This window comes from Lactuca virosa, chromosome 2 (genome assembly GCF_052849685.1).
Source record: "Lactuca virosa cultivar CGN04683 chromosome 2, Lactuca_virosa_CGN04683_v6, whole genome shotgun sequence".
NCBI lineage: Eukaryota > Viridiplantae > Streptophyta > Magnoliopsida > Asterales > Asteraceae > Lactuca > Lactuca virosa.
In genome coordinates, this window is record NC_136427.1 from 27,478,928 (window position 1) to 27,767,285 (window position 288,358).

At 38.4% G+C, this 288,358-nt stretch overlaps 2 protein-coding genes across 2 annotated transcripts; both read right to left on the reverse strand.

The window, feature by feature from the left end:
- Nucleotides 1–75,986: 75,986 nt before the first annotated feature.
- LOC145158984 (F-box protein CPR1-like) lies at nucleotides 75,987–77,622 on the reverse strand. The gene has a single exon (XM_079077856.1). It carries the CDS (start codon nucleotides 77,551–77,553, stop codon nucleotides 76,591–76,593), a length of 963 nt encoding a protein of 320 aa, XP_078933982.1. The 5' UTR covers nucleotides 77,554–77,622; the 3' UTR covers nucleotides 75,987–76,590.
- Nucleotides 77,623–241,832: 164,210 nt separating this feature from the next.
- On the reverse strand, nucleotides 241,833–243,528 carry LOC145158985 (F-box protein At2g21930-like). Its single transcript, XM_079077857.1, has one exon. The coding sequence runs from the start codon at nucleotides 243,456–243,458 to the stop codon at nucleotides 242,160–242,162; it is 1,299 nt and encodes a 432-aa protein (XP_078933983.1). The 5' UTR covers nucleotides 243,459–243,528; the 3' UTR covers nucleotides 241,833–242,159.
- Nucleotides 243,529–288,358: the final 44,830 nt, after the last annotated feature.

The following is a 288,358-nucleotide window of genomic DNA, read 5'->3' on the forward strand; positions in this document are numbered from 1 at the left end:
CAGCTCGAGTCTGCAAGGCACCAGTCCAACCTACCAATCAGGCTCTTGGAGCGGGTGCTGGTCAAGCTTGTTATGGCTGTGGAGAGGTTGGGCACTTCAAAAGGAATTGCCCCAAGACAACAACAGTTGGCAACAAAGGGAGGATGCTAGTTATGGGCCAGGAGGAAGCAGTCGCTGATCCTACCATTGTTACGGGTACGTTCCTCCTTGACAACTCTTATGCATGCATTCTATTCCATTCTGGTGTGGAGAGAATTTTTGTTAGTCATGCATTCAAACATCTAATCAAATGTAAATCCCAACCTTTAACTGAAACATTTACCGTCGAGATGGCTAACGGAAAGAAAGAAAGCACAAATGACATATTCATAGGTTGTACCCTTACCCTAAAAGATTATTCCTTTCCCATCGACCTTATGCCAGTCTCCATAAAGAGCTTTGATGTCATAATCGGCATGGATTGGTTGAGACCCAATCGTGTTGATATCCTTTGCTATGAGAAAGCTATCCGACTCAATCTTCCCTCTGGTGAAGCCCTCATTATTTACGGTGATAAACTTAGTTCGAACCTTCGTATCATTTCATGCAACAAAGCCCAGAAGTATCTGCGGAAGGAATGCCAAGCAATTCTAGCTCATGTTGTTGATGAAACGCAAAAAGTTAAAGACCTCGAGAACATCCCCGAAGTCTGCAACTTTCCTGATGTCTTCCCCGAAGATCTTCCAGGGATTCCTCCCGAGCGCCAAGTCGAGTTTCGTATCGACTTAATCCCCAGAGCTACTCCTGTAGCTAAGTCTCCATATCCTCTGGAGCCGGCAGAAATGCAAGAATTATCCAGCCAGCTTAATGAGCTGATCAGAAAAGGATTCATAAGACTGAGTTCCTCACCCTGGGGAGCCCCGATCTTATTCATGAAAAAGAAAGATGGATCCTTTCGAATGTGCATTGACTACCGAGAACTGAACAAGCTGACCATCAATAACCGATATCCCTTACCCAGAATCGACGACCTCTTCGACCAACTTCAGGGAGCCAGTTACTTTTCGAAGATAGATCTAAGATCATGGTACCATCAGTTGCGAGTTCACGAGAATGATGTGCCCAAGACAACATTCCGAACTCACTATGGACACTACGAGTTTGTAGTAATGCCCTTTGGTCTGACCAACGCACCGGCAGTATTCATGGATCTGATGAATCGGGTGTGCCGCCCTTTCCTGGACAAGTTCGTGATCGTATTCATTGACGATCTACTTGTCTATTCTCGGAGCGAGAATGATCATAAACAACACTTGAGGCAGGTGCTGGAAACATTAAGGGCGGAGAAACTATATGCAAAATTCTCAAAGTGTGAGTTATGGATCAGGAAGGTAACTTTCCTTGGTCACGTGGTTAGCGAGGAAGGCATACACGTGGACCCTTCCAAAATCAAAGCGATTGACAATTGGTCAGCACCAAAGACACCCACAGAAATCCGTCAATTCTTGGGTCTCGCTGTCTATTATCGCAGGTTTATCCAGAATTTCTCCAAAATCGCTAAGCCTTTAACCACCCTGACACGGAAAGGTGTAACCTTTAGTTGGGAAGAAAAGCAAGACACTACATTTCACACATTAAAGCAGGCCCTATGCAGCGCACCTATCTTGTCCCTGCCCGAAGGGACGGAAGACTTCGTTGTCTACTGTGATGCATCCAATCAGGGCCTGGGCTGTGTACTCATGCAACGAGGAAATGTTATCGCCTATGCCTCGAGGTAGCTGAAAACACACGAAGTCAATTACACAACTTACGATCTAGAGTTGGGAGCAGTGGTCTTCGCGCTGAAGATCTGGAGACATTATCTCTACGGAACCAAGTGTACAGTGTTTACCGACCATAAAAGCCTACAACATATCTTCGATTAGAAAGAGTTAAACATGTGGCGGCGACGATGGGTAGAGCTACTCAGTGATTATGAGTGTGAAATACGCTACCATCCCGGCAAGGCCAATGTGGTAGCGGATGACCTCAGTCGGAAGGAGTATTCGGGTCGTAAAATGAAGGCATTGACAATGACCATCCATTCCCAATTATCCACACAAATCAGAGAGGCTCAGCTGGAAGCCTTGAAACCAGAGAACATGACAGATGAAGTGCTGCGGGGAATGGAAAAGAACTTAGAGGTCAAGGGAGACAGAGTCTACTATCTCATGAACCAGATCTGGACCCCAAAGTACGGCGGGTACAGGGAGGTTGTCATGAATGAGGCTCACAAGACTAGATACTCCATTCACCCAGGTTCAGATAAAATGTATCTGGATCTCAAACAACTCTATTGGTGGCCGAACATGAAAGCAGAAATTGCTACCATCGTGGGCAAGTGCTTGACTTGCGCCAAGGTGAAGGTAGAATATCAAAAGCCCTCAGGTTTAATTCAACAGCCAGAAATACCTGAGTGGAAGTGGGAAAGGATTACGATGGATTTTGTCATTAAGTTACCCAGATCTCTGAGTGGGCACGACGCCATCTGGGTAATTGTTGATTGGTTGACTAAATATGCCCACTTCCTGCCAATCAAAGAAAACTTCAAGATGGAGAGACTCACACGAATCTACATTCGATACATAGTTCGCCTTCATGGGGTACCTGTATCCATTATCTCCGATCGAGATAGCAGGTTTACCTCGAGATTCTGGCAATCACTACAGAAGGCTCTTGGAACTAAGTTGTATATGAGCACGACTTATCATCCACAGACAGATGGACAGAGTGAGAGAACAATTCAGACATGGAAGATATGTTGAGAGTCTGCGTCATCGACTTCGGCACGTCGTGGGACACTCATATTCCCTTGGTCGAATTTTCCTACAATAACAGCTACCATACCAGCATCAAAGCTACACCGTTTGAAGCCCTTTATGCCCATAAGTGCAGATCCTCTCTGTGCTAGGCTGAGGTGGGTGACACGCAGCTAGTCAAAGGTCAAGTCACCGACAGCACTCTCACGGGTCTTGAAATCATCCGAGAGACAACTGAAAAGATCGTACAAATCCGAGAACGATTAAAAGCATCAAGAGATAGACAAAAGAGCTACGCCGACAAGAGACAAAAACCCTCGGAGTTCCAGGTTGGTGACCGTGTTCTTTTGAAGCTCTCACCCTGGAAGGGCATGATACGCTTCACAAAGCGTGGAAAACTAAATCCAAGATACATTGGGTCGTTCGAGAACCTCGCTCGGATCGATCCCGTAGCGTACAAACTCCAGTTACCCCGAGAACTTAGCAACGTACATCCCGTCTTCCACGTGTCGAACCTAAAGAAGTGTCTCTCCGATGAGACACTTGTGATTCCGCTCGATGAGATCGAACTAGACAAGAGTCTACACTTCGTAGAGGAACCAGTCGAAATCATGGACCGACAAGTCAAACGAATGAAAAAAAGTCGCATCCCGATAGTGAAGGTTCGCTGGAATGCCAAGTGGGGACCTGAATTCACTTGGGAGCGTGAGGATTCAATGAAACAAAAGTACCCTCATCTTTTTCCAAGTCCATGATTTGTATTCTATCCTTGAATTTCGAGACGAAATTCCCTCTAACGGGGGATGATGTAACAACCCGAAACTTCTATCTTGTACATCTAGTCGATTCAATCAATAATAAACTCGTTTCTGTTAACTGTTAGCAATGTTTAAGGGTTCATTTAAGTGTTCTAAGCTTGAGTGCAACCAAGGTTGAATTCAGGGATGAGTTGTCAGGTTGTAAAGTAGCAAACCGGGCCATACACTCCTTTAGGAGGAGTGTACGGCCGTACACATGGTGTACAGCCGTACACCCCCTCATGGCTGCACACCCACCTCTATACAAAGGTGTAGACCCCTTTTCTTTCATTCCTTTCTCTCTTTGGCCGCACACTACTTCTTTTCTCTCAAGTTTCTTCAACCGTGAACCCTCCAAGGCTTGAAAAACGTGAGTATTCCATCCTTTAGCTTGTTATACTTGAAGGATCTCTTGATTCAAACCTTGATTCATCTTATCCAACGTGTTTTTCATGTCTTGGAGAGAGTACGGCCGCACACCTTCATAAGGTTGGTCGTACACTCCTTAAAGGCCCTCCAAAGTGAGAGTTTGACCCCTATCTTCTAGTTGGACATGACCCTAGCCTTGTTGCACCTTAAATTCGACATTTTGGGCATGAACATGAAGGGTGTATGGCCGCACACCCCTTTGTACGGCGGCACACACCCCTTAGGGCCGCAAACCCACTTTGGTGATCATTTTAGGCCTCAAACTTGAATTGCAACTAAGCATGGGACCTAGAACACTTCTTAGATGCTAGTTAGAACCTTCGAAACACCTCAAAGGCACATCTCATCATGAGTGTACGACCGTACACTCATGGGTCGCACACCCATGGCCGTACACACCCTTAGGGTAGCCGTACACCTCCCTTACTCAATCACATATGGTTTTAACACTTAGTTCAAGTGTTTCCAAGTCCCTAGAGTGGTTTCCTGTCGTGTCTAGTAGTGAAATTCCTTAAATTTGACTCCTATATGTACTATTACATGATAGATAGGATCAAATTGTGTTCGAGGCTTCACTTGACATTCAGCATCTCATACCGATCTTTCATACAAACCACTCACTCGAGGTGAGTTCATACCCCTACATTTTCCAAGTTTTTAATGTTTCCAGGGGGATACAAGCCAAACATAAATGATTTTATGAAAGTTATACAAACGGATTTCAGTAAACTTAAAACGGACAAATCAGTACAAACACACAGTTTCTACAGTTTTACACAATATTTTAGATATTTTATCCATTCTGTATTATGCTGAGCATAATGGACGTTTTCAACGTACGAACTTAACCACATAGTTTTCAGTTCAATACATGATTTTACACATACAAATACACAAACTATAGTAGGTATAGTTTGGGAGTTCATACAAGGTTACACACATACATACATTCAAACTATAATAGGTATACTTTGGGAATTCATACAAGGTTATACAAATACGTACACACAAACGGTAATAGGTATAGTTTGGGAATTCATACAAGGTTATACAAATACATACACACAAACTATATTAGGTATAGCTTGGGATTTCAAACAACAGTTTACAAACTTATACTTTATAAACCTTTCAGTTGTTTATAAAAATGGGTTTTCAGCATTATTACTTGTAAATTCGTTAATCTAGTTGGAGACACGTCCTTGAGCACTCACAAACTTAACTGAGTGAAGGACTAGCACTTGTGATCAGAATCTCCTCGAGGGAGAGCGTGATTTTTGTGTATAGATCTATACGGGAGTCACTATCCCGCACCTTGCTGCTAGCTACAGTAGGACCGGTAAGTCTACAGGTGACAAAGTCATAAAAGATACTGGTGCCCGATTCGTGCCATATCAAGTCAAAAGTATGGTCATGACACTCACAATGTAGATAACAACGATTTACTTACGTAATAATAATACATGAACAATACTTGTTTAGCACAAGTACGGACAAATACATGGTTTCTCAAGGAAAACTAAAACTACTATACGTACTGGTAATAACCAGGGTTTTCAAACAGAACATTTCATACAAAGGTTTTTCATACAAAGTTCATCATACAATACACCTAGTTGTAGTCCAATCATACAACATTTTACTAAGATTATCTCACTTTTACTAAAGAAAATATTGGATTTTCTTGGAGTCATGCAAACATTTTTTAGAGTTATCAACCGGTTTTCCATACACAAACATCGCTTATGAACTCACCAGCTTTATGCTGATACTCTTTCAAAACTGCTTGTATTCTCAAGAAATCAGTAGACAGGTACCTTCCTGGAGTTTTGGGAGAAGTCGAAGCAAATAAAGTCATGTATTTATATTTATCTACACTTTTGATGTATTCAAACAATACTTAAACAAATGTAAACCTTTTTCTTATATGTATTCAATGTGTGGTATTGTTTACTATGATTGCTATGATACAATTGTTGTAATACTATATATGACGTCCTCCGCCCCCAAACGTTTCCGCCATTCCGGTTTAGGGGTGTGACAAATTTGAATTTGGATTAATTCTGATTATTTAATTAATTTAAATCTGCTTTCTTTACAAGTTTGATCAGCTATTAATAGACCAATGAGCCTTCATAATTCATGTTCCTTCTCTTCCTTGCAATCAGAGAATCCGAACCTATCTCCTTGTATTCTAGTGTTTAGACTTTTAGGTGTGATTCTTTAGAGACACTCTACTTTGGTTGCTAGATCTTCCAAAATAAACAAGCAGGTCGAGATCTACAAGTTCTCAAGAAGCAAATTCGAACCTAATCCCATCATTCTCATAGCATTAATCTTGTAGTTTTGAAAGTATGTTGCTATAATAGTAAAACCTAGATATTGGGTGCATGTACATATAGGGTTATATTCATTTACTCCTTAGACATGGAAGCAAAAAAGAAGTAGAGGTAGTTGGTCTTCGGATTTTGTGAACAAAATTTTTCTTGATGCATGTATACAAGAACTAACAAGTAACGGTCGGGAAAGTAGTGGTCTCAAAGGAACCTCATGGAATACAATAGCAGAAAAACTAAAAAAAAAGAAGATGACTTTTTTGTTGACGAAAAACAAATGAAATATCGGTATGACTACTTGGAAAGCAAGTATGAAGTTTGGTTGAAATTAAAAAACAAAACTGGGAACCTCTATAATCCTATAACAAACATGTTTAAAATGACGGATGAGGAGTGGAAAGCAGAGGCGAAGGTATTATTTTAACTTAAAAACATTATTATTTTGTTTTAAAAGTTTAATAATAAAATCTTTTTTTCAAACATGTGAAAAGATGGTTTAGAAATTAAGAAATGCGCCCCTCCTTTACCCAGATCTATGCACCTAGTTGTTTAACGGTGCGACCTCAACTAGTGCTGCCAGTTGGGGACCATCTTCAACACTACCTCATCCCGCAGAAGTGTTTACTATACTAGATTATGAGGATATCAAGATGGTAGATCCACTACCTCAAATTGATATCCCAGCCTCGGCTTCAACAGTACATCCCCATACAAGTTCCTCAATAGTACTTGTAATGCCTGCTTCCTAGTATGTAATTTAATATGAATTTTATTCAACTTTATGCGAGAACTCGACGAATTGGCAGCTCAACTTTTCGAGTAGGGAATATTATGGGGCGCGGGTTCGAGGACCTACTCGGCGAGTTGGGATCCCAACTCGACGAGTAGGGTTGTCCGGATGAAACCCTATTTTCAGGTTTTTGCACCCTGTTTAAGCATCCTATTCTCAGCCCTTGGCCTCATTTCCAGCCTCCAAGTCCTAAACCCTTATCCACGAAACCCTAGTGCACTTTTTGAGCTTGTGAGTTGTTTTTGAGTGTTTAGTGTGTCTTTTGAAGATTTTTGAAGAATAAGAGCTTGAAGTTTCAAAAGGAAGATTATAAATCCATAATCAACTTTGCTTTCTCTCCCTTTTCTGGTAATCAAGTCCCCATCTTGGTTATTAGTTCACTAGATCTCTTTAGGTCCATTTTATGGGAGTTTTGGTTCAAGAACTTTGATTTTTAGGACATGAGCGTCCCAAGTGGCTTACCTTTCATATCTGGAATCTAGAAGGGGTCTCATGGCATAAAGGTGCAAACTTTATGTCTATGGAAGCCCCCATTCAAGCTTATAGATGTTATAATCACCTTTTGAGCCCTAAGGGGCATGCATGTGAGGAAAGTGAGGGACTTCACGTGTCCAAGTAGTGTTAGGAGTATGGATATGTGGTTGTAAGCTTCAGTTTGGTATATGGATGGCTTTAGGACCAAGTTCTAGGTCCCAAGGAATTAGGGTTTAAGCTAAACCCTTAGAGAAGAGATATTAATAGGTAAACTTGGAAGCTTTACCCTTAAAAGGACATTTTCAGGGTGTGTGTGAAGTATGAAGTTTGGATCTGAAGTGTAGGGGCTTAATCACTTAAGATAGCCCAAACTGACAGAGGAACTCGCCGAGTTAGGAAGTAACTCGACGAGTTGAGTTGCTTAGTCCTGATTTTGTATCAGTTAGAACTCGACGAGTCTGTGAAGGGACTCGACAAGTTGATTCGGTTGATCACGAGTCTGAGTAGTACAAGAACTTGCCGAGTTTGGAAGTAACTCAACGAGTTAAGTTAACCAGGAGTTGACCTAGACTTTGATTTTGACCCGGTGTTGACTTTGACCAGGGGTAAAATTGTCATTTTGTTGAATTTAGTGTCTAAGCCCATAACTATAATTGGTATGTACTTTACTCGAGAGTAGCATGGTCCATTTGGGTTGCATGGTACCGGAACAATTTGTAAGGATGGACTTTTGAGTAGAGGATATTCATGATTTATTAATATATTATAAGTTCTAATATATTAATATGAAATCATATTATTTAATTAGTATTGATGAAGAATTAATTTGGAATTAATTTTGTTATCCAAAGAGACTAATTAAATATATGGGGTTGATTTGGTAAAATCATTCATTCTTATGGTGTGGGCCAATGATCCATGATTCCTTAGGTTGGGCTAAACCCATGTGACAACCCATGGATGATCCATGGAGGTTTAAACCCATGGAGCCTAAGGAATATGGAATGTCATGCACATTAGGGTTTACATGGTGTAACCCTAGTTTTCCCACACTATATAAGAAACTCATTGGCTCCTAAAATTGGCACCCTAGTGTTCTTGGAATAGCTATAGCCGATTTTAGAGTACAAGTATTCTCTCTTAAGTCCTCAATTGTTGGTGGTGTTGTGTGATTCCATTTGAGGTGCAACACTTGGGCACTAAGTTCTTAAGGGCCAAACTCAAGAAGTTCTACAAGCTACAACTAAAAGGTAACTCTATAAGTCTCTTTTATATTGATTATGTCATTTCCATGATAGTTGTAGGCTTAATGCTTTGGAAACAATATTGCATGTATTATTAGAGAAAACATAGATCCAAAGCATTTATGGTTGTATGTGCACCATAGGATGTTGTAGTATACTAAAACCGATCAGTGGTATCAAAGACTAGGGTTGTTTTCTATTATACTTGATATTTTATTGGTTTTCAAAGCTGAAAAAGTTGAATTTTTTGCATCTGACTGATGGACTTGCTGAGTCTACTGGCTAACTCGCCGAGTCCACTCAAAAATAGCCCAACTCGGCGAGTCCAGTTCATGTACTCGACGAGTTGGTGCCTCTGTGTGCAGATTTTCAAGGTTTTTGGCCTGTTTTGGATTAGAATCATTACCACAAAATGTTTTAGTTCATAAAATTTGATTTTGTTGTTATGGTAATGATTATTCTCATCCAAATAAAAGATAATTATAAAAGTTGCATGATTTATTAGTTTATATGATTAGGCTAATTTATTGAAACTTGTTTGATATAAATTATCTTAACTTATGAGTTTACTTAGATCATAAACAAATTGTTTGATTTTGTTAGTTGGAATTTTTTATCTAATTGTTTTTAATGAAATCCATAACTTGTCCTCACATTAAGGAAAGTGAAAAGTTTCATTTTTTAATGTCATCATAAAATGGTTTTAAGTCTTCCATAACTTGTCCTCAAGTTATGGAACTTGAAGAGTCTTTTACATAAATGTTTTATGAACTCCATAACTTGTCCTCAAGTTATGGAATGTCAAGAGTCTTTTCATAAAACCTATATTAAACTCATAAGTTATGGATACCAAAAGTTTTTGAATAGTTCAAAACTTGTCCTCAAGTTTTGGAATTTGTAAATTCAAAGTCTCACTTTGAAACATTTAGTTCCAAACCCTAGAATTTTAAAAGTTTAAAATTCAACCCTTATACTATTATAATATTATAGGTTTAATATGTATATATATGTATAAGAGTAAAGTCAGTCTTACCGTTAGTAGGCCTCATTCACGAAGGCGGTCTATAAGGGGGTATAAGGTTACTGCCTATAAAATGGCAGTTTAATGGGTGTCCACTCTCACCCACCGCTTCCTTGACTGGTGGAGGGTCGTCAACCGAACGGGTTTGACAGACATTTAAATTTTCATTAAAAGTATAATGAAATACTAAGTAACTAAATACTTATAAATTCCCAATCTTAGTTACTTAGGAAAATGTGAATTTGGTGCTAACCCATGAAATTGCACTTTGTACCTTGTTAAGTCGTTAGTGGAGCGTGTGTGGTTAACCGACATAGTAATCTAGGACTAACAGTGCGTAGAAAAGGGTAGCTTGATGTTAATCATTGATCAATCGAGCGCATGTGGTTAACCGACACATTGATTAGGTGGTTGTAACATCGGTGTACCAAGCTAATTTGCATGGTTATTCAGACCTTGTTTATGATCATCGGCACCCCAGTCACAAACTTGAAGGGCACAATCGAGATTTAAACATGCCATTGAAAAGTTCAATGAATCTCAAAGTATCTAGGAATTTCAATCCATTTAAAACTTAATAATCAATTTCATTTTTCGTGGTGGAAATTGGTAAATCGTCATTTACCTACCTTCAAATATTTTGCATTCGGATTATGACATCCCTCTTCCGAATTGTAAAATATTGTGTTGGGTCCTAGCCTTAATATTTCATGTTGGGTGTTATATTAAGGACTAAAATCAACTAAACTTGAATTTCTCCCATTGTAGATGTATAGTTTAGGCAACTATGGTCTTCCCGAATCTTTTAAAAGATGATTTTCCACAAGGCGATCAAGGTGAAAGATTAATCCCTTTTTATTGCTATAGTGGGACTTCACTTCCTCCACCTCCTCCAATAATTCTCCCTAACCCACAAGTTCAAGGTAACTCAAAGCCCTATTGGCAGGAAGGAAAGTCTGTATGTGCTCACGTCTTGGAGATGAAGTTACATATTGACAAGCTGGCAGAGTTGGGTGTCGAAGTCTCAAGGAAGTTGGCTATTGACTGGGTTCTTCAGTCACTTCCTAAGCCATATAGCGGGTTCTTTAAGGACTACTATATGGGAGATCACGACATGAGCCTTATTGATCTAACATATTTGCTTGTTGTTGCTGAATCAACAATGATTTGGTGCACTGGTAAAGAAATTTTAATTGGAAGATCTACTTCCCAAACTTCCATGGACATTGACAATGGTAACATTGAAAGTCCAGAGAAGCTTTCTCTTCCCGATGGAAAGGGATCGGCCATGGTCAAGTCATTTGACCAAATGGTAAAGAGAAAGGCTAATTCTGAGATAGTCCTGTGTACCATTCCTAAAGATTCCATATGTTTCTATTTCCAAGAGAAGGGGCATTGGTTGCGAAGCTGCCATATTTACCTGAAAGATCGCAAGGATGGTAAAGTAAAAACTTTTCACTCTACTTCAGGTAAAATCCCTTGTCTAACTCTATTAAGTTCCTATTTGGAGATTCTTAATACATGATGTAATGTAATTACATTTTGATGTTTTGAAGAATCGAAGAAATGAAAGGAGGCTTAAAGGAAGAGTATGCTGAGTCTGATCGTGAAGATATGGATTTCGATTACATGGTTCGATGATCAGATTTGTGAGCTGCTGCTTAAGAGTTATGATAGATTGCTTAGGAATAGATAACAACATATTTTCACTTGTATTTGCATTGTAAGGATAAGTTTTTCGCAATTTTTATAAATAAAGAAATTTTTTGAAATTTATCTTATTTTTAAAATTTCCTTACAGTGGCATTTGTGAAAATTTGTTGCTTATATGTTTCCATTAATAGCAATATTGGAAAATGGATTTGATTCTTTCGTTTGTGGTTGTGTCATAATTTACGAAATAAGGAAAGATTCTCATCACGCAAGTTTCAGTTGGATAGAAACTTGGAATCATGCAACTTGTATTGTATGATGAATGAAAATTTTCGTCTTTAGGAAATTAAAGACTCATTCCTTGTTCACATGAATATGTGATTCAGGTGAAGGACTAGGGGATTGGGTACACTGGGTGTGCGCTGGTCAGGTCCACCACAAAGAACGATAAGACTATTCGTCATGATATACTAAAGTTTAGTAAATATGGTTATGCTTACAAGTTTAAGTATAATTCTGAACATTGGAAAAGTTTCAATGTATGGTAGAACGAATGAGAAGAATCAAATTAGGCAGAAAGATAAAAGTTTCTCCAATCTTAAAAGATGGGAGAGTACTTTAGTATCGTGTTTTATGATCATCTTAATGATTATGGAAAACCATATCACAATTGATCCTCTAAGGTCATCTTAGTGCATTTCTATGGCTAAGAAGAGGAATCGTCAATTGTTGAAATGGTTAAATCTAGAAGATGAGTCATACTTCGTTCCAAAAACAAGTATTAGAGTCATAATCCAAGCTTGTGCCTTGAGTGACATTAAATTAAGAAGGTTTATAACACTCATCAAATGTAGAGTAACATGTTTCTTACTCTTTTACATTTGAAATTGGTAAGTTGTGATGTCTTGGATAAGACAAAGACCAACTAAGGCCGATTGTGTGAAGTGTTAGTCTTGATTAGAATCCGCACTAACTCTTGAATATCTGTTTGTCAAGTAATGTTCCTTGACAAAGTGAATCTTATATGTCAAGAGGTCAGTGGGGGTCTTAAAGATCTTGAAAGTTTCAAGAACTAATCAAGGGTAAACCTATTGTTAAACACTAGCACATGCTATGAGGTTTGTAACCTATCGTGTTGACATAATTTTTATGTGCCATTCCAGTTGGTTGACTATGCATGTGAGCTCTATGAGTTCTCAGTTGTTTGCATAACAACCTGGAAGCAATGGCAGACCCTTGTGCTGTGAGGTGGCAAGAAATTAAGATTGAACAAGTTCACTCCATATGAGTTTGGAGTTGTCACTAACCTTGTCTTGTGATTATGGTTATGACAAATTCACATGGATATGAACACATACACCATAAAATCTAAGTGTCATAAGGTTTCTATCCAATTCTTGAAAATGATTGTGAGGAAACGCTTTCACTAAGTAGATTTTATAGAGTTAACAATTGTGATATTTGCATTCTTAAATTCGATTATGATTACGACATCCCTCTTCATAGTTCGAATTGTGAGAAATGGAAAAGGTCTAAAAATTTGAGACTTATTGTTGTAAGTTCTAAAATTGTTTAGACACACATGTGAGCTGTCTAAGGAAAGGTGTACGAGTTTGAGAAGCCTAGATAAAGTCTTATCGAAGCATCTTGTATCAGAAATCTGAACTTTGGAAAGGAAGTCAATAAGTATTGATTTCTAAAAGTAAGTTGATTTCTGAATACATGTCAAAGCTAGTGGGAGCATAAGTGTTATACTAGTAAGATAATAATTGTTATGCTAGTGGGAGCATAATTGTTATGGTAAGTGTTGCGAATTAGCAATGTTAATTAAGGGAGAGGAATTTATACTTCATTTCAAAATGTAAAAAGATTAGATTGAGTTTTAATCAAATTTAGTCATATATATATATATATATATATATATATATATATATATATATATATATATATATATATATATATATATATATATATGTGTGTGTGTGTATATGACTAAATTTGATTAAAACTCAATCTAATATTTTTACATTTTGAAATGAAGTATAAATTCCTCTCCCTTAATTATAGCAAAACAACTTTTCAAACCCTGCATCTTTGCAAATTGAAACTTTTGTTTTATATATATATATATATATATATATATATATATATATATATATATATATATATATGAATGTTATGTTGGAATGGTTCAACATAAGGAAATTCTATATATGGAAATGTTAATTGCGTTCTCAAAATTTGATTATGATTACGACATCCCTCTTCATAATCAAATTATGAGAACATGACAAATAGAAATATTATAGCAAAAGGCTGATCAAGTATCATGTCTTTATGTTAGACATTATGAATCACATCCCATATGCTTCGGGTATAGGATCGATTGCATATGCTATAATATTCTCGTGTTCTAATTTTCCAAATGCCTAGGGCATTAAGAGGGAAAAAGGAATAGAACCGGATATGACTAAAGTGGTTAAACAACTGTTAAGGACAATTTAAGGTTTACCAAAGATTGGTTGCTCATCGACAGTTGGAAGTATATTTAAATTTTTTGGAAATGACCATATTGACATACTCTGAGAAGAGGTAACTCTTGTTCAGAAGTGATAGTCAAAATGGGAATATGGAGATGTTTCCGTAAGTGGAAATTATTCTTTAAATCTGTGCAAGATTAGGAAACTTAATGCAAGAAGGATGTTCAAAGGAATGTACTTTGAATTTGAGATTTCGCTTCCTTGGAATTGCTTTGTTTTCAATCTCTAGTGGAAAGTTTTGTAATATCGTTGGTCAAGTCTCTGTGACTTTTGGTTGTGAAATGAGCATCATTGAAATGTTTTTCAATTGATCTATTTCACAAAGTCAGGACCATAGACAAACATAGTGTGCATGCTTGGAGCATGGCATAGCTATTGTTTTAATTCAAGTATTAAGTTGATAAATTGAAACATTATACAATGAATAATGAGTAATCAATATGGCACTCAAAAGTTTTGGGGCCATATAGGATTAGTATTGTTCTTGTGTTTCACTTTGCATGTTTTGACCTCCCGAATAACTAGGTAATTCAAACCATCCATATTCGATCATACTTTGGAAGTAGGTATTGAGGCAATACTATCATGAATGGGTCTGTAGAGGTGTTTTAGTCATAGCACAAGTTGGTTACAGTGTTCATGAGTACTCCTGGAATATGATTCGAGTATTGGATTCAACCCATGCTCATCTGAATCACTTCATGGATTTTATCACGAGTGATTGTGAGATGATAATATCTTATATTTTTGAAACGGAGACATGTGAGTTGTAGTTGCAATTCGGTTGCACATTGACATATGTAAACGCACCAGTAACTTAGATGTTATAAAACATATCGTTGTGTGTAATTTGATGAGTAAGTACAAACAAGCATATGGGTCGAAGTTTATCCATTTCTTTTATCTCATGTGGTTAAAAGCGAGATATGTGGGCCCCTCGATGATTTAGTGATGACACCCCTAAGTACTTGGCCAAGCCTGGACTGATTTGATTTGTTCAATTAATCGGTCGTTATAAATCGGAAATTGAGAAATAACAGATGGACAGAGAGAATGATTAAAATCCATGTCTCAGTTTATATGATATCTAGAATGGAGGAATATATGATCCTTATCTAATAGATGTGTCATTGACTAGGTCAGAGTTCGACAGTGGCTTTTAAGAGCTACGATTGCTAGTCGGGTTGTGGAGTCATACTTGCAATAATAGTTATTAGACTTATCCAAGTGGGAGACTGTTGGATTTAGTGTCTAAGCCCATAACTATAATTGGTATGTACTTGACTCGAGAGTAGCATGGTCCATTTGGGTTGCATGGCAACGAAACAATTTGTAAGGATGGACTTTTGAGTAGAGGATATTCATGATTTATTAATATATTATAAGTTATAATATATTCATATGAAATCATATTATTTAATTAGTGTTGATCAAGAAATAATTTGGAATTAATTTTGTGATCAAAAGAGACTAATTAAATATAAGGGGTTGATTTGGTAAAATCATTCATTATTATGGTGTGGGCCAATGGTCCATGATTCCTTAGGTTGGGCAAAACCCATGTGACAACCCATGGATGATCCATGGAGGTTTAAACCCATGGAGCCTAAGGAATATGGAAGGTCATGCACACTATGATTTACATGGTGTAACCCTAGTTTTGCCACACTATATAAGAAACCCATTGGCTCCTAAAATTGGCACCCTAGTGTTCTTGGAATAGCTATAGCCGATTTTAGAGTACAAGTATTCTCTCTCAAGTCCTCCGTTGTTGGTGGTGTTGTGTGATTCCATTTGAGGTGCAATACTTGGGGCACTAAGTTCTTAAAGGCCAAACTTAAGAAGTTCTACATGCTACAACTAAGAGGTAAGTATATAACTCTCTTTTATATTGATTATGTCATTTCCATGCTAGTTGTAGGCTTAATGCTTTGGAAACAATATTCCATGTATAATTAGATAAAACATAGATCCAAAGCATTTAGGGTTGTCTGTGCACCATAGGATGTTGTAGTATACTAAAACCCATCACATTTTACCCTAACAAGGATTATCAGGTTCTTGACTAGTATTTATTGTGATAATGATAGTCGGGGAGTCGTTGGAGCAGCCATCAGAGATTCCTCACACGAGAGTTCAGCAGCCAGCTTGAGAGGTGAGTCTTATCCTATAGTAAAGAGTCTAAGGCACCAAGGCCGACCCGTTTATATGTGATAGCTTAAGCCGGGGTTAGCCTGATGTAGATTATATGTTCTGGACTTCGGTCCGATGTGGGGGCAAGCCCGTGGAATCTTTGTATGATTGATGTCTTTGTGATTCTTGCATGTGTTTGTTATATATTCCAGACTTCGGTCTGATGCCGGGGCAAGCCCGAGGAATGTTTATTTGTTTATGTATATGTTTATGATATATGCCTGTTGATATGCTATATGTATACCAGACTTCGGTATGATGTCGGGCGGGGCCCAATGCCGGATTTCGGTCCGATGTCGGGCGGGGCCCGATGCCGGATTCGTCCGATGCGGGGCGGGGCCCGAAGTAGTGGCCTAGGCTCAGTTATGTGATTATGTGTATGGTATGTGGTCGCTTGGGGAGACTCACTAAGCTTTGTGCTTACAGTTTTTAGTTTTGGTTTCAGGTACTTCCGGTAGCAAAGGGAAGAGCTCAGGATGATTACAGTGCACACACTATTAGTTCAGCCTGGGGTGTTTAGACTTTGATTTTTGTCACATGATTTTGATACAATATTTGATATGATGTTTTGGGATTTATGACTTATGACTTTCATTATGATGATTTATGAATTATGGTTTTCTTAAATGATTTTAAAACGAAATTTTTGGGCCGTATTTTTGGGACGTTTCAGTACCCCTACCTACAAGTGCATCACCTGCAAGTGAAGATTCCTCTGGTCGGTCCAAAAAAAAAGAGGAAAACAAAATGCACCCGCATCCACGGACACACTGGATGATGACATAAGAGAGGTTGGCAAGGAAATTATGAAGGCGGCTCAGGCGTTCGTGCAAACAAATAATCTTGACAAGGATATGGATGAATTTATTGATAAATTGAAAGGCTTGGAATGGGGAAATTCTGATCCGAAATACATCACTACTCTTATGTTATTTGTAACGCTCGCAGATTCAGGCTAGTCAATTTAAAGGCAATAAGCATCAAAAAACGACTTTTTGATAGAAGATTATTTAGAATAAATAATCTTAACTAAGTTATAGTATATGTTACAATGGTTGTGTACATATAAAGAACGTTAAAATTCGAGTTATAACGAAGAAGTTATGACCCGTCGAAGTTTTACGGCTAAACCGGCACGACACTGCGTAACGTAAAAAGTGAATTTTTTATAAATTACTTTTTAGCCATAGGGGTATAAACTAAAGTCGTAGTATACGTTAAAACTAAGAACGTACATAAAAAGAACATCCAAATCTGACTTCGTATAAGGAAGTTATGATTTTTCTAAGATTTAGCATAGTAATGCACAGCCCGGAAATCGAATTTTAGATCGGTCGATTTTTAGCCGACACAACCTAAATGAGAATTGAAGATCTCATTACTAGGAACTCAACAATAAAAAGACAGTCGAAAACGGAGTCCGTATGTAGAAGTTATGAATTTTACACGGTCGTTATCAGAGTAATCTTCCCAAACTGTTAAATTCAAAATCAGTCGAGAATTATGTGACAACCGTCAAATTTCGTTCAAGTCAAAGTCAAACAAAGTCAACAAGTCAAACCGGTAAACTCCAATAACCCTTGTATGTTAGGGTTTACGTTATGTAATCACTGTACAATTCGCTATTTTAATGAGAAAACATCATCTCGAAAATTCATGTGTTTGATTTTCCTTAGCCTTAACAGTGCTAAACAACGAACCAAAGTGATAAAACACTATTGCACAATCATCGGGATTGTGTAGGACACTAAATCATGGCTTAACGGGGTTTACGGACCTTGCGTTTCAAAGCCAAACACTCAAAAAGGTCTCAAAAGAACTCTCTCTCAATCTCTCTCACTCAATCTCTCTCTATTAGAAATCTCTCCCAAATCTCTCTCAAAAGTTCCTTTAACTTTTTGTAATCATTCGGGTCATCACGACCCTTAACCGGGTCAAAAACCACTTGAAACGGGGTAAAAACGAGTAAAATAGCCTTAAGGACCCAAAACCGAAGCTTCAGGACCGAAGCCTCGCATCCGAAGTGCTCAGGACCGAAGCCTCGGACTGAAGTGCTCAGGACCGAAGCCTCGGACCGCAGCCTCAGGACCGAAGCCTCAGGTCCGAAGCCTCAGGTCCGAACCTCGGCCCAGGACCGAGCAACTTCGCAGATTCAGCCTTTTTTCCCGGTTTTCGACTACGACTTCGTTTTAACTCCGTTTTTCATTATTTTAACGTGCGATTTTCACCCAAAACTTTATTTTATAAACTAAGGTCCCAAAATATATAAATCTCCAGGGTTTTTATAAAATATATTAAAAGAATTAGTGGTTGAACTAATTATTGAGGGAATATTTGCTTTTCCTTAATTTATGGCAAAAGCAAACCACCACCACCTCACTCTATGATTAGCCACTCTTTCCCACTACCCCTTGTCTCCTTAGTGGACCTTTACACCCAATCTCCAGCTCTTCCCACGTTCTAAGAGCTGGAGGATTGATCCTCTCTCCTCATTCTCCATAAAGTTCTTTCATTCTACACTTAGCAACCAAGAACACTCTCCAAAATTCTCTCATCTTTTCTCTCAACTTCAAGAACTTCAAGGCTTTCTCCAGGGATTTCTTTCTTCAATTAGTAAGTATCTTCATCATTCACATAATTATTAAACTCCATTCTACTCAAATCATTGATATCTTACACAAGTTCCATCTTATTCGGTGTTAGATTCTCGAATCATCAAGACATCTTCTTAGTGTTCTTGGGTTGAACACTTCCTCTCTCTCACTTTCATCTACTGAAACCACATAAGGTGAGTTCATACCCCTACATTTACATGTTTTTCTTAAGTTTTAAGGGGGGAATACAAGTAAAATCATCAAGAACACAATTAAACTTTTTCTAACAGATTACATCAGAAACGATGGACTTTAATCACGGACTGTTTTGGTCAACTTAAATATTTTAGTTTTCAAAACTGTTCCAGGTACAAGTAGTTCAAACTCTTAGCTTTAAAATGGCTACTTGAACATCTCCATATGATGTTTCTACAATTTATGGTGATTTTTACAAAAATGCCTGTCATTTCAGATGCAAACCCGGACCAGTCTGTGATTATGAACATTTTCACCTCTGTTAGAGATCACTAAAAATCATGATAAAATTTACAAACAAACTAGACTCATATTCCAAACTCTCAAAATTTGCGGATTTGGATTTAGAGCTTTGATGATTTCTCTATAAATTTTCTAAGAACAGTAACAGAAACTATATTCAACGAAAAGTTGCTGTTAATTTCATTTCACCTTGTAACATGTTGAGCAAGGTGTATATCTTTATGTGATTATATGTTATTGCAATATATGACATTTTATCTTAATATTTAGACACACATCAGTTTACAAATGGATTTGGACATATAAAATATAAAGAATGACAAGTGATTATAATCAAAGTACAACCGATATATTCAAACATTTAATAAACTATTTTGAATATAGTTTGCATACATTACTACGTACTACCCTTGGTTGATAAACTATAATAGGTATAGTTTATGATACATTACATAACACATACATTTAAAAAGGGTACATTTATACAAAGGATATTTTCATTAAGCAAGGTACGGCCATACGGTACCAAGTTTTCATAACACGTAATTCCGTTAATGACTTTGTGAGACATTTACTTCAAATTACCATTAAGTCCTGTATTGTAACCAGAGTCTCCTTGAGGGAGAGCATGATACTTGTGTATAGATCTATATTGGGTTTGACAAACCCACACCTAAACTGCATGCAACAGTTAGACCGATAGGTCTGGGGTGACAAATGTCATAACATTTCCGACGCCTGAAGAACGTCGTTTTAGGCAACCTTGGTCATAGTATGGTTATAATAAACTCACATAAAGTATTAATAAACATTGGAATTTACGGGAACTTCATTAAAATTTAACGAGTTTATGTCGATTTAAACTTGCATTGTTTTACTATAAATATGACAAATTACTTGTACATTTCGGTCTTTGGGTTTTAAGACTACATTTACACATTAAGGAAAATATTGGATTTTCTAACACAAATACTACTTTTACAAACGAAAGGCTTTTAATAATACCAAACAAAAGCTTATGAACTCACCAACCTTTGTGTTGACACTTTTTCAAACAACTTGTATTCTCAGGAAATCATTAAATAGGTAATCAAGTGCTTTTGAGGATGGGACGCTAAGGCGTCTACTATTTCATATTTTGTCAACATATTGTAATTGATTCGTAAACATGTAATTCATACAATGATGTAACTTTTTCAATTATATATATGTTGGTTGTGTTTGCTTGAATTACTATTACAATTGTTGTTATGATACTATACATGAAGTCCTCCACCCCCGGACGTTTCCGTCATCCTTGGTTTGGGGGTGTGACAGATTGGTATCAGAGCACAGTTTATAGTGAATTAAGTATATCAAACCACATAAGATATACAAACTATAAACACAATTGGGACTAATAGTCTCTGATTTGTGCATTTTTCAAATAAATATACTCTTAGAAAATAAATGATTTTCTTGATTAAAGTATACATACATACATTACATGCTCGCATGGTATCATAACTAGCGAAAACATAAAGCAAAAGAAGAAGAGTTGAACATTTTGAGTATGCCTTATTATGTGGATTAAATCTGGGAAGGATATAGCCTGATCAACTATATCTGTCCGGGAATTGACTTGCATATACCGGGGGATGGTCAGGATGGACAACAAATCTAACAAACCTAATAACAGACTACAAAGGATACTTTAAGAACTCAAAACTAAACATTTACAAATACTATAGGAGTATTTTGCGTTACTATAATAAATTATCTGAGAATTAAATAGGTCTTTATTTATAGATCAATAGCTGCTAAGTGGATGCGCTAAGGTCATATGTAACTAAGATGCTATAGACTTAGAATTTATGTATCTTTGTTTCACTTCCTGTCCTTGTTTGGTTGTGGTCTTGGAGTTAGGGTCATCTATTCGAAGGACTATTATATCTTAATCACATATGACTGGTATGCACTTTGCAACTAATTAAGTAACCGATAAAGATCATTTTAAAATATAATATATTAATTATGTCCCGACTAAATTAGTATATGTGAAACTTTTACAAACAGTCATATACTTGGAAACAAGGAAACTCAAATAAAATATTTTATACTTTCATTTTACCTCATAACCCAATGTATTGGGTCAATTAAAAGTATAAAATCGTATGTATCGTAAACATACCGAAAAACAACGTAATAATATACTTTATGTATAAAAGATTTCTCTTCCTATAAATATACTTTTAATAAAAGTACATTGGTTTACGACTTATGACAGAACCATGCCGCCAAGGAGAAGACCAAGACCTTCCAGCAACACAGCAACACCTCCTCCGCCGCTGCCTCCACAGTTTGATCCTGCGATGTTCCAGGCTGCAGTAACAGCAGCCTTAGCGGCCGCAATATCGCAGATAGGGACAAACGGAGCTGGTGGTTCTGGATCGGGTGCTACAAACTCTAACCACGGAGACAGTACGTGGCGTGTAAGAGAGTGTTCCTACAAAGACTTCACCAATGGCAAACCCGACAACTTCAATGGGAGCGGGGGAGTCATCACTTTAATGCAATGGTTTGAAAAGACCGAAGTAGTCTTTCAGGTGTGCTCTTGCCCCGAAGCGAGCAAAGTTAAGTTCGCAGCCTTCACTTTCACCGGTCGGGCCCTTACTTGGTGGAACTGCCGAATTAATTCACTTACTCTCGAAGTGGCTAGCTCCATAACCTGGACAGAACTAAAAACATTGATGATGAAGGAGTACTGCCCGAGAGGTGAGATTCAAAAGTTGGAACAAGAACTTTGGAACCTCAGGATGACGGGCTCCGACCTTGAAACCTACACCACCCGATTCAATGAATTGGCTCTCCTCTGCCCAACAATGGTTACTCCGGAGGAGAAAAAGGTGGAGCGATACCTTTGGGGACTGTCTCTCCAAGTGCAAAGTAGTGTCCTGTCTTCAAGGCCAACTACTTTTGACAGTGCCAGGGAGCTGGCACAACAACTTGTTGACCACCGAGCCGGTCATAATACTACAACCACCACCACTGATCAATCAAAAGGGGGAAACAACAAAAGGAAGTTCTGGAACGAAAAGAAGAGCCAACCAGCACAGGACCCCGCTAAGAAGCAACAAACTGTTGCTGTCCATGCTGCCACTACTGCTACCACTCCAGCACCACTGAAGCCATATGCTGGAACCCTACCTAAGTGCAACAAGTGCAACTTTCACCACAATGGTGCTTGTAGGGAGATGCACTATAACAACTGGGACAGGAAGGGGCACACTACTCGTTTCTGTAAAGCGTCGGCTCGACCAATCAACCAAGTCGCCAGTACGGGGGCAACCCGAACCTGCTACAACTGTGGAGACGCAGGTCACTTCAAAAGAAACTGCCCCAAAGCACAAGCCCCTAATGCTGGTGGAGTAGGAAGAGTCCTGGCAATAGGACATGGGGAAGCAGTCGAGGATCCCATGGTGGTTACCAGTACGCTTCTCCTCAATAACTCTTATGCATGCATACTATTCGATAGTGGAGCGGAGAGGAGTTTCATGAGCCACCAATATAAACAATTACTTGAACAAAATCCCCAATCACTAAAGGATACTTATGTAGTAGAAATGGCAAATGGGAAAGTAGAACGCACTAGCGATATATACTCAGAGTGTACTCTCACTCTAGACAACCATATATTTAAAATTGACCTGATGCCGGTCACCATAAAAAGCTTCGACGTAATCATCGGGATGGATTGGTTAGTTCCTCACCGTGCCGACATTCTATGTTACGAAAGGGTCGTTCGCCTCAATCTACCAAATGACGAAACCCTTCTTATCTATGGTGACAAACCTAGTGCGAATTTGCAAATCATCTCATGCATCAAAGCCCAAAAGTATCTCCGGAAGGAGTACCACGCCTTCTTGGCCCACGTAGTAGACAAGAAACAAGACGTGAAAGACATCAAAGACATCCCAGAAGTGTGTAACTTCCCGGATGTGTTCCCAGAAGATCTTCCTGGTGTACCACTCGCACGACAAATCGATTTCAGAATTGACTTAATTCCCGGAGCTACCCCCATAGCCAGAGCTCCATACCGCCTCACACCAACAGAAATGCAAGAGTTGTCCAGTCAGTTGAACGAGCTTTTGAGCAAAGGGTTCATCAGACCAAGCTTCTCACCTTGGGGAGCACCAGTCCTTTTTGTAAAGAAGAAGGACGGATCCTTTCGCATGTGCATCGACTATCGGGAACTAAACAAACTCACCATCAAGAACCGATATCCTCTACCCCGAATCGACGACCTTTTCGACCAACTCCAAGGAGCAAATTTCTTCTCAAAGATCGACCTAAGGTCAGGTTACCATCAGCTACGAGTTCAAGAAGAAGATATTCCCAAAACTGCATTCAGAACTCGCTATGGGCACTACGAGTTTGTGGTGATGTCCTTCGGTTTAACAAACGCACCTGCGGTATTCATGGACCTAATGAATAGAGTGTGTCGACCCTACCTAGATAAGTTTGTAATCGTATTCATCGACGATATCTTGATCTACTCGCGAAGCGAAGAAGAGCATAGCCTACATCTACGCCAAGTGCTAGAGACACTAAGAGCGGAGAAGCTTTATGCTAAGTTCTCTAAGTGTGAATTCTGGATTAGAGAAGTGGATTTCCTTGGGTATGTGGTAAGTGAGAAAGGCATACATGTGGATCCCTCCAAGATCAAGGCAATCGAGAATTGGTTAGCACCCAAGACGCCAACCGAAATTCGACAATTCCTTGGGCTTGCTGGCTACTACCGAAGATTTATACAAAACTTCTCCAAGATTGTGAAACCACTCACCACCTTGACGCAGAAAGGTGTGATATTCAAGTGGGAAAATAAACAAGAAACTGCTTTCCAAACTTTAAAACAAGCCCTATGCAGCGCACCGATCTTGTCTCTCCCAGAGGGAACCGAGGACTTCGTAGTGTACTGTGATGCTTCGAACCAAGGCCTCGGATGTGTGCTCATGCAGAGAGGGAAGGTTATCGCGTATGCATCAAGACAGCTTAAGACGCACGAGGTTAATTATACTACGCACGACCTGGAATTAGGAGCAGTGGTATTCGCTTTGAAGATCTGGAGACACTACCTCTACGGCACGAAATGCAGTATCTTCACTGATCACAAAAGTCTTCAGCATATCCTCAATCAGAAAGAGCTCAACATGCGACAGAGGAGATGGGTAGACTTGCTGAATGACTACGAGTGCAAAATTCGTTATCATCCGGGCAAGGCCAATGTAGTGGCCGATGCTCTAAGCAGGAAGGAGTACTCGGGCCGCCGAGTAAAATCCTTAACAATGACAATCCATTCCCACCTGACCATACAAATCAAGGAAGCTCAATTGGAAGCTTTGAAACCAGAAAAGGTGGCAGGAGAGACATTAAGGGGAATGGATAAAAACTTAGAAGTCAAGGATGATGGAGCACGTTATATCATGAATCGGATTTGGACATCGAAGTTCGGTGGACTCCGAGATGTCGTCATGAATGAAGCACACAAGACTCGATACTCCATCCATCCCGGGTCGGATAAGATGTATCTGGACCTCAAGCAATTATACTGGTGGCCGAACATGAAAGCTGATATTGCTACCTATGTGAGCAAGTGCCTGACTTGCGCCAAGGTAAAAATCGAATACCAGAAACCATCCGGGCTATTACAACAGCCGGGTATACCTGAGTGGAAGTGGGAACGAATAACCATGGACTTCATAACCAAGCTGCCTAAGACATCGGGCGGGCTTGACACCATATGGGTAATCGTAGACAGATTGACCAAATCAGCACACTTCCTACCGATAAAAGAAACCGACAAGATGGAGAAGCTGACTAGAACGTACATCAGAGAGATTGTACGACTCCATGGCGTGCCGATATCCATTATCTCCGATAGAGATAGTAGATTTACCTCACGGTTTTGGCAGTCTCTACAAAAATCATTGGGAACTAGGCTTGACATGAGTACTGTAAAAACCGGTTCAATTCGGTCATAGTTCGACGATCAAACCCCCGTGGGCCGCGATGCAATAAAGACCAATGGCACGTAGATTGGGGTCTCTTAAGTATAGGTGTTTGTATTTTTAATTTAACCAGCCGAGGTTTAACAAACTAATAAATTTTACATGGTTAATATAATTAAGTTCAAATTTATATATATAAATATATAAATATATATATAAATGTGTATGTGTTAATTACCTTTGCAATTATCTAAATACATGTAGGATATGTAACGTGTATATATTCAAAATAAATATACACTTAAAATTTCGTGTTGTGTAAAAGTCCTAAAAACCAAATACCTTATATACGTACATACACCAATACTTCCAATAATATATCAAATTCAAATAGAGGAATATACAAACACTAATAAGATGACAGCCAATGGACACTAATAAATTGACAGCCAATTGACACTGTAGGGGAATGGCTTTATTCCTTCCTTTTTTCTTCCTTGTTTCCTGCAATCTATTAGAGAATCCCAAACACCTTTACCTACATTGATTCCCATTAAAACAATCCATCTATTCTTCAATTATCAAATACACATAAACAGATTCAAAACAATCCTTCCATTATTCAATTATCAAATACACATAAACAGAATCAAAACAATCCTTCCATTCTTCAATTTTCAAAATACACATAAACAAATTCAAAACAAACCTCCTCATCAGTTTCTATCATAAACAACCAAAAGGACAACCTGTATCCAAGCCAGAACACTCCAGTTCTTGATTCTCGAGTACAACTGCAAACCAGAAGAACAATAACCTGTTGGTATTTCTGTTCCTTTTCCTGTGGAAGAAGCACAATACCAAACACCCATCGAATTCTCGTTCTTTCCCTGTCAAATTATCAAAACCCAAACACCTATCGAAACCCTGTTGATCAAACTCCATACTTTGCCATAAAGATCACCAACTCAGACAAAGAAAAATTCGGACCATTCATCAGATTTGGAATCACAAATCAAAAGTCAAAATGTAAGTAACATGATCTTCAGTAAACCGAAACCCAAAGACGTACAGAATGAAGGATGAGATAAAGGATTCAGAGTCAATTGAAAGATTTGGAATAGCTATTACCTCAATCGATCTTGCCCCCTTCCGAGTCGTCGAACACCGCCGCAAAAACACTACTGCTGTCACCACTCGATTCTAGCCGCCGGAAGACAGAATCCACCCCTTCGTGACTGCCCTCGAGAAACCCCACCGCTACCCTCGTGATTTACCGATCGTCGGGTCCGCCTTCAGCTTCTATCTCCGAGACGAAGCAAGCCTCGGTTCATCATCGAACTTCGCCAGAGCTGCTGCCTCGTTCCCCCGGGCTGTTGATACAGACGACGAAGGGGGAGTCTTCGCCAGGAAGTCGGAGTTGGGTGACGAGGTTGGCGAACCCGATGCGATCGGTGGCTCTCCTTGCGATGAAAAGCTTGAGTGCTTTCTCCAATTTTCAGGTTTTCTATCGTAGTTTGAAAAACCTGCTAAACCAATCTTCGAAGGACACCGGCAGGAGTTATCAGACCAAGCAAAAGTAGGCACAGAACCAACGCCTTCATCGTAAAATCAGGAACATACGTGGAGGAACGATCCCAGGATGATTCAGGTATCTCATAATCTTCTGGAAGGTCCAGATTTTGGAAAGCTGCTACACGTGATTGGACGTATTGGACCTTCTCCTGGACTCTCTACTTGCTCTAGGAGTTATCACTTTCCCCAATCAGCCGACGATATGTCGATCCTTCCCCAATCAGCCGACGATGTGTTCGATCTTTCCCCAATCAGCCGACGATTTGCCGATCCTTCCCCAATCGACCGACGATTTTGCTCGATCCGTCTGATTCATCGGTGTTCGATTTCCCGTCGTCTTCCCCCCCCCCCCGTTCATTGGTGTTCTTCGAGTCGGCTGTGAAGAGAACACGATTTCCCTTTCGATCTTATTACACGATCAAACTGATTGGAACGGGTTTAAAAGACCCTAATATTCTAGATATCGGATCCGTAGTCGGGTAAAGGGTTACAACCCGAAAAGAAAACGGGTACCGGGTTTGACCCAGTCAACGGTCAAACGGAAATCCAACCCATTTTTTTTAAACTATCAAAACTTAACCCCTTGTTACAAATACTTTGCAAATTCAGTCCAAACCCCAAATCTTTGATTTCAATTGTCAATATTAACCCCTCCTTTGAAATTATGTTTACCCAATCAGTCCCACTTTTGGTTAAAATAATTTACAAACAATCCTTATACTGTAAACCGGTTACAAAACGGTCCTGGTAATACTTCAAGGTTCAAGAATTATGAATTTGCGGTTCACTCGGAATGTTTATTATCGTTTCTCAAAGGAATGCAAATACCGTACCAATGGAACTCACGCTTCAAGGGTGAGTTCATACCCCTACATTTTATATTTTTATTAAGTTTTAAGGGGGGGAATACAAGTTAAATCATCAATATCATAATTAAACGTTTTCAATAGATTACATCAGAAAAGTTGAACTTCAATCACGACCGGTTTTGGTAAACTTAAACATTTTAGTTTTCAAAACAACACAAGGTGCAAGTAGTTCAAGTTCTTGATTTTCAAATGGCTACTTGCACATCACCATACGAGTTTTCTATAATTTATACATAACTCAGTATTTGTATAAATATTGTTTTGTTTGGGCTACTTGTATTTGTAGTGCACTATTATTATTGTTTTGTTTACGCTACATGTATTTGTAGTGCATTGTCATTTTGTTTTGTTTACGCTACATGTATTTGTAGTGCATTATCATTTTTAGTCTAATCTCCATAACTATGCCCGTATTCTTGAGGTACGTTATGGACAATAATAGCGCTATTGGGTTCACCACCCCACCTTGGGACGCTAAGGTGATTGATCGCACGTGGTTGAGTGTGTATGATGATTAGATGCTCCATCCTATACATATACATATGTACATGTATAGGGTGAGGACTATTTGTTGTTGTTATCCTTTGTTAATCCACCTTCAATTTTATAAACCATTATCTCAAATACAATCGTTTGCCAATTTCAAAAGGAAACTAATACTAGGTTTGTAAGTGAAAAGCATTTAATAATACAAAACAAATACTTATGAACTCACCAACCATTGTGTTGACACTTTTTCAAACCACTTGTATTCTCAGGAAATCAATAAACAGGTAACCAAGTGTTGTTGAGAATGGCATGCTAAGACGTCAAACATTTCCTATCTTGTCCATGTATTGTAATTGATTTATAAACATGTAAATCATAATGATGTAACTTTTCAATTATATATATATATATATATATATATATATATATATATATATATATATATATATATATATGTTGGTTGTGTTTACTTGAATTACTATTGCAATTGTTGTTATGATATTATACATGAAGTCCTCCACCCTCGGACGTTTCCGCCATCCTCGGTTTGGGGGTGTGACAGATTGGTATCAGAGCACAGTTTATAGTGAATTAAGTGTATCAAACCACATAAGATATACAAACTATAAACACAATTGGGACTACTAGTCTTTGATTTGTGCATTTTCCAAATAAATATACCTTTAGAAAATAAATGTTTTTCTTAATTAAAGTATACCTACCAACATTCATACAAAGAACAGGGTCACAAGTACAGAACAAAAATATTACGATTGTTGGACAGCACAGGTGGGCTTAGAGACATATAGTCAAGTCTGGGAAGATGTAGCCTGATCAACTACATTATCTGGGGTTTGACTAGCATGTGCCTAAGTACGTTTGTGAAGTTTCAACAAATCTAAAAACTTTATTTCCATAATCAATTTACAAATAACTCACAAGTCCATATGCGTGTTTCTCATAGTTGACTTGTTCCTTGTTTGGTTGTGGACTTAGGGTAGACTCATTAGGATCAACAGTCTAATAAAATTTTAATTACACATAACTGGGGGCATGTCGAGTGAATCTTAGGAGTGGATCAGACATGGAACAAATCACAAGATTATAATCAAGTTATTCCTACTAAATTCATAAGTCTATTTATGTAGACCTCTGGTTTAGAGTCGTCAGAGTAGTCGTGTCGGCAATCTAGAATATAGCTAAATACATAATACAAACTATAATACCCAAATTATACAAACTTTTCTGCATTAAAAAAAATCAATAGACAAACACAATGAAACTAAAAAGGGTATCAATTTATCAAGAGAAAAACACATACAATGTAGATTAAAATCCACTAATTATAACAAAATGGCTAAAAGAAAAGGTAAGGACTAAGGATTTTTCAGTCCTCTCTTCTTATAAATAGCTTTGAAGCAAGCTTGCCTAAGCTTCTTTGTTCTTTCTGTCAAATCCATACCTGGCAATTTCTCCATCATCTTCTTGTGCCCTGCTAACGTCTCTACCTCCTCTTTTAATCCCAACTCCTAGTTTTTTTTAGGTAGATGCAATATATTTTTCGGGTGAGTTCATAAAATTTACAATGAGTTAAGTTTATGTAAATATAAATCAGAAATCGTAGTAAAACAATTGATTCGATGTGGCATATGCATAAGGCCTATGTTTATGTTATAAAGAAACTAATAATTAAAATTTTAGAAAATACCAAAACTACTATGGTTACCAAGTGCATGCATACATGCATGAGTAATGTATAGAAGGTTATTAGAGTAGTTACCTTGGCATTTTGAATGAGGGATTCAAGGCTCTTAAGTTTCCTATGAGGCCATCTGTTTATGTTTAGCTCCCTGCATCTTTTCTTCAACAATGTTGCCCCTATCCCTAGTTCCTTTGCTGCCATGATTATCGGCATCTCAAAGTACTTCGCTATCTCTTCAAACTCCAATGGTCTCAATCTATTTGCCACCTTCCGGCCACCGTGATCAGTGGTAGCAGCACTAGAACTACCAGTAGCATCACCACCGGGTTTATAGTCTTCCCTGAAACTAACCGATGGTAAATTACCATCCTCCCAACAATCCCATAAGCTTATGTCTTCAAGGGGATCCAAATCGTGAAACTCATTTCTAGAAATGATGTTTTGATCTTGGTTAAGTACTGTGGAAAAGTTCTGATCAAGCACTTCTGGCAATTTTTCTGACAACTCGTAATTATGATGGTCGAGCATGTCACCACTGTCAGAATAAAAAAAAAAAAAAAAAAAAAAAAAAAACAAACAAACAAACAAACAAAACTCAAGATAATCAAATCCAACCCGATGAAATACTCTTTTGATCACTACAAATCCAAACCATGTTTTGATCAATATAGACAAAATCATTTTCTGTGCGAAAGATAGGGTAATGAGTGACGTGTATATTTACCTGAAAAGATCTTGATGATCAAAGCACGGAAACCCATCGAGGTCATATATGGGGTTTTGATGATCTGCAGGTGGATCCATTTGTGAGGAAGAAATTAAAAGTTGCAGTAAGAATGTGAGGATTTATATAAGTGAAGTGGGAGAATTAATTAATAAGAAATAAAGATGAAGTAAATATAAATATTCGTTGAGCCGTAACTCTCTTCTTCCATTCACACACGTATCAGTATATACTGCTACAATCTTGACTTGGGTGCCGCAGGCATTTAATGCTTCACATGTCTACCCTGCAAATCCTTGACTTTTAAGCGACGTATCAGTTCCCATATACCTCAGAGTAAATTCTTTTCACTGCATACTACAAGTCTTCAATCATGCAAAAGAAAACATGACTTGTTGTAGCTAAACTACTTACGTTTGTTATAATTATTTGACTCGTATAAACTTGGTTGCTATAAGCTGCTTTGTATGTGTATGCTAGTGTAAATTCATGAGGTCTTATCACATTTAAGTCCCTAGAATCAGTTCACACTAATCATTAACTCATTTGAGTATATGGTCATCATGGATAACGCTAGCCAGAAGTAGACAACTCCTCACTTGCACGATTCGCTTGAGTGCATTTTACCTTTTTATACCCTATGTTTTTGATACATATAGTAGTCCCTAGGGCATAATTCGGTCATTAGGCTGGGGATATGAACTCATGAATGGGGACTTGGTACATCTACAAGTCTTACATCACGTTTTGTCAACAAATCGTGTATACTCAATTTAACAACAACTCTGGTATCTCATTCTAGCAACTAAAAGTGTATCTCCTTTTAGTAACAAATTTGTTATCCTGTTTTCGCAACAAGCTTTGATTACCCTGAGAATATGAAATTTGCATCTCATTTGGGGCAACATACTTCATCTCACATGATAACAACAAGTCATGGTAATAGAATAAACTTGACATCATTAGTAATTACGTCTCATATAACCTCTTGTAAACATCATACTTTGACATTACTACCAATATTTATGTCAATTTCTTTTGTGTTTCAGAATTTTAAATTTATGTTTGAGTGAGAATTAGGTTTAGTGAGTTGCATATTCATTAAGGAAGACCTCAACCGTATAAGGACAAACTAGATTTATCATACCTATATAACATCTGGAAGAGAAACATGTTTTGTATTCAGTTCCCTTCTCGGTTATAATTCTAACAATGTCATACTTTAGCATTTTAAATGTACGAAGAAATGATTGAACCCTTAATTCCCATGTCAGCAAAGTAGAATAAATCAATCATTCTCGTCGCTATCAAACAACTTCATACCGCTAAATATGAAAACCTAACAATATTGTAAACCGTAAACAAGTCCATATATATTTTTCATCCATACCAAAACTTATCTTGTAGTCGATTATCCCTAATCAAAGCATCGTATGTTCCCCACGACGGTATACATCATTAACATCCTAAGTGGTTAAGACGGTTGATGATTAATATAGTTTGAAAATAATTAGCTAACCCAATGGGGCAAAGTTTCACAAAACTAGTCATGCCCGATAACCACTCCGGCACGCTCACATTTTTCTCTTAAGGTACTTCTTTCTTAAATTTCGGGACGAAATTCCCTTCAACAGGGGGATAATGTAAAAACCGGTTCAATTCGGTCATAGTTCGACGATCAAACCCCCGTGGGCCGCGATGCAATAAAGACCAATGGCACGTAGATTGGGGTCTCTTAAGTATAGGTGTTTGTATTTTTAATTTAACCAGCTGAGGTTTAAAAAACTAATAAATTTTACATGGTTAATATAATTAAGTTCAAATTTATATATATAAATATATAAATATATATATAAATGTGTGTGTGTTAATTACCTTTGCAATTATCTAAATACATGTAGGATATGTAACGTGTATATATTCAAAATAAATATACACTTAAAATTTCGTGTTGTGTAAAAATCCTAAAAACCAAATACCTTATATACGTACATACACCAATACTTCCAATAATATATCAAATTCAAATAGAGGAATATACAAACACTAATAAGATGACAGCCAATGGACACTAATAAATTGACAGCCAATTGACACTGTAGGGGAATGGCTTTATTCCTTCCTTTTTTCTTCCTTGTTTCCTGCAATCTATTAGAGAATCCCAAACACCTTTACCTACATTGATTCCCATTAAAACAATCCATCTATTCTTCAATTATCAAATACACATAAACAGATTCAAAACAATCCTTCCATTATTCAATTATCAAATACACATAAACAGAATCAAAACAATCCTTCCATTCTTCAATTTTCAAAATACACATAAACAAATTCAAAACAAACCTCCTCATCAGTTTCTATCATAAACAACCAAAAGGACAACCTGTATCCAAGCCAGAACACTCCAGTTCTTGATTCTCGAGTACAACTGCAAACCAGAAGAACAATAACCCGTTGGTATTTCTGTTCCTTTTCCTGTGGAAGAAGCACAATACCAAACACCCATCGAATTCTCGTTCTTTCCCTGTCAAATTATCAAAACCCAAACACCTATCGAAACCCTGTTGATCAAACTCCATACTTTGCCATAAAGATCACCAACTCAGACAAAGAAAAATTCGGACCATTCATCAGATTTGGAATCACAAATCAAAAGTCAAAATGTAAGTAACATGATCTTCAGTAAACCGAAACCCAAAGACGTACAGAATGAAGGATGAGATAAAGGATTCAGAGTCAATTGAAAGATTTGGAATAGCTATTACCTCAATCGATCTTGCCCCCTTCCGAGTCGTCGAACACCGCCGCAAAAACACTACTGCTGTCACCACTCGATTCTAGCCGCCGGAAGACAGAATCCACCCCTTCGTGACTGCCCTCGAGAAACCCCACCGCTACCCTCGTGATTTACCGATCGTCGGGTCCGCCTTCAGCTTCTATCTCCGAGACGAAGCAAGCCTCGGTTCATCATCGAACTTCGCCAGAGCTGCTGCCTCGTTCCCCCGGGCTGTTGATACAGACGACGAAGGGGGAGTCTTCGCCAGGAAGTCGGAGTTGGGTGACGAGGTTGGCGAACCCGATGCGATCGGTGGCTCTCCTTGCGATGAAAAGCTTGAGTGCTTTCTCCAATTTTCAGGTTTTCTATCGTAGTTTGAAAAACCTGCTAAACCAATCTTCGAAGGACACCGGCAGGAGTTATCAGACCAAGCAAAAGTAGGCACAGAACCAACGCCTTCATCGTAAAATCAGGAACATACGTGGAGGAACGATCCCAGGATGATTCAGGTATCTCATAATCTTCTGGAAGGTCCAGATTTTGGAAAGCTGCTACACGTGATTGGACGTATTGGACCTTCTCCTGGACTCTCTACTTGCTCTAGGAGTTATCACTTTCCCCAATCAGCCGACGATTTGTCGATCCTTCCCCAATCAGCCGACGATGTGTTCGATCTTTCCCCAATCAGCCGACGATTTGTCGATCCTTCCCCAATCGACCGACGATTTTGCTCGATCCGTCCGATTCATCGGTGTTCGATTTCCCGTCGTCTTCCCCCCCCCCCCCCCCCCCCCGTTCATTGGTGTTCTTCGAGTCGGCTGTGAAGAGAACACGATTTCCCTTTCGATCTTATTACGCGATCAAACTGATTGGAACGGGTTTAAAAGACCCTAATATTCTAGATATCGGATCCGTAGTCGGGTAAAGGGTTACAACCCGAAAAGAAAACGGGTACCGGGTTTGACCCAGTCAACGGTCAAACGGAAATCCAACCCATTTTTTTTAAACTATCAAAACTTAACCCCTTGTTACAAATACTTTGCAAATTCAGTCCAAACCCCAAATCTTTGATTTCAATTGTCAATATTAACCCCTCCTTTGAAATTATGTTTACCCAATCAGTCCCACTTTTGGTTAAAATAATTTACAAACAATCCTTATACTGTAAACCGGTTACAAAACGGTCCTGGTAATACTTCAAGGTTCAAGAATTATGAATTTGCGGTTCACTCGGAATGTTTATTATCGTTTCTCAAAGGAATGCAAATACCGTACCAATGGAACTCACGCTTCAAGGGTGAGTTCATACCCCTACATTTTATATTTTTATTAAGTTTTAAGGGGGGGAATACAAGTTAAATCATCAATATCATAATTAAACGTTTTCAATAGATTACATCAGAAAAGTTGAACTTCAATCACGACCGGTTTTGGTAAACTTAAACATTTTAGTTTTCAAAACAACACAAGGTGCAAGTAGTTCAAGTTCTTGATTTTCAAATGGCTACTTGCACATCACCATACGAGTTTTCTATAATTTATACATAACTCAGTATTTGTATAAATATTGTTTTGTTTGGGCTACTTGTATTTGTAGTGCACTATTATTATTGTTTTGTTTACGCTACATGTATTTGTAGTGCATTGTCATTTTGTTTTGTTTACGCTACATGTATTTGTAGTGCATTATCATTTTTAGTCTAATCTCCATAACTATGCCCGTATTCTTGAGGTACGTTATGGACAATAATAGCGCTATTGGGTTTACCACCCCACCTTGGGACGCTAAGGTGATTGATCGTACGTGGTTGAGTGTGTATGATGATTAGATGCTCCATCCTATACATATACATATGTCCATGTATAGGGTGAGGACTATTTGTTGTTGTTATCCTTTGTTAATCCACCTTCAATTTTATAAACCATTATCTCAAATACAATCGTTTGCCAATTTCAAAAGGAAACTAATACTAGGTTTGTAAGTGAAAAGCATTTAATAATACAAAACAAATACTTATGAACTCACCAACCATTGTGTTGACACTTTTTCAAACCACTTGTATTCTCAGGAAATCAATAAACAGGTAACCAAGTGTTGTTGAGAATGGCATGCTAAGACGTCAAACATTTCCTATCTTGTCCATGTATTGTAATTGATTTATAAACATGTAAATCATAATGATGTAACTTTTCAATTATATATATATATATATATATATATATATATATATATATATATATATATGTTGGTTGTGTTTACTTGAATTACTATTGCAATTGTTGTTATGATATTATACATGAAGTCCTCCACCCTCGGACGTTTCCGCCATCCTCGGTTTGGGGGTGTGACAAGTACGGCCTACCACCCACAAACCGACGGACAGAGCGAACGAACCATTCAAACGTTGGAAGACATGTTAAGAGCTTGTGTGATAGACTTCGGTAAAGCATGGGATACCCATCTACCGCTTATCGAATTCTCCTACAATAACAGCTATCATACTAGCATCAAAGTCGCTCCATTCGAAGCTCTTTACGGTCACAAATGCAGATCACCCCTGTGTTGGGCTGAGGTGGGGGATACACAGCTAACTAGAGGGCAAGTCTCTAATAGCACCCTCACTGGCCCTGAAATCATAAGGGAAACCACAGAAAAGATCGTTCAAATTCGAGAAAGACTGAAAGCGTCTCGCGATCGGCAAAAGAGTTACGCAGACAAACGACGCAAACCCTTGGAATTCCAGGTGGGTGATCGAGTACTACTAAAAGTTTCCCCTTGGAAAGGAATGATACGATTCGGCAAACGCGGGAAACTAAATCCAAGGTACATCGGGCCATTCGAAATCCTTGCTAGGATTGGGCCAGTAGCATACAAACTTCGATTACCTCAGGAACTCGACAAAGTACATCCCACATTTCACGTGTCGAACCTAAAGAAGTGTTTGTCTGATGAGACACTCGTAATACCACTCGACGAAATCGAAGTTAACGAAAATCTCCACTTCGTGGAGGAACCAGTCGAAATCATGGATCGGGAAATCAAACGAACGAAACAAAGTCGTATTCCCATCGTGAAGGTCCGTTGGAACGCTAAACGAGGACCCGAATTCACCTGGGAACGCGAGGATCAGATGAAACAAAAGTATCCACATCTCTTCCCAAACTCTTGAAATCCCAGTCAAAATGAAAATTTCGGGACGAAATTCCTTCTACCGGGGGGATGATGTGACAACCGTCAAATTTCGTTCAAGTCAAAGTCAAACAAAGTCAACAAGTCAAACCGGTCAACTCCAATAACCCTTGTATGTTAGGGTTTACGTTATGTAATCACTGTACAATTCGCTATTTTAATGAGAAAACATCATCTCGAAAATTCATGTGTTTGATTTTCCTTAGCCTTAACAGTGCTAAACAACGAACCAAAGTGATAAAACACTATTGCACAATCATCGGGATTGTGTAGGACACTAAATCATGGCTTAACGGGGTTTACGGACCTTGCGTTTCAAAGCCAAACACTCAAAAAGGTCTCAAAAGAACTCTCTCTCAATCTCTTTCACTCAATCTCTCTCTATTAGAAATCTCTCCCAAATCTCTCTCAAAAGTTCCTTTAACTTTTTGTAATCATTCGGGTCATCACGACCCTTAACCGGGTCAAAAACCACTTGAAACGGGGTAAAAACGGGTAAAATAGCCTTAAGGACCCAAAACCGAAGCTTCAGGACCGAAGCCTCGCATCCGAAGTGCTCAGGACCGAAGCCTCGGACTGAAGTGCTCAGGACCGAAGCCTCGGACCGAAGCCTCAGGACCGAAGCCTCAGGTCCGAACCTCGGCCCAGGACCGAGCAACTTCGCAGATTCAGCCTTTTTTCCCGGTTTTCGACTACGACTTCGTTTTAACTCCGTTTTTCATTATTTTAACGTGGGATTTTCACCCAAAACTTTATTTTATACACTAAGGCCCCAAAATATATAAATTTCCAGGGTTTTTATAAAATATATTAAAAGAATTAGTGGTTGAACTAATTATTGAGGGAATATTTGCTTTTCCTTAATTTATGGCAAAAGCAAACCACCACCACCTCACTCTATGATTAGCCACTCTTTCCCACTACCCCTTGTCTCCTTAGTGAACCTTTACACCGAATCTCCAGCTCTTCCCACGTTCTAAGAGCTGGAGGATTGATCCTCTCTCCTCATTCTCCATAAAGTTCTTTCATTCTACACTTAGCAACCAAGAACACTCTCCAAAATTCTCTCATCTTTTCTCTCAACTTCAAGAACTTCAAGGCTTTCTCCAGGGAATTCTTTCTTCAATTAGTAAGTATCTTCATCATTCACATAATTATTAAACTCCATTCTACTCAAATCATTGATATCTTACACAAATTCCATCTTATTCGGTGTTAGATTCTCGAATCATCAAGACATCTTCTTAGTGTTCTTGGGTTGAACACTTCCTCTCTCTCACTATCATCTACTGAAACCACATAAGGTGAGTTCATACCCCTACATTTACATGTTTTTCTTAAGTTTTAAGGGGGGAATACAAGTAAAGTCATCAAGAACACAATTAAACTTTTTCTAACAGATTACATCAGAAAAGATGGACTTTAATCACGGACTGGTTTGGTCAACTTAAATATTTTAGTTTTCAAAACTGTTCCTGGTGCAAGTAGCTCAAACTCTTAGCTTTAAAATGGATACTTGCACATCTCCATATGATTTTTCTACAATTTATGGTGATTTTTACAAAACTGCCTGTCATTTCAGAGGCAAACCCGGACCAGTCTGTGATTATGAACATTTTCACCTCTGTTAGAGATCACTAAAAATCATGATAAAATTTAAGAACAAACTAGACTCATATTCCAAACTCTCAAAATTTGCGGATTTAGATTTAGAGCTTTGATGATTTTTCTATAATTTTTCTAAGAACAGTAACATAAACTGTATTCAACGAAAAGTTGCTGTTAATTTCATTTCACCTTGTAACATGTTGAGCAAGGTGTATATCTTTATGTGATTATATGTTATTGCAATATATGACATTTTATCTTAATATTTAGACACACATCAGTTTACAAATGGATTTGGACATATAAAATATAAAGAATAACAAGTGATTATAATCAAAGTACAACCGATACATTCAAACATTTAATAAACTATTTTGAATATAGTTTGCATACATTACTACGTACTACCCTTGGTTGATAAACTATAATAGGTATAGTTTATGATACATTACATAACACATACATTTAAAAAGGGTACATTTATACAAATGATATTTTCATTAAGCAAGGTACGGCCATACGGTACCAAGTTTTCATAACACGTAATTCCGTTAATGACTTTGTGAGACATTTACTTCAAATTACCATTAAGTCCTGTATTGTAACCAGAGTCTCTTTGAGGGAGAGCGTGATACTTGTGTATAGATCTATATTGGGTTTGACAAACCCACACCTAAACTGCATGCAACAGTTAGACCGATAGGTCTGGGGTGACAAATGTCATAACATTTCCGACGTCTGAAGAACGTCGTTTTAGGCAACCTTGGTCATAGTATGGTTATAATAAACTCACATAAAGTATTAATAAACATTGGAATTTACGGGAACTTCATTAAAATTTAACGAGTTTATGTCGATTTAAACTTGCATTGTTTTACTATAAATATGACAAATTACTTGTACATTTCGGTCTTTGGGTTTTAAGACTACATTTACACATTAAGGAAAATATTGGATTTTCTAACACAAATACTACTTTTACAAACGAAAGGCTTTTAATAATACCAAACAAAAACTTATGAACTCACCAACCTTTGTGTTGACACTTTTTCAAACAACTTGTATTCTCAGGAAATCATTAAACAGGTAATCAAGTGCTTTTGAGGATGGGACGCTAAGGCGTCTACTATTTCATATTTTGTCAACATATTTTAATTGATTCGTAAACATGTAATTCATACAATGATGTAACTTTTTCAATTATATATATGTTGGTTGTGTTTGCTTGAATTACTATTACAATTGTTGTTATGATACTATACATGAAGTCCTCCACCCCCGGACGTTTCCGCCATCCTTGGTTTGGGGGTGTGACAAATTAGCCGATGGGGTCAAAAGGAAAGTTGTAGATCCCGTCACTACCTACGCGTGGATATAAAGAACGTCAAAAATGAAGCTCGTATGCAAAAGTTACGGATTTTAGAAGATAATTAGTTTTTGGAATAACCCAGGAGGCGTCACATGGCGCGATCTGAGCCACTACTTCCTCACCACGGCTTGGCACCAGATTATGACACCTGGCCACGAACGCCCAACTTTCAGCAAGGGAACGCCCCGCATCAGCACTGAACTCAGCCTATAAATAGAGGCGCAAATCTCTCATTTTCTTCACACATTTCCACTTTTCTCCTCCTAATTACTCCCACGCCTTCTAAGCTTTTCTCTAGCACCTCCTAGGTGTTAGAAGCGATTCCCAGAGCGCCAGAAGGCTCCAAGAAGAAGAACTTTCGGCTCGGAAGTTCTGCCCCCGTAGAGCTTGGTTCCTAGCCAAACCCCTATGTAAGTGAGTTATGCTTACCTACTCTAAGTATAGCTTATGTTTAAATTTATTATCGTTATTATGAACCTATAAAAAATATATGAAATATAATATAAAAAGTGTTATTATAATTTCTTTTAACTACTCGCGGTACGGAGAATCCGGTTTGAAGGGCCGCTTGGGTTGTTGGATTTTAGAAGTGCTTAAATACCAAAATGGTCCAGCCCACTAGTGTTTCATGTCTGGCCCCTGTCTGTACATAGTGGTTGAAAAGTATTGTTTAACACTTATAAACGATATCTCTCAAAAATAGTCGCAATAACTATTAGACTAAAATCTAGCGGTAATGATACTAGGTTTCGTCGAAGGAAAATATAATTGTTAGAAGCAAAGCGTTGCCCGAGTTTGGAGTCATCACTTTAACAAGTGAGTGTATAGTTACTTCCATCTTACACATATATATGAAGTATTTAATATAAATTACGTGCTATGTGTATATATTATATGTGTTCTTGATATCTATGCTGGATGAACAAAATATACATGTTTTATTCGATTTAAACTGTATACGTATTTTATACTTATAATTATGATGGGTAAAGATGGGTAGATTAAAGATAGGATGAGGTAAGAGATGAAAGATGAGAAGAAAAATATGATATAGACATTGAGAGGTGAAAGATGATGAGAAGCAATGACCCAAGCGATGGCCAAGTCATCTAGCAGAGTATAGATGATAACCACAGACTATTCTAGACAGTCTAGTGGAACACTAGCAGGCTCACAACATGTAGGTGTTGTGAACGATATGTTCATCAGATGTACTCTAAAAACCCATTGACATGTATCGTGGGTGGACTCCTTAAAATAATATTGTCAGTAAGAGAGATAAACCCTGACAGCTATGGACTTAGTGCCTAACAGATAACACCGACAACTATGGACTTAGTGACAGTTAGATAATCCCTGGCAGCGATGGACTCCGTGTCTATTCCTTAGGAATAAAGGTTGAGGAATAGATGATTCTTAGGGAAGATACTTAAGAATAAAGGAGATAATGGGGATAAGTAATTAGGTTAATTGTTTGATGATAAAACATAATAACTTTATTATTGTGGGTTGAAAACCCTATGTACTCACCAGGTTTCCCAACCTAACTCACTCAGTTTATTTGTATCACAGGTATCAATACAAAGATACATTACACTGAAAGATTAATGAAGACGTAATTCATTAGTGTAAATAAATGTAAGGTCTATTTATGCTTATGTTTTTTGTATTTACGATGACATTCCCATAGTTTTAATATAAACAAAATACATTTCTTCGGAAATGTTTTGATAATATATTTATCATGTTTTCCGGGAACAAATTCCGCAATATTATTCTTTAAAATGAATATTCTGATTTTCAAATAAGCATAAATAAAAATTTTCTAATGAACGTGAATTTGGGGATGTCACATTATTCGCTGAAAATGCTGGTAACAGGAAAATTTGGTTACGCCTCGATTCTTCGACTTGTGAGTTGTGGGTGACAAGTACGGGAAAGAATGTTGGATTACTTGGTTGACTTTAGTATGAATTTAGGATGTTTTTGGCTTTATGTTTTATGGATTTTTATGTTATTGATTTATGGTATGGATTTTTATGTTTACGGTTGTTATGTGTTATGTTTTGGATTTTTTATGTTTAGGTTTTTTATGTGATGTATTTATATGTTATGGATTTTTATGTTATTGATTTATGGTATGGTTTATGTTATAAATGTATGTGATTTATATTTAACATTTAACAGGTTACATATGGATAAGGAAAATGAGTTTTTAGGTTTCCTTATAATCTCATGGTATTGGTTGATGTTGGTCCGACAAAGGAAAAAAAGAATTGAAAGAATAAAAGCTAGCAAATCGGAAGAAACCGGGCATGTGTATACATAAGATTTGATACACGTATGTCCTACACAATGTTACGATATGATGCGTCTTTCACAAGATGCATTTTTATTATTATGCAATCATTTTACTCAAAGAAATTGGTTGCAACAAGGTAGGTCCATAAGTGTTGAAGAGAAGATGACTATATTTTTACATGTTATAGGACATAATGAACGTTTTCAAGCCGTTAAAGGAAGGTTTCACCACTCCACACAATCGATTCATCAATGTTTTCACGAGGTCCTAAGTGCAATGATGTGGTTTGTAAAAGAAATTATAGTACCAACATCTTCTAATACAACAAGACATACCTCGGAACGACCGACATAGACGGCTAAAGGACATATTTCCTAGAGCAATAGGTGCACTAGATGGAACACTTGTACATGCAGTTGTGCCCGTTGATGAACAAACTTGCTATAGGGGAAGAGGAAAAGGTGAATGTTATCAAAATGTAATAGGAATTTGTGATTTTGATATGATATTCACCTTTGTATGGGCTGGATTGGAGGGCATAGTACATGATTCAAAAGTTTTGAAAGAAGTTGCATTTAATCCAACATCTGGATTTCCATTCCCTTCACCAGGTATGTAATCTTTTATAACTTTTATTATCAATATTCTTTATGTAATCAGTATTACCTTTTTCACCAACACATATATATAATAAATGTGACACTAATCTATAGATAAATATTACCTTAGTGATGCCGCATATACCAACACACATGGATTTATGGCTCCCTACCGTAATATTAGGTATTGGTTAGCCGGTTTTCAAAGAAACATGGCTTTAACTAAGGAAGGGAAAAGTTCAATCATGCTCATGCACAACTTAGAAATGTTATTGAACATGCATATGGTGTATTGAAGGCGAGATTCTCAATCTTAAAACGAATGACTCCTTATCCGTTTCCAGTGCAAAGAGACATAGTCATTGCGTGTGTCGCGTTCCATAATTTTATATGGAAATTCAATATTCAAGATGACTTATTTACAAACTTTGAACAAAACAATATGGATAATCCGAACGTGCAAGGTAGAGGAAGTGATGGACAAAATGTACAAGGCATACAGTAGGGTTCAGAAGCTGTTGAATATATGGCTACTTTGTATAACCAGATTGCTAATCAACTATTTTTAAATGGTTAACGTTAAATATCTATGAAAATTATTATGTTGTCTTTTATTTGTATTTCAATTTATATTTGGATATTAAATGATGTATGTTTTATTTAGATTTTATGTGACAGTTTGTATTTGTACAATTACTTTATCTAGCACAACATAAGGGTAATACAGTCATTTTTTATCATTCACCACAGTCAGTCAGATAAATAATCAAACAACATAAACTCAGTGTGGACACAATCAGAACTTCTAACATAGTCAGCTTCTAACCCAGTTAACAACTATCAAACGACCACTAAGTGGGAAAAGGTTTATGGATAACTAGGTTAAAACACATCTACTATACTAGTAAGATATAAAAAAATGTTATATGTTAAATTGTTTAATTTACTATACTCGTAAGATATAAAAAAATGATATATATTAAATTGTTTAAGTTTATGGAAATTGAGTAATCTAACCATTTCTTAATGTTTATTTGAACATAATAACCAAAAAAAATTAATAAAAATAATTATTTTTTCCGAAATGATTATTCCGGACCAAGAAAAAACAATTTTTTTGATCTATTCCATAACAACATTCTAGATTTCAGACTAATATTTCGGATTCCAGACTAAAATTTCGGATTTCGAAAAAATAAATAAAACTTTGGAATTTTTTTTATTGTTATTGCTTTTGTTATTACTATTGTCAATATTATTGTTATTTGTGACAACCCGAAAGTTTTTGCCTTGTAAAGTCAAGCCAATCAACCTTAAGTCAGACTCACTCACGCTATCATTTAGCACTGTTTAGAGTCTGTTTGAGTGTTTTAAGCCCAATACGATCAAGGAATGAGTGTTAGGAAGTATCTGCTAGAGCCACTGTACAACATTTAAGCCATAAACTCCAGCATGTGGAATTTACGGCCGCAAACATGGAGTTTACGGCCGTAAACTCAACCAGGGCCGAAAACTCTAGCCTATAAGTATGAAGCTTGGGCCATTTTCTTCACTTTTTCCTTCCTTGGGCAAAATCTCTTCAAACTCTCTTAAGTATCATCGATTTCTTCATCTAGATCATCATATATGTAAGTGTTCTAACCTTTGATTAGTAGTTATCCTTCATTATCTAGTATCATTCCATGATTTCATCCATGAAATCATTCCATTTTGTTAGATCTTCAAGATCCTCAAGAACATCAAGAACACATAAGTTCTTTGGGCCGAAATCTACTCTTCTAAGCTTCTAAATCGTAAGTACCCTCTTATATACTTACTATCTAGTTAAGACTCTTAATTATAGCCTTGAAATCAAGCTTTTCCCAAGAACATGAGGTGTTTACGGCCAAGAGTATCTCCCATGGCCGTAAACCCTAGTTTGAGGTGCAATTGGACCTTAAACTCTTCATAAGGCTTGGACATGAACCTAGAACCCTTCCTCAATGCTTTAAGCCCTTTAAAACACCCATATGCACAAAGTACCATGAGTTTACGGCTGTAAACTCATGGGGCCATAAACTCATTGGCCGAAATCACATAGGGCCGTAAAATCTTGGCCGTGAACTCCGTTGGTCATGCCATTTTGGCCGTAAACTCCTCTTTGTGGCCTACACTCCCCTTTGATCAATCACATGTGATTCAAAACTTCATTCCAAGTGTTTCCTAGTCCCTAAAGGTGTTTCCTTGCATGTTAGTTGCTTATAAACACTATATTCATGCCATATATGTCATTTAGGACTCGTTTGTGTCTCAGGAATTCATACGTGGAACTTCTCATCCCTACGCACATATTCGTTTGAGTCACCCACATAAGGTGAGTTCATACCCCGAAATCAATCTTTTAAACTGTTTTAAATGCTTTTAAGGGGGGAATACAAGTTGAACACAACGATAATTGTGTAATTGTTTGTTATAAACATTTTTTAAAAGATTGCTTATGTCATTTATAAGTAGTCAAAACATTTCAAAAACTCTTTTAAAGTTATGTAACATTATAGTTTAACAAAACTCCGTTTTTAAAGTACAAGCATAACTTAGTATTAAAATGTGTCTTTTCAATAACAGTTCAAGTAAAACACTAGTAAACTATAAGGGGTATAGCTTAGAGGTTCAGTTCATACTAGATGCTAGAACATACTATAAAGAGAAACATGGAGTTAGATACAATACACGATAACAGAAAGAGAAACAGGGAGGTAGATACAATACACGATAACATAAAGAGAAACAGGGAGGTAGATACAATACACGATAACATAAAGAGAAACATGGAGGTAGATACAATACTTCAGAGAGACATACGATACACTATACACTATACACTATACACTATAACAGAATGAACATACTAAGATGCTATAGCATGAGAACAGTACAGGATCTAATTATACCAATGAATCACTAACTCATTGTTCTAAACAAAAGGTGATAGTAAAATTGGGTATACATGATCACATAACTTTAATGTGAATTCTACACGACCTAGCAATTTGTTTGTGGAAGTCGCGTTTGGTCCCCAGAATCTCTTGCAGGGAGAGCGTATAGTATGGGTATTATACCTCACATTATGACCTTAATAAAACAAACATGTTTTAAGGTAATTAGTACTACAGGATGTCAATTCAAAAGACAACTATGTACTTATAATTTCCCATTAATTTCAGTAAGTGACAGTTCCAATTGAAAGTTAATGCAAACTATTTTGGAGTCAAGATAGTTATAAACTAGGGAAAACTTACATTTTACAAACGACTCACAGAACAGTCGAGTCTAGTACATTCAGTAGAAGGGGGCCTATAATGCTAACTTTATGATTCCTTAGTGTATGCATTCAGGGATATATATTAATCGGATCCGACAGGTAATAGGATGTGTGCTTTCCGCTTCATTTCATGTTCCTTGTTTGGTTGTGGGCTTAGAGCAGATACACCCAGCCTACTATCTATCCGATCTTAGATATATGTATGTTTCCGTATACACCAAGTAATCATAAGGGGTACCAGGTATGTGCCAGGTCATAGAACACTAATTCAATGCACCGTTTTCTAGTACAAAAGATACTTTTCAAATGAAGAACTTTTAGAATACAAAACTAGAAACTTAACCACTAAAGGGTTTAATCCATTTTATTAAACCAGTATAACTTAAAAGACCTTGGGTGGTTAATTCTATAATACCTTAGTTTATACATCAAGGTTATATATAATTAATATCCGATAAATAGTTGGATGTGTGCTTTCCTCCTCATTTCATGTTCCTTGTTTGGTTGTGGGCTTAGGGCAGATTCACACAATTAACTATCTGTTAGATATTAGATTATATATAGCTAGTATAAACTAAGTGATTATAGAAGGAACCACTGTGGTTACCATTTTTATTATAAGAAATAAGGGTTTTCTTAAAGAATCTTTTCATCAAATATAAAGGAACTATTACAGTTAACCCAATGAGTACCAAGTGAATACGCCAGGGTTATATACAACGATGACCTAACAAACAATGGGATGTGTGTCTTCCACCTCGTTTCCTATTCCTTGTTTGGTTGTGGGCTTAGGACAGATACACACAACCGATTGTTTGTTTACTCGGAGTTTTATATAACTTGTATCTATTTAATACTCATAGAAAGGACTATAGAGTCATTTTTACTTATCTTTCATCAAAGCAGGATATATAGGATTTTCTGGAGGAACAGGCAAACTTTTTCTAAAACAGAACTTACTACAACTTACTATAATTTTCTACAACTTTCTTACAACTTACTACATCACTTAAATCTTATGAACTCACCAGCTTAAATGTTGATCTACGCTTTCAAAATAACTTGTATTCTCAGGAGACCAGTAGACAGGTTCGCGCACTGAGATTCAGAAGATGGAGCAGTATAGCTTCATGTCTTTTTGTTAGTTGCTATGTATTCTATATTATGTGTATCACATACTTTGTAAACACTTTCTTTCTAATGAAATGGTTGCTTATTACTTTGCTTACTATGATGCATGTATTGTGATACTAAACTTGACGTCCTCCGCCCCAGAATGTTTCCGCCGTTCCGGTTTTGGGGTGTGACAAATTGGTATCAGAGCATTGTTTATAGTGAACTAAGTATATCAACCGATAAAAGATATACAACTATAAATACAATGGGGCCGAAGTGCTCTGGATAAGAATATATTTTAAATATATAAGTATACCTTATAAAAGTATACATACTTGCTTATACATATATACATACTAGAACAAGTATCATAAGAAGAACAGAACAGAAGAAGTTAAAGGTTGAACACTATGGTCAAACTTGGACAGTTATGTAATCATAGCTAGGATCAATATAGCCTGATCAACTATATTCATTCGAGATGTGACCGACATGTGTTTGGGAGTGATGTGGTGTTGCAACGGTCTTAAAACTTACCTAATACTAAGTCAAGAGAATACTAGATCAAGTACATTAGAGTTAGAATACTATAGGAGTATTCTATGATACTATAACGCGATAACAAGTTTAAAACATACCAAGTTCATTACATTAAAATACTATAGGAGTATTTTAGGTACCATATAAATAACTTATGTGATAACTTAAAAGACCCTTACGGATAGGTCTATAATCTTACAATGTATACTTCAAAAGTTATATATAATTGAGAATTTATAGACTTAGAATTTGTGATCTACGCTACACTACCTGTTCCTTGTTTGGTTGTGGTTTTGGAGTAGGATCACTTATTCGAAGGTCTATTTAATCTTGAATTATATACAACTTGTATACCTTGTGCAATTATAGGAGGACTCTATAAGGATCACCCCATAATGTTTCACTTAAATCTCATAGATTCTTTAGTCACTTCCATTCTCGCACGACAAACCCAGATAGATGTAACCACTTCCTCATAGTAGACAACAGAAGAGTCCAGGAGGAACATGAGCAATTTCATGAGAAGTTTTCAAAGAAGGATCAACCGAAGTAACCAAAACGTCTTATGCGTCACACTAATAAATAATAATCTTGTTAACTAAATGAGTTAGTGGAAACACTGCTCACATTATGTGTTAGGATTATTTTTTTACATGCAGCTGGTAACAGTTATTCAGGCAACAGATATTCATTCGAGGATAGCCATTCCAAAATCATAAAGTTTATTAAGTATAGACTACTTTGTGAATTGTTTCCAGAACCCTGTGGAAGTCAGGACCCGATACACCCAGAACTAGGATAACCTTGTCTTTTCAGCTTTCGGCTTGTGTCCATTGCTTTAGACTTATTCGATCTCATCTTTGCGTTCTTTTAGCAAAGATGCCTCCTCGCAGATCAAACAGACACGCTACTCCGATAACTCCAACTCCAACGTCGCAATTCAATCTTGCTGCTCTTCAAGCAGCGATATCCTCCGCAGTGGCAACTGCTCTAGCTCACTTCGGTGAAAGTGGTACTCTCGGATCTAGTAGCGGTACCCACTTAACCAACCCCGGAGTTACTCACAAACACCCAAGGGAGTGTTCGTATAAAGACTTCATGAACTGCAAACCCAATTCCTTCGATGTAAATTGTGGAGTCATCGCTCTGATGCGATGGTTCGAGAAAACAGATTTGGTCTTCGAAATCTGTTCGTGCCCTAAAGGGAGCAAAGTGAAGTTTGCTGCCTGCACCTTCTCTGACAGAGCCCTGACATGGTGGAGCAGCCATGTTAAGTCACTGCCCCTATCAGTGGCTAACTCAATAGGTTGGGAGAACCTGAAAGAGTTAATGCTGGAAGAATACTGCCCATTGGGCGAAGTTCAAAAGATGGAACAGGAGCTGTGGGAGCTCACTATGGTCAGCTCAGACATAGTGACCTACACTGACCGATTCTGTCACACCCCCGAAACCAGACGGCGGAAACGTCTGGGGGCTCGCGTGACTTAAATTGAATACCATCACAATGAATATACATTAATCATAACATAAACATCACCATGCATCAATACATTACAACTGATATTGTTTACATCCAGTACATTGTTTTAAATATTACACATTCATAACATAAATTGTTTGAGAGTTTTCAAAAACATAACGTCCTAACATTACTTGATATTACCCTTCCGCTTACCTGTTACCTGAGAATACAAGTTATTTTGGAAAACGTCAACATATGAAATGTTGGTGAGTTCATAAGCAATGTTGTGATAAAAATGATTTGTGTAGTTTGTAAAACCCAAAAAATCCGATATTTTCTTAAAAGACAATAGTTTATCAAAGTGTGAAGATCCATAAGTTGATGCATGAATGATTTCATAACGTGTATAAAAAGGGAGTTTTGTATTACAATTATTTAGATTACGAGCGAGTGTTGTTGAATTCCCTGAAAAACCCGATGTTTTCCGATGACGAAAGATATACTTGATTGCTAATTTCTATACCGCCACAACGAATGATTTTTGATTACTCTTCCTTGATTACTCGGGTGGTGTCGGAGATTATCAATTCTAGTGAGTCGTTATAACTATATCTGATAATGACCGGTTATAACTACCAACTACAAACGACCCTTAGAGGTGCCATCCGTTATTACTCACTTAATCCAAACCACCTTGATTACTATTGATTAACGACCTGAGTCTGTTTACTTTGATTACTCACAAACCTTAGCAACCAAGAGAAGAGGAGTATGAAGTCCTACCACTTTCGTGAGTTACTTTAGGCTGTCGGGGATGCGAAGAACACGTTGGCCCATCTCGTATTTGATTACTTTGACCTTACTAGCAATACTAATGGACCACTAGGGCCCAATAGCACATAAAAGCCATTGAAGGTCCCTTTATATGGAATTGGGTCATAGGAGGCCCAATAACATATAGTCATTTTCCCTTGGGCCCCAACGATCATGTTAATGGATTTACAAGGTCCAACAAGCATGATTTGAAACTTTCAAGCCCAAGTGTCGAATGTTTACTTGTCTTAGGTATCGCATAACTACTGGAGGGTTCGATTGAACGGTTGTTGTTTTTGTATCGACTCGAGACCGGTGGATTTGTTTACAACGATATTTGGATTTATGCGTGTATTCATCTTACAATTTTTCGTAAGTCGTAGTTAGTATTTTTGGCTCGATACTCTTTAAATAAATTAATTTACTTAGAAATAGTGGTTTGACCTTTTCAACCCCTTTCTTTTATAAAAATAACAATTTTAATCCTTTATATAAAAGAAAAGACATTTTAAGCCCTTAAAACATTTTCTTGACACTTTTGCATCATAGACTTGTTTAAATTATATTTTTGACTCAAAACTTATACTTTGGCAGTTTCAGCCCTTCCAAAATAGTATTTTTCGGTTAAAGCCCAACTTTTTGCAATTTTTACAATTTTTGCCCAAATTCCAAAAACTTTACATTTTTGATCCTTTTTGAAAATGAAAAGCATTTTTAACCCTTGAAATAGTTTTGCTACACTTTTTATCCCCTGTTTTCAAGAAATTACCACTGCTGCCCCTTTAAATGTCATATTTTCGCAACTTTGGGTTTATTGGGCCGAAAAGCCCAAAATTTAACCCATTAAGCTAATATTTACATTTTAAGTCCTTTGGAGGTTATAATGTTCATAAAAACAATTATTGTAACGGTTTTGACTCTTTTAACCATTAAGAAACCGTGATTTAGCAAATTTTAACCCAACTTTTGTATTTTTGACAATTTAAGCCCAAAAATGAGTTTTGTGGTGAAATATATTTATCACAATCTTATAAGTTATTATTCTTGGCTTGTTTAGTGTAAAATAACATAGATTATGTTTGATTTCCTTATTATATCATAGATCTCGAGATATCTTCCCTTGTGGTTACATGTTCATCACAAAAACACATAAAATCACACATACATGCATAAAATCATACATAACATGCACATACACATAGATCTACACATTTTCTTGTATGCTCCCCCATAAAACATATAAAAACCGAAAAGAGAGGGGTATGAAGCTCACCTTTGCTTGTTGTTTTCGGTTTAGAAGGAAGAAATGAAGAAAGTTTTGATCCTAGCAAGTCTTCTTGGAAGATCTCGAACTTAGAGGCTTCTACGATGGTGATCACGAGTTTGAATAGATTAGGAGGAGGTTTTTGATGAAATGAAGTAGTTAGATCATAGATTAAACATCAACTTACCTTAGATGATGAATTTTGTGGAATAATCTCCTTGAAAAGCCCTTAGATCTCGAAAATTTGATGAAGAATGAAGAGAGTTCTTTGAGAGTGTTTGAGTGAATGTGTGTGTGTTTTCCTTTGTGGTTCTCGGCCGAGGATAGAAAAGAGAGAGGAAGAGAAGTGAGTGAAGTGATGTGTGCATGGAAGTATGTGTTGGTGCATGGAAGACCAACATATAATAATGAGGTGGAAATCCTAAAGTCAACTCCTTCCCCCTTTGCGTTGTTGGGCCGAGAAGAGGAGAAGAAAGAAGTGAGATTGGGCCCTTTAATGCTTAAGCCCATATTATGATCCAATTAGGTGATTTTCCGCCCAAAATAAATCAAGGAATGATTTTATGATTCATTAAGGCTATATAAATTTGTTGTGGCCCAATAAGGTGTTGGATTAGATGTCTAAGTCCATAACTATTATTGGTATGTACTTGACCCGAGAGTAGCATGATCCATTTGGGTTGCATATCATCAGCACAATTTGTTAGGATGGACTTTTGAGAGAAGGTTATTTATGGTTTATTAATATATTATAAGTTATAATGTATTAATATGAAATCATATGTTTTAATTAGTATTGATCAAGACTTAATTTGGAATTAATTTAGTGATGAAAAGAGACTAATTAAATCTATAGGGCCTAATTATGTTAATTAGTTATATTTATATGTGTTGGGCTTATGATCCATGTTGGACCAAGTTTATGTATGGATACATAAAGAGTTGGGCCACATGAACCATGGATCATAAAACCCATGGGTATGGATTTGGGTTATACCCATGACTCTTGAAATACCACACATATAAATACATGCATCATGACCTAAAAACGCCACTTGTGCTTACACATGAAGTTCTTGGAGTTCATGGGTGTTTTTGGGTGCATGGAGATTCTCTCTTAAGTTCATCCTTTTTCTATGGTGTGTTGTGATTCCACTTGAGGCTTCCACACTATTGGAGCTAAGCTCTTAAGCCTAGATACATCAAGACTTCAAGCTCCACCATAAGGTATGTTATCCTAACTAGATTCTTGTTTAGTATATGATATTTGTATGCTGGTATAGGGTAATACCTTGGAAACTTCATATTTTCATGTATAATAGAGAAAACATAGATCCAAGGTATTTAGGGTTGTATGTGCACCATAGGATGTTGTAGTATACTAAAACCCAACAGTGGTATCAGAGACATGGGTTGTTTTCTGTTATATTCATGCAAATGTTTGATTTTCAAAGTTGAAAAAAGGAAAAAAAAACATGAACTTTGTCAAATTTTAAGATAGTTACTTGTTTTTGTGAAAAACTAATTATTTGTAAAATTTGAATCATTTGCTATATGAGTTTAATTAGGTCAAATTTAGTAAAAGATAAAATGATATGATTATTTTATTAGTTTTAAAAGTTTGATCTAAATGTTTTTAAGGAGTTAAAAATTTTGTCATAAAATTTTGGAGCTCAAAAGTCTTTTTTTTAAAAGTTGTGATCTTAAGAGTTTTGAAACTTCCATAAGTTATGGATGTGAAATGTCTCATTCTTTAACTCTTTAGGTTATTAATTCCAAGAGTCTTCAAAGGATAATTGTCAAAGTTTCAAGTTTTGTATTTGTTTATATGATTAACTAATTTCTTGAAAATTGTTGATGTGAATTATCTTTACTTATGAGTTTAATCTAGATCATAGAAAAATTGTTTGATTATTGTGTTACTTGGAATATTTTATCTTAATGGTTTTTATGAACTCCATAATTTGTCCTCAAGTTATGGAAAATGAAGAGTTTTTCTTTTTAAAGTGTCATTAAGTCTCATAAGTTATGAAAATCCAAGAGTTTTGAAAAGTTTCAAAACTTGCCCTCAAGTTTTGGAATTTGTAAAGTTAACTCCCCATGTATACTTTAATTCCAACCCTTAGAATTTTTAATAGTTAAAATTCAAACTTTATGGAATTCATTAAATTAATTAAAGTGTTTAATTAAAAGAGTTAATATTTCCATAAAGACATGGTTTAAGTTTAATTAAATTAAGAGTATAGTTTAATTAATAGATTAAACCACCAAGTATTTTAAATGTTTAAAATACACCCTTATACTATTATTATAATTTTAATTATATAGATATGTATAAGAATAAGTCAATCTTACCATTAGTAGGCCTCATTCACGAAGCCAGTCTCTAAGGGGGGTATAAGGTTACTGCCTATAAAATGGTAGTTTAATGGGTTTCCACTCTCACCCACCGCTTCCTTGACTGGTGGAGGGTCGTTAGCCGAACGGGTAGGATAAAGACTATAATTCTCCCTGCATTAAAAGTATAATGATAAATACTAAGTAACTAAACACTTATAAATTCCCAATCTTAGTTACTTAGGAAAATGTGAAATGGTGCTAACCCATAAAATTACACTTTGCACCTTTGTTAAGTCGTTAGTGGAGCGTGTGTGATTAACCGGCACACTAACATGGGACTGACAATGTGTGGCAAAGGGTAAATTAAGTTTATCATAGATTGGTGGAGCGTGTGTGGTTAACCGGCACATCAATTAGGTGATAAAGTTAAGGGTACCAAGTTAATTTGCATGGTTATTCACACCTTGTTTGTGATCCTCGGCATCCCAGTCACAAACTTGAGAGGGCACAATCGAGATTCAAACATGCCATTGAAAGTTCAATGTATCTCAACAGATCTAGGAGTTTCAAATCCAATTAAAACTTAATTATATTTCGTTTTTCATGGTGGAAATTGGTAAATCGTCATTTACCTACCTTCAACTATTTTATAACTTGGATTACGGCATCCCTCTTCCAGTTATAAATAGGTTGTTGGGTCCTAGCCTTAATATTTCATTTTGGGTGTTATATTAAGGACTTTAAATCAACTAAACTTGAATTTCTCCCATTATAGATGTCTAGTTAAGACAACTATGGTCTTCCCAAATCTTTAGGAAAAAGCTTTCCTGATGAAGATGATATCTGACATGGCAATCAAGGTGAAAGATTAATCCCTTTGTTGTGCATTAATGGGACTGTAAATCATGCTTCACTTCCTCCACCTCCTCCAACTATTCTTCTTATCCCACAAGTTCACATACTTGAAAAGTTCAAGGTCACTCAATCCCTATTGTCAAGCCGGGAGAGTCGGGTGTCGAAGTCTCGAGGTAGCTGGCTGTTGACTTGGTTCTTCAGTCACACCCTGATGACAGATCAAGACATGACCCTTAATGATCTTACCTATTTGCTTGATGCTGCTAAATCAGCAATGATTTGGGGCACTGGTAAAGAAAAAATTGATTGGAAGATCAACTTCCCAAACTTCCATGGACATTGACAATGGTAACATTAGAAGTCCAGAAAAGCTTTCTCTTCCCAATAGAAAGGGATCAGCCATGGTCAAGTCATTTGACCTAATGGTAAAGAGAAACGATAAGTCTGAGATAGTCTCATGTACCATTTCCAAAGAGTCCATATGCCAAAAGAAAGGGGCATTGGTTGCGAAGCTGCCAGATTTACCTGAAAGATATGGTAAAGTCAAAAGTTTGACTCTACTTCAGGTAAAGTCCATTATCTAACTCTATTAAGTATCTTTTGGAGATTCCTAATACATAATGTAATATAATTACATTTTGATGTTTTAGAGAATCAAAGGAAGCTTAAAGAAAGAGTATGTTGATTCTGATCGCGAAGTTGGTTCGGTGATCATAATTTTGAGCAACTGCTTAAGAGTTACGATAGATTGCTTAGGAATAAATATCAACATAGTTTTCATATGTATTTGCATTGTAAGGATAAGATTTTTCCGCAAGTTTTAAAATAAAAAAAACAGTTTTGATTTATTTATTTTAAGTATCCTTACAATGGCATTTGTGAAAAATTGTTGTTTACATGTTTCCATTGATAGCAATATTGGAAAATAGGTTTGATTCTTTCATTTGTGGTAGTGTCATAATTTACCAAATAAGGAAAGATTCTCATCACCCAAGTTTCAGTTGGATAGAAACTTGGAATCATGCAAGTTGTATTGTGTGATGAATGAGAATTGTCATCTTTGGGAAATTAAGACTAAGTCCTTGTTCACATGTATATTTGACTGAAGTGAAGGACTAAGGGATCAAGTACACATTCTTGTGCACTGGTCAAAGTCCACCACAAAAGATCAATAAGACTATTCGTCATGATTTACTAAAGTTCAGTAAATATGGTTATGCTTACAAGTTTAAGTGTAATTATGAAATATTGGAAAAGTTTCAATTATTGACAGAGCGAATAAGAAGAATCAAATTAGGGAGAAGGATAAAAGTTTCTCAAATCTGAAAAGATGGGAGAGTACTTTAAGTATCTTGTTTTATGATTATCTTAATGATTATAAAACCATATCACAATTGATCCTCTAAAGACACCTTAGTGGATTTGTTTGGCTAAGGATAGGAATCATGAATTGTTGAAATGGTTAAATCAAAAGATAAATCATAATTTGTTCCAAAAAAAAAATTCTTAGAGTCATACTCTAAGATTGTAACTTGAGTGACATGATTTTAAGAAAGGTTTATAACAGTTTTCAAATGTAGAGTAACATGTTTCTTACTCTTGTACATTTGGAATTGGTAAGTTGTGTTGTTTTGGATAAAACAAAGACCAACTAATGCCAATTGTGTGAAGTGTTTGTCTTGATTAGAATCCACACTATCTCTAAAATATTTGGCAAGAGAGTCTTATATGTCAAGAGGATAGTAGGAGTCTAAAAGATCCTGAAATAGTTTCAAGAACTAATCAAGAATAAAACATGTATTTCATCACTAGCACATGACTAGAGGTTTATAACCATTCGAGTTGACATATTCGTATTTCTGTGCCCATTCCAGTTAAAGTTGGCCATGCATTTGAGTTCTACATGTTCTCAGTTATTTGCATAACTACTTGGAAGCAATGGTAGGTCTTGTGCTACCAAGTGGCAAGAAGTTAAGATTGCACAAGTTCAGTCCATATGAGTTAGGATTTGTCACTAACCTAGTCTTGTGATTATGGTTTTGACAAATTTACATGGATAGGAACACATACACCATAAAAATCTAAGTGTCATAAGGTTTCTCTCCGATTCATGAAAATGATGGTGAGGAAACATTCTCACTAAGTAGATTTTAAGTAGGTAGCAATTGTGATCTTTGCATTCTCAAAGTCGTTAGTGGAGCGTGCGTGGTTAACCGGCACACTAACATGGACTTATGAGAAATGAAAAATGTCTAAATAATTGATACTATGATTACGGCATCCCTTTTCATAGTTCTGAAATTGTTTAGACACAGCTGTGAGCTATCTAAGATAAGGTGTATGATTTTGATAAAGTCTTGTCAAAGCAATCTCGTATCAGAAATATGAACTTTGGTAAGGAAGTCAATAAAGTATTGATTTCTAGAAGTCCAGTTGATTTCTGGGTACATGTCAAAGCTAGTGGGAGCATAAGTGTTATGATAGTAAGATAATAATCACTGTGCTAGTGGGAGCATGATTATTATGCTAAGTGTTGCAAGTTAGCAATGTTAATTATAGAAAACAAAAGTTTCGATTCATTTTGAAAAGTTGTTTTGCTATAAATAAGGGAGAAGATATACTTCATTTCAATTCTAAAAGCTTAGATTCAGATTTTAATCAACTTTAGTCAAGGATATATATGAATGTTATGTTGGAATGGTTCAACATAAGGAAATTCTATATATGTTGCGTCCTCAAAATTCGATTATCATTACGGCATACCTCTTCATAGTTCGAATTGTGAGAACATGGCAAATAAAAATTTTGTAGCATGACTCGTGTCCCATATGACTAAAACGATTAAGCAATTGTCAAGGACAATCTGAGGTCTACCAAAGATTGGTTGCTCATGGACAATTGGAAGTATAATGTAATGGCAAGAGTTTGGCATTCTTACATTTACAATAAGTATTGGGATTGTGATATGAGCATCATTGGAATCATGTTCAATTGATCCATTTCACAAAGTAAGGACCATAGAAAAACATAGTGTGCATACTTGGAGTATGGCATATCTATTTTTTGGACAAACATAGTGTGCATGCTTGGAGCATGGCATGACTATTGTTTTTATTCAAGTATTAAGTTGATTAATCGAAACATAAATAATGAGTAATCAATGTGGTGCTTAGATAAAAGGTGTTTTTATTTACACTCAAAGTCTTGGGGCCATATAGGATTAGTATTATTCTCGTGTTTCACTTTGCATGTATTGACTTCCAGAATAAACTAGGTCATTCTTCCCGGATGACTAAGTTATTCAAACCATCCACAATCGGTCATATGTTGGAAGTAGATATAAATCAAGACTGTCATGAGTTGGCTTGTAGATGTCAAAGATGTTGGACATAGCAAGAGTTGCTACAACACTCATGAGTACTCATAAGTTCTGAGTATTGGATTCAACCCACGCTCATTTGAAACACTTCATGGATTTTATCACGAGTGATCATGAGACGATAATATCTTATATTCTTCAAACCTAGAGATATGAGTTGTTACTATGAGTTGGTTATACATTGATTGCACGAAAACGCATTGGTAACTTGATGTTATAAAACGTGCCTTTGTGTATGATTCAACAAGTAGTAGAACAAGCCATATGAGTCGAAGTTTATCCATTCCTTTTACCTTTGGGATAAAAGCGATATATGTGGGCCCCTCGATGATTTAGTGATGACACCCCTAAGTGCTTGGCCAAGTCTGGACTGATTTGATTTATTCAATTCGTCAGTCGTCATAAATCGAAAATCGGGAAACAACAAATGGACAGAGAGAATGGTTATAATCCGTGTCTCAGTCCATATGATATCTAGAATGGAGGAATATATGATCCCTTATCTAATGGACGTGTCATTTGATTTGTTCAGAGTTCGAAAGCAGCTTTAAGAGCTACGATTGCTTGTCGGGTTATGAAGTCGTATTTGTAATAATAGTTTTAGACTTATCCAAGTGGGAGACTGTTGGATTAGATGTCTAAGTCCATAACTATTATTGGTATGTACTTGACCCGAGAGTAGCATGATCCATTTGGGTTGCATATCATCACGACAATTTGTTAGGATGGACTTTTAAGAGAAGGTTATTTATGGTTTATTAATATATTATAAGTTATAATGTATTAATATGAAATCATATGTTTTAATTAGTATTGATCAAGAATTAATTTGGAATTAATTTAGTGATCAAAAGAGACTAATTAAATCTATGGGGCCTAATTATGTTACTTAGTTATATTTATATGTGTTGGGCTTATGATCCATGTTGGACCAAGTTTATGTATGGATACATAAAGAGTTGGGCCACATGAACCATGGATCATAAAACCCATGGGTATGGATTTGGTTATACCCATGACTCTTGAAATACCACACATATAAATACATGCATCATGACCTAAAAACGCCACTTGTGGTTACACATGAAGTTCTTGGACTTCGTGGGTGTTTTTGGGTGCATGGAGATTCTCTCTCAAGTTCATCCTTTGTCCATGGTGTGTTGTGATTCCACTTGAGGCTTCCACACTATTGGGGCTAAGATCTTAAGGCTAGATACATCAAGACTTCAAGCTCCACCATAAGGTATGTTATCCTAACTAGATTCTTGTTTAGTATATGATATTTGTATGCTAGTATAGGGTAATACCTTGGAAACTTTATATTTGCATGTATAATAGAGAAAACATAGATCCAAGGTATTTAGGGTTGTATGTGCACCATAGGATGTTGTAGTATACTAAAACCCAAGATAAGGCCCATTAAAGTTAACCTAGTTCATTTTTGGCTTATAAGGCCCAAAATATTAAGTTTCATGTATATGGGTCCAATTAGGGCCCATTTGAGAGTTCTATGTTCAAGATAGTTAAATTGGAAGCTTATTGGTCCATTAGGCCCAATAAGGAAATCCTAGTCCAAAATGGACTTAAACCGGGATTTCTAGGGCTTCCAATTCTTTGTTGACTATTTGTAGTGCTTGAATAAAGTGTTGGATTGAAGTTTTGTTGTTATTGAATAAGCATCACGCATGCTTTCACATTGTTGGTTTACAAATGATATCATTGTTGTTGTTACTGATGGGTTTTAGGTACAACAAATAAACTAGAAAACAATTCCTAAGTTCACATGCAACCTACTTTGGATCTATGTTTTAACTATTGAACATACAACTTTGAATTGCAAAACAAGAACCCTAGAGGAGAGAGGCTAATTTCGAAATTAACAAACTAGGGTTTAGGGTTTACATACCTTTCAATTGTTATAACAAACAATTGATATTCCCTTGATCTTGATCTTGATCTTCTTGGAAGCTTTAGCATCACAAGTGTAATGCCTCTAATGGAATCACACCCAAACTAGCAAGAAGGAAAGTAGAAGAGAGAGGGGAGAGGGAGTATGCAAAATCTCGTCCTTAGGGTTTCTTCAAAAGAAAGAGTGACCAAAAACATGAACCAGGAGGCTCCTTATATAGCTGAGGGATCTAGGGTTTAAGGGAAACCCTAGTTATCCTTTGCTTAGGGCCTAAGCAAACCCAAGGGCCTTATCCAAGCCCCTATGGACGAAATTATTAGGGTTTCCCCTAAAGATTTCGTCCACCCTCTTCCAAGGGGGTTCTAGAGCCTTCCACTCAACTATTAGATAATTGCAAACTAGTCCTTGCACCTTATAATTAATTCTTTTAACCCCAAAATCAATTCTGATTAATTTCTGGCTAACAATTAATTAAACATAATGATTTCTAATTAATATATTAATCCATTAACATATTAATAAATCATTTATATATATATATATATATATTAATTGATTAATCTTATAAATTAATATCTCTCCTTTCATCAGTTTCCTTGTCCAGTTGCTAGGTTGAGGGCAACCCAAAAGGACTGTGCTGCTATCAATTCAAGTACATACCAATTATAGTTATGGGCTTAGACACCTAATCCAATAGTCTCCCACTTGGATAAGTCTGTAACTATAATTGCTAGTATGCCTTCTAAATTTGACAAGCAAATTGTAGCTTCCAAAAGCTGCTGCCGAACTCTGACCCAGTCAGTTACGTGTCCTAAGATAAGTGATCATATAATCCTTCGTTCTGCTGGATATCCCTAGACATAAGACATGGAATGTAATCAATCTCTTTGTCCAGAATCTATGTTTCCCGATTCCTGATTTGTGATGATGTAGGACTTCTAATTGAACACATCAATTTAGTCCTGGCTGGGCCCAGCACATAAGTCAACACCAAATCATCGAGGGGCCCACATATATCGCTTTTCCTGTTAGGGCAAAAGGAACGAATAAACGTTGACTCATATTCTTGTATCTTTTACTCATCAAATTATACATGACAATACGTTTTATAACACCAAGTTACTGATGCGGTTTCGTATCACCAATGTATTACCGACTTTGTAAATTACAACTCATATATCTTCGTTTCAAGATTATAAGATATTATCGTCTCAGTATTACTCGTGATGAATTCCATGAAGTGATACTCTGAGCGAGGTTTTATCCAATACTCAAATCTCAATTTCTGAGTACTCATGAACATTGCAGCAATTCTATTGCCATGTCTATCCTTAGACAATCTGCAATCCAATTCATGACAGTCTTAATTCACTACTTACTTCCAAGAGTACCAGCGACTGTGGAGTTTGAATGATCTCATTATTCAGGAAGTAAAACATGCAAAAATGAAACACAATAATAAACAATTGACAAAAGGCAGAAACCAAACTTATAAATAATACTTTATTATTTAATCACCAAAAGTCAATTACATTTACTTTGTTACAAGTTTCAGAATAAAACTAATCTAACTACTAAAACTAATATCATCTTTCAGTCCTATGCTCCGAGCATGCTGAATATGCTTAGCCCTACTCAGACCCTTTGTGAGGGGATCTGCTGGGTTATCTTCAGATGACACCCTCTTTACTATAAGATGGCCTTCTTCAACTCTATGTCTAATGAAATGGTACTTTCTGTCGATATGTCTGGTCTTACCATGATCTCTCGGTTCCTTTGTCAAGGCAACCGCTCCTTCATTATCGCAGAATAGTTCCATAGGCTCCTGGATGGTTGGAACAACTCCGAGATCCCCGATGAAGTTCCTCAACCAAGCTGCTTCTTTCGACGCTTCACTTGCTGCAATGTACTCTGATTCACAAGTAGAATCAGCCACCGTATCTTGCTTGGAACTTTTCCAAGTAACTGCTCCTCCATTCAGTAAAAATACCCAGCCTGATTGAGAACGGAAGTTATCTTTATCCGTCTGAAAGCTGGCATCACTGTAACCATCTACTCTCAAAGTATCACTGCCACCAAGCACAAGAACCCAGTCCTTTGTCCTTCGCAAATACTTGAGTATATTCTTAACTGCTATCCAAAGAGCTCTACCTGGGTTTCCCTGATAGCGACTGACCATGCTCAAAGCAAATGCCACATCAGGGCGAGTACATGTCATAGCGTACATGATCGATCCGACAGCGGAAGCATAAGGTACACGATTCATGTCATCTATTTCAACATCTGTACTCGGACATTGAGTCTTACTCAATTTGGTATTGCTCTGGATAGGTAGCTCTCCCTTCTTGGAATTTTCCATACTAAACCTCTTTAGTACCTTATCCAAGTATGTGCTCTGACTAAGTCCAATTAGTCTCTTCTTTCTATCTCTCAATATTCTAATCCCAAGAATATAGGCAGCTTCTCCAAGGTCTTTCATGGCAAAACACTTTCCAAGCCAAGACTTAACTTCTTTCAAGGTTGGAACGTCGTTACCAATGAGTAATATGTCATCGACATATAACACCAGAAAAGTTACTATACTCCCACTAGCCTTGATATACACACAGAACTCATCTTCACTTCTAGAGAAACCAAATTCTTTGACTTTCTCATGGAAGCAAAGATTCCAACTGTGAGATGCTTGTTTCAATCCATAAATGGATTTCTCAAGCTTGCATACTCTATTGGGGAACTTTGCATCAACAAAACCCTCTGTCTGACTCATGTAAACATCTTCAGCCAACTTCCCATTAAGGAAAGCAGTTTTGACATCCATCTGCCAGATTTCATAATCATGAAAGGCAGCTATGGCGAGCAATATCCTAATAGATTTAATCTTAGCTACTGGTGAGAAGGTCTCATCATAGTCAACCCCTGGGGTTTGAGTGAAACCTTTTGCAACCAGTCGAGCCTTGAATGTGTGCACATTTCCATCCATGTCTGTCTTCTTCTTGAAGATCCATTTGCAACCAACTGTCTTACGACCTGGTGCACTATCAACCAAATTCCAAACTTGGTTGTCATACATGGACTTAATCTCGCTGTCCATTGCCTCTTTCCACTTGGAAGCCTCTGGGCCTGCCATTGCTTCCTTATAAGTGACTGGTTCATCTAAGTTTACCAGTGTTCTGTCACTTATGAATGTGTCACCATCTGAAGTAATATGAAAACCATACAACTCAGGTGGCACACTCACCCTAGCGGATCTTCTAAGAGGTAATGAGTTATCGATTGGTTCAACAGGAACTGTTTCCTCTGGTTGAGTGCTAGTGTCATCTAAGGTTCCTTCATTGGCTGACTCTTGAATTTCTTCAAGGTCAATAGTGCTCCCACTGTCCTCTTTGAATATGAGCTCTCTTTCAAGAAAGACTCCTCTTCGTGCTACAAAGACCACGTTCTCACTAGGCCTGTAGAACAAATATCCAAAAGACTGCTTTGGGTAACCAATGAAAACACATTTCTTACTTCTAGCTGCTAGCTTGTCGTGTGTCTCTCGTCTTACGAAAGCTTCACAACCCCAGACTTTAATATGTGCTAATGAGGGAACTTTCCCTGTCCACATTTCGTGAGGTGTTTTGGCAACCTTCTTTGTAGGGACAAGATTGAGGATGTGGGCGGCTGTCTCTAAGGCATACCCCCAGAAGTGAATAGGAAGTGAAGCCCGACTCATCATAGAACGAACCATGTCTAACAAGGTTCGATTACGCCTCTCAGCTACACCATTTAACTGTGGTGTCCTAGGAGGAGTCAATTGTGAGACTATCCCACATTCTTTCAGATAGTCATTAAACTCGATACTAAGATACTCCCCGCCTCTATCAGATCTAAGTATCTTTATCTTTCTGCCTAATTGATTTTCGACTTCATGCTTAAACTCTTTGAACTTTTCAAAAGTTTCTGACTTATGCTTGATCAAGTAGATATATCCATATCTGCTATAATCGTCAGTGAAAGTCACATAGAATCGATTAGCATCTCTTGTAGTTGATCTGAAGGGCCCACACACATCCGTGTGTATGAGATCTAACAGACCTTCACCTCTTTCACAAGACCCTATGAATGGTGATTTTGTCATCTTTACCAAAAGACAAGATTCACACATATCATCTGACTTTAGGTCAAATGATTCCAACACTCCATCCTTTTGGAGTTGGGCTATGCGTTTCTTGTTAATGTGTCCAAGATGAAAATGCCACAAACATGCCTTGTCTACACTATTAGACAAGTCAATATTAAGTACACTATTTCCTAGGCTATCAACACAAGTCACTGTTTCATACACACCATTACAAGGCAAAGCTTCAAACATAAAAACACCATTCTTATAAACAGAAATTGAACCATTCAAATCATTAAAAGAATATGTAAAACCTTGTCTGAACAATGCATGAAATGAAATAATGTTTCTCGTCATCTCAGACGAATAGCAACAATTTATTAAATATAATCTAACATCATTACTAAGCAGAAGCTGATAAACTCCGATCTTGGTTACTGGTGAAGACTTTCTGTTTCCCATGATCAGGTTTATCCTTCCTCGCTCTATCTCCTCACTTTCCTTTAGACCCTGCAAATCAGAACAGATATGAAAACCACATCCTGTATCAAGGACCCATGAACGAGAAGATAATGAGTTATTAGCAGAAATAGTGTAAATACCTGCCGAAGATGGCTTCACTTTGCCATCCTTGATATCTTGCAGATATTGTGGGAAAGATCTCTTCCAATGCCCCTTTTGGTTGCAGTAAAAGCAAACTGCCTCTTTTGGATCAGAAACATGGGGAGTGGAACCATTGGGCTTAGCCTTTGGGCCATTACTAGATGACCCAACTTGAGCCTTGCTCTTCCAGTTTTGCTTGGGAGGACCTTTCCTCTTTTTCCCCTTTCCCTGTCCAATAGCCAAAACAGGGGCACTCGTAGGTGTGGAGGGTATACTTTTACCCTTCATCCCTGCCTCAGCTGTCTGCAACAAGTTGTGCAATTGGGCCAAGGTCTGCTCAGTATTGTTCAAATGGTAAGTTAGAATAAACTGACCATAACATTCAGGAAGTGAGTTCAAGACCATGTCAATGGCCAATTCCTCATCAAAGTGAATATTGAGCTTGACCAAACGCTCTATGTAGCGTTGCATTCTTTGCACATGTGACACTACCGACTCCCCATCCTTCATCTTGCAAGCCATGAGTGACTTGACTACATTGAACTTTTCTTGACGAGCTCGCTTATGGTACTTTTCCATAAGGTCCTTGTTCATCTCGAAAGGCCAGTAGTCGTCATAGTACCTCTGCAGTTATGGGGACATAGTTGCCACCATGATGCATGCCACTTTGGTAGCATCATCGTAATGTTTCTTGTAGGCAGCAAGATCTTCAGGAGTAGCTTCATTCTCATCAAGCTCTTTGAGATCCTTTTCAAGAACATATTCTTTGTTCTCGAAACGAAGATCCATCTTGATGTTGCGCATCCAATCGTTATAGTTTGAGCCATCCATAACGACTTTGGAGCATATATTGAGCAAGGAGAAGTTCTGGTTGGAGGAGGATGAAGTAGAAGTGTTTCCAGGAGTAGACATCTGAAAAGAAAGAAAGTTTTAGTTAGATTTCAAGATACCTTAATAGAATAACCCAAAGATATAATATCAAGATTAGGATCCAACTATGAAGATTCACAACTTAGAAATGGGATGCCGAGATCCAAGTGCAAATTTCATAAAGGTAGGTGAATGACGATTCACCAATTCCACCATTAGACGAAACAAACGAAGTGAAATTCCTAATTCTTTTGAGATACATTGAAACTATTCAATGGCATGTTTTAATCTCAGATTATGCTCTTCTATTTGTGACTGGGATGCCGAGGATCACAAACAAGATGTGAATAACCATGCAAATGTGCTTGGTAACCTCATTGTCTTTATCATTAACTATTGATGTGTTGGTAAACCACACACGCTCCATCAAAATGATAATTATGAGATACCCATTACTACTCTTTATTAGTGCCTTTTAGTGTGCTGGTTAACCACACACGCTCCACTAACGACCAATAAAGCATAATGTGCAATTTCATGGATTAGCATACTTTTCACATTTTTCCTAAAGTAACTAGAGTTGGGATTTTGAAAATAATGTTCTAGTACTTTCTTTAATATCATTATACTTTTAATGAGAAGTAGTTGTCCTATCAAATCCGTTCTGCTAACGACCCTCCACTAATCAAGGAAGCGGTGGGTGAGAGTGGACACCCATTCAACTACCATTTTATAGGCAGTTTCCTTATACCCCCCTTATAGATTAGCTTCGTGAATGAGGCATACTAGCGATTTGACTGACCAAATTCTTATACATATATAATATTAAACTTTTAATTATAATATATATATAAGGTGTGTTTTAAAACATTTTAAAACTTCAAGGGTTTATAAATTTCGAAATTTAAGCTATTAAATTTAAATTTAAATAAACCAATTAACTAGATTTAATATTTATCTTTTAATTAACTATTAATCAAATTATTAAATCTTGTAAGGATTATCTAATTAAATTAATCCATTAATTTAATCCTAATCCTTATCCCTCTAAATTTCGAAAAATAGGGTAAGGATAATTATCCAATTAATCTAATTAAGTAACAATTATCCAAAACAAGAAACCCTAGTTATCCTCTAGCATATTTCGAAATTTACAAGGGAGGAGGCTAGGGTTTTCAAAACCCTAACCCTAATTTCGATTAGGGTTCTTTGGAGGCTAGGGTTTTCGAAAAAAACCTTTGATCCAAAACCCTAGAAATCGAAAATTTGGCCTTTAGGGTTTAATAGCTATAAACCCTAATTTGCAATTCAACAATTGTAGCAATTCAATTTAAAACAACAATGGCTCTGATACCACTGATGGGTTTTAGGTACAACAAATAAACTAGAAAACAATTCCTAAGTTCACATGCAACCTACTTTGGATCTATGTTTTAACTATTGAACATACAACTTTGAATTGCAAAACAAGAACCCTAGAGGAGAGAGGCTAATTTTGAAATTAACAAACTAGGGTTTAGGGTTTACATACCTTTCAATTGTTATAACAAACAATTGATATTCCCTTGATCTTGATCTTGATCTTCTTGGAAGCTTTAGCACCACAAGTGTAATGCCTCTAATGGAATCACACCCAAACTAGCAAGAAGGAAAGTAGAAGAGATAGGGGAGAGGGAGTATGCAAAATCTCGGCCTTAGGGTTTCTTCAAAAGAAAGAGTGACCAAAAACATGAACCAGGAGGCTCCTTATATAGCTGAGGGATCTAGGGTTTAAGGGAAACCCTAGTTATCCTTTGCTTAGGGCCTAAGCAAACCCAAGGGCCTTATCCAAGCCCCTATGGACGAAATTATTAGGGTTTCCCCTAAAGATTTCGTCCACCCTCTTCCAAGGGGGTTCTAGAGCCTTCCACTCAACTATTAGATAATTGCAAACTAGTCCCTGCACCTTATAATTAATTCTTTTAACCCCAAAATCAATTCTGATTAATTTCTGGCTAACAACTAATTAAACATAATGATTTCTAATTAATATATTAATCCATTAACATATTAATAAATCATTTATATATATATATTAATTTATTAATCTTATAAATTAATATCTCTCCTTTCATCAGTTTCCTTGTCCAGTTGCTAGGTTGAGGGCAACCCAAAAGGACTGTGCTGCTATCAATTCAAGTACATACCAATTATAGTTATGGGCTTAGACACCTAATCCAACAGTTACAAGGCGTCAAAATTCCTAGTTGTGATAGGTTCAACGACCTAGCAGCTCTATGCCCCGGGATGGTTACCCCGGAGAGCATGAAGATAGAAAGATACATCTGGGGTCTATCTGCCCCGATCCAAGGAGATGTACTGTCTTTTAACCCAGCCACATTCGATAGTGCTAAACGCGTTGCTCAGCGACTCATCGACCACGGAGTCCGTCATGGCATGGAAGTCCCCATTCCTGAGCCATCGAGGGAAGAGGATAATAGCTAGAAGTCGGGGAACAAGAGGAAGAAGAAGCAAACAACACAGGACACCCCGCAGGAGGAGCAAACGAGTACTATGTACACCGCCACAACACCTGCTACTCCAGCACCTGCCAGTCGATATGCTGGAACCCTCCCGAAGTGTGGAAAGTGTAACTATCACCACACCGGAGTATGTCGGGAAATGCAGTGTCTGAACTGCCACAGAAAGGGATACACAGTCCGTTTCTGCAGGGCACCGGCTCAACCGATCTCCCAAGTCCCCGGAGTTGAAGAAAACCAAGCCTGCTATGGCTGTGGTGAGACTGGACACTACCAGGAGGACTGTCCGATAACAAAGAACTCAGGAGCGGATGGACAAATTCTGATGATCACCGCAGGAGAATCGACCTCAGAGTCTCCATCAAGCAGCGGTACGTTTTCGAAATAGTAATTACTTTGAAAATTAATTTATATTTGTATAAGATTAAAACTTGGGGATAACACTTAAAAGTAATTATAATAACTCACTTAATGAAGTAGGTCACAGTATTCAAAAGAACTAAGAGATTCGTTCCGAGAAGCTATGATGGCTTAGTATGTACATTAAGGGTTGTGCATAGCTAAGATTTTGCAGACTCAGATTGAGTGATTCCGCCTTAATTCATGTTCCTTGTTTGGTTGTGGATTTGAGGCAGAGTTACTCAGTCGACCGTCTAATTCATCTTAATTATTCATAAATTGTATATTCAAGGCGATCGTAGTGGTACCAAGGAGGATCGTAATTTAAGTATCGATACTAGATAACAAAGCACTTTCGCGGTATGTACACGCACATCGTGGTACGATACGTAGAAGTGTTAACATCAAGAGGAAAACAGAAAGCACTTGAACATTTACAAAGAGTACATTTTCGAGCACACTAGGGATTACATCATCGTATAACATACATTTCTTTCAAATTGGCCAAACTTTGTTCACTAAAGAGTCCGTTACTATGATTCATCATGAGTTGACGTGGTCTTCACCATACTAAGTTCATATGTTTCTATCGCCACAACCGTCAAGTTCACGAAACCTTCATCATTCGTAACGACAGTCCGACTAAAAACTCAGTTTTGTCTTTCGTATCCTAAACCCCGAAGTACTCGTGCGAAGAGTACTTTGTCCTCCGAAGCCTTGCCATCGTATGTTTATCAAACTTTCTGAAATACCACTCGTCCAGCAGAACCAGTTCAAGCACAGAGGCTAAGGACGAATACATCCCACCTATCACTATTTAGGGTATACACGAGGGTAGTATATGATTATGATTATGAAGATCTAGTGTGTGTGTTTCCGCCCTATCTCCTGTTCCTTGTTTGGTTGTGGACCTAGGGGCAGAGTCGCACATTCGACCGTCTTACTAATCCTAATTATATACGACTTGTATACACGCAGTAATGAAAGATGGACCGAGTATGAATCCTATCATGAACAGTAAGGCAAAGTGCCAGGTCTACGAGTGGGTATTCTGCCAATCAGAGGAGCGCAACCCCAGTAGTACTACTAAGAAAGCTAATTTCGGGATGAAATTCCATCTAACGGGGGGATGATGCGACAACCCGAAAATTTTTGCCTTGTAAAGTCAAGCCAATCATCCTTAAGTCAGACTCACTCCTGCTATCATTTAGCACTGTTTAGAGTCTGTTTGAGTGTTTTAAGCCCAATACATTCAAGGAATGAGTGTTAGGAAGTATCTGCTAGAGCCACTGTACAACATTCAAGCCATAAACTCCAGCATGTGGAGTTTACGACCGCAAACATGGACTTTACGGCCGTAAACTCAACCACGGCCGAAAACTCTAGCCTATAAGTATGAAGCTTGGGCCATTTTCTTCACTTTTTCCTTCCTTGTCCGAAATCTCTTCAAACTCTCTCAAGTATCATCGATTTTTTCATCTAGATCATCATATATGTAAGTGTTCTAACCTTTGATTAGTAGTTATCCTTCATTATCTAGTATCATTCCATGATTTCATCCATGAAATCATTCCATGATTTCATCCATGAAATCATTCCATGATTTCATCCATGAAATCATTCCATTTTGTTAGATCTTCAAGATCCTCAAGAACATCAAGAACATATAAGTTCTTTGGGCCGAAATCTACTCTTCTAAGCTTCTAAATCGTAAGTACCCTCTTATATACTTACTATCTGGTTAAGACTCTTAATTCTAGCCTTGAAATCAAGCTTTTCTCAAGAACATGAGGTGTTTACGGCCAAGAGCATCTCCCATGGCCGTAAACCCTAGTTTAAGGTGCAATTGGACCTTAAACTCTTCCTAAGGCTTGGACATGAACCTAGAACCCTTCCACAATGCTTTAAGCCCTTTAAAACACCCATATGCACAAAGTAGCATGAGTTTACGGCCGTAAACTCATGGGGCCATAAACTCATTGGCCGAAATCACATAGGGCCGTAAACTCTTGGCCGTGAACTCCCTTGGTCATGCCATTTTTGCCGTAAACTCCTCTTTATGGCCGTACACTCCCCTTTGATCAATCACACGTGATTCAACACTTCATTCCAAGTGTTTCCTAGTCCCTAAAGGTGTTTCCTTGCATGTTAGTTGCTTATAAACACTATTCATGCCATATATGTCATTTAGGACTCGTTTGTGTCTCGGGAATTCATACGTGGAACTTCTCATCCCTACGTGCATATTCGTTTGAATCACCCACATAAGGTGAGTTCATACCCCGAAATCAATCTTTTAAACTGTTTTAAATGCTTTTAAGGGGGGAATACACGTTGAACACAATGATAATTATGTAATTGTTTGTTATAAACATTTTTCAAAGATTGCTTATGTCATTTATAAGTAGTCAAAACATTTCAAAAACTCTTTTAAAGTTATGTTACTTTATAGTTTATTAAAACTCCGTTTTTAAAGTACAAGCATAACTTAGTATTAAAATGAGTCTTTTCAATAACAGTTCAAGTAAAACACTAGTAAAGAGAAACAGGGAGGTAGATACAATACACGATAACATAAAGAGAAACAGGGAGGTAGATACAATACTTCAGAGAGACATACTATACACTATACACTATACACTATACACTATAACAGAACGAACATACTAAGATGCTATAGCACGAGAACACTACAGGATCTAATTATACCAATGAATCACTAACTCATTGTTCTAAAAAAAAGGTGATAGTAAAATTGGGTATACATGATCACATAACTTTAATGTGAATTCTACACGACCTAGCAATTTGTTTGCGGAAGTCGCGTTTGGTCCCCAGAATCTCTTGCAGGGAGAGCGTATAGTATGGGTATTATACCTCACATTATTACCTTAATAAAACAAACATGTTTTAAGGTAATTAGTACTACATGATGTCAATTCAAAAGACAACTATGTACTTATAATTTCCCATTACTTTCAGTAAGTGACAGTTCCAATTGAAAGTTAATGCAAACTATTTTCGAGTCAAGATAGTTATAAACTAGGGAAAACTTACATTTTACAAACGACTCACAGAACAGTCGAGTCTAGTACATTCAGTAGAAGGGGGCCTATAATGCTAACTTTATGATTCCTTAGTGTATGCATTCAGGGATATATATTAATCGGATCCGACAGGTAAAAGGATGTGTGCTTTCCGCTTCATTTCATGTTCCTTGTTTGGTTGTGGGCTTAGAGCAGATACACCCAGCTTACTATCTATCTGATCTTAGATATATGTATGTTTCCGTATACACCAAGTAATCATAAGGGGTACCAGGTATGTGCCAGGTCATAGAACACTAATTCAATGCACCGTTTTCTAGTACAAAATATACTTTTCAAATGAAGAACTTTTAGAATACAAAACTAGAAACTTAACCAGTAAAGGGTTTAATCCATTTTATTAAACCAGTATAACTTAAAAGACCTTGGGTGGTTAATTCTATAATACCTTAGTTTATACATCAAGGTTATATATAATTAATATCCGATAAGTAGTTTGATGTGTGCTTTTCTGCCTCATTTCCTTTTCCTTGTTTGGTTGTGGGCTTTGGGCAGATTCACACAATTTACTATCTGTTCGATATTAGATTATATATAGCTAGTATAAACTAAGTGATTATAGAAGGAACCACTGTGGTTACTATTTTTATTATAAGAAATAAGGGTTTTCTTAAAGAATATTTTCATCAAATATAAAGAAACTATTACAGTTAACTCCATAAGTACCAAGTGAATACGCCAGGGTTATATACAACGATGACCTAACAAACAATGGGATGTGTGTCTTCCGTCTCATTTCTTGTTCCTTGTTTGGTTGTGGGCTTAGGGCAGATACACACAACCGATTGTTTGTTTACTCGGGGTTTTATATAACTTGTATCTATTTAATACTCATAGAAAGGACTGTCATCAAAGCAGGAAATATAGGATTTTCTGGAGGAACAAACAAACTTTTCTAAAACAGAACTTACTACAACTTACTATAATTTTCTACAACTTTCTTACAACTTACTACATCACTTAAATCTTATGAACTCACCAGCTTAAATACTGATCTACGCTTTCAAAATAACTTGTATTCTCAGGAGACCAGTAGACAGGTTCGCGCACTGAAATTCAGAAGATGGAGCAGTATAACTTCATGTCTTTTTGTTATTTGCTATGTATTCTATATTATGTGAATCACATACTTTGTAAACACTTTCTTTCTAATGAAATGGTTGTTTATTACTTCGCTTACTATGATGCATGTCTTGTGATACTAAACATGACGTCCTCCGCCCCAGAACGTTTCCACCGTTCCGGTTTTAGGGTGTGACATTATTGCAATTGTTGTTGTTGTTGTTGTTGTTATTATTATTATTATTATTATTATTGTTGTTGTTGTTAAAGGCGTAAGTAAATATAATATTTCTTAAATATATATTTAATGTTTTTACATGTATAAATATTTTTTAAATACGTAATCATTAAATGTATAAATACTTTTCTAAATATGTAAATATTTTTTGAAAGTGTGTGTATACATTCAAAAACGTATCTATACTTTTAAAATGCATAATTATAGGGTTTATATTGTATAAAAGACATGTTTATATGCATTTGTACATATTACTAAGTAAAAAATATGTATTTATAAATATATTTTAATGTTTAAATACGTTTTCAATGTAAAAATACACTTTCAAATGTATAGATATATTCATAGGGTGATGATGACTCTTCAAACGTTGCTCATTAGGATAATTATGATGGAGAGGCTCTTAACATTGTTGGTGGAGATGTTAATGATAATTGGGCTCTTGATTCAGCTTATACATATCACATGTGTTCTCACAAAGGTTTATTTACTGCTTTTGAACCTAAGTGACTTCGTGGTTTTGATGTTTCCCAATGCAAAATTGAAGGCTTTGGCACTTTACTCTTTAAGATGTTCAATGATATGATTTGAATTTTAACCGATGTACGGTATATTCCTACTATTAAGAGAAATATGATTTCATTGAACATCTTTGGCGGCAAGGGTTACACATATTTAGGTGGTGGTGGTCTTGTGAAGATCATAAAGGTTTCCTAAATTGTTACTAAGCCGATTTGAGGAAGACTAATGATCTTTACTATATTCGAGGCACAACGATTATATGTTATTCAAACCATATATTATTTTACCACTTTTCACATGGCCTAACATATATTGCAAACCTAAAAGTGTGAAAATTAAAGATTCAATTTTGAAAAAGTCAATTTCTAGGGGGTCACCCATCCCTGCATTGCTCTCGTCTGGGCATGCTTAACTACATATTTCTTATGGAATTTGCTGCCCTCACGGCTTTAAAACGCTTTGTGACAAGGAAGGTATCCACACCCTTTATAAGGAAATGTTTCGTGTCGGGAGCCCAAAGCGGACAATATTGTGATACGAGCCACAGGAGGATGTTACATTAAAGATGAGCAAGTACATGTGCACCCCTATGGTTTTCTCGTCCTCATCTTCATACTAGTTTCTTGAGATTCGTTAGGTGACCTATGGTCTTTGTTTTCGAATACAGACCCATCTTCCTTTCTTCATAAGGTGGTCGCTCTCTTAAATTTTAAGAACGAACTCAAGTTAACATTAGTATGATTTTGATGCTCAATTACAAATTTGCTCTCATATGGAAAAGCTCATTCTCTAATTCCTCATAAGAGAGCTCACTAGGTTCCAAGCGAGTCGCTTATTTTGAAGTAAATCAGTAATGCAATAACATTATAGTTCTAGAAGTCTTATCCCTTTTGAATAAATTGCACTTTTGGTCCGAATGATCATAAATCAATTTTTTTGGATATGGTCTAAAAATTTCTTTTTGTATTTTTCATCCTACTTCATTGTTTTTTAAACATTTTAGTGCCCTACTTGCAAGTTACATGCATTTAAGAAACCGTTGCTAAGTATAAATGAACCACATGTATAAATTGATGGAAGAAGCTTTCACGAGCACGTTAAAAAAGGAATTTATCAGAAATGTAAAATTGCAATGTTGTAAAATTTGCTAGCTAGGCACTACGCAGCCGATCAACTGAGAAGTAGCAAGTACTCGATCTGGCTAGGGTTAACAGTAAAACAACTAATTTTGGGAATATATATATATATATATATATATATATATATATATATATATATATATATATATATATATATATATATATATATATATATGTGTGTGTGTGTGTGTGTGTGACAAATACCATAAAGTTCATAACAAAAAATATACATGTTCCAATGTTGAACCGCTTCAAAAATAAATGTTAATTCTCTGGTATTAGATTTATCATTGTCTACTTTGTATTGTTCCTCTTCATCCCCTTCCTCCTTGCTCTCTGATTCAAATTCTTCCTCAAAAAGTTCTCTTGGTATAGAACTTCTTCGGAGTCTTAAATATTCTTCTGGAATCCATGACTTCACTAACTATCTCCCAAGGTAGTTAAGGCAAAACCCCATCTATCTCGCCGGATAAGGAGAAGAAGAAAATGATAGTGAGAATACATGGAAGCTTGTGAGTTGGGTGGGTGATGGTTTAGGGTTCTTGCTATAAAAGAGATGAAGAAGAGAGTGAAGGTGTGGCCCAAGTATTTAATGATTTTTTAAAATATAATTAATATTAATAACAACCTAAAAATAAACCAAAAAATAAAATAATAAGGGTGAAAATTGACATTTTTATCTGGCAAATGATTTAAAGGACAAAACGTGCAATTTTTAATAATATAAGGGACGATCCGCATTAGTTTTTAAAAAATAGGGTCTAAACTTGCAATTTGACATTTGAACGACGGATCATTTTATTTACTCTATAATATATAAGTTATAAAATAGTAAAACTTTAATATAATGATTATAATAAATATAAGTTCTTAGATTCAAATATACAATCCTAGATGTCTAGAGAGGAAATAATCATCGAGAAAATTGTAAGAAAATAAGTGAAATATACCCTAAAATACAACTTTAAATATAGCAGAGGGTAAAATTGATTTTTTTTATTTTTTATTTAATTTTTTTTTTTTTTTGACAAATTTGTGGCATTAATAGATCATACTTTTAAATAAAGAATTTTTATTTAGTTATTTTTTTTAGTTCTTAAAAGCTCAACTTCCAAGTATAACCTAAAATTGTTAAGGTACAAAATAAAACTCTAAAGAAAGACACGTGCATACTGATATTAAAAAATTAAAACAAGAGGTAGATGAAAATAGAAATAAGAATTGTAGATTTTAAAGTGGTCATTAATATTGGACCTCACCTCATTATAAACCCAAAGGGGCGTAAAAATCTTTGACCACTTACTCCATTGTACCCAAATCTGGTTAACCATCGTAGATACAGATCTGAAATTTAGTTCCAACTCTCAATTTTAGCAATTTTCTTTATCACTATAGTTAAATCATGGATTTAACATAGGTAAGAAGTTCTCGTCTTTCATACACTCATGATTTTCTAGTATTTTTACTGTCCTATAAAAAGTGGGAGTATGCTATATAAAAAATGGGAGTATCCTGATAAATATGAATAAATATATGCCTAGAAGAAATTATTCAAAAGTATATCATTTTTGTCACATAAGTGTTTATTTCTCTATAATGTTTACAAAAACGTATCTAGGTGCTTTAGTTATTAGTCACTTGCTACCTCATTGGACAAAAGAATAGTTGAAGATATCACCAACAATAAAAAAATAGTAACCTGCACCATCTGAGTGGTCCATATCAACCTGCCTCAAAGCCTACGTGGGAAATCAATTGCAGAACACTAACGATATTTTTCGTGTGTTAGGATTCAATCCTGGACATCGTGTCTGGAATTCTGCATCTCAACCAATAGATTTCTATCACGGAGGCAATATTGCAATATCAGCATCTACGAATAGAAATGACATTTAATGGCTCATTGCGAGAAAGCATGAAAGAGGTGGGAGGCAAGTTTTATTTAAAACAAAAAACCAGCAAAAAGCTGGCAAAATACACGGTTCAAACTGAATTACTGAGGGAAAACAGAGACTTAGCATATAGGGTGGATGACCACTTCAAAATTTAAACATATTTGAATAGCAGCAGCAACTGAAAATTATAGCAGCAACCATTGATCTATTTTGGACTTCCCTTGCCACACTTTGGACTTCAATTTGTTCTTGATATGTCTGATTATAGTAGTTATTTATGTTAATAATAACTACTATAATCAAACATATCAAGCAACATTAGTGTTTCCGTGTAGGAATGCACAAAGAATGGATCATTTGATCCACAAATCCTAAAATGTTTAATGTTTTCCGTTTTGGGATCATAAATAGCAAGTGCAATCAGCCTTACAAAAACATTTTCATATTCATTTTCCCCTTCAATTATAGGTTGGCCATTCAGTGTCTTTATTGACCAACATGGTGCCTTGTTGGCATCATAAATAGCAAGTGCAGTCCGGGAATCAATAATATTTTCATAATCACTTACCACCCTAATTATGGCTTGGCCATTCTTTCTAAACCCCAGTGTGCTTATTATTCAACATGGTGCCTCATCCTGAATCGTGAATAACTTTGTAAACGATCTTTGAACACCATGATCCATCATCCATACATCATAACCACTTTTCTTGTTGTTTGTATTATAGTGAAGGAAAACAAGAGACTCCCTTTGCTTAGAAATGGACAACTCTATGTGAGATTGACACTCTAAACTATTTGGGAGGTTTACGACTTTGAAATCCTCATTAATCAAATTTAATGACAAAATCATGTTAAAAGTTTTAAATCCACTTTCTAAAGACTTCCTTGAGAAAGCATGCCAATATATAAACCTATCAACAACAACCTGACACCATTCAACTCGAATAGATTTACTCAACATGCAAGACAGGCTTCTCCACTTCCGTGAGCTCAATGTATAAACCTTCACATTACAATGGCGGCTAGTTTCGGTTTCCCTTGCAGATGATGAGCTAATTAATTGTGTAAACTTCACAATCTTAGGGTCGTTAGTAACAGGACAAACCCCAAAACCAAGAACTATTTCTTCACGGTGATTTAATACATCAGGCACATCAATAACAATCGATTTTCCAATTGAAGGGTTCCATATAACAATCGCCTCCGTTTCCATGTAGGAATAAGATTTCTCTGGCTTCAAATAATAACCAGACAAGCACAACAAGCCGTGAGAGCAACCGACTGTGTTTGGAAATCTAAGTAGTTTAACGGACGGGGGAAGAGTCGGAATAAATATCTGTTGAGGGAAAGTGTCATCATCGACAAAAGAAACACATTTTCTCTCAGATCCTAGCTTATCGTCGTACCTTACAAGAAGATGTTGCTGCTGAGAGTGGCGAACACAGTGAGTAGCAATAAATTCAGAGCTGTCGATCAAAGACTTCCATGCTTTTGAGACCGATCTAAACTGAAGTAATGGCTTGGCAGGAAGCCTTTTCATGATATCCTCTTGGATATGGAAAGGTATATTCTCTGACATTTTTGCTTTGATGCTGCTGCGACTTGGATTTCTAGGGTTTGTATCGCAGTCGTAGGTTAGTTAACGGGGGAGAACTCACAAAGAATGTGGTTTGGGCTAAGGGTTTATGTTATTATATAACAATAAGTTTTATTATTATTTTCTCCGATAAAAATGTAAATTAAATTAAATTTGTTGGTCTCTTTTTTGAATATTGACAAAAAAAAAAAAAGATTGGCTAAAAAGACACCGAAATTTTCCATTTAGACGCCCTATTTGATTGTTAAGGTTTTTTTATTGGTTGAATTTGCATTGTTTTTTGAAAAAGTAAATTATACATATTTATTATAGGTTGACTTTTAATAAAAGTATTTATAGGGTGTTCGATTTAGCAACACCAAAAAAAAATCCATAATAGCCTTGATTTTTGTTGGTGCAAAATATCTAAGACCGGAGAGATTGATATTAGCATGTTTAGTTTTTTGTCATAGGTCTACATTATATTTGTTATATTTTGTTAAAAAAAATTTGTCAGTTGTCATGATAAATCATTTATTTAAAATAAATTTAAATAGTCACATTGAAATAAAATAATATATAAAATTAAAATCTAACATTAAAATAGAACATACCATTAAATTAAAATATAACATTGAAATAAAGGGATAATAACAATGTTGTCCGTCGAAGTTCCATAAATCAGTTTAAAATCATTCATAAATTATTTTTCTTGATTTATAGAGATATAAAGTGGCTTTGGGCCACCTTGAAAGGTCATTTTTAAGATGTTGAAGGGGGGGATAAATAAGTTACTCCTTCGCCACCTCTTTTAAGCAAATCGTCAAATATGTGCATTTGGGATGAAACCCTTGCAAGCTCATCTTCATGAAACCCTTGTCAGCTCATCTTCACTTTGATCGTTATGATTTTTACCTGTTGTTAAGTACATAAGAGGTTGTTTGTTTTTTTACAAAAACATTTTCAGATCACTTTTGGTTGAGCGACGCAGCACACGCACAGCAATTGCTCTCTCGCAACAGTTTGGTTTTTTGGAAGACTTCAAACTACAAAATATATGTGTGTATTCTACGCGGCGAAACACTTGACTTGCCTCTTCAAACCTCTTCGACTTTCCTTTTTTCCAAGTGAATTTTTTTTATAAATTTGGTATAACTTGACTTTATTTTAAACTTTGATTTTTTTTAACATTGATTTTTTTAAAAACTTTGATTTACGAATTGATAAAATTTCTTTTATAGTTTCCACAATTTTTTATAACTTGACTTTTTTTTGAAAAAAAAACTTTCATTTTTTATTTTTTTTTACAGTTTCTTTTAATAAAATTTTCAGTTTCAGTTGTATTTTTTAACATTTGTGATTCTTTTACGAATTTTCTAGACATTTTTTGCAATATTTTCTTAAATTTTTATAGTTTTTTTTATGTTCTTTAAATTAGTTTTTTCTAGAAAAAAAACTGATAGCTTCTTTTACATTCTTTTATATTTTTTTTAGAAATTTTATAAGTTTGTTTATTTACATGTTCTTTTTAGTATTTTTCAATTTTTTTAAAACTAGAATTATTAAATTTCGGTGTTGAAAACTATTTTCAGTTTGTAAAATCAGTTTATTTAAATATCAGTTTATTGCAGCAGCCTGCAGATCTTAAAAACAAACATGCTTCTTATTAAATGCTACAACTGTTTGTGTAAGTCCCCAGAACTAAGAACCAACTAGTGATGAACACAAAGAACAAGCCAAAATGATAAGAACAAGGAGTAGAAGCAAAATTGATCCAAATTGTAGACGTTTTATATCAGCCGAAAACGTCAGGTACAATGGACTCAAAACACACACACTTGATCGTAAACTACTACTGACATCTGACAACTACTAACACTATTTATAGGGAACAGTAACCGAAAATGGTTTGCGGCCGAAAACACCATCTGGAACCCAACCAAAAACTCATTAAATACTTATACAAAGCCTTCAAAACACAAATGCCTGGCTCAAACCAACAAAATATGACCTAACAGTCTCCCCGTTGGTTTGAGGCTAGCATAAGTTCAATGTTTTTCAATGATCAGCACATCAAATCCTCCCATGGCCCCCAACCACATCTTCTTGTTGATAATCTCAGCAATCATACTTGTAAACTCTTTAGCAGCAGTCTCGAGAATCTCATTCTTGACCACGATTTGATGTTGAGCCAAAGTGTGAATGTCACGTTCACCAAACTGCAAGAGATCCTTCGCTTCAACAATACGAAAGACACCAGTTGGGAATTTGATTACAGTATTGGCTGTAGCCTTGTCGAAAACCCAATATTCCATATCGTGAAGAGATCCATCACGGAAATGCTGAATAATGGGAATTTCTTTCATTTACTTTGTAGGAGGCCACATCACAGTTTTCATGGTTTTTGTTGGTTTTTGGGTCAAGAACACCTTTGGCTTTCTTTACAAAAGATTATGTTGTCTTCATCCATCAAACTTCCTCCTTACTTGGTTCTCTAAAAAGAGTTTGAAGTCACTCCCTTGAGGATCATTTGATGGGTTGTAGAAAGGAGCTTTCGCAAGTTGAGTAAGATCTACTTTTGTCCAAGAGCCAAAGTCATTCTTGGGCCGATAGTATTCCGGGTTTCCGCTCTTTATTTTTACCACCCAAATATTTAATTTATCATGAAATCCCCACATTGAAATTCCTGACCGGTTGCCATATTTAGTTCCGAACCGCTTCTTTTCGAGATTAGTCACGGTCAATTGAGGCTGGTCTCAACGAACATTCTTGTTAGAATTCTTCATGAAGAACCATTTCCCTTTCTTTTAAGTAGAGACTCGTTTCTGGGCTAGCTTCAGAGTAACTCTGGGATTAGCTTGAGCAGGTTCGACTTCAAAGCGGTCAACAATACAAGTGGTTCTGATAGGTGGAGGATCATTAAGTGGATCTTATTGAGATGATTGGGCAGGGGCACTGAGAGGAGTCTCGACTGCACTTGTCTCTCCGCTGGATGTTTTGAATTTGTCACCAAATTCACTTATCAGCTTATTCTTCAGATCGAAGTATCCAACAGAGAGAGCGCCTAGATTGAGCTGCAGAGCTGAAATTTGCTTCGATTTTTCAAGGTTTTCTTTTTCAAGATCAGAAACTCTAAGATCTAGAGTTCCTATCAAAACAACCTTCTCAATGATCTTCTGATTTAAAATTCCAATCTCTGCTTTGAGCTTAGAAATTTATGGATCAACTCCCCCGGAACTCCCTGCACCAATAGATATCCCTTTGCCTCTAGGTGCAGGGTCAAAATCGTGTTGAGCTAAGAACCTGGCAAGCTTTTCCGAGGCAGCATTGTGCGCAGGTTGGGGAGTTGATGAGCCACCAAGAGCTGAAGAACTCCCGGCTTCAAAAGATGAGCGAACAGTGTTGGGCTCCACATGCATTGTTTCTCTATCAGAATGAGTTGGTTGGGTTGGAGTATCGACTACAACAGACTGTTGAATTGGCTGAACTTGTTCCCTAATTAGCACTCCCGACCTTGGATCAGATCTTCTCCTTTTAAGTGGAGGTTGGGAGGCTAGTGTCTCATGAAGATCACTTTCAGATGGCGTAATGGCTGGAGTAGCATCTGCTCGAGGAGGAATCCTCGCAGTAGAATCCAGATTAGCAATAACATCGGCCATCTGATCGGTTGTTGGAGGTGGCACCTTGAGAACATTAAAATCTCCCTTGTCTCCATTAAAGGATTTACAACATCATTGACGTCATCAACGAACGAATTGAGTTCATCATTACTTGGCTCGAAATCAAAAAATAATTCATCATCATTAAAACCTGATAAATCACCAGCCCCATCATCAAAACCTAAGGTATTATCCCCTAGATCCATCTCAACATCACCGCCATCATCATTATTTTCATCATCATCATCTTCATCATCATTAACATTGATCATTGGAACATGCTCCTCTGCAACAATTTCTACAGGAGGAGTGGAATCATCTTCATGATCAAAAACTGTAACTTCATCATCTTCTTCATCCGAGACTTCATCTGATTCTGAATCCTCTGTAATCTCAGCAAAACACCCAAACTTCTCCAAAGGCTTCAATCCTTTAAACACAAATTTAGTAACTTTGCGATTTTGCTTCATAAGACCAAAAGTGCTAGGACCCAGAGACTTCAGATCCAAGGTTTCTCCACTTCCTTTCACTTCAGGATATTTGGCATTGATGATCATCTGGAGGAACCATGGGTACATTAAACATTTGTCCTTTCTCTTCCCTTGCAAATTATTCTTCATTTCATTCAGCACATATCTTGAAAAGTTGAAATCAAGATCCATGACTAGTGCAATGATGGCGCCGGTATTCAATAAAGAAATTTCATCTGCACCTGCTTTCCTGCCAGAGATGCACATAACAAAGCAATAGGAAAGAAAATGCCAGTATGGAGGAAACAACTTCTTTATCGTAGGTGGGAAGACTCCTTCATAACCCATCCTATCAAGTATCTCTTTGACCTGATCCATAGGAATTTCAGTTGGAAATCCTGGACTATCCGCAAACTGAAGCACTTCTCGAATAATCTGTTCATACATCACAACATTTCTCCCTTGGATTAAGGATTCCACTGTGCCTTCATCATTATCTCCTTCTTTGTTAAATGAAGCCTTGTCCCAAAACTGCTTTACTAACTCCTGATAGATAATGGAATTGGCTTGAAAGGCATGAGCAAGTATGTAATTTTTAAGTCCATGAACCATGGACCTAAACTCTTTATGTGCCGCTGGAGGATCAGACAGGTATGCAACAATGTTGTGGCTCTCGGAGAACTTCAAGTCAGCCATTTGTTCTGCAACAAACGAGCCAAGTGAGAAAATTAAAGAATTTAAACAATTAGAATTAATTTTCTCAAACACAAGTTGATTAGGCTCCAATTAAATTTGATTCAAGTAAAAAATGTGTTAATTTAGGGTTTACAGTCGAAAACACTACACAAAGCCAAAATAAAGGTTTTCGGCCGCAAACGATTTATGGCTGCAAACGCGTTTTCGGACGCAAACGGTTTTCGGCCGAAAACGTTCCTGTTCCAGATTATGAAGAAGAACAACGTCAAAAATACGTTTTAGCCTCTAAATCCTGCAAAACAAAATCGATTCGAGTGATAAAAGGTTGTATGGTGGTCGCCAAGCCAATACCTATAAGAATCGTGAATCAATTCCGGATTAAAAACACAAATAGATGATGAATCGATGGATTAAGCTCTGAGTGAAAGCACATGAAGTAGAGAGAAAATGGGAGGAGTTTTCGGCCGCAAACGAGAAAATGATAGGTAAAAGGTTATCAGCCGAAAACCGCTTCTTATATACCCTATGCCCTTTTTTGACCCAAAACCCATGGGTTGTCAACCAAAAACTTTAAGTCCAACCCCAAAACATCCAATTTTAATTAAAATGAAAAACATTTTGAAGACTTAAAAATAAAACTAAAATAAAAATAAAATTGACATAAATTCAAAAAAAATTCTAAAATTTAAAATGCAAACTAAAATTAAAAATTTGAGAAAGTTGATTTAAAAAATAAAAATAAAAATAAAAATAAAATATCACTAATTTCTTTTCAAAATTAAAGGCTTTTGGGATCATAGTTGTAGGACAACCTTAACCTGTTTTTTAGTACCTCCACCTTCATGAATAGATATGGTCAATTGCCGGTATTGTGGTCCACTTAAACACGAAGGGTTTTTGACAATTTTGACAAAAAATAAATGACAAGTAATTTGACCTAAATTCTTAAATGGACCATTTAACTGACGACGACCAAGGGTATTGTTGTCCACTTAAATTTAGCAGCAAGATCTATAGACAGCCTATCAATTGATTCAATTTTAGATGAACTAGAGTATGTTTCCCACTTCCTGATATACCCCGACAATCAAGTGCTTCCAAAAAGTTCCTTACTTTAGGTGAGTATTCAATCGTTAAGAGAGAAAATAGATTTAGAAGTGCATATGTTGTGCCCCAGGTCGGATCTCTTCCAATCACGCAGAGGGGACAACATATGACTAACACAGATAGAGGGGTTGAGAGATAGAAGGATGCATATGATGTGTTCCAGGTCGGATTGTTTCAATCACACAAAGGAGACACCATATGACTAACAGACAGGAAGAAATGCATAGATAATAAGGTGCATAGAAATAGAGTTGCATATGTTGCATTCCAGGTCAGATATGTTCCAATCACGCAAAGGAAGCAACATATGACTGACATATAGAAATCAAGAAAACAATTTTCTACAGACCTACTTTATCAGAACCCCAGTTACCCTATCAATACCAGAATTAAGGTCATGAGACCATACATCAAGGGAATGTTAAACCACAACTCTAGATACATATGACTTTAGTGTATCCTGCAGATTCTCATGTTTATCTCACTGTTTAATCTACTCAAGCGTCGTATTGTCACACCAAATGAGACTATCTAAGTTCATGTTGTCAAGTCCTTTCGATTGTCAATCAAAGTCAAAGTTTAGTCCTTTGAAACTCTTTGTGCCTACCAACACATTGAACACAGAGTCTAGACAATTCAGATTCAGTACTTTACACACGTTAAAATTTCCCGTTATCACTTGCTTGATATCACTTCCCAAATGATCACCTGCAAATGAACCATCATGAGACAATATTTTTGGATTTTTGTTTTATAATTTTTTGTGTTTTTATTTCTCCCCCTAAATTTGTGCATAGGAGAGAAAGGAAATTAAATGTGCAAATTTAAACTAATCTAAAACAAAATTAGTCTTCAAAACGGATCATTTTTAGAAAGCTCACAAGCACATCGAATCGAGCTTTGTTGAATGGTTTGGTGAACAGATCCGCCACATTATTATCAGTGTGAATCTGTTACAAACGAATGAGCAAACGCTCATAACAGTCTCTAATAAAATGAAATTTGATGTCGATGTGCTTGGTTTTGGAATGTTGGACTGGATTTTTGGCAATTTGAATGGCGGCATCATTGTCACAAAAAATTGGAGTTTGAAGAAAATTCAAACTATAATCCAAAAGTTGGTGTTGAATCCAAATGACTTGAGAGCAACAGGCAGATGCAGCAACATATTCAGCCTCAACCGTTGAGGTTGAGACAGTTTGTTGTTTCTTGCATTGCCATGACACCAATCGATCTCCTAAGAATTGGCACCCACCCGAGGTTGATTTCCTGTTAAGGTCACATCCTCCATAATTGCTGTCAGCAAATGCATAAAAATCAAAATCATGATTTGTAGGATACCAAAGACCGAATTTTGGGCTACCTTTAAGGTATCTAAAAATCCTTTTGACAACAATTAAATGAGAGAGTTTAGGATTATCGTGATAATGTGCGCATTGACATGATGCAAACATGATGTCGGGTCTTCTCGCAGTCAGATACATCAAAGATCCGATCATCGATCGATATTCTGTTTGATCTACGGATTCTCCATCTAGATCTGGAGTCAACATGGGTCTTTCTGCCATTGGAGTCAGGGCAATCTTTGAATCTTTAAAGCTAAACTTCTCAAGCATGTCTTCAACATATTTGCCTTGATGTAAAAGGATTTCGGTTGAATCTTGTCGAACTTGTAGCCCCAAGAACATGATCATCTCACCCAACGAACTCATCTCAAATATTTTCTTCATAACAAACTCAAACTCTTTGCATATCTTTGAACTTGTCGACCCAAAAATGATGTCATCAACGTAGATTTGTACAAGAATCAGGTCGGCATCCACATGCTTGATGAATAACGTTTGATCGATCGTTCCCCGTGTATATCCATGCTCGAGTAGATGTTTAGTTAAGGTAGTGTACCAAGCTCTAGGAGCCTGATGTAACCCATATAGAGCCTTGTCCAACTTGTAAACATGATTTGGAAAATTTGAATTGACAAACCCTGGAGGTTGATCAACTTAAATTTCCTCCTTCATAGCTCCATACAAGAAGGCGGTCTTGACATCCATCTGATAAATAGTAAAGTTCATGTATGAAGCATATGCAAGGAATATATGAATGGCTTCCAAACGTGCAATCGGAGCATATACTTCGGTGTAGTCTAGACCCTCTATCTGCCTGAATCCACAAACGACCAATCGAGCCTTATTGTGCACAATCACCCCGAAATCGTCTTGCTTATTTCTAAAAACCGAGCACGTTTCTAAAGATTTCTTGCCCTTTGGTAACTCAACCAGATTCCAAACACCCAGTTTTACAAATTGATTTAACTCTTCGTACATCGCATCAACCCAGCTTGGTTCATTTAATGCCATTGCCACACTCTTCGGCTCGATCTGAGAGATAAAGCAGGAGTAGAGACATGTATTGACATCTCCACTTTGATTTCTCGTTTTAACGCCTTCTCCCAGTGGGCCGATGACATTTTCTATCAGATGATCGCGTTGAATTCTATTTGGGATTGGATGGCTAATGTCATTGATTGTGACAGGAAGATTGTTGACGTTGATAAAACCGTCGTCTACTGAATCACTCGCCTCAGACGATCTAGGACTGTGAGACGTACTCGCCACATATTCGTTTAAAGTCATGTTAGGAAAGAGAAGCTCCATAAACGATTGAGTAGCAGCGGAAGTATCCCTTGTCATGATTTCTCTTTCTTCAGGTGAAAGGGGAGTAACATCAGCATCAGAACAGGTTCCTTGATATGGTGAAGAAGAGGAGGTACTTGGAGCAACAACATCCACTTGAGGAGCCTTAGAAGTCACATGTGGTGGTCTATAAACAACTTCTTCCTCTTCATCGTCAACACCAGCATTTGTACTTGAGCAGGAACCTGAAACATTATCTGAAAACACATTAAATGATTTGAATAAAGATGCATAATCAAATAACCAGTCAGGTCCGACTCGGGCATCTGTCTCATTCTCTTCCAGCCAAAGCACATCGAAATACTCCACAATCTGCTTAGTGGTCTTATTGTATACTCGGTAAGTTGTGCGTGTGGCATATCCCATAAAATAGAAGTCATTAGCCTTTGTGTTGAACTTGGGGTTGGATTCTAGGTGAAGGAGGGTGCAAGGACATCCAAATATTTTGAAATGAGCAACTGATGGCTTGTGATTGTATAATATCTCGTACGGGGTCTTCATCTGAGCTTTGTTGATCAGGACTCGATTCTGAACCTAACAAGCAGTGTTGATCGCCTCAGCCCAGAAGAAGACCGACAATTTGGAATTACAGAGCATCATCCTTGCAGCATCTATCAAAGTACGGTTCCGCTGTTCTGCAACACCATTTTGTTGAGGTGTCCGACCAGCACTGTGTTGACGCAATATACCCTTTTTGGCACAAAAGTGATCCAGAATAGCATTCTAAATTTCATGCCATTATCAGTTCGAAGCGCCTTCACCTTTTCATTCGTTTGATTCTCAATCATCACAATGAACTTCTTGATCAAGTCAAAAATCCCAAGCTTGTTGGATAAGAAGAAAACCCATGTAAACCGTGATTAGTCATCGATCACAACCAGGCAATAAGAACTCTTGTTGATGCTGAGAGCGTTCACCGGACCAAACAAATCCATATGCAACAATTGAAGAACCTTGCTGATTGAATTGATCGACTTTGGCAAATGTAGCTTGTGATGATGTTTTCCCTGAGCACACGCCACACACTTTTCAAAGGTTATGAAGTCTTTGACTAGAAGACCACGCATAATCTCATTTTTAGCAAGGCGATTGAGGTTCTTGGCATTTGCATGGCCGAGACGACGATGCTAGAGCATGGCATTGTGTTCAGATACTTTTGAGAAAAGACAAGTGACTTGGTCAGGGATGTTATGATTCATGTCAATTATATAGGCATTTCCTTCCCTTTCAGATCTAACCAAAATCCATTCTTCAGGAATAATGATTTCGGGCTTCAAAATGAGACACTCTTTATTCGTAAAATGAGTTGCATAGCCTTTGTCACAAATCTGTGAGACACTCAACAGACTATGCTTCAGCTTAGGAGCATAATTAACATTCTCAAAGCTAAGCACACCATTTGTCGCAGTACCCTTCCGAGTGATCTTCCCGCCTTCTTCTCCCGGAAAGGAAACATAGCCACCATTGAAATTCTGAATGTCGTGCAGTTGGGATATGTCTCCTGTCATGTGCCTGGAACCACCACTATCGACATACCAAGGTCTGACGATATTCCTCCGTAGCCGTTCCTGCATGATGCGCGAGTAATTAGATTTTGGAACCCAGGTCATAGAAAGACTGGGTTTTCCCTTGTTAGTAACAGAATTAACTTTTTCACATTTTGAATTCGATTGATTACCAGATCTACATATAGAATGCTAAGGTGATTGGACATTTGAGTTTTTAGGTACCCATTTGTAGTTAGGTTTAGAAACATTAACATGCGTTTTTGAAATGTTTTGTGTGATTTTGAACGTTTGGGTTTCCGTCTAAAATTAGGCGAAGACCCATACGATGAATTTAACGATACTGATTTTGGCTTATCCATTTTCGGTCTCGTTAAAGTACTTGTTGTATTTTTGTTTAAAACCTGTTTGTTCTTTTCAAATTCAGCCCGTCTTTTGTCTTTATTGAAATTTCAATCACCATTACCAGAACGAGATCTCGAGGACTTTCTTGTGAGAGATCTTCCTCGTGACTCGTTCTTTCTTCTTTGTGTATAAAAAGGAACAAATGCTCAGTTTGGACAATTTCGAGCAACATGACCAGGAGTTATACAATTAAAGCATGTATGTTTCTTTGCATAAAAACTGGTACCACTCTTTTCTGGTTTAGTGTCCTTATTAAGGTCTTTACTTTTCCCATAAGTGCATGTTCATGATTCAGATTGACTGGCTTAGGTGACGTGTATGTGCTAGTGACAGATTCATGAGATTTAGATTTATTAAGCACATCATCACGCTTATCAGAAACATCCAAATAATCAGATTTCAAAGCAGAATCATCAAAGACTAAAGCATCAGTTTTCAAATTTGAAACAAAAACATCAGTGTTTGAGACAGAAACATCAGATTGTAAAACAACATTATTATCAGAAACACTCTCTCCAGCTGCTTGCTTGTCGTGAACTAATGGTGAATCTGCATATGAAGTAGAGACGTTAGTATCCATTACCCTGGCACTACTCTCCATCACAAGTACAACAGGTTTCCCATACACAAGATGTTCCTCTCTGTCCATCTCTTCCTGGGTCATAGAGATAGTAGTGTAATTGTGATTAAAAGGAGGAGGGACACTATCAATACCCTAGACCTACTTGCTTTTTGTCTTTCCATTTCAATTGTTTCTCTATCATGGTCTCAACTGTCTTACTTGACACATCAAATTTTTTTGAAATTAAAATCAGCATTTTTAAATCGAATTTTTAATGTGTCAAGTTCTTTAGTCAAGCTAGCAAGTTGTTCCTTAACATAATTGTAATTCACACATTTATTACTGTATTCTTCCTGAAGTTTTCTAAAGTCCTTGGTTTTGGCCTCTAGTTGTTCTATCAGGGGTTTCTGACCTTTCCTAAGGATATAGCTTTCGTACTTAAGGTCCTCATTTTCTCTATGCAATAAATCAATTTGTTCACACAAAAACTTAACAGTATCTATGCATTTTTTAGAACAAGAAGTTTCATTGACCTCTTTCTTCTCAGGCTCATGAGTGGTAGATACCATGATGGCGGACTGTAGCTGCATCATTTCTACTTTAGGATCATCTTCAACATTCTCCTCAGGGAATTTATTGATCTATGCCAGATGAGCATTCTCAGGTCCTGAAATGTTTAAGGCCTGGATTTGATCCTCCCATTCAAATGTCTGAGCCACAACTGCCAAATTTGCAGTCCACTGTTGGATGTTGTTACTCTGTTATTCACCACTGGCACCATTGTCCTGTCATCGTTCTCTCTCCTATCTGTTTTTGGACACTCACGGGCAAAATGACCAGGCTCATGACAATTGAAGCACCTTAGTTTGCCCCTGTTAAATCCAACCTTCTTGTCTTCATTCATTCCCCAGTTCTTTTTTCCCGTCTTCTTGGCAAATTGTTTGGCCCTAAACACTGCCATGGTAAATTACCAGGTAATATCCATTTCCTCAACGTCTTCAGGATGAATCTGGTCAAGATCAACAAAGGAAATTTGAGGAGGTAACTCTCCAACTAAGAACGCATTGTAGCAATTTACGAGAACAGATGCTAGAGCCAAATTTTCTTCAGTTTCCTTTGGAATTGAAACATTTGCAGGAGCTTTTGAGGAGGAGGTTGAATGTGGGTAAGGCATGGATGGTGGAATAGCATGGGATTGTGGTTGTGATGCAAGGAAAGATTGAGTTTGTATAACATTAAAAGCTTGAGATTGTGGAACTGTGAAAGACGAAAAAGCATTGTTAGATGAAATTCCCATATTTGCCGTCGAGTAGGAATTCACATAATTTATCTCGCATTGCTTATCATCTAGATCACAAGCTTTGATAATGGCCATAGTTTCAGCAAGAGTGAGTCTGTTTAGATCTTTGGTTTTCTTGATAACGGAAACGTTCATGTCCCATGACTTGGGAAGAGAATTCAACAGTTTCTTGTTGATCTCTGAACATGGCACATAAATTCCAGCAGTACTCATTTCTGTGGTAAGAGTGATAAATCTCTGCAGTTGGGCCTCCAGTGTTTCTCCAAGAACATGATTGAACATGTTGAATTTTTGTCGGAGCATGTCTTGTTTGCTTTGTTTCATGTCTTCATTACCCTCATAGACCTCTATCAGTGCTTCCCATAATGCTTTTGCTGAATCATACTCCCTGAATCCTTGTGTAATGTCAGGGGATAGAACCATTGTTAGAGTAGCAAGAGCCTTTTACTGCTCTTCAATTTTCTCAAAATCCTCATCAGTGTAGTCTTTCACTGGTTTGTCAATTATAACTCCAATTTCAAGAGTAGTGGTAATTCTAACAGGGCCTCTAAGAATTCTACGCCAGACTTTGAAATCTTTCATTTTAATATATTTTTTGATTCTGGATTTCCATTCAGGAAATCCTTCTGCTGACAGGAGACGCGGAATTCTCGTAGTAGTTCCCATGATTGAATCTAACTCCTGATGAATTGCACTGTTTTGTGGTTCCATTTTTTAATTTTTGATTTTAATTTTTTTTAATTTTAATCAAAAATAAACTTTGTCTAAAAACAAAGAAAATCACAACCGAAAAAAATTTATAACTGAGAAAGGTTTACAGCCAAAAAGGATTTACAGCTGACGAGGGTTTACGGTCGTACACAGTTTAAAGCCAAGAACGGTTTACAACCAGAAACAATTCACAGTCAAAGCGGTTCACGGCCGAAAATACAAGAAGTTTACAGCCGAGAATTAGTTTACAACTGTAAACTAATGAAGAAATCACAACCGAAAATGCCCAGCTTTTTGACGAAACGAACAATTTTAAGCAGATTTTCGATCCTTTTAGCCTTGAATTCACAATCAATAGCAAAAACCCAACAACAACAGCAGTAACAATAAATGATTTGCAATAATAAGCTTGAACAACAGCAAAAATGGATACTAAACCTACCGAAAACTAAGCTTGATCAGTGTTGACACTAGATTGGCTCTGATACCAATTGTAAGTCCCCAAAACTAAGAACCAACTAGTGATCAACACAAAAAACAAGCCAAAATGATAAGAACAAGGAGTAGAATCAAAATTGATCCAAATTGCATACGTTTTATATCAACTGAAAACGTCAGGTACAATGGACTCAAAACACACACACACTTGACCGTAAACTACTATTGACATCTGACAACTACTGACACTATTTATAGGGAACAATAACCAAAAACAGTTTGCGGCCGAAAACACCATCTGGACCGAAAACAACGTTTTCGGTCCACCCAACCAAAAACTCATGAAATACTTATACAAAGTGTAACACCGTAAAAAAAATTTCATTTAAAAATCACATAATTCTCATAATACATTTCACAAAACTCCCATTTAATTAATTTATGAAACACAATTCTATCATTATTTAATTAATAATCCCGGATCCTCAAAACATAACTCTTTCTCTGGTGTTTACAATCAAGTCGGCGCCTTCCCGCGATCCTGATAAGAACCGGAAACACATAACACATAACACGATAAGCACGAAGCTTAGTGAGTTCCCCAAAATACCACATATAGCTCATTAGCCACTCGAGGCTATAACACTGTGAGACCCTCCGGTCAATGTGTCTCAGTAGGACCCTCCAGTCCCACAACTCTGATGGACCCTCCGGTCCTAACTCTGTAAGATTTGGATAATATACAACATAAATCACAAAGAAATAATGCAGGATATCACAACACACAATGTAAGCACATAGTACATCTTAGTCACAAAAAATACCACTCATGGTAAGTATAGTGAAAAGACTCACCTTACAAGCAAGTAAGTAAATAACCTCGTACCCGAATCTCGAACTAGCCTCCACTTATCACAAAGGATGAATATCTCTAATTAATACTCTTTTCACGACTCTAATAACCGAAGGCTATTCTTTCTCGCTTTAACTCTGGAAGTGGGTAAAAGACCATTTTACCCCTCCATGGTCCCCATTACTCAAGTTTGACCAACCCTATGGTCAACATAAATCAAACTCGAGTCAACAGTCCTTGGTTGACCCGAATCGTCGAGTGCACTCATGCAACTCGTCGAGTCCCCTCATTTCCTTGGAAGTCTCAAGAAAGTCCAACTCAACTCGTCGAGTTGACCCTCCAACTCGCCGAGTTATCGCATGCTCAAGCTCATCGGGACAAACACTAACTGACTCGTCGAGTCAGCTCATAGACTCGTCGAGTCCATGCTAACTAATTTCTTATTCAAACGATTCCAAGGCAGAAAACCTCCCCAAACTCTAGATCTATTCTCTCAAGGCTCGATTATCACGTAAAGCCACGAGCTTTACGCCCATGCATGGCACTTAGGGCTTGAAATGCCAAGAACATGCTCTATTAAGGGTTTCTCACTCAAATGATCCATCATGGCTAAAAAAGCAGGGACCTTTAGACTCTAGGGACCCCACATGGTCCAGATCTGATGTCCAAATTTCTATATGTGCATAAAACAGTCAAAGTTCCAAAAGAAACCCTAAAATCCAATAATATGAGATCTACCCAAACTAATGAGAAAGGTACGAACTTTATACCTTTTACAGAAGCTCTTGGATGAATAACAACAGATCTAATAGCCTCCTATTGATCATTTCTTGAAATCATTCTCTTCTCTTCCAAAGATGCACCAAAATACTCAATATTAAGTCACATACTCTCTCTATATGCCCAAAGGCGATTAAGGTTTCTCTCAGTGAAGGAAAACAACTGATGAGCCACAAATGAGGCTATAAGTGCCCTTAAATAGGTCCCAAATCTGGGGATTTAGGGTTTCATTACTCAACGTCTACTCGGCGAGTCGGCTCTCTGACTTGTCGAGTTCATTCATTAATCTCATGCGGACAACTCGGCTATACTCGACGAGTTGGACTCACAACTCGTCGACTCACTCCATAAATCTCAAAATTAAACACACAATAATATACCTGAAAGTCAGGATGTTACACAAAGCCTTCAAAACACAAATGCCTAGCTCAAACCAACAAAATATGACCTAACAGTTTGGTCGACCTCTTCTGCTGTAGAGGGTTGTAGAGGTGGTCCGCAAACTTTATGAATTTTCGTTTTGGAAAAACAAACAACACCTAAGTGTGTATTAAGAGGAAGACGAACAAAGGTTCAACTCCTCGATTCCTCAAATCTCTCTCCAATCGATCACAACCCTTTCTTATTTCTGTCTTGTTTTTTTAATTTTCCGAGTTACAGGTTGTCAATGGGAATAACAACACAAAAGACAACAAGAAAAAGAATTCAATAGCCTATTTACCTAATTAGCATACTTCAACATCTCTATCTACTAACATAAATAAGATATATATATATATATATATATATAATATATATATATATATATATATATATATATATATATGTATATATATATGTAGATATATACATATGTATATATATATATATGTATATATATATATATATATATATATATATATATATGTATGTATATATATATATATATATATATATATATATATATATATATATATATATTGTAACACATAGTACAGTGAAAAAACTCACTTGAAGTAGCAAACACAAAATAAAAAACTTAAGTCGCTAAGATGAACTCCCTCTTGAACACCTACATCCCATATCAATAACCCTACTTAGATCATTTGGAGATAATACACATATTTTATTTTATTTATGCTTTTTTTTTCAGAAACCTTCTTGAACTATCATGTTGTACACACACGTTTTGTTCATCTTTTTATACCTATATGAGGGTATATATAAAACACCTGAAGTAAAACATAGTATAATGAAAAAACTCACCTAAAGTAGCAAGCACTGAATACAAAACTTAAGTGGCTAAGGTGAACTCCCTTTCTGAACACCTATATCCCATATCAGTAACATTACTTAGATCATTTCGAGATAATACAAATATTGTATTTTTTTTATACTTTTGCTTTCAGAAACCTTCTTGAACAATCATGTTCTACACACACCTTTTGTTCATCTTTTTATACATATATGATGGTGTGTATATATATATATATATATATATATATATATATATATATATATATATATATATATATATAATTGAAACATATTCATGACTTTACACACACCAAACCTCAATCTTGCATTTCTTTTTATTTACTAGTTATAGTTTTTAAAAAAATTAAATAGCTGGTAAATTAGTTACAGAAACTACTTTTGGAACTTGAAGACACCTCTCCAACACTCATTCTTATACTCCCATCTTTCACCTGTAGAGACCCACCAGAAAGCAACAATTGTTAATTCCATTTGTGTCTAGAAGTAAGTGGAGCTCAGGTGGGAGTATGATGATGTTGTTGTTGGATTAGTGTCTATGCCCGTAACTATATTTGGTATGTACTTGACCCGGTTGTGTATGGTCCTTTTGGGTTGCCTTCACCAAAACAACTTGATAGGATGATTTATGAAGAGAGAGGTTATTATGGTTTATTAATATATTATATGAATAATATATTAAAAGAGAAATCATATAGTTTAATTAATATTAGACAAGAATTAATTAAGAATTAATTTTGTGGCTAAAAGAGATTAATTAAATAAAGGGGACTAATATTCCAATTATATGATAGTTGCAAATTGGGCTATGAATTCCTAATGGAAAGGGGATTGGATGAAATCTATGGGAAGCCCATATGGATTTCGTCCAAGAGCTTTCCAAGGGAACTCCATGGGTTGCCTATGGCCTAAGCAGAGAATTAGGGTTTCTCCTGAAACCCTAGCAGCCCACACAAGCATAAAAGGACCCCTAAGGCTCCCAAAAACATGGCTAACACTTCTAGGAGAACCCTAGACGTTTTTGGTGCCTCCTTCTCCCTCTCCTAAGTCATTCTCTTACTCTTGGTGTTTGTAAGCCATTAGAGGTGTGACACTTGTGACACTAAGCTTCTAGAAGATTAAAGAACTCTTGTAACCATTGAAATGTACTATCTAAACTAGTTTAATATAGATTTTGATTTCTATGTATGCTAGTTCTAGGGTTTATGAGCTTTGGATGATTATTGCGTGTTCATTAGACAAACTAGATCCCTAAGCTTTAGGGTTTGCATGCACACCATAGGATTGATGTAGTGCTCAAAACCCATCAGTGGTATCAGAGCCTAGGCTGTTTGTTTGATGTATTTGACGTTTTACAGGATCATTCATTGCTGAAAGTCGAAAATTCTGCCTTCTGGAGCCTGGACTCGCCGAGTCCATAGAGAACTCGCTGAGTCCACTGGGAACTCGAAGAGTCCATCCCTGACTCGACGAGTCAGATGGTCAGAAGGAAGAATTTTCGGGATTTTGCCATATTTTGTTGTGGGATAATTACCAAAAACGTTTTTTTGTTGATAAAATCCGATTTTTATTGATATGGAGTGATTATCCTTACGAAAATAGAAGATAATTGTCATTTAATTGAATATTTATTTCCTTATATGATAAAATTTGATTATTTGAATTATTTGATGAATTATCTTGCAAGAAATTGGATTAGGTCAAAATTAGATAACCACCAATTAATTGTTTAATTGAAATATTTGAATTTTTATCTAGAATGTTCTTGATATTGTTTTGAAAAGTTCAAAACTTGCCCTCAAGGTTTGGAATTTAAAATTTGATTAAAAGTTTAATTTTGAAATATTAAATTCTAAGAGCCTAGTACTTTGAAAAGTTCAATTTACACCCTTATGGTTTTATTGAGTTAATTAAGTGTATAATTAAAAGAGAGTTAATAAATCCATAAAGATTTGGTTTACATTTAATTAAATTAAAAGTATAATTTATTAAATTAAACCACATAGTTTTTTAAAAGTGTAAAATACACCCTTATGCTATATATAAAATTAAAAGTCTAATATTATATATATATATATATATATATATATATATATATATATATATATATATATATATATATATATATGAGTAAAGAGTCATTCTTACCGTTAGTAGGCCTCATTCATGAAGCTGGTCTCTAAGGGGTGTTTAAGGAAATTGCCTATAAAATGGCGATTAAATGGGTATCCACTCTTACCCACCGCACTCTTGACTAGTGGAGGGTCATTAGCCAAACGGGTAGGATAGGACACAACCTTCCATTATAAGTATAATGAAAGACGAAGTAACTAAACACTTTTATCAATTCCCAAATCTTAGTTACTTTAGGAAAAATGTGGAAATGGTGCTAATCCACGAAATTACACATTGCACCTTGTTGGTCGATTGGTGGAGCGTGTGTGGTTAACCGACACACTAATATGGGACCAATGAAGGATGACAATGGGTAGCTTGATGTTTATCAAAGATCAATGGAGCGTGTGTGGTTAACCGGCACATTGATTAGGTGATACGTAACATCGAGAGTACCGAGCTAATTTTCATAGTTATAAACACCTTGTTTGTGATCCTCGGCATCCCAGGCACAAATGAAGGGCACAATCGAGATTATACATGCCATTGAAAAGTTCAATGAATCTCAAAAAGATCTAGGAGTTTCAATTCATTTAAAACTTAAATTTCCTTTTTGTTTTTCATGGTGGAAATTGGTAAATCGTCATTTACCTACCTTTAAATGTTTTGAAATTTGGATTACGGCATCTCTCTTCCAAATTGTAGAATATTGCGTTGGGTCCTAGCCTTAATATCTCATTTGGGTGTTTTGTTAAGGACTCAATCAACTAACTTGAATTTTTTTCCCATTTTGTAGATGTCAAAGTCTAACAACTATGGTCTTCCTGAGTCCTTTCGAAAAAGTTTTACACTTGAAGATGATGTTCCACGATTGGATTGTGGAAATGGAAATCATGCTTCACTTCCTCCACCCCCTCCAATAATTTTCCCTGACCCACGTGTTCGAAGACTTCAAAAGTTCAAGGTCACTCAAGCCCTATTGGCGAAAAGACACGAAGATGGAAAGTCGGTATGCGCTCATGTATTGGATATGAAGTTGCATATTGATAGATTGGGAATGTTGGGTGTTAACGTCTTGTGGAAGTTGGTTGTTGACTGGGTTCTTCAGTCACTTCCCGAATCATATGGTAAGTTCGTTAGAGAGTACTATATGATGGACCACGACGTGACCCTCATTGATTTGACTTATTTGCTTATTGCTGCTGAATCGGAAATGATTTGGCGCACTGGTCAAGCAAAATTTTCTGGTAAATCAATATCCCAACCTTCTATGGGCAATGGCAACATTAGAAGTCCAGAAAAGTTTTCTCTACGCAAGAGAAAGGCTGAGTCTGAGATAGTCCCGTGTACCATTCCAGAAGAATCCATATGTTTCTACTGCCAAAAGAAGGGGCATTGGTTACAAAGCTGTCCTGACTACCTGAGAGATCTAAGAGATGGGAGAGTCAAGGTGTATGACTATTCTTTAGGTAAAATCCACTCTCTAACTCTATTAAGTTCCTGTTTGTAGATTCTTAATACATGATGTGATAAGATTACATTTTGATGTTTTGTAGGATCGGAGAAAAGAAAGGAAGCTTAAAGAAAAAGTGAGCTGAGTCTGATCGCGAAGAAATGGATTTCAATCGCATGATTCGATGATTGGATTTTTGAGCTGCTGCTTAGAGTTGTGATAGATTGCAAGGAGGATGTTCAAAGGAATGTTCTTTGAATGTGAGACTTCGCATCTATGGAATTGTCTTGTAACAATCTCCAATAGAGAAAATTGTAATTTCATTGGCAAAGTCTTGGTGACTTTGGCTCTATGACATTACAAAAGTATCATTGCATAAAATGTTAGAATCTAACATATACTAGTAGTGGCAAGAACTTTGTGATCTTACACTCACGATAAGGATTAGGAGTTGTGAAATAATTATCATTGAAAATGTGTTCAATTGATCTATTTCACATAGTAAGGACCATAAGTAAACATAGTGTGCATGCTTCAAGCATGGGACAACTGTTGTTATAATTCAAGTAATAAGTTGATTACCCGAAACATTATAAAATGAATAATGTGTAATCAATATGGTGATTAAATAAAAGGAGTTTTATTTATACTCAAAAGTTTGGGGCCATATTGGGTTCGATTATTCTTGTGTTTCAATTTGCATGTTTTGACTTCCAGAATAACTAGGTTATTAAAACCATCCACAGTCGATGATACTTTGGAAGTAGCTATGAAAGAAGACTGTCATGAATCCATCTGTAGATTGTCTAAAGTGTTTAGACATAGCACAAGTTTGCTGCAGAGTTCATGAGTGCAGCTATAAGATTAGAGTATTGGATTAAACCCACACTCACTTGGATCGCTTATTGGATTTTATCACGAGTGATTGGTGAGACGATAATATCTTATATTCTTTAAACCAAGATGTGTGAGTTGTATTCTGCAAGTCAGTTGCACATTGATAATATGTAAACGTACCAGTAACTTGGTGTTATAAAACATATTGTTGTGTGTGATTTGATGAGTAGGTACAAGCGAGCATTTGAGTAGAAGTTTATCCGTTCCTTTTACCCAAAGTGGGATAAAAGCGATATATGTGGGCCCCTCGATGATTTAGTGATGACACCCTAAATGATTGGCCAAAGCGGGACTAAGTTAATGTGTTCAATTGTAGTCTGTTGTCAGTCGTCATAAATCGGAAATCGGGAAACAACACATGAACAGAAAGTATGATTTAAAGCCATGTCACAGTTCATACGATATCTATAAGGGAGGAATATATGATCCCTTATCTAAAGGACAGACTACTGATAAGATCAAAGTTTGACAACGTCTTTGAGAGCTACGATTGCTAATCCGATTATACTTGGACTATAGTTACTAGACTTAACCAAGTGGGAGAATGTTGGATTAGTGTCTAAGCCGGTAACTATATTTGGTATGTACTTGACCCGGTTGTGCATGGTCCTTTTGGGTTGCCTTCACCAAAGCAACTTGATAGGATGATTTATGAAGAGAGAGGTTATTATGGTTTATTAATATATTATATGAAGAATATATTAAAAGAGAAATCATATAGTTTAATTAATATTAGACAAGAATTAATTAAGAATTAATTTTGTGGCTAAAAGAGATTAATTAAATAAAGGGGACTAATATTGCAATTATATGATAGTTGCAAATTGGGCTATGGATTCCTAATGGAAAGGGGATTGGACGAAATCTATGGGAAGCCTATATGGATTTCGTCCAAGGGTTTTCCAAGGGAACTCCATGGGTTGCTTAAGGCCTAAGCAGAGAATTAGGGTTTCTCATGAAACCCTAGCAGCCCACACAAGTATAAAAGGACCCCTAAGGCTCCCAAAAACGTGGCTAACAGTTCTATAAGAACCCTAGACGTTTTTGGTGCCTCCTTCTCCCTCTCCTAAGTCATTCTCTTGCTCTTGGTGTTTGTAGGCCATTAGAGGTGTGACACTAGCGACACTAAGCTTCTTGAAGATCAAAGAACTCTTGTAACCATTGAAAGGTACTATATAAACTAGTTTAATATAGATTTTCATTTCAATGTACGCTAGTTCTAGGGTTTATGAGCTTTGGATGATGATTGCATTCTCATTAGACAAACTAGATCCAAAATCTTTAGGGTTTGCATGCACACCATAGGATTGATGTAGTGCTCAAAACCCATCAGTGGTATCAAAGCCTAGGTTGTTTGTTTGATGTATTTGATGTTTTACATGATCATTCATTGGTGAAAGTTGAAAATTCTGCCTTATGGAGCCTGGACTCGCCAAGTCCATAGGAGAACTCGCTGAGTCCAATGGGAACTCGACGAGTCCATCCCTGACTCGACGAGTCAGATGGTCAGAAGGAGGAATTTTCGAGATTTTGCCATATTTTACTGTGAGATAATTACCAAAAACGTTTTTTTGTTGATAAAATCCAATTTCTATTGATATGGAGTGATTACCCTTACGAAAATAGAAGATAATTGTCATTTAATTGAATATTTATTTCTTTATATGATAAAATTTGATTATTTGAATTATTTGATGAATTATCTTGCAAGAAATTGGATTAGGTCAAAATTAGATAACCACCAATTAATTGTTTAATTGAAATATTTGAATTTTTATCTAGAATGTTCTTGATAATGTTTTGAAAAGTTCAAAACTTGCCCTCAAGTTTTGGAATTTAAAATTTGATTAAAAGTTTAATTTTGAAATATTAAATTCTTAGAGCCTAGTACTTTGAAAAGTTCAATTTACACCCTTATGGTTTTATTGAGTTAATTAAGTGTATAATTAAAAGAGAGTTAATAAATCCATAAAGATTTGGTTTACATTTAATTAAATTAAAAGTATAATTTATTAAATTAAACCACATAGTGTTTTAAAAGTGTAAAATACACCCTTATACAATATATAAAATTAAAAGTCTAATATTATATATGTATGAGTAAAGAGTCAGTCTTACCGTTAGTAGGCCTCATTCACGAAGCTGGTCTCTAAGGGGTGTTTAAGGAAATTGCCTATAAAATGGGTGTCCACTCATACCCACCGCAATATTGACTAGTGGAGGGTCGTTAGCCAAACGGGTAGGATATGACACAACCTTCCATTATAAGTACAATGAAAGATGAAGTAACTAAACACTTTTATAAATTCCCAAATCTTAGTTACTTTAGGAAAAATGTGGAATTGGTGCTAATCCATGAAATTGCACATTGTACCTTGTTGGTCGATTAGTGGAGCGTGTGTGGTTAACCGACACACTAATATGGGACCAATGAAGGATGACAATGGGTAGCTTGATGTTTATCATAGATCAATGGAGCATGTGTGGTTAACCGACACATTGATTAGGTGATTCGTAACATCGAGAGTACCAAGCTAATTTGCATGGTTATCCACACCTTGTTTGTGATCCTCAGCATCCCAGTCACAAATGAAGAGCACAATCGAGATTTAAACATGCCATTAAAAAGTTCAATGAATCTCAAAAAGATCTAGGAGTTTCAGTTCATTTAAAACTTAAATTTCCTTTTCGTTTTTCATGGTGTAAATTGGTAAATCGTCATTTACCTAACTTCAAATGTTCTGCAATTTGGATTACGGCATCCCTCTTCTAAATTGTAGAATATTGTGTTGGGTCCTTGCCTTAATATCTCATTTGGGTGTTTTATTAAGGACTCAATCAACTAACTTGAATTTTTCTCCCGTTTTGTAGATGTCAAAGTCTAACAACTATGGTCTTCCTGAATCCATTGGAAAAAGTTTTCCACTTGAAGATGATGTTCCACGATTGGATTGTGGAAATGGAAATCATGCTTCACTTCCTCCACCTCCTCCAATAATTTTCCCTGACCCACGTGTTCAAAGACTTGAAAAGTTCAAGGTCACTCAAGCCCTATTGGTGAAAAGACACGAAGATGGAAAGTCGGTATTCGCTCATGTCTTGGATTTGAAGTTGCATATTGATAGATTGGGAATGTTAGGTGTCGACGTCTCAAGGAAGTTGGTTGTTGGGTTATTCAGTCACTTCCCGAATCATATGGTAAGTTCGTTAGAGAGTACTATATGGTGGACCACGACGTGACCCTCATTGATTTGACTTATTTGCTTATTACTGCTGAATCAGAAATGATTTGGCGCACTGGTCGAGCAAATTTGTCTGGTAAATCAATATCCCAACCTTCTATGGGCAATGGAAACATTGGAAGTCTAGAAAAGTTTTCTCTACGAAAGAGAAAGGCTGAGTCTGAGATAGTCCCGTGTACCATTGCAGAAGAATCCATATGTTTCTACTGCCAAAAGAAGGGGCATTGGTTACAAAGCTGCCCTGACTACCTGAGAGATCTAAGAGATAGGAGAGTCAAGATGTATGACTCTGCTTCAGGTAAAATCCACTATCTAACTCTATTGAGTTTTTGTTTGTAGATTCTTAATACATGATGTGATAAGATTAAATTTTGATGTTTTGTAGGATCGAAGAAAAGAAAGGAAGCTTAAAGAAAGAAGTGATCTGAGTATGATGTCGAAGAAATGGATTTTGATCTCATGATTCGATGATTGGATTTTTGAGCTGCTGCTTAGAGTTGTGATAGATTGCCTAGGAATATGTAATAGCGTAGTTTTCATTTGAATTTGTGTTGTAAGGACATGTTTTTCCACAATAAAATAAAATTTGATTTTGTCTTATTTACGTTTCCTTGCAATGAAATTGTGAAAATTGATGTTTGTATATTTCTATTGTTAGCAATGTTGAAATGGATGTGATTCTTTATTATGTTATTTATGGTAGTGTCGTAATTTCCTAAGTAAGGAAATATTCCCATCGCCCAAGTTTCAATTGGACAGAAGCTTGGAATCATATGATTTGAGTCATGGGATGTATGGAAATCTTGGTACTTTGATAATTAAGACTAATTCCTTGACAAAGAGTCAAGTGAAGGACTAGGAGAGCTGGTACACAATGCTGTGCACTGGTCAAGTCTGCCACAAAGCACAATAAGATTAATCGTCATGATTTACTGAAAGTGTAGTAAATATGGTTATGCTTACAAGATTAAGTATAATTATGAATCATTGGAAAGTTTCAATGAATGGTAGAACGAACAAGAAGAATCAATTAGGCAGAAAGATAAAAGTTTCTCCAATCTGAAAAGATGGGAGAGTACTTTAGTATCATGTTTTTTGATCGTCTTATTGATTATGAAACCATATCACAATTGATCCTCTATGGACACCTTAGTGCACTAGTATCGCTAAGAAGAGGAATCGGAAATTGTTGCAATGGTTAAATCAAAAGAATGAGTCATACTTCGTTCCAAAATCAAATCCTAGAGTAATACTCCTATATTGTGACCTGGGTGACACATCTTGAAAAGTTCTAACACACTCATCAAATGTGAAGTAGAAAATTGTTTTTCTTACTCTTGCACGTTTGAAATTGGCAAGTTGTGTTGTATTGGATAAGACAAAGACCAACTAAGACCAATTGTGTGTAGTGTTTGTCCTGAATATTTCTTTGTCAATAAATGTTCCTTGACAAGAAAATCTTATACGTCAAGAGGTTAGTGGGATTCTAAATGATCTTGAAAAGGTTCAAGAAATAATCAAGAGTAAATTTATTATTAAACACTAGCACACGACTTGAGGTTTGTAACCTATCGTGTTGACATATTCTTGTTTCTGTGCCATTCTAGTAAAGTTACTTATGCATATGAGTTCTACGAGTTCTCAATAGACTGCATAAAGGCAAGCACCTTGATCAATGGAAAGTACATTGATAGGTAGGGGTGAGCTGCTCAATAACTTGGAAGCAATGGTGGGACCCTTGATGGCAAGAATTTAAGAATGAACAAGTTTTGTCCATAAGAGTTTGGATTTGTCACAAACATTATCTTATGATTATGGTTATGACAAATTCACATGGATAAGAGCACATACACCATAAAATCTAAGTGTCATAAGGTTTCTCTCCGTTTCATGAAAATGATTGTGAGGAAACGCTTTCACTAAGAGATATTTTAAGGAGATAGTGATTGTGTAAATTGCATTCTCAAATTCGATTATGATTACGACATCCCTCTTCATAGTTCGAATTATTAGATTTGGCAATTAGTTTAAACATTTAAGACTTATTGCTATAAGTTCTGAAATTGTTTAGACACACATATGAGCTATCTAAGGAAAGGTGTATGAGTTTGAGAAGCTTAGATAAAGGCTTATCCAAGCATATCATATTACAAATATGAACTTAGGAAGTCAATAAGTATTGCTTTCTAGAAGTCCAACTATTTTCTGAATACGTGTCAAAGCTAGTGGGAGCATAAATGTTATGTTGGTATGGCTATAATGATCATGTTAGTGGGATCATGATTATTATTTTAAGTGTTTCAAGTTAGCAATATTAATTATAGAAAACAAAAGTTTCACTTTGCAAAGTTGCATGGGTTGAAAAGTTGTTTTGCTATAATTAAGGGAGAGAATATTATACTTCGTTTCAAAATCTAAAAGCTTGGATCGAGAAATTTTAATAAAATTTAGTCAAAGGACATATATGGATGTTATGTTGAAAAGATCCAACACAAAGGAATTCTATATATGAAAATACTATAGCAAGAAACTGGTAAAGTATTGCGTTTTTCATTATGAATTGTGCCCCATACGCTTTGGGTGTAGGATCGATTGCATATGCTGTAATATTTGACCGTTCTAAAATTTTCCAAATGCCTTGGGCATTAAGAGGGAAAAGGGACTAGAACCGGATTAACTAAAATAATTAAACAACTGACAACGACAATCTAAGGTTCGCCAATGATTGGTCGCTTGTGAGCAGTTGGAAGTATAGTAATGAATGAACCATATCGACATTATTATGAATAGATAGACTCTATTTAGAATGAGTTCTCATATGGAAAGTATGGAAATGTTTCCATATTGGGAGTTGGACGTTAAGAATTTATGTCTAGATTAGAAACTTTTATGCAAGAAGGATGTTCAAAGGAATGTACTTTGAATGTGAGACTTCGCATCTATGGAATTGTCTTGTAACAATCTCCAATAGAGAAATTTGTAATTTCATTGGCAAAGTCTTGGTGACTTTGGTTCTATGACATTACAAAAGGATCATTGCATAAAATGTTAGAATCTAACATATACTAGTAGTGGCGAGATGAGTATCATTGGAAATGAGTATCATTGGAAATGTGTTCAATTGATCTATTTCACATAGTAAGGAGCATAGGTAAACACAGTGTGCATGCTTCAAGCATGTGACAACTGTTGTTATAATTCAAGTAATAAGTTGATTACCCGAAACATTATACAATGAATAATGTGTAATCAATATGGTGATTAAATAAAAGGAGTTTTATTTATACTCAAAAGTTTGGGGCCATATTGGGTTCAATTATTCTTGTGTTTCAATTTGCATGTTTTGAATTCCAGAATAACTAGGTTATTCAAACCATCCACATTCGATCATACTTTGGAAGTAGCTATGAAAGAAGACTGTCATGAATATGTCTGTAGATTGTCTAAAGTGTATAGACATAGCACACGTTTGCTGCAGAGTTCATGAGTGCAACTATAAGATTAGAGTATTGGATTAAACCCACGCTCACTTGGATCGCTTCTTGGATTTTATTACGAGTGATTGGTTAGACGATAATATCTTATATTCTTGAAACCGAGATGTGTGATTTGTACTCTGCAAGTCGGTTGCACATTGATAATATGTAAACGCACCAGTAACTTGGTGTTATAAAACATATTGTTGTGTGTGATTTGATGAGTAGGTACAAGCGAGCATTTGAGTAGAAGTTTATCCGTTCCTTTTACCCAAAGTGGGATAAAAGCGATATCTATGGGCCCCTCGATGATTTAGTGATGACACCCTAAGCGCTTAGCCAAGCCGGGACTAAGTTGATGTGTTCAATTGTAGTCTGTTGTCAGTCGTCATAAATCGGAAATCGGGAAAGAACACATGAACAGAGAGTATGATTTAAATCCATGTCTCAGTTCATACGATATCTAGAATGGAGGAATATATGATCCCTTATCTAAAGGACATGCTACTGATAAGATCAAAGTTCGACAGCGTCTTTGAGAGCTACGATTGCTAATCGGATTGTACTTGCACTATAGTTACTAGACTTATCCAAGTGGGAGACTGTTGGATTAGTGTCTAAGCCCGTAACTATATTTGGTATGTACTTGACCCGGTTGTGTATGGTCCTTTTGGGTTGCCTTCACCAAAGCAACTTGATAGGATGATTTATGAAGAGAGAGGTTATTATGGTTTATTAATATATTATATGAATAATATATTAAAAGAAAAATCATATAGTTTAACTAATATTAGACAAGAATTAATTAAGAATTAATTTTGTGGCTAAAAGATATTAATTAAATAAAGGGGACTAATATTGCAATTATATGATAGTTGCAAATTGGGCTATGGATTCCTAATGGAAAGGGGATTGGACGAAATCTATGGGAAGCCCATATGGATTTCGTCCAAGGGCTTTCCAAGGGAACTCCATGGGTTGGTTAAGGTCTAAGCAGAGAATTAGGGTTTCTCATGAAACCCTAGCAGCCCACACAAGTATAAAAGGACCCTTAAGGCTCCCAAAAATGTGGCTAACACTTCTCAGAGAACCCTAGACGTTTTTGGTGCCTCCTTCTCCCTCTCCTAAGTAATTCTCTTGCTCTTGGTGTTTGTAAGCCATTAGAGGTGTGACACATGTGACACTAAGCTTCTTGAAGATTAAAGAACTCTTGTAACCATTGAAAGGTACTATCTAAACTAGTTTAATATAGATTTTCATTTCTATGTACACTAGTTCTAGGGTTTATGAGCTTTGGATGATTATTGCATGTTTATTAGACAAACTAGATCCAAAAGCTTTAGGGTTTGCATGTACAACATAAGATTGATGTAGTGCTCAAAACCCATCAGTTGTATGGTGGAAGAGAAACAGTAGTGTTGCCCCTCTAAAATGACCTATCTGCTTCTGCCTTCATCTAATGGTTAGGGAACCCAAGCCGCCATCTCATGGTCTTGGATAAAGATTTGTAGATCTGGCCAATGGTTTCCTTATTCTAGTTTCGAGTTTTTCCTGTATGAGGGAGAAAGAAATAAGGTTTTTGCTGATTTCTTCCACCCATATCTTCTCTACTCTATAAGAAATCGAAATGGTTATCGAGGAAGTTGAAATTAGAAAGTTTGGGATATCAAGCATCGCATGAACACCATTTGTTTAATCCTTACAACAAGTTTTCATTTGGTTTTTTTATAGAATTTGTTTTGATTTTGTTTGAAGTTTGTAATCTAGTTTTGAGTAGGTTTCGATGAAGCTATTGTTGTTGCGGAGGTTGTAGTGATTTTGTCGGGTGGTAGAGACGGTGGTAATTTACTCCGATGAGAGGAAATCCAACATGAAAGGGAGGAGATGTTTGGAAGGATAAAGGTTGGGAGTTTGTAAGTGGTGGCACTGTTTATTTAGGGTTTTAAGTTCTTTTCGGGAGTTGGTAAGAAAGTTGGAGACAACGAAGAAAGTTGGAGGCAACGACGGACAATATGTTAAGTGCGTGTGGAGCACACGTGATGTAATGGTGGTGGAGCACCGGTGGCGACACTAGTTAGTGTTTAGGCGAAATTAAAGACTCATGGATGGAGAAAGTTCTAGGGAATAAGGTGGTTTCCAACAGGACAATAGGCGACAACACGTTTTGGTGTCTTGGTGACGGTGATGATGATCTCGACGGATAAGGAGAAGAAGAAAATGATAGTGAGAATACATGGAAGCTTGTGAGTTGGGTGGGATATGGTTTAGGGTTCTTGAAAGAAAAGAGATGAAGAAGAGGGTGAAGATGTGGACCAACTATTTGATGATTTTTTTAAATATAATTAATATTAATAACAACCTAAAAATAAACCAAAAATAAAATAATAAGGGTAAGATAGACATTTTATATTTGAAAAATGATTTTAGGGACAAAACGTGCAATTTTTATTAATATAAGGGACGAACCACATTATTTTTTAAAAGATTGAGCCTAAACTTGCAATTTGACATTTGAACGAGAGACGAATCATTTTATTTACTCTATATAATATATAAGTTCTTAAATAGTAAAACTTTAATATAATGATTATAATAAATATAAGTTCTTAGATTCAAATATACATGTCCAGTGTCTAGAATGTAAAAGGAAATAATCATTGAGAAAAAGGTAAGAAAATAAGTGAAATATACCCTGAAATTATTAAGGTACAAAAGTTTGAACTAAATGATTTTTCTAAAGTAAAAAATTTTAAGCTTTATATATATATATATATATATATATATATATATATATATATATATGGGGATAGGGAATATACATTACAGCCCCATCTAAGCTTAGGTACTAAACCTCTAAAATATTTCGTTTTAACTTAGTAATTAAAGTCGATTTGGTTTTCATTTGGTAAATATATCGTCCCCAATAACATTTCTTCCCTCCATTATCGTTTTACCATCCTTGTTTTCATTCTTCCATTATCGTTTATTATTTCACCCTAGTGAACATTATTGTTTTCCACCGTCACGAAGGTCGAAGATAATCAATGTTCTTGCTTCCTTATCAAAACTATTATGTACATCATGAATCTACATCTTCAATTATTAATCGTGAATCCCCTAATCGCAATCTTTATATAGTAAAACAACTTATTTTCATGAGGTTTGATACCTAAGCTTAGGTGAGGCTGGAATGTATATTCACTTTTCCCTATATATATATATATATATATATATATATATATATATATATATATATATATATATATATATAATTGAATGATAAATGTAATCTACTTCTAAACATCTCTTAAATCCACCTCTAAGAAAGAAGAACATCATTTGATATCGTTCGGTCAGAAGCCCTTTGGTTTTAGGGTGCTGATTCTACCACAAAGTGTTTATTCATCCCACTGAAAAGAAATATATCGACATTTATACCATTCCATTTAAATGAGAAAAACACACACTCCTACCGCTTTGCCAAAAAAGTTTTGTCTCTTTTCTTCTTCATACGTAACCCATTTCAGCGACTGGACATCCAACACTAACATCCACCTCTGCCTTCCTCCGTCTGCCTTGTCCCTTCGACAACGGCCACACTTCTTCCCCAATGGGAAGTTTTCTTCTCTGATTTTCTGAAATCAAATTGCTTGAAATCATTTTTCTTTATGATGTTGAATTGTGATAGAATGGTTAACTGATCATTTGATCCGAGTTTTGGATCGATAATTTGAGCATCTATTATTGGTAAGAAAAATAATCGAAAACTGAAGTAAAAATTAACCATTTTAGTTAATTCTTTTTGTATTATTATTTGTTTCAAGCAATTGTATTTCATTGAGTTTTCCGACAAACAATCTTGAAAGAAGTGCGGAATCAACTTCGTTGGTTCGGATAAAACCCAAATCGTTGTGGGTGGGGAAGATGTTGACTCAATTGTACTGATAATCTAAGCCGCTGGTGTTTTCCAGCGAATTCCTTCACAAATTGAGGAGAAGAAACCCGCCGCCGTTGATGAAACGAAGCCCACGGTGCTAGCACTATATCTTAATCTTTACCAATGGTGTTTTCCGACGAATTAATCCACCTGTGGAGGAGAAGGAATCAACCCTCGCTGATGAAACAAAGCCTACGGTGCGACACTACTTGTTAATCCTTACCGATGGTGTTTTACGGAAACTTCCTTCACTGTGCTTCCTATTCTGACGCCACAGAAGCAGTAACTCATCTCTTGTGTGTTATGTTTTTATCTTCATCAATTTCCTGCAATACCATGTGGTTGACTGGATCGTCGATGATGTTGCTCATGTAATTAGGGAAATTATAGTTGATGTCAAAGAATTTGGGGATAATTTGAAGGGAAAATGCCATAAAACCCTTTACATTTGCAATTTTTGTCGCTATTCACCAAAGTTTTATTTTATGTTCATTAATGCCTCAAATTTGCTAACTTTTCTTTTCAATTTTACATTTTTTTCAAATTTATGTAGTAAACTGAAATTTTGTGTCAAACCTAAAACTTTAATGAACCAAAAGACCAAACTTAAAGGCTTTTGCGAACCAAAAAAAAAGATAAAACTGAATATTTCCGTCAAACGTAAGGGCTTTAATATAGCAGATGGTAAAACTGTTTTTTATACAAATTTGTGGCATTAATAGATCTAAAATACAACTTTAGATAAAACCAATAAAAACTTAAAAACTGAAGGGTTTTATGTCATTATTCCTAAATTGGAAACTAAAATCTCTCGCTCTTTAATATTCATTTATTAAGTACTCATTGCATTTTTTTTTTCTCGTGGATGCATACAAATCCTCTCTGGAAAAATCAGGCCCTTTGGCTTTAAGACCATACTTTTAAATAAAGAATTTTTATTTAGTTATTTTTTATTTAATTCTTAAAAGCTCAACTTCCAAGTATAACCTAAAATTGTTAAGGTACAAAATAATACTCTAAAGAAAGACACGTGCATAACGATATTAAAAATTAAAACAAGAGCCAGATGAAAATAGAAATGGGAATTGTAGATTTTAAAGTGGTCATTAATATTGGACCTCACCTCGTTATGAACCCAAAGGGGCGTAAAAATCTTTGACCACTTCCTCCATTGTACCCAAATCTTGTTAACCATGGTAGATACAGATCTGAAATTTAGTTCCAACTCTCAGTTTTAGCAATTTTCTTTATCACTAGAGTTAAATCATGAGTTTAGCATAGTGGGAGTATCATGATAAATATTAATAAATTCAGTATATGCCTAGAAGAAATTATTCAAAAGTATATCATTTTTGTCACATAAGTGTTTATTTCTCTGTAATGTTTACGAAAACGTATTTAGGTGCTTTAGTTATTAGTCACTTTCTACCTCATTGGACAAAAGAATAGTTGAAGATACACGAACCATAAAATAAAAATAGTAAACTGCACCGTCTGAGTGGTCCATATCAACCTGCCTCAAAGCCTACGATGGGAAATCAATTGCAGAACACTAACAATATTTTTGGTGTTTTAGGATTCAATCCTGGACATCCTGTCTGGAATTCTGCATCTCAACCAATAGATTTCTATCACGGAGGCAATATTGCAATATCAACATCTACCAATAGAAATGATATTTAATGGCTCGTGGCGAGAAAGCATGAAAGAGGTGGGAGGCAAGTTTTATTTAAAACAACAAACCAACTAAAAGTTGGTAAAATACACGGTTCAAACTGAATTACTGAGGGAAAACAGAGACTTAGTATATAGGGTGGATGACCACTTCAAAATTTAAACATATTTGAATAGCAGCAGCACTGAAAATTATAGCAGCAACCATTGAACTATTTTGGACTTCCCTTGCCACACTTTGGACTTCAATTTGTTCTTGATATGTCTGATTATAGTAGTTGTTTATGTTAATAACTACTATAATCAGACATATCAAGCAACATTATTGTTTCCGTGAAGGAATGCACAAAGAACGGATCATTTGATCCACAAATCCAAAAATGTTTAATGTGTTCCGTTTTGGGATCATAAATAGCAAGTGCAATCAGCCTTACAAGAACATTTTCATATTCATTTTCCACTTCAATTATAGGTTGGCCATTGAGTGTCTTTATTGACCAACATGGTGACTTGTTGGCATCATAAATAGCAAGTGCAGTCCGGGAATCAATAATATTTTCATAATCACTTACCACCTTAATTATTGCTTGGCCATTCTTTCTAAACCCCAATGTGCTTATTATCCAACATGGTGCCTGATCCTGAATTGTGAATAACTTTGTAAACGATCTTTGAACACCATGATCCATCATCCATACATCATAAACACTTTTATTGTTGTTTATATTGTATTGAAGGACAACAAGAGACTCCCCTAGCTTAGAAATGGACAACTCTGTGTCAGGGTGACACTCTAAACTATTTGGGAGGTTTACGACTTTGAAATTCTCATTAGTCAAATCTAATGACAAAATCGTATTAGCAGTCTTAAATCTACTTTCTGAAGCCTTCCTTGAGAAAGCATGCCAATATATAAACCTATCAACAACAACATGCTAGACAAGCTTCTCCACTTCCGTGAGCTCAAGGTATAAATCTTCACATTAGATGAGCTACTGGATTATGTAAACCTCACAATCTTAGGGTCGTTACTAACATGACAAACCCCAAAACCAACAACCATTTCTTCACCGCTATCAGGCACATCAATAACAATCAATTTTCCAATTGATGGGTTCCATAGAAGAATCGCCTCCGTTTCCGTGTTGGGATAAGAATTCTCTGGCTTGAAATAATAACCAGACAAGCATAACAAGCTTCACATTATATTTTCTCTGGGACACGACGAGTTGGGGGCCCCACTCGTCGAGTAGAGTCGTGATCCACGGGAAGTTTAAGTGGCCTACTCGACGAGTCGGGAGACCGACTCGGCGAGTAGGTCATGTTTTAGTAAAACCCTAAATTAAGTGTTTGCACCCTACTTAAACACATTATGTCGCCCCAACTCAGCCCCCATCGTCCAGAGCAAACCCTAACTCGAAACCCTAGCCATTTATTGTGTGTTCTTGAGCCTTGTGGTGTTATTTTATGTGGTTGAAGCTTAGAGAGAAGAAGGAGGCTTGTGAGATCAAGGGGAAACAAGAAGATCCAGAGTTTGGAGCACATTTCCAGCTTATTTGAGGTATGAAGCTCAAACCTTTGCTATTCATAGCTTAGATCTTGATTTTGGACCATTTTCTACATCTTTCTAAGCTTTACTGGGGTTGTATTCGGGATTGAGTATAGAAGTGAGTTTGTGTTTTAGATCTGGGGCTATTGGGGGTCTTTGTGGCACAAAGGTGCCAACTTGGTTGCCATAAACACCCCTTGCATCTTGTAGACCATCTTTTATGGCTTTTGAGCCAAAGGCCCCATGCATGTACACCAAGTTCGACGCTTTACATGTAAAATGGACCCTAGGAGGCCAGATCTATGGTTTTGATGTGTTAAGACCCATTCAAATCGACTGTATAGTAATGGTCAAGGATGGACTCGGCGAGTCGCTCTTGGGACTCGGCGAGTCATGGTGTAATAACCACCAAAATCCTTCTGCTGATGGACCAGATGCTAGGATGGAAGGTCCCTCAGTTGTTAGGCTCTTTAGGGACATGGGAATCATGGGACTCGACGAGTATTCGAGTAAACTCAGCGAGTCCAAGGCAATATCCTAATCTTTGAAGATGAACTCGACGATTTGTTCATACAACTCGGCGAGTCATAGACTGGACACATTCATATGAGGGAGATGAACTCGACGAGTTCAAGGAGGAAGTCGGCGAGTCGGATTAAGATGGTCCCGATGGCATTAATGAAGGAGAACCCGTCGAGTTCTTGCTAGACTCGACGAGTAGAGATGAGGATTGTATTTGGTTAGAGGAGTATGGACTCGACGAGTTGGTAGACCAACTCGGCGAGTCAAGTCAACTGGATGTTGACTTCAACCAAAGTTGACTTTCACCGGATTTGAGTTGACCCTAGTTAGGGTTTCAAGTATAGATTGGTAACCTAGACGAGTTTTGTGTAGGGATTGAGGAGTCGAGGATAGTCGATTTTCATGCCGACGACAGTTCAGACACTACACGACATCGAGGTGAGTTACCTTCAGTAGAAGTGGGTCTAAGGAACCAAGGTCGGCCCACTAGTAGTTGATTATAGTTGAGATGATTGTCTTTGTGATAATTGTCTGCTTTGCTATCACTTGATGTGTTCTATGTGCCAATATATTATGTTCTATGTGATAGTGGTAGTAGGAAGGAATAGTCCCCCGATCGGTTGTTAGGACCGAAGGGTAGGTCGGACACCCCAGATATGTCTGACAGCATGTTATGATATGTTATTATGTGATAGTAGTAGGGGGTGAAATAGTCTCCTTGACCGGGTGAGATAGACCGGAGGGTAGGCAGGCACCCCAGAATGGCCTGACATGGGTAGTCAGCACCCCAGAATGGCTTGACATGGGCAGTCAGCACCCCAGAATGGCTTGACATGGGTAGGTCGGGCACCCCAAAATTTCCCGACAGTATGTATGCTATATGATTGTATGGTATGTGGTATGATGGGGGAACTCACTAAGTTTTGTGCTTACAGTTTCAGTTTTGGTTTCAGGTACCTCTTCGTCTAAGGGGAAGGAGCCGACGGTGTAGCAGCGCATCACACACACATATGGTTTCCACATGGAGTTTTCTGGGATTATACTATGATTTTTATTACTTTTGATGATATGGTTTTCGGACACGTTGTTATGGTTTTTATAAATTGATATGACATTGGCAATGTTTGGTAAACTATGTTATGAATCTCTTAATTAGAAATGAAATTTTTGGCCTCGAAATTTGGGATGTTACAAGTTGGTATCAGAGCCTTGGTTTGAGGGATTCGGACACACCCTCGGGGGTGTCTGGACTCACATCGAGGGCATGAAAGATGTTTACAATAAAATAGTTTTCTAAAATCTAAGTTAAATTTTTTTAGAAAGGACAAGGTGTGTGATGCGTGCGACCGGCCGAGCTCAAGTAAGTTTTCCCCAAGATACCATACTTGTTATGTTATGATATATGATATGATCATGAGAACTGCATGCTAGATTAGGGCTAATGATCTAGGAGGATGCCTTGTATGCCTGTTATGTGATTATGAGAACTGCATGCTAGATTAGGGCTAAGGATCTAGGAAGGATGCCTTGTATGCCTGCTGTAGGAGCTTATTGAGTTGTACGTTAGAGCTGGTAGTCAGCAGTATGGTAGCCTGAGTAGGTTATGCTTGATTTGGTTACTCGACGCACGAATGCTGCTTGCTTTGTGCTATAGGGGTTCTGGCTAGCTTTAACTAACTAGTAAGCGAATATGTAGCAGTATTCGCAAGCTAGTTAGGGAAAGGTGGTAGGGACTCCTAGTGCAGCTGATGGCGGAGAGTAGGTCGGAGGGTGCCCTAGGGAAGCCTGGGATGAGTTTAGTTGGAAAGCAGTGTCGGTAAAGGGACTTGGTGAAGTTGAAGCAATCCTTGAGGAAAGTACGGATAAATGTGGAAGGTAGTATGGGCCCGTACTACTGAAAGCAGAGGATTCGTACTCGAGTCAAGGAGGGCCAAGATGGAACCAGGAAACTTGGAGAGTGTGCGAGACCTCTCGAGAATATGTATGATCCTGACGTTTATGTGTTTATTTTCAGTATGGCGATTACGTGACATGGAGCTGGAGGTGCAGGATCCGGATCAGGATCCAGATCAGGCTCGGGTGCGGGATCCGAGCAGGTTGATGACGGGTTGCGCGAGTTCATCGCGTCTGAGATCACGAGAGGTATCCTTGAGGCGACCCGGTCATCTTCGGGTCGATCAAGGAGGGGATTATTGAGCTGATGCAGGATCGCCTCCGTTAATTTTGGAGTGCTATGGTGCCTAGCAAGACGGGCACGCGCACACTGTCCTTCAAGGACTTTAGGGGGAGTGGTGCGCCGGACTTTCATGGGGTGAAGGACCCCATTGCTGCCAGGAGATGGATCACAGACATTGAGTCTGCGCAGTTGACGAGGTTCTGCCCGGAGGGGTCGAAGGTCCGCTTTGCTGCAAGATGTTTGAGGGACAGAGCTGGGGATTGGTAGGAGTCGGTTGGTGACTCACTGGGAGCCCCAGCCATCGAGGCTATGACTTGGTCAGATTTTGTGACCAGGTTCAGGGCTGAGTTTGCGCCAACGGTGGAGCTTCAGCAGCTGGCCAGGGAGTTTCTTGATATGAGACAGACGACCGACACAGTGGCGGAGATCACCGCCAAGTTTAGGGAGAGGGCCTTGTTGGTACCTCAATATGCGGGAAATGAGGAGATGCGGAAGACCCGCTACCATGACATGTTGAGGGCTGATATTCGGGAGCATGTCAGCTATTCAGCCTACCCGACCTTGGAGTCCATGATTGCCAGGGCGCGGGAGAGGGAGATTGATTTGGAGCACCTCAGGAAGAGGTAGGCAGAGACTGAGCAGGTTACAGGGGTTTCGGGGAAGAAACCCAAGAGATTCGACGTCAGGTCGAAGGGCCAGCCGGGCCAGAGCCGCTACAGGAAATGCGGCAGGCCGCATGAGGGAGCTTGAAGAGCGGGATCGTCAGGCTGCTACAAGTGCGGAAAGACGAGGCACTTTGGCAGGGAATGTACTGCCCCCGCCCCCACAGTTTAGACGTCAGACCTGATTTTCTTCCATTGCAATCAGAAGGGCCATAAGAAGGCCAACTGTCCTAGATTGTCCACAGCGACAGTAGCAGCGCCAGTGGTGGCGCCGACTCCAGCAACAACACGGGTTGTGGATGGCCGGAAGGTCAAGCCAGAGGCTCCAGTGGTGCGGAGCCGAGTGTTTCAGTTGATAGCCGAGGAGGCACGCGCCGCACCCGATGTGGTGACGGGTATGATTTCTTCTCTTTAATCTTTTATGTTATGTCGCTATGATTTTTATATGTTCTATATGTGCTCTGTTTAGGATCGTTCCATGTTAACGGTATCCCAGTTCAGGTGTTGTTTGATTCGGGTGCCACCCGATCATTTGTCTCTCTTGCGCTTAGCAAGAGGTTTCCTGAGTCCTCAGGCATGTTAGATTGCCCTCTAGTGGTCGAGATTGCAGACGACCGGTCAGTGTGAGTATCAAAGGTTTTCAGAGATTGTGTTTTGAGACTGTTCGAGGAGCACTACTTGGTAGATTTGGTTCCCATACCTATGCGGGGGAACAAGGTTATCATAGGGATGGATTGGTTGATCCCCAATGAGGCGGTGATCGACTGCGCGCAGTAGTTGGTGCGGATCAGAACCCCAAGTGGGGGAGAGCTGGTGATTCAGGGCGGGAGGCCACAGAGCAGACCAGCCTTATGCTCAATAGCAAGGGCTAGGCGCTACCTCCAGCAGGGTTGTGCAGGATATGTCGCCTATGTTATGGATACTCGGGAGGCTGGTAAGACGACAGTGAGCGATGTGCCACTGCTACGAGAGTTCGCGGATGTATTCCCCGAGGAGTTGCCTAGGATACCTCCTGAGAGGCAGGTAGAGTTCAGGGTCAACCTAGTCCCTGGTGCGGCTCCGATAGCCAAGGAACCGTATCGGTTAGCTCCTCATGAGATGCAGGAGTTGTCTACACAGCTGCAGGAGCTTTTAGACAAGGGATTCATTAGACCAAGCAGTTCATCCTGGGGAGCCCCGTACTATTTGTGAAGAAGAAGGACGGGTTGCATCGGATGTGTATAGATTATCGGGAGCTGAATAAGGTAACGGTGAAGAACCGTTACCCACTCCCGAGGATTGATGACCTCTTTGACCAGCTACAGGGAGCATCTTGGTTCTCCAAGATTGATTTGCGTTCAAGTTATCATCAGATGAGGGTCGGAGAGGAGGATGTGCAGAAGACTTCTTTTCGGATGCGCTATGGTCCTTATGAGTTCGTGGTGATGCCTTTCGGGCTCACCAATGCTCCTGCCGCGTTCATGGATCTCATGAACCACGTGTGCAGATCGATGTTGGATCGGTCTGTGATAGTTTTTGTCGATGACATCTTGGTTTATTCCAAGACACGAGAGAAGCATGAGGAGCACTTGCGGGAGGTTCTGGATACCCTGAGGAGGGAGAGCGTATATGCTAAGTTCTCCAAGTGCGAGTTCTGGTTGTGCGAGGTGCAGTTTCTTGGGCACCTTGTCAACCAGGACGGGATTTCGGTAGACCCGGCCAATGTGGAGGCCGTGATGAGGTGGGAGGTTCTGAGGTCTCCTTCTGAGATTTATAGATTTCTGGGATTGGCAGGCTATTATCGGAGATTCATTCAGGACTTCTCCAAGATAGTCGTGCCCCTGACCCGATTGACAAGGAAAGCCATGGTCTTTCGCTGGGGGCCTGAGCAGCAGGCCGCATTTGAGACTTTGAGGCAGAGATTGTGCGAGGCGCCAATCTTAGCCCTGCCCGAGGGCATGGAGGATTTTGTAGTATATTGCGATGCGTCCATCTCGGGTTTGGGCGCGGTATTGATGCAAAGAGGGCATGTTATCGCTTACGCTTCGAGGCAGCTGAAGCCTCATGAGGCGAACTATCCGACGCATGATTTGGAGTTGGGGGCTGTTGTTTTCGCCATCAAGATTTGGCATCACTACCTCTATGGGGTTCATTTTACCATTTACACGGACCACAAGAGCCTGAGGTATCTCATGGATCAGCCAAATCTGAATACGAGACAGCGTCAGTGGCTTGATGTGGTAAAGGATTATGATTGTGAGATCCTCTACCACCCGGGGAAGGCCAATGTCGTGGCCGACGCGCTTAGCCGCAAGGCAGCGCCGATCAGGGTTATCTGCATGAGGATTACGGTTGTGACTCCGTTGTTGGAGCGGATTCGCGAGGCCCAGCAGGAGGCCATGAAGGAGGAACATCGGAAGAGCGAGCGTATTGTGGGTCAAGTTTCCTCCTTCGACTATGACAGCCGTGGATTGTTGACTCTTCACTGTAGGGTGTGGGTCCCATATCATGGAGGTGTACGCTAGGTATTGATGGAGGAAGCGCACAAATCCAGGTTTTCTATCCATCCCGGAGCGACGAACATGTTGGTGGCCCTGTATGAAGAGGGATGTAGCTTGGTTTGTGGAGAGATGGCTGACCTGCAGGAAGGTCAAGGCCGAGCACCAGAGGCCTCACGGCAAGGTCCAACCGTTGGAAATCCCGCTATGGAAATCGGAGGATATTACTGTGGATTTCATCACAAAGCTTCCCAGGACCGCGCGGTGAGTGGATTCGATTTGGGTTATCGTTGATCGATTGACCAAGAGTGCCCATTTTATCCCGATTCAGGAGAGCATTTCGGCCGAAAAGTTGGCCGACATCTATATCAGTGAGGTAGTGGCGCGGCATGGGGTGCCAGTTTTAGGGATTTCCGACAGGGATGTATGGTTCTAGGTTCTGGAAGAAGTTTCATGACGAGCTGGGTACCCGTCTGCACTTTAGCACCGCCTTTCACCCGCAGACGGATGGTCAGAGCGAGCGGACCATCCAGACTCTAGAGGATATGCTGCGGGCGTGTGTTTTGGACTTCGGAGGTAGTTGGGATACTTACCTTCCTCTGGCGGAGTTCTCCTATAATAACAACTATCATGAGAGTATCGACCGTCCTCCTTTTGAGATGTTGTATGGAAGGAAGTGCAGGACCCCGATATGCTAGGGTGAGGTTGGTTAGAGGGTCATGGGGAGTACCGAAGTGGTACTCAAGACTACAGAGAGGATCTAGTAGGTTCGGGGCAGGCTTCAGACTGCTCAGAGTCGGCAGAAGAATTATGCCGACAAGCGTCGATCAAACCTAGAATTTCAGGTCGGGGATATGGTACTCCTGAAAGTGTCGCATTGGAAGGGCGTCATTCGATTCAGGAAGCGGGGCAAGCTGGGCCCCAGGTATATCGGACCCTTTAGGGTTGTAGCCCGGGTGGGAAAGGTGGCATATAGGCTGGATCTGCCAGTCGAACTCAGTCAGATTCATAGCACTTTTCACCTCTCCCAGTTGCGGAATTGTCTGGTGGACGATTCGGCAGTGGTGCCATTAGAGGATATTCAGGTGGATGACAGCCTGAATTACATCGAGCGGCCAGTGGCTATCCTTGACAGGAAGTCGAAGGATCTACGGAACAAGAGAGTGGAGCTGGTAAAGGTGCAGTGGCAACACCTCAAGGGCTTGGAATGGACCTGGGAACCGGAGGACGAGATGAGGGAGCATTACCCCGTGCTTTTTCAGGACCGAGCAGCAGACTTCGAGGACGAAGTCTAAGACAAGTGGGGGAGATTTGTAACACCCGATTCCTGGTATGCACTTAATTCAAGTAATTCTTATATTTTCTCTGGGAGTCGACGAGTTGGGGGCTCCACTCGTCGAGTAGAGTCGTGATCCGCATGAAGTTTAAGTGGCCTACTCGACGAGTCGGGAGACTGACTCGGCGAGTAGGTACAGTTTGAGTAAAACCCTAAATTAAGGGCTTGCACCCTATTTAAACACATTATGTCGCCCTAACTCAGCCCCCATCGTCCAAAGCAAACCCTAACTCGAAACCCTAGCCATTTATTGTGTGTTCTTGAGCCTTGTGGTGTTATTTTGTGTGGTTGAAGCTTAGAGAGAAGAAGGAGGCTTGTGAGATCAAGGGGAAAGAAGAAGATCCAGAGTTTGGAGCACATTTCCATCTTATTTGAGGTATGAAGCTGAAACCTTGGCTATTCATAGATTAGATCTTGATTTTGGACCATTTTCTACATCTTTCTAAGCTTTAGTGGGGTTGTATTCGGGATTGATTATAGAAGTGAGTTTGTGTTTCACATCTGGGGCTATTGGGGGTCTTTGTGGCATAAAGGTGCCAACTTGGTAGCCATAAACACCCCATGCATCTTGTAGACCATCTTTTATGGCTTTTGAGCCAAAGGCCCCATGCATGTACACCAAGTTCGAAGCTTTACGTGTAAAATGGACCCTAGGAGGCCAGATCTATGGTTTTGATGTGTTAAGACCCATTCAAGTCGACTGTATAGTAATGGACAAGGTTGGACTCAGCGAGTCGCTCTTGGGACTCGGCGAGTCATGGTATAATGACCACCAAAATCCTTTTGTTGATGGACCAGATGCTAGGATGGAAGGTCTCTCGGTTGTTAGGCTCTTTAGGGACCTGTGAATCATGGGACTCGACGAGTGTTCGAGTAAACTCGGCGAGTCCAAGGGAATCTCCCAATATTTGAAGATGAACTCGACGAGTTGTTCATACAACTAGACGAGTCATAGACTGGACACATTCATATGAGGAAGATGAACTGGACGAGTTCAAGGAGGAACTCGGCAAGTCGGATGAAGATGGTCCCGCTGGCATAAATGAAGGAGAACCCGTCGAGTTCTTGCTAGACTCGACGAGTAGAGACGAGGATTGTCTTTGTTTAGAGGAGTATGGACTCGACGAGTTGGTAGACCAACTCGGCGAGTCAAGTCAACTGGATGTTAACTTTGACCAAAGTTGACTTTGACCGGATTTGAGTTGACCCTAGTTAGGCTTACAAGTATAGATTGGTAACCTAGAAAAATTGTTGTGTAGGGATTGAGGAGTCGAGGAGAGTCGATTTTCACGCCGAGGACAGTTCAGACACTACACGACATCGAGGTGAGTTACCTTCAGTAGAAGTGGGTCTAAGGCACCAAGGCCGGCCCACTAGTAGTTGATTATAGTTGAGTTGATTGTCTTTATGATAATTGTCTGGTTTTCTATCACTTGATGTGCTCTATGTGCCAGTATATTATGTTCTATGTGATAGTGGTAGTAGGAGGGGAATAGTCCCCCGATCGGTTGTTAGGACCGAAGGGTAGGTCGGACACCCCAGATATGTCTGACAGCATGTTATGATATGTTATTATGTGATAGTAGTAGGGGGTGAAATAGTCCCCATGACCGGCTGACATAGACCGGAGGGTAGGCAGGCACCCCAAAATGGCCTGACATGGGTAGTCAGCACCCCAGAATGGCTTGACACGAGCAGTCAGCACCCCAAAATGGCTTAACATGGGTAGGTCGGGCACCCCAGAATTGCCTGACAGTATGTATGCTATGTGATTGTATGGTATGTGGTATGATGGAGGAACTCACTAAGCTTTGTACTTACAGTTTTAGTTTTGGTTTCAGGTATCTCTTCGTCTAAGGGGAAGGAGTCGGCGGTGTAGCAGCACATCACACACACATATGGTTTCCGCATGGAGTTTTCTGGGATTGTACTCTGATTTTTATTACTTTTGATGATATGCTTTTCTGACACGTTGTTATGGTTTTTATAAATTGATATGACATTGGCAATGTTTGGTAAACTATGTTATGAATCTCTTAATTAAAAATGAAATTTTTGGCCTCGAAAATTGGGATGTTACACAAGCCGTGAGAGCAACCGGCTGTCATTGGAAATTTAAGTAGTCTAATGGATGGGGGAAGAGTCAGAATAAATATTTGTTGGGGGAAAGTGTCATCATCGACAAAAGAAACACATTTTTTCTCAGCTCCTATCTTATCGTGTTACCTTACAAGAAGATGTTGCTGCTGAGAGTGGCGAACACACTAATTAGCAATAAATTCGGTTTAACCCTTTTATCTGGGTAACAGCTCATCCAATTTTCAAAAATTATACTTTTGGATCAGATTTCAAAATTTATTACAAATTTGGTCCAAATTTACACTTTTAGAATTTTGTTACGAATTCTTCCTAACTTTAGTTTTTTACAACTTTTTTTCTCAAAAAAATTTTTGAATATGTTTTTTCTTTAAAAAAAATCATATTGATACAAAAAAACATATTTTCATATAAAAAATCTTATATTTTCTATATAAAAACTTAAAAAAAACATTTTTAATACGAAGTACCTGTTTATATGAATTGGTATTTATTAAGTACACAAATATATACAAATCCTTTTTTATAAAAAAATGTATACAAACACATATTTTACAAAAAAAAAATTCTATAAAACACCTATTTTATTATAAATATATTTGTGTACAAACACATATTTATAAAAAATTTTATATAAACACTTATTTCATAGTAAACATATGTGTGTGTGTGTATATATATATATACACTAGCCTTTTACATGCGCCAAGCGATGGGTGCGAATAGTTTCTACTGATATTATTTCTATTAGGTAACATGTATGATTGAGCACCCAACTTTGACACGAAGATGATGAAAATATAAACCCCTAACAGTGAAATCTAATTTGCTTTGGAAGATGGTAACTTATAACTTGGAAATTAACCCACTTGGTATATTATTTTGTGTTTTAAAAAATATATAACGTTGTGTGGGTTGAAAAAAAAGGTTGTATGACTGCTTTGGTCAAAAATTACACAAGTACTAATCAACCAAATTGAAGGAGAGGTTGTGATGTTCAGATTGTGTAATAGCAAGTAGTAAAAGAAAAATGACACGATGGTTTACAAGGAAAGCCCTTGATCCTTGCTAGGATCTCCAACATAAAACTTTGGGAGGTGATAATGATCACCTGCCTTGATGATGTTATTGATATAAAGTAAAGATTACATTGAGTTCTTAGTAAGAAGGAGTAGAGAATTTCGTAGAGTAAGCTTAAGCAAAAGAACAGTGTGTTGTGTGCAGAATACAAGTGTCATTTTATACTCTAAGCTAGCTAACAAGAGGTGCGATATTTTCGGGATCTTCTACATAAGTAGCCAAGTATCCCTTGACTACTTATGTACACATGTTAGTTATAGATAAAATATGACCGTTATGACCAATGATAAAAATAATAACGGTAATTAGCCGGGATCCTGATATAGTTGAGGATCCTGGATATTTGAGGATCTTGAATGTTATAAGGATCTTGGCTCTAACAATTGCCCCAAGTTCTTCCTGAAAATATCAGGGTTAGTTTTATAAATATTAAAGGAATAACTTAAAGTAAATAGATAAAAGGGATTTGAATTTAATTTTTGAGGGATAAGTCTTATCTTGATTGAGATAATCGAGAAATGGTCAAATCATCTCCGTTATCTTTTTCTAGTTATAAATGAGGGATTTCAATAACTCATCTTTTTACTCTTTCAAGTCACCATCATCTCGTTGTGATTGTTGGGTCAAAAATATGGTTTATACTTTGCTTTTCTAGGAAAATGTATTTTTATGTCTAGGACCATAAACAGCTCAGTGTTTACGACCATATATGTGTTTACGGTCAGTTTTTATGGCCGTAAACCCATTTACGACCCATGTTTCTCATATATATATATAGGGGTGAGGGGTGTGAGGAATAGATTGATGAACAGAGAAGAGAGTGTACGGTCAAGAGAGAGAATAGAGGAGCTTAAGTGTGTGTATTTGAAGGTGTTCTAGAGAGAGAGAAAAGAGAGTGTGTGTTAGTGTGTGTGAATCTTGTATCCGGATCTTCATTCATATAAATACATAAGATTCATCATCTTCTTCTTCTCCTTCTTCTTCATTTGATCTGACATCATCCGTTTGATTGGGATTCCGCACCATCAAACAGATCTGATTGATACACAAGCAAATTAGGGACTTATAATTGGTATCAGAGCTTGGATTGTATCAGTCAATTTTGTCAGATCTGGAGCATATTTGATCTTATTTTTGAAAGATTCTTGCGTTTTTGGATAGATCTCTGAAAATTAAGGGAGGTTTGTTCTTCGCGTTTTTCATAAAAACGGGTTTTTGATCGAGTTTTGGAGCAAAAAGGGGCAAAAATCGCTATTTTTGGTCGTAACCAGCGAGGGGGTGGCGGCGTTTACGGTCAGCATCTAGGGTTTCCGAGGTTTACGGTCCGGAGTTTACGGTCCGGAGTTTAAGGTCCGGATTTTACGGTCCGATGTTTACGGTTCGGAGTTTGCGGCCGGCGGTTTGCGGCCGGAGTTTATGGCCGGTCCTCGGAGTTTGCGGTCCAGCAGCCTCACTCTTCGCTTCAGAGTTGATCCTCGCACGTCCTCGCATCGCGTCATCGGCCTCGTCCTCGCAGCAGCATCTTCGCCTCGCATACACTAAAAAAAAAGGGGAGACGCTTTGTAGTTGCCGGGGATAGAACCCGGGTCTCCCATTCCTTCCTCCTTCGCGCCTTAGCAGTTGGGCTAAGCTGAATTGTAACACCCCAAATTTCAATTGTTCAATGAAGGGCCAAAAGTGTGAATTTAAGAAAGGGACTCGACGAGTAGGTCCGCTTACTCGCCGAGTCGGAGCGGGATTCCATCGCGGATTAAGTGGCCAACTCGCCGAGTCGGCGGCTGGGACTCGATGAGTTGGTGCTGAAGAGAGAAAACCCTAATCCCGGGGGTTGTGCCCTATATAAAGCACATTATAACCCACCCTCAGCCTCTTTGCTACCCTTTTGAGATCCAGAAACCCTAGAATCGAGTGAGCTTCCATCAATAGAGAAAATAGAGCTTTGGAGGAGAAAATCTTGGAAAGGGGCTTGAAGATCAAGAGGTTGGCTGCAAAGGAGTGGTGTAGATCCGGGATCTACTTCAGTTGGAGCTTATATTAGAGGTAATAATCTGTTGCTTGGGATCTTTTGCATCTAGATCTATTATCATTGAGATTTGGGGCATTTTTGGTAAGATTGAGAGCTATTTCGAGTTAGAGGCTTAGATCTGAGGTTGCTACTTCAGATCTAGGCTTGTGATGGTCCAAAATGGCATAAAGCTTCTGTCTAAGAGTTGTTGGTAAAGCCCCTTTGTCATGAACCCTAGCCCTAGTGTGTTTTGGGCCTATATCTCCTTGGTTTTACATAAAGCTTGCAACTTTATGTAAGGGTTAGAATGTAGAAGAGTGGATCTATGGATTGGAGCCCCTGCATGGCTCGAAAAGCCTCTGTATGGATTGAGAACTGGAGAGACTCGGCGAGTCACATGGGTGTACTCGACGAGTTGTATGAAAATGTGCATGGACTCGGCGAGTTGAAGAACAACTCGGCGAGTCTGTTGAAGATTGCCTTGGACTCGGCGAGTCAGGTCGCAGAACCCCTAACCTCTTCTGGTTAAGATGCAGATCAGTGAGTCGAGGGGGTAACTCAGTGAGTTGGACAGGATGGGACTCGGAGATCGTTGGACTCGACGAGTCTTAGGGTGACTCGGCGAGTTGAGTCGTGTTCTAAGAGTTTTCAGAGTATAAGGACTCGACGAGTCAACGGGTTGACTCGGCGAGTAGGGTCAGTCAGGAAGTTTGACTTTGGCCTGGACTTTGACTTTGACCTTCAAGGGTGTTATGGTAATTGGTTATTTATGTCAATGGTCCATTGATGGCAATAGGTGTTGGAGTTTGGAGCAATGCTTCGGGTGTGTGCTTCCGTGGTTTGGTTCTTCGTTTCAGGTGAGTTATCCTCACTGTACTCAAGGGTCTAAGGCACCAAGGCCGGCCCTTTGCTTTGTTGTTTAGAGCTTGTTATGTTATGTGATGATATGCTTGCTAGTATCCTGGTAGATAGGATAATGATATGCGGTTATGCCTTGTTAGCTTAGTATCCTAGAGGAATGGATAGTTAAGTGATGGCTAGTTCTATTGGATCAGCGCCCTGGTAGTTGGGTAGTGGTTATTTATAGACCTGTAGTTGGTCTTGCCTTATGTACGCTGGTAGGAGGTTACCTGCGGGTTGTGTATGTTGAGCAGTAGCAGAGGGTATTCCATCCCGGTAGGATGATAGGGCCCTAGTATGTTGGTTCTGTAGAGTATTATGTGGTTGCCTGTTATGTGTGCATGTTTGCGAGTATAGGTTGGCATTCCAACCCGATAGTTGTGGGCCAGGAGTATTCCATCCCGGTAGGATGATTGGACTCATAGTAGGTTGGCATTCCAACCCGATGGTTGAGGGCCTGGGGTATTCCATCATGAGGGATGATTGGACCCATAGTAGTAGTAGTTACTGTATGTATAGGAAGTGGGGCATTCCAACCCAATGGTTGTGGGCCAGGAGTATTCCATCCCGGTAGGATGATTGGACTCATAGTATGTTGGCATTCCAACCCGATGGTTGAGGGGCCTGGGGTATTCCATCTTGCGAGATGATTGGACCCATAGTAGTTATTGTTGTACGTATAGGTGTATGGGCATTCCAACCCGATGGTTGTGGGCCGAGGGTATTCCATCCCGGTACGATGATTGGGTTCGTAGTATGTAGGCATTCCAACCCGATGGTTGAGGGCCAGGGGTATTCCAACCGGAAGGTTGATTGGACCCATAGTATGTTGTTCTTTGCTGTATGCGTATGTTTATGTGTGTATGGGTGCTTTGGGGGAAATCACTAAGCTTTCGGGCTTATAGTTGTGGTTTATTGTTTCGGGTGCTTCAAGAGATCGTGGCAAGGCGAAGGCGTGATCGTACCGCTCCTCATGCTTTATGATTTATGTGATATGGTTCTGGGGGATACTCTGATGTTTAAACTATTTTGAAAACAAGATGTATGAACTTAATGGTTTTTGAATGAAATAAAATGTTTTAAATTTGTTGAAATTTTTGGTCGTTACATGAATCTTGTTTCAAACCTTCGAATTTTAACTCAAATACAATACCTTCGATTCCTTATTTTTGCAAATTTAACACTTTTTGCCCAAAAATCAATTTATTTTATTTTTAAGCTCCATTTTCAACCAAAAATTTTAGTTTTTAATTTTTGACTTTTATTTTTGACTTTTTACTTAAAATTTTGACTTTGAATTTTAAAGTTTGACCTTTGACTTTAAACTTTGACTTTCTCGTTTAACTTTTAAATTTTCAAATTTAGCTTTTCGGTTTGACTTTTCAAGTTTGACTTTTGAGTTTGACTTTTTTTTTAAATTTGACTTTTGAGGTTGACTTTTGAGTTTTTAGTCAAAGGGCACATTTAAAAAAAAAAATAAAAAAAATAATAATGAGTTTTTCAAACGTTCCAGTCAATGAAGTTTCATGTAATCCATCTTGTAAAACTACGATTAAGTTTCTTCGGGAACAAATTGATTTATTAAAAAGAGAAGTTGAGGACCTGAGATATGAAGGATATCAACTCAGGAAAGGACAGAAACCCCTAAAGGCCCAGTTAGAGACAAAAATAAAGGACTTTAAGAGAATTCAGACAGAATACAGTGAAAAATGTGAACTTTATGATTATATTAAGAGACAGAATGATGAGTTAATTACTGAGCTTGATATATTAAAGAGACAATTTGAAACTGCAAATTTTGATTTTAGAAAATTTGATGGATCAAGCGAGGTAGTTGCCAACATGATTGACCATTGCCTGCAGTTCAAACGAAACCATCAAAAGGGTTTAGGATACGATAATGTACCTCCTCCTTTTAATCATACATATCAGTATCAACCCTTGTCTAAAGAGGAGATTGCCAACGAACCATTCATGGTTTATGGCAAGCCATCTGGTTTTGTTTCAGGAGGATTTATTAATGTTGAAAGTTCTAACCCTTCTACTTCCCCTACAGAGCAATCCTTAGATCAGTCAAAGCACGAAGTTGAAGGATCTGTTTCTGATAACAAAACTGTGTCTGAACCTGATGTTTCTGTTTCGAATGAAAACTCTATTGTTTCTGATGTTAAAATTGATGATACATCTTGTGATGCTTCACCATCGGATCATGTTGAGTTGAATTTTTTTTGACATATTTGATTATTTGTTTGAAAATACTGATGTTCCTGTTTCTAGCACATCTACTTCATGTGCAGGTAAAATAGCAGACGATGAGAACAAAGAGAACACCATTGAACAAACCAACATCTCCTTGAACTCTGAATCTGTTGCTTCGAACTCAGCTGCTTCTGATCAACCTGCTGTTGAGAAATACAGGCCACCAATTCCAGTGAAACAGAGTGCCTGTTGTAATTGTGCTTGTGGGAAAAATAAGAGACAAGGCAAGGACACGCCACCAGGGGCAGGAAGAAACAACTTCACAGTGAAGAAAAAGACATGTTTTCACTGTGGAACACCTGGACACATTGCCAGAAATTGTCCTACTCACGCATATGTTCCCTACTATGCACAAGGCTGGTAGAATGCGCCAAGAGGGAGATACTTCAAAAGAAACCCCTCAAGGTCACGTTCAGACCATGGTGACTGGAACGCACAAAAGGCCAAAAATCCAAATCCTAAGAACAAGAAGGGAATGCCAGCCAAGAAGTCCAATCTAAGAGATGCTCCAGCGAAACCAAGACCGGCTAGGTCAAAGTCATCTCGGCGATCGGCTTCGAGTTCAAAATCAAGTACCGAGGCACCCATCCGATCCAACAATAAATGGGTTAAACCCAACTACAAATGGGTTCCGAAAGCTCAATCTCCCAAATCAACTAATGAATCTAATATTTCTACATCTTCTGTTTGTGATAAACGTGACATGTCATGGGAGAATGTATCTTGCGTAGATGACAAAGGTCGACCCAGTTTCAAAATGGACTGGGTTCCAAAGACCAATTGATCCCGCTCTGTGTCGGAGCGACTGTGGAGGCATATCATCAGACTTCGGTTTGTTGGTAGTGGCTGTTCCAGGCACATGATAGGGGACATCTCTCAACTGTACAACACTCAGAACATTATTTGTGAGTATGTGTCCTTTGCGGGAAGGGAAGAAAGGAAGGGATCACTCATGGGGTTAGTGCTTAACGATGTGAAGAATTTTTGGATCTGTTCTGAGATTACGCGTGCTGTTCTCAGACCTTCTGGATGCAAATTCAATCGGTGACTTACGGTTTGAGTTTTCTGCTCTATACTCCTGAGTTTTTCTTAAACTGATTCGCTTTAAAGACTAATTTTTGTTTTAGGATAGTTTAAATTTGCGCATTTACTTTTGTTTCTCTCCTATGCACAAATTTAGGGGGAGAAATAAAAACAAAACAAAAATTAGAAAATTAAAAAAAAAATCCAAAAACATTAGAAAATTAGAAAATCCAAAAATATGGTGTTAATGGAATGTGCTTGAGGGAGATGTTTTGAGAAGTGATATAATCATGTGATAACATGCAATCTGAATCTGTGTAAGGGACGGAATCTGAATTGTCTAGGCTCTGTGTTCGATGCGCTGGTAGGCACGAAAGATTAAAATGGACTTGACTAGGCATTAATGAACTTAAGGAATCTAGAGACTTGAAAAATCTTGACCTAGATAGATCCATTTAGCCTGACAATACGACGCTCAGATAGAGTAGGTCTGTAGGAAATTATTTTCTTGCTTTCTTTCTGTTAGTCATATGTTGCCTCCTCTGTGTGATTGAAATACATCCGACCTGGACTGCAACATATGCAATTCTATTTCTCTGCATCTTCTATCTATGCAATTCTTCCTGTCTGTTAGTCATATGCTGTCTCCTTTGCGTGATTGAAATACATCCGACCTGGTACACAACATATGCACAAGTCTACTTCTCAATCCCTCTAAATCTGGTTAGTCATATGTTTCACCCTCTGCGAGATTAGAAGAGATCCGACCTGGGTGTATAGCATATGCATTCTAAATCTGACTTCTCTCATAATAATTGTCTGCTCACCTAAAGTAAGGAGTACTTTGGAAGTTCCTGATTATTGGGGTATGTTAGGAAGCGGGAAACATGTTCTAGTACATTTAAAATTGAACAATCACTAGGTTGTCTGTAGATCTCGCTGCTCAATTTAGGTGGACAACAATATCTTTGGTCGTCGTCAACTGAATGGTCCTTAAGGAATATTATCTAGGAACTTAGGATCACATTGTCTTGTCACTTATAGTATGTCCTAATTTTTTCATAATCTCTCGTGTTTAAATAGACCACAATACCGGCGATTGACCAGATCTATTCATGAAGGGAGAGGTACTGATAAACGGATAAAGGCTGTCTAAAAACTTTGATCCCAAATCACTCTTAAAGTTAGATATCATTATATATTTTTTAAATTTGTTCATAGTTTCTTCTAATTTAAATATTAGGGGAGAATTAAAAATTATAAAAAACAAACAAACAAAAATCAGAAAATTAAAAAAAAAATCCAAAAATAGTGTTATTTCTGTTTTATTTCTTTTTCAGAAAATATGAAAAATCCAAAAATATTGTGTGCTAAAATTTTCTTTTAGTTTTGTTTTGTCTTGAATAGTGAATTCAGGTGAAGATGAAACTCATGGAAGTTTGTGTCGAAGATTTCTGAGCCAATGATTCATTCGTGATCATCAAAGAATTCTCATTCGAAGGAGCAAGAAATGAAGATTATTCTTTCGACATTCAATCTTTCAACCCCAGAAGCAAGGTGAAGCTGAAATTGAAGATTATGTGACGGATTGCATTGAAGCCTCCTCAATCAGTCTGCTGTTGACTTGAACCTGCTGAAGTGATCCTGAAGATTAGTTCTCTCTGATATTCTCTTTGAAGATTCTCAAGCTAAAAGCTCTATCTTTCAAGAATCTGTACATCAAGCCTCCTCACCCAATGTGCGTTCAGAGTCAAATCTTGAAGAAATGCCCAACTGCTCAAGATGAAGTCAATTAGTGAAGATTCATCATGTTCATCTTGAAGCTGTGAAGAATTTGAAGATTAATGCTGAAGCCAAGCTCTCGATGAAGATTGACAAGAAAAGCCAGCTACTTTTTAGGGGGAGCTTGTTGGGTCAATTAAGAAAAGAAAGCTATAAACCATGGGGGAGATTGTTGGGTCAAAAATATGGTTTATACTTTGCTTTTCTAGGAAAATGTATTTTTATGTCTAGGACCGTAAACAGCTCAGTGTTTACGGCCATATATATGTTTACGGTTAGTGTTTACGGCGGTAAACAGGTTTACGGCCGTAAACCCATTTACGGCCCATGTTTCTCATGTATATATATAGGGATGAGGGGTGTGAGGAATAGATTGATGAACAGGGAAGAGAGTGTACGGTCAAGAGAGAGAATAGAGGAGCTTAAGTATGTGTATTTGAAGGTGTTCTAGAGAGAGAGAGAAAAGAGAGTGTGTGTTAGTATGTGTGAATCTTGTATCCGGATCTTCATTCATATAAATACATACAAGATTCATCATCTTCTTCTTCTCCTTCTTCTTCATTTGATCTGACATCATCCGTTTGATTGGGATTCTGCACCATCAAATGGATCTGATTGATACACAAGCAGATTAGGGACTTACAGTGATGGTAAGCCATTTTCCCTTTCATTCGTTCTCCCGTTGTCTTGATTTTCCTTGTCATGGCAAAGAAAATCAGTCGTTCTCAAGCTGGCATTGTTATTCCTTCTGAGAATGATTTTAACGATCAGGAATCTTAAGCCATGACGAGGTTTGTTCTTTTGATAATGAAGACATGGAATCATTAAAATCCATCGGGGCTTTCCCTTATAATGTGGTTTTTTGTCCTTTCGAGGCTTCCGTTCAACCTGATTTTGTGTCACCAACATGAGTTTGTTTTTCTGAATACTCATTCACTCTAGGTGGAACCTATCCTTTTACAGGTATTCTTCGTGATTTCTTTTTGTGCACCCAAATCTCCTATATCCAAAGAATGTATGTGGTTTGGAGGATCCTCTTTTGGATTGATCGCCTGAATCAGTCCAAAAACATGGACATTGGATTACCTGAGTTGGCCTCTATCTATGATCTTTCCACTTTTGGTTCTTCTCGTTTCATGTTAAGAGTTAAGACAAATAAACCCCACCTCATTCTGAAATCTAAACAAAACGATGACGCTTGGAAAGAAAAAAAAATCTTCGTGAGGCGCGATTCGATTCCTGAGGGGGATTCCCTGCCAAGATCATGGGTTAAAAAGGGTAGGAAGCAAATTTAGATATCAAGGATCCATATATTTACTTCCCTTATCTTTTTTGTTTTGATGTAGCGTTTAGGTTTAAGGAGCTAATTCCTGCCACTGTTGATTCTGATGACAAGATATCCAAATTCCTCGCACTTCCTGTAGTGGAGAGGTCGTTTAGGCTTGAATATTCTAGTCTCCACTACCGCTTCTATGGCCACTGGTAACATTATTTTTCTTGGATATGTCTTTTCATAGGATCCTGACTTGATAGGGATGTCCGACAGGTTCTAAGACTACCCGGTCCAAGGCCCGCTTTGGTTTAGCAGATCTTGAAGATGATATAACCAGTGGCTCAATTAAAGCTAAGCAGGAAAAAGGTGCCATTCTCCCTCCTCCCAAGAGATCTCATATGGATCTTACGGTTAAGGCTTCAAGATCCCAAAAACGAAAGACTTCTGAGGCTGTAGATTTCAGCTTAGAGAACCTTAGCATCGAGGACGCTCTCGGGAAGCTATCTTCGTTTTCTCAAGTTGTAAGAATAGGCAATATTCATATTAATTTATCATACTTGTTATTTTTCATGCTGATGTTTATGTTTCCTCCAGGTCTTCGCTCATATTTCTCATGTTACCAACGATCTTAGGGTCCGTGTTGATAAAGCCGAGACTATTCTAAAAGAGCAGCAGAAAACATGGAGGGCCACCAACGAGGATCTTCTCTAAAGGGTGGAGTCATTGAGCAAGCAGAAAGTTGAAAAGGAAGAAGAGCATCTAGTGGATCTCGAGGAGGTGATTGCTGATACCAAGATGAGCGCTGCAATAGCTATCCTGCAGGCCAAGATCAAGCTGGTTGAGGATCCGGAAAATGTGAGTTCCTGGGACGTGGAGGGATAGCGTGAGGCGCTGGCTAAATTGATTGATAAGCCTCTTTTCGCCAATTAGGATCCTGTATTAATGTTGACCGGAGGAGGGGAGAAGGAGGTCACGGCCGATGATGACCAGACTAAGGTCTAGGTTTGCAAAAAATTGGTTTGGGTAGTTTTTGCTTTTGTTAGTGATGTAAGACAATTAATCTTTTGGTTGTGTTGATATGCAACTCTTTTTTCTTTTGGATGATATGGTAGCATTTTCCTTTTGCATCTCTCTTATGGTTTTTTTGCATGCCCGATTGTCTTCGAGTTTCTCTTTAAGCTTCATGAGTCAATGAAGGTTGATGAGGATCCTTAATGGTAAGGATCCCTACGGCCATAGCTCCTAAAGATTTTGGATCTTGTAAAGGAAATTTCTCCTTAGGATAACCTGTCTAGATTATAGACTTAGATAAAACACGTCAATGTTATATTCTGGGGAGGATCCCTACTTGAGGTATAACTCATTGGGTAGGTAACATGAAAATGTTACCATCTGACCGGACATGTGACAACACAAAGCTGGTGTAGGTCTTGTGTAATTTCTGGGGCAAAATCCCAATATTTGATAACATAAAAATGCTATAAGCTTTAAGTAGATACCAGGGTAAAATCCTGATAGAAAACATTATAATCCTTAAGTAATCACTGGGGTAGGATCCCGATTACATGAAAATGTTATAATCCTTAAGTAATCAATGGGGTAGGATCCCGATAACATGAAAATGTTATAATCCTTAAGTAATCACTGGGGTAGGATCCCGATAACATGATAATGTTATAAACCTTAAGGATCTCAACTTGTGTTCAAAGATAAGAGGGTTGCCAAACCACTGAATCGGGAAATGATCCCCTTATCCGGATCCCACAGTTAGATATCATGCGCCCAAGTGAGGTGTATAAACCTTAGTTCGTGTGAAAGAGGTAATTAGCTCTTTAAACCTTAGAGGGGCTTAAGTACCCTTAGGCGTAGGAGAGATGAATACTCTCTAGCTTGTGTACATGATAGATTAGGGATTTTATTGTTAAATATAATGGAGTTTACCCAATATTAGGGTCTTTATGTGTCAAGATCCGTGTGCTTCAGGGTGTTTAAACTTGTAGATCCAAACGTTTCAGGATCTTCGATTGTGAGGATCCCAATGTTTCAGGATCTTCACTCTTGAGGATCCTTAATTGTATGTTGTTCTGCATAGCAAACGTTAGCTAAGGGTGGGCATTAGTCTAGCTAATGCCCCTCCGATGCTTAAGTTAGTAATGTATTCAAGGAGAGAATCAATAATAATAAAAATTTTAAGGTGAAGAACATGTGTACCTTGATTTTGTTGTGGATAATTCGATCCTACTTACATGTAGTATGCTTTGAGATGTATGGCATTCCAGGATCTTGGCAGAATGTCTCCTTCAAGTGTTGCTAACAAATATGCTCCTTTTCCTGCTTCAGCATCCATAAGATATGGTCCTTCACATTTGGGAGCCAATTTTCCTGCACTAGGATCCGTGGTGTTTTGGAATGTTTTCCTTAATACCAAGTATCCTATTTGAAACCTTCTGACCCTTATATTCCTATTGTAAGCCTTGGTGATTTTTTGTTGGTGAGCAGCGATGCGTATTTTGGCAAGATCCCTAAGCTCGTCTGTGACAACCCGTTATTTTCAAGTCAAACCCGTTAAATAAAATTTCGAGTTTTATTTATGTCATAAGTTCGTAAAGGTTAGAAAATGATTTAAATTATATAAATAATTTTTATATAAGTTTCGGAATAAAATACAACTTAAAAATCAACATTTTTCCCCTTCGGAACCGAGAAGCCTCATACCGAAAACCTCCCCCACCGAAATCAGGCCTCGGACCGCAAACCTTTCTTCGGCCGAAAACCCCTTTTCGACCGAAAACTCAACCGGTATATAAGTTTTCACCCAAAAACTTAATCATTTTCTCACCTTTTCACTCGAAAACACTCTCATTTTACTCCCAAGAATCATCCAAGAACATTCATACCTTCAATAGAAAAACCTTTAAATCTTCATAATTTTTCACCAAGAACAGCCTTCAAATCTTCAAGTGACCAAAAACACAGACCGAGAATGCATTCCTGACCGAGAACCCTTTTGGACCGAGAACCTGGTTCTCGGTTGAGGATTTGGGACCGAAATCAAGGATTTCGGTGAAGGCTAGACCGAAAACCCTCTTAAACACTTTGTATAATTCTCTGTAATTATTCTTTACACAAAATAAGTGTTGTCTAACACTTTAATTAATGGTTTCGCTAATTTAAATACAATTATGTGTTTAAATATTATTAGGATACCGTTAATTCCGCGTACGTCAGCCCGAGGATCCTCTCTACAACACCAATATCCATACACGAACACATACTAGAGATGAGTTCATACCCCTATATTTTATCGTTTTCCATGTTTTTAAGGGGGGATACAAGTAAAACACAAGGATTTTTGTGTTTTTATACAAACGATTTCAAACAGTTTCAAAACCTTTGCAATTGATTCAAACCGAGTATAAGGGTACTTTTCTTGTATACAACTAAATTGCAAAAGTTTTCAGTACATTACAGAACATTACATTCAAACTATAATTGGTATAGTTTGGGATACTTTACATCATTTTACTAGTTCAAGAACATTATTTAGAAACAAACATATAAACTATGGTAGATATAGTTTATGGAACACTACACTATTTCCCGGATACAAGGGTACATTACTAAATTATTATTTAAGTATAATTGTTCTACATTACAAGTACATTACTACAAGGTTATACATACATATTCAAGTACAAGAGAATACTTCAACACTACATGTAAACTAGTTAATACAAGGTTGTGAGGCACTACTTCAATTGTATCCATCACGGTACGGAACTTAATCCTATACAGTATAACCACAGTCTCCTGGAGGGAGAGCGTGAGATTTGTGTATAGATCTATACATGACTGACAATCCCACACCTGAACTGCTAGCTATAGTTAGGCGGGCAGGCCTGGGGTGACAAATGTCATAACATTCTGACGCCTGAAGAACGTCGTAGATGTCACTAGGTCATATCATCTATGGTTATATGAAACTCACAACAATATAAACTAAAACATTTGTTTATGGGATTACATTTCTTCAAACGTCTTTATTTTAAGTAATAAAACTACTTTACATTACAACTGGAGGATTCCAGGGATACAGACAAACAGTTTTATTTTAATTAATGAAACTACAGTACTCTACTATACATTACTACTGGTGCAGGGATTCATACAAAGGTTTTCGTACAATACACTACTATACAGTACAACTGGTGGTATCCAGGCATACATACAAAAGTTTTCATACAAAGGTTTTCAGACAAAGGTTTCATAACAAACACTAGTACGATACACTACTTTCCTTGTATAGAGTACTCTAGTACTACATACAGTTTAGGGAAAACATACATGATATGGTTTTATTCATTAATAAGACTACATATACCATTACATAATACAATAACAAACGTACATTTTTGTCTTAAGGCCTAAGACTACTTTTCACTACTAAAGAAAATATTGGATTTTTTGGAAGTACACTATAACATTTTCAAGGAACAAAGACAAGCTTTCCATCTCAAAAACATACTTATGAACTCACCAACTTAAATGTTGATACATTTTCAAAACCACTTGTATTCTCAGGTAATGGGTAGACAGGTACACCCGCAGGTTTTGCGAAGACGGAGCTTTTAGAGTCGCGTCTTAATAATTTTGTTATTCATTTTTTATTTTCATACAAACTATGTATGGAACAAGATGTAAATACTATGTTTATCTATGTAATGGTTGTGTTTGCTTTGATTACTATTATGCAATGGTTGTGATACTGTACATGACATCCTCCACCTCCGAACGTTTCCGCCGTTCCGGTTTGGGGGTGTGACAGATTGGTATCAGAGCATTGTTTATAGGGAACTAAGTATATCAAACCTTATAAGAGAAACATGCTTTTAAAATCTAAGTATACTTTTAAAATATAAGTATATCAAACCTTATAAGAGAAACATGCTTTTAAAATCTAAGTATATCAAACAAGATATACAACTATAAACACAATAGGGCCAGAGTGCTTTTAAAATCTAAGTATATCAAACAAGGTATACCAACATGTGTTTGGGAGTGATTGTGGTGTTGGAACAAGTCTAAAACTTACCAACATTACATATAAGAGAAACATTAGAACCGAACATGAAATTAAAATACTATAGGAGTATTTTACGATTCTACAACATTAGAACAAGAACATTCAGGCCTTGATAGCTATTCATAATTTGTATACACTAGGTATCTATAGAGGAGTCAGTGTGAGTCACACTATAAAGACCCTTTACAAGTGTTATTATAAATTGGCGATTGTTTACTTATATTAGTAGACTTCCACTGTAAATCACTTAATAGAACACTATAACTGTCAGGATAAGATATATCTTGTTCAATATCACCTGACTCATGATCACTATAGAGGGCTTATCATCATTTCTCTTAAATCATTTTAGAGAAAGATGCCTCCAAAGAAGTCCAACCGGAAGAAAAACAACCCTCCAACAAATCCGCTACAGCCGCCACCTCCTCAGTACGATCCTGATGTCTTCCAAGCAGCAGTAACAGCCGCCATGGATGTCGCTATGTCGCAGATCAATGCAAGTGGCACTAGCGGGGCGGGTAGTTGTGTCAATCCTTCTAACCAGGGAGATAGTCAAGGACACCCGAGGGAGTGTTCCTATAAGGACTTCACTAACACAAAACCCAAGTCCTTTGATGGCACTGGAGGTGTCATTACTTTAACCCATTGGTTCGAGAAAACCGAATCAATATTTAAAATCCGTGTGTGCCAAGAGACTAGAAAGGTGAAGTTTGCAACATGCACTTTCACAGATAGAGCCCTCACTGGGTGGAATAGCCGAGTCAAGTCGCTGACTCTTCCGATAGCCAATACTATGAGTTGGGATGACTTAAAAGAACTAAAGATGGCTGAATACTACCCTAGGGGCGAGATGCAAAAAATGGAGCAGGAGCTCTGGAACCTAAAAATGAAGGGTTCCGATATCGCTGCTTACACTGCTAGATTCAGTGACCTAGCTCTACTGTGTCCCGGGATGGTCACCCCCGAGAGTAAGAAGGTGGAGAGATACATTTGGGGACTAACTCCTCCGACTCAAGGAAATGTTTTAGCTGCCAATCTACTGACTTTCGACAGTGCCAAGCGTTTGGCACAGACACTGATAGATCACGGAGATCGCCAAGACTCCATAACAGTTATTCCTGAACAACCCAAAGAGGGTGTGTAACGCTCGTGTTTCTGGGCCAAAGCATAAATGATGATGTAATAGTCTAGGTCAACCTTTGTAACTCGTTTTAATGTAATAAAGAGGAATTATGTGAATATTATGTGAATTATGTGCTTATTTGCTTAATTATTATGATTTAATAAGTTAAGGATAAAAATAAGCTTCAAAAATAAATATTAGATAATCCCAATATCTAAAATTGAAGTTGTAGTAGTTGAAACAAGGATTCCGGAGATATAAAGAATACCGAAATCCGAGTTAGAACGAAGAAGTTATGACTTGTCGAAGTTTCGCGACAGAACCGGCATAACGCTCTGTGACGTAAAAAGTGAATTTACGATAAAGTGCTTTTTTAGCCTTAGCGACGTAAATGAAAGTCATAGCATTCATTAAACCGAGAGCATGCATAAAAAGAAGGTCCAAATATGACTTCGTATAAGGAGGTTATGAATTTTCTAAGATTTGGCATAGCAGTATGCAGCCCGAAACTCGTATTTTAGATCGAGTGATTTTTAGCCAAAACGACCTAAACGAGAATTGAAGATCTTGTTGATAGTAGTTCAACGGTAAAAAATCAGATGAAAACGGATGTCGGATGAAGAAGTTATGAATTTTTAACGGACATTTCTTGTTCTGGCCTATTAAAAATATAACTTTAAAAATTAAATCAAAATTAGCCGACGGAGTCTAAACGAAAGTTGTAGAGCATAATTACATCTACGCGTGGATATAAAGAATGTCAAAAACAGAGTTCGTATGTAAGGTTACAAATTTTTGAAGTTTTGGGCACAAACTTCGAGGTTGGTCCGGGAGAGTACGCCCAGCGTACCGAAGGAGTACGCCCAGCGTGTGACATTCCCATTTTCACGGCCAGAAAAGACCGATTTTGTTTATGCTTTATAAAAATCAGAGTACATCTTTTAATGAAAATGTTGCGGAATTTGTTCCCAGTAAAACATAATAAATACGTTATCAAAGCATTTCCGAAAAAATGTATTTTTATTCATTTTAAAAAATTTGGGATGTCATCGTCAATACAGAAACATAATCATAAATAGAACTTACATTCATTTACACTAGTAATCTATATCTCTTTAATCTCTCAGTGTAATATAACTTCGTATCGACACCTATGATACAAATAAGCTTGAGTGGGTTAGGTTGGGAAACCTGGTGAGTACAGAGGGATTTCAATCCCACAATGTTATATCATATATATAATTTAGAACTCACAAAATATACAATTTCACCATATATATCTAAGCCACTCTTACCCCACCCCGTTAATCCTTACAACGAGACTATCCATACTCTCGGTCCTTAAATTTTACCTCTTACTTAACCCATACTCTCGGATCTAATTCATGCTCTCGGATCAATAATTGTGCCCATTCCATACTCTTGGATTAGGGACAAGTGTCTATGTGTAAATCCATTCTCCCGGATTAACGACGAATGACTACGTCCTATCCATACTCCCAGACTGAGGACGACTGACTATGTCTTAATCCATACTCCCGGACTAAGGACAACTGACTATGTCTTAATCCATACTCCCGGATTAATGACAGTTGACTATGTCCAATCCATACTCTCGGACTAAGGACAATGACTATGTCTAATCCATGCTCCCGGATCAATGACATATACTAAAGTTCTATTCTCTGAGTATAACTCACTCGTACTCGCAAGAAAATACTACCCAATATTCCCCATAATTAACTCGCACATAAATATATAATTAATACTTCAATCAATACTTGTATTAAAATCATGTTCATGAAAGGGACTATGCACTCACCTGATAAGGTGGTGACTCGGCACTTGGACGACACTTCGTTTACTTTAAACAACTCCTTTGATAGAATCTACGAGGGGGTTTGGCTAGAAGTCGGGCTCTGCAGGGGCAGAACTTCCGAGCCGGAAGCTCTTCTTCTCGGAGCCGTCGAGCGCTCTGTGGCTTTCTTCTAGCGCTAGGGGAGTTTTGGGAGGTTTAGAGAGAGTGTAGAGAGAAGTAAGAATGGCAAAGGTGTGATGAAAATGAGGGTGGGAGAGGTTCTATTTATAGGGTGAAATATGGCTGAACTTGGTGCCACATGTCACCATCTGGTGGCAAGACTTGGGGAGAAAGCAATGGCCAAGATTGTGCCACGTCACCCATTTTCGCACAGCACACTTCCGACTTCTAAAATCCGTAACTTTTGCATACGAACTCCGTTTTTTACGTTCTTTATATCCACGCGTAGGTAAAAATAAGATCTACAACTTTCATTTTCACTCCGTTACCTAATTCTCGACAAATCTTCAATTTAACAGTAGGAGGAGATTATACTGTTAAATGACCGTGAAAAATTCATAAATCTTTCATACGGACTCTGTTTTCGTCTGTCTTTTTATCGTTGACTTCCTATTAATGAGATCTTCAACTCTCATTTAGGTCGCGTAGGCCAAAAACCGCTCGATCTTAAATTCGAGTTTTAGGTCGTGCACTGCTATGCCAAATCTTAGAAAATTCATAACTTCATCATACGAAGTCAGATTTGGGCGTTCTTTTTATGCACGCTCTTGGTTTAACGTATACTACAACTTTTATTTATATCACTAAGGCAAAAAAGTCCTCTATCGTAAATTCACTATTTACGTCTCCCGGTGCCGTGTCGGTTTTGCCGTAAAACTTCGACGGGCCATAACTTCTTCGTTATAACTCGAATTTTGGCGTTCTTTATATGTACGGAACCCTTGTAACATATACTACCACTTGGTTAAGATCACTCCTTCTAAGTAATATTCCATCAATAACTCATTTTTGATGCTTATTGTCTCTAAATTAACTAGCCCGAATCTGCGGGCGTTACAATTATCTCCCCCTTAGGATGATTACGTCCCGGAATCATCAACGAAACAGGGTTCTATAATGACTCCATACATTATCTCTTCATCCTAGGTAATAATCGTAAGTTCTATGTTTCTTCGAATGCGTATCTAACTCCTGGTCTTCTTGACTGCAAGCGGTGCTTGATCTTGCACCCGTTCTCTATGTCTTGTTACACTTTAAATCATGACATTCATGTCACAAACTCGCTCTTTATCAGAGACTCCTTCTTCTTCTTAAAAAACTTAAGAGAAGTTTATTTGATTTCCACAATAGACCGATGGGTCACGTTCTAATGAACTCTCATCGTATGTTGCAACGCTCAGAATCATGTCTCTTAGAGTCAAATTTCGGAATGGAATATACTTTCCTTCATGTTCTAATGTGATATAATCACATTTTAACATGTAGCATTTCTAGCTACCAACTTCTTTAACTAACGCGATACTTCTATTGACCGCTTTGATTATCTTTTACTTCAAACTTCTGGGTGAAGTTAGATGCTACATCGAACTTGGTTCTCTGAACCACGTAACATACTCATCTTAGTCGGACTTAATTTGATATGACCACTAGGGTCGAAACAACAATCATCTTCTTAATCATTACCGAAACGATGGTAACGACATACTTGAATAAAACGAAATCAATTACTAGCTAGCTTCTTGGTAACCTTGTGACTTTCCCTGATCCAAGTGCGAGTCCTGTGCTTCCGGTAGTATAGGCCTCTACTACCATTCACACCTACTCATACTCGTCCCAACTATTGTCTCACAGTTTTCCAAGTCATCATACAAGAAAATCACACAACAGCTTAACACATCAGATAGTAAAACGAAGGTTTTATATTATTCCTTGAAACGATTACATGGGTGTTCAAGTTCACCCTAGACTATGCCTCTACTAGGCTACACCTTAAGATACTATAACTTGATCTTCAGATATCCATCCTCACTCCTGATTCCTTGCATTGTCAGCTGCTTCATCTAGGATCATATGGAATGCTCTTGCCTTCGGTTTTGGCGGCACATTTGGCTTTGCAGCTTCTTCTCTCCTTGGGCAGTTTTTCTTGTAGTGTCCTTCTTCACCACACCTAAAGCAAACTTCACTCTTGGTTGTGCATTCGCTGGCATAATGACCAGTCTTCCCCTATTTGAAGCATGTCATCTCTTTAGAGCATCTCCCAATGTGCTTCCTTCTGCACTTGTCAGACCATTGTGCTCCTTCTCCAGACCTTGAGAATTTTCTCTTCTCGTCGGACCTTGTGGATCCTTCAAACTTTCTCTTATCACCAACTTCAACCTTGCTGGCGGCTCTTCCCTTGATCATATCTTCAACAAACTTGGCAGCCCAGATAGCTGCCTCTAGAGTAGGTGTCTGACGTACCGGCACCGCATACTCCCAGGGAAGTCCCTTTGCGTACTTGTCGACTTTTGTCAGCTCGTCTGGGACAAGGCGCAAAGCAAACTCCATTTTGTCCGTCAAGTTGTTGGTGTATTGATCGATGGACATGCTCCCTTTCTTCAAAGTTAGGAATTGGTTCTCTAGCTCGAGCAGGTTTTGGGCTGAGCAATACTTGCACTTGAAATGCACCAAAAACTCTGCCGAAGTCAGTTGCAGGGGCTCATTGGGGCTTAGAGTCTTCCTGAGGGTGTTCCACCAGCGCACGACGCCTCCTCGGAACTGGCGTACTGCAAATGTGGTATGTAACTTGCCTCTGCAACCACATGTCATGAAGTCTAACTCCATCTCCGAGATCCAATCCATAACTCCGATCGGATCTTCCTTTCCAGTGAAAGTCGATGGCTTGCAAGTTAGAAAATCCTTGTACTTGCATCCGTTCCTCTCGTCTTCGTCATCTTGGTTGTTTCGTCGAACTATTGGTAGGTTGGCTTGACTAACGGTCCAACTGTAGTTCCCTCCTTCCGACTTCCCATCATTCAGTTCGGGTTGTTCGATTGGTATTGTAGCTTCCTCTCGATTCTGTTGAAGCAAACGTCTGGTTTCCTCCATTTGACGATCCAACATCATTTGGATCATCGCCTGTACTCCGGCCATCATGATGGGCTCAGGGGTGGCTACCACAACAGGTATTTGCTCAATCACTGGAGGTTGATTCCTGTTTCCGTTCGCGTTCCCGACTCCACTTCGGGTTCTTGCCATTTCGATCTATACACCAATTCAGATGTTCGGTGTGTAATGACGAGAATTAAGATAGGAAAGATTTTATTTATGATCGACGTGTAAATCTCCCTATCACTCCAAAAAGTTATATACCAGTTCTAATATCGTAATTAAACGTTTAGAAACCAGAACACATAAAGTTTCCAGATCCGGTCGGCAACAGACCATAGATCCGATCATATAATGCATATCATAAATTATTTAGCACATAAAAGCATGTTAGGTATTTTCCCTAAATAAGCTAGTGCTTGTGTCTATTCAGGTGTATTACCTAAATTTTATTAGACATACTCCTCACAAGCATTGCTTAGCATTCTAAGTTTAAGTCTAGAAATAAATCCATATTCCTAGTTCGCTTAAACTAATGCTCTGATACCAATTGTGACATCCCCATTTTCACGGCCAGAAAAGACCGATTTTGTTTATGCTTTATAAAGATCAGAGTACCTCTTTTAATGAAAATGTTGCGGAATTTGTTCCCAGTAAAACATAATAACTACATTATCAAAGCATTTCCGAATAAATGTATTTTTACTCATTTTAAAACATTTGGGATGTCATCGTCAATACAGAAACATAAGCATAAACAGAACTTACATTCATTTACACTAGTGATCTACATCTCTTTAATCTCTCAGCGTAATGTAACTTCGTATCGACACCTGTGATACATATAAGCTTGAGTGGGTCAGGTTGGGAAACCTGGTGAGTACATAGGGATTTCAATCCGACAATGTTATATCATATATATAATTTAGAACTCACAAAATATACAATTTCACGATATATATCTAAGCAACTCTTACCCCACCCCGTTAATCCTTACAACGAGACTATCCATACTCTCGGTCCTTAAATTTTACCTCTTACTTAACCCATACTCTCGGATCTAATTCATGCTCTCGGATCAATAATTGTGCCCATTCCATACTCTCGGATTAGGGACAAATGTCTATGTGTAAATCCATTCTCCCGGATTAACGACGAATGACTATGTCGTATCCATACTCCCAGACTGAGGACGACTGACTATGTCTTAATGCATACTCCCGGACTAAGGACAACTGACTATGTCTTAATCCATACTCCCGGATTAATGAAAGTTGACTATGTCCAATCCATACTCTCGGACTAGGGACAATGACTATGTCTAATCCATGCTCCCGGATCAATGACATATACTAAAGTTCTATTCTCTGAGTATAACTCACTCGTACTCGTAAGAAAATACTACCCAATATTCCCCATAATTAATTTAGGTTTACTCTTTATCCTAAATTATCATATATAATCAAGTATGTTCTTTAACACGTATCTCAGGATACATTAATTAACTCGCACATAAACATATAATTAATACTTCAATCAATACTTGTATTAAAATCATGTTCATGAAAGGGACTATGCACTCACCTGATAAGGTGGTGACTCGGCACTTGGACGACACTTCGTTTACTTTAAACAACTCATTTGATAGAATCTACGAGAGGGTTTGGGTAGAAGTCGGGCTCTGCAGGGGCAGAACTTCCGAGCCAGAAGCTCTTCTTCTCGGAGCCGTCGAGCGCTCCGGGGCTTTCTTCTAGCGCTAGGGAAGTTTTGGGAGGTTTAGAGAGAGTGTAGAGAGAAGAAAGAATGGGAAAGGTGTGAAGAAAATGAGGGTTGAAGAGGTTCTATTTATAGGGTGAAATATGGCTGAACTTGGTGCCACATGTCACCATCTGGTGGCAAGACTTGGGGAGAAAGCAATGGCCAAGTTTGTGCCACGTCACCCATTTTCGCACAGCACACTTCCGACTTCTAAAATCCGTAACTTTTGGATACGAGCTCCGTTTTTTACGTTCTTTATATCCACGTGTTAGTAAAAATAAGATCTAAAACTTTCATTTTGACTCCGTCACCTAATTCTCGACCGATCTTAAATTTAACAGTAGGAGGAGATTATACTGTTAAATGACCGCGAAAAATTTATAACTATTTCATACGGACTCCGTTTTCGTCTGTCTTTTTATCGTTGACTTCCTATTAATGAGATCTTCAACTCTCATTTAGGTTGCATAGGCCAAAAACCGCTCGATCTTAAATTCGAGTTTCAGGCCGTGCACTGCTATGCCAAATCTTAGAATATTCATAACTTCCTCATCTGAAGTCAAATTTGGGCGTTCTTTTTATGCACGCTCTCGGTTTAACGTATACTACAACTTTTGTTTATATCGCTAAGGCCAAAAAGTCATCTATCGTAAATTCACTATTTACGTCTCCCGGTGTCGTGCCGGTTTTGCCGTAAAACTTTGACGGGCCATAACTTCTTCGTTATAACTCGAATTTCGGCGTTCTTTATATGTACGGAACCCTTGTAACATATACTACCACTTGGTTAAGATTACTCCTTCTAAATAATATTCCATCAATAACTCATTTTTTATACTTATTGTCTCCAAATTGACTAGCCCGAATCTGCAGGCATTACACAACGTACTCGTGTGAGTGTTCACGGTCCATAATTGGCCACGTAACCTACTCCACTACATGAGAGACACGTGTTCGTAGGTTTGACACATCCGGTACAATCCCTTAGTACGCCCCGCGTACTCGATGTACGCCCAGCGTACAAGTTGAAGAGGGAGTACGCCCAACGTACTCTAAAGTTATGCCCAGCGTAACTCGAGTATTCAGCCCCTATAAATAGTGAACGATGCCATCCGAAATTTGTTTACAATTTCCAACCTCTCTCCCCTATACTTTCTCCTATATTGCAAAAATTACCCCCCAAGCCTATTTTATCATCCTAGCATCATCAGCAATCCCCGGAGACCCCGAAGATCCCGAGAAAAAGAATTATCGAGCCGAAACTCTGCCCACGTGAAGCCCGGTTTTTGAGAAAACACCCCGGTTTCATCTGAAAAGATTATTTTAAGAGACGAGGTGCTGCCAATTATCGTCTTAACAAGTGAGTGTGTAGTCACTTTCACCTTACACATAGATATGAAGTATTTTATATAAAATACGTGCTATGTGTAATTATATTGTTTGTTTATTTGAGATGAGTGTCGAATGAATGTTTTATACAAGTTTTAAAATGATTTAAACTGTATATGTATTTTTATCTACAAATATGTTGGGTATAACATGGGTAGATAAAATAGTTGATGTGTGTTAAAATGATGAGAGGCCTCGATATTGTTGTTGTTTTAGTAATCTAACTGAGTATAGATGACGACCACAGACTTTTCTGGACAGTCCAGTGGAACGCTAGCATGCTCGCAACCTGTAGGTGTTTGTCAACTTAGTGTTTAATGGTATACTCCATCCCCCACATGGTTGCCTTATTTGACATAAATTGCTGAAGTATCCCTAAAGCAGTGTTGCCACCCGATGAAATTTCTTAGACTAGGTCCCTTATGAAAGGTGTTTAGGGACGTAAAGTGAGAATAACGGGAACGGGTAATCATGGTCGTTGTTGTGTGATGAAATTAATAAATTTATTGTTGGTTGATGAAATTAATACATTTATTTATTGTGGGTTGAAAACCCTATATGCTCACCAGGCTCCCAAGCCTGACCCACTCAGCTTATTATATTACAGGTAGTGGACCCAGAGCATAACTTGGAGGTTGAAGAGGGATTTTTGGATTATAAGCCAGTAATTGTAAATAACTGTTGTAAGGCTTATAATATACTGTTTATACTTTTGGTCTGTATCAGAATATGACATCCCGAGGTTTTGTTATATAATGAAAATATATTTCTTAAAGAAATGTTTTGATCAATTTTTATTATATTTTGTTTTGGGAACAAATTCCGCAACATCTTTTGGGAGATTACTCTGATTTTATTTTAAAATGCATAAACTAAATCGGTCTTTTCTGGCCGAGAAATTTGGGGATGTCACAGTTGGTATCAGAGCATTAGTTTAAGCGAACTAGGAATTTGTAGGATTTCTAGACTTAAACTTTGAATGCTAAGTGATAATTGTGGGATGAGTGTCTACCATATTTTAGACACGAACACTAGTATATTTTAGGAAGGTTGCCTAAAATGCTTTTATGTGGTAAATGTTATATGTTTGCCATATATGCCATTATTTGTTCGGATCTATGGTCTGTTGCCAACCGGATCTGGAAACCTTGTGTGCTTAGGATTCTAAATGTACGACTACGATATTAGAACTAGCATGTAAACGTTTCGGAGTGATAAGGAGAATTTAAAAATCTATTGTGAATGAAGATCTAAATTCGCTTTATTTGGTGTATAGATCAAAATGGCAAGAACTCGAAGTGGAGTTGGAAATGCAAATGGAAACAAGAATCAACAACCTCAACCCCAAGTGCTTGAGCAAATACCTGTTGTAGCAACTGCACCTGAGCCAATGACAATGGCTAGGGTACAAGCACTGATGCAGATGATGTTAGATCGCTAAATGAAGGAGACAAGGCGATTACTACAACAGAATAGGGAAGAACCTACGATGCCTGTTGGACAACCCGAATTGAATGAAGGGCAGTCAGAAGGAGGTGACTACAGTGGGACTGTTGGTCAAGCCAACCCACCGATAGTTAGACGAAACAACCAGGATGGAGGAAATGATGGACGTGGATGCAAATACAAGGATTTCATGGCATCTAAACCACCGTTTCTATCTGGAAGCCCGACACCGATGGAAGTCATGAATTGGATCTCCGAAATGGAGACAATGCTTGAGAGTTGCGAATGCAGCAACAGACAAAAGACAGCTCTCGCAATTCCTTTGTTAAAATCTGGAGTATTGAGCTGGTGGAAACTACTAGCTGATTCGATGCCCAAGGGAGAAGCTAGCAACATGTCTTGGGAGGACTTCCTGGTACAACTGAAAATGCAATACTTCTCTGAGAAGGATCTTCTGGAAATTAATAATGAGTTCCAGAATTTGAAGAAAGGAAAAATGAGCGTCACTGAATACACTGCTAGTTTTACAGAAAAGATGAAGCTTGTTCCATATCTAGTTCCAACTGAACTCTCCAAGGTCAACAAGTTTGCCCACGGATTACCAGTGGACTTTGGTCCAATGGTCAAGTAAGCATCCATTCTAAAAGCTGCCATCTGGGCTGCTAAGAATGTGGAGACCCGGATACGAGAGAAGGGTCTGGAGAGAGTGGAGGTTGGTGAAAAAAGGAAATTTGATGGGTCATCAAATTTCAACAAGAAGAGCAAGTTCTCAAAATATGGTACGAAGAAGTCTGGAGGAGGTGAAGCCAAATGGTGCGACAAGTGCAAGAAGAAGCACTTTCAGAAATGTGATGAGGAGGTCACTTGTTTTAAATGTGAAAAGCCAGGGCACTACGCCAACAAGTGCACAACCAACAAAAGGGTGTGTTATGGATGTCACGAAGAAGGGCACATTATGAAGGATTTTCCAAAGAAGAATGATGTAGCAAAGCCTAATCTTCCACCAAAACCAAAATCCAGAGCTTTCCAAATGACATTGGAAGCCGCAAAGGATGTCGCGGTTGTCGCTTCAGGTACCTTTCTTGTAAATGGATTGCCTGCCAATTTATTGTTTGATTCCGGAGCGAATTACTCCTTTATATCACATAAATTTAGTGAAAGACTAGCCTTGCCTATAGAAAAGCTAGATGATGCCCTAATTGTGGAAGTTGCTAGTGGAAAATTCATACCTGTTAGCGATTGTAATAAGAACATTGTCATCAACTTAAACGGAAACGAATTCAATGAGGAGCTGTTGCCCATCGAGTTAAATGGTTTCGACATCGCTCTGGGGATGGATTGTCTTAGCACCAATGATGCCGAAATACTGTGCAAGAAAAAGATAGTGAAGGTAAACCCGCCTGGAAAAGAGACATTTATGGTATACGGAGATAAGCACAAGGTGAATTTTGGAATCATTTCCATGATGAAGGCCAGAAAATGTTTGTCTAAAGGATGTACATCATACTTGGCATTCTTGATCGATGCCAAGAAGGAGAAGAAGGAAACGCACAGCATACCAGTGGTTTGTGACTATCCAGAAGTTTTTCCCGAAAATCTTCCTGGATTGCCCCTGATAGACAAGTGGAGTTTAGAATAGACTTGTTATCAGGAACAACACCAATAGCAAAAGCACCATATCGATTAGCACCGATGGAGATGAAAGAGCTTATGATGCAACTTCAGGAGTTGTTGGACAACGGTTTCATTAGACCTAGTTCATGTTGGATTAATGTCTAAGTCCATAACTATATTTGGTATGTACTTGACACGACCCGGCATGGTCCATTTGGGTTGCACTTCACCGACACAATTTATATGGATAGTCTTTTGAGAATAGTATATTTATGATTTATATTAATATATTATAAGTTCTAATATATTAATATGGAATCATATTATTTAATTAGTATTGATCAAGAATTAATTTAGAATTAATTAAGTGATCAGAAAGAACTAATTAAATATGGACTCTTAAATATATGGAATGGGCCAAGTTCATTTAGGTTGGGCTAAGCTTTCATGGATGGTCCATGGAGCTTTTAACCCATGGATCCTATGTAAATGAAAGGTCATGGGTATTAGGGTTTACATGGATGTAACCATAATCCTCCATAATATATAAAGGGGTCATTGGCTCACAAAATTGACACAAGTGTGTGAAAATAAGTGTGGGCCGATTTTAGTGTGCATACATATTCTCTCAAGTTCTTCCAAGGTGTTTTGGTGATTTGTGATTCCATTTGAGGCTTCCACACTATTGGGGCTAAGCTCTTAAAGCTTGAAGACATCAAGCTACATCAAAAGGTATGTCATCTAACTAGAACTTTGTAGTATAGGTGCTTCATAATATGCTAGTTAGGATGAAACCTTGGAATAGTTAATATTTGCATGTATAATAGAGAAAACATAGATCCAAGGTTTATAGGGTTGCATGTACACCATAGGAGTGTTAGAATGCTCAAAACCCAACAGTGGTATCAGAGCCATGGGTTGTTTTCTGTTATATTGATGCAAATGTTTTATTTTCAAAGTTGAAAAAAAAAGAAAAAAAAACATGACGTTTGTCAAATTTTAAGATAATTACTTGTTTTTGTGAAAAACTAATTATTTGTAAAATTTGAATCATTTGCTATATGAGTTGAATTAGGTCAAATTTACTAAAAGATAAAATGATATGATTATTTTATTAGTTTTAAAAGTTTGATCTAAAGAGTTTTTTTGAAACCTCCATAAGTTATGGATATGAAAATGTTTTTAAAAAAATTGATTCAAAGTTTTTTATGGAGTTACAAAACTTGGTCTTAATGTTTTAAAGAATTCCATAACTTGTTCTTAAGTTATGGAACATGAAAAGTTTCATCATAAAACAAGTATTTAACTCCATAAGTTATGGAATCCAAAAGTTTTCAAGAGTTACAAAACTTGCCCTCAAGTTTTGGAATTTGGAAAAAGTTTTTTTTTATGATAAAAAAAATGAATTGAATTCTAAAACTCTTGGGTTCATAACTTAAACAATTAATTAAATGGTTTTAATTTTGAATTTAATAATTGGAATTATGATGTTTTTATTGAATAATTGAATTAACTCTTATGGACTTTATTAATAGTTAATTAAAGCGTTTAATTAAAAGAGTATTATTAATCCATAAATATATGGTTTGAGTTTAATTAAATTAAAAGTCTAGTTTAATTAATAGACTAAACCACCAAGTATTTTAAATGTCTAAAATACACCCTTATACTATTATAATATTAAAAGTCTAATATATTATATGTATAAGAGCAAGTCGTCTTACCATTAGTAGGCCTCATTCACGAAGCCGGTCTATAAGGGGGCTATAAGGTTACTGCCTATAAAATGGCAGTTTAATAGGTGTCCACTCTCACCAACCGCTTCCTTGACTGGTGGAGGGTCGTTAGCCGAACAGGTAGGATAAGGACTATAATTCTCCCTTCATTAAAAGTATTAATGATAAATACTAAGTAACTAAACACTTATAAATTCCCAATCTTAGTTACTTAGGAAAATGTGAATAAGGTGCTAATCCATGAAATTACACTTTGCACTTTGTTTAAGCTGTTAGTGGAGCGTGTGTGGTTAACCGGCACACTAACCTGGACTTAACAAGGTAGGCAAAGGGTAACTTAATGTTTATCATAGTATCGTTGGAGCGTGTGTGGTTAACCGGCACATCGATTGAGGGGTAAATATTAAGGGTACCAAGTATATTTGCATGGTTACTTCACACCTTGTTTTGTGATCCTCGGCATCCCAGTCACAAAACCTGAAGGGCACACTCGAGATTGAAACATGCCATTGAAAAGTTCAATGAATCTCAAAAGAATCTAGGAGTTTCAAAACCAATTAAAACCTAATAATACATTTCGTTTATCTTGGTGGAAATTGGTGAATCGTCATTCACCTACCTTCAAATATTTTATAACTTGGATTACGGCATCCCTCTTCCAAGTTATAAAATAGTTTGTTGGGTTCTAGCCTTAATATATCATATTGGGTGTTATATTAAGGACCTAAATCAACTTTACGTGAATTTCTCCCATTGTTGATGTCTGGTTTAGACAACAATGATCTTCCCAAACCAAGCTTTCCTAATGAATATGACTTCCCGAGTTTGGCTCATGGAAGTCATACTTCACTTCCTCCACCTCCTCCAATTATTCTCCCTAACCCACAAGTTCAAGGTCACTCAAGCCCTAATGGCAAGCAAGGTCTATGTGTGATCACATCTTAGAGATGAAGTCACATATTGACAAGCCGGGAGAGTTGGGTGTCAAAGTCTTGAGAAAGTTGGATGTTTAATCACTTTCTAAGTCACATAGTGAGTTCCTTTGGGACTACTATGAAACAGACTATGACATGAACCTTAATGATCATATCTATTTGCTTGGTGCTGCTGAATCAGCAATGATTTGGAACGATAGTAAAGCAAATTTGATTAGAAGATCAACTTCCCAAAAACTTTATGGACAGTGACAATGGTGACACTGGAAATCCAGAAAAAGCATTCTCTTCCCAATGGAAAGGGATTGGCCATAGTCAACCCGGTTGACCAAATGGTAAAGAGAAAGGCTAAGTCTGAGATAGTCCCGTTACCAAAGGGTCCATATGTTTATTTTGCCAAAGGAAGGGGCGTTGATTGCAAAGCTGCCAAATTTACCTAAGGATGTTAAAGTCAATAAGTTTGACTCTACATCAGGTAGAGCCCATTATCTAACTCTATTAAGTTCTATTCTGAGATCCTCATTACATGATGTGACTGGGTCACATGTTGATGTTTTAAGAATCAAAGAATAGAGAGAAGTCTTAAAGGAAGTATATGCTGATTCTGATCGCGAAGGCGGATTTCGATCGCATCAGAATTTTGAGCAGTTGCTTAAGAAGTTATGCTATATTGCTAAGGAATAGATAACAACAATTTTCCATGTGGATTGTAAGGATAAGTTTTTCCGCAAAGTTTTAAAATAAAAGAAAATTGTTTAATTTTATTTATTTGAAGTATCCTTACAATGGCATTTGTGGAAAATTATTGCTTATATGATTCCACTGACAGTAATATTGGAAAATGGATTTGATTCTTTCATTTGTGGTAGTGTCTAAATTTACCAAATCAGGAAAGTTCCTCATCACCCAAGTTTCAATTGGACCGAAACTTGGAATCATGCAAGTTGAATAGTATGATGAATGAGAACTTTCAAGCATTGGAAAATCAAGACTAATTACTTGTTCACATGGATGTGTGAGTCAAGTGAAGTACTAAAGGGATCGAGTACACATTCTTGTGCACTGGTCATGTCCACCACAAAGCTCGTTAAGACTATTTGATTTACTAAAGTTTAGTAAATATGGTTATACTTACAAGTTTAAGTATAATTCTGAAACATTGGAAAAGTCTCAATGTATGGCATAACGAATGGGAAGAATCAAATTAGGCAGAAAGATAAAAGTTTCTCAAACCTGAAAAGATGGGAGAGTACTTTAGTATCATGTTTGTGATCATCTTAGTGATTTAGAAATCATATCACAATTAGTTCTCTAAAGGTCTAGTGCATTCTTATGACTAAGAAGAGGAGTCATGAATTGTTGAAATGGTTAGATCAGGAAGATGAGTCATACTTCGTTCCAAAACAATTCTTAGAGTCATACTCCAAGATTGTAACTTGAGTGACATATCTTAAAGAAAGGTTTAAAACACTTGTCAAATGTAAGGTAAAAGTGTCCTACTCTTGTACATTTGAAATTGGTAAGTTGTGATGTTTTGGATAAAACAAAGACCAACTAAGGCCAATTGTGTGAAGTGTTTGTCTTGATAAAGAATCCGCACTATCTCTTGAATATTTGGCAAGATAGTCTTATATGTCAAGAGGATAGTGGGAGTCTTAAAGATCCTAAAAAGAATTTCACGAACTAATCAAGAATAAAACCTGAGGTTCTTAACTAGCACACGACTTGAGGTTTAAAACCTATCATGTTGACATTTCTGTGCCCATTCCATTTAAGTTGGCTATAACATTTGAGTTCTACATGTTCTCAATTGTTTGCACAACTACTTGGAAGCAATGGCAGGCCCTTGTGCTGCCAGATGGCAAGAGGTTAAGATTGCACAAGTTCAATCCATATGAGTTAGGATTTGTCACTAACCTAGTCTTGTGATTATGGTTTTGACAAATTCACGTGGATAAGAACACATACACCATAAAATCTAAGGGTCATAAGGTTTCTCTCCGATTCATGAAAATGATGGTGAGGAAACACTTCCACCAAGTAGATTTTAAGTAAGATAGCAATTGTAATCTTTGCATTCTCAAAGTCGTTAAGTGGAGCGTGCATGGTTATCCGACACACTAACATGGACTTATGAGAAATGGAAAAAATCTAAACAATTGAGACTATGATTACGACATCCCTTTTCATAGTTCTGAAATTGTTTAGACACACCTGTGAGCTATCTAAAATAAGGTTTATGATTTTGATAAAGTCTTATCAAAGCAATCTAGTATCAGAAATCTGAACTTTGGTAAGAAAGTCAATAAAGTATTGACTTCTAGAAGTCCAACTGTTTTCTGGATACATGTCAAAGCTAGTGGGAGCATGAGTGTTATGCAAATAATCATCAAGTTAGTGGGAGCATGATAATTAGTGTTAGTGTTGCAAGTTAGCAATGTTAATTATAGAAAACAAAAGTTTCAATTCGTGAGGCTGTAGGGATTGAAAAAGTTGTTTTGCTATAATTAAGGGAGAGGATATACTTCATTTCAGTTCTAAAGGGTTAGATTGAGACCTTAATCATCCTTAGTCAAGAATATATATATATGAATTTCATGTTGGATTGGTTCAACTTAAGGAAATTCTATATATTGCGTTCTCAAAATTCGATTATGATTACGACATCCCTCTTCATAGTCAAATTTTGAAAACATGGCAAATAAAAATATTGTAGCAAAAGACTGGTCTAGAATCATGTCTTTATGTGAGACATCATGAATCGTGTACCATTTGCTTTGGGTACAGGATCGATTGCATGTGCTATAATATTTGTCATTTCTAAATTTTCCCAAATGCCCAGAGACAATAAGAAGGGAAAAGGTCTAGAAATGGATATGACTAAAATGATTAAGCAATTGTCGAGGACAATCTGAGGTTTACCAAAGATTGGTTGCTCAGGGACAGTTGGAAGTATAGTGCTAATTTTGGAAGGACCACATTGACATATTCTGAAAAGAGGCATCTCTTATTCAGAAGTGATAGTCAAAATGAGAATATGGAGTTATCTCTATAGGTGGAAGTTATCTGTGTAAGATTAGAAAACTTAATGCAAGAAGCATGTCCAAAGCAATGTACTTTGAATATGAGACTTAGTTTCCATGGAGTTGATCTCCATTGGAATACCTTATAATGACTGTTGACAAGTCTTTATGAATTTGTACATATTCATTACAGGAGGGTCAGTGCATATAAGTTTAAAATCTAAACAGATTTCGATAAATGATAGGAATTTGAAATTCTCTTATTTTTCGATAAGGATTTGGGAGTGTGAAATTAGAATCATTGAAATTATGTTCAATTGGTTTATTTCACAAAGTAAGGATCATAGACAAACATAGAGTGCATACTTGGTGTATGGCAAAGCTATTGTTTAAGAAAAACAAAGTGTACATGCTTCGAGCATGGGACAACTAGTGTTTTTAATTCAAGTATAAAGTTGATAAAACCGAAACAATGAATAATGAGTAATCAGTATGGTGATAAATAAAAGTGTTTATTTATATTCATAGGGTTTGATACCATATTTGATTCATTTATTCTTGTGTTTCACTTTGCATGTTTTGACTTCCAGAATAACTAAGTCGCTCTTCCTGAATGATTAAGTTATTCAAACCATCCACAGTCGGTCATATGTTGGAAGTAGATATGAATCAAGACTGTCATAGGTTGGTTTGTAGAGGTCCAAGTTGGTGGACAAAGTGGTGCTACAACACTCATGAGTGCTCATAAGTTCTGAGTATTGGTTTCAACCCACGCTCATTTGAATCACTTCATGGATTTTATCACGAGTGATCATGAGACGATAATATCTTATATTCTTAAAACCTAGAGATATGAGTTGTTACTATGAGTTGGTTATACATTGATTGCATGAAAACGCATTGGTAACTCGATGTTATAAAACGTGCCTTTGTGTATGATTCAACAAGTAGTAGAACAAGCCATATGAGTCGAAGTTTATCCATTCCTTTTACCTTCGGGATAAAAGCGATATCTGTGGGCCCCTTGATGATTTAGCGATGACACATGTGAGTGCTTGGCCAAGCCAGGACTGATTTGATTTGTTCAATCAGTCAGTCATCATAAATCGAAAATCGGGAAACAACAAATGGACAGAGAGAATGATTATAATCCATGTCTCAGTCCATATGATATCTAGAATGGAGGAATATATGATCCCTTATCTAATGGACAAGTCATTGACAAGGTCAGAGTTCGACAGCGACTTTAAGAGCTACGATTGCCAATTAGGTTTTGAAGTCATACTCAATAATATTTTTAGACTTATCCAAGTGGGAGACTGTTGGATTAATGTCTAAGTCCATAACTATATTTGGTATGTACTTGACCCGACCCGACATGGTCCATTTGGGTTGCACTTCACCGGCACAATTTATATGGATAGTCTTTTGAGAATTGTATATTTATGATTTATATTAATATATTATAAGTTCTAATATATTAATATGGAATCATATTATTTAATTAGTATTCATCAAGAATTAATTTAGAATTAATTAAGTGATAAAAAAGAACTAATTAAATATGGACTCTTATATATATGGAATGGGCCAAGTTCATTTAGGTTGGGCTAAGCTTTCATGGATGGTTCGTGGAGCTTTTAACCCATGGATCCTATGTAAATGAAAGGTTATGGGTATTAGGGTTTACATGGATGTAACCCTAATCCTCCATAATATATAAAGGGGTCCTTGGCTCACAAAATTGACACAAGTGTGTGAAAATAAGAGTGGGCCGATTTTAGTGTGCATACATATTCTCTCAAGTTCTTCCAAGGTGTTTTGGTGATTTGTGATTCCATTTGAGGCTTCCACACTATTGGGGCTAAGCTCTTAAAGCTTGAAGACATCAAGCTACATCAAAAGGTATGTCATCTAACTAGAACTTTGTAGTATAGGTGCTTCATAATATGCTAGTTAGGATGAAACCTTGGAATAGTTAATATTTGCATGTATAATAGAGAAAACATAGATCCAAGGTTTATAGGGTTGCATGTACACCATAGGAGTGTTAGAATGCTCAAAACTCAACAGTTCATCGCCCTGGGGAGCTCCGTTTTTATTCATAATGAAGAAAGATGGGAGCATGAGAATGTGCATAGATTACATAGAGCTGAACAAGGAAACAATAAAGAACAAGTATCTGTTGCCAAGGATTGATGACCTGTTCGATCAGTTGTAAGGTTCGAGCTATTTCTCGGAGATCGATCTTCGGTCAGGATATCATCAGCTAAAGGTGAGAGAGCAGGACATTGAGAAGACTGCATTCAGAACAAGATATGGACACTATGAGTTTTTGGTTATGTCGTTTGGACTAACCAATGCTCCAGCAGCCTTCATGGATTTGATGAACAGGGTTTGTAAACCATTCCTCGATAAATCCGTGATAGTGTTCATAGATGATCTTTTGATTTTTTAAAAAAGCAAGCAGGAGCATGTCAAGCATCTGCATGAAGTGCTAGAAGTTCTGAAAAAGGAGAAGCTGTATGCAAAGTTCTCCAAATGTGATTTTTGGATTCAAGTAGTCCAATTTTTGGGTCATGTGGTTAACCAAGAAGGGATTATGGCTGACCCAGTTAAGATTGAAGTTATAACAAAGTGGGAACAACCAAAGAATCCTGCGGAGATTCGAAGTTTTCTAGGATTAGCTGGATATTACTGAAGATTTATCCAAGGCGTTTCTTCGATAGCTGCTCCATTAACAGCTTTGACCCATAAACGAGCTACTTATACTTGGAATGAGAAGCATAATGAAGCATTCGAGAAGCTAAAGAAGAAATTATGTGAAGCATCGATTCTTTCTCTACCCGATGGAGTTGAAGACCTTGCAGTGTATAGCGATGTGTCGGGAGTCGGGTTGGGTTGTGTTCTAACTCAAAAAGAAAAGGTGATAGCATATGCATCTCGACAATTGAAAGAAAGTGAAAATAACTACCCCGCTCATGATTTGGAGTTGGCAGCGGTAGTTTTGCCCTAAAGATATGGAGGCATTATCTTTATGGCACAAAGTGCAAACTTTTCACTGATCATAAGAGTCTTCAGTATCTCTTTAATCAAAAGGAATTGAATATGAGGCAACGACGCTGGCTAGAGTTACTCAAGGACTACGACTTTGAGATACTTTACCACCCTGGTAAAACAAATTTTTTCGCTGATGCTCTCAGTCGGAAGGTAAACCTTGAAAAGAAAAGGCCACGAGCATTAAGAATCGAAGTTGTCTCAATGATTGTAGAAAGCGTTTAGAAAGCTCAGATAGAAGCTTTAGAGAAGAATGACCGAAAAGAAGAACGTTTGGGCAAAAAGTTAGTGTTCGATACAAACGGTCAAGGACTAAAGGTATTCCAAGATAGTATTTGGGTACCTAAGATGGGAGGAATAAGAGATCTTCTGATGGAGTAAGCTCACAAGACCATGTACTCAATTCATCCCGGCAGCACGAAAATGTATAGGGATCTGAAACCTTACTACTGGTGGCCGACGATGAAGCTCGATGTTTCAAAGTATGTGGCCGAGTGTGTGACATGTGCGAGGGTTAAGGCACAACATCAGAAACCGTATGGGAGTTTAGAACCTTTACCTGTAGCCATGGGTAAATGGGAAGACATCACCATGGATTTTGTAACTAAACTACCCAGAACGAAAAGCGGTCACGACATGATTTGGGTGGTCGTAGATCGATTTATAAAAAGTGCACATTTCATAGCAGCCAATGAGAAATGGTCTATGGATAAACTTGCTAATGCTTATGTAAAGGAGATAGTGAGACGTCACGGTGTTCCTTTAACAATTGTATTAGATCGTGATAGTCGTTTCACATCAAGATTTTGGAGAAGTCTACAAGAGGAATTAGGTACGAATTTGTGTCTAAGTACATCTTACCATCCGCAAACTGATGGTCAGAGCAAACGAACGATTCAAACATTGGAGGATATGTTGAGAGCATGTACCCTAGAATTCCAAGGTAATTGGGAGGAACATTTACCTTTGGTAGAATTTTCCTACAATAATAGTTTTCATTCAAGCATTAAGATAGCACCTTATCAAGTTTTGTATGGACAAAAGTGTCGAACGCCGTCATGTTGGCTTGAAGCTGGAGAAAAGCAGTTTATAGGACCTGAGATAGTCCATCAGACTGCTGAAAAGTTGAAAGTGATTACGGAAAGGATGTTAGCAGCCCATGATCGTCAAAAGAGCTATACTGACAAGAAAATAAAACCGATAACATTCGAAGTTGGAGATTCGGTTTTACTTAAAGTCTCACCGTGGAAGGGACTTATAACATTTGGTAAAAGGGGAAAGTTGAGTCCAAGATTTATTGGACCGTTTAAAGTTCTTCAGAGGATTGGGAACCAAGCTTACAAGCTAGAACTACCAGAAGAACTAGATGGTATTCATAACACTTTCCATGTGTGTTATTTGAGGAAGTTCATGGGAGAAGTTCCCGACATAATTCCAATTTCTGAATTAAGGTTGGATGAAAGCAAGGGGCTAATCAAAGAACCAGAGGCAATCGTTGACCATAAGACTAAGAAATTGTGATGCAAGATGGTCGAATTGGTGCTTATGTAATGGAAACATGCGAATAGGCCAAATCTCACCAAGGAAAAGGAGAGTGACATGATGAGTCGCCACCCGCGTTTGTTTGCTGATGTATGATTCTGAGGACGGAATCATCCTAAAGGGAAGAGAATTGTAATGCCCGTGTTTCTGGGCCAAAGCATAAATGATGATGTAATAGTCTAGGTCAACCTTTGTAGCTCGTTTTAAAGTAATAAAGAGGAATTATGTGAATATTATGTGAATTATGTGCTTATTTGCTTAATTATTATGATTTAATAAGTTAAGGAGAAAAATAAGCGTCAAAAAAAATATTAGATAATCCCGATATCTAAGATTGAAGTTGTAGTTGTTGAAACAAGGATTCCGGAGATATAAAGAATACCGAAACCTGAGTTATAACGAAGAAGTTATGACCTGTCGAAGTTTCGCGACAAAACCGACATAACGTTGTGTGATGTAAAAAGTGAATTTACGATAAAGTGCTTTTTTAGCCTTAGCGACCTAAATGAAAGTCATAGAATTCATTAAACCGATAGCGTGCATAAAAAGAATGTCCAAATCTGACTTCGTATGAGGAAGTTATGAATTTTCTAAGATTTGGCATAGCAGTATGCAGCCCGAAACTCGAATTTTAAATCGGGTGATTTTTAGCCAAAACGAACTAAACGAGAATTGAAGATCATGTTGATAGTAGTTCAACGGTAAAAAAACAGACGAAGACGTCGGATGAAGAAGTTATGAATTTTTAACGGACATTTCCTGTTCCGGCCTGTTAAAAATATAACTTTAAAAATAAAATCAAGATTAGTCGACAGAGTCTAAACGAAAGTTGTAGAGCATAACTTCACCTAGGCGTGGATATAAAGAACGTCAAAAACAGAGTTCGTATGTAAAGTTACGAATTTTTGAAGTTTTGGGCACAAACTTCGAGGTTGGTCCGGGAGAGTACGCCCTGCGTACCGAAGGAGTACGCCCAACGTACTCGTGTGAGTGTTCACGGTCCATAATTGGCCACATAGCCTACTCCACTGCATGAGAGACACGTGTTCGTAGGTTTAACACATCCAGTACAATCCCTTAGTACACCCCGCGTACTCGATGTACGCCCAACGTACTAGTTGAAGAGGGAGTACGCCCAGCGTACTCTAACGTTATGCCTAGCGTAACTCGAGTATTCAGTCCCTATAAATAGTGAACGATGCCATCCGAAATTTGTTTACAATTTCCATCCTCTCTCCCCTATACTTTCTCCTATATTGCAAAAATTACCCCCAAGCCTATTTTATCATCCTAGCATCATAAGCAAGCCCCGGAGAGGCCGAAGATCCCGAGAAAAAGAATTATCGAGTCGAAACTGTGCCCACATGAAGCTCGGTTTTTGAGAAAACACGCCGGTTTCTTCTGAAAAGATTATTTTAAGAGACGAGGTGCTGCCCAATTATCGTCTTAACAAGTGAGTGTGTAGTCACTTTCACCTTACACATAGATATGAAGTATTTTATGTAAAATACGTGCTATGTGTAATTATATTGTTTGTTTATTTGAGATGAGTGTCGAATGAATGTTTTATACAAGTTTTAAAATGATTTAAACTGTATATGTATTTTTATCTACAAATATGTTGGGTATAACATGGGTAGATAAAATAGTTGATGTGTGTTAAAATGATGAGAGGCCACGATATTGTTGTTGTTTCAGTCATCTAACGGAGTATAGATGACGACCACGGACTTTTCTAGACAATCCAGTGGAACGCTAGCAGGCTCGCAACCTGTAGGTGTTTGTGAATTTAGTGTTTAATGGTATACTCCATCCCCCACATGGATGCCTTATTTGACATAAATTGCTGAAGTATCCCTAAAGCAGTGTTGTCACCCGATGAAAATTCTTAGACTAGGTCCCTTCTGAAAGGTGTTTAGGGACGTAAAGTGAGAATAACGGGAACGGGTAATCATGGTTATTGTTGTGTGATGAAATTAATAAATTTATTGTTGGTTGATGAAATTAATAAATTTATTTATTGTGGGTCGAAAACCCTATATGCTAACCTGGCTCCCAAGCCTGACCCACTCAGCTTTTTATATTACAGGTAGTGGACCCAAAGCATAATTTGGAGGTTGAAGAGGGATTTTTGGATTATAAGCCAGTAGTTGTAAATAATTGTTGTAAGGCTTTTAATATACTGTTTATGCTTTTGGTCTGTATCGGAGCATGGCATCCCAAGGTTTTGTTATATAATTAAAATATATTTCTTAAAGAAATGTTTTGATAAATTTTTATTTTATTATGTTTTGGGAATAAATTCCGCAACATCTTTTGGGAGATTACTCTGATTTTATTTTAAAAAGCATAAACTAAATCGGTCTTTTCTGGCCAAGAAATTTGGGGATGTCACAGGGTGGCAGCAAGAAAAAGTTATGGAACAATTGAAAGGGAAAATCTTCGCAAGAGCCCTCGAAGAAACAGCAAACAGTGGCAGTCCATGCTGCTACCATCCCTGTTGTTGTTCTTACTGCCCCAACACCTCCCAGTCGATACGCTGGGAATTTACCAAAGTGTGACAAATGCAACTTCCATCATCACAGACCTTGTCGTGATATGCAGTGCACCAATTACAACAGGAAGGGGCATACAACCCAATTACAACCAACCAACCAGACCCCCAGAGCTTGAGTAGGGCAAGCCTGCTATGGGTGTGGTGAAACTGGGCACTACAAGAGGGATTGCCCTAAGGCAAGAAATGTTGGCAATACAGGAAGAGTCCTAGCAATGGTTCAAGAAGAGGCTGTAGCGAATCCCACCGTAGTCATGGGTATGTTCCTTCTCGACGACTCTTATGCATGCATACTCTTTTATAATGGTGCGGAGAGGAGTTTCATCAGCCATAAATTCAAACACTTACTCAAACACAAACCACAATCACTAAACGAAACATTCACAGTGGAAATGGCTTACGAGAAGAAAGAGAAGACTAACAACATATTCATAGGCTGTATCCTCACTCTAAACGACTATTCCTTTCCAATCGACATGATGTCGGTCTCCATAAAAAGCTTTGATGTCATCATCGGCATGGATTGGTTAAGTCATCATCCTGCTGATATCCTTTGTTACGAAAAAGCCATTCACCTCAATCTGCCAAGTGGCGAAACCCTCGTTATCTATGGCGACAAACCCAGTACGAACCTTCGCATCATTTTGTGCATCAAAGCCCAAAAATATCTGTGAAAGGAGTGTCACACATTCCTAGCTCATGTAGTCAATGAAAAACAAGAAGTTAAAGACCTCGAGAGTATCCCCGAAGTCTGTAACTTTCCTGATATCTTCCCAGAAGATCTTATAGGAGTTCCTCCCGAACACCAAGTCGAGTTTCGAATCGACTTAATTCCTGGAGCTACCCCTGTATCTAAATCCCATATCGTCTAGCTTCAGCGGAGATGCAGGAATTATCCAGCCAGTTCAACGAACTGCTCAGTAAAGGATTCATTAGACCAAGCTTCTCACCCTGGGGAGCACCGGTCTTGTTCGTTAAGAAGAATGATGGATCTTTCTGAATGTGCATAGACTACCGTGAACTAAACAAGCTTACCATTAGGAACCGATACCCTCTTCCGCGAATAGACAACCTCTTCGATCAACTCCAAGGAGCCAACTACTTTTCGAAGATAGATCTAAGATCAGGGTATCACCAATTACGAGTTCATGAGAATAATATTCCCAAAAAAGCATTCAGAACTCGTTATGGTCACTACGAATTTGTAGTAATGCCCTTTGGTCTAACCAACGCACCCGAAGTGTTCATGGATTTAATGAACAGGGTATGTCGTCCCTTCCGAGACAAATTCGTGATAGTATTCATAGATGATATACTCGTCTACTCATGAAGTAAGGAAGAACACAACCAGCACATGAGACACGTCTTAAAAACATTAAGGGCGACAAGGCTTTATGCTAAATTCTCAAAGTGCGAGTTTTAGATAAGGAATGTAAATTTCCTTGGTCACGTGGTCAGCGAAGAAGGCATACAAGTGGACCCCTCCAAAATAGAGGCAATCAAGAACTGGTCAGCTCCCAGAACCCCAATAGAGATCCGCCAATTTTAGTACTTGCTGGCTATTTCCATAGATTCATATAAAACTTCTCCAGAATTGCTAAAAATTTTACTGCCCTGACTCAGAAGGGTGTAAACTTTAGCTGGGGAGAGAAATAAGACATGGCGTTCCAAACAATGAAGCAAGCCCTATGCAGCGCACCTATTCTGTCTCTTCCAGAAGGGACAGAAAACTTCGTAGTATACTGCGATGCATCCAACCAGGGGCTAGGTTGTGTTCTTATGCAGCGAGGAAAGGTTATTGCCTATGCCTCGAGGTAGCTAAATGCTCACGAAATCAACTACAACACTCATGATCTTGAGTTGGGAGCAGTGGCCTTTGCACTAAAATTCTGGAGACATTACCTTTATGGTACCAAGTGCACTATCTTCACCGACCACAAAAGCCTCCAACACATCTTCGATCAGAAAGAACTTAACATGAGGCAGCGATGATGGGTAGAACTACTCAATGATTATGAATGCGAAATTCGTTATCACCCTGGTAACGCCAATGTAGTTGCAGATGCCCTTAGTCGGAAGGAGTACTCAGGTCGTAGGGTGAAGACACTAAGCATGACAATCCATTCACATCTGTCCACACAAATCAAAGAGGCCTATCTAGAAGCCTTGAAACCGGAAAATGTGGCAGATGAAGCCTTAAGAGGAATGGAGAAGAACTTTGAAATCAAGGGTGACGGGGTTCGTTATTTCATGAACCGGATCTGGACACCATGATTCGGTGGGTACAGAGATGTTGTCATGAATGAAGCCCAGAAACTCGATACTCCGTTCATCCAGGTTCAGATAAGATGTATCTGGATCTCAAGAAACTTTATTGGTGGCCGAACATGAAAGCAGAGATTGCTACCTACGTGGGCAAGTGCCTAACTTACACCAAAGCCAAGGTGGAATATCAAAAATCCTCAAGTTTACTCCAATAGCCAGAGATACCTGAGTGGAAATGGGAGTGAATTACAATGGACTTCATAACCAAGTTACCCAAGACAACGGGTGGTCATGACACCATTTGGGAAATCTTTGACAGATTAACCAAGTCCGCACACTTCCTACCAATCAAAGAAACAGAAAAAATAGAGAAACTAACCAGAACCTACATAAAAGAAATAGTAAGACTGCACGAGGTGCCCGTATCTATCATCTCTGATAGAGATAGTAGATTCACCTCAAGATTCTGGCAGTCAATTCAGAAAGCTATGGGAACAAGGTTGGACATGAGTACAGCCTACCATCCACAAACTGACGGTCAGAGTGAGAGAACCATTCAAACACTAGAAGACATGCTGAGAGCGCGTGTTATCAATTTTGGTAAAGCATGGGATACCCATTTGCCACTAGTCGAGTTTTCATATAACAACAGTTACCACTCTTGCATCAAGGCTGCCCCTTTTGAGACCCTCTATGGCCGTAAGCGCAGATCCCCTCTATGCTAGGTTGAAGTGGGTGACACGCAGCTAGCTAAGTGACAAGTCCCTGATAGCACTCTCACTGGTCCGGAAATCATTCGAGAAACCACAGAAAAGATCGTACAAATCCAAGAACGATTAAAGGCCTCTAGAGATAGACAAAAGAGCTACGCAGACAAGAGACGAAAACCCTTGGAATTCTAGGTTGGTGACCGCATTCTATTGAAGGTCTCTCCCTGGAAGGGCATGATCTGCTTCGGAAAGCATAGAAAGCTAAACCCAAGGTACATTGGGCCATTCGAGATTCTCGCTAGAATCGGCCTGGTAGCTTACAAACTCTGTTTACCTCAAGAACTTAGCAACATACATCCTGTCTTCCACGTGTCTAATATAAAGAAGTGTCTATCCGACGAGACTCTTGTGATTCCACTCAATGAAATCAAGATAAACGAGAGTCTTAACTTTATGGAAGAACGAGTTGAAATCATGGATAGGGAAGTCAAACGAACGAAACAATGTCGCATACCAATAGTGAAGGTTCGTTGGAATGCCAAGCGGGGACCTGAATTCACATTGGAGCGAGAAGACCAGTCGCGACAAAAGCACCCGCATCTTTTACCTAGTCCATGATGTATACATTCTAGAAAGAATTTTGGGTCGAAATTCTCTCTAACGGGGATAATGTGACAACCCGTTATTTTCAAGTCAAACTCGTTAAATAAAATTTCGAGTTTTATTTATGTCATAAGTTCGTAAAGGTTAGAAAATGATTCAAATTATATAAATAACGTTTATATAAGTTTCGGAATAAAATACATCTTAAAAATCAACATTTTTCCCCTTCGGAACCGAGAAGCCTCAGACCGAAAACCTGCCCCACCGAAATCAGGCCTCAGACCGCAAACCTTTCTTCGGCCGAAAACCCCTTTCCGACCGAAAACTAAACCGGCATATAAGTTTTCACCCGAAAACTTAATCATTTTCTCATCTTTTCACTCGAAAACACTCTCATTTTACCCCCAAGAATCATCCAAGAACATTCATACCTTCAAGAGAAAACCTTCAAATCTTCATAATTTTTCACCAAGAACACCAAGAACAGCCTTCAAATCTTCAAGTGACTGAAAACACAGACCGAGAACCCATTCCTGACCGAGAACCCTTTTTGACCGAGAACCTGGTCCTCGGTTGGGGATTTAGGACCGAAATCAAGGATTTCGGCGAAGGCTAGACCGAAAACCCTTTTCAACACTTTGTACAATTCTTGGTAATTATTGTCTAACACTTTAATTAATGGTTTCGATAATTTAGATACAATTATGTGTTTAAATATTACTAGGAGACCGTTAATTCCGCGTACGTCAGCCCGAGGATCATCTCTACAGCACCACTATCCATACACGAACATATACTAGAGGTGAGTTCATACCCCTATATTTTATCGTTTTCCATGTTTTTAAAGGGGGGGGGGGGAATACAAGTAAAACACAAGGATTTCTGTGTTTTTATACAAATGATTTCAAACAGTTTCAAAACCTTTGCAATTAATTCAAACCGAGTCACTACATTTCATAAAAATATTTTTATATGTTTAACCCTTTTGTAATATGTTGAGCATAAGGGTACTTTTCGTGCATACAACTAAATTGCAAAAGCTTTTCAGTACATTACAGAACATTACATTCAAACTATAATTGGTATAGTTTTTGAACTATTACACTATTTTACCAAGTACAATACACTGAACAAGAACATACATTCAAACTATAATATGTATACTTTGAGATACATTACATCAATTTACTAGTTCAAAACATTATTCAGAAACAAACATATAAACTATGGTAGATATAGTTTATGGAACACTACACTATTTCCCGGATACAATGGTACATTACTAAATAATTATTTAAGTATAATTATTCTACATTATAAGTACCTTACTACAAGGTTATACATACATATTTAAGTACAATAGAACACTTCAACAAACACTACACGTAAAAAAGTTAATACAAGGTTGTGAGGCACTACTTCAATTGTATCCATCAGGGTACGAAACTAAATGCTATACAGGCCTGGGGTGACAAATGTCATAACATTCTGACGCCTGAAGAACGTCGTAGAGGTCACTAGGTCATATCAAGTATGGTTATATGAAACTCACAACTGTATAAACTAAAACATTTGTTTACGGGATTACATTTCTTCAAACGGTTTTATTTTAAGTAATAAAACTACTTTACATTACAGCTGGAGGATTCCAGGGATACAGACAAACGATTTTATTTTAATTAATGAAACTACAGTACACTACTATACATTACTACTAGTGGTATCTAGGGATTCATACAAAGGTTTTCATATAGTACATTACTATACAGTATAGCTGGTGGTATCTAGGCATACATACAAAAGGTTTCATATAAAGCTTTTCAGACGAAGGTTTCATAACAAACACTACTACGATACACTACTTTCCTAGTATAGAGTACTCTAGTACTACATACAGTTTAGGGAAAACATACATGATATGGTTTTATGCATTAGTAAAACTACATATACCATTACAGAATATAGTAACAAACGTACATTTTGGTCTTAAGGCCTAAGACTAATTTTCACTACTAAAGAAAATATTGGATTTTCTGGAAGTACACTACAACATTTTCAAGGAACAAAGACCAGCTTTCCCTATCAAAAACATACTTATGAACTCACCAATTTAAATTTTGATACACTTTCAAAACCACTTGTATTCTCAGGGAACCGATAGACAGGTACACCTGCAGGTTTTGCGAAGACGGAGCTTTTAGATTCGCGTCTTAATACTTTTGTTATACATTTTTGATTGTCATACAAACTATGTATTGAAGAAGATGTAAATACTATGTTTATCTATGTAATGGTTGTGTTTGCTTTGATTACTATTATGAAATGGTTGTGATACTGTACATGATGTCCTCCACCCCCGAACGTTTCCGCTGTTCCGGTTTGGGGGTGTGACATCGTCAATAGTGTCAAGATCTTGCGCTAGGATCCAGTCATTGTTTTCTTGGTCTTGCGGCAAGTATCTTGCCATTGCGATCACTACTTCAATAGGGATTACTGTTTCTATCCCAAAAACCAAGGAATAGGGGGTCTGACCTGTGGCCACTTTGTAAGTGGTTCTATCCGCCCATAAAACGAAAGGAAGTTCTTCTTCCCTTCTTTTTGTCCAGTCTTTTCTTCAAATTGTTGACTATGATTTTGTTACTGGACTCCGCATGACTATTAGCTTGGGGATGAACAGGAGTGGACATTATCATTTTGATCCCCCTGCTTGTGCAAAAGTCCTTTGTTCTTTTGCTAATAAATTGGGATCCATTGTCGCATATGATCTCAGCCGGGATCCCGAACCTGGTCAAGATATTATGTTTAATGAACGATACTCCCTCTTTGTCTCTTATCGGGACGAAAGCTCCAGCTTTGATCCATTTGGAGAATTAATCAGTCATCACCAACATGAAGACTTTTCCTCCTGGGGCTACTGGCAATTTTCCTACAATATCCATCCCCCATGTCATGAATGGCCATGGGGAGATAATAGGATGTAGAGGTTTTACCGGTTGGTGCAGGATGTTGTTGTGTCTTTGGCAAGCATCATATTTTTGAGCATGTATAAATGAGTCTTTCTTCATGGTTGACCAATAGTATCATGTTCTCAATATTTTGGAGCATAAGGATCTGCCCCCGGTGTGATTGGCACAATTTTCTGCTTGTATATCCTTTAAGACTTCTGCAGCTTCAGGATCTTCCAAGCATCTTAGGTATGGACCTGCCATAGATTTTTTGTAAAATTTACCTAGGATTAACACGAATCTCGAGGCTCTCATCCTGAATGCTCTTTCACTTTTTTCTCCTGTCGGGATTGTGCCATTTTGGAGATACTCCACAATGGGTTGGGTCCATGATTGGAGACTTCTTTGAGAATCCAGTTCATCGGGATCCCTTTGAGGAAGGATCCTAGGGTCAGGATCTTCAATAGTTGCTACACTTGTCGGATGCATGGGATATTTTGTTTTGTCGGAGAGGGTTTCTGTGGCTGGGGTTATTATGTGAGTTATAGGAATTTTCGTCTCTGATGGGATCCTATGGGAGGATCCTAAATTGGCTAATGCATCTACTTTTGTGTTTTCCTCTTTGAAAACTTGGGTTAGGCTAAAGTTTTCAAACTCAGAAGCAAATTTTTTGAGGATCTCTAGGTATAATGCTAATTTCTCACCTTTCACTGCATAAGACCCATTGTAGTGATTGGTTAGTAATAAAGAATCAACAAATACCTGAAGATCCTTGATTTGAAGATCCTTACCTAATTGTAGTCCCATGATGAGTGCTTTGTATTTTGCTTCACTGTTCGTAGTGTTGAATTCACAACTAACTGCTTGGAGTATGATGTCCCCTTGTAACGACTTTAGTATGATTCCAAGGCATGTTCCTTTCTGATTTGAAGCTCCGTCTATGAACAACGTCCATCTTCCCAGGTGTTCATCTTCTAGGAGTCACTTGGCTTCTATGTTTACTTTGTTTTGTATATCATCACTAAAGTTGGCCACAAAGTCCGCTAATGCTTGTGATTTTATGGCGGATCTTGGTTCGTATCTGACGTCGAATGTGCTTAATTTCATCGACCATTTTTCCATCCTTCCTAACATTTCTAGTTTTCTCATGACATTCTTTATAGGATAATTAGTTTTTACATGTATAGCGTGTGTTTCAAAGTAGTGTCTTAATTTGGTAGAAGCAGTTACTAAGGCAAGAATTAATTTTTCGAGATGAGAGTACCTGCTTTCTGACGGGTTTAGAGCACTACAACATTCCTATGGTGCACATGCAACCCTAATGCTTTGGATCTAGGTTTTTCTCAAGTTATACATGAAAACTGATTATCCAAGGCAAAACCCTAGATCTAGCATACATAATTTCGAAATTCATATGTATAATAGGGTTTGATCATTACCTCACTTGTTATATTGTAATAACAAGAACAATGCTTGCTTGATCTTGACTCTTGAAAGCTTAGTACCCCAAGTGTTGTACCCTATAATGGAGTCACAAACACTCAATGCAAAAGATGAAGAAGGAGAGAGGTGGAAAACGTGTATAGCAACTATTAGAAGCCTTAGGGACGATTACAAGGAGCCAAGGGTTCCTTATATAGCTGAGGATCTTAGGGTTTTAGATGGAAACCCTAATCAGATTGCTTAAGCCTTAAGCAGCCCATGGAAACCTTCTAGAAGGCTCCCTTGGACAAAATTTTCTATGGGCTTCCCATAGATTTTGTCCAAGCCTCTACAAGGTGATCCAGCAACCCAGTTTGCAACTATCAATGATTTACAAAACAGTCCCTCTATTATTAATCAGTTCCTTTAATCCCAAAATTAATACTAGATTAATTTCTGATTAATTACTAATTAATAATATGATTTCCGAATAATATATTAATCTTATAATATATTAATAAAACCATTTTGAGTACCAATTTATTATTCATATAATAAATCCTGCTCTCTCTCTCTCTCTCTCTCTCCACTTGTCATCCTATCAAGTGGCATGTGTGAAGGCAACCCAAAAGGACCTTGCTCATAATTAAATCAAGTACATACCAAATTTAGTTATGAACTTAGACACCTAATCCAACAGTATCCCACTTGGATAAGTCTAATAACTATTATTGCAAGTATGACTTCAGAATCTGATTAGCAACCATATCTTTCAAAAGCCGCTATCGAACTCTAATCTTATCAGTAACTCGTCCTTTTTAGATAAGGGATAAAATGTTCCTCCATTCTACAAGATATCGTATGGACATGAGACATGGAGTTTAATAATTCTCTCTGTCCATGTGTTGTTTCCCGATTTCCGATTTATGATGACTGACAACAGGCTACAATTGAATACATCAACTTAGTCTAGGCTTGTCCAAGAGCTTCAGGTGTCATCACTAAATCATAGAGGGGCCTACAGATATCGCTTTTATCCCATATAGGGTAAAAGGAAAAGATAAACTTCGACTCATATGCTTGTACTATTTACTTATCGAATCACACACAATAATACATTTTATAACATCAAGTTACTGATGCGTTTACATACTACCAATGTACAACCGACTTGTAAACAACTATATGTCTCCGTTTTAAGAATATATAAGATATTATCGTCTCACAATCACTTGTGATGAAATCCATGAAGTGATTCAAATGAGCGTGGGTTCAATCCAATACTCAAATTCTTATTTCAGGAGTACTCATGAACACTGCAGCAAACTTGTGCTATGTCTAAGCACTTAGACAATATATAGTCGGATTCACGACAGTCTTACCTCATTACCTATTTCCAAAGTATGATTGATTGTGGATGTTTGAATAATCTTATTATTTGGGAAGTAAAACATGCGAAGTGAAACACAAGAATAACCTAATCCAATATGATCTCAAAACTTTTGAATATAAATAAAACACTTATTATTTAATCACCATATTAATTAGACTTTATTCATTGTATACTGTTTCGAGTAATCAACTTAATGCTTGAATTAAAAACAATAGTCATCCCATGCTCCAAGCATTCACAGTATGTTTATCTATGGTCCCTTCTTTGTGAAATAGATCAATTGAACACATTTCCAATGATGCTCATTTCACAATTATTCCAAATCCTTAAGTGTAAGAATACCAAGTTCTCGCCACTTTTAGAATGTGTTAGAGTGTAACCTTTCATGCAATGATCCTTTTGTAATGTCAAGGCACCAAAGTCACAGAGACTTTGCCAATGATATTACAAAGCATTCCATTTGAGACTGTTACAAGACAATTACCGGAAATAAAGTCTCACATTCAAGATACGTTCCTTAAACATCCTTCTTGCATAAAAGTTTCTAACTTACACATAGATTCTTAATATCCAACTCCCATAATGGAAACATTTCCATATTTACCATATGACAGTGAATTCTTAATTGAAACCTATCTATTCATAATTATGCCAATATGGTTCATCCATTACTATACTTCCAAATTTGCATTTACAACCAATCTTTTGGTTAAACTTGAGAGTGTCATTGACAGTTGTTTAACTTCAGTCATATCTTGTTATAGTCTCTTTTTCCATCTTAATGCCCTAGGAATTTGGAAAATTAGAACATGTGAATATTGTAGCATATGTAATCGATCCTATACCTGAAGCATATGGGAATCAATTCATAATGTCTTATATAGAGATATGATACTTGAACAGTCTCCTGCTATAATATTTCCATATATAGAATTTCCTATGTTAAAACATTTCAACATAATATTTATATATACTATTTACTCAGTTCCATTAAAATTTCTTAATCTAATTAAACTTTTAGATTTGAAATGAAGTATGAGTTCCCTCTCCCTTAAGTCGTACTATAGCGAAACAAATTTTCAAACTCTGCAAATTTGCAAATTAAAACTTTCTTTCCTATAAATAGCATTGCTATCTCGCAACACTTACCATAATAATTATGCTCCGACTAGCATAATGATTATATTCTGACTAGTATAGCACTTATGCTCCAACTCGCATCACGAATATGCTCCCACTAGCTTTGACATGTACCCAGAAATTAGCTGGACTTCTAGAAATCAATACTTATTGACCTTCTTTAACAAAGTTCAGTTTTCTGATACGACACGCTTCAATAAGATTTTATCTAGGCTTCTCAAGCTTATACACCATTCATTAGAGAGCTCATGTGTATGTCTAAACCATTTCAGAGCTTACAACAATAAGTCCCGAATGTTCAAACTATTTGTCATTTCTCACAATTCGAACTATGAAGAGGGATTCCGTAATCATACTCGAATTTGAGAATGCAATTAACACAATTTCTAGCTCTAAACAACCCTTTAAAATCTACTTGTGAAAGTGTTTCTTCACAATCATTTTCATGAAGTAGAGAGAAATTGTAGTGATTATAGAACATGGTTTGGCATGCGGAATTAAAGATTGCACAATGAACATGGTGATTTGGGTGTTCAATAGATGTATTGATTATGTATTGTGTTACAAAAAAGGATCTAGATCTAGTCCACATAAATAACACACACTTACACACTCAACTTTTACACCTCTCAAGCACACCTCTACAAGTGGACTAAACCCACCTTATATAGAGGTGTTTACATGTCTCTCTCTCACTCTCTATCTCATGCCACAAGGCTAATGCACCACATGCAAGTGGGTTTTACAAAAGTCAAACATTAAAAAGTCATTCATGGAAAACTTTGTACCCCAACATTCTCCCCCCTCAAAGTTAGGAATGAATGACCCACTTCAAATCTTCCAAAATCGAGCAACTATGCGATCCGAGCCTCAAGGGTGACACATGTCGAAACGAACTTTAATCTTCAATTCTTCCATGATTCTTCAATTTGGGCTCTAGGATGTGAGACCATACAAACCGAGCATCAACGAATGATCACGAGCTTCTCAAACTCCAAATTGATCAACCAAAAGTTGAGCATAAGAACACACCCCGAAAATCTTCAATAAAACCAAACCCATTTCGAAATGAAATCACTTCCGAATCTCCAATCGCTTCATTTCGTATACTTCAAAAATTCAAGGTCACTTCGGTCGTCAAATCCGCGTAATATGAAAAATTCAAGTTCGAATTTCCATAAACATTTCTCCCTCTTTTTATAATCGAAACTTGATTATAAAACCTTCAAGGAAAGAGAACGTGCTCTATTCGGAATTTTTCGTGTCAAAACTCCCCTTAACATGTGGCATAAACTTTGTGCTTTAATCCGGAAAATCCAAAAAATCTTCAATTTTTTGCTTCGTTCACGGACCGCCTTTGACAAAATTTCTCAAAAATTGGTAGAAATTGTCAATTTCAAAATTCTGCAGTGACCCGGTGCACCCAAAACAGCCAAAAATGCAAAACTCTCCCACTTTTCCGAAGCTGGGTAGAAAGCGTCAATTTGCATAAACTGCAGGGGCTTAAAATGCATATTCTTCAAATTCTCAGCAAAAACAGTCCTTTTTCGAATTTGGGTACTTGTTCCCAAACTGTCGAAATTATAGGGACTGCTTACGAAACTTTTCCATTTGTCTTCAAAACTAACCAAGCTTTTATCCTCTTACGAAAATTTTGAAAAAGTGTTAAACTATCGAATGTTTAGGGGCCGTTTTCGAAACTTTTGTCCTTTTTCTTTACAAAACTAACGAAGGGTTGTCCCAATCATACACCCTTCGTATGAAACTGCATCTCTTCCTTCGTTAGTTTTATTCACACCCCTTCGTTAGATTCAATCACCCTTCCTTAGAAACCAACATCACCCTTCGTTAGAAACAAACATGACAGCTTCGTTAGTTTCAATGAAGCAAATCAACCATTAGCAATCAAAAATCTTTGTTAGTTATGAACAAAAATTTCCGACCCTTCTGTTCGTTTATTACTCCAATCGGCATCAACAAAACAACCATTCATTATGTAAACTAAACCTTTCGTTACCAGTTACTCAACCTCAAATCGATTAGCCAAAAACGAAGTGTCAAGCCTTCGTTATTAATCCTTCTTCTCATGTCGACTCCAAAATCCATTCACCTCAAACCCATCTATCGACCATCGATCCCAAATCAACAATCAATCATTATCAACGAATCAAACTTGACCCTTCGAAATCAATCCAAACTCATCAATCGGCCTTCGTTATCATACCCAGTTCACGGTTGAAATCCAAGACCCAGTAAACATTCATTTTGACTTCGATTGGTTAACAACCCAAAATCGACAATCTTTCTTAAACCTTCAATCGATCTGTAACCCAATTCGTTATCTCATCAACAATCGAACTTGTAAACTGATTTCGAACCCATCAAACACAGTCAATTTCAACACCATTCGTTCTTATTAGATCCAACAATTGATCTTTGACTCCAAATCAACAATCGACATACATCACCTGGTCGTTCCCAGTTCATCAATATTTCGTTTTTACAAATTACCAGCCAACGATCATTCTCACATTCGATCCTTGACACTGATCGCTTTGAAATCTTCGTCCCCATAACATGACGTTCCCAATGTCAATCAAACAAACCATTCAAAATCGACTCACAGCAAACTATCACACATACTCGATTTCGTTCCCAATACATTATCAGATGCGAAAGATCATAATCAAAATCACTACGATTGAAATCGATTTCGAATCATACCAGTTGATTTGAACACTCGACTATAATCCAAATATATTCGATTTCAATAACCAGTAACACACCCGAAATTCAATTCTAATTTCAAACAGCATGAATCGAATTTCAACTCAGTCAAAATCCCATAGTCAAAAGTTGATTTTGACTTTTAATCGGCTTTTCATTTCAATTCATCAATTCGATTAGATCTAAACTGTCTACGAGATTGATCATAGAACGATTTCAACATTAAGAAATTGTAGGATACTCGACTACAAGATAATCGACAAAGTGATATAGAAAATATTGAGATGAGATTAGGTATCAAGATGAGATCAGATAATCAAGAAACTGTGAATTAGAACATATTATTGAAACTAATTTGGGTCGCTGATGAACATTATCGAAAATCTTATGGGCTCAATTTTCATATTGATGAACAGTAACGAGTTCTTTTGATTTGGGCTCAATCATTTGAATTTGAGTAATGATCTGTTTGGCTAAATCAAATGTAATTGATCACAACGATTTTTGACATAAAATGATCGAACAATCGTAATTTGAGAATTAAATCGAACAAACAAATATGAGATCGGATCGGGCTTTGATCAACAAAAAATTTATTGGATCATAACAAATGGTTTTTTTTTAAAAAAAATTGATCCAACGAGTCAAATGATCACAAATAAAAAACGCAACACACGAATCAATGAAATTAAGAGAGATCATAGAGAGAGACTCACCAAAAATTGCTCCAATTGTGACAAATGTTGCCAAACCGAGAATCGTTCTTCAAAAATCACGTTGATCTTCGAAGACCCGCTCTGATACCAATTGTAGTGATTATAGAACATGGTTTGGCATGCGGAATTAAAGATTGCACAATGAACATGGTGATTTGGGTGTTCAAGAGATGTATTGATTATGTATTGTGTTACAAAAAGGATCTAGATCTAGTCTACACAAATACCACACACTTACACACTCAACTTTTACACCTCTCAAGCACACCTTTACAAGTGGACTAAACCCACCTTATATAGAGGTGTTTACATGTCTCTCTCTCACTCTCTATCTCATGCCACAAGGCTAATGCACCACATGCAAGTGGGTTTTACAAAAGTTAAACATTACAAAGTCATTCATGGAAAACTTTGTACCCCAATAGAAACCTCTTGCCACTTAGATTTTATGGTGTATGTGTTCCTTTCCATGTGAATTTGTCATTTCCAACCACTATCATAAATACAAGGTTTATGACAAATCTAAACTCATATGGACTGAACTTGCTTAATCTTAGTTTCTTGCCATCCGGTAGCACAAGAGGCCTGCCAGTGCTTCCAAGTCGTTGAGCAGCTCACCCACATTGGTCAATGAACTTTCACTGACCAAGGTTCTTTGCCTTATGCAGTCAAATGAGAACTCATAGAACTCACATGCATAGTTAACTTAACTGGAATGGGCACAGAAACAAGAATATGTCAACACGATAGGTTATCATCCTCAAGTCGTGTGCTAGTGATTACTAAAAAGTTTATTCTTGATTAGTTCCTAAAACTTTTCAAGATCACCAAGACTACTACTGACCTTTTGACATATAAGATTCTCTTGTCAAGGAACATTTCTCGACAAACAAATATTCAAGAGTTTAGTGTGGATTCATATCAAGAAGACACTTCATCTAATTGGTCTTAGTTGGTCTTCATTTTATCATCACAACTATCAATTTCAAACGTACAAGAGTAAGAAAAATTTTATACTCTACATTTCATGAGGTGATATAAACCTTCTTAGAACATGTTACTCAAAGTTCAACTTGAAGTAACTAGAGTGTGACTCTTTTCTTGATTTTGGAACGAAGTACGACTCATCCTTTTGATTTAACAATTTCAATAATTCCCGATTCCTTTTCTCAGCCATACAAATGCACTAAGGTGTCTTTAGAGGATCAATTGTGACATGGTTCCATAATCATTAAGATGATCATAAAACACGATACTTAAGTACTCTCCTTTCCTTTCAGATCGGAGAAACTTTTATCTTTCTGCCTAATTGATTCTTATTATTCGTTCCGCTATACTTTGAAACTTTTCAAGGTATTTAGAATTATACTTAATCATATAAACATAACCATATTTACTAAACCTTTAGCAAATCATGACGAATAATCTTATCGTTCTATGTGGTGGATCTGACCAGTGCACATCAATGTGTACTAGATCGTTTAGTCCTTCACTTGACTCACATATACATGTGAACAAGAAATTAGTCTTAATTTCCAAAAGATAAAGATTCTTATTCACCACACAATACCAGTCGCATGATTCCAAGCTTCTGTCCAATTGAAACTTGGGTGATGAGAATCCTTCCTTATTTGGTAAATTATGACATTACCACAAACGATATAACTAAGAATCAAATTCCAACTAAGAATCAAATTCATTTCCAACATTTCTAACAATATATGAACACCAATTTTCACAAATGCCATTGTAAGGATAACATAAAATAAGACAATATCAAAATTTTCTTTACTTATAAAATGCGGAAAACTTATCCTCACAATCCAGATACATATGAAAACTATGTTTCTAAATATTCCTAAGCAATCTATCATAACTCCTAAGCAGTTGCTCAAAAATCTGATCATCGAACCATGCGATCGAAACCCATCTCTTCACGATCAAACTCAGCTTGGTCTTCCTTTAAGATTCCTTTCTTGTCTTTGATCCTACAAAACATCCAAATGCAATCTTATCACATCATGTATTAAGAATCGACAAATAGGAACTTAATAGAGTTAGATAGTGGACTTACCAGAAGCAGAGTCACACATTTTGACTTTACCATCCTTGCGATCCTTCAGGTAGATACGGTAGCTTCGCATCCAATTCTGCTTCTCTTGGCAATAGAAACAAACAGACTCTTTCAGAATGGTACATGGGACTATCTCAGACTCAGCCTTTCTCTTTACCATTTAATCAAACGGTTTGACCTTGGTCGATCCCTTTCCATTGGGAAGTATAAACTTTTTTGGACTTCCAATGCTGCCATTGTCAATGTCCATGGAATTTTGGGTGGATCTTCCAAACAAATTTGCTTGACCACTGCGCCAAAGCATTGCTGCTTCATCAGCAATTAGCAAACATGTAAGATCGATAAGGGTCACGTCGTGGTCTGTCATATTGTAGTCCTTGACGAACTCACTATATGACTCAGGGAGTGATTGAAGAACCAAGTCAAAAGCCATCTTCCTTGGTAAAACGACACCCAACGTTCCCAATCTGTTAACGTGCGACTTCATCTCCAAGACGTGAGCACATACAAACTTTCCATCTTGGTGTTTCCTTGCCAATAGGGCTTGAGTCACCTTGAACTTTTCAAGTCGAAAAAAACGTGGGTCGGGGAGAATTACTGGAGGAGGTGGAGGAAGAGAAGTATGATTTCCAGTTCCAGTAATGCGCAAAGAAGGGATTGATGTTTCACCTCGATCGACACGTGGAATATCATCTTCATGAGGAAAGCTTTTTCCAAAGGATTCAGGAAGACCATAGTTGTTAGAACTCGACATCTACAAAGGGAGAAAATTTAAGTTAGTTGCTTAAATCCTTAATATAACACCCAAATGAAATATTAAGGCTAGGACCCAACACAATAATTCACAATTCGGAAGAGGGATGCCGTAATCCAATTGCAAATTATTTGTCGGTAGGTAAATGACGATTTACTAATTCCACCACGAAAACAAAATTTTAAACGAATTAGGTTTTAGATGAAATTCCTAGATCTTTTGAGATTCAATGAACTTTTCAATGGCATGTTTAATCTCGATTATGCCCTTCAAGTTTGTGACTGGGATACCGAGGATCATAAACAAGGTGTGAATAACCATGTAAATATGCTTGACACTCTCGATGCCATTTATCACCCAATCAATGTATCGGTTAACCACACACGCTCCATCGATCTATGATAATTATCAAGCTACCATTTTCCATCCTTCATTAATCTCATATTAGTTTGTCGGTTAACCACACACGCTCTACTAACGACCAATAAGGTGCAATGTGCAATTTCATGGGTTAGCATCAAATTCACATCTTCGTAAAGTAACTAAGATTTGGGGATTTATAAAAGAGTTTAGTTACTTTGTATTTCATTATACTTTTAATGAGAGTGTGTGTCCTATCCTACCCATTCGGCTAACGACCCTCCACTAGTCAAGGGTGCGGTGGGTAAGAGTGGATACCAAATGGCGGTCATTTTGCAGGCCGCTTCCTTAAACACTCCTTATAGACCAGCTTCATGAATGAGGTCTACTAACGGTAAGACTGACCTTTTACATAGTATCATGGTATATTTTAAACCTTTTAAAATACTAGGGTTTTAGAATTTAATATTTCAAAATTAAACCTTATTAATACAATTTTAAATTCAAAAACTTGAGGGTAAATTTTGAAACTTTTTGAAACTTCTAGATTAAATATAAACAATTAAATTAATCATATAATTTTATCTTTATCAAAATTTGACCTACTCCACTCTATTTGGTAAGATAAATTCAAAATCAAATTTTACAAATAATTAATTTATCACATAATCTTGTAATTATCTTAAATTTTGACAATTATCTTTCAATTAGATGAGGATATTCATTACCAAATCAGAAAATTTGATTTTAATCAGTTAAAACAACTTATGGTAATAATCCTAATCTAATTTATGGTCAAAATTCAAAAAATCTGCCATCAGACCCGATGCCACGTCGTGTCTTGCAAGTCCACGTCGTGTAGACCAACACGCCGAGTTCATCTATGAACACGTCGTGTTCATCAGGCAGAGTAAAAAACGATTTTATTCCAGTTTTGAACAATTCATAATAGCATCGAATACAACAGAAAAAAAACACCCTTGGCTTTGATACCACATATGGGCTTAGAGCACTACAACATTCCTATGGTGCTGATGCAACCCTAATACTTTGGATCTAGGTTTTTCTCATGTTATACATGCAAATTGATTATCCAAAGCAAAACCCTAGATCTAGCATATATAATTTCGAAATTCATATGTATAATAGGGTTTGATCATTACCTCACTTGTTATATTGTAATAACAAGAACAATCCTTGCTTGATCTTGACTCTTGAAAGCTTAGTGCACCAAGTGTTGCACCTCTAATGGAGTCACAAACACTCAATGCAAAGGATGAAGAAGGAGAGAGGTGGAAAATGTGTATAACAACTCTTAGAAGCCTTAGTGGCGATTACAAGGAGCCAAGGGTTCCTTATATAGCTGAGGATCTTATGGTTATAGATGGAAACCCTAATCAGATTGCTTAAGCCTTAAGCAGCCCATTGTAACCTTCTAGAAGGCTCCCTTGGACGAAATCTTCTATGGGTTTCCCATAGATTTCGTCCAAGCCTCTCCAAGGTGATCCAGCAGCCCAGTTTGCAACTATCAACGATTTGCAAAACAGTCTCTCTATTATTAATTAGTTCCTTTAATCCCAAAATTAATACTAGATTAATTTCTGATTAATTACTAATTAATAATATGATTTCCGAATAATATATTAATCTTATAATATATTAATAAAACCATTTTGAGTACCAATTTATTATTCATATAATAAATCCCACTCTCTCTCTCTCCACTTGTCATCTTGTCAAGTTGCATGAGTGAAGGCAACCCAAAAGGACCATGCTCGTAATCAAATCAAATACATACCAAATATAGTTATGAACTTAGAAACCTAATCCAACTGTTTCAGGATCCAACAGTTTCAGGATCCACCACATAGTAGATAGGATGTTGTTCCCCGTTAAGATCCTTGACTAGAACGACACTTACTGCGTTTGAGGATACTGAGAGATAGAGGATAAGGGGTTCTCCATCTATAGGTTTTATTACTAGTGGAGCAGAGCTTAGATATTTTTTGAGTTCCTAGAGGGCTTTCTCATGTTCCTCTTTCCACTCAAATTTCTTGTTCTTTTTCAAGATATCGTAAAATGGCTTGCACCTTCATGATGATCTTGAAATGAACTTGTTGAGTGCTACTACTCTTCCAGTTGGCCTCTGGATGTCCTTTGTTGAAGACGGGGATCTTAGTTCCATGATTGATTTTATTTGTTATGGGCTTGCTTTTATCCCTCTCTTGGTTACCATGTATCCAAGGAACTTGCATGACTTCATTCCAAAGTGACATTTGAGTGGGCTCAGCTTCATATTGTACTCGTCCAGGATGTCGAACTCTTCCTTCAGGTCTCTAAGGTGATATTCGGCTTTCATTGACTTTATTACCATTTTGTTAATATAGACTTCGATGGTGTCCCCCAGCTTGTCTTTGAACATCCGATTCACCAATCTTTGATATGTGGCACCTGCATTTTTAAGACCAAAAGGCATTACGATGTAACAATATATACATGTTGGTGTTATGAATGCAGTATCTTCTTGGTCTGATGGTTCTATTTGGATTTGTTGAAATCCTGCTGAAGCATCCATGAAGGTCAGGAGTTCATGGCCAGTCGTCGCATCTATCATAGATTCAATATGTGGTAGAGGGAAAGGATCCTTAGGACAAGCCTTGGTGAGATCCGTATAATCTACACACACTCTCCATTTACCGTTTTTCTTTTGTACGATGATCAAATTAGGTAGCCATCTTGGGAAATTTACTTTCATGATCATCCCTATTTTGAGGAGCTTCTCTACTTCTTCTTGGATGATTTAATTCCTTTCGGGGTGCGAATTTACTTCTCTTTTGGTGTATTGGTCTGAAAGAAGGATCAATATTAAGCTTATGAGTAATAATACACTTGTCTATACCTGTCATATCTTCGTGTTTCCATGTGAATGTCTTGCTTCTGGTTCTTAAGAAATTCAATAGATCTTGTTCGATCTACTCAGGCATTGAGGATCCTACGATGACCTTAGCTTCAGGATCCTCGATGCCAAGGGGCACTTCCTTTACCTCTTGTTCCTTTGTTTCTAGAACCTGTCGTGCCTCCTACCTTAATTGCTATGCTTGTTGGGGTTTGGTCGTAGATTTCATAGAGGTTTTGTAGCATTCTTTTGATTCTTGTTGATCTCCCATGTGTAGGGTTTTGAGCATTCTAACATTCCTAAGGTGTACATGCAACCCTATAAACCTTGGATCTATGTTTGACTAAGATACATGGAAAATGATTTTTCCAAGGTTCATAATCCTATCTAGCATACATGGGGAACTTTTGAACATAAAATTTAGCTAGAAAACATACCTTGTAGTAGTTTGGATTCCTTGAAACCTTGTGAGCCTACCACCCCAAGTGTGATGCCTCAAATGTCTCACACAACACCAAATGCTTTTGGAATGACTTGAGATAAATGCCACACACTTAGAAATCGGCTATGCCCTCTCACTCTTGCTTAAGTGGCCGATTTTGGTGAACATGTTGATCCTTATATAGTGTGTTACAATTAGGGTTACACCATGTAAACCCTAATTGTCATGACCTTTCATTTCCATGACCCATGGGTTCTATAACCATCATGGAGCATCCATGGAGCATCCATGGAGCATCCTATGGGTTTTAGCGCAACTTGATGATCCATGGAGCATTAGCCCACTATACAAGTATGAGTGATTTACACAATCAACCCATATATTTAATTAGTCTTCTTTTGATCACTTAATTAATTCCAAATTAATTCTTGATCAATACTAATTAAATAATATTATTAGTATATTAGAACTTATAATATATTAATAAACCATAAGTGTTATTTCTCTCATTTTAGTCTATCCAAATGCATGATGCCATGCAACCCAAATGGCCCATGCTAAACCGGGTCAAGTACATACCAGAAATAGTTATGGACTTAGACACCTTATCCAACAGTCTCCTACTTGGATAAGTCTAATAACTATAACTGCAAGTATGACTTTAGGAACCGATCAGCAATCGTAGCTCTTTCAAGGTCTCTCGGAACTGAGATGATGATGATACGCCATTTAAGATAAGTGATCATATAATCCTCTGTTGTAGATATCAGCCGGACAAATACATGGAACAATGTCTTACTTATTATCCAGGAGTTTGTTTCTCGATTTCCGATTTGTTTGACATAGAACTTAATTGAACATATCAACTTAGTTCTGACCGGGCCCGGTACATGGATGAACACAAAATCATCGAGGGGCCCAAATATCGCTTCTAATCCAAGAAGAAACAGATAAACTTCGACTCATATGCTTGTTCTACTACTTGTTGAATCACACACAAAAGCACGTTTTATGACATCGAGTTACCAATGCGTTTTCGTACGATCAATGCATAATCAACTCATAGGCAACAAGTCATATCTCTAGGTTTGAAGACTTATATGATATTACCGTCTCACGATCACTCGAGATAATTTCCATGAAGTGATACCAGTGAGTGTGGGTTGAATCTAATACTCAGAACTTATGAGCACTCATGAGTGTTGTAGCCATGTCCAACAGCTTAGACCTCTACAATCAACTCATGACAGTCTTGATTCATACCTACTTCCAACATATGACCGAATGTGGAGAATTTGAATAATATGATATACCGACCATAATTATTCTGGAAGTCAAAACATGCAAAATGAAACGATAGTAAACGATTGACAAAAGATAGCGACACTTTACTCATAAATAAATACACCTTTTATTCATCATCAAATGTCAATTACACTTTACACATTTCAAAGCTATCTAACTACTAAAACTAATATCATCCTTCATCCCTATGCGCCACGCATGCTGGAGATGCTTAACCCTACCCAGTCCCTTCGTGAGGGGATCTGCTGGGTTCTCATCCGATGATACCCTCTTTGCCACGAGGAGTCCTTCTTCTATTCGATGTTTGATGAAATGGTATTTTCTGTCGATGTGTCTGGATCTCCCATGATCTCTTGGTTCTTTTGCTAAGGCAACTGCACTTTCACTATCACAGTAAATTTCCATAGGCTCCTTTATAGCTGGTACAACTCCAAGGTCTCCAATGAATTTCTTCAGCCATATTGCCTCCTTTGCTGCCTCGCTTGCCGCTATATACTCTGATTCGCAAGTTTAATCAGCCACTGTCTCCTGCTTGGAACTTTTCCAAGTAATTGCTCCTCCGTTTAAGGTAAAGACCCAGCCCGACTGAGAGCGGAAATTATCCCTATCAGTCTGGAAGCTAGCATCACTATACCCTACAACTCTCAAGTCATCACTCCCACCGAGGGTAAGGACCCAGTCCTTAGTCCTCCGCAGGTAGTTGAGGATATTCTTTACCGTGGTCCAGTGAGCCTTGTCAGGATTCCCCTGATATCTGCTGACCATGCTCAAAGCAAAGGCTACATCAGGACGAGTACAGGTCATACCATACATGATCGAGCCTACTGCAGAAGCATAGGGAACTCGACTCATTTCTGCTATCTCAGCCTCGGTAATCGGGCTCTGAGTCTTACTCAATCTGGCGTTACTCTGAATGGGTAACTCTCCTTTCTTGGAATCTTGCATGCTAAACCTCTTCAACACCTTATCCAAGAAGGTACTCTGACTAAGTCCAATTAGTCTTTTACTCCAGTCTCTCAAAATCCTTATCCCTAGAATATAGGCAGCTTCTCCTAGGTCTTTCATAGCGAAACACTTCCTAAGCCAGGACTTCACTTCCTGCAAGGTTGGGATGTCATTTCCTATGAGTAGTATTTCATCCACATACAGTACCAAAAAGCTAACTATACTCCCATTAGCTTTGACATATACACAAGATTCATCTTCACTCCTCGAAAAGCCAAACTCTTTGGCCTTCTCAACGAAGCAAAGATTCCATATGCGAGGTGCTTGCTTTAATCCATAGATGGATTTCTCAAGCTTACACATTCTATTATGGTATTTTGTACTGACAAAACCCTCTGACTGACTCATGTAAACATCCTCAGCCAACTTTCCATTAAGGAAGGCGGTTTTGACATCCATTTTCCATATTTCAGAATCATGAAATGCAGCAATGGCCAACATGACCCTAATAGACTTAATCTTTGCTACTGGTGAAAAGGTCTCATCATAATCAACTCTCGGAGTTCGAGAAAAGCCCTTTGCCACTAGTCGCGCCTTATATGTGTGTACATTACCATCCATGTCGGTCTTCTTCTTGAAGATCCATTTGCACCCAACTATCTTACAACCTGGTACATTGTCAACCAAGTTCCAAACTTGATTGTCACACATGGACTGTATCTCATTGTCCATTGCCTCTTTCCATTTAGCAGACTCAGGGCCTGCCATGGCTTCCGCATAGTTGTTAGGTTCATGCAGACTTACCAGTGTCTCATCACTGATAAGTGTCTCACCTTCCGCAGTAATATGGAAACCATAGTAGTGCTCAGGTGCATTCCTAACCCTTTTGGAACGCCTCAGAGGTATAAACTCGTCAATTGGATCAACAGGAGTTTCCTCCTCAGGTTGACTGCTAGGGTTTGAAGTTCCTTCACCACTTGACTCTTGAATTTCTTCAAGGTCAATTTTCCTCCCACTGTTTCCTTGGCTTATGAACTCTCTCTCTCGAAAGACACCCCTCCTTGCTACAAAGACCACATTCTCACTGGGTCTGTAGAAGAGGTAACCAAAGGATTTCTGTGGGTATCCGATGAAAATACACCTCTCACTTCGAGGCTCGATCTTATCGTGAGTGTCACGCCTCACGAAAGCTTCGCAACCTCAAATCTTGATGTGGTCTAGATTAGGAACTTCTCCTGTCCACATCTCATGAGGAGTTTTGGCAACTTTCTTTGTAGGGACTAGATTAAGGATATGGGCGGCAGTCTCTAAGGCATACCCCCAGAATGAGATTGGTAGCGAAGCTGGACTCCTCATGCAACGAACCATATCCAACAATGTTCAATTACGCCTCTCAGCCACACCATTCAACTGTGGTGTCCTGGAAGGTGTCAATTGTGAGACAATCCTACATTCCTTAAGATAGTCGAGGAACTCTGTACTAAGATACTCACCAACTCGATCGGATCGAAGCATCTTAATGTTCTTGCCCAATTGATTCTCGACTTCTTGTTTAAACTCTTTAAAACTTTCAAAAGTCTCTGACTTATGCTTGATTAAGTAGACATATCCATATCTACTATAATCATCTGTAAAAGTCACTTAATAACGATTAGCATCCCTTGTGGCAGTTTTGAAGGGTCCACACACATCTGTGTGCACTAGATCCAACAAACCTTCACCCCTTGCACAAGAGCCAGTAAAGGGTGACTTTGTCATTTTTCCAAGTAAGCATGATTCATAACTATCATCTGACTTTAGGTCAAATGACTCCAAGACTCCATCCTTTTGGAGTTGGCCTATGTGTTTCTTGCTTACATGTCCAAGACGACAATGCCATAATGATGCTTTATCCAAGTTATTATTAGCAGAATCAATACACAACACATTATTTCCTTGGTTATCTACAACAAACACAGCTTCATACACACCATCACAAGGTAATGCTTTAAAATAAAGAACATTATTAAAGAAAACATTTATTCCACCAACTTCATTATCAAAAGAAAAGGTAAACCCTTGTTTGTACAAAGCATGAAAGGAAATAATATTTCTTTCCATTTCAGGCGAGTAATAACATTTATTCAAATCTAATGTAAGCCCACTACTTAGCAACAAAGAATAAACTCCAATCTTGGTGACAGGTGAAGCTTTCCTATTCCCCATGATCAAGTTTATCTTTCCATGCTCCACATTCTCACTTCTTCTTAGTCCCTGCAAATCAGAACATATGTGAATTCCACATCCTGTATCAAGGATCCAAGAGTTACAATAGGGTGAGTTGTTAGACAATATTGTGTAAATACCTGCATGGGTGGGTTTCACTTTCCCATCCATAATATCTTGCTGGTACTTTGGGCAGTTCCGCTTCCAATGCGACTTTTCATGGCAATAGAAGCATTCAGCCTCTTTTGGGTCAGAAGAAGGAGTGACGAAACCTTTCTTGGTTCCACTTGAAGAGGAGTCATCAAGGGTCTTACCCTTGGTGCCCTTCGAAGGGTTCTTCCTCTTTTTCCCTCTACTTTCCCAATTGCCAGGACAGGGGTGGAGTTTGGAGTAGGAGTGGTAACAACCGACTTACCTTTAAGACTTGTTTCAGCGGTATTTAGGAGTCCTTCAAGCTTGCTAAGGGTAACTTCCTCCTTGTTCGTGTGGTATGTCATGTGGAATTGATAATAACACGATGGTAAGGGGTGCAAAATGATATCTATTGCTAACTCCTTGGGGAAGTTCACGTTTAGCTTCAGCAAACGGTCCACATACCTTTGCATTTTCTGCATGTGGCCCGTGATGGGTTCACCATCCTTCATTCGGGTTGTTATCATGGAGGAGATGATTTCATATCGCTCTTGACGAGCACTCTGATGGTAGCGGTCCATCAAATCCTGGTGCATCTCAAAAGGATAATAATCCTCATAGGACTTTTGGAGCTCGACTGTCATAGTGGCCAACATGATGCATGCCACTTTGGTAACATTTCATTAATGGGCCTCATATTCAGCGACCTCCTCAGGAGTAGCAGATGGCTCGGGTACCATAAGCTCCTTGTCGAGGACATATTCTTTGTCCTCATACACAGTGACCATCCTGATGTTCCTGATCCAATCCATAAGCTCCTTGTCGAGGACATGTTCTTTGTCCTCATACACAGTGACCATCCTGAAGCAGTATTGTTGGTTGACATCTGAGAAAGAAGAGAACACGTTTACATTAGATATAAAAATAGTCCTTAATAAAACACCCAAATGTAATATTAAGGCTAGGATCCAATCACAATATATTATAACTTAGAAGAGGGATGTTGTAATCTAAACTATAACATATTTGAAAGTTAGGTGAATGATGATTCACCAATTTCCACCATGAAAACGAAATATAAATTATTAGGTTTTAATTGGTTTTTAGAAACTCCTAGATTCTTTTGAGATTCATTGAACTTTTCAATGACATGTTTCAATCTCGAGTGTTCCCTTCATGTTTTGTGACTGGGATACCAAGGATCACAAAACAAGGTGTGAAGTAACCATGCAAATTACTTGGTACCCTTAATGTTTTTCACTCAATCGATGTGCCGATTAACCACACGCGCTCCACCGACCTATGAAAAACCTTAAGTCACCCTTTTCCTACCTTGTTAAGTCCAAGTTAGTGTGCCGGTTAACCACACACGCTCCACTAACGACTTAATCAAAGTGCAAAGTGTAATTTCATGGGTTAGCACCTTATTCACATTTTCCTAAAGTAACTAAGATTGGAAATTTATAAAAAAAACATTTAGTTACTTTATATTCATCATACTTTTAATGAAGATTTAAAGTCCTTGTCTTACCCGTTCGGCTAACGACCCTCCACCGATCAAGGAAGCGGTGGGTGAGAGTGGACACCCATTAAGCTGCCATTTTATAGGCAACAACCTTATACCCCCCTTATAGACCAGCTTCGTGAATGAGGCCTACTAACGGTAAAACGACTTTGTTCTTATACATATATAATTATTATTAAACTTATAATATTAGAAAGTATAAGGGTTGATTTTTAACTTTTAAAATTCTAGGGGTTGGAACTAAAGTTTACTAGATGACTTTACATTTTCCAAAACTTTAGGGCAAGTTTTGTAGCTTTACAAAACCTTTCAATTCATAACTTATGAGTTATTGTTTATTAAAAATGAAGACTCTTCATTTTTGTAACCTATGTGTTCTTTTAATGGATTTATTACAAAGTGACTTTTGTTTATCCATAACTTGAGGACAAGTTATGGACTCCATTAAAACACATCATGATCATGAATTAACTATCAATCAATAGCACATAATTCCTATGATCTAACAAGAACTCTTAAGAACATGAATATTCATATCAAAATTTCAAGAACATATGAACACATATAAACATGGAATTTTGATATTAGCCATTGTAAATGGATTAGAACAACCATTACACCATCTAAAATAAGTTTTAAAACACCAAAACAGTTTAGGGTAATGTTTCTAGTCCATTTCCAACAGCAAAAATCGAAAATCTGCACTCTGCCTGACCAACTCGTTGAGTGCAAGAACTGACTCGCCGAGTTGGTTGAATATAGGCTTGGACTCGTCGAGTCCCCCCATGGACTCGGCGAGTCCCCTGTGCAGACAACAAGAATTTCGATTTTTTCAGCTATTTTGCATCAAGTATCACACAAACAAGCCTAGGCTCTGATACCACTGTAGGGTTTTGAGCATTCTAACACTCCTAAGGTGTACATGCAACCCTAGAAACCTTGGATCTATGTTTGACTAAGATACATGCAAAATGATTTTTCCAAGGTTCATAATCCTATCTAGCATACATGGGGAACTTTTGAACATAAAAGTTCGCTAGAAAACATACCTTGTAGTAGTTTGGATTCCTTGAAACCTTGTGAGCCTAGCACCCCAAGTGTGATGCCTCAAATGTCTCACACAACACCAAATGATTTTGGAATGACTTGAGAGAAATGTCACACACTTAGAAATCGGCTATGCCCTCTCACTCTTGCTTAAGTGGCCGATTTTGGTGAACATGTTGATCCTTATATAGTGTGTTACAATTAGGGTTACACCATGTAAACCCTAATTGTCATGACCTTTCATTTCCATGACCCATGGGTTCTATAACCACCATGGAGCATCCTATGGGTTTTAGCCCAACTTGATAATCCATGGAGCATTAGCCCACTATACAAGTATGAGTGATTTACACAATCAACCCATATATTTAATTAGTCTTCTTTTGATCACTTAATTAATTCCAAATTAATTCTTGATCAATACAAATTAAATAATATTATTAGTATATTAGAACTTATAATATATTAATAAACCATAAGTGTTATTTCTCTCATTTTAGTCTATCCAAATGCATGATGCCATGCAACCCAAATGGACCATGCTAAACCGGGTCAAGTACATACCATAAATTGTTATGGCCTTAGACACCTTATCCAACACCATGATCTTCACTGTCCCCCAAGGAGTGGGTAACTTCACACACTGATGGTATGTTGATGGAACCGCTTTCATATTGTGGATCTATGGTCTACCTAGTATCACATTATAAGAAGACAGGGTGTCAATAACACAGAAGTAGAGTTTACCCCTTCTATGTATATTGGTAGCTTTATTTCTCCCACTGTGTGTTTTGTTTCCCCGCTAAATCCTATGAGGACTGAGGATCTTCTGACTATCTCTGATTCTGGGATGTTTATTCTTTTCAGCGTGTCTAGGACTATGATATTGACCGAGGATCCTCCGTCAACGAGGATCCTTCTAACGAAATGGTTGGCCATGTACAGTGTTATCACGAGTCTATCATGGTGAGGAGCTTGGATTCCTTCACCGTCAGTCTCGTCGAATATGATTTCTTTTTCACTACTGACCATGGTATTCTTTCGTGGTCTATCCTCCTTTTCTGTTTTGGAGACCTTGGCGTGTATTTTAGCCTGAGAATAAGAGGTACCACAGATGTTAGATCTGATGAGTTTTGAGCATTCTAACACTCCTATGGTGTACATGCAACCCTAGAAACCTCGGATCTATGTTTTCTCTAAAATACATGCAAATAATCATTTTCCAAGGTTTTCATCCTAAATAGCATACAATGGGGAACTTGTAATATAAGAACTAGTAGAATGACATACCTTTGTGTGTTGATAATTCCTTAAGACTTTGTGAGCCTAGCACCCCAAGTGTGATGCCTCAAATGTTTCACACAGCACCAAAAACCCTTGGAATAACTTGAGAGGAGAATACTTTGATCACAAAATCGGCTAGCCCTCACACAATAGTCTAAGTGTCGATTTTGCTAGCTAATGACGTCTTTATATAGTGTACCACATGTGGGGTTACACCATGTAAACCCTAATGTGCATGGCTTGTCATATTCCACGATCCATGGGTTCATAACCTCCATGGAGCGCCCAATGGGTCCTAGCCCAATCTAGTGAATCATGGACCTTTAGCCCACTACATAAGAATAAAAGATATACATAATCAATCCTCATATATTTAATTAGTCTCCTTTTGATCACAAAATTAATTCCAAATTAATTCTTCATCAATACTAATTAAATAATCATATTAGTATATTAGAACTTATAATATATTAACAAACCATAAGTATTCTTTTCTCATTTGTCTATCCAATTGTTCCGATGCCATGCAACCCAAATGGACCATGCTAAACCGGGTTAAGTACATACCCAATATAGTTATGGACTTAGACACTTTATCCAACAGTCTCCCACTTGGATAAGTCTAATAACTATAGTTTCCGGTATGACTTCAGGAACAGACCAGCAATCGTAGCTCTTTCAAACTATCGCGGAACTGAGATGATGATGATACGCCGTTTAAGATAATGGATCATATAATCCTCTGTTCTAGATATCAGCCGGACAAATACATGGAACAATGTCGTACTTATTGTCCAACAGTTGGTTTCCTGATTTCCGATTTGTTTGCCATAGAACTAAACTGAACACATCAATTTGGTTCTGACCGGGCCCGGTACATAGGTCAAAACAAAATCATCGAGGGGCGCAGATATCGCTTCTAATCCTCCAAGGACTAGAAGGAACAGATAAACTTTAACTCATATGCTTGTTCTACAACATGTTGAATTATGCACAAAAGCACGTTTTATAACATCGAGTTACCAATGCATTTTCGTACAATCAATGCACAACCAACTCATAAGCAACAACTCATATCTCTAGGTTTGAAGACTTATATGATATTACCGTCTCACGATCATTCGAGATAAATTCCATGAAGTGACACACGTAAGCGTGGGTTGAATCCAATGCTCAAAACTTATGAGCACTCATGAATGTTGTAGCAACTTTTACTATGTCTAACATCTTAGGCATCTACAAGCCCGATTCATGACAATCTTAATTCATACCTACTTCCAACATATGACTGACTGTGGAGAGTTTGAATAAAGTAATTATTATGGAAGTCAAAACATGCAAAATTTGAAACAATAGTAAACGATTGACATAAGATAGCAACACTTTACTTATAAATAAACAACAACTTTTATTCAATCATCAAATTTCAATTACATTTTACAAGTTTCAGAAATAGCTATCTAATCTGTAAAACTAATATCATCCTTCAGCCTGATCCGCCTCGCGTGTTGCAAATGCTTAGCCCTATACAGTCCCTTCGTGAGGGATCTGTTGGGTTCTCATCTGATGATACCCTCTTCACCACGAGGAGTCCTTCTTCTATCCGATGTCTAATGAAATGGTATTTTCTGTCGATGTGCCTAGATCTGCCAAGAGTTACCTCGCTTGCTACTATGTACTCTGATTCGCAAGTTGAATCAGCTATTATTTCTTGCTTGGAACCTTTCCAAGTAATTGCTCCTCCATTTAGGGTAAAGACCCAGCCCGACTGAGAGCGGAAGTTATCCCTATCAGTCTGGAAACCAGCATCACTATACCGCACTACTCTCAAGTCATCACTCCCACCGAGGGTAAGGACCCAGTCCCTAGTCCTTCGTAGGTACTTGAGAATATTCTTCACTGCAGTCCAGTAAGCCTTGCCCGGATTCCCTTGATATCTGTTGACCATGCTTAAAGCAAAGGCCACATCAGAGTGAGTACAAGTCATAGCATACATGATCGAGCCTACAGCGGAAGCATACGGAACTCGACTCATCTCAGCTATCTCAGCCTCGGTACTCGGGCTCTGAGTCTTACTCAGTTTGGCGTTACTCTGGATTGGTAAGTCACCTTTCTTGGAATCCTGCATGTTGAACCTTTTCAGCACCTTATTTAAGTAGGTACTTTGACTAAGTCCAATTAGTCTTCTACTCTTGTCTCTCAATATCCTTATCCCTAAGATATAGGCAGCTTCTCCAAGGTCCTTCATAGCGAAACACTTCCCAAGGTGGGATTTAACCTCCTGCAAGGTTGGGATGTCATTTCCTATGAGTAGTATGTCATCCACATACAATACCAAAAAGCTAACTATACTCCTACTAGCCTTAACATACACACAAGACTCATCTTCACTCCTCGAAAAGCCAAACTCTTTGACTTTCTCATCGAAACAAACACTCCACCTGCGAAATGCTTGTTTTAGCCCATAGATAGATTTCTCTAGCTTACACACTCTATTAGGGTGCTTTGCATCAACAATACCCTCTGGCTTACTCATGTAAACATCCTCAGCCAACTTTCCATTAAGGAAAGCGGTTTTGACATCCATTTGCCATATTTCATAATCATGCAATGCAGCTATAGCTAGCAAAACCCTAATAGACTTAATCTTTGCTACTGGTGAGAAGGACTCATCATAGTCAACTCCCGGAGTTTGAGTAAAGCCCTTCGCAACCAGCCGTGCTTTATAAGTGTGTACATTCCGATCCATGTCGGTCTTCTTCTTGAAGATCCATTTGCACCCGACCGTCTTACGACCCGGTACATTGTCAACCAAGTTCCAAACTTGATTTTCATACATGGACTGAATCTCGCTGTCCATAGCCTCTTTCCATTTGGCGGACTCGGGGCCTGCCATGGCTTCCTCAAAGAGGTTAGGCTCATCCAGATTTACCAGTGTACTATCACTGATAAATGCATCACCTTCCGCAGTAATATGAAAACCATAATAATGCTCAGGTGGTTTCCTAACTCTTTTGGAACACCTTAGAGGTACAGACTCATCTATCGGCTCAACAGGAGTTTCCTCCTTAGGTTGATTGCTAGTGTTTGAGGTTCCTTCACTGCTTGACTATTGAAGTTCTTAAAGATCAATTTGCCTCCCACTTTTTCCTAGGCTTATAAACTCTCTCTCGCGAAAGACCCCTATCCTTGCCACAAAGACCACATTCTCATTGGGTCTGTAGAAGAGGTAACCAAAAGAATTTTGTGGGTAGCCGATGAAAATACATCGCTCACTACAAAGTTCGAGCTTATCCTGAGTCTCACGCCTCACGAAAGCCTCGCAACCCCAAATCTTGATGTGGTCCAAATTGGGAACTTTCCCAGTCCACATCTCGTGAGGTGTTTTGGAAACCTTCTTGGTAGGGACTAGATTAAGGATGTGGGCGGCATTCTCTAAGGCATACCCCCAGAATGAGATTGGTAACAAAGATCGACTCATCATGGAACAAACCATGTCTAACAAGGTTCGATTGCGCCTCTCAGCCACACCATTAAGCTGTGGTGTTCTGGGAGGTGTCAATTGTGAAACTATTCCACATTCCTTAAGATAGTCAAGGAACTCTGTACTAAGATACTCTCCTCCTCGATCGGATCGGAGCATCTTAATGTTCCTCCCCAACTGATTCTCCACTTTCTGTTTAAACTCTTTGAACTTTTCAAAGGTTTCCGACTTATCGGTAAAAGCCACATAGAAGCGGTTAGCATCCCTTGTGGCGATTCTGAAGCGTCCACACACATCTGTGTGTATGAGGTCCAACAAACCTTCACCCCTAGCACAAGAACCAGTGAAGGGCGACTTTCTCATTTTTCCAAGCAAACAAGACTCGCAACTATCTTCTGACCTTAAGTCAAATGACTCCAAGACTCCAGCCTTCTGGAGTTGGCCTATGCGCTTCTTGTTGACATGTCGAAGACAACAGTGCCACAAGGATGCCTTATCCAAACTAGTGGAAGAATCAATCTATAAAATATTATTTCCTAAGTTGTCTACAACATTCACAGCTTCATACACACCATCATAAGGTAATGATTTAAAGTAAAATACATCATTGTAAAAAACATTAATAACACCGATTTCTTTATCAAAAGAAAAGGTAAAACCTTGTTTGTACAAGCCATGAGAAGAAATAATATTTCTCGCCATTTCAGACGAGTAACAACACTTATTCAAATCTAACACTAACCCACTACTTAGCAACAAAGAATAAACTGCAATCTTGGTGACAGGTGAAGCTTTCCTATTCCCCATGATCAAGTTTATCTTTCCGTGCTCCACATCCTCACTTCTTCTTAGGCCCTGCAAATCAGAACATATAAGAATACCGCTGATGAATCGTGGAATCAAGTATTAATCAAAATCAGAGTTAAACGAATGCAAATTGAACAAACGATGTAAATAAGATCTGATTTCTGCTCATTTATGCTTTCAATTTTTATAGAGAAAATAGACAGGTTTTGTAAAGGACTCTTATCTAAGTCTAGTAAAGTTCCATATTTATAGGAACAGTGAAAGCATAAAAAAAATACTAAGGCATTTACAATTAAGCTTCGTACGAAATACACCTCAGTAAATAAACTTAACAAAACATACAAAGGGTAAAACAGACTTCGACATATTACAATATAATTCGACCCTAACAATCTCCCCCTTTGTAATAATGTCGACCTTCATCAGTTCAAGAGTATCTGTATAGCATACAGCATAACCCTTCGAATCTTAGTGTACCATGAGATTATCTTCTTCAGTTCCTTCTTATCTCCTTCGTTATTCTTCTTGCAGCTATTCATACGAACAACGAAATTCGTATATTGGGATGTTGTTTATCTTTCCACTTCGGAAGCTTGAAACAAGAATCTTTTAGCCTTCCCATTTTTATCTTTCCCAGCAAATACCATACCAAAAGGCTTCAAACATATTTCTCCGTCTGCATACTTCTTCAACTCAGGTTGAGTTAAAGGAAGTTCCATTGGCACTTTTACAGTTAATCCCTTTTCTGTAGCTAACTCAACATCTGTAAGTGCTAAACACTCATAATAGTTGTCAATGAAAATCTTGATGTGAGCCAACCCAAGTCGAAAAACTTCAGGATCAGTTTCTCGAAGATATAAATCATCTTTATCCTTTAGCAACAATGCAACTTGTATCAGATCATACAAGTTCATTAAAGGAAAATCAGCCACTGAGAAATCACACACTTGCCCATTTGCCCTTGAAACAATAAAGCGAAGATTATGCATCATATTTTCGAACAACACATCTCGCTTTATACTTATTACCTTCTTTATCTTCACCAGTGACCAAATCTCCTCTAGAAGCTTTTCAAGTACAGCATGAAATCTGATCTTCATGTAAGTGTACTCATCATCATTGTCAAATTTCTCTGCTATTTTGTACTGAGCCATAATGAACATCATCTCATTGATGGGAAAATCCAACTGACTCATATCTGTGTTGAGAACAACATAGCTTTTCTTTGGCTTCTTTTCAAAAGCGTACATATGATTATATGCGACTTTCGACTCTATTGTTTCATAATTGTAATGCTTTGAAGGATCACCCTTGTTCATCCCAGGTGGATCATTTTCACGAAGTCGCATAATGCTTTGTACAATTCGGAGCTTTTCAACCTCAGCCTCCGCTTCAGCTTTCTTTTCTTCCTTTGATATTTCGACCATAACCGTTTTGCCTTTGTCTTTTACAGAGGAATTATCAATACTTTCCTTAGGCTTCGAACTGCTGCCATCTTCCCCAATCTTAATTCCTTTGGGAATTGGTCTTGAAATTGGCTTCATTGAAATTGGCATTGTTGTCACAACAGTCAAAATAACTGGCTCAGCAGTTGACACGATTGGTTTTGTTATTGGAATCTTCAAAGAAAACACCTTTCCAACAATCTTTGCATCTGCATGCAAATCTTCACCACTAGCCTTCGTACCACCAACCTCCTTTTCTCCCCCTTGCACCCCTGTGAAAACAGGCGGGGCATTCGTTGGAAGAAGCTGGAAATGTGAGAAAGAGGATCAAGTTGTTTGTGTAAAATAGCTTCAAAATGAACGAACTTTTGAGACAAAAAGTCTGGAGTGATCAACAGAGATGAAAATGATTTAACAGTTAAATCTTTGAGTTCCTTCAGCAGGTTGAGCACTTCCACAAAGCTTTGATTTTCCGTTGTCGACAATTGAGTAAGTTGAGGACGCAAATCTTCGTACAACTTGACATATTTGGTAACAGCATCACAAATAATGTCAATTTTCTGATTAATCAAAGCATAATCCCTTTGCACAATTGATATTTCCTTTTGCATATCCTGTCGAAGCTCTTGAATTTGCAGATTCACATCTTCCCTCACTTTCTTGACATCCTTAACGAATAACACTTGTCATTCCTTCACCAAATGCTTGAATTCTTTTACCTCCCCTCTAAACATCGAAGTTAGAGAATTCACCCTTAATTCATCATTCTGATCATTATGATCACTCTTCTCCAAGAGTCGAATCTATGAATCTCGGAGCATTCCAGAGACTTTACTCACCACCTTTGCTTCGAAGGTTTTCAGCAGACTATCAACTTCCATATTAGAGACAGACGAATTACTCCCCAAATCTGCTTGAGATTGAAGAATAGAATTCAATTTCTTGTTGAGAATCTTGAATTGTTTCATCGTCATCAACATTTGATCAGGAAAGTGATCTTCTTTATGATCAAACTGTAAATCGTCAAACATGCCTCCAAAACCTTCATTGTCAGTATCAGGTTCAACAACAGGTGAAGTCTTAACAGGCAAATCAATTTTGGGTGAATCAGTGGAAAGAGATGGAAAAAGAGTTGTAAAGGGTTGATGAAGAATATTTTCAAAGGTTAGGGAATTTGTAGTATTCGGAATAATAAAAGGAGGTAATGACACGAAAGTATCTGTTACTGAAGATACAGGAATACCTTGAGTATTAGCCTCAACTTCTTTGTTCAATTCTCCCTCACCCGTGTTGACATTTACATCTGTATCAGATACGTGTGTAGAAATGCCTGAAGTCCGAACCACCTCAGTATATGATTCAGTTAGCGAAACATCGGGTGGTATGACAATAGTCTTCTCAGGATTAGATACAGATTGAGAAACAATTGGTTCTGGTGTTTCAGGAACTATTTCTTCTTCGGAAGACTCCTTTTGGATAACCAACTTGCGTTTCCGTGTCTTCTTCTTTGAAATGTGTTTGGCCACATCTTCAGCTCTACGTTTCTTGGACAAAAGCGAAACTGGAGCTGGAACCTCTCGAAAAATGACTCCTTGATGAGAGAGTTGTGGTTTACGAACATTAGAAGGAGAAGATTTTAACACACCATCAGAAGATTTTCGTGAACCCCTAGTCCTTTTCTTCAATCGTCGAAAAATACCAGATTTTGAAGGAATTTTCACTGCCACTACAGTATCACCAAGAGGTTCCAGTGGTTTGATGACAACAGTCGAAACATTCACTTCAGCCGTCTCAGGCTTCTTTGAAGACTTCGCGGATTCATGCATAATCTTCTCAGGAGACTTCTTTGATTCGTGCACTGGCTTCTCTGGTGTAGCCTTTACATCCTTTTTAGAACGTTTAGACTTCTTGGAAGGACCAGCTTCTTCTTTCGACAATAATTTTCCAGTCTCAACTTCTGGATTAATAGTTTGCAAGTATTCAACCAACACTGAATTCGTTGGCTCAACCCTCTTTAACATTGCATCCGGAATCCGAGCAATGTGTGTGAATACTTCCATATCATCCGAAACATCCTTTGGGAAGTGATACTTCAGAAACTCAGCCTTTTCTTCATCAGCAGGGACAACAATTCCTTCTTTATCATAGAAATAACCAAGTATTAAGCTCCAATACCTAGCACACGAAATGCCTTGAACCACATTCGTGTTTTTGACACTCTTTTGGAATTCCTTCCATGGTTGGGTAGAGTAGTCAACAGAAAGATCATAGTACAGTCCTGCCACCATCGCATAAACCTCCATGCGACCTTTGTCTAAGCCAACACTACGACCTGTCAAGTATCGAAGAAAGATTCCAAACAAGAAATTCCAAACAGTTGGCAGAGCTGACTTCTTGAAATCACTAATCTTTGTGAGTGAGGGTTGATGACCCATCTCATTAAACATATGAATAACTTGTGCATAAGTAAGATCAGTAACAAGTTGTGAATTGGGAATATCCAGAATCTGACAAAAGATCTTCTTAGACAAACGGATTTTCTTGTCATTACCAGTTGAAAGGTGATGATATCCATTGCTTTGCTATAAGTAGCAGTGGATCCTGCCTGAGAAAGCCATGAGAGAGTAACTGCGAATGAGTTGAACATCGCCTTGGAAAGAACAGAACTCTTTAATGTGACAATGAGCATCTTCAATTGTTCAGGATACAGAGACACATCCCCTTCCACTTGATAATTGGTGCATTGAATCTTCATGATCGGTTGAGAAGTGATGTCTTCAGTTGTTCGAGAAGTAGAATCAACGCCAGCCATGATTAGGGTTTTGAAGCTTTCAAAAGTCGCACCAGTCTGCCAATAAAGTTGGGTATTTGAGTTCTTTTGTGAGCGTAAAAAGATACAGAATCCGTAAATGCCCTTTTTATATGTAACCCTTAATTTGAATTGAACGCGCGATAGGCATTGATTGAGATCTGATGTGGCACCTTAAAAGTCGCACCAGTCTGCCAATAAAGTTGCCATGCGTCAAAAAGTAACTGTCACACCGCCTTGAAACCAGGAAACGTCTCCTCACACAGTCTGTTCGTGTCACCTCAAGGAATAGTAACTGTTATCAACCTTTGGATTTAGGTTAAGCTCTTTCGTCTTTGGGTTTAGAGACGAAGTCATGTGCTAGACTGTCAAAATCATCAGCCTGAGTTGGTAGTACTCAGAACCTCAAGGATTTCGTGTGTGTTGTGTGCCAAAGAAAAGATAAGAAACAAATTAACAAAAATTTAGATATGTGATGTCAAAAAAAATCGACACAAAAGCAGAGAAACCTCGGGCAAAGGTTACTTCATTAATTATCAAGAGAGATAATCAACTGCTTGTGTATGTTCCCGTGAATTACAATCGAATACTTGTAGAGAAGTATCGAAGGGCTTCTTTTGTTAGGCTTATTGGGTGGTTTAGAATTTCGTTACATATCATCATAAACATAAGGTGAGTAATTGTAACAGAAATTACTTGTTTGACTAGTGTAGTTAGTAACAAGTATGCTTTGATATATTTTGATAGTAACGTGGAAAGCAAATAAAACTCGTACAAAAATCATATTCATAAAAAAATATTTGTTCTGGATCTTGTTGGGTAACAAACATCGTGGGTTTCGATAGTTTGATCAAGATCACGCATAAGAATAGAATATGATTTTGAGTTTCGTAAAATGGTACTGAAACAAATGTTTCGTCAAATCTGGAACATAGTTCCCCGTCAATTCCTTATTAATATATGAAGTTGGGTTTCACTTTCATCATGGCCTCATGATGTCAGATCATTAACACAGAATTTTGATATATCTAAATCTTGATGGGTTGAATCAAAGATCTCTTGGATATATGTCTTCGTGTGTGCAAGTGTAAGAAATTTTGGGATGAAAAAGATTGGTTTTGAGTAACGAATTGTACCTCTGTTATTTTCGGACAAAACAGATAACTCTTAACTCATGTGAGAAGAGTAAAGTAGCTCAATCGACTAATGTGAATATAAGCCTGACTTGGGAAGAAATTTTCGTATGAAATATTTCACTAAGGCTTTCATAAACACACATTGAGTCTCCAGAGGCTTGGGTCAACATGCTGCAGCATGCTTCTAGGGACAATCTAACTAGTACATAGTTTTCAAAATTTTACCTTCCCATAGAAACACAAGCATGACCCTTGAAAAAAAATGTTCGTGTTATCTGCACAAAGAAAAAGAAAGAAAGAGAATAACAAAAATCTTTTTGTCATTTTTGATTTTTCTAACAAAAAAATATATATTTGAGTTTTTGTGAATTTTTCGAAAAATAAAACAATTAACAAAAGAAATTTTTTTTGGTATTTTTGATTTTTCGAAAAGAGAACAACAAAACTAAAATAAAATCTTTTTGGAGTTTTTGATTTTTCGAAAAGATACCAACAAAACAAAAATAAAATCTTTTTGGAGTTTTTGATTTTTCGAAAAGATACAAACAAAACGAAAATAAAATCTTTTTGGAGTGTTTGATTTTTCGAAAAGATACCAACAAAACGAAAATAAAATCTTTTTGGAGTTTTTGATTTCTCGAAAAGGAAACTAAGATACAAACTTACGAAAAACATTTTTACAAACAAACGAAAATTTGTAAACAAACTACAATTTGCCATTCTTACGAAAATTTGACAAACGAACGAAAATTAGACAACCTTACGAAAATTTGACAAATTTAGGAAATATTTGTACCACACAACCAACACGCAAATTGTCAAATTCGAAGCATGTCGAAGCGTTGACTATGAACAGTAACCGCTGAATGGCGTCTTATTGCCTCTGAATCGACACATTTGTATAACACACCTTTGCTATACATTCGAAATCTGTCCTGGAATTGAACTTGCTTCAATCATTCCCAAGTCTGTCAAAATTCGAACAAATGATTTTTCATCCAAAGCTTTTGTAAAAATATCAGCAAGCTGATCAGTTGTTTTTACAAAATGAACTTCTATGTTTCCATCTTCCACATGATCTTTGATAAAGTGATAACGAAGAGCTATATGTTTTGTTTTCAAATGTTGTACTGGATTATGACAAATACGTATAGCACTTTGAGAATCACAGTACAATGGAATCTTTTTCATATTCACAGCATAATCCATCAACTGACTTTGAATCCAAATAATTTGTGATGTACAAGCAGCAGCTGCTACATATTCGGCTTCAGCAGTAGAAATCGAGACACACGTTTGCTTCTTCGACTGCTAACTAACCAACTTTCCATCCAAAAATTGACAACCACCACTAGTACTTTTTCGATCCAATGTACACCCTCCTAGATCTGCATCTGAAAATGCCGGAATGAAAAATCCTGTTTTCGAAGGATACCACAATCCTAACGAAATTGTTCCCTTGAGATAACGAAAGATATTCTTCACAGCTGTTAAATGTGGCTCTCGAGGATTTGCTTGATACCTAGCGCAATTACATACAGAAAACATGATATCAGGTCTACTTGCAGTAAGATAAAGCAATGAACCTATCATGCTCCTGTATAAAGTAAGATCAACCGCAGGCGTTTCTAACAAAGGAGTTAGCCTTGTGCCAACAGCCATTGGTACTCTTAACTTCGTGCTATTTGTTAATCCAAACTTTTCGAGCAGATTCCTTGTATATTTCTCTTGATTGATGAATATGCCTTCTCTGTTTTGACATATGTTTAAGCCAAGAAAATTATTGATTTTACCCATCATGCTCATTTCGAATTGGCTTGTCGTCAAATTTTCGAATTCACTAGACAAAGTAGGGTCAGTAGAGCCAAAAATAATATCGTCAACATAAATTTGAACAAGCATCAGATTATTCCCAACTTTCTTTCGAAATAATGTGGGGTCAACTGATCCTTGCTTAAATTTCGACTGTTTTAAGAAACTGGTAAGAGTTGCATACCATGCTCTTGGTGCTTGTTTTAACCCATATACTACTTTATCTAAAATATATATATGATCAGGATGCATTTCATTTACGAAAGCTGGAGGTTGTTCTACGTAAATAGTTTCTTCGAGTTCTCCATTGAGAAAGGCACATTTCACATCCATTTGATAGACATCAAAATCCTTATGAGCTGCATATGCTAAGAATATTCGAACAGCCTCTAGTCTTGCAACAGGGGCAAAGGTTTCTTCATAATCAATCCCTTCTTGTTGCAAATATCCTTTTACAACTAAACGTGCTTTATTTCGTACAATATTTCCATCTTTGTCGGTTTTATTTTTGAAAATCCATTTTAACCTGACAATCGAAACATTTTCAGGTTTAGGAATTAATCTCCAAACCTTGTTTCTTTCAAATTCAGCCAGTTCTGATTGCATTGCAACAACCCAATCTGAGTGTTCCATTGCCATCTTAACTGTCTTTCGTTCAATTTCAGATATGAAAACATTGAACATGCAAAATTCTTGATGAGTATTTAATACCTCATTCTTCGCACGAATCTGAGCTCTTGTTAAAACTCCATCTTGAGGATTTCCAATGACTTGATCAATTGGATGAGTCTTTGTCCATTTTTCTAACGGTGGATATGCTGGATCGAATTCCAAAGGTGCATCTTCGTACATCTCTTCATTTTCAGATCCTACAACAGAAACATTATCATTTAGATCATGAAAATCATCATTTTGATTAAAATTTATTGTATCATTTTCCTTCTCAACAAGATTATCATTTTGATGCTCCCCCTCAACCAGATGCTCCCCCTCAACAACATCATCCATTCTCTCATTCTCCCCTCGAAAGAATGCTCCCCCTCAACGAGAGTATTCGAATCCAAGTGCTCTCCTTCCTCCGGATTATTAAGCATACTTTCGCCAAGTCCAAGAGAATTCGTTGTTGAATTAACATCGATTATGTTTTGAGGAATTTCCATGTCATCATTATGCTTCGAAGATTCAGAGTGATGATTATCATTCGCATGAACTTCAGCATCCACAGCCCTGTCAGGAATACCAAAAATTAAATCATAATCAAAGACAGATGAATTTGATTCATCAGATGATTCATTAATAATTGGTTTTTGTTCAAATTGCTTTTCAACTTGTTTGACATAATAATCATCGAAAGTAACATTGAAAGTTTCTTCGACTTTTCTTGTGCGTTTATTTAACACTCCGTAAGCAACCGAATTGTGCGAATATCCCAAAAATATGCCTTCGTCAGCTTTAGCTTGAAATTTTGAAAGGTTATCTTTAAGATTCATTATAAAATACCTGCAGTCAAAAACATGAAAGAATTTAACATTAGGTTTTCGGTTATTGATAATTTCATACGGAGTGATATTGAATCGACGATGAATGAAAGATCAATTTTGAGTAAAACAAGCTGTCGAAACTGCTTCAGCCCATAGATATTGAGGAAGATTCGCATATGTCAACATAGTTCTTGCTGCTTCACAAAGTGACCTATTTCGTCTTTCAACCACACCATTTTTCTGCGGTGTATAAGGCGAAGAGAAATTATGCGAAATTCCTTTTTCTGTTGAGTACGAATCCAGCACTTTGTTCTTAAACTTAGATCCATTATCGCTTTTGATCTTTCGAACATTTTTCTTCAGACTCATCTCAATCTTCTTAATAAACTCGATCATTGTTTGAGGAACCTCGGATTTTAACCTGGGAAAATATACCCAAGTAAATCGTGAAAATCATCAACAATAACCAAAATGTACTGTTTCTTGTTGAGAGTTTCTACAGTCGATGGTCCACAAAGGTCAATGTGTAGAAGTTCCAACGGTTCTACAATTTTCGAATCTATCACAATTGGATGGCCTTTCCTGTGCTGTTTTCCTTGTTCACAAGCTGCACACAATGTATCATTATCAAATTTTAGTATAGGTAAACCACGAACAAGATCATCAACAACCAATTTATTTAAGTTTCGAAAGTTTAAATGCAATAAATGTCGATGCCATAACCAGCTGATGTCAGAGGTAGCTTTCGAAAGTAAGCACACTGAGGGTTTGCCAATGATTGGTTTGATATCAAGAGTAAACATGTCACCATGTCGTTTGGATTTGAGCAAGACATCGTTAGTTTGAACATTTGAAATGATGCTGCCTTCTTCGTTAAACACCACTTGATTGCCAGTGCCCACAACAAGTTGGGAAACACTTATCAAGTTATGTTGAAGACCTTCAACATAAGCAACACGATTAACAGTGAATTTTCCATTCGTGACTTTGCCATAACCTTTCACTTGGCATTTGTGATTATTGCCAAACTTCACAACTCCTGCATTTTCCAAGCTGCGAAAATCTCTTAGGTTTTCCTTTCGTCCAGTCATGTGACGTGAGCAACCACTATCAATATACCATTTCTCATCATATTGCTCGCCACATAGTACCTGCGATTATTGAAAGAATTTAGGTACCCAAGGTTGTTTGGGTCCTTGGAAATTAGTTTTGAAAACAGAATGAAATGAAGAACTTTTAACCCAATCACAAACTTTAGTTTTGAGACTATCAATTAAGTCCACATCATTATTTAAAGAAACAGAAACATAAGTTTTTGTTTGTTTGGGATTGTCACTGACACAAGCCTTCGTGTTTTTAGATGGAGTATGATCAAGCTTTTCTTTCGAAACCGGTTTCCAAGTTTTTACCGAAACATTCGAATCTTTTGAAGATGAGCTTGCAGTTGACGAAGAATTCACATAACTCTCATAAGCTTTGTGAATTTGTTATTGAGAATATTTCTTCGATTGATATTTTCGACCTTTTCCTTCAAGCCAATGATCGATGTTTTTGTCACGAGACAACTCTTTTGTGTACGAAACTTTTAAGGTTTATTTTCCTGTAGGATTTGGAAAATTCGTTTTTTGTGGAAAGAAATCAACATTTGATTTAGGTCAAAATGTCATAGCGTATCGACTTCCATCATTGTTTCCAACACTTCGATTTTAAGAAAATCGATTTGTAGATTTTTGTTTTTGAGAAAGCCTTGTCTGTTGATTAGAAGAAAATCGTTGTTGTGATGGTTGATCTGGAACAGTCTTTGAGGTATTTTTGTTATCTTTTGAAAATGATGAGATTGAAACTTTTGAAAAAATTGTTTTTGGTTGAAATTCAGTTTTAGATTTATTTGTTTGAGCGGGATTTTGCTTTGGATCTGAGTGAATTTCTGAATGAGAAGACTTATTTTCAACAGATTTAGTCTTTTCATTTTCAGTTGTTTTCAAATTCAATCCGTTTTGTTGTTTTTGAAGTTCCATGGCTTGCCAAAAAATCTTCTTACGAGCTTGTCTTTTTGAAATTGCATTTTCTTTTGAAAACTTGTCAATTTGTTCTTTAAATTCTTTTGAATTTAATTTGACAACAGTTTCTTTTTCAACAACAACTTCTTTTGTAATTTCTTTCACAATTTTTGATTTTTCAATCCATTTGCATTGTGGTTTTGTCTTTGAAAAACATACGAATTCTTTGTTAAGGTATTTTCGACTGTACTTTGATTTGAAAAGAATCCTTCATCTGTTGTCTTCTTGTTGTCATCTTCGACCATTTTGGTGAATTCTGGTTTAATGTATTCAACATTTCCAGTTGTAACAAACACTTGATTTGGAAAGACAACATCATCAGTACACTTGAAATTATGATACACCACTTGATTTGTTTCCAAATAATGGGCTCCTTTTTCAGACAATACTTTGTCGAAATTTTCAGTGTCCCCAAATACTTGATCAACAACAACACGAGGAATTTTTTTTTCTATCAAATCTTTGTTTGAAGAGACCTTTTTGTCCGATTCGCCATCATCATTATCATCATCACTGCTATCCGTTTGACTATCTCGGATATCCACAAACTCAGAATCACAAACTTTTGAAGTTGAAGGTTTGTCAGTGTCAATCTTAACTTCCAAATCCTTAACTTTTTCTTTTCCTTTAGATTTTGATGTGACATTAATGACATACAAATGAGAACAATCAACATCCTCAATATCACTAATTTCGCTAACATTGTCAGAGTTATCTTCAATATCGGCAAAATTAGATTGAGAATCAGATGCCGAATTCTCAGTCTTTTTCAAAATTTTGATTTGTTCTGAGTTTGCCAAAGTATCATTCACAATGTTAACCAATTCATTTGTATCAAGACATTCATCAATTTTGACAATTCCATAAGTATATCTATCATCAGGAATTTTGTCAAACTCAGCAATGTTTTTCTCATAATCATACGAAATATTATCTACCTTCGCTCTTTCGTATGCTAGAAAAGGTAATAATTTTCTATGTTGTTCCTTGCTAATATCACACGAATGATGCAATGCAGTTAATTTCGCATATAGACATTTAGCAGAATTGCAGTAGATATTTCGTTGAGCTAACAAAAGTTTTACATCACTAGATAACGAATCACGATCACACATTATGTTTGTTATTTGCAATTCTAAACATTCTATCTTCACAACTTTCGAATCTAACTTCTTCGGTGTCTCTAACAACTGATTGCTTAATTTCTTAGCTTCATTGCTAGCAGAAACAACCAAATTATCGAAATAAGCAACAGTATCATCAAAAGCAACAATTTCAGAATCATATGCACTCAAAGGAATATTGAAAGATTGAAGAATGTTACGTACCTTTGTAGTCATTGGAGATTTATCAGCAGATTTTGACACAAAGCAACGACCTTTGACCTCTTCGTCTGAATCTTCCTCCAGCTTCGCATACATAGCTCCATGCATGGGATTACGCATTTCCTCATCATCGGAGCCCGAAGACCAGATTTGATATGTGCCATCATTCTCCTGTTCACTTGAGCCACCAAAGACAGATTTTTCGCCTTCGTACGTACCTCTTCCAACCTCTCCACATAATATGCCTCGTCCTTCACTCTATTCTTCTTCTCATCTTTCTTCCGAAGCATGCAATCATTTGCTAAATGATTGGCTCCATTGCAATAATGACAATCCATACCAGAATCTCCTTTCAATTTCTTCTCTTTCTTTTCCTCAGCACCCTTCGCATCATTCTTCTCATACTTCTTCTTCTCTTCTCCTGCAGCTTTGTTCATGAAACTTCGTTTTCCTTCACTTTGCTTCACCTTCGAATTAAACGGTTTCTTGAAAAACTTTTTGACTCGATTGTTAGAGTAAAAAGCAATTGCCTCATCATCCGAATTCATTATAAACCCCTCTTCATCATCAGAATCATCTTTTTCGACAATTTCCTTTTCAGTCACTTTTGAGACAAGTGCTAATGGACCTCCCAGACTAAGCTTCGACTCTTCTGCCATTTCGTTCACTTCACTTTCGTGAGTTTTCAGTTGATTGTACAAATCATTCAAAGAAGATGTGTCGAAACTCTGTTGATTTTTCACCATCATGCTAACACTTCTCCATTCTTTACGGAGTCCCATAACAAAGGTGAGATTGAATTCCATGGTAGACCTCGTGATTCCATAACGATTGCATTTGTAAATCAGCTCATTCAGCCTATCATAGTAACTTTCAATCGTTTCACCATCTTTTCGCTTGAAATCCTTCAATTCAATCAAACATTGCTTAACTGAATTGATTTTCGTCTTCTCGCTGCCTTGAAACTTTTCTTTGAGATTATTCCAGATTTCCTTTGCAGTTGTACAAGTTCTGACATAGTTATACACCACTGGAGGCAATGCACCACGCAACTCCCTTATGCATCGTTTTTCAAGTTTCTTCATACGATCATTTTGATTTTCCACACTCGTAGTACTGGAAGAAGATCCAATTGGTTGAAGGTTCGTTGGAAGAGTACCATTTCCTGAGATGCAAGACCAAAGCTCTTCATCGATTCCATTCAAGTAATCCTGCATACGATCAGGCCACTGATCATAGTATTCAGGAATGAGCATAGGAATCTTAGTTGAAGATCCTAGCAGATGAGAGTATGAAGTCATCGAGTTGAGATTGAAGTTTGCCATTGATGTACGGAAGAAACTTTTTGAGAATTTATGAGAAATCAAAGAAAATTTGAGAGCAAATTGTTGAATTGAACAGAAAAACAAAGTAGAATACTCGATTCAACAAATCTATTGCAGAATCAAATCACAACTCAAGATCTAGAAAGCTTTTTCACGTCAAAAGATGCGGAACTTTTTGAACCGGAATTTTGATTCAAAAACCTTTTGAAACAGAATGAAAATTAGATCTCAGATCATGATTCCTGCTCTGATACCAATTGATGAATCGTGGAATCAAGTATTAATCAAAATCAGTGTTAAACGAATGCAGATTGAACAAACGATGTAAATAAGATATGGTTTATGCTCATTTATGCTTTCAACTTTTACAGAGAAAATAGACAGGTTTTGTGAAGGACTCTTATCTAACTCTAGTAAAGTTCCATATTTATAGGAACAGTGAAAGCATACAAAAAACACTAAGGCATTCACAATTAAGCTTCGTACGAAATACACCTCAGTAAATAAACTTAACAAAACATACGAAGGGTAAAACAGACTTCGACATATTACAATATAATTCGACCCTAACAACCGCAACCTGTATCAAGAACCCAAGAAGTAGTATGTGGTGAGTTATTAGACAATATAGTGTAAATACCTGCATGGGTAGGTTTGACCTTCCCATCCTTAACATCTTGCAAGTACTTGGGGCAGTTTTGTTTCCAGTGCCCCCTTTCCTGACAATAGAAGCATTGAGCTTCCTTTGGGTTGGAAAAAGGAGTGATGGAACCACCTTTGGTTCCACTTGAAGAGGAGCCATCAAGGGACTTTCCCGTGGTACCCTTCGAAGGGGTCTTCCTCTTCTTTCCTCTACTTTGCCCGATTGCCAAGACAGGGGCGGAGTTAGGAGTAGGAGTAGTAAAAACCGATTTACCTTTGAGACCACTTTCGGCGGTCTTCAAAAGTCCTTGAAGTTTGCTGAGTGTAACTTCCTCCTTGTTCATGTGATATGTCATTCAGAATTGATCATAACAAGTAGGCAAGGAGTGCAGTATGATGTCGATCGCCAACTCCTCAGGGAAGTTCACATTCAATTTCAGCAAACGGTCCACATACCTTTGCATTTTCTGTAAGTGGCCCGTGATGGATTCACCATCCTTCATTCGGCTTGTTATCATGGAAGAGATGATTTCATACCTCTTGTTGGGTTATATAGTGTTGTGTCATGGGCTCGGTCCTTAGCGCAGTTTTGCTATCCAGTTTGGGCCTGTCCAACTGTGATTGTTATATTTAGGGTTTAGTATATAAGGTGCATGCATGCAGCCTTTGTCAATAACGCTGAGATAATTATTGTTTTGATTTGTACTACGAAACCCTAGCTCGCCTCTACAGTGGAAGTTCTTTGTCGAGCTCTGCTGAGGCGTGACTAAGTTTGAATCATTCAGCATTATTTGATTCTATATTGTGTTCTCTGTGTTCATTTGATTTTATTGTTTAATCTGTTGAAGATCTAATCGATCTAAGAGTTTTTTCAACTCTACAATTGGTATCAGAGCAGGAGACTGTGTAATCCATACACATCTCTTCTGTTGAAGAAGATCTTAGGGTTTTCCGCTTAGATTGATATTAATAGAGTCGTCATCTGCTATTGACGTGGTTCTTCAAATATTTGATCTTACCCTAACGTTATTTACAAGTCTGATCATAAGCAGGTTTAAACAAGCATCAACACATCCATGGACGATTCTCAGTCAAACCCAATCAACATCTCAAACAGCATAGGATCGACAACAAGGATTCCTATTTTATACACTCAAGATTATGAGGTCTGGGCGAATCACTTTGAAGACTACGTGATTGGCTCAGAAGATAATGGATACTTAATCTGGGAGGCGATCACTGTTGGTCCATTCGTTTATGCAAGTACTTCAAGAATTGTTAAAACTCAAAAGGAATATAATCAACTCATCGGTGACGTGAAAGATATCCCTCAGGATGAGAAGGAAAAGTTTCAGTGCAATATCAAAGCCTTAAGGATGATAAGGTTTGCACTACAGTCAGATACGTTTCGGCTGGTAAGCTCATGCACGACAGCAAAGGAAATATGGGTCAGGTTGAAGGAATTGTACTCTACAGATGAAGATCTTGAGCACTCAATCCAAACACTGTTGCTCTCAGAATTTGGTGATTTTAAGCAGAAGCCTGAAGAGAAGCTCGTTCAATCCTTCGATCGCTTCAATCATCTCTTAAGCAAGATGATTAAGCATGGGATCGAAAGGAAGGTTATTGAACAGAAGGTAACATTCATGAATGGCCTTAGATCGGAATGGATGGTTGTGGTGTCAACAGTGAAGGCACATGAACAGTTCAAGAGTTATTCTCTTGCAAAACTGGTGGGAATTCTAAAGTCGCATGAGAGTGCCCTGACCAAAGAAACAAATGTAGTTTCTAGCATGGGATCCTTACCTCTGATCTCCAAAGGTAAGAATACAGCTGAGGAGGAAGAAGATTTGGATCTCTCTGAATATGATCTAACAAGCGAAGATTATGCTCTGATGGTGTCAAATCCCAAGAAGTTCATCAAGAGGAGGTTCCCAACAAACAAGAACCGAAACTGGCATGGCAGTTACAGCGCCGAGAAAGCAAAGGAGGAACCAAAAGGTGTTTCTCAGACGGAAGAACAAAAGAAGGAACCGAAACTTGGAGGTGACTCGGGCTTTACCTGTCACTATTGTGGAGGTAAAAATCACTTCGCAAAAGACTGCATGCTCAGAAAGATGTCTGAGAAGAACGAAGATGAGGACGAGGAAGCGAACCTCACAAGGTGTTTGGAGGAAATCAGGAAGAAGAAAGTAGGATCTAACAACACCATGAATGCTCTTATTGTGCAGGGAAATACGATCGATGATGAATTTGGAGGCGTTAAAATTTGGTCGACTGATTCAGAGGACGAAGAAGTGAGGAAACCGACTCATGGCAAGGCTCTGTTGGTGAAGGAAGAGAACAACACAGGAAGGTGTTTGATGGTGACGTCTGGAGTGTCACACTTGCGAGGCTATACCACTGATGGAGGAAATGATGGAGAGAAGGAAAGAGAAGACCGTTGTTTCGCTGCAAAGCCTGTCAGTCAGCAGATCAACGATTGTGACGAGTTGATCCAGAAGGTACAATCTATTCTTATCTCTCTGAAAATTCCAATAACTGACTACGAAAATGAACTCAATAGTTTAAAATCTAAATTTTCTACTTTAAGTGGAAGTTTAACTCAAACTCGCGTCACAAACTCTAACCTAACTGATCAAATCAGCAGGGTGTCATCGAAGAGTGAGGAGAGGAGAATGTGGATTGAGCAGAAGGAGAAGGAGTTGATTAGGTCTAGGGATGAAACAATTTATTTGCAAAGAGATAATTTGAAGCTTTTAAAACAAGGAAATGTGTTTTGTTTAATTACTAAGCGTTTATACACCAATATTACTCAATTGCATCTTGATTGTGAGATAGGGAAGAAGATACATCGTATGATTTTACCCTTCCTTGAGTTAAAGGAGGATGAAATCGATGCCGACGCATACGACTGTGAAAACGTTGTTTCTTCTGAGGATATTTCTCCTGCCTACAGAATCGGTCTTGACAAAATAGAGTCCTTTATAAAGTCCAAAGACCATAAGGACATGCTCAAAAATTTGTTGGATGAAAATGACAAATTGAAAATCCAAACTGAAACTGTACAGAAATTTGACTTGTTGAATGCTAAGTTGAGTTCAGAAAATAAAATTGTTGTTGAAAATACTTCTGAATTCGATGAGGATGATGATATGAGTGACATTTCTGTAGATGATGTGGTTGATTGTTCAGAATTTGTCAAGAGCGAACCCGAAACTAACAAAAATCTTATTTCTGAAAATTCGGTTGAGTTTGCTCGTTTATCCAAAGACAAGACCAAAGTCCATAAAGAAAAGGCCATTGTGTATCAAAAGGTCCAAACCACTCCAAATCAGGTATACAAAGTCAATGGAGTTTCTTTGCAACAAACAGCCGAACTAACAGCAATTGTTGCAGAAGATAATGCTGAGGGCTGTGATGAACATTTCTGGTCAGCACCCATTGACAATGCAGATGAAACTGTAGGTTTGTCTCAGAAAACTTCATGGAGAGTGAAAGGAAGATATGTAGCCGAACCTCTTAATGATCCTACTCGTTTTGATGAGCCTAGTACAAGTGGTACCAAAAAGCCTTCAGCCGAACAAGTCGCAGTCTCAAGCGAAACCTCTTCACTTAAAAGTGAAGCTTGTGCTCAAAAATCTGAGAAAAAGGCTAACATTCACAGAAATCCAAAACCGGTGAAAGATTGAAAGCATCAAAGGAATGTGAGGTACAAGAAAAACCTTACTGAAAGGAAGCAGTTCTGGCGTTCTCAAAATCCCAACTATGTTCGCTATGAAAAATCTTCTAAGCAAAAGGAGGTAGGAAAAGAAAAATCCAGCACTCACACTCATGGCGAAAACAACCGAAAACAGAGTTTCGGTCCTCAACATCAAACCAACCGAAAGCAGAGTTTCGGTCCTCAACATCAAACCAACCGAAAGTAGAGTTTCGGTCCTCAACATCAAACCAACCAAAAGCAGAGTTTCGGTCCTCAACATCAGACAAACCGAAAACAGAGATTCGGTCTGCCAAAGGATGTCAACCAAACACAAGGCTTCGGTTCTCGAGATGAGAAAAACCGAAAGGGTGGTTTCGGTTCCAGTCTAAGCAGTGAGCAGAAACGAAAGGAAAGCAATCTTCACTCTCAATCACAAACGAGCCATATCGAAAAGGCTAACTTAGTTTCCAAATCTCATTTTCCTAGCTCTAACCTCCTCTCACAGAATAATCAAAAAGGAAAAGAAAAGCTTTGTCCAGCAAATTCAAAGGATTCGTCAACTAAGCCTAATGTTGATCGAAAGTATGCTAACGTAAATTACACTTATTTGGCAACTCCACCTAAAAATAAAATCAGAGTTTTCACCCTAAAGAGAAAAGATGAAACAACGCTAATAAAAAGAACCTTTTTAGTTGATATTTCACTTACAAATCCATGTTCTGTAAAAAGCTCACGAGGACCCAAGACACTTTGGGTTCCTAAATCTGCTTAATTTTTGTAGGTTATACGTGACGAGCAGTTTGATGATGAATGGTACATAGACAGTGGCTGCTCACGTCACATGACAGGTAGAAGGGAAGAACTGAGGGAGTTTCGGTCTCTTGCAAATGGTGGAACTGTCAAATATGGTAACAACTCCTATGGCACGATCAAAGGTTATGGTATGATTACCAATGGCGAGTTCTCGATAAGAAAAGTGGCATATGTTGAGGGTTTGCAACACAACCTTATCAGTGTTTCTCAACTGGTGGTTGGAACTGGTCTAAAAGTGTCTTTCGATGACGAGGGTTCAGAGATTACTGAAAAGAAGTCAAACAATGTTCTTCTGCAATCAAAGCGAAAAGGAGAAATGTACCCTTTGAATCTCAATCCCATACGGGGAAAACCAGCAATCTGCTTGCTATCAAAGGCTCATTCAAACGAAAGCTGGCTGTGGCACCGAAGACTCTCCCATCTGAACTTTAAAGACATCAACAAATTGGTGCTTGGGGATCATGTTCGGGGTCTTCCTGTTCTAAAATTCGACAAAGAACACCTGTGCGCTGCATGTGAAATGGGGAAGCAAAGTCGACAGAGTCATTCTTCTCGCGTCAACACAAAAATAATTGAACCACTTGAATTGATTCATATTGATTTATGTGGTCCTTCTTCAATCGAAAGTGTTGGTGGCAACAAGTATATTCTTGTCATAGTAGATAACTTCTCTCGATTTACATGGGTATTCTTTTTAAAACAGAAATCAAAGGCCACTCCTAAACTAAAGGTCTTCATCAAGCAGGTCGAAGTCCAGCTGAGAAAGGTTGTTCGTAACATAAGAAGTGACAATGGGTTGGAGTTTAAGAACAAAGAATTCGAAGAGTTTCTTGCAGAGAAAGGGACAACTCACAACTTCTCGGCCCCATACACTCCACAACAGAACGACATTGTCGAAAGGCGAAACCGCTCTCTGAGTGAAGCAGCCCGAACAATTCTGAGCTTCGCTTCACTACCTCTGTATTTCTGGGCTGATGCCATTGCTGCTGCTTGCTTTACACAGAATAGATCTTATCTCAACAAATGTTTTTCGATCACTCCTTATGAGATCTTAAACAACCGAAAGCCAAATGTCAAGTTCTTTCATGTGTTCGGTTCAAGGCGCTTCATCTTTAATTCAAAGGAGCACCGAAATAAGTTTGATGTGAAAGCAGATGAGGGAATCTTTCTAGGTTATTCCTTAACCTCCAAAGCATATAGGGTTCTCAACAAACGATCAACGAAAATCGAGGAGACCTATTATGTTACATTCGATGATAACTACGTCAAGAGGCTCAAAACCACCGAAGGTTCTGTGGCGGATATATTTCCAACTTCTGGTCAAGTTACAATACCCATTTCGAACCTATCTGAACAATACATGCTGCTGTTTGATGAGCCCGAAAAAACTATTCTCTCTGAATCCAAAGCAGCAGACAACAAAGTCGACAACTTGAAGAAGATAATCGATGACGCTGCAGCGAATATGGAAGAAGAACAACCTGTGGAATCCAACAGGCCAGACATGGGAGAACCTCAAAACGATTTCTTTCACGCTCAGGGGGAGGGTTCGTCTGATCTTCCCAATCAAGATCCAACATTCCAGGGGGAGAACTCTGCAACCGAAAGCCTAGACCAAAGGGAAAATTCTGATCCTGAAAATGAGGAAGTCTCATCTTTCGAAGTAAAAACCTCTAATCCTGCAACCGAGGAGGTATCATCATTCGAGGGGGAGAAGACGGACATAAACGATGATGACACTCAGTTGGAGTTTGAAGTAGAAGTGGACGCTGAACTGGATCCCTCATACGATCCCAATTATCCTCCACTCATCAAATGGACCAAAGATCATCCCCAATCACAAGTTATTGGTGATTCCACAGAAAAAGTTCTCACACGCTCTCAACTAAAAGAGAAACGAACAGCACTCTTCTCTAAAGTAGAATTTTGCATGTTTAATTCCTTCGTCTCTAAAGTTGAACCGAAAACAGTCAAGACAACACTTGATCACTCTGATTGGGTGCAAGCAATGCAGGATGAATTACATGAACTTGAACGAAATAGAGTGTGGAGACTGATTCCAACACCAAAAGATGCTTCTATGGTCGGATTAAAATGGGTGTTCAGAAATAAGATGGATAAAGAAGGGAACGTGATACGCAACAAGGCGAGGCTAGTCGTGAAAGGATACTGTCAAGAGGAGGGAATAGATTATGAAGAGACCTTCGCTCCAGTAGCAAGGCTAGAATCGGTTCGTATATTTCTCGCCTATGCTGCACACAAAAACTTTGAAGTCTTTCAAATGGATGTAAAGTGTGCCTTCTTGAACAGAGAACTGGAAGAAACCGTGTATGTAGAGCAACCTCCGGGCTTTGTAAACGAAAAATATCCAGATCACTGCTACATCCTGGACAAGGCGGTCTATGGTCTCAAACAAGCTCCACGAGCCTGGTATGAAACTCTAACTAGATTTTTGAAAATGTCCAAATTTAAACAAGGTTCGGTTGACCCAACCTTCTTTCTTAAGAAAGAGGGTAACCACCTTATGATCGTTCAAATTTACGTTGATGACATCATCTTCGGCTCCACAAATCCAAGCTTAACTGCTGAGTTCAGGAAGCTGATGGAAACTAAATTTGAAATGAGTTCAATGGGTCCTATTAACTTTTTCCTTGGTCTGAATACAAGACAGGGACCAGAAGGCATTTTCATTAATCAAGAGGCCTACACGAAGACATTGCTTGCTAAGTTTGGTATGGGAGATTCAAAAGTGAAGGTTCCTATGGCGTTCGGCACAAAGCTAACACCTTCCCTGGACAAACCGGCCGCTGACATGACTCTTTATCGTCAGATGATTGGGTCTCTAATGTATCTAACTGCTAGTCGGCCAGATATAATGTTCTCTGTTTGTTATTGTGCCAGGTTTCAAGCAAATCCACGCGAACCTCATCTATTGGCAGTAAAGAATATCTTTCGGTATCTAAAACGAACTACGTCTCTAGGGCTGTGGTACCCAGCCAAATCAGGGTTCTTTGTTCAAGCATTTTCAGATGCTGATCTTGGGGGATGTGGACTCGACCGGAAAAGTACCACTGGAGGATGTCAATTTCTGGATGGAAAACTCGTAAGCTGGCAATCGAAGAAACAAACATGTGTATCTCTCTCCACTGCTGAAGCAAAATACATTGCCGCAGCATCATGCACATCTCAGGTCATCTGGATACAAAGTCAACTTCGTGATTTCGGCCTGAATATGAAGAAAATCCCTCTATATTGTGATTCTGAAAGCGCAATTAGGATTTGTCACAACCCAGTGCAACACTCAAAGACAAAACACATAGCACCGAGGTATCATTTTATCAAAGATCATGTGGAAGATGGTAACGTTGAAATTCATTTTATAAGAACCACTGATCAATTGGCTGACATCTTCACTAAGGCCTTGCCTGAAGCAAGTTTTAATAAAATACTGCAAGGCTTAGGAATGATGGAAGCTGAATCTGTACCAAAATCTCCAACGTTTCAATAAAAGTTAGAAGCGGAATAGAGCGAACGTTCGGTCCATTTCGGGTTTGGTCCATTTCGGGTTCGGTCCATTTCGGGTTCGATCCATTTTGGGTTCAGTCCATTTTGGGTTCGGTCCATTTCTAGGAACCGAAATACCCCGAACGCTCGGTCCATTTCGGGTTCGGTTTCACCGGGCTCGTTTCGCCTCTACTTTCTATCTTATGGTTTCGGTTGTATAGTATGTATACTCTTTTCTAGCAACTTCCTTTATGCATTTCTTCTATATTTTATAAAATCCAAAAATATTTTCTTTCTGTTTTTAATTCTTTTTCAGTATATTTTATAAAATCCAAAAATATTTTCTTTCTGTTTTTAATTCTTTTTCAGTATATTTTATAAAATTCAAAAATATTCTCTTTCGTTTATCTGTGTACAAGAATATCTTTCACTAGTGCAGCTGGGGCAGGTATCAATCTCAAACTATGTACTAGCTAAGTGTCCCTAGAAGCATGATGTTGTATGTTGACCAAAGCCTCGAACGATTTTGAGTAAAGCCTTAATGACTTGATACATACAAATCTTGTCTTACCAATCAGGTTGTCACATTTACTCTAATCATGAGTTGCCTTACTCTTCTCAAACTGAGTTAAGAGTTTTCTGTTTTGTCAATCTTTTATAACAGAGGCACATTCGGTTCTCTTACCCACCTCATTTTTCTCCATCATTGTTCGCTTCACATTATGTAACCCTTGAGACTCTCAGCAATAACCACTGAGGTTTATGGTTACCTTTTTTCTGTGTTGATGATCTTAGTTTCGTTCACCACGAATTAAGTGAAACCCAAAATCCAACTCCCATAATGAATTGACGGTGAACACTTCAATGATCTAATTTTTTTTATGTCACCTTGTGAAATCTCCATTTTCTTTTTGAGCGATCCTTATGAAATTGTTTTTCACCAAAGCTTTTTCTTCCAAAAGGATCCAGTTTTTAATTTTTGAGATTTCCTGTTATCATAATTCCAACAAGTCACTGAATATGACTCCTACCTACTTGTTCAACAGGCTACATTGGCCTCACAAGTATTTCGTTCTATTTCGGTCTTTTATCAAGTTTCGAAATCATGAAGTGAAGCGAAAGCCACCCGTTATAGCCCTAATTAAAAAGATGCCTTTCAATGCTTCTTAACAAGTACTTGATCGTTATTCAACGGGAAGCCACACAAGCACTTTGAAGTCTCTCTTGACTTTGAAGGAAGAGATTCATGCCCGGGATCAATAGCTTTATGTCTTAATAGACAGCACACCCTTCCCACAAAGACTTTGCTTTATTTCTTTCTCATTTACACCCTTATGCACACACATTCTATATTCTCAAAGAGGTCTTGTTCAGTTCTGTCACACCCCCAAACCAAGGATGGCGGAAACGTCCGGGGGTGGAGGACTTCATGTATAGTATCATAACAACAATTGTAATAGTAATTCAAGCAAACACAACCAACATATATATAATTGAAAAAGTTACCTCATTGTATGAATTACATGTTTACGAATCAATTACATTATGTTGACAAAATATAAAATAGTAGACGCCTTAGCGTCCCATCCTCAAATGCACTTGGTTACCTGTTTAATGATTTCCTGAGAATACAAGTTGTTTGAAAAAGTGTCAACACAAGGGTTGGTGAGTTCATAAGCTTTTGTTTGGTATTATTAAAAGCCTTTCGTTTGTAAAAGTAGTATTTGTGTTAGAAAATCCAATATTTTCCTTAATGTGTAAATGTAGTCTTAAAACCCAAAGACCGAAATGTACAAGTAATTTGTCATATTTATAGTAAAACAATGCAAGTTTAAATCGACATAAACTCGTTAAATTTTAATGAAGTTCCCATAAATTCCAATGTTTATTAATACTTTATGTGAGTTTATTATAACCATACTATGACCAAGGTTGCCTAAAACGACGTTTTTCAGGCGTCGGAAATGTTATGACATTTGTCACCCCAGACCTATCGGTCTAACTGGTGCATGCAGTTTAGGTGTGGGTTTGTCAAACCCAATATAGATCTATACACAAGTATCACGCTCTCCCTCAAGGAGACTCTGGTTACAATACAGGACTTAATGGTAATTTGAAGTAAATGTCTCACAAAGTCATTAACGGAATTACGTGTTATGAAAACTTGGTACCGTATGGTCGTACCTTGCTTAATGAAAATATCATTTGTATAAATGTACCCTTTTTAAATATATGTGTTATGTAATGTATCATAAACTATACCTATTATAGTTTATCAACCAAGGGTAGTACGTAGTAATGTATGCAAACTATATTCAAAAGAGTTTATTAAATGTTTAAATGTGTCGGTTGTATTTTGATTATAATCACTTGTTATTCTTTATATTTTATATGTCCAAATCCATTTGTAAACTGATGTGTGTCTAAATATTAAGATAAAATGTCATATATTGCAATAACATATAATCACATAAAGATATACACCTTGCTCAACATGTTACAAGGTGAAATGAAATTGACAGCAACTTTTCGTTGAATACAGTTTCTGTTACGGTTCTTAGAAAATTTATAGAAAAATCATCAAAGCTCTAAATCCAAATCCGCAAATTTTGAAAGTTTGGAATATGAGTCTAGTTTGTTCGTAAATTTTATCATGATTTTTAGTGATCTCTAACAGAGGTGAAAATGTTCATAATCACAGACTGGTCCGGGTTTGCCTATGAAATGACAGGCAGTTTTGTAAAAATCACCATAAATTGTAGACAAATCATAGGGAGATGTGCAAGTAGCCATTTTAAAGCTAAGAGTTTGAACTACTTGCACCTGGAACAGTTTTGAAAACTAAAATATTTAAGTTGACCAAAACAGTCCGTGATTAAAGTCCATCTTTTCTGATGTAATCTGTTAGAAAAAGTTTAATTGTGTTCTTGATGATTTTACTTGTATTCCCCCCTTAAAACTTAAGAAAAACATGTAAATGTAGGGGTATGAACTCACCTTATGTGGTTTCAGTAGATGAAAGTGAGAGAGGGGAAGTATTCAACCCAAGAACACTAAGAAGATGTCTTGATGATTCGAGAATCTAACACCGAATAAGATGGAATTTGTGTAAGATATCAATGATTTGAGTAGAATGGAGTGTAATAATTATATGAATGATGAAGATACTTACTAATTGAAGAAAGAAATCCCTGAAGAAAGCCTTGACGTTCTTGAAGTTGAGAGAAAAGATGAGAGAATTTTGGAGAGTGTCCTTTGGTTGCTAAGTGTAGAATGAAAGAACTTTATGGAGAATGAGGAGAGAGGATCAATCCTCCAGCTCTTAGAACGTGGGAAGAGCTAGAGATTGGGTGTAAAGGTCCACTAAGGTGACAAGGAGTAGTGGAAAGAGTGGCTAATCATAGAGTGAGGTGGTGGTGGTTTGCTTTTGCCATAAATTAAGGAAAAGCAAATATTCCCTCAATAATTAGTTCAACCACTAATTCTTTTAATATATTTTTATAAAAACCCTGGAGATTTATATATTTTGGGGCCTTAGTTTATAAAATAAAGTTTTGGGTGAAAATCCCACGTTAAAATAATGAAAAACGGAGTTAAAACGAAGTCGTAGTCGAAAACCGGGAAAAAAAGCTGAATCTGCGAAGTTGCTCGGTCCTGGGCCGAGGTTCGGACCTGAGGCTTCGGTCCTGAGGCTTCGGTCCGAGGCTTCGGTCCTGAGCATTTCAGTCCGAGCCTTCGGTCCTGAGCACTTCGGATGCGAGGCTTCGGTCCTGAAGCTTCGGTTTTGGGTCCTTAAGGCTATTTTACCCGTTTTTACCCCGTTTCAAGTGGTTTTTGACCCGGTTAAGGGTCGTGATGACCCGAATGATTACAAAAAGTTAAAGGAACTTTTGAGAGAGATTTGGGAGAGATTTCTAATAGAGAGAGAGATTGAGTGAAAGAGATTGAGAGAGAGTTCTTTTGAGACCTTTTTGAGTGTTTGGCTTTGAAACGCAAGGTCCGTAAACCCCGTTAAGCCATGATTTAGTGTCCTACACAATCCCGATGATTGTGCAATAGTGTTTTATCGCTTTGGTTCGTTGTTTAGCACTGTTAAGGCTAAGGAAAATCAAACACATGAATTTTCCAAATGATGTTTTCTCATTAAAATAGCAAATTGTACAGTGATTAAATAACGTAAACCCTAACATACAAGGGTTATTGGAGTTGACCGGTTTGACTTGTTGACTTTGTTTGACTTTGACTTGACCGAAATTTGACGGTTGTCACATCATTCCCCCGTTAGAAGGAATTTCGTCCCGAAATTTTCATTTTGACTGGGATTTCAAGAGTTTGGGAAGAGATGTGGATACTTTTGTTTCATCTGATCCTCGCGTTCCCAGGTGAATTCGGGTCCTCGTTTAGCATTCCAACGGACCTTCACGATGGGAATACGACTTTGTTTCGTTCGTTTGATTTCCCGATCCATGATTTCGACTGGTTCCTCCACGAAGTGGAGATTTTCGTTAACTTCGATTTCGTCGAGTGGTATTACGAGTGTCTCATCAGACAAACACTTCTTTAGGTTCAACACGTGAAATGTGGGATGTACTTTGTCGAGTTCCTGAGGTAATCGAAGTTTGTATGCTACTGGCCCAATCCTAGCAAGGATTTCGAATGGCCCGATGTACCTTGGATTTAGTTTCCCGCGTTTGCCGAATCGTATCATTCCTTTCCAAGGGGAAACTTTTAGTAGTACTCGATCACCCACCTGGAATTCCAAGGGTTTGCGTCGTTTGTCTGCGTAACTCTTTTGCCGATCGCGAGACGCTTTCAGTCTTTCTCAAATTTGAACGATCTTTTCTGTGGTTTCCCTTATGATTTCAGGGCCAGTGAGGGTGCTATTAGAGACTTGACCTCTAGCTAGTTGTGTATCCCCCACCTCAGCCCAACACAGGGGTGATCTGCATTTGCGACCGTAAAGAGCTTCGAATGGAGCGACTTTGATGCTAGTATGATAGCTGTTATTGTAGGAGAATTCGATAAGCGGTAGATGGGTATCCCATGGTTTACCGAAGTCTATCACACAAGCTCTTAACATGTCTTCCAACGTTTGAATGGTTCGTTCGCTCTGTCCGTCGGTTTGTGGGTGGTAGGCCGTACTCATGTCAAGCCTAGTTCCCAATGATTTTTGTAGAGACTGCCAAAACCGTGAGGTAAATCTACTATCTCTATCGGAGATAATGGATATCGGCACACCATGGAGTCGTACAATCTCTCTGATGTACGTTCTAGTCAGCTTCTCCATCTTGTCGGTTTCTTTTATCGGTAGGAAGTGTGCTGATTTGGTCAATCTGTCTACGATTACCCATATGGTGTCAAGCCCGCCCGATGTCTTAGGCAGCTTGGTTATGAAGTCCATGGTTATTCGTTCCCACTTCCACTCAGGTATATCCGGCTGTTATAATAGCCCGGATGGTTTCTGGTATTCGATTTTGACCTTGGCGCAAGTCAGACACTTGCTCACATAGGTAGCAATCTCAGCTTTCATGTTCGGCCACCAGTATAATTTTTTGAGGTCCAGATACATCTTATCTGACCCGGGATGGATGGAATATCGAGTCTTGTGTGCTTCATTCATGATGACGTCTCAGAGTCCACCGAACTTCGGTGTCCAGATTCGATTCATGAGATAACGTACTCCATCATCCTTGACTTCTAAGTTTTTATCCATTCCCCTTAATGTCTCTCCTGCCACCTTTTCTGGTTTCAAAGCTTCTAGTTGAGCTTCCTTGATTTGTATGGTCGTGTGGGAATGGATCGTCATTGTTAAGGATTTTACTCGGCGGCCCGAGTACTCCTTCCTGCTTAGAGCATCAGCCACTACATTGGCCTTGCCCGGATGATAACGAATTTCGCACTCGTAGTCATTCAGCAACTCTACCCATCTCCTATGTCGCATGTTGAGCTCTTTCTGATTGAGGATATGCTGAAGACTTTTGTGATCAGTGAAGATAGTGCATTTCGTGCCGTAGAGGTAGTGTCTCCAGATCTTCAAAGCGAATACCACTGCTCCTAATTCCAGGTCGTGCGTAGTATAATTAACCTCGTGCGTCTTAAGCTGTCTTGATGCATACGCGATAACCTTCCCTCTCTGCATGAGCACACATCCGAGGCCTTGATTCGAAGCATCACAGTACACTACGAAGTCCTCGGTTCCCTCTAGGAGAGACAAGATCGGTGCGCTGCATAGGGCTTGTTTTAACGTTTGGAAAGCAGTTTCTTGTTTATTTTCCCACTTGAATATCACACCTTTCTGCGTCAAGGTGGTGAGTGGTTTCGCAATCTTGGAGAAGTTTTGTATAAATCTTCGGTAGTAGCCAGCAAGCCCAAGGAATTGTCGAATTTCGGTTGGCGTCTTGGGTGCTGACCAATTCTCGATTGCCTTGATCTTGGAGGGATCCACATGTATGCCTTTCTCACTTACCACATGGCTAAGGAAATCCACTTCTCTAATCCAGAATTCACACTTAAAGAACTTAGCATAAAGCTTCTCCGCTCTTAGTGTCTCTAGCACTTGGCGTAGATGTAGGCGATGCTCTTCTTCGCTTCGCGAGTAGATCAAGATATCGTCGATGAATACGATTACAAACTTGTCTAGGTAGGGTCGACACACTCTATTCATTAGGTCCATGAATACCGCAGGTGCGTTTGTTAAACCGAAGGACATCACCACAAACTCGTAGTGCCCATAGCGAGTTCTGAATGCAGTTTTGGGAATATCTTCTTCTTGAACTCGTAGCTGATGGTAACCTGACCTTAGGTCGATCTTTGAGAAGAAATTTGCTCCTTGGAGTTGGTCGAAAAGGTCGTCGATTCGGGGTAGAGGATATCGGTTCTTGATGGTGAGTTTGTTTAGTTCCCGATAGTCGATGCACATGCGAAAGGATCCGTCCTTCTTCTTTACAAAAAGGACTGGTGCTCCCCAAGGTGAGAAGCTTGGTCTGATGAACCCTTTGCTCAAAAGCTCGTTCAACTGACTGGACAACTCTTGCATTTCTGTTGGTGCGAGGCGGTATGGAGCTCTGGCTACGGGGGTAGCTCCGGGTATTAAGTCAATTCTGAAATCGACTTGTCGTGCGAGTGGTACACCAGGAAGATCTTCTGGGAACACATCCGGGAAGTTACACACTTCGGGGATGTCTTTGATGTCTTTCACGTCTTGTTTCTTGTCTACTACGTGGGCCAAGAAGGCGTGGTACTCCTTCCGGAGATACTTTTGGGCTTTGATGCATGAGATGATTTGTAAATTCGCACTAGGTTTGTCACCATAGATGAGAAGGGTTTCGTCATTTGGTAGATTGAGGCGAACGGCCCTTTCGTAACATAGAATGTCGGCACGGTGAGGAACTAACCAATCCATCCCGATGATTACGTCGAAGCTTTTTATGGTGACCGGCATCAGGTCAATTTTAAATGTATGGTTGTCTAGAGTGAGAGTACACTCTGAGTATATATCGCTAGTGCGTTCTACTTTCCCATTTGCCATTTCTACTACATAAGTATCCTTTAGTGATTGGGGATTTTGTTCAAGTAATTGTTTATATTGGTGGCTCACGAAACTCCTCTCCGCTCCACTATCGAATAGTACGCATGCATAAGAGTTATTGAGGAGAAACGTACCGGTAACCACCGTGGGATCCTCGACTGCTTCCCCATGTCCTATTGCCAGGACTCTTCCTATTCCACCAGCATTAGGGGCTTGTGCTTTGGGGCAGTTTCTTTTGAAGTGACCTGCGTCTCCACAGTTGTAGCAGGTTCGGGTTGCCCCCGTACTGGCGACTTGGTTGATTGGTCGAGTCGGCGCTTTACAGAAACGAGCAGTGTGCCCCTTCCTGTCGCAGTTGTTACAGTGCATCTCCCTACAAGCACCATTATGGTGAAAGTTGCACTTGTTGCACTTGGGTAGGGTTCTAGCATATGGCTTCGGTGGTGCAGTAGTGGCAGCATTAGTGGCAGCATGGACAACAACAGTTTGTTGCTTCTTAGCGGGGTCCTGTGCTGGTTGGCTCTTCTTTTGGTTCCAGAACTTCCTTTTGTTGTTTCCCCCTTTTGATTGATCATTGGTGGTGGTTGTAGTATTATGACCGGCTCGGTGGTCAACAAGTTGTTGTGCCAGCTCCCTGGCACTATCAAAAGTAATTGGCCTTGAAGCCAGGACACTACTTTGCACTTGGGGAGACAGTCCCCAAAGGTATCGCTCCACCTTTTTCTCCTCCGGAGTAACCATTGTTGGGCAGAGGAGAGCCAATTCATTGAATCGGGTGGTGTAGGTTTCAAGGTCGGAGCCCGTCATCCTGAGGTTCCAAAGTTCTTGTTCCAGCTTTTGAATCTCACCTCTCGGGCAGTACTCCTTCATCATCAACGTTTTTAGTTCTGCCCAGGTTATGGAGCTAGCCACTTCGAGAGTAAGTGAATTAATCCGGCAGTTCCACCAAGTAAGGGCCCGGCCGGTGAAAGTGAAGGCTGCGAACTTAACTTTGCTCGCTTCGGGGCAAGAGCACACCTGAAAGACTACTTCGGTCTTTTCAAACCATTGCATTAAAGTGATGACTCCCCCGCTCCCATTGAAGTTGTCGGGTTTGCCATTGGTGAAGTCTTTGTAGGAACACTCGCTTGCACGCCACGTACTGTCTCCGTGGTTAGAGTTTGTAGCACCCGATCCAGAACCACCAGCTCCGTTTGTCCCTATCTGCGATATTGCGGCCGCTACGGCTGCTGTTACTGCAGCCTGGAACATCGTTGGGTCAAACTGTGGAGGCAGCGGCAGAGGAGGTGTTGCTGTGTTGCCGGAAGGTCTTGGTCTTCTCCTTGGCGGCATGGTTCTGTCATAAGTCGTAAACCAATGTACTTTTAGTAAAAGTATATTTATAGGAAGAGAAATCTTTTATACATAAAGTATATTATTACATTGTTTTCCGGTATGTTTACGATACATACGATTTTATACTTTTAATTGACCCAATACATTGGGTTATGAGGTAAAATGAAAGTATAAAATATTTTATTTGAGTTTCCTTGTTTCCAAGTATATGACTGTTTGTAAAAGTTTCACATATACTAATTTAGTCGGGACATAATTAATATATTATATTTTAAATGATCTTTATCGGTTACTTAATTAGTTGCAAAGTGCATACCAGTCATATGTGATTAAGATATAATAGTCCTTCGAATAGATGACCCTAACTTCAAGACCACAACCAAACAAGGACAGGAAGTGAAACAAAGATACATAAATTCTAAGTCTATAGCATCTTAGTTACATATGACCTTAGCGCATCCACTTAGCAGCTATTGATCTATAAATAAAGACCTATTTAATTCTCAGATAATTTATTATAGTAACACAAAATACTCCTATAGTATTTGTAAATGTTTAGTTTTGAGTTCTTAAAGTATCCTTTGTAGTGTGTTATTAGGTTTGTTAGATTTGTTGCCCATCCTGGCCATCCCCCGGTATATGCAAGTCAATTCCCGAACAGATATAGTTGATCAGGCTATATCCTTCCCAGATTTAATCCACATATACTAAGGCATACTCAAAATGTTCAACTCTTCTTCTTTTGCTTTATGTTTTCGCTAGTTATGATACCATGCGAGCATGTAATGTATGTATGTATACTTTAATCAAGAAAATCATTTATTTTCTAAGAGTATATTTATTTGAAAAATGCACAAATCAGAGACTATTAGTGCCAATTGTGTTTATAGTTTGTATATCTTATGTGGTTTGATATACTTAATTCACTATAAACTATGCTCTGATACCAATCTGTCACACCCCCAAACCAAGGATGGCGGAAACGTCCGGGGGTGGAGGACTTCATGTATAGTATCATAACAACAATTGTAATAGTAATTCAAGCAAACACAACCAACATATATATAATTGAAAAAGTTACATCATTGTATGAATTACATGTTTACGAATCAATTACATTATGTTGACAAAATATGAAATAGTAGACGCCTTAGCGTCCCATCCTCAAATGCACTTGGTTACCTGTTTAATGATTTCCTGAGAATACAAGTTGTTTGAAAAAGTGTCAACACAAGGGTTGGTGAGTTCATAAGCTTTTGTTTGGTATTATTAAAAGCCTTTCGTTTGTAAAAGTAGTATTTGTGTTAGAAAATCCAATATTTTCCTTAATGTGTAAATGTAGTCTTAAAACCCAAAGACCGAAATGTACAAGTAATTTGTCATATTTATAGTAAAACAATGCAAGTTTAAATCGACATAAACTCGTTAAATTTTAATGAAGTTCCCGTAAATTCCAATGTTTATTAATACTTTATGTGAGTTTATTATAACCATACTATGACCAAGGTTGCCTAAAACGACGTTTTTCAGGCGTCGGAAATGTTATGACATTTGTCACCCCAGACCTATCGGTCTAACTGTTGCATGCAGTTTAGGTGTCGGTTTGTCAAACCCAATATAGATCTATACACAAGTATCACGCTCTCCCTCAAGGAGACTCTGGTTACAATACAGGACTTAATGGTAATTTGAAGTAAATGTCTCACAAAGTCATTAACGGAATTACGTGTTATGAAAACTTGGTACCGTATGGCCGTACCTTGCTTAATGAAAATATCCTTTGTATAAATGTACCCTTTTTAAATATATGTGTTATGTAATGTATCATAAACTATACCTATTATAGTTTATCAACCAAGGGTAGTACGTAGTAATGTATGCAAACTATATTCAAAATAGTTTATTAAATGTTTGAATGTATCGGTTGTACTTTGATTATAATCACTTGTTATTCTTTATATTTTATATGTCCAAATCCATTTGTAAACTGATGTGTGTCTAAATATTAAGATAAAATGTCATATATTGCAATAACATATAATCACATAAAGATATACACCTTGCTCAACATGTTACAAGGTGAAATGAAATTGACAGCAACTTTTCGTTGAATACAGTTTCTGTTACTGTTCTTAGAAAATTTATAGAAAAATCATCAAAGCTCTAAATCCAAATCCGCAAATTTTGAGAGTTTGGAATATGAGGCTAGTTTGTTCGTAAATTTTATCATGATTTTTAGTGATCTCTAACAGAGGTGAAAATGTTCATAATCACAGACTAGTCCGGGTTTGCCTCTGAAATGACAGGCAGTTTTGTAAAAATCACCATAAATTGTAGAAAAATCATATGGAGATGTGCAAGTAGCCATTTTAAAGCTAAGAGTTTGAACTACTTGCACCTGGAACAGTTTTGAAAACTAAAATATTTAAGTTGACCAAAACAGTCTGTGATTAAAGTCCATCTTTTCTGATGTAATCTGTTAGAAAAAGTTTAATTGTGTTCTTGATGATTTTACTTGTATTCCCCCCTTAAAACTTAAGAAAAACATGTAAATGTAGGGGTATGAACTCACCTTATGTGGTTTCAGTAGATGAAAGTGAGAGAGAGGAAGTATTCAACCCAAGAACACTAAGAAGATGTCTTGATGATTCGAGAATCTAACACCGAATAAGATGGAATTTGTGTAAGATATCAATGATTTGAGTAGAATGGAGTGTAATAATTATATGAATGATGAAGATACTTACTAATTGAAGAAAGAAATCCCTGAAGAAAGCCTTGAAGTTCTTGAAGTTGAGAGAAAAGATGAGAGAATTTTGGAGAGTGTCCTTTGGTTGCTAAGTGTAGAATGAAAGAACATTATGGAGAATGAGGAGAGAGGATCAATCCTCCAGCTCTTAGAACGTGGGAAGAGCTGGAGATTGGGTGTAAAGGTCCACTAAGGTGACAAGGAGTAGTGGAAAGAGTGGCTAATCATAGAGTGAGGTGGTGGTGGTTTGCTTTTGCCATAAATTAAGGAAAAGCAAATATTCCCTCAATAATTAGTTCAACCACTAATTCTTTTAATATATTTTTATAAAAACCCTGGAGATTTATATATTTTGGGGCCTTAGTTTATAAAATAAAGTTTTGGGTGAAAATCCCACGTTAAAATAATGAAAAACGGAGTTAAAACGAAGTCGTAGTCGAAAACCGGGAAAAAAAGCTGAATCTGCGAAGTTGCTCGGTCCTGGGCCGAGGTTCGGACCTGAGGCTTCGGACTTGAGGCTTCGGTCCTGAGGCTTCGGTCCGAGGCTTCGGTCCTGAGCATTTCAGTCCGAGGCTTCGGTCCTGAGCACTTCGGATGCGAGGCTTCGGTCCTGAAGCTTCGGTTTTGGGTCCTTAAGGCTATTTTACCCGTTTTTACCCCGTTTCAAGTGGTTTTTGACCCGGTTAAGGGTTGTGATGACCCGAATGATTACAAAAAGTTAAAGGAACTTTTGAGAGAGATTTGGGAGAGATTTCTAATAGAGAGAGATTGAGTGAAAGAGATTGAGAGAGAGTTCTTTTGAGACCTTTTTGAGTGTTTGGCTTTGAAACGCAAGGTCCGTAAACCCCGTTAAGCCATGATTTAGTGTCCTACACAATCCCGATGATTGTGCAATAGTGTTTTATCGCTTTGGTTCGTTGTTTAGCACTGTTAAGGCTAAGGAAAATCAAACACATGAATTTTCCAAATGATGTTTTCTCATTAAAATAGTGAATTGTACAGTGATTACATAACGTAAACCCTAACATACAAGGGTTATTGGAGTTGACCGGTTTGACTTGTTGACTTTGTTTGACTTTGACTTGACCGAAATTTGATGGTTGTCACAAGTTCTTAACAAGTTAATGCAGATGGTTTCGAAATTAAAAGCGACGATTTGGTGTAACGCTTTTGAATCTTATGGTAATCGCTTTTTATTGAAGATTGATTCGATGACTCAGCAGGACGTTTAAATGGCTAACGATTTGAATTAAGGATAAGATTAAAAGGTGCCAAATTTTGATTTGGTCAGCATGCGTCATCTCTACTTTATCGGGGATGCAAGCTGTCAAAATCACGCCTTTTCAGCAGCCGTTTCCAAGATTTCAGCAATCATCACTTACGATTTTTCTCTCTCCAAGATCGTATATAAGGACTATTTTCACTGCGACTGTTCCTTACCACACTTCTATTCACTAGACCAAACGCAGGCGATCAATTTCTCACTGTTCATATTCTTCCTCAACAAGCTTCATCAATGGCAGAATCATCATCAGTTCAAGAGACTACTGTACACTCCACTCTTCTTGCGATCAAGCCTAATCAGAACCTGCTGATCGATCTCTCTCCTTTTCTTTATGATACGTACATGTATCAAGTGGTGGAATGTCTGAAGTATTCCCCACTCGTCAAAGCCCTAACCACAGTTGAAGTTGTTCCGATGTCTTCTCTCTCTCAAATCTACTCGTCTGCAACATATGACAAAGGGACAGACAAAATTTTCTTCGATTTTCTCAATCAAAAAGCTTCAATCTCAAAGAATCGTTTATGTACTCTTCTAGGGCTTGCAATCGAAGACTCCATGGTTAATCCTGATTCTATTGCCACAGGCCAACTCTTCTCAATGTTCTACAACATGGGTTATACTGAAATCCTAACGACCGTAACTAGGTTCAAAAAGTCCTGCCTTCCTCCTCAATGGAATGGCCTCTTCACACTACTCTTCAAAGGGCTTTCTGAAAGAAGTGTTGGTTCTGACGGTGCGAGTAAGTACTTCATGTCTCTTCTTTATGGTCTGTACCACGGTCTTAATCTAGATTTTGGAATGGTTCTATGGCGTCAACTGATTCAGAGTTTATCATCTTCATCTTGCCACACCGAAATTTCCTGTGCTCGATTCTGGACTATTGTTACTCAGTGGATAATGGATCGGTTTCATGTTCCAATCATGGCAGACTCCATGCTCTCTTTCATCGCTACATTTCACACTACCAACATCATCGCTACTCATGCCTCAAAATTCGTTTTCACTGGCTCCATTCCTGAGTCGATGTATGCGTCTGTGCCTCCTTCAAGCAAAATTATTCAGGAATACAAGAAGCTTCCCTCCTCTGGTCCAAGGGAACTCACTGCTGATATGGTAAAATCAATCGAAGACGCAGACATACCTGCGGAAAGAGGCAAAAACCCAGAAGTGAAAAAGGGGGATAAGGGGGGCCAAGTCTCCAAAGTTCAAACCCCTAGGAAGCGAAAGTTGGAGAAAGCAGCGCCAGCTCAGCCTAAAGTGAAGAAAGCCAAGAAACCTACTCGTTGGCTCATTCTACAATCATGACGTGATTCTGATTCAGAGTATGTACCTCCTAATCAACCAACGAATCCTCCAAGCGCATTTGACAGCGAAAGCTCAGAGGATGAAGGTTCGGTTCGTGGTAATACACCACCACGTTCGCCTACACCAGAGGTACCCGTTCGGTCCCATGCTCCTTCTCCTACACTGGTTTCTATTCCTGTCTCCATCCCTCCGATTTTTCCTATCACTACTTCTCAACCATCCTCTACTATTCCCATTCCTACACCCATCTTCACTGAGTCCACTACTACCACCACTACTGGAGTTCGACCCAACGTATCTGATACAGGGGCTCGTTCTTCAGCACCCGAACCTCCAATCACAACCGAACCCCCTGTCACTACCGAACCTCTAGTAACAACCAAACCACATTCACCAACCCCATCTACCGAAACCAACACTGTTCTTGGCAGTGAGGACTTGGAGTTTGATTCTAATTACTTCAGTCCCTACCGTGTTCAAAGTGATGACGATGACGATACACTTGTTACCAAGCGCCATTTAAAAGCTGTTACTAACAAACTTGATCAGCTTCTTTCCTCTTCTTCAGCTGGGGCTTACTCTGAAGCTGCTCTCAAGGCATTATTTTCTTCTGTTGTCAAAGAGCATGATGCATCTCTCTCTGCTGCAGCAAAGGCCATTGATGCCTCCACTTCCCAATGTCAGAAGGCCTCACTCGATGTTGAGGCCTCATCTAAAGAATGCAAAGAGGCGACCGCAAAAGTCGAAAAACTAATTTATGAGGCTCACTTATTCCTGGATTCATTGCAGGCTGCCGCTCAAAAGAACGCTCAGACAGTGAACGCTTCGGTTGAGAATCTCCAGCGGTCTCTTGAAACCGAAAGGGCTAATCTTGAGGTCGCTCGCCAGGCCATTGAAGTTGCCAATGAGAATCTTCATGTTAATGTCAAGGAGCGTTTGACTCAGCTGGAAGCCGAACTGGCTGTTGAAAATCGAATTATGGATGAGCTTGACAAACGCACATCTCAGCTCAAAATTCAAAATCTTAAGCTTCGTACTGCCACAACTGAGCTTAATGATTTGAAGTCTGAGAAGGAAATAATTCGAAGCTCTGTGGGAGACGTTCATTCCATCCTCTTACATCTTCTTGATGCTCACGACTCAATTCTGACCATATCCATTAGACGCCATTTGGCTGAAAAACTCAGACCTGCGTTGGATATCCTAAGTCAAATAGAGGGTGTTTCGGTGACTTCTGTCCAGCCGAAACAAGGGGGAGAAAAGGAAAAGGAAAAGGTCAATACTCAACCTCCTCCCGAACCCAAATCAACAGCTACACCGAAGGTTAATGTAGCTTCGGTCAGCAAAAGGGATAAAAAGAAGAAGAAAATTGGAGAAGATGATGAAAATGATGATGATGATATTGAAGATATTTTCAGAGCAGATCCCACTAACCCTTTTCAGAAAACAAAACCGACTGATAAGGAGCTTGAAGAAAAGCTTATGAGGGAATCGGTAGAGCTTGAAAAGAAGCAGAAAGAAAAGGAGCTCTTGGAGAAAAAGAAGTCGCTCTTTCCTGAATGGACCATTACTTCGCTCCAGAGAGAAGCTATAGATGAACCGAGTACTCATTGGCTCGAACCTGTAATGTCGTTCGGCCTTGAAAACTCGAAGGACGATCAATTTGATATGCCAATCACTCGAAAGGCATTTATCTCTCATTGCTTCAACTCCACTGTTGCCATTCCTTCTCTGGACCCGAAGGTAGATCGGGATCTGTTGGAGTTTTATCTGGAATTCGCTCAGCCACAGTACTTGACATGGAGCTCAAAGAAAATCACTACTGTCAAGGTGCTGAAGCCTTATTCTGCTGGGAAATTTGTCAACGTCAAATTCAAAGTGACTTGAGGCTCTGAAGGCTCGATTCATAACTTTTCCCTGGCTGATCTACCGAACCTTAACCCTCACGACTGGATACTTCTCAACAACATTTTGTTGTCCAATCCTCAGGAGTATCAGCCGATAATAGACCATATCAAGCGAATGCTTGTTTGCTACATTCACGAAGTAGCGAAGATGGACCAAGAAATCGCCTCTGCTATTCACAAGCGTCCAACAATCAAACCTTCTGGCAGGATTGACAATGTGAATGTCATGGTCAAGGGTAAAATCGATCCCTAATTTCACACTGTGATGTTCGTCAGGGGTGAAAAGCAAAAATGTATCTTCGCTCTTTGTGATAAGCACCTATTCTCAACTGCTTGCTTGGACCATATTTTGGAGATAATCCACAAGTGCAATCAGAATTCTGCAGCTGACAAGAAGTTGTTTACTGACATGCTACGATGGTACATTCAGTTTCAGCAGACACTTCTTGCTATAATTCCTAGGCTGTTCAAAGTTGTGAAGACGGTGAAAGCTACTAAACAGAAATAATCTCTCGCCTCATTCGACGCAAAGGGGGAGATTGTTGGGTTATAGAGTGTTGCATCATGGGCTCGGTCCTTAGCCCAATTTTGCTATCCAGTTTGGGCCTGTCCAACTGTGATTGTTTTATTTAGGGTTTAGTATATAAGGTGCATGTATGCAGCCTTTGTCAATAACGCTGAGATAATTATTGTTTTGATTTGTACTACGAAACCCTAGCTCGCCTCTACAGTGGAAGTTCTTTGTCGAGCTCTGCTGAGGCGTGACTAAGTTTGAATCATTCAGCATTATTTGATTCTATATTGTGTTCTCTGTGTTCATTTGATTTTATTGTTTAATCTGTTGAAGATCTAATCGATCTAAGAGTTTTTTCAACTCTACACCTCTCTTGACGAGCACTCTGATGGTAGCGGTCCATCAGATCCATGTGCATCTCAAAAGGGTAAAAGTCCTCATAGGACTTCTGGAGTTCAGCTGTCATTGTAGCCAACATGATGCATGCCACCTTGGTAGCATCTCTCTCATGTGCCCTAAAGTCAGCGATCTCCTCTGGAGTAGCAGAAGACTCATCAATTTCCTTCAGCTCCTTGTGGAGGACATATTCCTTGTCCTCGTAACGCGTGACCATCCTGATGTTCCTGATCCAATCCATAAAGTTGGAACCATCGAAGATGACTCTCCCACAAAGGTTCATGAGAGAGAAAGAGCCGATAGGGTTTGAGCCAGAAGCAGCATTGTTGGAAGACATCTGAAAAGAAGAAGGACAAGTTTAGATTAGATATATAATCCTTAATAAGACACCCAAATGTAATATTAAGGCTAGGACCTAACACAATACTTTATAACTTGGAAGAGGTATGTCATAATACAAGCTATAAAATATTTGAAGGTAGGCGAATGACGATTCACCAATTTCGACCATGAAAAACAAAATAAATTATTAGGTTTTAATTGGATTTAAACTCCTAGATCTTTTGGGATTCATTGAACTTTTCAATGGCATGTTTAAATCTCGATTGTGCCCTCTCAAGTTGTGACTGGGATGCTGAGGATCACAAACAAGGTGTGAGTAACCATGCAAATTAACTTGGTACCCTTAATCTTTATCACCTAATCGATGTGTCGGTTACCCACACGCGCTCCACCGATCTATGATAAATATTAAGTCACCCTTTGCCACTCTTAATAGTCCATGTTAGTGTGCTGGTTACCCACATACGCTCCACCAATGACTTGGTAAGGTACAAAGTGTAAGTTCATGGGTTAGCACCAATTTCACATTTTCCTAAAGTAACTAAGATTGGGAATTTATAAAAGGTTTAGTTACTTTATATTCATCATTATACTTTTAATGAGAATTATAGTCCTTGTCTTACCCATTCGGCTAACGACGCTCCACCAGTCAAGGAAGCGGTGGGTGAGAGTGGACACCCATTAAGCTGTCATTTTATAGGCAACAACCTTATACCCCCCTTATAGACCGGCTTTGTGAATGAGGCCAACTAACGGTAAAACTGACTTGCTCTTATACATATATATATATATTATTAACTATTCATATTTTAAAGTATAAGGGTTGAATTTTAACTTTTAAAAATCTAGGGTATGGAATTAAAGTTTTCTAAAGTGACTTTACAAATTCCAAAACTTGAGGGCAAGTTTTGAACAATTCAAAAAACTTTTCATTTCATAACTTATGAGTTACTAGTTTATTATAATGAAGACTCTTCATTTAATGTAACCTATGTGTTCATTAATGGACTTTAAAAGAATGACTTTTGGTAATCCATAACTTGAGGACAAATTATGGATTCCATTAAAACACATTTAGATCAAGAATTAAACTAACAAACAATTTGCAAATAATTCCTATGATCTACTAAAACTCATAAGTTCATGAACATTCATATCAACAATTTCAAGAATCATATAAACACACACAAAACTTGAAATTTTGATAATAACCATTGTAAATGGATTAGCATAATCATTACCACATCAAAAACAGGGTTTATAAGACCAAAACAGTTTAGGGTAATGATTCTAGTCCATTTCCAGCAGCAAAACTCGAAAAACTGCATTCTGGGCCTCCTACTCGTCGAGTGCATGAACCTACTCGACGAGTAGGATGAAGAAACTCATGGACTCGTCGAGTACCCCCATGGACTCGGTGAGTCCACTGATCAGAAAGCAGTTTTATCGATTTTTTCAACAAGTTTGCATCAAGTATCAAGAAAACAAGCCTAGGCTCTGATACCACTGATGGGTTTTGAGCATTCTAACACTCCTATGGTGTACATGCAACCCTAAAAACCTTGGATCTATGTTTTCTCTAAAATACATGCAAATAATCATTTTCCAAGGTTTTCATCCTAACTAGCATACAATGGGGAACTTGTAATATAACAACTAGTAGAATGACATACCTTTGTGTGTTGATGATTCCTTAAGACTTTGTGAGCCTAGCACCCCAAGTGTGATGCCTCAAATGTTTCACACAACACCAAAAACCCTTGGAATAACTTAGGAGGAGAATACTTTGATCACAAAATCGGCTAGCCCTCACACAATAGTCTAAGTGCCGATTTTGCTAGCTAATGAGGTCTTTATATAGTGTGCCACATGTAGGGTTACACCATGTAAACCCTAATGTGCATGGCTTTTCATATTCCATGATTCATGGGTTCATAACCTCCATGGACCATCCATGGAGAACCCAATAGGTTCGAGCCCAATCTAGTGAATCAAGGTCCTTTAGCCCACTACATAAGAATAAAAGATTTACATAATCAATCCTCATATATTTAGTTAGTCTCCTTTTGATCACAAAATTAATTCCAAATTAATTCTTCATCAATACTAATTAAATAATCATATTAATATATTAGAACTTATAATATATTAACAAACCATAAGTATTCTTTTCTCATTTGCCTATCCAATTGTTCTGATGCCATGCAACCCAAATGGAACATGCTAAACCGGGTCAAGTACATACCCAATATAGTTATGGACTTAGACACTTTATCCAACAAGATCCAGCTGAGATAACGTTAATTATCTTGGCATTAGAGGGTGGAGATCTTGGTTTCTCTGGGATCCTGTGATCATCTTGGCCGTTCTCCTTGGGTTTCTCCCTTTTTCTCCCGAGGATCTCTTTGAGGTGTCCTTTGCTAAGGAGGTAGCTGATCTCTTTTCATAATGCTATGCAGTCCTCCGTCATGTAGCCAAAGTCTTCGTGGTAAGCACACCATTTGGATTTGTCTTTCCAAGCGGTGGGCTTGCTGTCTCTCTTTGGCCATCTTGCTTTTTCTCCAAGATCCTGCATGGCATGAATTACCCCTGAAACATCCACAGAAAAACAATAGTTAGTGATTTAGGGAGCCCTTCTTCTTCTCCTCCATCTTCAAGGGCATTAACCCTGTGATGATCCTGTTTGGAATAGGGCTTCGATTTGTAGGATCCCTGAGTCGAGGATTCGACCTTCCTATTTAGGTTCTCATACTGATTTGAATGGTTGCTTCTCTTCTGGATCTCTCTATCCTCTTCGAGCCTTATGAACCTCAATGCCCGACATTTGACTTCATCTAATCTTTTGCATGGGGTCATCACAAGGTCTTCGTAGAAGGGTGAATCCTTTCTTAGTCCCATTTTAAAGGCTTCTACAGTGGTGGCCATGTCGATGTTGGGGATGCTCAGAGCCTCCCTGCCAAACCTGTTGACAAAGTCCTTAAGTTTTTCCTTTGGATCCTGAACCACTTGGTAGAGATCACTAGTGATATTCTCGAAGGTTCTGCTGCAAGAAAACTGGTTATTGAATATATTAACCAAGTGTGCAAAAGAAGTAATAGAGTATGGGGGAACGTTTAGTAGCCATTTGAGGGTTGATCCTGTAAGGGTCGAACCAAAGCCTTTGCATAGGCAAGCCTCCTTCAAGTGCCCTGGGATGGGAATGATATCCATCCTTTCTCTGTATTGGGCTATATGCTCTTCAGGATCCATGGTTCCATCGTATAGCTTCATGTTAGGAGTTTGGAAGCGCTTAGGAACTTCGGTATCAGCTATCGCAAGAGCAAATCTTGAGATCCTGTGGCTTGTAGGAGATGCTTCTGGTATAGGTTGGACCACTCCGGGTATACTGGAGATCATTTGTCTTAATTGCTGAAGTTCCTTGGACATGTTTGGGTTTATTCCTGCATCAACATTAGTGTAGTTAGTATTAACAGTATTGCTGTTTAAGAAGTTATTAGAGTCAAGGTTTCTAGGAGTGTTGAAAGGCTCATTGAGATCATTGATCATGGACGCTCAGTTATCCGTTTTTGCCCCCCAGGGTGACGCCACAGTGGCAGGAATTATGTCCTTCTGGCGATTTTCTGAGGATCCTACATTATTGAAGTCCAGGATCCTTAGTTGCACAACTGTAGGCGTAGTTTCCTGGGATTTCTGAAATTCTGCCTTCATCCTCTCCACTTCTTTGAGTAGTGCTCTATTCTCCTCTTGCTGTTGGGTCACATGTTGCGTCATTTTCCTCATCATAGTGAAAAGTTCTGTAGTAGTGACTGAGACAGTTGGATACTGGAGCCCTGAGGATCCCAAACTTCTTGGATTAGCGATTGTGGGGCTGATTTTCTTGGAAGTTTCGGGTGTTTTCCTTTGAGTGGGGGGTCCGCTCAGAGGAGGTGGTAGGTTTTTGGTTGGGATGGAAGGAGTAGAGGACGAAGAGAGGATCAGTTGTGTAGACATGATTTTTTTTTGAGGATTTTGAACACCACGACTCCACGGTAGGCACCAAATTGTTTTCGTCAAAATTTACACAAGTACTAATCAACCAAATTGAATGAGAGGTTGTGATGTTCAGATTGTGTAATAGCAAGTAGTAAAAGAAAAATGACACAATGGTTTACAAGGAAAGCCCTTGATCCTTGCTAGGATCTCCGGCATAAAACCTTGAGAGGTGATAATGATCACCTGCCTTGATGATTTTGTTGATATAAATTAAAGATTACAATGAGTTCTTAGTAAGAATGAGTAGCGAATTTCGTAGAGTAAGCTTACGCTAAAGGACAGTGTGTTGTGTGTAGAATACAAGTGTCATTTTATACTCTAAGCTAGCTAACAAGATGTTCGATATTTCCGGGATCTTCTATGACCAGTTCATGAACGTTATTTGACCAAGTATTCCGGGTCTTTTGCATTGTTGAAACGCTTCTTCGTTGAGAATGGGTCTTCCCTTGACTGCTTCTGTACACGTGTTAGTTATAGACAAAATATGACCGTTATGAACATTGATAAAAATAATAACGATAATTAGCCGGGATCTTGATATAGCTGAGGATCCTGGATATATGAGGAACCTGAATGTTATAAGGATCCTGACCCTAACAATGACGATAAATTTTGTATTTTAATTTGAAGACGCACATTTTTTATCCATGATCAAAATTCCTTTTGAATTTTGAATATGAATTATTATTTTATGGTATTAATTCTTATACAACTATTATTTAGAGTATACATTTAAAAGGATAATTTAATTGTCGATAATTTATTTATCAAATGATGTTTTTTTTCAAAAGCATGTGTGTGTGTGTCATATATATATATATATATATATATATATATATATATATATATATATATATATATATATTATAAAAACATGTTTGTATACATTTGTTTATAAAAACTTGTTTTAATATATATATTTTTTTAAATGCGTATTTATATACATTTTATATATAAATGTGTTTGAATACAAATGTGCTTATTATAAAATATGTGTTTATAAAAAAATATATAAATATGCTTTTACAAAAGAAATGTATAAAAAAAACTTATTTGGGTGCACATAAATATGTTTTTTACAAATTGTATTTATAATAAATTAGATGTTTGTATATATATTTTTTTCTTAAAATAAATTGTTTATATATTTATTTATAAAAATGGATTTGTATATATTTATGTACTTAATAAATACATATTTTTATAAATAAATATTTCGAATATAGAAAAGCTTTTAAAAAAAGTTTTTATGTAGAAAATATAATATTTTTTATGTGAAAATATGTTTTTTTGTATAAATATGATTTTATAAAGAAAAAACATATTCAATTTTTTTTGAGAAAAAATGTTATAAAGATAACTAAAGTTCGGATGAATTCAAAACAAAATTTTAAAATCTAGGCCAAAAGGGTAAATTTTGGACCGAATTTGTAATAAAATTTAAAATATGGGCCAAAAGTGTAAATTTTTGACCAAATTTGTAATAAAATTTAAAATCTTGACCAAAATTATAATTTTTGAAAGTTGGATGACCTGTGGATCGGGTAAAATGGTTAAATTGAACACGATTATCGGTTTTTGAGTCTTAATTGATTAAAAAAAAATATAGAATGACTAAATCGATTATGAGTTTATATTATGTAAGGGTTTTTTTTTTGCAATTTTCCAATACCATAAAGATCATTAATTTTGTTAGAAATATATGGCATTACACTCGTTTCCGAGTTCAACTTAACGAGTGAAAAGAAAAAGAAATAGATAGAAGTGAGAATAAAATAAAAGAAATTGGTGTTCCCGAGTTTAATTAAAGGAAAGAAGTTGAAGGAAATTGAATGATCACTATCCCTTCTAGCTTTCCTTCCGATTTGAAAGGATTTGAAGAGAAAGAACGAAATATTAAATTTTCATTCCACTTCTCTCTCACTCGGGAACACAAAAGACAAATTTATTTTCGTTTCATTTCTCTTCTTTTCTCTCTTTATTTTATTTTCTTTTCTCTACTACAAGTCAGGAACTAGGCGTTACTGTTATACAAAGATGTGAGTAATGTGAAAAGGTTAACTGTTTTATTGTTTATTTGAACATAATAATCAAAACAATTAACAAAAATAACCAGTTTTTCCGGAATGGGTATTCCGGACCAATAAAAAACAATTTTCCGACCGATTCCGAAACGCTATTCTAGATTCCGGACCACATTCCGGATTCCAGACTAAAAATTCAGATTTCGAAAGAATAAAAATACTTCGGAAAGAGTTTTCATGAGCATGTTGAAAGTGGAATTTAATCATCAATGTAAAATTGCAATGTTGTAAATTTTGCTAGGCGCTACGCGGTCGGTCAAGTGAGGAGTAGCAAATATTCGGTCTATGTAGGGAGTACTTAGCTAGGGGTTAACAGTAAAACAACGAATTGTGAGAAGGTTAGATATTTGACAAATGTCATAAAGTTCATAACAAAAAATGTTCCAATGTTGAATCGCTTCGAAATTAAATGCTCATTCTCTGATATTAAATTTATCCTCGTCTTTTTTGTATTGTTCCTCTTCATCCACTTCTTCATTGCTCTCCGCTTCAAATTCTTCTTCAAAAAGTTGTCTCATTGTAGAACTTCTTTGAGGTCTAAAATATTCATCTGCATCCATGACTTGACTATTTCGTAAGGCACAACTCCATCTACATCACCCTCACGATTCAATCGGGGGCCTACTTGCAAGTTTGGGCACACTCTGAGGTGAAGGAGAAAGTTTAAAAGACATGACTTTATAAAGTAAACATTTTTTTGGAATGAATTTAGGGTTGCATAAAGTAAGGCACAAGTCCATCTACATCACCCTCACGATTCAATCGGGGGCCTATTTTGTCAATTTGATTATATTTTGACCGAGTTTCGCGAATCCTGACTAGCAAGTTATTGCCAAGTTATCAGCCGAGTAGTCCGATTTTCAGTACATTGTAAATTGTATGCCTATTTGAGGGCTTCTAGAGACCCAATATATACAAATCTCCATCAAAATCACCATTTCCCTCGTATGTTTTTTCGTTTTATAAAGGAACTTTTCACTTTTGTAACATTTATAAAAAGAGCGACTTAATCAAACGATTATAACAAGCAAGTCGTTCAGGCATAGAATATATTGAAAGGAGTATCACGATTCACAAATCATCAAATATATAAACATCACATGCTTGATTAAATTAAACTAACATGAAATAGGACACGATAATATTAAACTACACGATCTAATATAAGTAGTCTCTCAAACCATGTTTCTTAATATTGAGTCGGTACACAATTTACACAACATGCTTCCAACCGATTCTTTCAACATTTTCTTGATGATTCTCATATGCAAAATGCACGCACTAAAACCCAATTTACTCACAAAAAATGTGAGATTTACCATCATTAAAGTTAGCAACATTGATCTCACAACAAACACAACATCAATTTATATCAACTTCAAATAATCTGAAGATATCATCCTCCTCAATTTCCTGATCCAAAAGTGGCATGCTCTTCACTCGACGTTGCAATGCATTCATTATCTTCGACTCCAATTCATGTTCATAACTTACACAATCAGAACACCCGATCAAAAGTAGTGTTTCAGTGTAGGATTTCACAAAGAACGATTCAGAGGTTCCACAAATCTCAACATCATTGAATTGGTCTAAGTTAGGATCATAGACAACAAGTTTACTTTGTTCAAAAGTATAATCATCATCATTTTCCACTTCCATTATAGCTTCACCACTCTTCCTAAATCCCAACACAATCGACCGAAATGGCATCTTAATTTTGAAGAGCTTTGTGAATGATTTTTCAACATTATTCTCCATCATCCATACAACAGAAACATATCTGTCATTTTCTAGCCTTAATTCAACCATTGCAAGAGTGTCCCTTAGCTTAAAAATTGAAATAGACAACTCTAGTAAGCTTTGAATGGGTGAACTTGAACTATCAGGGAGGTTTACCACTTTAAAACTCTCATTACTCATATCAAATGACATAATTGGATTATGAGTTTGCAACTCACTATCTATAATCTTCGTTTGCAAAGCAGACCAATAGATAAACCTATCAATAATAACCTGAGGCTCTGTAACTCCAAATGATTTACTGGGTAGATTTCTGGATAAACTTCTCCAATTCCCAGAGCTTAATGTGTAAACATCAACTTTCCATGGGTCGCTTGTTTCACTTCTCTTTTTAAGCATACGAAATTGTGTAATCTGGATCACAAAAGGGTCATTGGTGTTGGGAAAAACCCCAAAACCAAGAACTGATTCATGGCTCTTGTAAAATTCGTGATCTTTCTTAGGCATAGAAACAACAATCGACTTTCTAACTGAAGGGTTGAAAAGAACAGATGCTTCCAAGTTGGGAAAACTATCATCTCGATCCCAATAATAACCGTGCAAACAGAACAACCCATGAGAGCTACCGACGAAGCTTGAGGGTTTAAGTAGTTTAACTGACAGGGGAAGGGGATGAACAAACCTCTGTTTAGGGAAAGTGTCATCATCTAGAAAAGAGACATATTTGTCTGCAGTTTCGACCGGATCTTCGTACCTTAAAAGCAGATGTTGGGGCTGAGTGACGCTGTGAGCAAGAACAAAATCAGAGCTGTCGATCAAAGACTTCCATGCTTGCGAGACGCACCTGAACCTAACCAATGATTTGATAGGAAGCCTTTTGATGATCTCCTCTTGAATATGGAAAGGTAATTTGTCCGGCATTTTGATTTTGGATGCTGCTCGTTTGAACTTTTAGGGCTTTTGAGACGAGAGAACCAAAGCGAAGATTTGGGGAAATTGTTTTAGGTTAATCTTTAACTTTTACAAATTTTAGAACTTTTATAATTTTTACAAGTTTTTCGTTTACAGCTTATTTTAGAGTACTTTTTATTAATTTGTTTTTGCAAATTTAATGGTCTTTTTAAGATTTTTCGTTTTCATATATGTGTTTTTATTTTTTGATAAAACTCAGTGGTTTTATAGTATTCAAAAAATTTAGATAGTATTTAAAAAGTTTCTCAGTTGTATAGAAAGTCCAAAATCAAGGGTTTTCTGTGTATTTTGTTCAAAATAACTTGAAATGACGGTTATACCCTTTTACTTTCTTTTTTATATATATATTTTTAAATTTTCAAATATTATTTTAACTTAAAAATAAAAAGAAAATAAAATAATTATCTCCCAACCCCGCCTCTCTCTCTCTCTCTCTCTCTCTCTCTCTCTCTCTCTCTCTCTCTCTCTCTCTCTCTCTCTCTCTCTCTCTCTCTCTAAGTTTTGGTTCTTCATTTTCAAACAACAATCTTCATTCCTTTTTGGAGAAATTGAACCCATCGACATATTTAAAACACCAAACTACTTGAATTCTTCGTGTGATGAGACTACTGAGGTTAAAGAACACATCACTCCATCTAAAAGAGTCAATCGACCTTCATTTCTTCCACCAAATACACCCGATTCATTTGGGTTTTTTTTGTAGGTTTGAAAACCCATTACATGGATGAACACATACACTGCATGTTTCGATTTATATGAATGAACATGTATACACACATAAAGGGTTTTCAAGGATAAACACAAACACATAAACACATCAATTTCAAATTTGATGGAGAGGAGCAGATGGGTTTACCGAGATGAACATAGACACAGATCGGTTTTCATAGACGATGGCTTGAATGTTTTTCAGAAATCATTTTAGAGACGAGGTGCTCCAATGAATTCGATGCAAACGGATCGAATCGATGGCTCTTCAATCGCCATCACCAGTGTGTTCTTCGTTCAAACCCAGATTGGATATATAGGAGACCCCTCCCTCATGCATGTTTTCTCCACCCATCTCCTTGATCAATATGCAGTGCAGCAAGAACAACGCTCTTTTTTTTCGTATAGCTTTACCTGCTTCCCTCCTTTTGATTCATCGGAGTTGACCCAATTTTGCATCGATTGCAAAAAAATGAGGTGAGGAACAGACCTGTTTTTTTTCTCTTTGTGTACACTTTGACGGAAAGAAGAAGAAGAAGACCCAATGTTGTTAATCAACTGAGAGCTACGCCTGGTTCTTGATTTTATGGGTTTAGAAGCATATATGATTTGTTGATTGGATTTATACAAAAGTTGTACTATATGTATTAAAGATGTAGAGGTGAAGAAGAAAAGCATGAATCTGGGATATATATATATATATAGAGTGTGTGTGTGTGTGTGTGTGTCGATCTTCGTTTGGTTTTTAATTAATAAAAGATAAAAATATCTACCCTAATAAATAAAGATCTTTTTGACACATGTCACATTCTCATTCATTTTGCCACATGTAATTTTGTGGTTGTTTTAAATTAGTTTTTATTCCACATGTCATTTATGGTTTTTCCATTTTTTTTAAATTCCACATATTATTTAAATATACTAATAAATGCATATCAATTTCATTAATGAACTTTCCTTTTCACTTCAAAATTACTAAATTAAAGCTTCTTTAATTTACTTTATTTATTTATCCACATTATTTGTTTAAATTTAAAATAGAAAAAAAAACACTTTAACTTTTATAATTCAATATTCTTCTCACTTTTCTTATAAATTCAAACTTTTCAAATGTTTAGAATTTTATATATATATATATATATATATATATATATATATATATATATATATATATTTTAAATAAACCCATGTAATACATGGGTCACACACCTAATATTAAAATATAACATACATTTTTTGTAGTGGTTATTTTAAATTTAAAATAGAAAAAAAAACACTTTAACTTTTATAATTCAATATTTTTCTCACTTTTCTTATAAATTTAAACTTCTCAAATGTTTAGAATTTTATATATATATATTTTTTTAAATAAACCCATGTAATACATGGGTCACACACCTAGTATCCTAATAAATAAAGATCTTTTTGCCACATGTCATATTCTTATTCATTTTGCCACATATAATTTTATGGTTATTTTGAATTAATTTTTATTCCACATGTCATTTTATGGTATTTTGTATTTTATTAAATTCCACATATTATTTAAATCTAATAATAAATGCATATCAATTTCATTAAAGGACTTTCCTTCTAATTTCAAAATTACTAAATTAAAGTTTTATTAATTTCCTTTATTTATTTATCTAAATTATTTGCCTAATTTGAAAAGAGAAAAAAAACATTTTAATTTTTATAATTCAGTATTTTTTTTATTTTTTTTATAAATTCAAACTTCTCAAATATTTTGAATTTTATATTTAAATTTTCTTTTAAATGAACTCATGGTCCCACACCTAGTAAGTATTAAAAAAATATAAAAAAGAAAGTAAAAGCGTATAACCGTCTTTTCAAGTTTTTTCTTTTTGGACAAAAAACACATAAAAACTTTGATTTTGGACATTCTATGCAAATAAAAACCTTTTTTGACCTTATCCAAAGTTTATTGAATACCACAGGAACCAATTTTGCAGTTTTGTCTTATTAATTTTTTTTTTATATTTCCTATTTTTACAGATCTTATTTTTTTACTATGTTTTATGCGTTTTTTTTCATAAATTAGGAATTTGGTTCAAACTATTTTTATAAATTTTCTATAACTCTTTTTCCCGAAAAATACATATTTATAATTTGTTTTTCATCTTTTAAACACTTTGTTTTCAGAGTTGGTCTTTACAAGATTATTTTATTCATTAACATTATTTTATATCTTTGTTTTATGCATGTTATATAAGGTTTGTCTTTTTATACGTTATTTTTATGTAATGTTGGTTTCAAGGTCAAATGATGATGAAAAAAATCGCAAATGTTATCATATTTTATGTAATCACCTTATGGTATTTAGTTTCATAATTACAACACAAATGTACAATCTTTGTCTACATGTTTTGTGTAATAAAAGGTAATACTAAAATTCCTGCCGCATCGCGTATATACCATCTACTTCCGAACATAAAACCATTTTTTTGTTAAGGCAACTAAGTAATCAAAACATTTTTGTATTACTTTTTTCCGAAAATCTATTGAAAATCCTTATGTTTAGAACTTACTAAGGATTAAGTCCTTATTTTTTTAGTCATTTAAGTCTCAAAACCACAATTGTTTGCATTTTGACCCTTCTATGTAACATCCCAAAAATTTCACCAAAATTTAAACGTTTCAAAACAATTCATTACTAATCAAAGTGTTTACGAAACCATTGTTTCAAAAACATTATTTAAAAAATCAGAGTCTCCCAAGATCCAATCAGTTGTAAAACCAAGGAGTGTACGGTCACGACTTCGCCTTATCACAGTCCTTTGAAGTACCTGAAACCATAAACCAAAAACTGTAAGCACGAAGCTTAGTGAGTTTCCACAAAGTACTACCACACAAACAGATAACATATACTAATAACAACATGTATGGGGTCCACAACTAAAAGACTGGATTACACATGAGCCCACAATATGAGTCTGGCTTGCCTACCAGGCCCGCAACTCATATCTGGCTTGCTCCTGAGCCCACATCATAAGTCTGGCTTGCCTTCGGGGCCCACATCTTATGTTTGGCTTGCCTCCTGGCCCAATCAGTCGTAAGTCTGGAATACCAATATACAATGGGTCCACTCAGTCATCAGACTGGAATACCCATAAGCCATCAGTACGAGTTTGGCATACCAACCGATCCTCAGCTCGTATCTGGAATGCACCTGAGCCCTTAGTATGATCCTGGCTTGCCCTACTCGGCCCTCAACTCATATCTGGAATGCTCCAGGGTTTGTTGGCTACAACACAAAACAGTACAATCTCAACCCAACACAAATTGTCGACATATAACAGATAACAAATATATTCCACAGAAAGATACTTATATAGACCGAAATCACAGGTAGTCCTAAAGATCTACCAGACAAAGCATATCAGCAACTAGCATATAATCATACAGATCTATTCCATACGCAACATATCAATGTATAGCAGGATATCAATCCAATGAGCCGACCTTGGTGGCTTCGACCCGTAAGTACAGTAAGGAAAACTCACCTCTCGATCTGATCAATAGCTGATAAGGTCCCGACTCCGAGTCTCAGCTCTAACCGACACCTATCCACCTAAAAGACCAATTCTCAAACACCATCGAAAATACCCTAGGTCATACTTGGTCAAAGTCAAAGTCAAATTGATCAAAATCCATAAGTCAATTGAGTCAACTCAGCCAAGTCGACACATAGTGCATACGCAGGGCTTACGCTAAACGTACGCAGGGCATACACGAGCATTGACCACCATTGGGATGTTGACCATGTACACGCTGCGTACTCAGATTATGCAAGGTGTACGCCCAGACTTCCCAAACTCCATTAAGAGCTTAATGCCTTAAGCTCTTACGTGTCATTCCAGATCCAAGGCTAAATCATCCTCAAGAGTCATAAAGTATCCATCTTTATGACTTTGCATGTCCATTAAGTTCTTAACTCAACATCTTAATACATTAAGACCTTCTAAAGAATGCATGGATCAAAACCAACCATTAAGACCCCATTTTTATGACTCAAGACCCTTCCTAAGGTCTGAAAGGACGACTTAATTGGTCAAGAACATGCCATGCTCAAGAATCACCATTTGGGGACAAAAAGTGGCTTAAAAGAGTGAAATATCTAGATCTACAAGATGGAGTGGTAAAGTTTCAAGCTTATACCACCTGGAGGTTGCAAGCAAGGTAGAAATCCCATATCCAAAGTGCTTTCAAACATCAAGATCTTCTCATCGCCTTCTTCTTCCTTCAAAAATACTTCAAAACTCTCTAAAGGCTCCAAAAATGCACTCTAGCTCTTAGGATTTGCTTAAAGAAGAATCAAGCTGTTATATATTGTTCTTTGCTGAAGCATAGTACATGGCAATGGCACATGTAATGAGTGGGATTTTATGGCCACGTTGATTACTAAATTTTAAGGTGACATGTGCAAAGGCGACCTCACTCTTTTGTGACAATCAGAAAACAAGACAAATTGCAAACATTCCAGTTTTTCATGAGCATACCAAACATGTAGAAATAGATTGTTATTGTAACATCCGAATTTTCAGAGGTATTATGGTGTAGGTTAATCTTGTGATTAAAGGAGGGACTCGACGAGTTGAGGGTCCAACTCGCCGAGTCGAGTCGAGTTTCTCCCGTGGATTTAATGAGTGGACTCGACGAGTCTGAGGAGAGGGACTCGCCGAGTAGGCGCTGATTAGAGAAACCCTAATTTCCGGGGTTTGGGACCTATTTAAAGGCACTTATAGCCTCATTTACGGCCACCCTTTCCCTGGAAGCAAACCCTAAAGGTCATTTGAGCTAGAAAGTGAGAGAGAAGCTATCTTGGGATTTTTAGTGCATCATTTGAGAAGAAGTGAAGGAGATCAAGAAAGGATCAAGAGGGGGAAAGTTGGATCCAATGATAGATCGTCCACAGCTTCTGAGGAAGGTAAAAGTCTGCACCTTTCTCATTATTTTGGTTAGATCTCATGTGTTTGGAGTTCTAGGGCTTTTACCACCTTTGGTTTGGGACTTTGAGTAAAATGGATTAGCTAGAAGCCTAGTCCTTAGATTTGGACCTTGTGAGGTCCCTAGAGTCCAAAGGTCCCAACTTTATGTTGGATATAGTGTCTAAGTCCATAACTTTATTTGGTATGTACTTGACCCGACCCGGCATGGTCCATTTGGGTTGCATGGCATTGCAATACTTGGATAGACTAAATGAGAGAATAAGGCACTTATGATTATTAATATATTATAAGTTCTAATATATTAATAATAGTATTATTTAATTAGTATTGATCAAGTATTAATCTAGGATTAATTTGGTGATCAAAGTGAGACTAATTAAATATATAGGGTTGATTATGACAATCATCAATTCTTTTATGGTGGATTAATGATCCATAGTTTATGGGTTATGGATGTAACCAAATGGAGCTCCATGGATGGTCCATGGGAGTTACAAATCCATGGGTCATGGGAAATCAAGAGTCATGACAATTAAGGGCATTCATGTGTAAACCCTAATTGTGACAACACTATAAAAGGAACCCTATAGCTAGCAAAAAGTGGAGCTAGTGGACATAGTGTTACTAGAGAGGGCATAACCAATTTTGAGTGCTAGAAGTATTCTCTCAAGTTATTCCAAGTCTTGTGGTGTTGTGTGAAGCATTTGAGGCACAACATTTGGGGTGCTAGGCTCACAAAGTCTTGAAGGAATCCAAGCAACAACAAGGTATGTATTTCTACTAGTTTTATGTTTTATGTAATCCCCATGCCATGCTAGTTAGGAAATAACCTTGAAAAAGTAATTTGCATGTATATAGAGAAAACATAGATTCAAGGTTATTAGGGTTGCATGTACACTTAGGAAGTGTTAGAATGCTCAAAACCCATCAGTGGTATCAGAGCCTAGGATTGTTTTCTGTATACTTGATGCAAAACTGTTTAAAAATCGAAAAATTCTGCATTCTGATGACTGGACTCGCCGAGTCCATGGGGAGGACTAGCCGAGTCCATGAACAAATTCATTCTACTCGCCGAGTAGAATAATGCACTCGGCGAGTAGGAGCGTGCTGGGCAGTTTTTTCGAGTTTTGTTGCTGGAAATGGATTAAGATCATTATCCCAATCTGTTTTGGACTTGTAAAATCTGTTTTTCAAAATGATAATGATTATGTTAACCCATTTTACATGACTTTTATCAATTTTCAAGTATTGTATATGTTTATATGATTTCTTGAGATTGCTTGACATGAATTTGTGTTCTTATGAGTTTTTAGAAGATCATAGGAATTATGTGTAACCACCATGTGTGTTTAATTCATGATCTTAATGGCTATGATGGTGTCCATAACTTGTCCTCAAGTTATGGATAACCAAGAGTCACTTCTTTTAATTATGATTAAAGAACTAAAGAGGTTTCATAAAATGAAGAGTCTTCATTTTATGAACCATTAAAACTCATAAGTTACAAATTGAAGAGACTTGGAATAGTTTCAATTCTTGCCCTCAAGTTTTGGAATTTGAAAAGTCTTACACTTTAATTCCAAATTAAACCTTAGATTTTTAAAAAGTTTAAAAATCAACACTTATACTATTATTATAATTTTATTATATAGATATGTATAAGAATATGTCATTCTTACCGTTAGTAGGCCTCATTCACGAAGCCGGTCTATAAGGGGGGTATAAGGTTGTTGCCTATAAAATGGTGACTTAATGGGTGTCCACTCTCACCCACCGCTTCCTTGATCGGTGGAGGGTCGTTAGCCGAACGGGTAGGATACGACTTTAAATACTTGTTAAAAGTATAATGAATTATAAAGTAACTATACATTATAAATTCCCAATCTTAGTTACTTTAGGAAAATGTGAAATTGGTGCTAGCCCATAAAATTACACTTTGTACCTTACCAAGTCGTTAGTGGAGCGTGTGTGGTTAACCGGCACACTAACATGGACTAGTAAGAGTGGCAAAGGGTAACTTGACTTTATTATAGATCGGTGGAGCGTGTGTGGTTAACCGGCACATCGATTAGGTAATATTGTTGAGGGTACCAAGTCAATTTGTATGGTTATTCACACCTTGTTTGTGATCCTCGGCATCCCAGTCACAAACTTGAGAGGGCACAATCGAGATTCAAACATGCCATTGAAAAGTTCAATGTATCTCAAAAGATCTAGGAGTTTCAAAACCAATAAAACCTAATAATAAAATATTTCGTTCTTATGGTGGAAATTGGTAAATCGTCATTTACCTACCTTCAAATATTTTATAGTATGGATTACGGCATCCCTCTTCCAACTATAAATAGTTTGTTGGATCCTAGCCTTAATATTTCATTTGGGTGAATTATTAAGGATTCCTAATCTAATGAAACTTGTCTTTCTTTCCTTTCAGATGTCTTCCAACAATGCTTCTGGCTCAAACCCAACAGGCTCCTTTTCCCTTATGAACTTGTGTGGTAAGGTCATCTTTGATGGATCCAATTTCAATGAGTGGATCAGAAACATCAGAATGATTACCCGCTACGAGGACAAAGAATATGTCCTCGATAGGGAGCTTAAGGTTGTGAATGAAGCCACTGCTACTCCTGAAGAGTTTGCGGAGTTTGTTGCACATGAAAAGGATGCTACTAAAGTAGCATGCATCATGATGGCCACCATGACTCCTGAACTTCAAAAATCCTATGAAGATTTCTACCCCTATGAGATGCACCTGGATCTGATGGAAAGGTACCATCAGAGCGCGCGTCAGGAGAGGTATGAAATCATCTCCTCCATGATAACCGCAAGGATGAAGGATGGTGAACCCATCACCGGTCACTTGCAGAAGATGCAAAGGTTCGTTGACCGGTTGCTGAAGCTAAATGTTGACTTTCCTGAGGAAATGGCGATTGACATCATTCTCCATTCCTTACCTCCAAGTTATGATCAGTTTCGTATGACTTATCATATGAACAAGGAGGAAGTCACACTTAGCAAACTTCAAGGACTCTTAAGGACAGCTGAAAATGGCCTTAAGGGTAAAGCGGTTGCTACTTCTACTCCTTCAACAGCCCCTGTTCTGGCTATTGGGCAGGGAAAGGGTAAGAAAAGGAAAAACCCTTCGAAGGGTACCAAGGGTAAGACTCTTGATGGTTCCTCTTCAAGTGGGACAAAGAAAGGTCCCATTACTCCTTCTTCAAACCCAAAGGAAGCACAATGCTTCTATTGCCAGGATAAGGGACACTTCAAGCGAAGCTGCCCCAAATATCTGCAAGATCTAAAGGATGGGAAGGTTAAACCCACCCATGCAGGTATTTACACAATATTGTCTAACAACTCATCTAATGCTAATTCTTGGGTGCTTGATACAGGGTGTGGTATTCACATTTGTACTGATTTGCAGGCACTAAGAAGAAGTGAGCAAGTGGAGCACAGGAAGATAAACTTAGTCATGGGCAACAGGAAAGCATCACCTGTTACCAAGATAGGAGTTTATTCTTTATTGCTTAATAATGGGTTAATGTTAGATTTGAATAAGTGTTGTTACTCGCCCGAAATGGCGAGAAATATTATTTCCTTTCATGGCTTGTACAAACAAGGTTTTACATTTTCATTTGATAATAAAAATGGTGCTATTAATGTTTATTACAATGATGTATTTTACTTTAAAGCATTACCTTGTGATGGTGTATATGAAGCCGTGAATGTTGTAGACAATCTAGGAAATAATGTGTTGTATATTGATTCTTCAGATAGCTTGGATAAAGCATCCTTGTGGCATTGTCGTCTTGGACATGTTAACAAGAAGCGCATAGGCCAACTCCAAAAGGCTGGAGTCTTGGAATCATTTGACCTCAAGTCAGATGATAGTTGTGAGTCTTGTTTACTTGGAAAAATGACAAAGTCACCCTTCACAGGTACTTGTGATAGGGGTGAAGGTTTGTTGGACCTTGTACACACGGATGTGTGTGGGCCCTTCAGAGTTGCTACAAGGGATGCTAATCGCTATTATGTGACTTTTACTGATGATTACAGTATATATGGATTTATTTACTTAATCAAGCATAAGTCAGAAACCTTTGAAAAGTTCAAAGAGTTTAAGCAGGAAGTTGAGAATCAATTGGGCAGGAACATCAAGATGCTCCGATCCGATCGAGGAGGAGAGTATTTTAGCATTGAGTTCCTTGACTATCTTAAGGAATGTGGGATTGTCTCACAATTGACACCTCCCAGAACACCACAGTTGAATGGTGTAGCTGAGAGGCGCAATCGAACCTTGTTGGATATGGTTCGTTCCATGATGAGTCGAGCTTCATTACCAATCTCTTTCTGGGGGTATGCCTTAGAGACTGCCGCCCATATCCTTAATCTAGTCCCTACTAAAAAGGTTGCCAAAACACCTCACGAGATGTGGACTGGGAAAGTTCCCAATTTGGACCACATCAAGATTTGGGGTTGTGAAGCTTTCGTGAGGCGTGAGACTCATGATAAGCTTGAACCTCGAAGTGAGAGGTGTTTTTTCATCGGCTACCCACAGAGATCCTTTGGTTACCTCTTCTACAGACCTAGTGATAATGTGGTTTTTGTAGCAAGAAGAGGAGTCTTTCGTGAGAGAGAATTCATAAGCCAAGGGGACAGTGGGAGGCAAATTGACCTTGAAGAGCTTCAAGAGTCAAGTGGTGAAGGAACCTCTAATGCTATCGACCAACCTGAGGAAGAAACTCCTGTTGATCCGATAGATGAGTCTGTACCTCCAAGACGTTCCACTAGGGTGAGGAACACACCTGATTTTTATTATGGTTATCACATCACCACTGAAGGTGATACATTTATTAGTGATAGTACACTAATAGATTTGGATGAACCTAATAATTACAGGGAAGCCATGGCAGGCCCTGAGTCTGCTAAATGGAAGGAGGCTATGGACAGCGAGATTCAGTCCATGTATGACAATCAAGTTTGGAACTTGGTTAACAATGTACCAGGTCGTAAGACAGTTGGGTGCAAATGGATCTTCAAGAAGAAGACCGACATGGATGGGAAGGTACACACTTATAAAGCGCGACTGGTTGCGAAGGGCTTTACTCAAACTCCGGGAGTTGACTATGATGAGACCTTCTCACCAGTAGCTAAAATTAAGTCTATTAGAGTATTGTTAGCCATAGCTGCATTTCATGATTATGAAATATGGCAAATGGATGTCAAAACCGCTTTCCTTAATGGAAAGTTGGCTGAGGATGTTTACATGGCTCAACCAGAGGGTTTTGTCGATACAAGATACCCTAATAGAGTGTGTAAGCTTGATAAATCCATTTATGGATTGAAACAAGCATCTCGCAGATGGAATCTTTGCTTTGATGAGAAAGTCAAAGAGTTTGGCTTTTCTAGGAGTGAGGATGAGTCTTGTGTGTATGTCAGGGCTAGTGGGAGCATAGTTAGCTTCTTGGTGTTGTATGTGGATGACATACTTCTCATAAGAAACGACGTCCCAACCTTGCAGGAGGTTAAGTCCTGGCTTGGGAAGTGTTTCGCTATGAAGGACCTTGGGGAAGTTGCCTATATCCTAGGGATAAGGATATTGAGAGATAGGAGTAAGAGACTAATTGGACTTAGTCAAAGTACTTACTTGGATAAGGTGCTGAAGAGGTTCAGCATGCAAGAATCCAAGAAAGGAGAATTACCAATCCAGAGTAATGCCAAGCTGAGTAAGACTCAGAGTCCGAGTACAGAGGCTGAGATAGCTGAAATGAGTCATATACCATATGCTTCCGCTGTGGGCTCGATCATGTATGCTATGACTTGTACTCGCCCTGATGTGGCCTTTGCTTTGAGCATGGTCAGCAAATATCAAGGGAACCCTGGCAAGGCACACTGGACAGCGGTAAAGAACATTCTCAAGTATCTGCGGAGGACTAAGGATTGGGTCCTTACCCTCGGAGGCAGTGATGACTTGAGAGTGGAAGGATATAGTGATGCTAGCTTCCAGACTGATAGGGATAATTTCCGCTCTCAGTCAGGCTGGGTCTTTATCCTAAATGGAGGGGCAATTACTTGGAAAAGTTCCAAGCAGGAGACAGTAGCTGATTCTACTTGTGAATCAGAGTACATAGCAGCAAGTGAAGCAGCTAAGGAGGCGATATGGCTAAAGAACTTCATCGGAGACCTTGGAGTTGTACCAGCTATAAAAGAGCCAATGGAAATTTTCTGTGACGGCGAAAGTGCGGTTGCTTTGGCTAAGGAACCAAGAGATCACGGGAGATCTAGGCACATTGACAGAAAATACCATTTCATCAGACATCGAATAGAAGAAGGACTCCTCGTGGCTAAGAGGGTATCATCAAATGAGAACCCGGCAGATCCCCTCACGAAGGGACTGAGCAGGGTTAAGCATTTACAGCATGCGAGGCGCATTGGGCTGAGGGATGATATTAGTTTCAATAATTAGATTCCTGAAACTTGTAAAATGTAATTGACATTTGATGATAAATAAAAGTTGTTATTTATTTATGAGTAAGGTGTTACTATCTTATGTTGATTGTTTACTATGTTTCAATTTTGCATGTTTTTACTTCCAGAATAATTATGTTATTATTCAAACCATCCACAGTCAGTCAAACTTTGGAAGTAAGTATTGATTTAAGACTGTCATGAATTTGGCTTGTATGATTTGTCTAAAAGTGCTTTGGACAATGCAATGGTTGCTACAACATTCATGAGTACTCATAAGGGCTGAGTATTGGATCCAACCCACGCTCACTTGCATCACTTCATGGAATTTATCTCGAGTGATCGTGAGACGGTAATATCAAATAAATCTTCAAACCTAGAGATATGAGTTGTTGACTATGAGTTGGTTATTCATTGATTGCACGAAAACGCATTGGTAACTCGATGTCATAAAACGTGCCTTTGTGAGTAATTCAACAAGTAGTTAGTACAAGCATATCAGTCGAAGTTTATCTGTTCCTTCTAGAAATAGAAGCGATATCTGGGCCCCTCGATGATTTGGTTTTGACCTATGTACCGGGCCCGGTCAGAACCTAATTGATGTGTTCAATTTAGTTCTATGTCGAAACAAATCAGAGATCGAGAAACAAATGCTGGACAATAAGTAAGACCATGTTCCATGTGTTTGTCCGACTGATATCATGAGAACAGAGGATTATATGATCACTTATCTTAAATGGCGTATCATCATCATCTCAGTTCCGAGAGACTTTGAAAGAGCTACGATTGCTAGTCTGATTTTGAAGTCATATTCGCAAATATAGTTATTAGACTTATCCAAGTGGGAGACTGTTGGATATAGTGTCTAAGTCCATAACTTTATTTGGTATGTACTTGACCCGACCCGGCATGGTCCATTTGGGTTGCATGGCATTGCAATACTTGGATAGACTAAATGAGAGAATAAGGCACTTATGATTATTAATATATTATAAGTTCTAATATATTAATAATAGTATTATTTAATTAGTATTGATCAAGTATTAATCTAGGATTAATTTGGTGATCAAAGTGAGACTAATTAAATATATAGGGTTGATTATGACAATCATCAATTCTTTTATGGTGGATTAATGATCCATAGTTTATGGGTTATGGATGTAACCAAATGGAGCTCCATGGATGGTCCATGGGAGTTACAAATCCATGGGTCATGGGAAATCAAGAGTCATGACAATTAAGGGCATTCATGTGTAAACCCTAATTGTGACAACACTATAAAAGGAACCCTATAGCTAGCAAAAAGTGGAGCTAGTGGACATAGTGTTACTAGAGAGGGCATAACCAATTTTGAGTGCTAGAAGTATTCTCTCAAGTTATTCCAAGTCTTGTGGTGTTGTGTGAAGCATTTGAGGCACAACATTTGGGGTGCTAGGCTCACAAAGTCTTGAAGGAATCCAAGCAACAACAAGGTATGTATTTCTACTAGTTTTATGTTTTATGTAATCCCCATGCCATGCTAGTTAGGAAATAACCTTGAAAAAGTAATTTGCATGTATATAGAGAAAACATAGATTCAAGGTTATTAGGGTTGCATGTACACTTAGGAAGTGTTAGAATGCTCAAAACCCATCACTTTATTCGTCCAAATGAGGGTTGTTGTGCTTAACACCTTAAGAAGGGCTTGTTTTGGCATTTTGAAGCATTTATGCCATGCATGAACGTAAAGGTCGAGACTTTATGTGTCTCTGGCGTCTTAAAGGGCTAGATCTAGGGTTTGGAATGAGAGATTTGACTTTGGACGTCTGAATGAGGAATCAGACCGAGGGGACTCGTCGAGTCCATGAGTTGACTCGACGAGTCAGTGAGGGTTTGTCCCGATGAGCTTGAGCATGCGATAGCTCGACGAGTTGGGGGTCAACTTGACGAGCTGAGCTAGGCTGTCACGAGATTTCTGAGGAAAGTAAGTGGACTCGACGAGTCGCAAGGGTGCACTCGGCGAGTCGGGTCAGAAGTGGACTGTTGACTCAAGTTTGACTTCTGTTGATTTTGGGGTTTGGTCAACATGAGTAATGGAGACCATGGAGGGGTAAAATGGTCTTTTGCCCAATTCAAGAGTTAGAGAAAGAAGAATAACCCTCATTAATTGGGGTCGTGTGAAGAGTATTGATTAGAGATATTCATCTTTTGTGCTAGGCGGAGGCTAGTTCGAGTTTCGGGTGCGAGGGTATTTACTTGCTGCTTGTCAGGTGAGTCTTCTCAGTATACTTTACCTTGAGTGGTAATTAGAGTTATGTGAAAGAGTATTTTGTATGCTATGTATGTGATGTATTGCACTGCATTATTTCTATGTGATTTATGCTGTGTGTATTCCAGAGTTTATAGAGTTAGGACCGGAAGGTCCACAGAGTTAGGACCAGAGGGTCCACAGAGTTAGGGCCAGAGGGCCCACAGAGTTATAGCCTCGAGTGGCTAATATGTGTTATATGTGGTATTTTGGGGAACTCACTAAGCTTCGTGCTTACCGTGTTATGTGTTATGTGTTCCAGGTTGTTCTCAGGAATCGCGGGAAGGCACCGGCTTGATTGTACACACCAGAGAAAGAGTTATGTTTTGAGGATCCTGGATTTTTAATGGAGTTGTGTTTTGTAATTTGAATAAACGAGATTTCCATACAATATTTTATGAAAAGTATGCGATTTTAAAATGAAAAATCTGTTTGAAAAATTACGGTGTTACAAGTTGGTATCAGAGCCTTGGTTTGAGGGATTCGGATGCGGCTTCGGGTAAATCTGGACTCAAACTGAGGATTTGAGAAAATTTTCAAAGAAACGATTTTTCTAAAGCAAACAAGAGTTTCCAAGAGAAAACGAGAAGGAGCAGTGTGTACAATCAGCCAGAGCCCGAACGGTGATTTCCCAAAATACCCTTATTTTGTGTTATGAGATATTCTATGAGATATTATGCATGATAGAGATAGGCTAGGTATTTCATATTTTAGGACTAGAGTGGCCTGATTTGTGATGCCTTAGCCTAGGAGTTGCGGTTATCTGTGATATGCTTTCGAGTATGTGCTGAGTAAGAGTATCCAGAGGGAATCCTTTTGAGAGATGGATTGAGTAGAAGAGTAATCTAGGAGAGATACCTGGATGAGCATTCGTGGAATCCTCTGAGAGGGTAGTCATAGGCCCGCATGGTGTGAAGTTGCTTGAGTTCGGTGATATCCTACGAGTATGAGGAGGGCAAGTAGGATAATAGCCTAGAGAGGTTTTATGAGGTAATTCGATGCCCGAATGTTGCTTGCTTCGTGCTTTGTGGAACTATCGATGATGGGAGTTAGCTACCAAGTGAATATGACGATATTCAGGAGGTAGATGGCTGGCATCATTAGGAGTTCTTCAGCAGCTGATGGCGGAGAGGTGTGAGAACCTAGGAAGAGCCTAGGAAAGGGTGACCCTAGTCAGATGAGTACACTGACAGAGTTGGATAATCCGCAGAGGAGCGAACACGCATGACGGGGTTGGTGATTGAGAAGGTCGAGCAGCTACTTAGGAACTCGGGGATGGTCCGTGTGGAAAGTATGGGTAGATGTGGCAGGTAGTATGGGCCCGTACTACTGAAAGCAGAGGACCCATACTCGATACAGGGAACATTTCGGAGGTTTTAAGTAGCAGATCGAGAGGTGATTTCATGGTTCGTGTACCATGATCTGTAGCAGATCGAGAGGTGATTTCATGGTTCGTGTACCATGATCTGTAGCAGATCGAGAGGTGATTTCATGGTTCGTGTACCATGATCTGTAGCAGATCGAGAAGTGATTTCATGGTTCGTGTACCATGATTTGCAGCAGATCGTGATGTGATGTCATGGTTCGAGTACCATGATTCGTAGCGGATTGAGAAGAGATAACATGGTTCGAGTACCATGATTCGTAGCGGATTGAGAAGAGATAACATAGTTCGGGTACCATGATTCATAGCAGATCGAGAGGTGGCCACATGGTTCGAGTACCATGACCCCTGACAGTTAGTGTTATTGGTTCTACCAGTTATTCCGTGGTGATTGGTTAGACCGAGATCAGAGGTGAAAGAGTATGGGGCTAGAGGGCCATGATGAACGAGTTCTAGTGAAGCATCCCTTAAAAGGGAAATTGATTTAGCTCCGAGGGATTGTTGTTGAGATGCCAATTGGAGTCGCAAGACTCAAGAATGAGTAGAGATGGCAGTTATGGAGGATTACGGCATGAGTTGAGCAATCAGCCGATGGTGGAGATGTTATTTTCTGTGACCTGAGCGGTGTTATTTCTGTTCCTATAGGAAACAGGAGAGGTATTGAGATTTTCGGTTTCCAAGGTTGGGGGTGAGCCCTGTGGGGTAGCTTTGGTTACGATATTTCATCAGAGTATTTGGGCAGTATGTCTGCCGAGAGGTAATGTTAGAGCATGAGCAGGTTGTCAGCGGGGACTGAGATGATTAAGGACAAGGATACACCTTATTTGAGCATAATAGGGTATGTATTAGCTGCAGCGGCAGACAATCAAGAAGAAGATATTGGGGCGGTGGCTCTTATTGTGTATGACGAGTATCGAGTGTGGCAATGAGGACTCCACTCTTATTACAACCCACATGATGGAACGTTGGTTGAAGAGTCGAGGATGAGGAATATGATAGTTCGTTATTTTCAGACTGAGAGTCAGGGCTACGACTAGACAGTTGAGATGTCCGATAGTGGGATGGTACGATATTCTGAAGGACTAGAGGTAGTCATGATGAGAAGTTTCTAAGGATTTCATCGGAGATTCGGGGTATCTGGAATTGCTTGACCTCCATCGGGGGGATCATCAAGCATTACGTATCACCTTCCAAGAGTAGGTGCGATGGGATTGGTAAAAACAGTATGTGGGTTAGATTGTCGGCGAACCAATTGGTGATGGTTCGAACCCTGAGTGGGGGAGAACCGGGTACTTTTGAGGAGATAAGAGAATGGTTCAAGAACGGTTAGAGAATTGGATAAAGAGGCTTGCGGTATGGATTCCTGAGACCAGGGTTATTGGTGGTCAATAAGAGGTGCAGAGTGAGATAGTGCATGTGGTACGTGCTTGAGAAAGGATGAGTGTCTCCACGACAAGTGGCCGTTGGTCGAAGACCTTATGGGGTTAGGAATCCTTCAAGGTTAAAATGGTGAATTCGAGGTGGTTGGCTTGTGAGGTTAGTTCGGCGGTTGAGAATTTCTGGTTCAGAGTATGGGCTATTATATGCAGTATGGGAAGGGAAGAAGTTGATTGGGCAACCAACTTCAGGGTCGTTATGAGTATTCTTGCATGAGTTTTGAGCAATAGAGAAGGAAGTTTCGGATTGTCAACTTCGTGTTCTGAGTCGTTGGCAATTTCTCCGTGTTTTAAATTGGGGGATGGAGTATTCCGCGGTTACAAGTGGCACGAGAGAAAGACCGGTTGTGAGGTTCCGAGGAAGCAATGCGGTATCTGAGTATGATGCCATGAGTATGAGATCAGTGGTAGAGTCGAGACATTGCGAGGCATTGTGATGGTATTCTGAAGTATCCGAGTTTAATGTGCTAAAATCTCGGATTGTTTTGAGTTTGAGTTTGAGATGTCGAGTGGTGTATCAAGTGTCTATGGTTCCGGTGGGGGCCTTTCAGCTAATTGACATCAAATGGATTTATTTGAGAATGTGAATTGCAGCGAGAAAAAGAGGTTTTGTCACGACGGTGGTCGTCCGAAGTAGTGATGCTTAGCCCGGATGGGTGTGTGTGTACCTATCTATGCTGGGCCGCAGAGCATGAGTTAATGATCGCAGTATGGTGTCAACCTGAGGATGAGATTGTGAAGTGGTAAGAGTAAGTGCGGTAAGACTGCGGGGAGCTGCAGTTTCAATGAGTCAGTGCAGAGAGGTGTGGTGATGCTAGGGGGAGCCGTAGTACTCACTATTCAGTGAGAGGTTGTGGTGATGCTACGGGGAGCCGTAGTACTCACTATTCAGCGAGAGGTTGTGGTGATGCTACGGGGAACCGTAGTACTCACTATTCAGTGAGAGGGTGTGGTGATGCTACGGGGAGCCGTAGTACTCACTATTCAGTGAGAGGTTGTAGTGATGCTACGGGGATCCGTAGTACTCACTATTCAGTGAGAGGTTGTGGTGATGCTACGGGGAGCCGTAGTACTCACTATTCAGCGAGAGGTTGTGGTGATGCTACGGGGAGCCGTAGTACTTACTATTCAGTGAGGGGTGTGGTGATGCTACGGGGAGCCATAGTATCACTATTCAGTGAGAGGTCATTGTGATACTATGTGGAGATGTAGTACCCACTAGTCAGCGATAGAATGTTGTGATGAAGTGCTCTCTGATCAGAGCTTGACGCAAAAGAGTTTTAGGCTTGGGTAGCCCTAATATTTGACTTGTGGAAGCCTGGGGTCGAACCAGGGGCGGGACTGGGGTCTCCATCTTTGTCGGAAGTCGTTATATTCCGAATGGAGTAGTGGTTTTCATGGCCAAGGGAAGTGAATCAGTGAGGTACGCATGGGTTGCGGGTCATGAGTCATGAGTTGAGTGGGTCATTGGGACGAGTGGTTCCAATTCTGGATCGGACCAGACTCTCGATATTGAGTTTGACTCTAGTGGTGTATTGAGTAGGCGAAATGAGACTCCGGATTCTGAGATGGGTTCCATTTTGAGGAATATTGTTTGTCATCAGATGTTTTGGACCGGAGTGGGTCAGTTTGTTGGTGTGGGAGGTACCGCGAGGCGCTCGTATCTAGGGAGTAGTGTTCGGCGGGGGTCGAGGGTGAAACAATTTTGTAGAATTGTGGAATCCGATGGGGTAAAGAGAACTTCGTGACTTGGGTGTCACTGGGCCGAGATAGTTGTTATCAGAAGGAAGTCAGTAAGACATTTCGGGATATGTTATGGGTGACCTTTGGAGGTTCAACTGTGGAGTCAGAAGTTGACCTAGTGCTCAGTATTAAAAAGGGGTATGAGGAACGAAGCTGGGACTTGTGATTATGATGTCTGAGGACACTTGTGAGCAAGCCTGGTTATTCTCTTGTGTCTGAAGGGCAGAGTGTTGAGGATTCTTTGTTCGGATGGGTTCTGATAGCAGTTTAGTGTATGATCCCTGGTGGGGTGTGGACCATTCCGTTTCTTGGGGCGTGATTTGGATCATTAGCATGTTGATATGAGTGAGCGGTAGCCGATTGTTGGATTTGGTCTTGTGAGAATCAGAGGATCAGTGAGTTATCAGGGTTTGATATTCGAGGAGCGAATATCATGGTGATCGCTTGAGTAGGTGGTCTGGCGACGGGTCAGGCCACTAGAGCTTCCGGTTAACGGGGAGGAGTATATTAGCGACATAAGAGTTGGTTCAGTTCTGGTCTTGGGAGTTTTGTGTGGTTTCAGGTGTCCATAGAGAAAGATATCGGGGTAGTAAGAGATCCTTTCGGTGGTGCCTTTTGGGTTGATAATTTCATTATGTGAGTGGTTAAGGAGTGATTTCGAGGGCGAAATCTAATTGAAGTGGGGGAGAATTGTAACATCCAGATTTTCAGAGGTATTATGGTGTAGGTTAATCTTGTGATTAAAGGAGGGACTCGACGAGTTGATGGTCCAACTCGCTGAGTCGAGTTGGGTTTCTCCCGTGGATTTAATGAGTGGACTCGACGAGTCTGAGGAGAGGGACTCGCCGAGTAGGCGCTGATTAGAGAAACCCTAATTTCCGGGGTTTGGGACCTATTTAAAGGCATTTATAGCCTCATTTGCGGCCACCCTTTCCCTGGAAGCAAACCCTAAAGGTCATTTGAGCTAGAAAGTGAGAGAGAAGCTATCTTGGGATTTTTAGTGCATCATTTGAGAAGAAGATAAGGAGATCAAGCAAGGATCAAGAGGGGGAAAGTTGGATCCATTGATAGATCGTCCAGAGCTTCTGAGGAAGGTAAAAGTCTGCACCTTTCTCATTTTTTTGGTTAGATCTCATGTGTTTGGAGTTCTAGGGCTTTTACCACCTTTGGTTTGGGAGTTTGAGTAAAATGGATTAGCTAGAAGCCTAGTCCTCAGATCTGGACCTTGTGAGGTCCCTAGAGTCCAAAGGTCCTAACTTTATTCGTCCAAATGAGGGTTGTTGTGCTTAACACCTTAAGAAGGGCTTGTTTTGGCATTTTGAGGCATTTATGCCATGCATGAATGTAAAGGTCGAGACTTTATGTGTCTCTGGCGTCTTAAAGGGCTAGATCTAGGGTTTGGAATGAGAGATCTGACTTTGGACGTCTGAATGATGAATCAGACCGACGGGACTCGTCGAGTCCATGAGTTGACTCGACGAGTCAGTGAGGGTTTGTCCCGATAAGCTTGAGCATGCGATAACTCGACGAGTTGGGGGTCAAATCTACGAGCTGAGCTGGGTTGTCACGAGATTTCTGAGGAAAGTAAGTGGACTCGACGAGTCGCAAGGGTGCACTCGGCGAGTCTGGTCAGACATGGACTGTTGACTCGAGTTTGACTTCTGTTGATTTTGGGGTTTGGTCAACATGAGTAATGGAGACCATGGAGGGGTAAAATGGTCTTTTGCCCAATTCAAGAGTTAGAGAAAGAAGAATAACCCTCATTAATTGGGGTCGTGTGAAGAGTATTGATTAGAGATATTCATCTTTTGTGCTAGGCGGAGGCTAGTTCGAGTTTCGGGTGCGAGGGTATTTACTTGCTGCTTGTCAGGTGAGTCTTCTCAGTATACTTTACCTTGAGTGGTAATTAGAGTTATGTGACAGAGTATCTTGTATGCTATGTATGTGATGTATTGCACTGCATTATTTCTATGTGATTTATGCTGTGTGTATTCCAGAGTTTATAGAGTTAGGACCGGAAGGTCCACAGAGTTAGGACCAGAGGGTCCACAGAGTTAGGGCCAGAGGGCCCACAGAGTTATAGCCTCGAGTGGCTAATATGTGTTATATGTGGTATTTTGGGGAACTCACTAAGCTTCGTGCTTACCGTGTTATGTGTTATGTGTTCCAGGTTGTTCTCAGGAATCGCGGGAAGGCACCGGCTTGATTGTACACACCAGAGAAAGAGTTATGTTTTGAGGATCCTGGATTTTTAATGGAGTTGTGTTTTGTAATTTGAATAAACGAGATTTCCATACAATATGTTATGAAAAGTATGCGATTTTAAAATGAAAAATCTGTTTGAAAAATTACGGTGTTACAGTTATTTTGTTAGAGAACGTGTATAGTCTAAAGAAATACTTACGGTGTATGTGACAAAGGACCAGTTAGCAGATTTCTTCACCAAAACTTTGGGATTCGGTAAAGGGTTTACTTAGCAAGTTGGACAGTAGGGACTTACATGCTCCAACTCCAACTTGTGTGGAAGTAGAGGATTTCGTTGTTATCTTATAAACATTTGAATTCTATACGAATTAAGTTAGTTGTTATTTTTTCTAGCTTACACTACTAAAAAAATAGCCTTTTACGACGCACAATGTGTGTCATAGAACGCTCATACGACACGCAAATGCATGTCAATGAAGGCTCTGTCATAACGAAAGACGACACACTTTTGCACGTCGTCTATTTATGACACGCATTTACGACGCACATTTACGACACACATTGCGTATCATTAAAGCCGCTGTCAAGAAAGGCCATGTCATAAATGAAGATGACACACATTTTTGCGTATCGTAATTTTAAATGTTAAAAAAAATATTTATAGATTTACTAATTTTCAAATTAAATTTGCATTTAATGTCTCATAATAGAAAATAAAAAAACCATATACAAAAAATACAATCCATTGCACAAAAGTTAATATCATATACATAATCATTCCAATAGTATACAAATGTAATATATCAAATGTGAAAGAGATGAAAGTCATCAACAAATAATAGTTGAACTACAAGAACGTGTTGCCCACCTTCACAACATTCGAGCTAGTTTGCTTGACACTATGCACATCAACAAGACCTACAAATTTGAATAATGCAACCATTAGATTCACATAAACCAACAAATCCCAATATGTAAAAATGAGAATAACTATACTTAGTACTTAAATTTACATCCTTCACATGAAACCACCATACCCCCTTTGATTTCATTCTTGTGCGTTGAGCATGTTGACTATTTGTTCGGTTTTGTAGACTAATCATCTTTCAACCCTTTCGTAAGCAAATCTTAATTGATCGAAGCAAGTTGAGACAGATTCTGTAGCAACACAACTGTAACGACGTAAATTTTCAAACAAATTTTTCATTTTAAAATCGCATACTTTTCATAACGTATTATATACAAATCTCGTTTATTCAATTTACAATACACAACTCCATGTTTGCTTAGTTACTAATCTAGGATCCTCAAAACATAACTCTTCTCTGGTGTGTACAATCAAGCCGGTGCCGTCCCGCGATCCTGAGAAACTTGAAACACATAACACATAACACGGTAAGCACGAAGCTTAGTGAGTTCCCCAAAATACCACATACGACAAATTCGCCACTCGAGGCTGTACTCTGTAAGACCCTCTGGTCCATGTGTCTCAGCGGGACCCTCCAGTCCCGTAGCTCGTTGGACCCTCTGGTCCGGTCTAGCTCGTTGGACCCTCCGGTCCGGTCTGGTTGAGCCTTCCGGCCTCACATATCGATGGACCTTCTGGTCCGGTCTGGTTGAGCCTTCCGGCCTCACATATCGTTGGACCTTCCGGTCCGGTCTAAATAACTCATACCATAATATCACATAGACAAGATGCATAACACAAATAAGCACATAAGACCTTCCGGTTACACATAAATACCACTTTAGGTAATGTATAGGGAGAAGACTCACCTCGGAAGATGAACAGCTCCTCAAGACGCTGCTGCTATGCACCAGTCACTAACTCTGTGCCAACCCTACAATTATCCCAATTAGGAACTAAGTCCAAACTCTCACTTGTTAGGTCTAGAGGTAGTCCACTGACCAACCCATCAATAACCTGAAACTAATTGGCCCACCAATGCCCAATAATAAATGGGTTCTCCCAAGGCCCAACTCCCAACCCAATGACAAGTCCAACTCAAGGACCCAAGCCTAAATATAATATTTCTCTGCTCAATTCTCTAATACCTCAGTCCAAATGTCCAGGCCCAACTCTCAAGGCCCAATACAATATTCAGCCCAAATGTCCACAGTGGGGTTACGCGGGGCCTATCCCCTTTGGTACGCTCAGCATACACACTCATGTATGAAACTGATCGGGGCACTAGCCCAGTACGCGGGGCGTACTCGGATTTACGCTGGGCGTATGCCCAGTTTTGGTTAGTCCTTTTTCTTGGTCTTAACCCGTTAAGACCGTAACTCATCTCTTGGATCTAGCCTCCCTAATAGCCCTTACTCCATAAAGTCAGGGACTTTAAGCCCTTGCATGGCAGATGTGGTCTCAAACACACAAAACACTCATTCCCTTTTCTCATTAAGCTCTTATCTCATGCCTGACTTGATTCTAACATCCAAGGCCTCATTTTTATGAAACCACTCCATCAAAAACACTCAAAAGGACAGATAATGGGCTATGGAGTTTAGCAACTCATAAAGCTTCAAGCTTTGGGACCAAAAACCTTAAAATGGACCATACTATGCACAAATCAAAAGGAATATGAAAACTCTGAGCTTTATACCTTCAAATGATGCTCCAACCACAGAAAAGCTAAGATTCAAAGCCTGGACTCCAACTCCATACTCTTTCATGCTCCTTCTTCACTCCAAAAGTCCCACAAGAACACTTATAAGCTCATAATGGTCACACACAAGCTCAAGAACGAGGATTAGGGTTTGAGAGGGTTTATTGATTGAGGATGATGGCTAGGAATGAGACCATCTCATTCTTTATATAGGGACACTCCTCAAAATAGGGTTTTCCTTCAGTGCCTAGTACGCCCAGTGTACCCTCTGGTACGCTCAGCGTACTAGGTGGCTCCGCTTGAAGATCACGCACATGAGTATGCTAAGCGTACACACATGTACGCCCAACGTACTCCGCTGCCACCTTTTCCAATTGAAGGACTTATCCTGCCATATCTTCAGACTTCCATTGCCTCCTTGCTATAACTCTGCTTCCAATGGATCTCATATCCTCGGATAGGTGTCAAGATGCTCTATGCTTCCAGCAACTCGTTGCAACCCCGTGACTTTCTCATGCCCGGGTTGCAGCCCACAAACCCTAATTCTCAGACGATCCAAAACAGGATGTTACAATTCTCCCCCACTTGAATTTTATTTCGCCCTCGAAATCGCTTCTTACCAACATACAGATCGAGCCCAAAAACTCGAGAAAGAGAACCGAAGGTCCTCATATCATACAACAATCACTTCCAAAGACACTCGATTCCAACAGGGACTTCCGACCCAAAGAAGGACAGACCCAACTGTCGCTGCGGTACTCGATATAACTCTCCAGCACTTGAAAACTCTAGCGGTCTATCTCCCTGCCAGACCACCCTCACAATTTACCATCCTGCTAATCGCTCATCGACCAACAGACTCTAGGAACACACTTCTAACCCTGATTATCTAATCGATCCCAATCGTAACTCGAAAGGAACGTAAATATCATATCTCACCAAGGACCCACTGCCTGAGAAACTATCAGAACTCTTCCGAAAGAATGATCCTCAAATTCCCATAATCGAAAGCCCCAAATCCTCTCAAATGTTCCTTCTCACGATAACTATCTCGGCTCTTCGCGACGCACAAGTCACGACGTTCACTTTACCCCAAGCGAAAGCTACAATCCCAACTGAAGATCGACTCAACCCCGACCTCTGTCGTCTACTGCTCACAGTTCCATGCATCTCGCGGTACCTCCCGTACCCGAGTACTGACCTACCCAGGTCTAAGACATCAGATGACAACAATACCCCTCAACATGGAACTCGAGAGTTTGGTCTGATTCAGAGTTAGAACCACTCGTCCCAATGAAGCACTCGACTCATGACTCATGACCCGCAACCCGTGCGTATACCACTTCTCCACTTCCCTTTGGTTGCGACAACCACAACTCAGTTCAGGATATATCGATTCCCGAAAAATATGGAGACCCCAGTCTCGCCCCTGGTTCGACCACTAGGCTCCCAAAACTTCAATATTAGTGCTACCCAAACCTAAAACTCTTCTGCGTCATGCTCTGATCAGAGAGTACTGATGGGTTTTGAGCAAATCATCAATCCTATGGTGCACATGCAAAACCCTAAAACTTTGGATCTAGGTTTATCTAATTGTACATGCAAATTATCCAAAGCTCATGAACCCTAGATCTAGCATACTATAATCGAAATCATATATGTAAATAGGGTTTAGATCTTACCTTGATTGTTATGTAGCAATAACAATCTATTCCTTGGCTTCAGAAAGCTTAGTGCCTCAAGTGTTGCACCTCTAATGGAGTCACAAACACCATAAGCAATAAGGATGAAGAAGGAGAAGAAGGAGAACACCAAAAACGACCTGAAACCCTTTTGGAACTGTTAACCACGTTTTTGGGGCCTTAGGGGTCTTTATATACTTAGGCTATTAGGGTTTTGCACTTAGGAAACCCTAATCTGACTGCTTAGGCCCTAAGCAGTCCATGGACTCCTTTTATCATATCCCTTGGACGAATTCCTTATGGGCTTCCCATAGAATTCGTCCAACCTATATTATTAGGTAATCCATAGCCCAATTGCATTTATCTTATAATTACAATTCCAGTCCCCTTAAGTTTAATTAATCTCTTTTAGCCACAAAATTAACTCTTAATTAATTCTTGACTAATATTAATTAAACAATATGATTTCTCCTTTAATATATTATTCATATAATATATTAATAAATCATAATTAAACCTTTCTCTCCTTAATTCATCCTACAAGTTGCTTTGGTGAAGGCAACCCAAAAGGACCATGCACCATCGGGTCAAGTACACACCAAAATAGTTATGGACTTAGACACTAATCCAACAGTCTCCCACTTGGATAAGTCTAATAACTATTCTGCGTATGACTTCAGATCTTGATCCACAATCGTAGCTTTCAAAAGCCGCTCTCAACTCTGATCTTATCAGATACGCGTCCTTTAGATAAGGGATCATATATTCCTCCATTCTAGATATCGTATAGACTGAGACATGGATTTAAATCATTCTCTCTGTCTATGTGTTGTTTCCCGATTTTCGACGACTGACAACAGACTACAAGTGAACACATCAACTTAGTCCTGGCTTGGCCAAGCGCTTAGGTGTCATCACTAAATCATTAAGGGGCCCACATATATCGCTTTTATCCCACTTTGGGTAAAAGGAACGGATAAACTTCGATTCAATGCTCGCTTGCACTTACTCACCGAATCTGTAACATCCCAAAATTTGAGGCCAAAAATTTTGTTTTTAAATTAAGTAAATCATAATTTATGTTACCAAAACATTGTCACTATTTCATCATTCATAAAATCATAAAATCATATCTTGAAAACCATATCATCAGGAACAATGAAAATCAGAGTACAATCCAAGAAAATCCGATGCGGAAACCATGTGTGTGATGCGCTGCTACGCCGCCGACTCTTTCCCCTTGGACGAAGAGGTACCTGAAACTAAAACTGAAACTGTAAGCACAAAGCTTAGTGAGTTCCCCCATCATACCACATACCACATAACACCGTCGGTATCTTTTAACCGGTAACTGCCATCGGTATCTTTCAACCGGTAATCATCATCGGTATCTTTCAACCGGTACTCGCCATCGGTATCTTTCAACCGGTAACTGGGGACTATTTCACCCCCTAGCACTAGCATACAGTAACGAGAGGTAATCATACAGTCAGGCATAACTGGGTAGGGACAAATAATCCCTTCTACACACATAGCATATCACACAGGCATATCTCACGACCATAACACATTAACATACCAAGATAATTATCACAAAGACAATTATCTCAATCATAACTACCTACTGGTGGGCCGGTATTGGTGCCTTAGACCCACCCCAACAGGAAGGTAACTCACCTCGTAGTAGTAGCTGCCGATTTGTGCGGGAACTCTCTGCCTGCTGCTGCTGCTCCAGAAATCCTCCGGCTATAATTCTCACAAAACACTCAATCAGAGTCTGATAACTACTCTTATGGTAGAACGACTATTTTACCCCTGACCTAGTCAAAGTCAAGCCAAAGTCAACTTCCAGCTGACCTGACTCGCCGAGTTGGGCCGCCAACTCGTCGAGTCCTTATCCATCTAATTGTCCTCATTCCCGTCCCTACTCGTCGAGTTAGGCAATGACTCGACGAGTTCTCCTCCTATTCGAACATCGAATGATCCTTCATCCGACTCGCCGAGTTGTACGAACAACTCGCCGAGTTCATCTTGATCTGAAGAACAAGTCCTGTCCTTGACTCGCCGAGTTGTATGAACAACTTGTCGAGTTCATATTCATATGCTGGGAGATTGCCTTGGACTCGCCGAGTCTGTTCACGTACTCGCCGAGTCCCATGAACTCCAGGTCTAAGGCTAAGTCCAATACGCTGGGGTCACTCCTTTGGATCCTCTAAAATTCTTACATCACCCAACTGGGTTCCTTCGAACCCTAACAGAAAAAGGGAGTCAAGTCTCCGACTCGCCGAGTCCCAAGAACGACTCGCCGAGTCGATAACGTCCAACTCTAATTCTTCGATTTCTGATGTGCAACTCTTGTCTAAATGATAGATCTATGCCCCTAAGATCGATCTAGCATGTAATGTTACAAACTTTACGTGCATGCATGGGACTTTGAGCCTAAAATGCCCAAAAAGAAGCTCCCAAGATGCATGGAGCCTTCCATGGGTGCAAAAGCAACCCCTAACTGCCTTGTGACCCCTCCAAGGTCCTAGATCCGAAGCCTTGACCCCCCCTAACCATGCTTGCAATCATGGCTGGTTACAAAATATGGCTTAAAAGCCCTAAATTTCCCCAAAAAGGGATCTAACAAAAGAACAAGCAAGGTATATACTTTATACCTTCTGGAGACTGCAAATGATGAATCAACAAGGACTCCTTTGGTCTTCTCTTGATCCCTCTAAGTTCTTCCTTCTTCTGTGTGATCAAAACCACCAAAAATCACCACAAATGCCTTAGATCTTCACACACACAATTAGGGTTCACTATGGAGGGTTTCTGGAAGCAATAGGGACGAGTGGGGGCTGAATGAGATGATTAAATAGGGTGCAAACCCTCAGATTAGGGTTTTTGTCCAGTCAGAGCCTCTTCGACGAGTCTGTAGCCGACTCGACGAGTCCGTCTTTTGAAATCCCGAGTCAAATCCGTTTCTACTCGACGAGTTGGTCCTTCAACTCGCCGAGTCCCAGGCCAAAAATGCAAAATACTCAAATAAAATACATACCAGGAACCAGGTGCTACAAATCTCCCCCACTTATTTTGGACTTCATCCTCAAAGTCTGCTGCTCATTCCTGGAAAAGCTCTGAGTAATGTTCCATCATCTCCTCCATCGGCTCCCAACTCCATTCCCGAGCCCTTCCGGTGCTGCAATTGCACCTTCACCAGCTCGACCCTCTTGTTCCTCAGATCCTTCGACTTCCGGTCAAGGATTGCTACAGGTCGCTCAATGTAATTTAGGCTGTCATCGACCTGAATATCCTCTAAGGATACCACTACTGAGTCGTCCACCAGGCACTTCCGCAGCTGGGAGACGTGGAATGTGATGTGGATCTGACTGAGCTCGGCTGGCAGGTCCAGCCTATACGCCACCTTGCCCACCCGGGCTATAACCATGAAGGGTCCAATATAACCGGGGCCCAACTTGCCCCGCTTCCTGAATCGGATGACGCCCTTCCATGGCGACACCTTCAGGAGAACCATATCCCCGACCTGAAACTCCAGGTCTGATCGGTGCTTGTCGGCATAACTTTTCTGCCGACTCTGAACAATCTGAAGCCTGCTCCGAACTTACTGAATCCTATCTGTCGTCTTGAGCACCACTTCGGTGCTCCCCATGACTCTCTGGCCAACCTCACCCCAACATATCGGTGTCCTGCACTTCCTCCCGTATAACATCTCGAAGGGAGGACGGTCAATACTCGCGTGGTAGCTGTTGTTGTACGAGAACTCAGCCAATGGGAGGTAAGTATCCCAACTACCACCGAAGTCCAATACGCATGCCCGAAGCATATCCTCAAGTGTCTGAATGGTCCGCTCGCTCTGCCCATCCGTCTGCGGGTGAAAAGCAGTGCTAAAGTGTAGTCGAGTACCCAACTCGTCGTGGAATTTCTTCCAAAATCTGGAAGTAAACTGCACATCCCTTTCAGAAATCACGGAGACTGGCACTCCATGTCGAGCCACCACCTCCCGAATGTAGATGTTGGCCAGTTTCTCGGCCGATATACTCTCCTGGATCGGTATGAAATAAGCACTCTTGGTCAATCGGTCCACGACGACCCATATAGAATCTACTCCCCGCGCGGTCCTGGGCAGTTTGGTGATGAAATCCATGGTAATATCTTCCCACTTCCACATGGGAATATACAACGGCTGCATCTTGCCGTGTGGTCTGTGATGCTCGGCCTTGACCTTCCTCCAGGTCAAGCACCGCTCCACGTACCATGCCACATCCCGCTTCATGCAGGGCCACCAATAGTCGAGACGAAGATCCCTATACATCTTCGTCGCCCCGGGATGGATAGAAAACCTGGACTTGTGCGCCTCCTCCATCAACGTCTGACGCACGCCTCCATGATAGGGGACCCACACCCTATGGTGAAGGGTCAACAACCCTCGGCTATCATAGTCGAAGGAGGAAACCTGACCCACAATACGCTCACTCTTCCGATGTTCCTCCTTCATAGCCTCCTGCTGGGCCTCTCGGATCTGCTCCAGTAGCGGAGTCACCATGGTCATCCGTATGCAGATATCCCTGATCGACACCGCCTTGCGGCTAAGCGCGTCTGCCACCACATTGGTCTTCCCCGGGTGGTAAAGGATCTCGCAATCATAATCCTTCACCACGTCCAACCACCGATGCTGCCTCATGTTCAGATTCGGCTGATCCATGAGGTACCTCAAACTCTTGTGGTCCATGTAAATGGTACAACGGACCCCATATAGGTAATGACGCCAAATCTTGAGGGCGAACACAACAGCCCCCAACTCCAAATCATGCGTCGGATAATTCGCCTCGTGGGGCTTCAGCTGCCTCGAAGCGTAGGCGATGACATGCCCCCTCTGCATCAATACCACGCCCAAACCTGAAATAGACGCATCACAGTACACAACAAAATCCTCTACGCCCTCTGGCAGGGCTAAGATTGGCGCCTCGCACAACCTCTGTCTCAGTGTCTCGAACGCCGCCTGCTGCTCAGGCCCCCAACGGAAAACTACGGCTTTCTTCATTAACCGCGTCAAATGTACGGCTATCTTGGAGAAGTCCTCGATGAATCTCCGATAATAGCCGGCTAATCCCAGGAAACTCCGAATCTTGGATGGAGACTTCGGAACCTCCCATCTCATTACGGCCTCTACCTTGGCTGGGTCGACCAAAATACCGTTCTGGTTGACAAGGTGCCCAAGGAACTGCACCTCGCGCAACCACAACTCATACTTGGAGAACTTGGTGTACAAGCTCTCCCTCCGTAGAGTCTCCAACACCTCTCGCAGATGCTCCTCATGCTCTTCCTGCGTCTTGTAGTAAACCAAGATATCATCGATGAAAACTATCACTGACCGATCCAGCATCGGTCTACACACGCAGTTCATGAGGTCCATGAATGCGGCAGGAGCATTGGTGAGCCCGAAAGGCATCACCACGAACTGATAGTGGCCATAACGCGTCCGAAACGCAGTCTTCTGCACATCCTCCTCTCTGACCCTCATCTGATGATACCCTGAACGCAAATCGATCTTGGAGAACCAAGATGCTCCCTGCAGCTGGTCAAAGAGGTCATCAATCCTCGGGAGTGAGTAAAGGTTCTTCACCGTTACCGTATTCAGCTCCTTATAATCTATACACATCCGATGCGACCCGTCCTTCTTTCTCACGAACAGAATCGGGGCTCCCCAGGGTGAACTACTCGGTCTAATGAATCCTTTGTCAAACAGCTCCTGTAGCTGCGTAGACAACTCCTGCATCTCAGGAGGAGCCAACCGATATGGTGCCTTGGCTATCGGAGCCGCACCAGGGACTAGGTCGATCCTGAACTCCACCTGCCTCTCCGGAGGTATCCCAGGCAACTCCTCGGGGAATACATCCGCAAACTCTCGCACCACGGGTACATCGTCCACCGTCACCTTACCCGCTTCCCTGGTATCCATAAAATAGGCGACATATCCTGCGCAACCCTGCTGGAGGTAGCGCCTAGCCCTCACTGCCGAACATAAAGCTGGTCCTTGATGTGACCTCTCGCCCTGAACCACCAGCTCTCCCCCACTTGGGGTCCTGATCCGCACCAACTGCTGCGCGCAGTCAATCACTGCCCCATTGGGGCTTAGCCAATCCATACCAATAATAAATTTGTTCCGCCGCAAGGGTATGGGAACCAGATCTACCAGGTAACGCTCCTCGAACATCCTCAAAACACAATCTCGGTAGACCTCTAATGCTCGCACTGACCGATCGTCCGCAATCTCGACCTCAAGGGGGCAATCCAACATGCCCGAAGACTCAGGAAACTTCTTGCTAAGCGCAAGAGAGACAAACGATCGGGTAGCACCCGAATCAAACAATACCTGAACTGGGATGCCGTTCACATGGAACGATCCTAAACAGAACAAATACATATGACATATCAAAATCAAGACAACATAACGTAAAAGATCTGAGAGGGGAAATCATACCCGTCACCACATCGGGTGCAGCGCGTGCCTCCTCGGCTGTCAGCTGAAATGCTCGGCTCCGCACCACTGGAGCCTCCGTCTTGACCTTCCGACCATCCGTAACCCGCGCAGTCGCCGAACTTGGCGCCACTGCCGGCGCCGCTGCTGCTGTCAATATGGGGCAATTGGCATTTTTATGGCCCCTCTGATTGCAATGAAAGCAAATCAGGTCTGATGTCTGAATCGCAGGAGTAGGGGCAGTACAATCTCTGCCAAAATGCCCAATCTTGCCACACTTATAGCAGCCGGAACCCGGACCAGTGCGGCAAACTCCCTCATGTGACCGACCGCATTTCCCACAACGGTCCCGCCCTGACTGGCCTTTCGGCCTAACATCGGATCCCTTGGGCTTCTTCCCCGAAGCCCCTGTTGTCTGTCCCTCCTCTACCTTCCTCTTCCGTATGTGCTCCAGATCAATCTCCCTCTCCCTTGTCCTGGCAATCATGGAATCCAGGGTGGGGCAGGCTGAAAAACTGACATGCTCCCTGATATCGACTCGCAGCATGTCATGGTAGCAGGTCCTCCTCATGTCCTTATCACCCGCATACTGGGGTACCAACAAAGCCCTCTCCCAGAACTTGGCGGTGATCTCCGCCACAGTCTCCGTAGTCTGTCTCATATCCAAGAACTCCCTGGCCAGCTGCTGGAGCTCCACAACTGGTGCAAACTCGACCCTGAATCGGGTCACAAAATCTGACCACGTCAGAGCCTCAATGGCTGGGGCTCCCAACGTATCACCAATCAACTCCCACCAATCTCTGGCTCGATCCCTCAAACATCCCGCAGCGAAACGAACCTTCGACCCTTCCGAGCAGAAGCTCGTCAGCTGCACAGATTCAATATCTGCGATCCATCTCCTAGCAGCAATGGGGTCCTTCACCCCATGGAAATCCGGCGCACCACTCCCTCTGAAGTCCTTAAAGGACAGCGTGCGCGTACTCGCCTGGCTAGACGCCAAATCACTCCTGAATGATCGGAGACGATCCTCCATCAGCTCGATGATCCCTTCCTTGATCGACCCGAAGATGACCGGGGTCGACTCAAGGATACCTCTCGTGATGTCCGACGCGATGAACTCGCGTAGTCTACCATTCACCTACTCGGATCCTTCACCCGAGCCCGAACCTGATCCTGACCCCGAGCCTCCCGCTCCATGTCGCGTGGTCACCATACTGAAAATAAACATACAAACATCAGGATCATACATACTCTCGAGAGGTCTCACACATTCTCCAAGTCCCCTGGTTCCATCTCAGCCCTCCTTGACTTGAGTACGGATCCTCTGCTTCCAGTATTACGGGCCCATACTACCTTCCACATCTATCCGTACTTTCTTCAAGGATTACTTCGACTTCACCGAGCCCCTTTTTCCGATACCCTTTCCACTGATCTCATCCTAGGATTTCCTAGGGCACTCTCCGACCTACTCTCCGCCATCAGCTGCACTAGGAGTCCCTACCAACATTCCTTAACTAGCTTGCAGATACTATTACATATCCGCTCACTAGTTAGTTAAAGTTAGTCAGGACCCCTATAGCACAAAGCAAGCAGCATGCGTGCATTGAGTAACCACTTCAAGTATAACCTAATCAGGCTATCCTACTGCTGACTAGACAGTCCTAGCATACAGCTCATACAACAGGCATTCAAGGCATCCTCCTAGACCCTTAGCCCTAGTCTAGCATGAAGTTCTCAGAATCATATATCAGGCATACAAGGCATCCTCCTAGATCCTTAGCCCTAGTCTAGCATGCAGTTCTCAGAATCATATGTCACATGACCTAACATAACAAGTATGGGTATCTTGGGGAAAACTTACTTGAGCTCGGCCGGTCGCACGCATCACACACCTTGTTCTTTCTCAAAATTCCTTAACTTAGATTTTAGAAAACTATTTTCTTTGTGAAAAATCTTTTAATCCCTCGGTTTGAGTCCAGACACCCCCGAGGGTGTGTCCGAATCCCTCAAACCAGGGCTCTGATACCAACTTGTAACATCCCAAAATTTGAGGCCAAAAATTTTGTTTTTAAATTAAGTAAATCATAATTTATGTTACCAAAACATTGTCACTATTTCATCATTCATAAAATCATAAAATCATGTCTCGAAAACCATATCATCAGGAACAATGAAAATCAGAGTACAATCCCAGAAAATCCGATGCGGAAACCATGTGTGTGATGCGCTGCTATGCCGCCGGCTCTTTCCCGTTGGACGAAGAGGTACCTAAAACCAAAACTGAAACTGTAAGCACAAAGCTTAGTGAGTTCCCCCATCATACCACATACCACATAACACCGTCGGTATCTTTCAACCGGTAACTGCCATCGGTATCTTTCAACCGGTAATCATCATCGGTATCTTTCAACCGGTACTCGCCATCGGTATCTTTCAACCGGTAACTGGGGACTATTTCACCTCCCTAGCACTAGCATACAGTAACGAGAGGTAATCATACAGTCAGGCATAACTGGGTAGGGACAACTAATCCCTTCTACACACATAGCATATCACACATGCATATCTCATGACCATAACACATTAACATACCAAGATAATTATCACAAAGACAATCATCTCAATCATAACTACCTACTGGTGGGCCGGCATTGGTTCCTTAGACCCACCCCTACAGGAAGGTAACTCACCTCGTAGTAGTAGCTGTCGATTTGTGCGGGAACTCTCTGCCTGATGCTGCAGCTCCGGAAATCCTCCGGCTATAATTCTCACAAAACACTCAATCAGAGTCTGATAACTACTCTTATGGTAGAATGACTATTTTACCCCTGACCTAGTCAAAGTCAAGCCAAAGTCAACTTCCAGCTGACCTGACTCGCCGAGTTGGGCCGCCAACTCGTCGAGTCCTTATCCATCTAATTGTCCTTATTCCCGTCCCTACTCGTCGAGTTAGGCAATGACTCGACGAGTTCTCCTCCTATTCGAACATCGAATGACCCTTCATCCGACTCGCCGAGTTGTACGAACAACTCGCCGAGTTCATCTTCATCTGAAGAACAAGTCCTGTCCTTGACTCGCCGAGTTGTATGAACAACTCGTGGAGTTCATCTTCATATGCTGGGAGATTGCCTTGGACTCGCCGAGTCTGTTCATGTACTCGCCGAGTCCCATGAACTCCAGGTCTAAGGCTAAGTCCAATACGTTGGGGTCACTCCTTTGGATCCTCTAAAATTCTTACATCACCCAACTGGGTTCCTTCGAACCCTAACGGAAAAAAGGAGTCAAGTCTCCGACTCGCCGAGTCCCAAGAACGACTCGCCGAGTCGATAACGTCCAACTCTAATTCTTCGATTTCTGATGTGCAACTCTTGTCCAAATGATAGATCTATGCCCCTAAGATCGATCTAGCACGTAAAGTTACAAACTTTACATGCATGCATGGGACTTTGAGCCTAAAATGTCCAAAACGAAGCTCTCAAGATGCATGGAGCCTTCCATGGGTGCAAAAGCAACCCCTAACTGCCTTGTGACCCCTCCAAGGTCCTAGATCCGAAGCCTTGACCCCCCCAACCATGCTTGCAATCATGGTTGGTTACAAAATATGGCTTAAAAGCCCTAAATTTCCCCAAAAAGGGATCTAACAAAAGAACAAGCAAGGTATGGACTTTATACCTTCTGGAGACTGCAAATGATGAACCAACAAGGACTCCTTTGGTCTTCTATTGATGCCTCTAAGTTCTTCCTTCTTCCTTGTGATCAAAACCACCAAAAATTACCACAAATGCCTTAGATCTTCACACACACAATTAGGGTTCACTATGGAGGGTTTCTGGAAGCAATAGGGACGAGTGGGGGCTGAATGAGATGATTAAATAGGGTGCAAACCCTCAGATTAGGTTTTTTGTCCAGTCAGAGCCTACTTGTCGAGTCTGCAGCCGACTCGACGAGTCCGTCTTTTTAAATCCCGAGTCAAATCCGTTTCTACTCAACGAGTTGGTCCTTCAACTCGCCGAGCCCTAGGCCAAAAATGCAAAATACTCAAATAAAATACATACCAGGAACCAGGTGCTACAGAATCACACACAACAATACGTTTTATAACACCAAGTTACTGGTGCGTTTACGTATTATCAATGTGTAACCGACTCACAAGATACAACTCACACATCTCGGTTTCAAGAATATAAGATATTATCATCTCACCAATCACTCGTGATAAAATCCATGAAGTGATCCAAGTGAGTGTGGGTTTAATCCAATGCTCAAATCATATTCATAAGCACTCATGAACGTTGCAACAAACATTTGCTATGTCTAATACACTTTAGGCAATCTACAAACCAATTCATGACAATCTTCTTTCATACCTACTCCCAAAGTATGAGCGACTGTGGAACGTTCGGATAATCTTATTATTCAGGAAGTCAAAACATGCAAAGTGAAACACAAGAATAATACTAATCCTATATGGCCCCAAACTTTTGAGTATAAATAAAACACCTTTTATTTAATCACCATATTGATTACTCATTATTTGTTGTTTCGGGTAATCAACTTCTTAATTGAATTATAACAACAATTGTCCCATGCTCTTAGCATGCACACTATGTTTACTTATGGTCCTTACTTTGTGAAATAGTATAACTGAATAACATTTTCAATCACACTCATTTCACACCTAATCCATTAGAGTAAGAATACAAAATTTTCGCCACTACTAGAATATGTTAGATTCTAACATTTTATGCAACAGTCCTTTCGTAATGTCATGGCACAAAGTCACCAAGACTCGGCCAATGAAATTACAAAGTACTCTATTGGAGATTGTTACAAGACAGTTCCATAGTCATGAAGTCTCACATTCAAAGTACATTCCTTTGAACATCCTTCTTGCATAGAAGTTTCTAATCTAGACATTGGTTCTCGATATCCAACTCCCAATATGGAAACATTTCCATATTTGCCATATGACAACTCATTCTAAATAGAATCTTATCTATTCATAATAATGTCAATATGGTCAATCCATGACTATACTTTCAACTGTCCACAAGCGACCAATCCTTGGCGAACCTTAGATTGTCCTTGGCAGTTGTTTAATTATTTTAGTCAAAACAGTTCTATTTCCTTTTTCCCTCTAAATGCCCTAGGCATTTGGAAAATTTTAGAGCGGTCAAATATTACAACATATGAAATCGATCCAATACCCGAAGCGTATGGGATACAATTCATAATGAAAAACGTGATACTTTACCAGTTTCTTACTATAATATCGTCATAATATTTCTATTTGTCGTGTTCTCAAAATTCGAACTATGAAGGGGGATGTCGTAATCATAATCGTATTTTGGGAATGCAAATAATAAATATACCCTTGACTAAATACAATTAAATTTCTCAATCTAAGCTTTTAGATTGGAAACGAAGTATAACATTCTCTCCCTTAATTATAGCAAAACAACTTTTCTACCCCTGCAACTTTGCAAAGTGAAACTTTTGTTTTTCTATAATTAATATTGCCAACTTGCAATACTTAAATAATAATCATGCTCCCACTAACATGATGATTATATCCATTCCAGCATAACATTTATGCTCCACTAGCTTTGACACGTATTGAGAAACCAGCTAAACTTCTAGAAAACAATACTTATTGACTTCCAAAGTTCATTGTTTCTAATATGACATGCTTCGTTAAGCCTTTATCTAAGCTTCTTAAAATCACACACCTTTCTTTAGACAGCTCACATGTGTGTCTATACTAATTCAGAACTTATTTTACTAAGTCGCAAATGTTCATACTAATTGCCAAATCTCACAATTCGAACTATGAAGAGGGATGCCGTAATCATAATCGAATTTGAGGATGCAATTTACATAATCGTTATCTCCTTAAAATCTCTCTTAGTGAAAGCGTTTCCTCACAATCATTTTCATGAAGGAGAGAAACCTTATGACACTTAGATTTTATGGTGTATGTGTTCCTATCCATGTGAATTTTCCATAACCATAATTGAAAGACAATGTTTGTGACAAATTTAAACTCTTATGGACAGAACTGTTCATTCTTAATCTCTTGCCATCAAGGGTCCCACCATTGCTTCCAAGTTATCTAGCAGTTCACCTATGCCAGTCAATGTACTTTCATTGAACAAGGTGCTTGCCTTATGAAGTCTATTGAGAACTCGTAGAACTCATATGCATAATCACTCAACAGGATTGGCACAGAAAAAGAATTTTGTCAACACGATAGGTTACAAACCTCAAGTCGTGTGCTAGTGTTTAAAAGGTTTACTCTTGAATAGTTCTTGAATCTTTTCAATTTTTTTCAGACTCCCACTGACCTCTTGACATATTAGATTCTCTTATCGAGAAACATTTCATGATAAACAAATATCCAAGAGTTAGTGTGTGTCTATATCAAGACAAAACATTACACACATTTGGTCTTAGTTGGTCTTTGTCTTCTCCAAGACATCACAACTTATAAATTTCAAACGTGCAAGAGTAGGAAAAACAATTTTCTACTTCACATTTGATGAGTGTGTGTCACTCAATTCACAATCTTGGAGTACGATTCTAAGACTTGATTTTGGAACGAAGTATGACTCATCCTTTTGATTTAACCATTTCAACAATTTCTGATTCCTCTTCTTAGCCATACTAGTGCACTAAGATGTCCTTAGAGGATCAATTGTGATATGGTTCTTAATCATTAAGACGATCATAAAATCCGATACAAAAGTACTCTCCCTTCTTCTTAGATTGGAGAAACTTTTATCTTTCTGCCTAATTGATTCTTTTTATTCGTTCTGCCATTCATTGAAACTTTTCAATGATTCAGAATTACACTTAATCTTGTAAGTATAACCACATTTACTAGAATTTTAGTAAATTATGACGAATAGTCTTATTGTTATTTGTGGTGGACTTGACTAGTGCACAACATTGTGTTCTAGTCCTTTAGTCCTTCACTTGACTCACATACTTGTGTGATCAAGGAATTAGTCTTAATTTCCTAAGTACCAACATTTCCATACATCACATGATTCAAATCATATGAGTCCAAGTTTCTGTCCAATTGAAACTTGGGTGATAGGAATCTTTCCTTACTTAGAAAATTTTGTCACTACCATAAATAACACAACTAATAATCACATCCATTTATAGAAACATACAAACATCAATTTTTCACAACGATTTCATTGCAAGGATATATATAAATAAGACAAATCAAAAAATTTATTTTATTCATAAAAGCAGCGGAAAACATGTCCTTACAATGCAAAATCAACTGAAAAACTATGTAATCAAATATTCCTAACAACTCTATCATAACTTTCTAAGCTCAAAATCTGATCTTCGAATCCATGCGATCGTGATCCATTTCTTCGTGATCAGACTCATCTTGCTCTTCCATCAAGCTTCCTCTCTTTTCTCTGATCCTGCAAAACATTCAAATGTAATCTTATCACATTATGTATTAAGAATCAATGAATAGGAACTTAATGGAGTTAGATAGTGGATTTTACCTGAAGTAGAGCCAAACGTCTTGACTCTCCCATATCTTAGATCTCTCAGGTAGATTTGGCAGCTTCGTCTCCAATGCCCCTTCTCTTGGCAATAAAAGCAAATTGACTCTTTTGGAATAGCACACGGAACTACTTCAGACTTTTCCTTTCTCTTATGATCAAAATTTTCGACAATGGCATGCCTTTCGTTGCCATTGCCTATGTCCATAGAGGTCTGGAAGGCAGATTCACCAATCAAATTTTCTTTTCCAGTGCGCCAAATCATCGCTTATTCAGCAGCAATAAGCAAATAGGTGAGATCGATGAGGGTCACGTCGTGATCCATCTTATAGTACTCTCTTACGAACTCACTATATGAGTCAGGAAGCGACTGAAGAACCCAGTCAACAGCCAGTTCCTCACAGACGACTCCCAACATTCTTAATCTATCAATGTGTAACTTTATCTCTAAGACGTGCACACACACTGACTTTCCATCTTCATGTTTCATCGCCAACAGGGCTTGAGTGTGGTTGAACTTTTCGAGCCTTTGAGCTTGTGGGTTAGGGAGAACAATAGGAGGAGGTGGAGGAAGTGAAGCATTATCTCGTGTTCCTCGATCGAATCGTGGAATATCATCTTCATGTGGAAAGCTTGTTCCACGAGATTTGGGAAGACCATAGTTGTCATACTTTGACATCTACAAAACGGGAGAAAAATTCAAGTTAGTTGATTGAGTCCTTAATAAATCATCCAAATGAGACATTAAGGCTAGGACCCAACACAATATTCCACAACTTGGGAGAGGGATGCCGTAACCCAAATTGTAGAACATTTGAAGGTAAGTGAATGACGATTCACTAATTTTCCACCATGAAAAACGAAAAAAAATTAAGTTTTAAATGTATTGAAAACTCCTAGATCCTTTGAGATTCATTTAACCTTTCAATGACATGTTTAAATCTCGATATGCCCCTCGATTTGTGACTGGGATGCCGAGGATCACAAAACAGGGTGTGAATAACCATGCAAACTTATATGGTGCCCCCAATGTTACAGTCACCTATTCGATGTGCCGGTTAACCACACACGCTCCACCGAACTATGACAAACATTGAGTCACCCTTTGCTACCTTTGCTTAGAACCATTTAGTGTGCCGGTTAACCACACACGCCCCACTAACGTCTTCGCAAGGGTACAAAGTGTAATTTCATGGAATTGCATCAATTCACTTTTGCCTAAAGTAACTAAGATTGGGAATTTTGTAAAACATTTAGTTACTTTAATATTCATTATACTTTTAATGAGGAGAGGGTTTGCCCTATCCTACCCGTTCGGCTAACGACCCTCCACCAATCAAGGAAGCGGTGGGTGAGAGTGGACACCCATTAAACGACCATTTTATAGGCCATAACCTTATACCCCCCTTATAGATCGGCTTCGTGAATGAGGCCTAGTAACGGTAAGACTAGCAGTTTAAGTTATACATATATAATATTAGACTTTTAATGTTATATATATAGTATAAGGGTGTATTTTACACTTTTAAAATACTAGGTGGTCTAATTTAATAAATTACACTTTTAATTTAATTAAATGTAAACCATATCACTGTGGATTTATTAACTTTCTTTTAATTATACACTTAATTAATTTAATAAAACCATAAGGGTGCAATTTGAACTTTTTCAAAAATTAGGGCTTTAGAATTTAACATTTTGAAATTAAACTTTTAATTAAAAAATTTAAATCCCAGAACTTGAGGGCAAGTTTTGAAACATTTCAAATCATTAGGGTTTAGAATTTAAATATTTCAAAATTAAACTTTTTAATAAAATTTAAATTCCAAAACTTGAGGGCAAGTTTTGAAACTTTTCAAAACTATCTAGATCAAATTACAAATAATTAAATTAATCAAATAATTTGAATTATCTAAATTTGACCTAATTTAATTTCTTACAAGATAATTCAAAACAAATAATTCAAATAATTAGGGTTTATCGAATAAGGCAATAATTATCTAATTAAATGACAATTATCTCTAATTTTGACAAGGATAATCATAGCAAATTAATAAAATTCGGATTTGATCAATCAAAAACAATTTTGGTAATTATCCAAGCTCAAAATAGGTCAAAATCCCGAGTTTTCTGCCATCTGCCCTGACACCACCTCGTGGTGATTTTACCACCTTGTGATGGACCACCACCTCGTGGTGATTTTCACCACCTTGTGGTGATCAGGCAGAAGCAAAAAAAATGAAAATTTTTTCTGCTTTGAAAACATAACTTTTGCATCAAATACATTAGAAAATCATCCTAGGCTCTGATACCACTGATGGGTTTTGAGCAAATCATCAATCCTATGGTGCACATGCAAAACCCTAAAACTTTGGATCTAGGTTTATCTAATTGTACATGCAAATTATCCAAAGCTTATGAACCCTAGATCTAGCATACTATAATCGAAATCATATATGTAAATAGGGTTTAGATCTTACCTTGATTGTTATGTAGCAATAACAATCTATTCACTGGCTTCAGAAAGCTTAGTGCCTCAAGTGTTGCACCTCTAATGGAGTCACAAACACCATAAGCAATAAGGATGAAGAAGGAGAACACCAAAAACGACCAGAAACCCTTTTGGAACTGTTAACCACGTTTTTGGGGCCTTAGGGGTCTTTATATACTTAGGCTATTAGGGTTTTGCACTTAGGAAACCCTAATCTGACTGCTTAGGCCCTAAACAGCCCATTGACTCCTTTTATCATATCCCTTGGACGAATTCCTTATGGGCTTCCCATAGAATTCGTCCAACCAATATTATTAGGTAATCCATAGCCCAATTGCATTTATCTTATAATTACAATTCCAGTCCCCTTAAGTTTAATTAATCTCTTTTAGCCACAAAATTAACTCTTAATTAATTCTTGACTAATATTAATTAAACAATATGATTTCTCCTTTAATATATTATTCATATAATATATTAATAAATCATAATTAAACCTTTCTCTCCTTAATTCATCCTACAAGTTGCTTTGGTGAAGGAAACCCAAAAGGACCATGCACCATCGGGTCAAGTACACACCAAAATAGTTATGGACTTAGACACTAATCCAACAAGTACTTCATCACAACACTCTCTCGTTGACTAGTGAGTACTACGGCTCCTCGCAGTATCACAACGTCCTCTCGCTAACTAGTGAGTACTACGGCTCCCCGCAACATCACAACAACCTCTCACTGACTAGTGAGTACCACGGCTCCCCGCAGCATCACAACGACCTCTCACTGACTAGTGAGTACTACGGCTCCCCGCAGCATCAGAACAACCTCACACTGACTAGCGAGTACTACGGCTCCCCGCAGCATCACAACAACCTCTCACTTACTAGTGAGTACTACGGCTCCCCGTAGCATCACCACACCCTACTGCGTCCACCAACTCATTGAAACTGCAGCCCCCCCTCCCCCCCCTCCCCCCCTCCCCCCCCCCCCCCCCCCCCCCCGCAGTCTTACCGCACTTGCTCTTACCACTTCATAATCTCATCCTCAGGTCGACGCCACACTGCGATCATTAACTCATGCCCTGCAGACCAACCATAGATAGGTGTATACACTTACCCAAATTATGCATCACTATTTCTGACGACATCCGTCATAATGAAACACCCTTCCCTGCTGCAATCCACATTCTCGAATAATCTCGCTTGATGTCAATTGGCCGAAAGGCTCCCACTGGAACCGTAGATACTTGATACACCACTTGCCATCTCAAACTCAAAACTCAAAATAATCCGAGATTCAGGACATTATACTCGGATACCCCAAAATACTCCATCTCCCAAATTGAGTCACGGAGAAATCGCTAACGACTCAGAGCACAAAGATGACCCTCCTAAACTCTTCCCCTTATTGCTAAAAACCAAGCGAGATTACGCATGCTGACCCAGAATTGGCTGCCCGATCACCTCTTACCCTTTCCAAGGAGCATAGAATAATCCATTCATCGAACCAAAATTTCCCAACTATCAAAGTATCCTTACGAGCCAACCACCTCGAAAAATTCTTATCTACTACAAGGCCTCTGACCAATGGCCACCTGCCATGCAGACACTCGTCCTTTCTTGAACACGTACAACATGCATTAACTCCCTCTGCAACTCACCTCGACCACCAATAACCCCGGTCTCATGAATCCATAGGGCATGTCTCTATATCTAGTTCCCTAACCGCTCTTGAACAAATCTTTGATGCTCTCAATAAAATACCCGGTTCTCCCCCACTCAGGGTTCGAACCGTCACCAATTGGCACACCAATAATCTATTCGACAGACTGTTTCCACCAAGAACATCACACTTACTCTTGGAAGGTACTACGCAATGCTCGATGGTCTCCCAGATAGAGACCCCGCAACTCCAAATATCCCGAATCTCAAATGAAATCCTCAGAAACTTCTCATCATGATTGCTTCTAATCATACAGAATCTCATACCCTCCCATTAGCGGTCATCTCAACTGTCTAGTAGTAATCCCGACTCTTAATCTAAAAATAATGAATTATCATACTCCTCATCCTCGACTCCTCAACCAACGTTCCATCACGTGGATTGTAATAAGAGCGGAGACCTCATTACCACACTCAATACTCATCAGAGACAATAAGAGCCACCGCCCCAATATCCTCTTCTTGATCGTCCACCGCTGCGGCTAATACATGCCCTATTATACTAAAATGGGGTGTATTCTTGTCCTTAACCATCTCAGTCCCCACTAACAACCTGCTCATGCTCTATCATTACCTCTCGGCAGACATACTGCCTAAATATTCTGATGGAAGGTCGCCATCAATGCTAACCCGCAGGGTTTTACCCCCAAGCTCAGAAACCGAAATCTCAAAACCTCTTATATTTTCCACAGGAACGGAAATAACACCACTCAGGTCACAGAAGGTGACATCTCCACTATCGACTGATTGCTCAACTCGGACCTCAATCCTCCATAAACGTCATCTTTACTTATCCTTGAGTCTTGCGACTTCATCTGACATCTCACCAAAAATACCTTGGAATCATCTCGACTTCCCTCACAAGGAATGCTTCGATGGAAGTTGTTCCACATGGCCCTCTGACCTCATACTCTATCGCATCCGATCTCGGTCTAACCAATCACAACAGAATAACTGGTGGAACCAGTAACACTAACCGTCACGGGTCATGGTACTCGAACCATGTGGCCACCTCTTAATCTGCTACGGATCATGGTACTCGAACCATGTTCTCTCTTCTCAGTCCGCTACAAAGCATGGTACTCGAACCATGGCATCACCAATCAATCTGTCACTTAGTATGGTGCTCG

Bases quoted from the DNA above. Each gene is read 5' to 3' on its own strand.
- LOC145158985 (XM_079077857.1), bottom strand. From the start codon at position 243,458: ATGCCGGACAAATTACCTTTCCATATTCAAGAGGAGATCATCAAAAGG.
- LOC145158984 (XM_079077856.1), bottom strand. From the start codon at position 77,553: ATGTCAGAGAATATACCTTTCCATATCCAAGAGGATATCATGAAAAGG.